General features: G+C 38.9%; 4 protein-coding genes across 7 annotated transcripts; 3 read left to right on the top strand and 1 right to left on the bottom strand.

Moving 5' to 3' along the window:
- The first annotated feature begins 4,636 nt into the window (after positions 1-4,636).
- On the top strand, positions 4,637-82,229 carry LOC127414849 (membrane-associated guanylate kinase, WW and PDZ domain-containing protein 1-like). 2 transcript variants are annotated; one of them, XM_051653189.1, is made up of 17 exons: positions 4,637-4,915; positions 14,270-14,550; positions 29,497-29,613; positions 34,953-35,072; positions 40,115-40,288; positions 43,820-43,997; positions 44,482-44,552; positions 46,489-46,656; positions 50,727-51,219; positions 54,329-54,842; positions 56,969-57,032; positions 57,647-58,033; positions 75,469-75,657; positions 77,200-77,273; positions 77,385-77,528; positions 78,001-78,139; positions 79,265-82,229. In XM_051653189.1, the coding sequence occupies exons 2-17, from the start codon at positions 14,271-14,273 to the stop codon at positions 80,050-80,052; spliced, it is 3,900 nt and encodes a 1,299-aa protein (XP_051509149.1). In that variant the 5' UTR covers positions 4,637-4,915; position 14,270; the 3' UTR covers positions 80,053-82,229. The 2 variants fall into 2 exon arrangements, with proteins under 2 accessions (XP_051509149.1, XP_051509150.1); XM_051653190.1 differs by lacking the exon at positions 4,637-4,915 and adding an exon at positions 78,688-78,775 and having other exon boundaries at positions 14,055-14,550; positions 79,265-79,368.
- A 16,265-nt stretch (positions 82,230-98,494) lies between these two features.
- On the top strand, positions 98,495-134,380 carry LOC127414867 (IQ motif and SEC7 domain-containing protein 3-like). Of its 3 annotated transcripts, none has more exons than XM_051653225.1 (4): positions 98,495-100,098; positions 108,836-108,865; positions 124,664-124,867; positions 127,772-134,380. In XM_051653225.1, the coding sequence occupies exons 1-4, from the start codon at positions 99,602-99,604 to the stop codon at positions 127,845-127,847; spliced, it is 807 nt and encodes a 268-aa protein (XP_051509185.1). In that variant the 5' UTR covers positions 98,495-99,601; the 3' UTR covers positions 127,848-134,380. The 3 variants fall into 3 exon arrangements, with proteins under 3 accessions (XP_051509185.1, XP_051509184.1, XP_051509186.1); XM_051653224.1 differs by having other exon boundaries at positions 127,769-134,380; XM_051653226.1 differs by lacking the exon at positions 108,836-108,865 and having other exon boundaries at positions 127,769-134,380.
- A 26,774-nt stretch (positions 134,381-161,154) lies between these two features.
- LOC127415380 (IQ motif and SEC7 domain-containing protein 1) lies at positions 161,155-242,850 on the top strand. Its single transcript, XM_051654097.1, has 15 exons — positions 161,155-161,347; positions 197,942-198,227; positions 203,259-203,459; positions 204,867-205,043; positions 213,406-214,463; positions 215,828-215,989; positions 216,926-217,048; positions 217,404-217,570; positions 224,059-224,198; positions 224,721-224,846; positions 229,154-229,253; positions 234,000-234,161; positions 234,876-235,067; positions 238,823-238,872; positions 239,466-242,850. Exons 1-15 carry the CDS (start codon positions 161,283-161,285, stop codon positions 240,645-240,647), a joined length of 4,191 nt encoding a protein of 1,396 aa, XP_051510057.1. The 5' UTR covers positions 161,155-161,282; the 3' UTR covers positions 240,648-242,850.
- Positions 242,851-248,057: 5,207 nt separating this feature from the next.
- pdzd4 (PDZ domain containing 4) lies at positions 248,058-281,666 on the bottom strand. The gene is made up of 8 exons (XM_051653199.1): positions 279,804-281,666; positions 260,697-260,735; positions 259,852-260,141; positions 259,408-259,498; positions 257,416-257,514; positions 257,242-257,304; positions 256,026-256,127; positions 248,058-252,289 (listed from the first exon to the last, which is right to left on the bottom strand). The coding sequence occupies exons 1-8, from the start codon at positions 279,861-279,863 to the stop codon at positions 250,355-250,357; spliced, it is 2,679 nt and encodes an 892-aa protein (XP_051509159.1). The 5' UTR covers positions 279,864-281,666; the 3' UTR covers positions 248,058-250,354.
- Between the last annotated feature and the right edge of the window lie 6,692 nt (positions 281,667-288,358).

Genomic DNA, 288,358 nt, shown 5'->3' with positions numbered 1-288,358 from the left:
TTATGATGATATCTATCTCAGACAGTTCTGCCATTTATTCACCATTCGGCAGACACTTTTTACCCCAAAGGGACATACAGTGCACTAACTGTGAAGTGCACTTCTCAAGGGCAATGCCCCCATTTGACCACCCATGATGTCCTTTTTGCTTCATTGCTATTGATATCAAAGTGAAAATGATCTTATTTCTCAAGCCTTATGCTTATTCAGCAAGTCAGTGTTATTCTTTTACTACACATTAGCAATGTACATCTGAATTGCGAATAGAAAACAATATCTTGTTAATTAAAAAAAAAAAAAAATTAACAAAAAAAAAAAATCTTATAGATGGTATCTGATATCTGATTATCAGTTAAGTGTTTTTCCTATAACTTTTGAAACAATTGTAGGCTTATTGTACACACGTACATTGAAAAATACTAAAATCTAGATAGATCTATTTAAAACAGACCGCTATAGAAGTCAGTGACTTCATTACTGCAAACAAATCTTCATCACAAAATAAAATGGACAGTTTATGCCCTCTAGTGGTTACATTGACAACATTCCATCGCACTCAGAGGGATGACATCATAGAATATGCTAATGAAACAATCAGGTAACGTTTAAAAAAAGATATCGTCTCTCTCTTTATTTATTATTTTATTATTATTATTATTATTATTTTCTATAATTTTTAAAAAGCTTGTCTTGAACTGTTAAAACATTATCTGATCTGAAAATTTTGAGGTCTTATAAACGTTTGAAATGCATTCAACTCTCAAAAAATGTTCTCTGAAATCAAATTTTCTGTTTTAATTTAAATTTATGATCATTTGATCCTCTCTGATGTTTATTCTCTTGAGATATTAAGTGATATATGATAACACTGAGAAAAATGATGAGCCTTAATTTCCTACACTTACGTTGAAGTCATTAAAACTAATCTTTTTTTTAACCACTCCACAGATTTTTATATTAGAAAACTGTAGTTTTGGCAAGTCGTTTAGGACATCTACTTTGCATGACATGAGTCATTTTTTCAACAATTGTTTACAGACAGATTGTTTCACTTTTAATTGATTATATCACAATTCCAGTGGGTCAGAAATTTACATTCACTAAGTTAACTGTGCCTTTAAGCAGCTTGAAAAATTCCAGAAAATTATGTCAAGCCTCTAGGCAATTAGCGTCTAATTGGCTAATTGGAGTAAATTGGAGGTGTACCTGTGGATGTATTTTAAGGTCTACCTTCAAACTCAGTGCCTCTTTGCTTGACATCATGGAAAATCAGCCAAGACCTCAGAAACAAATTTTTGGACCTCCACAAGTCTGGTTTATCTTTGGGAGCAATTTCCAAATGCCTTAAGGTACCACGTTCATCTGTACAAACAATAGTACGCAAGTATAAACACCATGGGACCACGCAGCCATCGTACCGCTCAGGAAGGAGACACATTCTGTCTCCTTTAGATGAATGTAGTTTGGTGTGAAAAGTGCAAATCAATCCCAGAACAACAGCAAAGGACCTTGTGAAGAAGCTGGAGGAAACAGGTAGACAAGTATCTATATCTACAGTCAAATGAGTCCTATATCGATATAACATGAAAGGCTGCTCAGCAAGGAAGAAGCCACTGCTCCAAAACCACCATAAAAAAGCCAGACTACAGTTTGCAAGTTCATATGGGGACAAAGATCTTACTTTTTGGAGAAATTTCCTCTGGTCTGATGAAACAAAAATGTAACTTTTTGGCCATAATGACCATTGTTATGTTTGGAGGAAAAAGGGAAAGGCTTGCAAGCCGAAGATCACCATCCCAACCGTGAAGCATGGGGGTGGCAGCATCATGTTGTGGGGGTGCTTTGCTTCAGGAGGGACTGGTGCACTTCTCAAAATAGATGGCATCATGAGGAAGGAAAATTATATGGATATATTGAAGCAACATCTCAAGACATCAGTCATGAAGTTAAAGCATGGTCGCAAATGGGCCTTCCAAATGGACAATGACCCCAAGCATACCTCCAAAGTTGTGGCAAAATGGCTTAAGGACAACAAAGTCAAGGTACTGGAGTGGCCATCACAAAGCCCTGACCTCAATCCGATAGAAAATTGGTGGGCAGAACTGAAAAAGCATGTGCGAGCAAGGAGGCCTGCAAACCTGACTCAGGTACACCAGTTCTGTCTGGAGGAGTGGGCCAAAATTCCAGCAACTTATTGTGAGAAGTTTGTGGAAGGCTACCCAAAATATCTGACCCAAGTTAAACAATTTAAAGGCAATGCTACCAAATACTAACAAAGTGTATGTAAACTTCTTACTCACTGGGAATGTGATGAAAGAAATAAAAGCTGAAATAAATAATTCTCTGTACTATTATTCTGACATTTCACATTCTTAAAATAGTGATCCTAATTGACATAAGACAGGGAATGTTTTCTGCGATTAAATGTCAGGACTTGACTGAGTTTAAATGAAAAACTGAGTTAAAATTAAGGTGTATGTAAACTTCTGACTTCAACCGTATCTGCTATGTCGTTCTGAAGAGATGAATTACTTTGATTTATATCACTGTCTTCACTCAGCCTCCTTCTCTTTTGCTCTTTTTTTATTTTTATTTCTCCCTCTTTTTCTCTCTTTGGCAGTACCATGGTGTGCTCCGTTAGATTAAAGCTTAGTTGAGATTAATGTGTGTCACATTGGTGTAAAACCAAGGGGGTTAGATTTTGCATTTTAATCTGACGTACAGGGATTTTACCTGCTAATTTTGACATGTTCTTTCTCATATACCAAATCTTGTGGTTTTGTCTGTTTGGATACAGGTGAAAACAGAAGGCCACCAGAGTGATGGTGGATTCACTGACCCAGAGAAGTAATCATTAACCAGCCTTATTTATCTTTAACCAGTGAAGGCGATGAACTTGAATTGTGGCTCTATATTAGCAGGAATAATATATATTATATTATATATATATTATACAGCCTCGAAAAAAGGGATAGTTTAGTTCTGTGGGCTCAATTATTTGTTAAAATTTGAGTTGTGAAAGTGTGTATGCGTGTCTCTGTTTGTTCCCACAGTCTGTACTCTGGTGTGCTCTGGGAATGCAGTAAGCAGGCATTTCTGTACTAAAAATCAGGCAAAGTCAGCACTTTCTTAGGTACCTCATTGACTTTAATCCCCAGCCAAACATACTCTCTCACAAAACTGAGGTTCTGCAACAGGCATCCCATCATCCCCTCTCCCATCCCCTCTGTAATGAAGAGAAAGTTGTTAATTGCCTCATGTTATTTATGATACTGAAGGGCTGTATGCATTATTGAAGAAACACTATTGTTTTTCATGAACAGCTCGATGCCATTGTGTCTGTAAACTCCAATTAATATTTTATGAGGCAGTTGTACATACTGAAAAGTAATCCAGGCAAAGATTATGTCTTGCTTAAGGGGGTGGGTGGTGCTTGCGGCTTGCATGCCTGGCAATGTATCCAAGATACCCACACAGTTTCCTTGGCAACCGGAGAGAGCACATGGATAAAGTGTGTGCATAAGTTAATAACGCTTACGACACTTCTTCCCTTTTTTTCCCAAAACAGTAGTGTAATAATGGATATTCGAGAATCTCAATAGGCTACTATTTATGCAGCATTCTACAAATACGTCATAATACAATGCTGTAACTCATTGTACTGTAGCAGTAAGGTGGCTCACGTGATACATTGTAAGGAGCCGTTCACACCGAAAGCGTTATTTTCCAATTGTTTTCCTATCAAAATATGCGTTAGACGGACGTCTGTTTATACAACGTCTCGTGTAGGCGTTTTTAGACGCCGTGTCAAGTTAAAAAAAGAACTTCAAGTGTTAAAAACGCTTCTCGAGTGTCGAGACACATTAGAGACGCAAGGACGTGTTCTGTGTGAACGGCCCCTAACGTGGACTTGGAACGGAAAAGAGTTGCGAATCTCTTCAGTAAGTCTTCGCCGACGTCATAGCAAACCGTAAACAGTGAACGTATCGCTGATGTCAGCTCAAATGGACCCATTAGATCAACGAGGCTCTGCTGCAGCGCGCAGACCACCCAGAGTGTCATCTACCTACTGTTTATCGACTAAAATTTACCAAGGGGACGGTTTTTATATGAAACAACTAGTGTGATTTACACAAGTGTGCTCATTTTATGTTGGTCCTGAGGAAAATCCCTATGAAGTTGGGTTCTCACAGAAAGAAACGGACATGAGATTGTATTTACAAATTAGCCTACTTATATCGTTTGCGCATACATATGTTGACAAGTTATCTTAATTCTGAATCTTCCAAAGTGTAACTACAATACTTAAAAGTGTTATGACTTCATATTTCACGCAACTGTCTTTATTTAGCTCGTTTGGCATTGTAAGAAATTACTAATTAAATCAGAACATTCGCATACATAATGAGAACTATGCAGTCCTCGTCATTATCAATTCATCTGTGTCTTCTTGATTTAAGTATTTGGGTAAGGAGTCACGGCGCGTTCATGGATTCCCAGTCTCACGCAGCGCTGTCCAATCGCTTCCAAGCACAGGCGGCCCGTTCCCTCCCCGTCCCCGCCTCCTCCTACTCTCCCCTCCGCTTGGCTGCCTTATCGTCGCTTCCTTATTGCCAAACCTGCAAAGACAGGGCTATACTGTATGCAGCGTAATTTTGTTCCATGTTCCATTAGCTGAGCGGCCCTGAGGGCAAGAGGCTTCCGCGTTGGATTGTCCTCCCTCTCCGGCCAATTCATCATCAGCAGCGCAGAGCAATGGATATGTAACCTTAGTCCGATGCTGCTGCTGCCTTCTCCAATACAGCATTATCTGCAGTCACCTGCGACTCCGATAGGCAATCAATATTGATAGACTGTTTGTAAGGATTATAGCCATAATGCAATACGTCGCGGGGGGAAGGCTGGAATTATGAAGGTATGTCATGGACCGTCGCATTATTGCTTGGCTGACCATCTGATAGCCTACTACTGCCATATGCTATTGTCCATTGATTTTTCCACCCGCCTGTCATAACGGACTGTATACGGCGCAAATTCCATTATGTCCTTGTTTAGACTCTGTGGCAACCGATGCCAGCATTTAATGCCGCGCTGTCCCTGTCACATGCTTTGTTTTTGTCAACTATTTTCATAATATCTTCTCTCGTGATTTAAAAAAAGTACAATAAAGTCCTATAACCGCTAAAGGCATGACATCTTAAGTTCGCATGCGCTACATATTTGTGTCTTAAATGAAAGATATGCGCGTAAAAGCGGCTCTCAGACAACAAAAGCAGTACACGCGCGCGCCTCGGCAGCACACCGCATGAGTGAACTGTTGGTCCTCGTAGTAAAACGGGGTCCTCGCATATATAGGCTACTCAAATCTGGAAACAACGTAGTCCTAACAGGTTTAAATGAATGTGGCTTCATCTGTGTGTGTGTGTGTGTGTGTGTGAGAGAGCGAGAGAGAGAGAGAGAGAGAGAGAGAGAGAGAGAGAGAGCGAGGCACAGAAAGTGTATTGCGTGTGATGATAATGAAAGAAAGAGGAGGACTTAAGGAAATGTGTCAGTTTTGAGTCTCTTTTCAGTTCAGCAGTTTTAACTGTTCACTCTAATCTTGAAGTCATGATGTGAGATGAGAGCATAGTCCACTCTGGTGGTAAATAATGACCATTGCAGTCATTGCTAGCATCATGCAGACCCTTCTCGCATCAGATGGCACCATCATAACCCTCCACAACATTAATAGCCACACTCGTACACACATCGGTGTGATTCATTAGGGTTTGCTTATTGCTTGTGAGATGTCAAGCATGTTATGAGTGTTTCTGAGAAACAAAGGGAAACAATAGAGCATTATGAGTGTTTTCTGTGGGAAAATTTGGCAGGAGATGTGTGTCTTTCAGTAAATAGTCCAATGTTACAGGAGGGTCATCTTTAACCATGTTCCCAGAGTCAACAATACCTGCCGCACTAGCTTCACACACTCATGCTCTCTACTCTATCTTAATCCAAGGTTTATTGGCATGATATAAAAAAATGTACATGGCAAAGACATTACTTAAAATCTTTAATTAATTTTGAAGATTAGACTACATGTTTAGGTCTCATACACACTCACTGACCACAACACTCTTCAGCAAGGTCCTACTGCAGAAATCTCTCCCTCTCTCTCTCTCTCTCTATTTCTCACTCCATCTTTCCCCCATGCAATACTGTTTTACACCATTGCTATGTCCTCATCTCATCTCCTTGTTACATGTACTTGGAACTCTTGTAAAAGGCTGCTAGCATGAAGGTTATGGACCTAATTCAGTAGCCAATAGTGTCATTATGCAAAAAAACAAAAACAAAAAAAAAAGCCTGCGCAGGTGTGCTTTGTGGGGAATCATATGTACGAGCATGTGCCGTAATGTTTCATCTCCAGAATACATAGTAGCTTTTCACTTAACAACATGCCAGTTCGCAATGTGTGTTGTAATTGATATTTTCACTGCACACAGTTTTAACACCTTAACCCAGTCATACAATTAATGAATGTTGCCTTTCGTAACTCTGTTCTGAAGACAGCAGGGATAGAGACAGATGCCTCTTTGGCTCTTGGGTGTTGAAGTCCTAATGACTTATTATCACTCTCATCCTCAGAGTTTAATTATGCTGCAATGGCATCTAGTGTCACCTCCTTTGACTGAAGTTGTTCCCAGCTCCAGATAAGAAGTGACATAACAGAAATAAAACTGTAATAAAATGTTTTTGTTTTTAATCAGTGATGAGGAACCTACATGTGGAGAAAAACCAAACACTCTAGCTCCTTTGCGCCCTGAATGCTTTAATGCTTCTCCACATAAAAACAGACAGTTGTACCTGAGGCTCTTTTCACAGTAACAAATTGCAGTGTGATGCTGCAGAGAGATTTTAAACATGCCTGCAAGTGATTCAATTTTATTGGTCTCTAATTTGCAAAGTTTCGATACATTTTGTTCTTTGTCAAACTGAGAGAGTGATGATGATAGTGTTGAGCCTTGTTTCACTCCAATTAAGGAGGCTAAACTAAATATTCAGTTCTACTGTGCACTCAGATCAAGACATCATCTGTAATCATTAGTTTCAGAGAGAAGACACAAGAATAGTATTGTAATTTCATTCTTCTCTGAGCTGCATTAGATTTGCTCTTTTTCCACAGCATGAACAGTAATTTATGTTAAGAGTCGCTGCATTAGATGTCTACATTCACCAAGCACTTTATTAGGAACACTATGGTTCTTAAGCAAGTGCCATATGTGGTCTTCTGCTGTTGTATCCTATCCACCTCTGACGTGTTGTGCATTCTGATATGCTATTCTGGTTACTACAATTGTACAGAGTGGTTATCTGAGTTACCACAGCCTTCCTGTCAGCTCGAACCAGTCTGGCCATTCTCCACTGACCTCTCTCATCAACAAGGCGTTTTATCTACAGAACTGCCACTCACTGGATGTTTTTTGTTTTTGGCACCATTCTGATAAACTCTAGAGACTGTTGTGCTTGAAAATCCCAGGAAATCAGCAATAACAGATATCCAACCATTCTGATGGTTGATGTGAACATAAACTGAAGCTCCTGACATTTATCTGCATTAGTTTATGCATAGCATTGCATGGCTGATTAGATAATCACATGATTATCAGGTCTACTGGTGTTCCTAACAAAGTGCTCTGTTAGTGTACATTTAAGGATGGACCCGAGCCATATCAATATATTCTGTATTTCTCAATATTTCACAGTAGTTTTTTCTACAGCAGCAAAAATGCAAATCGCGAATCCAAATATCCCACCTCAGAAAGTCATCCTAGACCAGTGGTTCTCAGAGCCCTCAAAGAAACTAAGAGTGTCAATAAATTAAAAGAATTATTTTTTTATTTTTTTTATTTTTTTTTATTCAATAAAAACAATAGCTGTTGATGAGACAAATTAAAAATCTGTCCATTTTGTTGGCCAAAGTTGAATGCCACACAGTAGAGGTCTGTACAAACAGCTTTGTGTACATTTGGCGATTTATTAGGTTCACGAGTGGGAAAAAAAAAAAGAAATAAAATGCAGGACTGCAGTAATGGGACCTAAATTAAGCTGTGTGAAAATTCATTGTAAGGAAGATCATGTGAGAACTCAGTGGTGCATTTGCACCAGAGTGAGAAAAAATGGTCAGATTACATGTTGTAGGCCTACGTCTTGATTTTTTTTTTCCCCGCGGTTTTAGCAGCATGTTAATTAAGTTATTAAAATATAGCTTATTTTTGAATCATTTAAAGTCAGCCCCCTTGAAACTTTTTGCTATGGCCCACAAATGGGCCCCAGCCCCTTGGTTGATGACTTGGGGAGAGTGGGGCACAAACTAACACTTCTTGGGCAGGGCACGTTGTAACAGGTGAGGGTCACATTGTAACAAGACCATATAACAGCCTAAAATCCCCCCCTAACAACTGTATCTGATCTAATTAAAATCCTAGAAGATAAACTAAATTTTCATGTCAATAAAAGCCATTTGTTAACTTTGTCATATATAATATAGCAATAATTTGGACACTTGACAATAAATACACAACAAAGCCACAGCATTGACCGAAATAATGCATGGATTGATGACAAAACACACACACACTCCCGCACACACACACATGCATTAAGGGGAATTATTTAAATTACATATCTGACTGCATGGAATTGCATATCGTTTTTTGTAATTGGGGCACATTGTAACGGTGTTACAATGTGCCCCGTCAGCGTAACTGGGATTTAAACATGGCTGATCATGTCTGCTAGCTGTCTGAGAGTTAAAAGACTATGTAAGATGCTAGCTAAAAGATTGGAGATTAAAATGATACCAAATTTGCCTCATTTTTAAAAAACAGTAAAAACAGAGATGAAAATATACTTTCATGTGAAGTTTTACATTTGCTACTTTAAAATGAACTTTTGGTGATATCTTCCAATTGTTTTTGAATTTTTCCTCAATTTTTTTTTTATCTACACAGTGTTGATATGGCAATAAGTAAACAAATTAAGTTTTGTCTTACCAACGTGTGTGTTACAACTAGCCCCGTGTTAGTTTGTGCCCCGCTCTCCCCTACTGCCTTAGACCATCCTAGACCTGATCTAATTCACTCCCCTTGGCTCAGTGACATCTAGACCTTTCATTTTCAATTAAAGCTGTTCATCGACTCACCTGTTGGTCCAGCAAGATTTATCTTCTCTCTGCATCTCCTCTCTGGTGGCAAGAGCTCCCTCCCTCCCTAAGTTAATGAGCACAGCCAACACTGAATATGGATGTGTGCAGGCAGTGATAGAACTCCTTGTATCACATTCAGAGAATCTATAGACAAAATGTCAGTCAGAAAGCTTGGTAAGTATCCATATGTCATATTCCAATTTTTGGTATTGTATTCTATAGTTGACTTACAATTGCATCGGTTTAAATGACTTTGAAATGTGACCATGGCATTTACTGGAACATTAATTCTTTGCAGGTTTGTCTTAAATGCTCTTGAACAGTATGAAAACACAAACAGTTCTTTGTTTTGGGTACAAGTTCTTTATTCATTAGCAGAATGAGGTGGCAGTTTTGGGCATCTTTCCAAAAATACTTCAATTATTCTCAACATCTCAACACTCTATGAAGACTCAGCATGCATATGTAATGCAGAGAATGCAAGCAGGATTTAATTAAAGAGAAGGAGGGAACCCTGTTCAGATCTGTCACACGGCAGTGATACTAGCAGAAACTTGAAGATGTAGTGTTGATGTTACCTCAAACCGAGGGTAACAAGACTCTTGTGTGTATGTCTGAGTGTGGGCATAAATCGTTGTCCCAGAGGTGTCCCAGGACTACTGGAACAAAGTGGTAGACAAGATGTAGATATGTATTTAAAGCTAAGTTATATTTGTATCTTGATTTCTAAGTGCAGAATCTTTTTTTCTTCTGCCTGAGAGATTTTCTCAGATTTGTTTCCCTATTGGTGAAGCATACACTCTATACATTCTCATATAACATTCACACTCTAAGTGAGGTGTGAACACTGCAGCAGGTTGGATGGACTTTGATACTGTGCTTTTGAAGAGCTCAGGGCCCTGTTTGTATTTACTTTTTAAGGTGACTCACTCCACTATTTCGCTATTGCTCCAGGCAAAGTCTATAACCTGGAGTTATAACTTTCTCTATGTGAGGGTATGGAAAAGACCCGCATGAGCCGGAATGCACAGTCTCTTGCTTTTCTCTCCCCTCACTGAGAGTACTGCAATAGTGTTGCTGTAACTATGTAGCTCTGTTAGTGTTGTTCAGTTAAACTCTCATGCGCCTCCCTCTCTCTCATTGGTGTTTATCAGATGAATGCCTTTGATCTTTGCACTGTAGTGTTGTATTCAGAAATATAGGAGTGTGTTTGTGTGTGTTAATCGTAGAGACAGTTATTTCAGACATTTTCACAGGGTCAGTTTTTGATGAGATTCATGATCTTTTCATTTTGTTTACATTACACTTTAACAGTTAAGACAGGGCTCTTTAAGAGGTTGTCCGCCACCACTAGGGGTTCTACCACTTTTTTTTTTTTTTTATCTCAAACAAAAATAATTTTATTTTTTTGTAAAAAAATCAAATATGCATTAAACAAAAAACGTTTGCCTACACCCCTTAGCCTTGTCACTCTCCTTTCGCCAGGCAGCGTGGTAAAGGAATCGGGTCTGAAAAAGTGGTAGGGAATTCGATTAATCCCAGTGACTCAAGATTTTTGAATCCGTTGACCAAAATGATTGGTTCAGATTCTTTCACTGATCTTTATGACAGTAGATGGCAAAAAACTAGTGTATTTTATGTCATGAGTGAGTCACTGAATTATTGATTCGACTGGTTCATTAAAAAGAGTCTCTACAAATATGCCAAGATACTTCAGATTTTTTAGAATCTAAAAATAATGAAGGCATGTTTTCCACAGTTTTACACTAAATAAACTCAAGGACGATATTTAATCATTTTCATTTAGATGCACCACTACAACAATACAGTAAAAATAAATAAATAAATATTTACCTACATATATTTTTACTAAAATTTTTACTAAACTTTTTGGAAATGAACAGGGTGTGCAAAAACTACAAATTCATTCACTTTATTGAGCCTAGTTGAATCTTATTATAATACAATATACTCAATTATTATTATTATGAGGATTATATTTGTTTTGTACAATAGTAATATATATTTTTTCTTATTTACTTCACCTGGAGCTTTTATTTTGGCAGAACACTGAAAGTGCACTGCAGTGTCAGTGTGTATTTAAAAGTTTGCAATGTTGCTCATTAAAAATCTGGGGAAACGTTGTCACCTCCTTATTTTCTGTGATGCCGTGTCCCAACTTTAGATTTGTGTAATTGCGTGAAACTGCAGCGCTTTGCTTTCACAATGCATGCAAACGTCTTCGAGACTGCTGAAAAGAGTGTATCATGTGAGCTCCTTGGTATCATTAGCACTGCCTCGTGCACACAGAGCAGCCTTTTGCAGTTTAATAATCACATATGTCAGTACTGAGATTTTGATGAACTGCACAGCCCTCAAGGATCATGAAATTAGTCTGACACGTTCTTTAGAAAACGTAGTTTTCATCTATACAATCATCACGATTATATTGCATATACAGGTGCATCTCAATAAATTAGAATGTCGTGGAAAAGTTCATTTATTTCAGTAATTCAACTCAAATTGTGAAACTCGTGTATTAAATAAATTCAATGCACACAGACTGAAGTAGTTTAAGTCTTTGGTTCTTTTAATTGTGATGATTTTGGCTCACATTTAACAAAAACCCACCAATTCACTATCTCAAAAAATTAGAATACATCATAAGACCAATAAAAAAAACATTTTTAGTGAATTGTTGGCCTTCTAGAAAGTATGTTCATTTACTGTATATGTACTCAATACTTGGTAGGGGCTCCTTTTGTTTAATTACTGCCTCAATTCGGCGTGGCATTGAGGTGATCAGTTTGTGGCACTGCTGAGGTGGTATGGAAGCCCAGGTTTCTTTGACAGTGGCCTTCAGCTCATCTGCATTTTTTGGTCTCTTGTTTCTTATTTTCCTCTTGACAATACCCCATAGATTCTCTATGGGGTTCAGGTCTGGTGAGTTTGCTGGCCAGTCAAGCACACCAACACCATGGTCATTTAACCAACTTTTGGTGCTTTTGGCAGTGTGGGCAGGTGCCAATTCCTGCTGGAAAATGAAATCAGCATCTTTAAAAAGCTGGTCAGCAGAAGGAAGCATGAAGTGCTCCAAAATTTCTTGGTAAACGGGTGCAGTGACTTTGGTTTTGAAAAAACACAATGGACCAACACCAGCAGATGACATTGCACCCCAAATCATCACAGACTGTGGAAACTTAACACTGGACTTCAAGCAACTTGGGCTATGAGCTTCTCCACCCTTCCTCCAGACTCTAGGACCTTGGTTTCCAAATGAAATACAAAACTTGCTCTCATCTGAAAAGAGGACTTTGGACCACTGGGCAACAGTCCAGTTCTTCTCCTTAGCCCAGGTAAGACGCCTCTGGCATTGTCTGTGGTTCAGGAGTGGCTTAACAAGAGGAATACGACAACTGTAGCCAAATTCCTTGACACGTCTGTGTGTGGTGGCTCTTGATGCCTTGACCCCAGCCTCAGTCCATTCCTTGTGAAGTTCACCCAAATTCTTGAATCGATTTTGCTTGACAATCCTCATAAGGCTGCGGTTCTCTCGGTTGGTTGTGCATCTTTTTCTTCAACACTTTTTCCTTCAACTTTCTGTTAACATGCTTGGATACAGCCAGCTTCTTTGGCAATGATTGTTTGTGGCTTACCCTCCTTGTGAAGGGTGTCAATGATTGTCTTCTGGACAACTGTCAGATCAGCAGTCTTCTCCATGATTGTGTAGCCTAGTGAACCAAACTGAGAGACCATTTTGAAGGCTCAGGAAACCTTTGCAGGTGTTTTGAGTTGATTAGCTGATTGGCATGTCACCATATTCAAATTTTTTGAGATAGTGAATTGGTGGGTTTTTGTTAAATGTGAGCCAAAATCATCACAATTAAAAGAACCAAAGACTTAAACTACTTCAGTCTGTGTGCATTGAATTTATTTAATACACGAGTTTCACAATTTGAGTTGAATTACTGAAATAAATGAACTTTTCCATGACATTCTAATTTATTGAGATGCACCTGTATATTCCATAAAAAAATATGCTTCAACTTTCAGTAAAATTAATATGTAATGTACATGACTTTACACCAATAACAATTGTTTTAATGGCTACGCAATACAAGAAAAAGTAAAGTATGTAAATGTATAATATGTACTATACGCATGTTACTGTTGGCTAGTCTTAAAATGCAACATATAATTTGATTCCATACAGTATATAACATGGGTTCCCTGCTTTGTCTCTGTCCACCAAGGCGTCCTAGAAGATAGATATCTATAGACTGTATGGGTCTCTTTATGGCAAAGCAACAGGGACAGAGAGAGAGAGAGAGAGAGAGAGAGAGAGAGACACAAACCTGATACACAATTTGGCAGATCCTTATCAGTTATGTATTTTTCTACTTTAGGATGTTTACACTAACCCCCCAAAGATATTGTTGATGAAAATGTGTAATATTCTTGGTAGCAGAATCATGGACACCTGAAATAGATCTTTGCATTTTTAATGAGCTCGTGTTTGTGGATGGAATCACCCCCTACTGCGTTTTGACCATCTGTTTATTTATTTTGTTTCAGTTTAGAAACTCATGCGTTTAGCTTGTGGAATACCACAGGGACTTATGGAAATGTGTTTGTAAAGCCCCTGTCCCTCATTTTGTGCCTGTTAGAAGTTATAGGACATATATGCTTATTAAGATTGCTCACTTCTATATTTATAGGCCTTTATCCTATGCCATTTTTCATCCTTTTCATTAGTCAACTATGACTTCATCTTCAGTCCACTGTGAAATATAGTAAAAAAAAAAAAAGCTTGTCACTTCAAGACTGTAGATGTATTGCCCAAAGTGTTTTTATTCACAAAGTTTGGAAATCTGTATGAAAATATATTCTACATATGTCTGTAACAATAATCATTAAACATGCATTATCTGTGGCTCACAGTGAACATGGTAATATCATTTTGCCAGTTTCATTTTGTTTTCATTGAATTGCTAAATGTAACAGTTGTTTGGAGCTTTAGAATACACTTTAGAATGTGGGTCATTTTCAAGCCACTTAATTTCACCCTCTCTTTTTTTTCAGCATGTCTAAGGTCACCGTTAAGAAGCTGCACTGGCGTTCGAAAGTGCAGGAGAGCTTCGTCCCACTGGGCGGGGCCTCTGGAGAGCTTGGTGTGGCCATTGGGGGTGGTGCAGATTATGGAGAGTTCCCATTTGTCACAGCAGCACCTGGAGGTGGAGCCACAGTTGGTGACATCATCCTAGAGATTGGGAGTACACCTGTTCTGGGATTGACCTTGGGAGACGTCAGAGGGGTTCTGAACTCATGTCCACATCCCATCCGGATCAAAACAGTCTTACCAGGTACTTCAATTATTAATGAGAGGGTGTAATGAATTATTAATAAGAGGGAATTGGGTTGGCAGTGGCTGAGAACCACAAGTAGGATAACCCCAGATAAAATAACTTGTGAATAGTAACTGCAGTGTCTAAATGCAGTGCTATTAAAGCCATTCCACTATACCCAACTCCTAATTTGTATCCGATAAGAGGTCAATGCAAAGACAAGAATTCCTGGATACTCTCTGAACTTCATACAATTGGCAGAGTAAAAGGTACATGATTTCCCCACACACTATATTCCAATCCTCACATTGCAAAAATCATCTGTTTTATCTGAATTTGTCTTTTCTAGTAGAAAATATTTTTGAAACAAGATACATTTGAGTAAAACTGCACGAAATATTAAGTCTTATTTTAAGAGAATATTAAAAAATTAAGTTTCTTACCCCATTGGCAAATAGTTTGTTCTTGTTTTAAGCACAAATAAAAAAAATAAAAATTGGCCAGCTTTATGCTTAAAAATAATCTTGTTTTAAGAATGTTGCGAGATCTTCACTGGAAAGCAACAATACTGATTAAAGGAAATCCCAAAAAAGAAAATTCTCATAATTTACTCACCCTCATGCCATCCCCGATGTGTATGACTTTCTTTGCTGAACAAAGATTTTTTTTGAGTACCTCAGCTCTGTAGGTCTATACAATGAAAGTGAATGGTGGCCAGAACTTTAAAGCTCCAAAAAGCATTCAAAGGCAGCGTAAGAGAGATCCATATGACTCCAGTGGTTAAATCCATATCTTCAGAAGCGATATGAATAGATGTGGATAGAAACAGATCAATATTTAAGTCCTTTTTTACTATAAATTCTCCTCTCTGCCCAGTAGGTGGCGATATGCACAAAACAAAAATGAATGTTAAAGTGAAGATTTATAGTAAAAAAAGGACTTAAATATTTATTCGTTTCTCACCCACACTTATATCGCTTCTGAAGACATGGATTTAACCACTGCAGTCATATGGATTACTTTTATGCTGCCTTTGTATGCTTTTTGTACCTTCAAAGTTCTGGCCACCATTCACTTGCATTTTATGGACCTACAGAGCTGACACTACCCCTCCTTTACCCCCCTCCTTGGGCTACCTCCAGAATCCTACTTTTTAAACATCACAATTGTGACAGGGAACATAAGTAACTTTCCAGGTCACATCTTATCCCTACCTGCAGTTCAATATTTGACTTTTGCATTACCAGCTTGGGCCTTTATCGACAAGGCTGTTGAAAAGGAGAGAGGTCAGGAGTGAGTAGGCAGCTGGCTTGAAACCAGTGGGACTGTCGGTGAGAACAGATCCAGCCTAGTCAGGTCTCAGTATTTATTGTACATCCAAACATGTATTTATGGGAGTTTGGGAGTGTGTGGTTTCTAAAGGGAAAGACAAAGGAATACAAGGTTTAGGTTCCCAATACTCAATGCCACCTCAGGGAAATAGCATCTGCAAATGTTACATTAAACTAGGAGACTCACAGGCAGTAAACGTAGGTAAACGAATCTAAACAGTGCATGAAGCTACTATCTACATGTACCACAATCCCAACAAATGCATATCTGAAACAACTAAAGCACATGCCTATCTAAGCAGGCAATATAACAATGACAGTGCTAAAAGCCAGCTAGATCTTCAAATATAATTTAAAATGTATCTAACATAAACATGCATGAAAATGAGAAGCACATTTAGGCCGAACTCAAGTTATACAAAATCTTTAAAATACAGAACATAAGGCACTTACATTGTCAATTACGCACACAAAAATACAGGATACAAGGAGTAGAGATCACAGTCCTCTGCACAGTTCAACAAACAAGAAAAAAAAAAAAAAGGAGAAACTGTGTGCACAGGTGCCGTTAACAAGGCCTGTGAGGGTGTCCTGATTGGCCTGAGATTGAGTAGGTGGAGCTAGGTGCTGCCAGGGAAATGAAGGGACTAAGAGGGGCATGGCACTTGCTCTGAGGATGCAGCATAGAAACAAAGGAAAACTTCCAAACAGCTGTAACAACCCACTTCTTTTCATTGTTCCATTTAATGTAAGGGATGTTTTAACTGCATTTCATTGCATCATTGGTTTGTGTTAGAGCTTTATACCCACTGACAATATACAGCCCCAAGTAGATCAGAGTCTTGACATCTTTCTCCTTAGTGTCATTTTCCCTCTGGATTGGGTAATCCTTATCTAACCTTTCTGAATATGTCAATTCAAGGCGCTCCATGGGGATTTAATTTACTATATTCACATCTAGCAGTAGTATAGGCTTGCTTACTTCAGTATTTCATGAAGTGTCAAGAATTTTTAGTTTTCTTGATGACATTAATTAATGCTTAATTAAGTTATTTACACTCTCTCAGATTTGTCAACACAGTGTCTTGAATTAACAAGGGAATGCCAAAATATTAGATTTGGTATGTGAAGTACAGCATCATTTATATAACAAATGAGGGTTCAAAAAGCTCTTATTTATGAATTAAATTCTACAACAAATCATTGTTATTAGGGTTTGAATGGTTGAGGATGCCCACTTTGGTAGTTACAGTATCTACAGTTATTGAGCATGCTGCTAGCAATGAAAATCATGGGTTCAATTCCCAGGGAATACACAAGCTAACAGTATCTAAAATAAAATGTATAGCTTGAATGTATTCTAAGTTGCTCACAGTGTCTGCTGATGCATACATTTAAATGTCTTAGTTACTGTCGAAACTCTATAAGTAGAATTGGCATTCATGAAAACATTCAGGAAGACAAAATAGAAATTGAGTAAAAATAAAATGCACCTGCACCATGCAGTAACTACATCTTTTATCTTTTTTACTTTATCTTTTTATCTTCTATTATGTCCTTCTAAATCCTATAAAAGTAATGTAACGTTTAGTATCAGCTACTCTATAAATTACACAGTGTTTGTTTTAAAAGGGATCGTTCACTCAAATAATTTGGTCATCATTAACTCTTCTTATGTTGTTCCAAAACCCCCAACTTCCTTCTGTGGAACACAAAAAGATATTTTAGGCAGAATGTTAAAGACTGACAGTCACCATTTTCTCTCATTGTAAAAAAGAGGAGAGTCAAAATTCTTCAAAATCTCTCTTGTGTTCCGTGAAAAAAAAAGAAAGTTGTATGGTCTGGAACAACATGAGGGTGAATAAAGTATTACAGAATGTTCATTTTTGGTTGAACTATCACTTTAACTACAGCATGTAAAAAAGGATACTGATATCCTGTAGCTGTGCCAGGTCTGCACCTTCCCCCAGTTAAGTGTCAGACGTTAAGTGGAAGTGATATCCCGTACTCTATTACTTAACCTCTCTGGAAGTCTCAGCCCTGGATGGCCCGATTGATCGCTGTCAGTGTGGGGGTGGAGCCAGGCATCGGAGAGTAATGGCAGGCAATCCCCATCTGCAGTGTACAGTATAAAGACCATCAATATCCTGCATGAAAGAAAGCTAGCTGTAATCTAAGGTCATTACACACTTTAAAAAATGAATAAATCTAAAGGAAATGATTAATTCTACCTTTACCATGAGTCCTTAAGGACTTTAGGGAGTTTTATCATGTGTTGAGATTGTGTGCGGAAAGAATGACCATCAGATTATATTAAGTGCAAAAATCAATTCGTAGAGACAGAACGGCCCTGGTTAGGTGCTCTGCAGTGCTTGTTTGTGACATAAGCACACTGACCTTAGAGACGTGTGCAGTCACAGTGCGGACTTAATGTGTTTGAAGCTGAGACTGTGTGTGTGGGAGGTCGGAGGTGTTACTGTGGTAGCCTGGAGTGTGTGGTATTAGGGTGAGAGACACTGCACAGTTTTACCTTGTGAGGTGTTACATTTAGAGTGATTTCAATTTGTTTATTTCCAGAACAGTGTCTTTGACACTCACTTTTTCACTTCACTTTTGTGCTGTATTTCCATAGTGACTTCAGTGTTCTATTTGTAAATTTAGCAACAGTGCTGTTATAAAAAAGAGTTTTAACATTGCTTCATTGCGTCCTTATTCATCCAAGATGATAGATTAGTGTCTACACTTCCTGATATTTCCAAGTGTGATTTGAGCATCTATGGGTGTTACTTCATCTTCAGGCACTTTCAGCCCTGTGAATTTCTAGAAAGTAAAATCCTATTATTATTTATTTCACACGCTCACTAGTTTATTTAATTTGTCTAACAATGGCCTTAAGTGTTTGTACCATAAGTTGTGGTGGAGAGGATGATGAAGGAGAGACAAGAGAGGAGATGTATCTATATGCAGGCTTTAATGAAGAAGAAGACATAAGACAAAGTAGCGTACCATAAACAAAATCAACTAACCAACACAAGCTTTACACGGAAAATAACTGACAATGAACGAATGTAACAGGAGGGTATAAATACACAAAGGAACTAATGAGGGAATGAAAGACAGGTGAGGATAATCATGAACAGCTGGTAATGATGAGGGCAGTGCTATATGGGAAATGGAGTCCAGGGGAAAAATATAAAATAAGAGTCCATGGAAACAAGTGGGAGACAGAACGTGACAGTATGTACATGTGTCGCAGGAGATTTATGTCATTTTTGACATTTTTTGGAAAGTCATGGAAATTCCCACCATAGTGTCATTTCCATCACATCTCAAATTCTGTATTGTGATCAAAACAATTCCATGGTGGAAATGATGGTGATGGAAATGAAAATGCTAAAAAACAAATTAAATAAAATGGCTGACTATTATTCCATATTCTATTGCCAAGGCTAATATAGACTATACCATTTTATGTATCCTCAATACACACAATTAAATAATATTTTCACACTTTTTGCATAATTTGGCAAAACTACAGCTTGATTGGAAATGACACCCAATAAAAATATCCTGCTCACAATAGGAGTGGGTAAAAATATTGATTTTCCGATGCATCGTGATCTTCATTTAAACAAACTCGATATTGATTCTTAAAGGTGCTGTAAGCGATTTTTGACGTGCGCACACACCCAAATACACATGCATGCACAGAGACACCAATGTTTACATGGTCTGACTGCTGGCACTGACAACATGTAAACACAGATCTGTGTAGCGTTTAATTGTCTCCGCGTTTGTATGTTCATATTTTGGGTTGTGTTAAGTAATGTTGCGTCTCATGTTTAACGTTGTTCATTGTCTGTTCTGTTCACATATCTCTCTGTAAAGGTATAAAATTGTATCGCTGAAATCTCATATACATTCCAATAAATAACCACATTAACAGCAGCTTTAATCTAATTTATTTGTTACCAAAACATTGACATCCAATTTACAGTCATTCTTACCTCTGGTTCATGATCCGTCCAACCAACGTGTACAGTTAAAAACCTGGTACAGTTATACAGTCCTTTTGTGCCAGTAGGGCAGCACGTCCATCATGTCTGTGTTTTGAGTAAATGTGGTTTTTGGATATTGTGGTGTATATTTATGAAATTATGTTATGTTATGTCAATACAAGTTGCATGTGTGATGTGTTTTTCTTTCAATTTAATACATTTATGTATACCATTTTAATAATGGTATTATCCAAAGGGGAGGAGCCAAGGGCTATAAAAGGGCTCCAGATTTTTTCCACTTTAGAAAAAGAGAGCTCAGTTGAGTTGTTTATTTACATGGTATTTTTGGAAGAAGTGGTATAGCCAAAATATAGTTGTATATACATATACATATACAGTGCTGCTTGAAAGTATGTGAACCTCTTGAGCATTTTGGAGTTTTCTATTATTTTACTGTTATTTCTTTATTTAATCAGAACCAGTATTTTTTATATGAAATAACAGGTGTATGTATATCAATTCCATATACTTTTTTTGAGGAAATCATATTCACATATTTTTATGTAAACTTTTGTAGGTGCAAAAGTTAGTGAACCCTGAGCTGCATTGCTTAAAAGGAGCAGGTAAATACAATTAGGTGGGACAAAATTGGTTGCTAAATTAACCAATGAAATGAGAGATCTTTAGGGAAGAAACTGGGCAGCACTGATTGAAACAGAGATAAAACCAGGTCAGTTTAGTCTTACCAAAGTGAACCCATACAGGTCAATTATGCCGAGAGGAAAATAAATCTCAGAGGACCTCAGGAAGAGGGTAGTGACAGCACATTTGTCTGGGGAAAGCTATAATTTCATCTCAAAAAAATTTGAGCTCCATCGGTCCACCGTGAGGCAGATCATCTACAAATGGAGAGCACTAAAAATTACTGCAACTCTGCCTAGAAGTGGACGACCCTCTAAAATATCCACAAGAGCCACAAGAAAAGTGATAATTCAGGTAAAAGCCAACCCAAACATAACATCTAGGGATTTGCAGACCTCTCTTGCCACATGTGCATGCTTCCAAAATAAGAAGAGAACTCCATCAACATGGCTTTCAGAGGAGGGTTGCTAGGAAGAAGCCTCTGCTCTCAAAAAAGAACAAAGCTGTCTGTCTCAACTTTGCCAGAGTACCTGGAGAAACCTGAAGCTTTCTGGAAGTCCATTCTGTGGACAGATGAGTCCAAAATTGAACTGTTTGGTCACAACCAAAACTGCCACATTTGGCAAAAAGTCAACACTGCATACCACCATAAGAACCTTCTCCCAGCAGTGAAGCATGGTGGTGGGAACATTAAGATCTGGGCCTGCTTTTTGTCCTCGGGACCTGGACAACTCCACATAGTCCAGAGAATCATGAATTCTGAGGAATATTGTAAAATCCTGGAACATAACCTCAAGCCGTCAGTTGTGAAGTTAAAGCTTGGCTGAAAATGGATCATGCAACATGATAATGATCCGAGGCATTCCAGCAAAACAACCAAAGAATGGCTGAGGAAGAATAAGATTCGTGTTTTGGATTGGTCCAGTCAAAGTCTGGACCAGAATCCAATTGAGATGCTGTGGCGGGACCTGAACCGGGCAGTTCATGCCAGACACCCATCCAACCTCACTCGACTGGCTGTGTTCTGCAAGGAGGAGTGGGCAAAAATCCCCCAAAGCAGATGGGAGAGACTGATTAGTAACTACAGAAACTGTTTGGTAGAGGTTATTGCTGCGAATGGTGTAATACCCTATTAACTGAAGGGGTTCACATATTTTTGCACCCATGAAATCTGAGTTTTTGTTAAATCAACCACTTTCGTTAAATAAACAATGACAATATATCATTTTCTTTTGAGTCCGTTATTTGGAATGTCAGTATTATGAATTGGGGTATAGATTAACATTTAATAAGTTTATTTTAGTATTTTTTTTTTTTTTTACAAAAATACTGATTATCTCTGTAGGGTTCACAAACTTTTGAGCAGCACTGTATATACACTGGCGGCCAAAAGTTTGGAATAATGTGCAGATTTTGCTCTTATGGAAAGAAATTGGTACTTTTATTCACCAAAGTGGCATTCAGCTGATCACAATGTATAGTCAGGACATTAATAATGTGAAAAATTACTTTTACAATTTGGATTTTTTTTTTTTTTCCAGAACTTCTTAAACCACTTCAAAGAGTTCTCATCAAAAAATCTTCCACGTGCAGCAATGACAGCTTTGCAGATCCTTGGCATGCTAGCTGTCAGCTTGCCCAGATATTCAGGTGACATTTCACCCCACGCTTCCTGTAGCACTTGCCATAGATGTGGCTGTCTTGTGCGTGAGAAGTGCCCGACCTTACAGTCTAGCTGATCCCACAAAAGCTCAATGGGATTAAGATCCATAACACTCTTTTCCAATTATCTGTTGTCCAATGTCTGTGTTTCTTTGCCCACTCTAACCTTTTCTTTTTGTTTTTCTTATTCAAAAGTGGCTTTTTCTTTGCAATTCTTCCCATAAGGCCTGCATCCCTGAGTCTTCTCTTTATTGTTGTACATGAAACTGGTGTTGAGCAGGTAGAATTCAATGAAGCTGACAGCTGAGGACATGTGAGACATCGGTTTCTCAAACTAGAGACTCTGATGTGCTTATCCTCTTGTTTATTTGTACATCTGGCCTTCCACATCACTTTCTGTCCTTGTTAGAGCCAGTTGTCCTTTGTCTTTGAAGACTGGGGTGTACACCTTTGTATGAAATCTTAAGTTTTCTGGCAACTTCAAGCACTGAATAGCCTTCATTCCTCAAAACAATGACTGACTGATGAATTTCTAGAGAAAGCCCTTTCTTTTTTTTTTTTTTTTTGCCATTTTTGACCTAGTATTAACTTTAAGACATGCCAGTCTAGTGCATACTGTGACAACTCAAAAACAAACACAAAGACAATGTTAACCTTCATTTAACGAACCAAATAGCTTTCAGCTGTGTTTGATATAATGGCAAGTGATTTTCTTGTACCAAATTAGCAATTTAGCATGATTACTCAAGGATAAGGTGTTGGAGTGATGGCTGCTGGAAATGGGGCCTGTCTAGATTTGATCAAAAATTACTTTTTTCAAATAGTGATTGTGCTGTTTTTACATCAGTAATGTCCTGACTATACTTTGTGATCAGTTGAATGCCGTTTGGCATTCACAATGGTGAATTAAAGTACCAATTTCCTTACAAAACAGAAAATCTGTACATTATTCCAAACTTTTGGCCGCCAGTGTATATGTAATATATATATATATATATATTAGTGTACATTTATGTACAGTTGTGCTCAAAAGTTTGCATACCCTGGCATAAACATTGTGAAATTTTGGCATTGATTTTGAAAATATGACTGATCATGCAAAAGAACTGTCTTTTATTTAAGGATAGTGATCAAATGAAGCCATTTATTATCACATAGTTGTTTGGCTCCTTTTTAAATCATAATGATAACAGAAACCACCCAAATGGCCCTGATCAAAAGTTTACATACCCTTGAATGTTTGGCCTTGTTACAGACACACAAGGTGACACACACAGGTTTAAATGGCAATTAAAGTTTAATTTCCCACACCTGTGGCTTTTAAAATTGCAATTAGTGTCTGTGTATAAATAGTCAATGAATTTGTTAGCTCTCACATGGATGCACTGAGCAGGCTAGATACTGAGCCATGGGGAGCAGAAAAGAACTGTCAAAAGACCTGTGTAACAAGGTAATGGAACTTTATAAAGATGTAAAAGGATATAAAAAGATATCCAAAGCCTTGAAAATGCCAGTCAGTACTGTTCAATCACTTATTAAAAAGTGGAAAATTCAGGGATCTCTTGATACCAAGCCAAGGTCAGGTAGACCAAGAAAGATTTCAGCCACAACTGCCAGAAGAATTGTTCGGGATACAAAGAAAAACCCACAGGTAACCTCAGGAGAAATACAGGCTGCCCTGGAAAAAGATGGTGTGGTTGTTTCAAGGAGCACAATACGATGATACTTGAACAAAAATGAGCTGCATGGTCGAGTTGCCAGAAAGAAGCCTTTACTGCGCCAATGCCACAAAAAAGCCCGGTTATAATATGCCCGACAACACCTTGACACGCCTCACAGCTTCTGGCCCACTGTAATTTGGAGTGACGAGACCAAAATAGAGATTTATGGTCACAACCATAAGCGCTATGTTTGGAGAGGGGTCAACAAGGCCTATAGTGAAAAGAATACCATCCCCACTCTGAAGCATGGTGGTGGCTCACTGATGTTTTGGGGGAGTTGTGAGCTCTAAAGGCACGTGGAATCTTGTGAAAATTGATGGCAAGATGAATGCAGCATGTTATCAGAAAATACTGGCAGGCAATTTGCATTCTTCTGCACGAAAGCTGCGCATGGGACGTTCTTGGACTTTCCAGCACGACAGTGACCCTAAGCACAAGGCCAAGTTGACCCTCCAGTGGTTACAGCAGAAAAAGGTGAAGGTTCTGGAGTGGCCATCACAGTCTCCTGACATTAATATCATCGAGCCACTCTGGGGAGATCTCAAACGTGCAGTTCATGCAAGACGACCAAAGACTTTGCATGACTTGGAGGCATTTTGCCAAGACGAATGGGCAGCTATACCACCTGCAAGAATTTGGGGCCTCATAGACAACTATTACAAAAGACTGCATGCTGTCATTGATGCTAAAGGGGGCATCAAAATTCATTCAAGAATTTTTTTCTTTGTTTCCATGTTTTGTTTTATAATTGTGCCATTCTGTTATAACCTACAGTTGAATATGAATCCCATAAGAAATAAAAGAAATGTGTTTTGCCTGCTCACTCATGTTTTCTTTAAAAATGTTACATATATTACCAATTCTCCAAGGGTATGCAAACTTTTGAGCACAACTGTAAAGTTTTTTCTGGAAGTATTTTTTTTCTTTTCTGGTTAACGCTGTAAATATTTTTGCACATTTTTCTTGACTGCTTCACTTTTGCACTAATAAATCACTCAGTGGATTCTACTCATCGTTTATCTCACTTATTTGCCTCCACCTGCCGGTGCAACCTAACAGTTGGTGTCAATTGGGATAGACTCACCACAAACGTAAGTGACGTTTGTGGATTATAATGCCACCTAAGACGAGGAGTCAGCTGATGGCAGACATGGATCCACAGGAGGAGCTAGGTGCAGTGGGAGGAGTTCCAGGAGAAAGAGTGCAGCCTGCAGAAGTTCCTGCCACTACATGAGATGTGGCGATATCAGCACCGGCAGGTATGTTACAGACCTTTATGCAGTATTAGAAGGAGTGGGACGAGAGCCAGGAGAGGGAGGCAGCTCGACAGGAGCAACAATACAAAGTCCTAAGTCATCAGGTCACCCAGATTCAACTAAATATGGAGCGCACAAGGCTTGGTGCTACAATTTCAGATCAACCAGTTACACGGGTGTTAGACTGGGAAACTCAAATGCCAAAAATGCAAGACTGTGACGACATTGACTGTGACAATACATTTTAAAACTTTTGAAAGACTGGCAGAAATGTACAAGTGGCTGAGGGGAGACTGGGCCATAGACCTGAAACCCTTGCCCACTGGGAAAGCTAGGAGTGCATTTGTAGCCATGCCACCTGCCCTTACCTGTGATTATGACAAAGTCAAGGAAGCAATTCTTAAGAAGTATGAGATCAATGCAGAGACTTACAGAGTAAGAATCCAATCCTTGAACACCCCTGTTGACAAGTCTCCGACCGAGCTATACACACGACCGAGGGATCTGTTCTCCAAATGGGTCCAGTTCGACAGGAGCGGAAATAACAAACTTCAAAGAGGAAATAGTTTGTTACAACTGTGGTGAGGAAGGACACACTAGCCCACACTGCCCATTGAAAAAACAAACAAAAAAAAACAGCCAGACTATGTTTCCCGCCCATCCCATTCAACTGTTCATAAGCAGGATAGGGAACCCATTGTTACAGTTCTCATAAATGGCAAACCACTGACAGCCCTGATAGACACAGGATGCACACGCATACTAGTCCAATCCCATTACATACCCCGGGACTCATGGAATTAGGAGACAGTGATAGTGTATTGTGTTCAGAGTTGCCCACTGCTGAGGTATATGTGGAGGTGCAGAATCAGCCATATCTTATGAAGTTTGTTTTTGCCGCAAATTCTCCCTACCCAGTGTTGCTTGGAACTGACATGCCTGTACTAGCCGATTTGGTTTGGGAGACCGCTTGGTGTGGCATTGTCACAAGTGTTCAAGCCCAAACGTTAGCCCAGACATCCCAGCCCCAAGATACTGTACAAGATGCCCTACAGGAAATGCCATTTATCACTGAGGAAAGCATAAGTGAGTCAGGGCCTACAGAGAAAGGAAGGCTGCAAAAGCAAAGAAAACAGGTTGAGAGGTTGATTGAGAGGTCAGAGCAGCCTGAGGGAACCTGAGCTTAATGAGTCAGACCTGGTCATACCCGGCAACCTATAGCTCAACTTCAGCGGGATGACGTCACCTTGACTGAATGTTGTAAGAAGACTAGAGAGGAAGCAGATGTTGGCCCATTGTTTGGGGAAATGTTTGTCCTGAAGCAGAGTCTCCTTTAAAGAAAAAGTGAAGAGAAAGGGACACAGCTTGTAGTATCCAAAGCACATAGTGTGGAAGTCTTAGAACTGGGACACTCAATTCCCTGGGCGGGTCACTTGGGTTTTATGAAAACGCGAATGAGGATTTCAAAAGAGATTTTACTGGCCGAGAATGTATAGCGAGGTGAAGGATTATTGCAGAACATGTCCTGAGTGCCAGTTAACAGCTGGCCGTACACCCGCTATCGAACCACTCACACCAATACCTGCAGTTGACACCCCTTTTGAAAGAGTAGGAGTAGACATAGATAGACCTGTGGAGAGAAGCCAGAAAGGGAACAGATTTATTTTGGTTATCTGTGGTTATGCTACAAGACCCTGAGGCACACCCCCTGAGGGAGGTCACATCAAAACAGATTGCTACTACACTCCTACATTTCTTCTCACACGTAGGCATACCTAAAGAGGTACTGACTGATTAAGGGCCTAACTTCATGAGCCGCACTTTACACCAGGTCTATCAGTTGCTGGGCATTAAGAGAGTTCGAACTACCCCTTACCATGCCCAGACTGATGGTCTTACCGAGAGATTTAATCAGACCTTAAAAAGGCATGCTAAACACGTTTGTCTCTGAGAGTGGAAAAGACTGGGACAAGTGGCTGCCATATCTCCTGTTTGCATACAGAGAAGTTCTCCAAGCTTCAACTGGGTTCCTGCCATTTGAGCTGCTGTATGCTCACCAAATCAGAGGTCCCCTGGATGTTCTGAGAGAGAGCTGGGAAGACACAGACAAGTCTATTGTACATTTTTGTAGTTTTTTCTAGAAGTATTTTTTTTCCCCTTCTGGTTAACACTGTAAATATTTAAGCAAATTTTTCTGGACTACTTCACTTTTGCACTAATAAATCATTCAGTGGATTCTACTCATTGTTTACGTCACTTATTTGCCTCCACCTGCTGGTGCAACCTAAAACTGCTGTTGTTTTAAACAACCGTTTCCACATGATGTTGGAATAAAGCTAATTTGTTATCTTTGGAGTGCAGGGTTTTTGAAAGAGGAGCATGGCTAATTCAATGGCTCAGTCTCATGGAAGTAGAACGGCTGAACTCTATGCAAACTCTTTTACTCTATGCGCAACCCTCCACTACAATGAGAGAAAATACTTGCATTTGCCACTAAATTTCATGTGATGTGACTTTAATGTATATATTTGGCAACTGGCTGGTAAATGTTTATGTTTTACTCACCAGTAGTTGTGTAGTATAGTGGTGGAGTATTTAGCAGCGAGATCCTTTCACTGCGTGTTGAGAGTAAAAGCTGTTCCATGTAATGCGAGTCCAAAGAAGGGGTCCACGCAACTCATTTGTCATTGAGTCTCTTTTGATACCCTTTCTGTTCTCTAAAGCCAGTTGTTGATCAATGTGGCATGGGGGGCGTGATCATGTGTCAGTCTGCGGGAGAGAGAGAGCGGTAAGGCTCGTCACCTGGTTCATAATTATCTCTAACACCTGTATCTCATTACAGTGATGGCGGAGGGAGACTTAAAAGGCAAGCCAGAGCATCAGAGAGGGAGAGAGTGACCAAAAAGCTACAGCAGTCAGAGCTTCTGAGAGTGTTACATTTACATGTATAATGACGGTTACCGTCATATGTGTGTGTGTGAAAAACAGCAAATTGAAGAGACATGTGTTAGAGATAATTATGAACCAGGTGACGAACCTAACCGCTCTCTCTCTCCCGCAGACCGACATGACCACGCCCCCCCATGCCACAATCAAAAACAACAAAAAATAAGCATTTAGTTCTAATCATGCATGGCACAGATGAGATAAAGCCATTCAAGTCTCTCTCATTAATATGTGCTCATTTACAGGTCCTCTTTACAGAAATGCTGGTTTTGTTAAACAGACAGTACCGCTTTTAGCACGTGTTCAACAAATCAATGTAAATACTTGTAAATAGTACAGAGTATTCAATTAAACTATAAACATGTAACAAAAAATAATATATGAAGTATAACATCTGATTTATTGATTGAATAAACAGATTTGTTCATTTATAATGAGACCAAAATGATGAATCTGGAAAGCTGTATCAATACCCAACCCCACTCACAAATGATATTTACCTCGATTTTTGTTTGTTTTCTTCAAACATCACTTGTATTTAATCTCAAGAATGCTCTTCAGTGAAACTTTTGTCGACTTGTTTAAAAGCACACTAACTATTGAAAAAAAAAAAAAACATTAGCAGGGGCAAATTGTTTTGGTGTGGTGGAAATGACGTCAAAACTGTCATTATTGTCGTATATGAAAAAATGATAGAAATAAATGTTACACAATACATATCAAATTTGTTTGTGTTTCTTTTACTCTTTGTTTAGATTATCATAGTTTTAGGATTTTCATAGTTTAATATTGAAAGTCTGAATCTAGGACAAGGCTAAAACAATCAAATTTATACATACTGTAAGAGGCATTTAAAATAAATGATTAAGGCCTGGTAAAAAGTTTTAATTTGTCCTTCATATAACAAAGAGAAAAAAATTGAAATCTGTCAGTTTTCGTAAAAATCAACCCCTGGGGCATGAAATTCTTGCCGAAGTTGAAGAAACACCCATAAGAGGTCTGCAAAATGATTTATGACATGGCTGTCTGGAATGCGTGATTCTGATTGGTCAATGGCGGCATTCTACGGTCAGATATTTTTGTATAATAAACGCTAAACTGTTCATATTACCGTTGTTCCTGGCAATCAATCTCCTACATTGTTAGTTTCACTCTTTCTTCTCACATAATAAAATAATTTGTCCATTTATTTATTTGGTAAGCAGCCATGTAATAATTGTGATTATGTACAATCAACCAGTGTTGATCACAAAATAAACCCTTTCAGGATAATCCAAGACCCCTGCCTTTCATGTCAGGGTGCTGATCACCCTGTCTGGGTTTACTTTGCAATAATGACTGGCTGACTGTACATTATCCCTAAATTTGTTGTCATAAGAAACAGACTTCTGCTCTTTGTAATCTGTAGGTTCAACGCTCTGTAAGGATTTGAGACTGTACCTGAGCAAGTGTTTTACACCAGGATCCATGGACAGCCAACTCCAACAGGTCATTCGAGAGAACCTCTATCTGCGTGCCGTGCCCTGTGAGTTAACAACACACACACACAAACATATATTATCCAGTAATGCAACTGCATTCAATACAAACAGATACATACATAGTGACACAATCAGACACACAAAAATGCATGTAGAAATAGAGATACCAAAATACTTCAGTAAGCAAAAACATGCATGCAGTCACCTCATGCTTCAATGCTTTCCAAGACTGTAAACAAACCTCATGTGGAGTCAAAGGTTTAGTCACTTTTTAGGCAATGTAATGCACTTTAACCACTGCTATGGCAACTGTCATCATTCAGTGCATCCGGAAAGTATTCACAGCGCTTCACTTTTTCCACATTTTGTTGTTACAGCCTTATTCCAAAATGGATTAAATTCATTATTTTCCTCAATTCTTCAAACAATACCCCATAATGACAACCTGAAAGAAGTTTGTTTGAAATCTTTGCAAATTTATAAAAAAAATAAAATAAAAAAAAACAAAATAAAATAAAATCACATGTACATAAGTATTCACAACCTTTGCTCAATACTTTGTTGAAGCACCTTTGGCACCAATTACAGCCTCAAGTCTTTTTGAGTATGATGCTACAAGCTTGGCACACCTATTTCTGGGCAGTTTCTCCCATTCTTCTTTGCAGGACCTCTCAAGCTCCATCAGGTTGGATGGGGAGTGTCGATGCACAGCCATTTTCAGATCTCTCCAGAGATGTTCAATCAGGTTCAAGTCTGGGCTCTGGCTGGGCCACTTAAGGACATTCACAGAGTTGTCCCGTAGCCACTTCTTTGTTATCTTGGCTGTGTGCTTAGGGTCGTTGTCCTGTTGGAAGATGAACCTTCAGCCCAGTCTGAGGTCCAGAGCGCTCTGGAGCAGGTTTTCATCAAGGATGTCTCTGTACATTGCTGCATTCATCTTTCCCTCGATCCTGACTAGTCTCCCAGTTCCTGCCACTGAAAAACATCCCCACAGCATGATGCTGCCACCACCATGCTTCACTGTAGGGATGGTATTGGCCAGGTGATGAGCAGTGTCTGGTTTCCTCCAGACATGACGCTTGCCATTCAGGCCAAAGAGTTCAATCTTTGTTTCTCATGGTCTGAGAGTCCTTCAGGTGCCTTTTGGCAAACTCCAGGTGGGCTGTCATGTGCCTTTTACTGAGGAGTGGCTTCCGTCTGGCCACTCTACCATAGAGGCCTGATTAGTGGAGTGCTGCAGAGATGGTTGTTCTTCTGGAAGGTTCTCCTCTCTCCACAGAGAAATGCTGGAGCTCTGTCAGAGTGACCATCGGGTTCTTGGTCACCTCCCTGACTAAGGCCCTTCTCCCCAGATCTCTCAGTTTGGCCGGGCGGCCAACTCTAGGAAGAGTCCTGGTGGTTCCAAACTTCTTCCATTTACAGATGATGGAGGCCACTGTACTCATTGGGACCTTCAATGCTGCAGAAATTTTTCTGAACCCTTCCCCATTGTGCCTCGATACAATCCTGTCTCGTAGGTCTACAGACAATTCCTTGGACTTCATGGCTTGGTTTGTGCTCTGACATGCACTGTTAACTGTGGGACCTTATGTAGACAGGTGTGTGCCTTTCCAAATCATGTCCAATCAACTGAATTTACCACAGGTGGACTCCAATCAAGTTGTAGAAACATCTCAAGGATGATCAGTGGAAACAGGATGCACCTGAGCTCAATTTTGAGTGTCATGGCAAAGGCTGTGAATACTTATGTACATGTGATTTTTTTATTTTTTTTATTTTTAATAAATTTGCAAAGATTTCAAACAAACTTCTTTCAGGTTGTTATTATGGGGTATTGTTTGTAGAATTTTGAGGAAAATAATGAATTTAATCCATTTTGGAATAAGGCTGTAACATAAAAAGCAATGTGGAAAAAGTGAAGCGCTGTGAATACTTTCCGGATGCACTGTATGTCACAGCATTGCGCTCATTGTAAACGGCACTGCTCCAATTTTTGCCTTAGCAACAAAACTGCAACTATTTTCAGAAACGATTGCATGAATGTATAAATGTATAGTTCCAGCCGGCTCCTTTAAAACATCAGCATCTGTTCACAATTACAGCTACGTTTTGCCTGTTTCCTGCTCTTGAATCCCAAAACTGCACATTTATCTTTGTCTGCAGCATGAGGTACCCTGCTGTGCTTTTCAGCACTCCTGTGCATGTGAACACACACACACACACACACACACACACACACACACACACACACACACACAATCAAACACGTAAGCACCCAAACACATATTCACACATACTTAAAAATGTACACACAAGCACTCTCATTCCCATATACATGCAGCATGCACACCCATTCACATAATGATTTATCTGTCTTTCTATTATGTAGCCTGTCTATTCAAACATACTAGCTTTCTCAAATAAGACATTTATTCAAAACACTTCATATTGTGACACCAAAAAGCAGTGAATCTTAAATGTCACATCTCGAAAAAATTATTGCAGGCTATTAGAAGATTGTAAATTGTTGGCAAAAAAGCTCTTCTTTTCTCCTCTCTTGAGAAAAATGGCACAGGTGTGATAGTGTAAAGGTATAAAGTTCTTTTATACCAGGTGCAAAACATCATGCCTCTGTAAATAGCTAGCATGTGCAGTTGCAATAGGGTATTTAAAGTCAACATGAAATCCACTCATCTTAAAACACGTTTCTGGTCTTTTTAAGCATGATTCACAGTTCTCATCTGTGCATGTTATTCTAAAGAAAAAAATATGTCTTTGTAATCCTACTTTCATTATAATTTATTAACGTGCTCCACCTCTGACATCACCCATTCCTCCTATTTTTCAAACACCTGGCTCCATTCAGGTATGTAACATCCACTTTTCCTGATCCAATCAATTCCAAATGGATAAAAATCAAGTCCCGTCCTACAATTTTTTTCTTGTTTAATATCCTGTTGCTCACTGAAATATGACAGATTATGGAAGTTAGTGGGTTTCAACACTGAATTAATTTGACTTTAATGATTGGATCATTTTATTAACACCTTCACTGATAAAAACTGTGCTGCTTGTTTTACATAAATATTAGACATGCTTTAAATCCACAATGTCTAAATCTTTAAAGGAATAGTTCAACCAAAAATGAAAATTCTCTCATCATTTACTCGCACTCATGCTATCCCAGATGTGTATGACTTTCTTTCCTCTGCAGAACACAAACAACGATTTTTATAAGAATTTTCAGCTCCGTAGGTCCTTTCAATGCAAGTGAATGGTCACCAGAACTTTGAAGGACCAAAAAGCATATAAAAGTAATCCATAAGACTCCAGTGGTAAAAATCCATATATTTAAAAGCGATACAATAAGTGTGGGTGAGAAACAGAACAATATTTAAGTGCTTTTTTACTATAACTCTCCACTTTCACATTCACATCTGAAAGTCACATGTGGCGCCTGTCTAGTTTCACTTTCACATATGATAGTTAAAGTCTCGTCATGCATATTCATTAGAGAGTAGCCCAGAGTGGATGTGAGGGGTTCATGTGCATTGCACAAAACATTGTGTAAAAACTTGTCATTATTTAAGGAGATTCTTTTTAGATGTGCTGCCGTTAAGATTAATGCAGTACAGGCTCTGTGATGTCATAGAGTGCATAATACCTAGGGACAATGCAGTGTTTTGTTAATAATAAAATGATTTATGGTATATGGTGGCTGAAGGCTTTTAAATCATTATAGTCCTGCTATATATTGAATAACTTTGTAGCCTATAGTGTCTGTGCATTAAACGCACCTTATAAAGCCACGTAAAACCTCTCCTCTGGAGTCTTGAGAACTTTTGCTTCAAAGTAGTTTGTTATGTGAGCAAGGTTGTTTAATTTAAGCATGCAGGTTACTCACTGACTGTATACGTATATCTGTGCTGAAACACTGGAGTGTTTAGTTTAGCATAATTCAGGATGCATGTCGGCATTGGTAATCTTCCTCAAGAAAATCCACTTTGTTCTAACTTTCATTTGAGAAGGCAAGCTGAGAGAGAGCTGTGTAATCTCATCACTGTGGGATTATAGCAGAGCAAGTGATTTGAGGTGTGTGTGGAATCTTAATCCTAATCAGGTTTCACCTCACACCGTTGAAGTCATATGCAGAGACATGCAAACACATACATATTATTATACTATTTATACGTTATACGTAGTAAGTATATAAAAGCTGTTCAATAACTGTTTCTACTCATAGACACAATATCTACATTTGACACTGTCTTATCAGACATTTCTCTATACCTCTTTTCTACATCAAGGCCAATCAACTCTCTACGAGTCCTGTGTACAAGTGTGACAGCTGTGCTTGTGTTTTCTCTGTGGTCTGCGGTTTCAAATGGTGATGTCATCCGAATGTTTTTTTCTTTCCAAAAAATGCATTCGATTTTTAGCAAAGGGAAGATGCAACTTTATGAAAAAATAATGGCAAATCTCTCTAACTGCCCCACGTGACGTCTGTAGCACTACTAGCCTTTATTTTTAGTTTCTGTGTTTGCAGATTTAGAGGGCTTGTTGTTTGTTCAAATTTAGTCTATGTCATCTTTGCTAAGTTAAAAGGATAGTTCGCCCCAAAAATAACAATTCTGTTATCACTTACTCACCCTTGTGTCATTCCAAAACCATATAACTTATTTTATTCCATAGAACATGTTAGACAGAACATTCACCTCAGTCACCATTTCATTGTAAGTGAATGGAAAAAAGATGCAATGAAAGTGAATGGTGACTGATGCAACAATTTTGCCTAACATCTCCTTTTGTGTTCCACAGAAGAAAGAACGTCATATGGGTTTGGAACAACATTTAAAAAAAAAAATAATAATTTTTATGAACTATCCCTTTAAGCAAACAGTATGCACAAAAAGTTCTTTTCTTATCTGTACATGTAAGCAGGGATTAAAAATGAAGCTTTTGCAACATCTACTGTACCAATGGCAGGTGAATTAAGAAAATGTACATCCAATAAATATTTCTTAAATTTTTTTATTGATAAACAACTGTTTGTCCTGATTACACATATATGCACCAAATAGTCGTGAAACTGCAACTTTCACAAAAACACGAAGAGGCATCATAATTTAGTTCCTCCAATTTGTGTTTTGTTGGTGTAATGCACAGAATATTACACATACTGTATGTGTCACCACATGGAGTTGTGTAGAAAAAAAAAAAACTTTAGGCAGATAAACTTATGTTGCAGTTCTTAATAAAGTTACCGACCAACTGGTGAGTTTTATTTACTTGCCAAACCCAAATTTAACTTGCATTTGCTTGATGAGTGTTCAGTTTTGACCCTGTTATATATAAATGCTTATATCCATGCTCTCTGACTCAGGTACAACCAGGCAACCACGGGACGGAGAAATCTCAGGGGTGGATTATAACTTTGTATCCATTGAGGAATTCTTCTCCCTGGAGGAGTCTGGAGCCCTTCTGGAAAGTGGGAAGTTCAAAGGTCAGAATCAGTCTCTTGTTTATCTTCTTTACATTCAGTGCACTTAAAGGGATAGATCTCTCAAACATTTTAATTCTGTCATCATTTCCACACCCTCATGTTGTTCCAAAGCCTATGTCTTTCTTCCATTGAACATCAAAGGAGATTTTAGGGAGAATGTTAGCCTCAGTCACCATTCACTTTCATTGTATATTAAAAAGATGTAATGAAAGTAAATGGTAATTGAGGCAACATTGAATCAAAATGGACACTTTTTACATTCTTAACCCTTTCATCTCTGAGTTTTTCCTGTACTTATGGATCCCCCAGCGTGAGTTCTTTAATGCGCACTGTGATAAAAAAATAAAAAAAGTCACCTTACACTTCACAGCAGATGGACTGGAAGACAGATTATATATTATCAAACATATAATGGGATTTTTAGATGTTTATAATGATTGATTATGATAGATAAGATGCAAACGTGATTGTCAGCTATGCGCACCATTGTTTACACTGCAATGCGGCATGGGATTCTGAGTTCATCAAGCATAAATGGTTATAAAAACCTAGCCCTTCCACTTGTTGCACCGGAAGTGGTGAGAATGAGTGATGGATGGAATGAGAGAAGACTCAAGTGGTCTAACTAGTTTATACATTCCTTGTTTGACGTCATAAATTATTACCGCAACGCTGCATCAAAACAGTCATCTCTAAATAAGCTAAACTTTTATTTAGTGATTGTTTGAATGTTTGTAACAAAAAATAAAGATAGCTGGTTCATTCTGACAACCGCTTCAGTCCCTCTTTGCTGGTAAACAGCAGCACAAAGCAGATTGCTAGTTTGATGGTACGCCTCTGAGCCCAGCCTTGTGTAATCACACCAGTTTGATCGTATGTGCGAAAATGTTTATAAATTATTGTGATCAATTTATTGGTGCATGTTAAAAAAAATAAAAATAAAATAATCATTAATAATCATTCACCAAAATGCAATAACTTGTTCCCCCTTTGAAACAACTTTACTTTTCCGCTGACATGTCAAAACCCTCTTATTTTTCAACCCCTACCCTCCAATCACCTTACTCCATTCTTCAGGTACTGTAACACCCACTTTTTCACAATCCAACCAATTTTCAATGTATAAAATCAAGTTCCAATGTATAATAAAATCAAGTTTAAAAAAAGTCATTTTTTTCTCATTTGAATATCCTGTTTTACTTTTTCATAATTGTGTCTGATTGAGGAAAACATGGCTTTTGAGCGCTATTCCATGTTGACTTAAATGCATCTAAACAGTGAACTTATTGCTTATGCCAATCTAAACAATGCATTGAATGGTTTTAATGTTATAAACTATGCTATAAAAATTGCAAAAACATCATTATGCCCTTATTTATTGGTCAAGGGAACCCGGTTTAGATAAATATGTGGAACAGACAGGCCTGATTAGCTGAGTTTGTGTGCATAAGTATGCATTTGAGTGTGCTTATGAACACATGGTGAGGTTCAGGGTGTCATGCCAGAGCTCCAAATGCTCCAGCCAATCAGAATGAAGAGAAACACCCTCCAGACTGCGGAAAAAAGTGCCGTGCTGGCTAGCTCGGTTCTGTCCTAAGACATTATCAGCAGAAAGAGCTGAAAAAGAGCCCTAATGTTGAGAGAACAAGCGTGTAATGCAGACTGATGTTTGAGCTGGCTGATGGCTTTGTTAAGGGTCTCAACCCCACAGCCACACATTTAGAATCAGATCTATGTTTGCAGTGCTTGGATTTATGAATATTTTTTATTTTTTTGCTGACTTGTGTTTTGGATATTGCTGCGCCAATTTGTGTCTTTTGAGTTTAAAGCAGAAGTGTGTCATTTCTGCACCACAGCGGAATTGAGAAAATAATAATTGCTTTCAAACAGGTTTCCCGAACACTACACTGCACTGTTCCATTGGTCATTAAACAGCTATTCCCATCCCAAACTCACGCCATTGGCTAAGCTGTGTTGGGCTGGTTGGAATACTAAAACAAACAGAGAAATGTTTTGATAGTGCTTGAGGATTATATCATTTGATTTTATGATTGGATCATTATTGCAGTGATTAATATGTTTCAGCTGGGAACAATTCTTTTAACCCTAAATGATGCAGTGTGTAGCTTCTCATTTCTTAAACAACCATGTCAGAAGACATGTCCCATGGTCGTGGAAAAGATGATACTGTATTTCAGAAGGGTCAAATTATTGGCCTGTATCAAGCAAAGAAAACAAATAAGTAGATTGCTGAAATAACTGGAATTGGGTTAAGAAATGTCCAACGCATTATTAAAACCTGGAAGGATAGTGGTGAACCGTCAGCTTCGCAGAAAAAATGTGGTCAGAAAAAAATCTTGAATGATCGTGATCGGAGATCACTAAAATGCTTGGTGAAGTCACATCATAAAAAATCGACAGTAGAACTCATGGCTATGTTTAATAGTGAAAGTAAGGGCATTTCCACAATATAACTTACAGGATTGGGACTAAACAGCTGTGTGGCCACAAGAAAGCCACTTGTTAGTGAGGCTAATCTGAAAAAAAAGGACTTCTAGGGAGCATAAAGATTGGACTGTGGAGCAATGGAACAAGGGCATGTGGTCTGATGAGTCCAGATTTACCTTTTTCCAAAGCGAGGTGCATGTCAGGGTAAGAAGGGAAGCGCATGAAGCGATGCACCCGTCATGCATAGTGCCCACTGCACAAGCCTTTGGAGGCAGTGTTATGATCTGGGGTTGCTTCAGTTGGTCAGGTCTAGGCTCAGCAACGTTATGCGGCAATAAAACGTCAGCTGACTACCTGAATGCACTGAATGACCAGGTTATCCCATCAATTGATTTTTTCTTCCCTGACAGTAAGGGCATATTCCAGGATAATGGCAAGATTTATCGGGATCAAAATGTGAAAGAGTGGTTCAGGGAGCATGAAAGTGAAAGTGTACATTTAGAGTAAAAAAGACTTTTTTATCTGTTTCTCACCCACTCCTATTATATTGCTTCTGAAGATATGGAATTAACCCCTGAAGTCTTATGGATTACTTTTATGTTTCCTTTGAGTGATTTTTGGAGCTACAAAGGTTTGATCACCATTCACTTGCATTGTAAGGACCAACAGAGCTGAGATATTCTTCTAAAAATCTTTGTTTGTTTTCTGCTGAAGATAGAAAGTTATACACATCTGGGATGGCATGAGGGTGAGTAAATGATAAGAGAATTTTCATTTTTGGGTGAACTATCCCTTTATGCTGTCGTCTCTCTCAGTGTCCTGTGGCCATGATTTTAAGGTTGCATATTTAACATTTTTGGGGGCTTTAACAGTGAGAGGACAGATGTAAATATGCATGTAAATATGATGTCGCCAGAACTACTTGTGCAAACATTTTTTATTATTTTTTTAATATGTCAATGATGAATTATAAAGTGGGTTTTAAACACACCTGAGTAGTGGTGCAACCTATGAATCATTCCCTCAAGCTGGAGGCCAGACCAAACTCCTTTTTTTTTATCACTCAGTACAGGAGAAAAGAAGCTTTTCTCTGTAATCCCTGTTTCAGTTTCCCCCTCTCTGAACACTCCCACCTCCATTCCCTCTCTCTCCCTTGCAACCCTCTCTCCATCAGTAAATAAGGCTCCCAGGAGGTAGTTAGCCTGCAGTTAAATATGTCTAAAAGTTCCAAACATGTAGCTATGCTACATTAGCTCAGCAAACTCTGTTTCTCTTGGCTAAGAGAGTGGGGATTGTGCACCCCTGGTGGTGTTGTAACATAAATTGTAGCTTTGCATCTTTAATTTAATCATGTTAGTTGGAAAACTGTGGGTTTTATTTTAAACAAAATGTTAACATTAGAGGCTGTACTGTATGTTGAATGTTTGAGGTAGGTTTTCAGATGTGGATTTATCTCATTTTTTCCCCATGCAATTTATCTGAGTTCTGGAAAATTCTATCAGTTTATTAGTTTGAGAACAGCTGTGATTAAGGGGTTTAAAGATAGCATGATCTAGGGCAGTGGCTGCTGGGAGCAGAAAAATAATTCCTCTTGTGATAAAATGTAAAACGAGAATGATATCATCAGTAATGACGAGGACACATAAAAATCTGCTTTGAAAGATATGTTAGATAATTTTATATGAACACTTGTTTTTGCTTGGCTCCCATTTTGAGTTCATGTAGGCTACAAATCATGCATGACACATTTTTTTTTTCTGACAGCACAATAAATACTTATACTGAACTGAATTTTATATGAACTTTAGTAACCCTAAAATTATTTGGACCGTTTTGGACACTTGGCTCACACTTATAAATGTGTGAATTTCATTGCATTAGAGAACAAAATATCAAATCAAATGGCACATGCAAACAAAATGATGCTAAAGACCTTCTCAGAACTAACATAAATTCTGCCATTCTTACAGATACTTCTAACCAAACTAGTCACTAGAATTTTTAGGTTGATATATGAAGTCAATTTCCCTACAATTCATAGAGGTGCCCTAGCAGAGGAACCACATTTACAGTTCATCACATTAAGTATGGACATGTTCCACAACTTTTGACTACAAGAAACCATCTACTTTTTGGGAAATGTTTTGCTTAAAAAGTGTGTTTGTGCTATATTTATTTTCAGATAAATGCCACTTGGTTTGATATTGTGTTATATATTGCAAAGACATTCATTAATTTTTAAGGGTGACATAAGTGTCCAAATACTTTATGGGGTCAGGAATATTTTGGCTGGATTTGAGCAAAACTTTGTTTTTGAAAAAGGAGATCATGAAGTCCCTAAGGCTACTGACCAAAACTTAAAATTAGTGTTCTGGTTCACAATTCCAGGAAGAGCTCTATGGTTCCCTCAGAAATTGACTCAAAGACAACAGTGTTTAGATTGTAAATAGATTAAATTGTCAAGGACTGCTTCTATTACTGCATGTAATGCATTGTTTTTGTCCAAAGGTCATTGTTTTTGCAATTTCATATAAGGTTTTGCTGATTGGAAAAGTTCTAGCTTGTTGCTTTAAGGGGACCCTCCATATTTATAGGGAACTACTATGGAACACCTCGGCCGGTACACATTGGCCCCGACAGTCCCCCCATTACATACCAGGAACACAGAAACCTCCTGAGGAACTTCCGTACCCGCAGCAAATCGCTCAGCAACCTGGAAAAGGCAGTGGAGGAAGGTGACAACAGTGAGGAAGACTCTGGTCTGTCAGGTATGGCATTGTGAGATGAGTGATCAGAGGAAGACCATGTCTACTCGAGTTGTGACCAAATGTATTTTGAATCAGTTCAAATTATTATCTTAAAAGAAGAGCTTGTATATAGTGGATTCAGAAGGTATTTGGATTGGCTACATTAGCCACTCTTTAAAATGCATGAACGTTATTGTGTTAGCATAAAATGAAATCAAGTGGCATTTGTTTAACATGAAGATAGCAAATGTACATGCAAAACATTTCTCAAAAAAGTTTGTTAGGTTTTAATTAAAAGATAAAACAATAGTTCAGTAATGACAACTCTCAGAAAGATTTAGCATGTTAATGTGGGTATGACATATTGATAGGATATTGGTCTTGGCGGATTAGATCTGCTATGCTGCTGCTGCTGCAGTGTGAGTACTGAGACTTGATACTACTAGAACATACACAGACATACTGTGTTAAGCATGTGGACATGCTGCTTCTGCTGCACAATTAGAAAAAACACAAAACATGCTGCATTAATAATGTATGACATGCTGTTTTACAATTAGACATAAATGCAATCCCCCAACAAAGCAGGAAAGCTGCACAAACGCATAACACAAAACAACACCCCAAACAAGCAGATCAACCGCCAAGACTTGTGTACTGCTGCTGTTCTGAAGATACATGTGCACCGAGTGTATACTAGCAAGATGTGCCTTGGCCTGCTTGTCCTAATGGCACTTCACTAATTAAATAAATCTCTATGTGTGCCTGGGCCTGCTTGGCCGAATGGCTCATGGGTTTCTGGACCTGGAAAGCCCAGAGCTTATTTAACTATTGACATAACTATGGATGGATTTATTTAAACTAATGACCTAAGAAAATGATGTGATTGATAAAACCTTGATAAAGATGCACTTCTATGTGTCATAGCCATAAGCAGACCTTACCGTGCAAGCTGCTTGAAGAAAAAGCCCCAGCAACCACCTGAGCAAATAGCATTTTCAGGGAAAACTTTAGCAGCACATAGCAGTGAAACCGGCTTAATTGCAAACTGAGCAAATTTAAATGTTAGGCAAAGAGTGTACGCTAGTTGATTGGCTACCTGGTTGATTGGATACACATCAAAGTTTAAACCGTGTGAGATGGTTGGCTTGACATATCACATGTGAGTGAGCTGATTGGCTAACAGATAACAAGTTCAAAGAACCTGTCAGCTTGCGCCATTAAGAGTTTCATGCCTGAATGAGTCATATACACTACCAGTCAAAAGGTTTGAAACACTTACTCTTTCTTTATTATAATTTTTTTTTTTTTCACATTTTAGAATAATAGTAAAGTCATCAAAACTATGGAATAACATAAATGGAACTATGGGAATTATGTTGTGACTAAACAAAATCCAAAATAAATAAAAACTGTGTTATATTTTAGCATCTTCAAAGTAGTCACCCTTTGCCTAGAATTTGTAGACATGTGCTCTTGACATTTTCTCAACCAAATTCTTGAGGTATCACCCTGGGATGCTTTTTAAACAGTATTGAAGGAGTTCCCATCTACACTATATTGCCAAAAGTATTCGCTCATCTGCCTTTAGACGCATATGAACTTAAGTGACATCCCATTCTTAATCCATAGGGTTAAATATGACGTCAGCCCACCCTTTGCAGCTATAACAGCTTCAACTCTTCTGGGAAGGCTTTCCACAAGGTTTAGGTATGTGTTTATGGGAATTTTTGACCATTCTTCCAGAAGCGCATTTGTGAGGTCAGACACTGATGTTGGACGAGAAGGCCTGGCTCGCAGTCTTCGCTCTAATTCATCCCAAAGGTGCTCTATCGGGTTGAGGTCAGGACTCTGTGCAGGCCAGTCAAGTTCTTCCACACCAAACTCGCTCATCCATGTCTTTATGGACCTTGCTTTGTGCACTGGTGCGCAGTCATGTTGGAACAGGAAGGGGCCATCCCCAAACTGTTCCCACAAAGTTGGGAGCATGGAATTGTCCAAAATCTCTTGGTATGCTGAAGCATTCAGAATTCCTTTCACTGGAACTAAGGGGCCAAGCCCAGCTCCTGAAAAACAACCCCACACCATAATCCCCCCTCCACCAAACTTCACAGTTGGCACAATACAGTCAGACAAGTACTGTTCTCCTGGCAACCGCCAAACCCAGACTCGTCCATCACATTGCCAGATGGAGAAGCGTGATTCGTCACTCCAGAGAACGCGTCTCCACTGCTCTAGAGTCCAGTGGCGGCGTGCTTTACACCACTGCATCCGACGCTTTGCATTGCACTTGGTGATGTATGGCTTGAATGCAGCTGCTCGGCCATGGAAACCCATTCCATGAAGCTCTCTACGCACTGTTTTTGAGCTAATCTGAAGGCCACATGAACTTTGGAGGTCTGTAGCGATTGACTCTGCAGAAAGTTGGCGACCTCTGCGCACTATGCGCCTCAGCATCCGCTGACCCCGCTCTGTCATTTTACGTGGCCTACCACTTCGTGGCTGAGTTGCTGTCATTCCCAATCGCTTCCACTTTGTTATAATACCACTGACAGTTGACTGTGGAATATTTAGTAGCGAGGAAATTTCACAACTGGACTTGTTGCACAGGTGGCATCCTATCACAGTACCACGCTGGAATTCACTGAGATCCTGAGAGCGGCCCATTCTTTCACAAATGTTTGTAGAAGCAGTCTGCATGCCTAGGTGCTTCATTTTATACACCTGTGGCCATGGAAGTGATTGGAACACCTGAATTCAATTATTTGGATGGGTGAGCAAATACTTTTGGCAATATAGTGTATGTTGGCCACTTATTGGCTGCTTTTCTTTATTATTTGGTCCAAGTCATCAATTTAAAAAAAAATTAATTAATTTTAGTTTTATAATGAAATAAATTAATATGGTGGCACAATTATATTTTTGTTTACAAAACTAATTTCAAACATTTAAGCATACGCCTTCAGATCAAAAGATTTTTAAGATCATGAGAAACATTTCAGTCAAGTGTTTCAAAACTTTTGACCGGTAGTGTCAAATGTTTTGTATATAGTACAATTAGTTATAAATAAGTTAGTTCAGAGAAAAGTTTTATCATCAATTCTTTTTTTTTCTTCTTTTTTTTCAGATGCTGATGCAATTAAATTCAAATATTTTTAAGTGTAGCTTAACTGTTCAAATACATTTTAGGGCCACTGTATTATTGTGTATATATATTGTGTGCAATATATGTTTGTGCTTTGAGTGGATCTGTTGATTAGACTTGACCTCATATAGTAGTCATTTATTTTAAACTGTTGTTTTGAACACAATTTTTAAGAGAAATGTGTGAAATTAGAAGATGTCACCTCAACAGGAACACACTTTTAAAAAAATATTTCTGACGTTAAAAACCACAGCACTGTTTAGAATTGATGCTGTTCTTATGTTTGAAGTGGCAGAAGGAGAGTAACATGAACAGCGTGAACTCTTGCTGCCCTCAGGCTGCCTGAGATTGTATGAGATGGTTGCATCTCATGTCATGTTCACTGTACTCTACTCTCTGTTTCTCAGCGGGGTCTGCGGGAGCCAGCAGTGCCCCTCCCACCACAATTGTCTCACCTAATCAGACTTGGGACTTAGGCGCTGGGCGGGATGGAGGTGTTGCCATGGAGAATGGGGCACGTGGAGGGGCATTGCCTGAAAACTGGGAGCTGGCGTTCAGTGACACAGGCGAACCCTATTACATCAAGTGAGTCAGCTAGAGAAAAAGAAGGAATAGCAGGAAGGGTGATGGTTGGGGGGAGAGAAAATACAGGGGAAATTGAGTGGGCAAAAATAGAAACAGAAGGTCATCTGCTTCCCTCAGTAATCAAAGATTTTACTCTAAGTTGATGTGACACCTTTGTGTGTTTCACTGGATGATTTTTACATGAGAAAGCGACATTTGAACTTTAAGATGCACATATGTCAATGCAAACTGCAGAATATTTGCCTTGGATCCATACAAATTTAAAATCTCTTAAAGGGTCATATCATGAGACAAATTTGCCTAGATCTTTTGAGTTCATTGTACTATGAAAACATAATTTAACTTTCAGAACTCAGCACAACACTTGTGTTTTTTTATTAATGTATTATATAAAAAAATGTATAATATGATCCATTTAATGCTGATTAATGCTGTTGAATTTGAAGTTGCTGATGAAATGTCATAAATTTCTCTCAATTTTCAGCCATAACTCAAAGACCACAAGCTGGCTGGACCCAAGGACTCAGGGCAAAGAGATTGTCAGCAAGATGGAGTGTGAGTGTATATGCGTGTGCATGTGTGTGAGAGCGTGCTTATGTTTGTGTGAGCTTGGCCCCTCTCCACTTTTGCCCTCGAACACACACTCTCCCTCTTTTTCTCTCAAGTCCACACACACAAAGATGAATGACAGACTTTCACTGAGCCATTTAGTCTTACTCTCACACCTACATTTTTATCCCTTGTTTCCTTTGCCTTTCAAACCATATCCACTAACCCCCGTTCCCTCTCCACTCTGTCTCCTCTCATCTCTCCTTTTCCTTTAATGTTATCTATCACTCAAAGCACACTCTGTGGTCGTGCTTACTATCTCTTTTCTTCCGAGCCAAGCGATCTTTAGAATTTATTATATCTGTCACTATGCATGCGTGTATAAATGTATATGTGGGTGACTTCAAAAGTAAAGTAGAAAGGTGTAATTTCTGCGTTAATCAGCAATATGGAATTGCAAACATTATTGTTTCAAACCAGATTTCCCAAACACTTCGTCTCCCCCACCCTTGTTTGCCATTGTTCATAAAAATATGTCCCACCCCAGATTTCTTGAACCGAAATACTAGTGGAATGGTATAATAGCCTAATGCTGACTTTACTGACTAAACTGTATACTGCCTACTGTTTGCTATATGCCGTATTTAAAAAAAATAGTATATATAGTATAGTATATGCATGTTGAACTGAGCGAGTTGTGTCCAAGTATCTTGGAAATATATTCCATTGCATTTTTTATGTTTGTGTAAAGATTTGTGTAAAAATGACACTAGCTGGTTAGGAATATCATACTTCTAGATGACTCTTACTTTTTTGCCTTAACCATGTTATTGCAGAAATAGTAAGAGTAGTATAGTAGTATGCTATTCCTAACATAGCAGTTGAAAATCACAGCTGATATTACTTCTGGTTCACTGGTTGCACGGGAAATAGATGGTAAGGTCAAGCGCATTACTTTGTGGGATACATTTCCCAATACACTGTGCTCTTGTATAAATAGATACAGAAAATGTGCATGATGTGCACAGTATACATCACACATACTGCAGAAATAGTAAGAGCAACACAGTAGTATGCTATTGCGAACATAGCCAGTGTTTTGGAAAGTGCCACAGTGTTCTTCTTTGGGAAGTCAATCTACAAATAGTTAACATAGTTTTCAATTCATCTGGAATATGAGAAAAAACACTGAAAAAAACCACACACTTCATCTACAGTATATACTGTAATAAGTATACTGTTCATTGAGATTATAAGATGTGTTGTGCTTGCCACAGCAGATGGCGCTGTTGTTTAACAATTAACTCCATAAAAAGGAAAACAATATAAAATTGCAAGTTTATTCAACAAATGTAATAAACATTTTGAGTTGTGCAGTTATATTTTTCCTTTTTATATATTTATGCCATAAACTTCAGAACTTCTAACATCTTGAGTAAACACACACTAAATTTAAGGTGTGTTTACTCAAGTGTTTTTTCATAACGATCCTAAAACACTGTAGTGTGGACAGCTAGACTTAAGGCATTGATAGAACTTTGTGGACTTAGCATCTCATGTGCAGACACTTACAGTATTTCTGTGTGTGTGTGGGCAGGTTTGGGTGGTTTACGAGGACTTTTTTTAGGTTACAAACTGGTAATTACAAGGGTATTATGCTATAAATGTGGTTTATGAGCACATTTCTAGTGGCCTCATAATTCAAATCGCTTAAAAAACATACTAAATTATGTTTTTTTGAAAATTTAAAAATGCAGAAAGATTTTTGTAAGGGTTAGGTTTAGGGGTAGGGTTAGGGGATATAATCTATAGTTCTTACAGTATAAAAATCATTATGTCTATGGTGAGTCCTCATAATGATAGCTGCACCAACGTGTGTGTGTGTGTGTGTGTGTGTGTGTGTGTGTGTGTGTGTGTGTGTGTGTGTGTGTGTGTGAATCAGTACCTGCATTCACAGATCAACCATCTGACCTGAAGGGCTATTCCATACACACACGCCTGTCGAAAGGGCCTCGTGGCTTTGGCTTTAACATTGTGGGTGGCAGCAGACCTCGAGAGTTCCTGCAGGTGTACAGCGTCACCCCTGGAGGCCCACCTGCACTCAAAACAGGTGAGACTTGGAGAGTTTATAAACCCAGTAGCCTTTAAAAATCACTAAAAACACACAGCTGGCATTGTCGTCTATTCCAGAAAGTTGCCTCGCTTTGTACAAAAATAACAACCAATCAGATAAAAAAAATCCATACCAACCTCTCAGGTTGATCAGCCTAGGCACAAAGTGGGGCATCTTTCTGTAATAAAAACTGACCAAAAAAAAAAGAAAAATAATTATAGTATTGATTATTTGCTGAATTAATCAGGGGCTTTCTGTCCTTAAAAACAAAACAAAACCCAAAAGGCTTTGAATTCATATCGAAGCACATATTTTATTATATCTGGCTCATGCAGTGGATGGCGGCTGCAGACATTTTTGTACAGAAATCTGATTTAAGGCAATGTACAGTTGAAGTCAGAAGTTTACATACACTTAGTTTGAAGTCATTAAAACTCATTTTTTAACCACTCCACAGATTTAATATTAGCAAACTATAATTTTGGCAAGTCATTTAGGACATCTACTTTGTGCATGACACAAGTAATTTTTCCAACAATTGTTTACAGACAAATTGTTTCACTTTTAAATGACTATATCACAATTTCAGTGGGTCAGAAGTTTACATACACTAAGTTAACTGTACCTTTAAGCAGCTTGGAAAATTCCAGAAAATGATGTCAAGGCTTTAGGCAATTAGCCAATTAGCTTCTGATAGGCTAATTGGAGTCAATTGGAGGTGTACCTGTGGATGTATTTTAAGGCCTACCTTCAAACTTTGCATGACTTCATGGAAAAATCAAAAGAAATCAGCCAAGACCTCAGAAAAAAAGTCCACAAGTCTGGTCTGGTTCATCCTTGGGAGCAATTTCCAAACGCCTGAAGGTACCACGTTCATCTGTACAAACAATAGTACACAAGTATAAACACCATTTGACCACACAGCCATCATACGGAGATGCATTCTATCTCCTAGAGATTAATGTAGTTTGGTGCGAAAAGTGTAAATCAATCCCAGAACAACAGCAAAGGACCTTGTGAAGATGCTGGAGGAAACAGGTAGGCAAGTATCTATATCCACAGTAAAACGAGTCCTATATCTACATAACCTGAGCAAGGAGCAGCCTATCAGGCTATCTTTGCTGCAGGAGGGACTGGTGCACTTCACAAAATAGATAGGAAAATGATGTGGATATATTGAAACAACATCTCGAGACATCAGCCAGGAAGCTCGATCACAGATGGGTCTTCCAAATGGACATTGACCACAGGCGTACCTAGAAAGTTGTGGCAAAATGGCTTAAGGACAACAAAATCAAGAAATTGGAGTGGCCATCACAAAGACCTGACCTCAATCGGATAGAAAAGTTGTGGGCAGAACTGAAAAAGCATGTACAAGAAAGGAGGCCTACAAACCTGACTCAATTAAACCAGTTCTGTCTGGAGGAATGGGCCAAAATTCCAGCAACTTATTGTAAGAAGCTTGTGGAATGCTACCCAAAATGTTTGACACAAGTTAAACAATTTAAAGGCAATGCTAACAAATGCTAACAAATTGTATGTACAATTCTGGCCCACTGGGAATGTGATGAAAGAAATAAAAGCTGAAATAAATCATTCTCTCTACAATTATTCTGACATTTCACGATCTTAAAATAAAGTAGTGATCCTAACTGACCTAAGACAGGGAATGTTTTCTACAGTTAAATGTCAGGAATTGTGAAAACTGAGTTTTAATGTATTTGGCTAAGGTGTATGTAAACTTCTGACTTCAACTGGATGGATGTTATCACTTCTATAAACAAGTCACATACTTGTACATATATGTAACATACATTTCAAAATACTACAAAAATGGCAGTTTTCAAGTATGTAACATAGATTTGTCCAAATAATGCACTTTAAATATATGCCAAAATATATTAACTATAAATGTATCTACCTGTATGTTCATATATGGCCATACATCACATTTTAGGCCTAAATCTTTGTTTCCATGACATTTTCTCTAATTTGCCCTCAATGTCTGCTAGAGATGGCCACAAAAAATGACTTGATCTGTTGTGCATGTAGAGATATGAATTTCCAGTCTTCAAAGAAGCACTGAATTCAAGATTACACTGAATTCAGGATTTTACTTCCTGCCACAATCATATTACCCTGGAAACACCTCTATTTTATGTCTGCTAAGTGGCTTTGCTGCTGTATAAATCTGCGGTACAGGACATGGCACTTCAAGGGGTCTTTTCTTTAAATATTTATGGACTTATGGCAGGTATAATAATTTAATAATAAACATTTGTGCACAATTCCATTTGCACAGAGGACTTTTATGGACATTGATGATTATATGTGATATGACGGTACTGCTCTGTGTTAAATCCTCACTCTACATTCAGTGGAAGACAAAAAGCCCAATAGATCTGGATTTAAGTTACTGAACAACCTTTATAGACAACAGATCAGAAAAACCAGTGGAGAGAAAAAGAGAGAGAAAAAATTGAAAAGATCAGAGAAAGACAAGGATGAAAGATGGATTTTATCAGGGGAGAATGAGTTGTTTGCTTTTATCCTCTTATTTATCCCACCATCCTTCCAATCCTCACTTTTTATTTTAGGCTGTAAATCCCTTGTCTCTCTGTCTCTCACTCTTTCACCCTCACTCTCACTGTCTCTCTCTGGATTAGATTAGAATGTGTGTGTGTGTGTGTGTGTGTGTGTGTGTGTGTGTGTGTATTATTTGATTGGAAGGGTATCTTGGTTTAAATATGCTGGATTCTCTTAATCCAGATGTGCCTGTAGGTTTTAATCTGACTGTCTCTCACCCACACAAATGTCCACTCACATGTGCTGACACACAGTCTCACACACACACACACACACACACACACACACACACACACACACACACACACACACAAATACACACATAACCTAAAGGAGTCATAAAAGTTTTTATATTATTTTTACCCTGAGGTCAAAAGTGCCAAAATTTATGATTTTCATGACCATTTTTTACCTGCTTTATGACCCTTAGAATTAAACAATCTATTTTTGCTGCTTGCCCTTTAAGACTTCTATGTTAACTCCCTTTTGCTCATGTAAAATTAGTAACATTTATTTTTTGTTACTGTGCAGCACTGTATTTGACCAAAATAATCATAATAATCATAATAAAAATAAAAACTTCAATGTTGGGTTTTGGATTGTGCTGTGACACTCTTAAAAAATAATGCAATGTTGATCTTTTTTATTTGATTAAAATTCAATGAATTACTTTGATTAGACAAAATCAAAGTATTTTTGATACTTCTGAAAAAAACAAAACATTTTTTTTAATTATTTTTTTATTTGGCATGCCCAATTAAACTCTAGATCCTCATGGTGGCGTAGTGACTCCGGGTGGCGGAAGACGAATCTAAGTTGCCTCTGTGTCTGAGACAGTCAATCCGCGCATCTTATCACGTGGCTTGTTGAGCGCGTTACCGCGGAGATCTAATGCGTGTGGAGGTTTCACGCTATTCTCCACGGCATCCACGCACAACTCACCACGCACCCCACCAAGAGCGAGAACCACATTATAGCGAGCACGAGGAGGTTAACCCAACGTGACTCTACCCAACCTAGCAACCGGGCCAATTTGTTGCTTAGGAAGCCTGACTGGAGTCACAATTACACAGTTTTTTAATGATAAAATATAATTACACTTTAAAACCCATAATTCAGAGAAAATAAATTGAAAAACACGGAATTTGGAAAAAAAATAAACAGAATTAGAAAATAAATAAATAAAACGGATTTCATGGGGTACTAGTAAATGTATTCATCAGTTTTTGCAGCGTAGTTTCAAGAAATGGTCTTTTCAGATTTCTTTTTCTTTTTTTTCTTTTTTTTTTTTAGATTTCCGTTCTGAAAGTTACAGTATGTTTTTATAGTACAATGAGCTCTTATCTCAAAAGATCAAGGAAAATTTTATTTCAAATGATATGACCCCATTTTGCATACTCAAATGATAATCAGAACAGTGCTCATGATTTCTCTCATGTACAAATGAAAATGACAGAAATCTCGCTCTCCTTCTCCCTCAGCGGACATCCTGGTGTGCATCAATGACACATGTGTGCTGGGTCTGTCTCATAAAGAAGTGGTGGAGATGCTGAAATCCGTCCCTATGGGTCACAGTGTAGACGTGGTCCTCCGGCGAGGTTACCCCATGCTCTACAACCCTGACGGCTGCCCCAAAACCAGTCTCTCCTCCCCCTCTGATCCTAACAGTGCCAACCCTGCTGCCCCGGGTTCTGTACAGTCACAACCTCAGCATCCCGAAGGACACCAGCCTGGCATGGCGAACCTCAACCGCTCCATGTCCCTCCACAACAGCTTCTTCCACCGCATGCAGAAAGAGTCGTTGGATGCTAATGGCAACACAGCACCCCAATCTTCCTATTCCATGGCCAATGGCAATGGTGTGGGAGGGACTATAGGGTTGGGGGCAGTGCCTTCTTCAAATGCTCCTCCCTCATCAGAGAGAATGAGCTCCAGTCACAGTGATACGGAGGTCAGCTGTATTGTCACACGCAGGTAAGAAGGATGGCGAATCCAAACCAGTTCATTTCTGCAGTCGTGTTTATTAGGGAACTTAAAGCTGAAATAGCCATACTTGAAATATCTGTGGGTGTTTAATATATACACTGATGAGCCAAAACATTATGATCACTCACAGGTGAAGCGAATAAAATGTATCATCTCCTAGCAAAGCCACATGTCAAGGTCTGGGTAGATTAGATGGTAAGCGAAAAATCAGCTCTCGTAGTCAACGTGTTGAATGATGGAGAAATGGGCAGGAGTAAAGACCTGAGCAACTTTGACAAGAGCCAAATTGTTATGGCCAGGTGACTGGGTTAGAGCATCTCTGAAACGGCAAGGCTTGTGGGGTGCTCCCGGTCAGCAGTGGTGAGTACCTACCTACAGTGATCCGAGGAGGGACAAACCACAAACTGGCGACAGAATGTTGGGCACCCAAGGCTTATCGATGTGTGAGGGCAACGAAGGCTATCCTGTCTGGTGCAAACGGACAGAAGGTCTACTGTGGCACAAGTCACAGAAAATTTTAATGATGGTTACGGGAAGAATGTGTCACAACACATAATGAATCGCACCCTGCTGCGTATGGGGCAGACCGTTCAGAGTGCCCATGATGACCCCTGTCCACAGTCAAAAGAGCCAAAAATGGGCACACAAGCATCGAAACTGGACTTTAGAGCAGTGGAAGAAGATCGCCTTGTCTGATGAGTCTTTAACATCACGTGGACGGCCGTGTACGTGTCCGCCATTTACCTGGGGAATTGATGGCACCAGGATGCACTGTGGGAAGATGGGAGGGAGTGTGATGTTCTGGGCAATGTTCTGCTGGGAAACCCTGGGTCCGGCCATTCATGTGGATGTCAATTTGACATGTGCCACCCACCTAAACATCATTGCAGACCAAGTACACCCCTTCATGGCAATGGTATTCCCTGATCGCAGTGGACTCTTTCAGCAGTATAATGTGCCCTGCCACACTGCACATATTGTTTGGGAATGGTTTGAGGAACATGATGAAGAGTTTAAGATGTTGCCCTGGCCTCCAAATTTCCCATATCTCAATCCGATTGAGCATCTGTGGAATGTGCTGGACCAACAAGTCCGATCCATGGCAGCTCCACCTCACAACTTACAGGACTTGAAGAATCTGCTGCTTATGTCTTGGTGACTGATACCACAGGACACCTTCAGGGGTCTTGTAGAGTCCATGCCTTGGCGGGTCGGTGCTGTTTTGGTGGCACGCAGAGGACCAACAGCATATTAGGCATGTGATCATAATGTTTTTGCTCATCAGTGTAAGTCCCACAGATTGTTTATTAGCAAAAGATTTGTTGTACTTTGCACCTTATTCTGGCCAAGAACTGCCCACATAGACAGGCATTGGCTGTCTGAATGACATGAAAAATAACCAACTACCGATATTGTTTTTATGACCGATACACATTATATTTATGTTTTAGTGTCCAATAATATGCAGATTCAGTTTTTTAATTTTTGTATTATTTCTGCTTTTTGACACAATAATAACTAAATTATCCTACAACAAAAAAACCTAATGTGCATTAGGAATATTTTATTATAGTTATATTCTGTATATGAATATCTACTACATTATTTGTGTTATTTTTATATTTTTATGTATTAATAGTACTATACAGTACGTATTATAATTTATTATATCATATATTTTATATTATTATTATAATTATAATTATTATAATTAGCATTTATGTCATCACATTTATGCAGTTATTTTGTGTTCAAAATGGTTACACATCTTTTGTTTGTGGATATGTCAGGCTATTTTGTTTTAAATGCTATGCGATTCTCACTTGAACACAGCTGTTTCCTGTCAGCTGAGACTCAACAAATTGTGCCATTTAAGGAATATTCCACATTCAATACAAGTTAAGCTCAATTGACAGAATTTGTGGCATAATATTGATTACCACAAAAATGTATTTTGACTTGACCTCCTTTTCTTTAAAAAAATGGGTTCCAGTGAGGCACTTACAATGGAAGTGAATGGGGCCAATCCGTAGACGTTAAAATACTTATTGTTTTAAAAGTATTGCCACAAGACGTAAACAGTATGCTTACTAACATCTTCTGTGTAATATAGCCAATTTTACAACTTCGTTGCCATGACAATGTAATGTCAACAAACCCTAAAACTGTAAAGACGCTGACTACCACACCTGGAGTTGCAAGTTCGAATCCAGGGTGTGCGGAGTGACTCCAGTCAGGCTTCCTAAGCAACCAATTGGCCCAGTTGTGAGGGTGGGTAGAGTCACGTTGGGTTAACCTCCTCGTGGTCGCTATAATGTGATTCTTGCTCTCGGACGGGCGTGTGGTGAGTTGTGCGTGGATGCCGCGGAGAATAGCCTCCACACGTGCTACATCTCCGCGGTAACGCACTCAACAAGCCACGTGATAAGATGCGTGGATTGACTGTCTCAGACACGGAGGCAGCTGAGATTTGTCCTCCGCCACACGGATTGAGGCGAGTCACTACGCCACCACGAGGACTTGGAGCGCAATGGGAATTGGGCATTCCAAATTGGGGAGAAAAGGGGAGAAAAATCCCCAAAAACAAAAAACAAACCCTAAAACCCTTAAATGACTGTAAAAATGATGATATAAACAACTTTACAGCTGAAATAAAACATGAGTTTTAATGGAAGAATTAATGTAAGGGCTTTGATAAAATTATAAGCTTCACATTTCTGCTTTTAAGCCCTCCAAAAATTGGCCCCATTCACTTCCATTGTAAGTGCCTCACTGTCACCTAAATTTTGCTTTGTTTTAAAGAATAGGAGGGACAAGTCAAATTTCTTTTGTGATCATCAGCATAATGCCATATTGAACCCTGAATATTCCTTTAAAGAACTGATAACTGATTAAGTAGAAAAGTGAATATCGGTTACAAAAGTAACATTAAAGCTGATTATCAGTCTATCTCTAACCATAAGAAGGTGTTTTGCTCCTTATCAAGGATTATACTGACTTTTTAGACATACTTGAATTGCTTTTTTAGCACTTTTTTTAATCTTTTACAATGCACCCCTGTTTACACACCCATTTCTTTCCTCCTCCCTCCACCCAGAGCTTCCCTTGTCCGCAGCTACAACAACAACTCTCTTCCCGCTCCCTCTCACGGCCACCACAGTTCCAAGTCTTCCGAGAGCAATCTCTCCTCTACCACGCTCTCTCTGCCCCAACCTGAAGTGGGTCCGGCCATCCAGCCACCAGGGGCGCCCAGCTCCCAGCAACCTCCCATGCCCCAAACATCTCTTGTTGTCTCTCCCCCAACTGAGCTCCCACCCTGTGGTTTTAACGGGTGTCCAGCCAACAACCTCCCACGACCTCATCCAGGTGGCCTAGGATCCCCCGGTGCCCCGGGTGGGGTAGGTTGCAGGGGAGGGGGTGAGCTGGTACCTGTGGCCTTGGGCAGGAGCGAGGGAGGGGGTATGGGTTTCAGTGTGACGGCCGGGGGGCAGGGAGGGCAGCTGGCCGTGGTAAAGAGAGTCTGGGACAGGCGGCAATGCCCCTCTCTACAGCCAGGGGATGCTATTATTAAAATCAACGGGGCAGATGTGCAGAACCTCAGCTTTGCACAGGTAATGCATTGTGAATTCTGTCATTATTTTCTCACCCTCATGTCATTCCAAACCCAAATGACTTAGCCTTAATGTCGGCCTGTTCCTGACATAAAGATATCATACGGTTTTAGAAGACTTGGATTATAGCACACAAGTCATATTAGCGACTTTTATAATACTTTTATTTGCATTTCGTTATTCAAATTCATTATATTCCAGAATATTCATCAAAAATTCACCTTCTGTGTCCACGGAAAATAGAAAGTCACATGGGTTTGGGACGGCATGAGGGTGAGTAAATTAATACAGAATTTAAATTTTTAGGTAAACTATCCCCAGTGTTAATCTCGTCGAAGAAATCAATGACAAAAACTTTCATTGACAAAGGGGTTTTTGATTTCATCAGCGAAACCGAATACGAGACGAAAAAGACACATCATGATGATAATGACATTATTTTATTAAAGCACACTGTTGATGAAAATATGATAATAAAAAATCATACTGCAAGATATTAACAGTGGAAGATATAAACAGAAGAAAATACATCTAGAGAAACATCTGTTTATAGACGAAGATATTAGATTCATCTAATCCAATAATTCAGTATGATGGGAATTTTTCTCACTTGAGCTGCATGAGTTGAAGGTGCTGAACCTGCTTTAAAACAGGTTAATTACCACACTCAATGAGATTAATCACTATATCCACAACATACATACAGTACTGTGCAAAAGTTTTAGGCACTTAAGATGTTTCACAAAAACATTTGTCTTAAGATGGTTATTTATATCTTCAGCTTTTAGACTCCCAAACATTACTTTTGCAAATAGAAAAGATTAGAATAGAAGAACAGGGCGCTCTGCAAGCGATGGCATTGCACCCACAGAGCCCCCCACTGAACATCGAGTCAGTCTGAGATTACATGAAGAGACAGAAACAATTGAGACAGCCTAAATAGATAGAAGAACTCTCCAAGAACCTTGGAACATCCTATCTGCCAACAACCAAGAAAAACTGTGTCCAGGTGTACCTAGGAGAATTGGGGCTGTTTTAAAGGTGATCACATCAAATATTGATTTAGCTTTTTTACGTTTACTGGACTTTGTATGACATTAAGTGATAAATGAAAACTATTTATGTCATTATTTTTGAAGACATCCTCACTATGCAACATTTTTCACAAGTGCCTAAAACTTTTGCACAGTACTGTATAATATTACAAATTACATCTGCACAGACAATGAAGTGAATGAACAAGTGAACTTGAACTAAGTTATGTACTAGTCATAATATGCGTAACTTAAGTTGTGAATATGCTGTTTTCGTAAAAAAAACACGCTACACACAATGCAATACCCTAAACTGGCTAAACACGAAAAATTAAAAACAGTCTTTAAAGCATGAAGAATTCAGAATACAGTAGGTAATTAGAAAGAGTAGGTAATACTGCAGTATATTCATTATATGCTATTATTTCAGAAGCTCAGTTGTACAATATTTAGTTTGTAGCCTATATTTTATGTTTGATACATTAAAATAAAATTATAAATTATTTCAAAATGTTTGAGTATCTTAGTAAAGTTTGCTCTGTTACAGTTTGACACACATTTTTGTCATTTTGCACATTATCATCAACTAAAAGATATTTTCGTTGACTAAAATGATTAGGCATTTTTGTCAGAGTAAAACTGACTAAAATGAATTAATTTGACAAGACGAAATATTGACTAATTAACACTGACTTTCCTTTAAAGCTGAAGAATTGTTTTCTCCTATCATAGTTTAATGTGCAGAGATAACTATTAGTAAGCCATTCATAGGTTAATTTTCTCAAAAACCATAAGCACTGTGTTTCTGAGGCACTATGAAAATTGCTCTGTTTGTTTTGAGCGACCCGCTTAGACCCGCCTCAACAAAATTACTCAACCAAAGGCGTGAGTTGGGGGTGGGACTATCTCTTTGTTTGACCAATGGCAGACGTATACACAAATTCCATTTGGTGGCGCTAGTTGCGCAGAAATTACATACTTTAGCTTTAAGCTTGTCTCTTTCTGAAATTCTCTACATGGTGGTTATCAGCCTTTGGATGATTCACTAAAATGATGTGAATCATCTCCAGTTATCTTTTTTTGTCTTATAAGGTTCAGCGGGTGCTTCAAGAACATACTAAACAGGGTGAGGTGGTCTTACTGGTTTACAGAGGAGGTGAGTGTCCTACTTACTGTGTGCTACACATACTGTACTTCAAATACTGCAATGCAAATGTACAAAGACAATATAAAAATACAATTAGAATGCATATTTTAAACCAAAGCACACTTTGATGGTCCTGCCATCATGAACAACTGAAATTATCAGGGAATTTTAAAATTGTGATTTCCATGCCTGGAAGTCATAAATATTTCTAAAAAATAATAACTTTTCGAGTTGTGGTCAATTTTAAACCATTATTCTGACTATAAATTGCTCTTAATAAATTGCTCTATTAAATGATTTCCATAAATCCTTATTCAGCAATCACAAAACAATTTCCAAAAAACTGGAAAAGTCCATTGATGATTTCCACAATGTCTCAGGATGGATTAGCGTTTACACTGCAAATGCGATATGTTCCTATGCATTTTCGACCACCTTTGCATGTGATTTAAGTGACTGGATCACAAAACATTTTGGAGCCTGTTTAAGCCTGTATTTAGCAATGTGCAGTTACCAGATCACCTGGAAAAAGGTGTAAACTGGGTCATAGTGGTGACATCAAGTTTTACAAAGTTTATCAGTGAATTGGAGCACCTGTTTTCCTTTTTCCTGTTCTCTCTCAGGTCCTCTCTGCTCTCCGGGCTCCCCAAATGTCTATAAGAGTCCTCCTCCCTCTCTGGGCACCCCTGATCTGATCTCTCCCTCCTCTGATGGTGCTGTGCCCAGCCAGAGCACCCTTTCTCCCTCCTCACCCTCTGATGACCTCCCCAACCTGGTCCAAAGCACCAGCTTCCTGGACTCAGTGCCCGTGACCCTCACTCTAGAGCCCCGTGACTGGTTAGGGATTGACGATGGAATGGGTCAGTGGAGCGCTAACCTTGGAGCAGTGTCCAAAAGCCATGCAGATGGGAGGGGAGCAGCACCCTCCAGAGCGATGGAGGTGGAGTTGAGACGGAGACCAGGGGAGGGGTTTGGATTTGTCATAGCCTCCCAGGATGTAGTAAATGGATGTAAGTACCTATTTGTTAAAGCATGATCTGTGTTTGGGCATTAATTTGTTCTTAAAGTATAATAATTTTTTTCTGGCCTTAAGTGTGCATCATTTTAAACATTTTAAACAAGCTATGAGAGGCTGTGCGTTACTGTGATCTACCATGGGTAAGGGCCGTTCAAAAGCAACATAGACGTAATATAGAATGTGCAATCACAGGGTTGCTTTTATTGTGATTTTATATTTTGGAGCGTGGCTCATCCAATCAGAATTTAGAGTAAGAGCTATCTGTTTTACAATTAACTATTCATTCCTTTGTAAAACATGGAAAAAAGTGAACATTTAAATGCAGGGAGATACACAATATTTAACAGATATCAGTGTGAAAACAAACACACACACATGCACATATATATATATATATATATATATATATATATATATATAAGGCTAGAGTCTGAATGCTCAAATTTTGTAATGTATATCTTCACTGTAGCTAAAAACAGGTTGTGTTTCAGGGGCAGTATTGTTTATTTGTGATTTGCTGGTTTGTAAATGCAGATGTGACCTTATTTTTTCTGTTTTATCTCTGTTTATTCCGGTATTCAGAAGCAAAAAAGAGGGGATTTTATTTGAAGCATTAACACAGCATCATTTGTATGAAAATGCTGGCCAACCTCTGGAAAGATTCCCGATATCCGTCTGCATACAGCAATTTTCACAAGGTCGAGAGAGTGTATAATCCTGCCTCATTCTCTATATGAAAGCCAGGTGAAACCTGGGAAAAATCTTTCTCTCTGAGAAAAAGGGCATTTTCCCCCTCAAAGCATGTGGCTTTGGAGTTTTCTTTGCACAGAAAATCCCTAATTAGCACACTAATTACGATTTCACTTGATTTGTGTCTGTGTTGATATGCAGTTCTCAGTAATTTACAGCTGTATTTTGATAGTTTTATCAGGTATAAATGCACATATACACTCACTGAGCACTTTATAAGGAACACTTGTACACCTACATATTCATGCGATTATCTAATCAGCCAATCATGTGGCTGCAGTGCATAAAATCATTCAGATACAGGTCAGGAGCTTCAGTTAATGTTCACAACAACCATCAGAATGGGGAAAAATGTGATCTCAGTAATTTTGACCGTGGCATGATTGTTGGTGCCAGATGGGCTGGTTTGAGTATTTCTGTAACTGCTGATCTCCTGGGATTTTCATGCACAACAGTCTCTAGAGTTTACTCAGAATGCTGCCAAAAACATCCAGTGAGCGGCAGTTATACGGACGGAAACACCTTGTTGATAAGAGATGTCAATGGAGAATGGCCAGACTGGTTCAAGCTGACAGAAAGGCTACAGTAACTCAGATAACCACTCTGTACAATTGTAGTGAGCAGAATAGCATCTCAGAATGCACAATACGTCGAACCTTGAGGTGGATGGGCTTCAACAGCAGAAGACTACGTCGGGCATTTTATTGGACCATAGTGTTCCTAAAAAAGTGCTCAGTGAGTGTATTTGATTTTTACCTTAGTGCTCTGAGGGTAGAGGGAAATTTGTAAATGTATGATAAGCTGCAGTCCAACCGCGAGGTCATGGTTTCTGTCCAGCAGTGTTTGTAGTTCCACCTTAAATGACAACTGGAACAGTTTCATGTGTGAGCAGTTTTTTCCAGGTTTTTCCCCCCCTAGTGTATTATGCTCAGTTGTTTAGTAGTTCATAGTTGTTCAGTGGTATTCTGGTGTTCACTGTTTATTAGACAAAAACAAGGACTAAAAAGTACTTTTTAAATCTAATAATGTTTTCCTTGTATCTGAATTAACCGTGCATGTATATGTAGTAATTATACATATTTGTTAAAAAGGTCTTCATTCACAGAATACAACATCCACAATGGGCAGTAAGGCAAATAAATGTGTGATGCATCAGTTTCCTTCAGGTTCAAAGCACGTTTATTTTTTACAGGCAACATGAAGTGGTGTAGTTCCAAAAATATACTGTGACCTTTGGCCTTTAGTTTAATGAAAAAATGATCGGAACAAATGAACCGGTTATAACCGGTTTCGAGCATTTAAAAATAACGTTTTCGCTCCGGAACAATTGAACATCACTTTGTTCCGGTTTTCGGTTATGTTCGCTCCTTGAACTGTTTTTAGTCCCTGGACAAAAGTATTACAGATCCATGACTTCAGTAGTCAAATTCAGAGTTTTCTAAAAAGGAACTCTTGAGATTTGTCTGTGCTTGAGTCTCTATGATTTTGGTATTTTCTAAAAATGTAAGCAAGGAAGCATTCTGATGAAAATAGTACCATAGATCTTGCACAGGAACTAGGGTGTAAAATTGCATGGATGCATCAATCTATAAATGAAAATGAAATGCATTGATTATGGAATTTAATAATCTGTTATAATACTTGACCTAGTTTCAGGTTTAAAAATCCACCAAATCCAGATTCCCAATCCACTCTTTGTGTGACACATTACATTTTTTCTCCAGTTACATTTGTGTCTTCAGCATTTTTTCTAAATCATACCAAAGCAATATAATCAGACTGAATCATGGCCAAGTTTCAGATTCAGATTCATTGCATCATTAATAAGGAAATGTAATCAAGCAAAATAATAATTGTCAGAGAAATTATTTATTTACATTGTTTACACATTACATTTTTAGTAAAATCATAGTAACCACAGGTAAAAGCATGGATAGCTCCTTATTCCCACGGTAAGATCAATGTATTTGCAGTTTCTGTAAAATGATTAATTGCATATTTTTATTGCTAAAATATAAACAAAAGAACAAGAAACCTTATTGTACTCTTTATTGTAGCCTAAACACGTTTAAAACAATGATATTTGTAACAAAAATGAAGCATTTTCTTTCACTCCATAATAGATTATTAAATATTTATTGTAAAAAAAATCATAGCTGCCACAATTATAGTAAAACGGTGGTAAAATTTTGGGATATTTTAGAGCTTTTTGTGTGTGAAAATACTTATCCATCTTTGTTTATTTTAATAATGGTCAATAGCTCAGAGAAAAACTCTTTTTTTCTTTTGTGAGAGGATTCAGTGTAGTATTAAATCATTCTTTCACTCACCATCCCTCCCTCCACTGCTCTCTCTCTCTCTCTCTCTCTCTCTCTGTTTCTCCCTCTCTCCCCCTTTCTTTTGCCCAGTTCAGTTCAGTCAGTACAAGCATCATCAATGTCTCTGCTCTGAGGAAAAACACATCAACAGTTTTTTCAACCCTATATTTTGTCAGTGTTTTGTAATATTACATGTAGAATTAAAGGGTCAGGAATTTTGCGGATTTAAAACTGGATTTGTCGACTTTATCAGGACAACATGCTGGAAAGGCTTCAGTCTGCACTGAAAACTGTGAAGGACGCAAAATGTAAATACTCTCTTACCTCTCATGCACTTGAATGTCTGTATTTTGACAATTATTGACCCTTAATAAGTTATTTTACTAACAATTTAAGTATTTAAACTTTTCCTGGATAATTTTTTTCCCTATAGCTTTGTGATTTGTTTGCTTGAGCTCAGATCCATAGGGTGTATACAGGTTTATGTGAAAAGTTTGTTTGTGTAAAAGAGGACAGGATGTGTGTGTTTGTGCATTGTATCAGAAGGCTTTGAGCTCTCCGGGACAGTTCCTCTGAAGTACACCCCTTTTGATTTCATCTCTGTACTTTTCATACTTCAGAGAGATATTGTTTTTGGGTTCACCGGGACACTCAAATGCCTGAAATATTTTCAAATGGGCAACGGTGGGCACTGCCAATAAAAGACTTAATTCTTCTATGCTGTGTTGGACCAGTGAACACCTCTTTCTCATTCTTTTCACAATATGCATCACTGCTTACAGACTTTAGGAGAATAGAACAAAAAAAAAAAAAGCTTCTTAAAAAAATACTGTTCACAATACATTATAAAGTATCATGGTACTACTATGTTTTTTTTTATAGGATACTATGACAAGACCATGTTTTTGGACAGATACTGTAAGTACCATGGCATTCTTTGAAGTGAAAGCACCATGGCACATGAATATGGTAATCCTTCAGGACTATCATAGATATCAAAGTGCCATGGTGAAACCATCTTATACCATTACTGTATCATGGTACCACCACATAACTTTTTTTTTTTTTTTTAAGAGTAATCACTTTATTTTATGTTGTTTCCAAAAACATTTATTTGGCATTGTCTTGTCTACATGTAATTAAAACATATTTCAGTTCAATGCTGAGACAATTGAGTTTGCATATGTGATTTTTTTTCTATGCGCTTCCATCTCTCTATTGCACGTGACTTTTCAAGAACTGTCAGTTTAATGGATTATTACTGTTATGGGCTGCTCATCCTAAAAGTCTTATCGTGAGTGTGAGATCATCTCCATGAGGTAATTTGGATGGAATGTGCAGTGTGTGTGTGTGTGTGTGTGTGCGCGTGTTTGTGGACGTGTGGGCAGGTTTAAGTGGTTTACGAGGACTTTTTTTAGGTTACAAACTGGTAATTACAAGGGTATTATGTTATAAATGTGGTTTATGAGGACATTTCTAGTGTCCCCATAATTAAATCGCTTAAAAACATACTAAACAATGTTTTTTTGAAAATGTAAAAATGCAGAAAGTTTTTTGTGAGGGTTAGGTTTAGTGGTAGGGTTAGGGGATAGAATCTATAGTTTGTACAGTATAAAAATCATTATGTTTATGGAGAGTCCTCATAATGATAGCTGCACCAACATGTGTGTTTGTGTGTGTGTTTGTGTGTGTGTTTGTGTGTGCGTGCGTGCGTGCGTGCGTGCGTGCGTGCGTGTGTGTGTGTGTGTGTGTGTGTTAGAGCTGTTCCTTCCATCGTGTTCAATATGAGATTTTCTTATCCCTCCTTTCTATGCTGTAAGGAGGAGAGATTATAGATATACTTAAAGGAATAGTTCACCCAAAAATTAAAATTCTCTCATCATTAACTCACCCTCATGTCATCCCAAATGTGTATGACTTTCTTCTTCTGCAGAACACAAACAAAGATTTTTAAAAGAATATTTCAGCTTTGAAGGTCCATAAAACGCAAGTGAATGGTGACCAAAATTTTGAAGCTCCAAAAAGCACATAAAAGCACCATAAATGTTATCCATAAGACTCCAGTGGTTTAATCCATGTGATATGAAGCGATCCAGTCAGTTTTGGGTGAGAACAGACCAAAATATAACTCCAGTTACACTATAAATCTTGACATCAGCAGTCTCCTTGGTGATCATGATTTCGATTGCATGAACTCATTTGCACTTTCTAGTGCTTGACACATACACAGAGTGCTAGATGGTGCTAGGAAGTGTAATTGAGCTTGAAATCATGATCACTAGGCTTATAGTGAAAAAGGAGTTATATGTTGGTCTGTTCTCACCCAAAACCCATTGGATCACTTCAGAAGACATGGATTAAAACACTGGAGTCTTATTGATAACATTTAAGGTGCTTTTATGTGCTTTTTGGAGCTTCAAAGTTTTGGTCACCATTCACTTGCCTTATATGGACCTACAGAGCTGAGGGTGAGTAAATGATGAGAGAATATTCATTTTTGGGTAAACTATTCATTTTAAGGTATATATAACACCAAATTGAAACTTATGTAATTATTTACTCAACCTCATGTTGTTCCAAACCGTTATGACTTTTTTCTTCTGTAGAACACTCAGATGTTAAGCTGAATGTTAGCTTTCACCATTAACCTTTATTGCAGCTTTTTTCCATACAATAAAAGTGAATGATGACTAAGGATATCATTCTGCCTAACATAGCCTTTTGTGTTCCACAGAAGAAAATTATACAGGTTTGGATTGGAACAACAAGAGGGTGGATACATTATTTTTCAGCTTTTTTAAGGCATTGCTTTATGCCAATTTTATAGCATTTTTTGCATAAGAACAAGTTGTTCTGGGGTCAGCTGATGCTATCCTGTGAAGCTTATCCATGTTAACAGAAAACACAGGTTCTGGATCATTGATCAAGCATGTTTTTTCACTGTCATGTGAGATTTTGCAATGTTCATTTAGCGCATGTTTAAATGCCAGGTCTAATAAGCTGGATAAGATTAAATATTAAACAGATGGTTGGTTTCGTGCTTTTTCCCCCAGAGGGCTGTGAAAGATGTAGATGTGAATGTTTGAATACTCAAACTGTAAGTAACATTTTGTGTTGTATTTTGTTTGATGTTTGTTTCCTTGGTGCTGTCTGCTCACTGCAGATTCTGTTTCTTGAGCTGTTTACAACAGTTTTGGGATTGTTTGTTTCTTAAGGGTCAGCCTGATATAAATTGCTCTGATGTGAGTTGTGTGTTCAGTGTTCAGTGTACATCATAAGTCCTGTTACTGTCACCATTTTTTAAGGTTTTCACCCTTTTTATTCACCATTAGTTTACGATAAATGGTCCTGTGGTGTGAAAAATTAATAAAACAAATATTCCATGTAGTCTCTCAGTTAACATGAGGTGTGTGTGTGTGTGTGTGTGTGTGTGTGTGTGGGCATGTTTATGTGGTTTACGAGGACAATTTTTTAGGTTACAAACTGGTAATTACAAGGGTATTATGTTATAAATGTGGTTTATGAGGACATTTCTAGTGTCCCCATAATTCAAATCGCTTAAAAAACATACTAAACAATGTTTTATTGAAAATGTAAAACTGCAGAAAGTTTTTTGTGAGGGTTAGGTTTAGGGATAGGGTTAGGGTTAGGGGATAGAATCTATAGTTTGTACAGTATAAAAATCATTATGTCTATGGAAAGTCCTCATAATGATAGGTAGACCAACATTTGTAGTGACATTTCTCTGGAAGCAACTTGGAAATAAATGAATTGCTCAAAGAAACAATGGGGAATGGGGAAACAGAGCTCAGTAACTCCAGTCAATTGATCGCCCTTCCTAGGTTTCAAACCTACAACCATTACAATGGCAGCCTAGAATAACTTCCTTCTTTTTATGCACTAGAAAGACTTCAATAGGTACATTTCACACACTGAGATTACTTCAACACAAATCTGTTAGTTAGTGACCGGTGTTGCAAGTTTAATCTGATGTGTACGTGACACAAATAGTGCTCTATTACGATTGTCTAATTTACTCAGTGGTTATTTACTCACTGAATCATTTACTCACTGGTCGCTCAAGGGAATCTTGTAGTGAGTATACAAAAGTAAGATGCAAATGTTTATGTAATTGGTTGATTAACCCTTTAAGCTTGGATGGGCTGGCCGGTGGGCCTGCGAGAAAATAAAATGGTCAAAATATCAATAACTACAGTCTTGACCAACACAAAATAGGTATCGTTTGAAAGCTTAGAAGTTCTACTTTACAATGCATGTAGGCATTATGAGCCAAACTGAACAAGTGCTTTGCAATCTGCAGACAAATCAGAAGTGTTCCGTTTTGATGATTTAAAAAAGAAAAAAAAAAATGCACTGTACATATTATTACAATAACTAAAAACATCAAGCTCATCTAATAGCCATGTGTCATATGTTGTTGGAAAGCTCTCAAAGAGAAGAATACAATCAGCCTATTTGTTTTTACTCATAGACAAAAATATAGCAAGTAATGGCTAAGTACATGTCTTTGACATTTATGTTTCATGTCAACAGGTGTTGCTTATAATAGAATATAACATATCACATACCATTTCTTAGAGGAGGTGATTATCTTTCAAACGAGCCCACACACAAGGTAACCGGATGCATAAATCAGTCGATAATCCACACGAAGCACAATGTTACATATGGCCACTAGGAGATGGCGCCAAGTACATGACACGATGCAGACTTATTGAGTCAAAAGGCACTCGTTCTGTGAAATCTCATTACTTTTCTATGCAAACCATTAGTCGTTGTTTTTGCATGTGTAATTAGTTCTTATGTACAATTATTGTGTGATATTTGTTTGGAGAGGCTTTTGGACACTTGGAGACGTTTTTATACACTAGATAAATTATTTTTGTAATGCTATAACTTTTGATTGCTTTGTTGTATCAACACAAATTTTCTCAGTTACAGTTGACATGATTGGGATAAAAACAAAAGCAGTTTTTTGGAGCTATCTTATTTACACCCAGAGATATATAATGTCAAATCAGAAAAATAAGAAATAATGTATATTTTTGTCTCATGTTTTTTGTGATTTTCCAGAAGTTTCTTAGACTGAGAGTCCCAGAATTAATAATAATCTATATCATTAAAATTTGTTTAAAGTTTTTGATATTGAACACAAACAAACCCTCCTTTTTTCTTTTTTGTCAGGTTATAAACCTTTAATTTTGGCCACTGAAACAGGAAATTTTTAAAAATACCTTCAGAGCTTAAAGGGTTAAACAAAGTTTCCAGGATCATTCCCAGGTATGGATAACCCAGAGATTTTGGGCACTTTTGTCAAAAAGAGAATCATTGGTAACACTTTACAATAAGGTTCCTCTTGTTAAGATTAGTTAACAACATTAGTTAACATGAACTAACAATTAACAATACTTTTACAGCATTTATTAATCTTAGTTAATGTTCATTTTACCATATACTAATGCAGTTTTAAAATAAAAAGTTGTGTTTGTTAACATTAGTTAATGCACTATGACATTGGTGTGTTTATTATTTACATTGTATGTCAATCGATATATATACAGTATATATAATTTTTTAATAAAGGTAGTTTTTCTTTCTTTCCTTTTGTTTTATATCAGTCATTTTAAAAATCAGCCCCACCTAGATTTGTACTTTTTCTAGGAAATGTGAGTGGTGCATGCTCATGCAAAACATGCTGCCATGGTGCTAGAGTGTTGTTGGTAGTTGCCAGGGAGTTGCTGTGTGGTTGCTACTTGCTAAGGTATTCTTATAGTTTTTAGCACATTATATGGTTGCTAGGGTATTGCAAGGTAGGGTGTTCTGGGCACTTAGGCGGTTTCTTACTGGCCCAAGTGAGTATATCGTTTTATCATCCAGCAGGTGAAAATCATCATTCTGTGTGCTTAGAAAAGTAACAGCAACTATGTAGGATGAGTTGCACACTGAATTTGCAAATTCTGAAATCACTGGTTAGTGTTTACTCAAAATGACAATAAAACAGCAAATTTTACTGAATTACTGAGCAAGTTACCATGTGTATGTATTTTAATACGACATTAACTTTTAGTACGTAAAATGCCCCTTTCAGTATTATGCTGTGTTTCTACAGTATATACGAGCCTTAAAAAACATGTGTGCGTGTCTGTTTAAAAAAATATATATATATATATACAGGTGCATCTCAATAAATTAGAATGTCGTGGAAAATTCATTTATTTCAGTAATTCAACTCAAATTGTGAAACTCGTGTATTAAATAAATTCAATGCACACAGACTGAAGTAGTTTAAGTCTTTGGTTCTTTTAATTGTGATGATTTTGGCTCACATTTAACAAAAACCCACCAATTCACTATCTCAAAAAATTAGAATACATCATAAGACCAATAAAAAAAACATTTTTAGTGAATTGTTGGCCTTCTGGAAAGTATGTTCATTTACTGTATATGTACTCAATACTTGGTAGGGGCTCTTTTTGCTTTAATTACTGCCTCAATTCGGCGTGGCATGGAGGTGACCAGTTTGTGGCACTGCTGAGGTGGTATGGAAGACCAGGTTTCTTTGACAGTGGCCTTCAGCTCATCTGCATTTTTTGGTCTCTTGTTTCTCATTTTCCTCTTGACAATACCCCATAGATTCTCTGTGGGGTTCAGGTCTGGTGAGTTTGCTGGCCAGTCAAGCACACCAACACCATGGTCATTTAACCAACTTTTGGTGCTTTTGACAGTGTGGGCAGGTGCCAAATCCTGCTGGAAAATGAAATCAGCATCTTTAAAAAGCTGGTCAGCAGAAGGAAGCATGAAGTGCTCCAAAATTTCTTGGTAAACGGGTACAGTGACTTTGGTTTTCAAAAAACACAATGGACCAACACCAGCAGATGACATTGCACCCCAAATCATCACAGACTGTGGAAACTTAACACTGGACTTCAAGCAACTTGGGCTATGAGCTTCTCCACCCTTCCTCCAGACTCTAGGACCTTGGTTTCCAAATGAAATACAAAACTTGCTCTCATCTGAAAAGAGGACTTTGGACCACTGGGCAACAGTCCAGTTCTTCTTCTCCTTAGCCCAGGTAAGACGCCTCTGGCATTGTCTGTGGTTCAGGAGTGGCTTAACAAGAGGAATACGACAACTGTAACCAAATTCCTTGACACGTCTTTGTGTGGTGGCTCTTGATGCCTTGACCCCAGCCTCAGTCCATTCCTTGTGAAGTTCACCCAAATTCTTGAATCGATTTTGCTTGACAATCCTCATAAGGCTGCGGTTCTCTCGGTTGGTTGTGCATCTTTTTCTTCCACTCTTTTTCCTTCCACTCAACTTTCTGTTAAAATGCTTGGATACAGCACTCTGTGAACAGCCAGCTTCTTTGGCAATGAATGTTTGAGTCTTACCCTCCTTGTGAAGGGTGTCAATGATTGTCTTCTGGACAACTGTCAGATCAGCAGTCTTCCCCATGATTGTGTAGCCTAGTGAACCAAACTGAGAGACCATTTTGAAGGCTCAGGAAAACTTTGCAGGTGTTTTGAGTTGATTAGCTGATTGGCATGTCATCATATTCTAATTTTTTGAGATAGTGAATTGGTGGGTTTTTGTTAAATGTGAGCCAAAATCATCACAATTAAAAGAACCAAAGACTTAAACTACTTCAGTCTGTGTGCATTGAATTTATTTAATACACGAGTTTCACAATTTGAGTTGAATTACTGAAATAAATTAACTTTTCCACGACATTCTAATTTATTGAGATGCACCTGTATATTCCAAATAGTGTGGGTATACAGGATTACAGGAAGTGTTTGATAACGGTCATCTAAAAGACACCATACCTTTTATCAAGCAAGCAGACTCAGTTCAGTCATTACAAATCCCAAAGTGGGTTAGGCACAGCTGTGCCCTTATATCTATCCCTGTTATTTCTCTCTTTATCTCTTTGTTTTCACGTGGGAGACATTTATGGCATTACAGAAACCCCCCTGTGCCATGTTTATTAAATACATCCTCCCCATAAGCACAATAAGTGTTTTAATCTTTTTGCTCTATACGCCCACCTCTATAAATAACCCAGAGAACAATGTGGTCATTAACAAAGATGTTTTACATGCTATGAATAATGCATGAATGTGTTATGAATAATAGACCAACTCGTGAATAATGCTGGTTTTGTAATAATTGACATGGTTGTAGATACGTGGGAGATGTGGAAAGCCCAGAGAACATTTTCTTCCACCTCGACAAGCTTCACATGGCACTAAACACTCTCAATTCTGCTCTACTGATTCTCTCTGACCATGTACACACACACACATGTTGGATTATCTCATTACCCACAGAAGTTCCCAATTTATCCAGGAAACAAATACTCTCCTTTTCCACTCTGTGGATCTGATACAGTGATCTTTTCTGTGATCTTGTCACATCATGTCATATACAGTGGCTCCAAGAAATATTTGGACACTTAAGCCACACATCATCTCATTGCATTAGATAACAAAAATGTAAAGCAAGTGCCATTTATTTTAAAGAAAGATAGTACAAGCAAAACATTTCACAAAATATGTTTGTTCTTAATGATAAAAGAATAGATAATCTGTTCCAAATCAAGACAAAAAGTTGACTATTTGGACACTTTTTGGTTGTCAAACATTCGTAGAACATGTTCATAGTTGTGGGTACACTGCTTGGACACTGTGTGAACTTAAGGGGAATTTACTTACATACATCCTCTAAAAATCACCTTGACAAGATAATTTCCCACCCTCATTCTGACCCTCTGTCAGAAACGCTCGGTTTTGGTGCTGCTTCTCCTTTAAGACTTGACTTTAAATGCCCACTGTTATGATTGGCTCTCTGCTCTTGACTGGCCTGCTCTCTCTACTTGCCATCTCACTGCTCACCGCTACTGGGCGGGTTACGCAAGTGATAAGGTTAATTAGGCATTGATGTGTTGGTATGGAGATTTGTTTTAACAAATATTCTTTTTGTAGCGAGGAGGAAGTTTTGAGTTCTGAAACTTACAGATTTTATAGTACAATGATATTCTCTTAAATGTCAAAAGATCAAGGAAAATTTGATTCCTCATGTCATGAACCCTTTAAGTCAGTTCTGAGAAAAGTTCAAGCATCATTTGTTGCAGAGATGCTACTGGCTGTGATGTTTTATTATTATTTGTTTGTTTTTAGTATGGCTTAAATGTTCAGCTACTTTTTTCTGGGGCCACTGGATATGAAAATGTTTATATGTTGCTTACTTTCCATATGATCTGTATCTGCACTTAAAAAAAATTGTTGCACAAACTTAAAAAATCAAGACAACATGATGCAGTAAGATTTTTGAGTTCTCTCAACAACTGTCTTAATAACTGTCCTCAGTAACATTGCTTTGTTTAGTCAGTGTGAATTTTGTTCATTAAATGCCAAAATTCTTGTTGAGAGAACTACTAATTTCTTGTGCAGCCAACAATCAATTCACAATACGATAACTTTTTGTCACCATTTCAATAATTTAAAATTTTTTCCATGAACTGCAATCTTTGCCTCTAAAGAGAGGTACATATGTCTTGCAAGGTAATGCAGTATGTACAATTGTTTGACATAAGGAGCTTTCACACAGAGATCCCAGCATTAATCCTGGGAAAATTTTTGGACTGCAAAATTTGTTAAATCACACTCCAAGAGCTTTCTCGTTATCTGTGCTCGCATTCACACACATCACGGGACAATCCTGTAAAGAAAAAAATTGACATCATGATGTGACATCTAACGTACAGTGTCTTGAGTTTACTGATGACCATGTCTTTTCTCTGAAGAAGCCCACTCTTTTGTCCTCTGGTAAACAAATAAATTGTGTACGGTATAACCATGGGCGGACTGGGAAGAGAAATCGGCCTCTCCCTATGGCCAGCCTGCTCCTGGGTATAACTAAACTGACAGTTAATTTAATCTTCTGCTCGGATGGCGAGACGTTCTCATTGTCCCTGTATGAGATTTGCATGATATAGCCAAGATGGCGAGATCCAACTCAAAAGGGGCTTTATTTTCCCACACTTTGCACACAAACTCAAATAATGCTTTTCAGCACAACATAAACATTGCACGCATGAACACTCTGCTCCGTGCAGCTTTCTCTCTCTCCCCACTGGTGACTGGCTCGCTCTTTAAACCATCTCCACTCTCACTGCAATGACAAACAGCTGTTAGAGACAATCAATGACAAGTGATGATATTTACCCTTCCGATCTCCTGATCTTACTCTCCATTCACAAATCGGCGCTCAACCACGCCCCAAATACCAGAACCGTGTGTATGTGTATATATATATATATATATATACTTTGTTTGAAAATTATTGAATGAATTAATTTTCTGTATCGTTAAACCCAAATAATAATACCCAAATAGTTGGCCTGTCATTAGGTTGCAAGCACTGTGGCGAGTTAGTCACCTAAAAAGCTGTGAGTCATTAAAAAAAATTGGTAAAGTTTACTGTATCTGGTTGTGTTTTTTATGTAAGAGGTCTATAATTAATTAGCCTATACCTACCGTATTTGCACTTACATTAATCTTTGCAAATTCCATGGTATGTTCACAGAGATTATAATGTTCCCTGCATGACATGGCACTTTTTTTCATCACTATTTACAAACTGGGTAATTTTGAATACCCAAAGTATTCCTATATCGCAGACTTCAACCGCACCATATATGAGGGGTAAATAAACTTAAAGTTCCGACATTCGGTGTGTTGATTTCTGAATTAGAAAGAAATGAATTTATTTAATCACGTCAGGTTTGTGAAGCTGTAAATGTGGCCGATTGTTTTTTTTAACTGATATTTACAATGGAAAAGTTCATTTCTTTACATGTATATTGAAAAAAAAATTAGTCACATAGTGCCGTGAATGGAAACAAATGGCAACGGTTTATGACAGCCGTATGTTTTTTAAACCGCGGTACACCGTGAAACTGTTGAACCTCTATTATGCACACAAGCTTTCTCCTTCGCATGATAAATACTTCATCACTACATCACATACCCTTTATGGTATCGCCTCTGCTTTTGTTCACACAGACACATCCCTGGATTGATCCCGGCAATATTACTAGGGTCTGATCCTCGGTATTGACCCCGACAATATCCCAGTATCAGAGCCCAGTGTGAATGAGGTTACAGACACACAATAGACCTCAACCGCTAACACACAAACTTCAATAACGGTGACAATCAACAAACCTCATTAAGTAAAAGATGAGCACCTAAAATTACCACACAACAACTGACTAACAGTGGCAACAAAAAACAACAATAACAGCATAAAAATAGTCAATAAACAGCCAAAAAAAAAAGCCTATAACACTAACCGCAAAATTTGTTCATGTTGCAATGCATGCTGGAAAATCGCTTATCAGCAAAATGGTTAAAAATGTAATTGTTCAGGGGCCTGGTTAGCTCAGCAAGTATTGGTGCTGACTACCACACCTGGAGTCACGAGTTTGAATCCAGGGTGTGCTGAGTGACTCCAGCCAGGTCTCCTAAGCAACCAAATTGGCCCGGTTGCTAGGGAGGGTAGAATCACATGGGGTAACCTCCTCGTGGTCGCGATTAGGGGTTCTCGCTCTCAATGGGGCGCGTGGTAAGTTGTGCGTGGATCGCGGACAGTAGCATGAGCCTCCACGTGCTGGGAGTCTCCGCGGTGTCATGCACAACGAAGCACGTGATAAGATGCGCGGATTGACTGTCTCAGAAGCGGAGGCAACTGAGACTTGTCCTCCACCACCCGGATTGAGGTGAGTAACTGCACCACCACAAGGACCTACTAAGTAGTGGGAATTGGGCATTCCAAATTGGGAGAAAAGGGTGATAAAAAAAATAAAATAAAATGAAAATGTTTATTCAGACAACACTGTTAGGCTAGTTGGGACAACATTTGGGGGAATATTTTTGGTCTAACATGTTTTGTTGTAGATGAAAGTAATTCACATTTCGTAGTATCTGTGACTCAAAAACCCCTATAAGCTGGATAAAATGCAATTTCATTTTTTACAGTGGTGGTTCTCCTGAGAATTTGGGCATATCAGACACTCTCTTCGATTTTAAAGTGTTAGTTAAACTAGAGTATTGATTTTCAGATCCTACCAGGTAGAGTAGTTTGTTGAGAAATCTGAACCGTCTGTACAGATCTAAAAGGAATTTTTTATGTTGTAAGGTGAAGAGTGTTTCTTGGCTCATGCTCAGACACAGCTGGGTGTAAAGTATGAGGACATTTCTAACATATATATGTTTGTTCTTTTATGACGTGTTTCATATGTTTATTTAGATCTGCTGCCCACAGAGTAAGTGCAGTTCTGTTTCTTGCTATTTTTCACTCTTTTTTTATGAATATTTGTTCTGATAACGATCACAAATTCCACTTCTTCCAGTGCACAAATTAGCCAAAAAGCAACCATGATGAATGCACACTTAAAAATCCGCTAGAAGATTATAACATCCTGGCACCTTTGGTTTACAATTTTGCAACATACTATGATTTTGGACTGCAATTTTTATCACACATACTCTTTAGGATGATATTTGCTAGGAAGAATAAAATTATTTCCTGTAGTTTTGCAGGTGGCTACTTTTCATATGTGCCTTGATGCCATAGGAACACATTTGACGATTAGGAACAGATTAGCCACATATTTTCCCACCAATATATAACCAGATGTGTGTGTGTTGTGTTTCCCTACCAAATCTTCGGTTAGTCATTTTAACTGTGGATATGAAGAATGAGACTTGGCTTATTACCCTCTGCACTGTCAAAACACTGACAAATACAGTATGTTTCAAGTCAAATAACATTGTGCTCTATGGTTTTTACTTTTGACTTAGATTGTGTATGTGAGCATTCAAAGTAACAGGGCGAACAGAAACTATTTCAGGCCTGTTGTCTTTTTTGCTTGCTCTGTGCTGCAAGCTGTTTGCCCACGCATGAGTGCATGATCAATATAAACAGATCGATTGAATGGCCAATGGAACTCCCAGTGGCAGTGCAGTACAGGGCTCAACTGAGAGTGTGTGTGTGTGTGTGTGACAATGTGTTAACTATAATTAACTGTAATAAATGCCAAGGGCTTCTATGTTTGTAAAAATGGCTCCATCTAGTGGCTAGCAGGTGGAAAATGTATTCCAGTGAGTTAACGCAGGTTTGTTCTTTCTGATAGCAATACCTATGGAATTTGTATTGTGGAAGCTCTGTGGCCAGTTCTGGAGTGTGAAAGCATATGTCTGGAACAATACTTGTGTTTTTGTGTAATCTGATGAGGATAAAACAAAGATAAATTCTTATACGAACAATAGCACACTTTGAAGCAATATTTATACCATTTATTTGACATGCATGGAGTCTTTGAGCCTTTGTTATGGCTCTGTGGAAATGAAATCCCTGTTAGAAAGTGCTATTTCCTACAGGGGATTCAGTCTAAAAAACTTTTTTTTTTTTAACCAGAAGTGTTGTGTGTTTTAAAGAATAGGTCACCCAAAATTTAAATTTTTGTCATCATTTACTTATCCTCACATTGTTCCAAACCGACTTTGACTTTCGTTCTTTCATGCAAGAATGTTCAACCTGCTCTTTTCTATACAAGAAAGTGCATTGTGAATTTTACTGTCAAGCTTAAAAAAGGACAAAAAGCTCCTTAAAATGCTCCATACATTTTGTATGCTATAATCCAAGTCTTCTGAAGCCATACAATAGCATAGTGTGATTAACAGATGGAAATCAAAGTCATAATTTCATATTTGAGTTAAATATATATTTAAGAGGTCTAGCATGTAGTGTGAGTTACTCTGTGGTCTACTACTAAGGAAGATTTGCTTTACTTTGACGTTCAATATGCTCTATTCAGTAATGAAATGAATCTTCATGTTGCTATCTGTAGGAAGTATTTTGGCTTCTGTGGTCTAAAATGTCCTGTGATTCTGTAAACATGAGGGAAAATGTGAAGGAGATAGAGAGTAAAGAATTTATACACAATTGAGTGTTCATGATCTATGAACTGTGTAATTTTCTGTTGAATCAGTGGTTCATAGAGTTAATTCAGAAATGTGCCTCTCCTTGTACTGTTAAATGTAATGTTAAAGATCTTATAGTCTTAAAGTTATACCTTTTTTTAAAATAATTTTTTAATGAAGATGAATCACTACTCTATGTTGTCACTTCAGATAAAAGCATTTGCTAAATGAACAAATGCAACTGTAAATTTAGACAACTAAGCAGAGATACTTTAGTTTATTTTCATGCAGATGGTAAATCTCTCTCTCTCTCTCTCTCTCTCTCTCTGTCTCTCTCGCTTTGTCTCTAGTATCTCACCGGTTTGTGACTGTTCGTCGGGGGAGTCCAGCAGCACGCAGTGGTCAGATCCAGCCGGGGGATCAGTTAGAGGCGGTGGAGGGCAGATCTGTGGTCACTCTGCCTCACAGAGACCTCGCACAGATACTGCGCAGAGCCGGCAATACACTCAGACTCACCATTTTACCACGCTCCAACACTAGTACACACACTCAAACACATAAAGACAATTTTAATAACACTTCAAGAATTACAACAGATATGTAAATATGTTGGCTTGGCAAAGACCTTCAGACTATTCCAGAATAGTGTGCTATGTCTTTTCTTTATACACCAATGAGCCAAAACATTTTGACCAATTACAGGTTAAGCGAATAATGTTGATCATCTCCTAACAAGGCCACATGTCAAGATCTGGATAGATTAGATGGTAAGCGAACAATCATTTCTCGTAGTCAACGTGTTGAATGCAGGAGAAATGGGCAGGAGTAAAGACCTGAGCAACTTTGTCAAGGGCCAAATTGTTATGGCCTACCGACAGTGGTCCGAGGAGGGACAAACCACAAACCGGCAACAGGGGGTTGGGTGCAGCCGCAGACCGGTTAGAGTGCCCATGATTACCCCTGTCCACCATCGAAAGCACCTACAATGGGCACACGAGCGTCGGAACTGGACCATGGAGCAGTGGAAGAAGGTCGCCTGGTCCGTTGAGTCCCGTTTTCTTTTACATCATGTGGACGGCCATGTACGTGTGTGCCGTTAACCTGGGGAAGCGATGGCACCAGGATGCACTGTGGTAAGACGACAAGCCGGTGGAGGGAGTGTGATGCTCTGGGCAATGTTCTGCTGGGAAACCCTGGGTCCAGCCATTCATGTGGACGTTAATTTGACACGCGACACCCACCTAAACATCATTGCAGACCAGGTACACCTCTTCATGGCAATGGTATTCCCTGATGGCAGTAGGAATGGTATTTCTTTCAGCAGGATAATGCACCCTGCCACACTGCACACATTGTTCAGGAATGGTTTGAGGAACATGATGAAGAGTTCAAGGTGTTGCCCTGGCCTACAAATTCCCCAGATCTCAATCCAGTTGAGCATCTGTGGGATGTGCTTGACCAACAAGTCAAATCCACGCCGGCTCCACCTCACAACTTACAGGACTTGAAGGACCTGCTGCTAATGTCTTGGTGCCAGATACCACAGGACACCTTCAGGAGTCTTGCAGAGTTCATGCCTCGGCAGGTCGGCACTGTTTTGGCAGCATGTGGAGGACCAACAGCATATTAGGTAGGTGGTCATAATGTTTTGGCTCATCAGTGTATGTTTTCGCAACGGACGATGAAAAATCAGAAAAATCCCATAGACTTACATTGACAATGTTTAAATGGGCCGACGGCATGCTCGTTAATTCAAACTCCAACTGTCAAAAAGTTAAAATGTAAATAAACCCACAAATGGCCTTTTATCTCCTTTATGCTGCTCTCTCTCTCTCTCTCTCTCTCCCCCCCTTTATCTATCTATCTGTATATCTATCTGTATATCTATCTTTCAGTCTGGCTGTTTGCATTACTGTAAAATTAAACATCAAACTTAAAAAAAATTTAAACGAAACTTTTAAACTTTCAGACAAGGTTTTGTCAAGTCAACATCGAAGTTTGTTTTGTGTATAATTATTGTATTATGTATGTATTCATGTATGTATAATGCATAATTTATTGTGTCTATATGTTTCTGTCAGACAATAATCTACCTGAGTACACTGACTTGGAAGCTGAGAGCCGGTCAAGAAAAGGGCATAGATCCAAGCAAAAGGTGAGTCTTCATACAGTAAATGCACACGCACACATATTGTATGTATCCTTGCATTTTATACTTTATATTAATTTACTTTATCTCTCCATCTCTCTGGTGATCTGTTCTCAGGACTCACAGTTTTATAGTGTTGATCTAGAGAGAGGCTCAACAGGTTTTGGCTTTAGTTTGAGAGGTGGAAGTGAGTATAACATGGGTCTTTATGTCCTTGGCCTAATGGAGGGTGGACCAGCCTCACGCAGTCAGAAAATACAGGTCAGTACACACATACAGGGACACCAAATATACATGGTCCCTACGGTCATGGAAAACCTGGAAATATCAGGGAATTTTAAAATTGAGATTACCAGGCCTGGAAAACTCATGGAATGTAATAAAATCTTAAAAAAGTAATAGAAATATATAGTCTAATGTAATATAATTTATTTATATTTATTCTCAGCTCTTAAATAAATAATTAACTAAAAATTGCTCTTTGTTACTCTATAAAATGATTTAAAAAAAATCCGTATCCACTAATCACAAACAACAGGAAGAATCATCATTTATTGGTCAAAAGGTGTGGGAAGCCTGTAAACAAAACACTTCATTTGATCTTGTTGATCTTGGTAATGAGTCATGCTGGGAGTTGCTCATGTTTTGGACATTATGCTGAGGTATGCTGAGATTAGGTGCTTTTGTTGACATATTGCTGACTCATAAAGGTTCTTGCTGACTCATGTTGCAGGTTAGTGATCAGCTCGTTGAGATTAATGGAGACAGCACAGCCGGGATGACACACAGCCAGGCCGTGGAGCAGATCCGCAAGGGAGGAAACTGGATACACCTCATACTAAAGAAAGGCAATGGATATGTACCAGATTATGGTGAGGGGAGACAGAGGGTTAGATAATGGTTGATAGATTCAGCTAGTTTTATGAATATTCCGTTTCCTTCTGATAGCTGATTTGTGTAGATCAGTCGTTCTTAATTGTTTTTGCTTCCACACCCAGATATTACACTGGAAATCAAGTAACAACCCAGAACAGTAAATAAATTCCTTATTGTGCAAAAGTTAAAAAAAAAATTTTTCTCTTGTTTTAGAGAATAACTTAAAAGTAATTAGTAATATGATTACTTTCCCTGTAAAGTAATCAGTAAAGAAATCTAATATCACTTTTAGAGAAGTAATTTGAAATTAGGTGGATTACTATTTTACAGTAACTAACCCAACATTGGTTGTGACCCACCAGTTGAGAATCAATGGTTTAAATAATTTGTAGACTGCTTTATAGACTGAAATCCTCTCCTTTTTGGCACTTTTTTCTAACTCTGCTTTGGCTTTCTGTTTTTTCTCCTCTTCCTTTACTTCTTTCTCTTTCTTCTCTTTTTCACAATTCTAAATATATTTGCTTTCTCCTAAACCCTTCTCCAGTGGAGCTTTCCAGCTTATCTCTTTGTATGACTAACTCCAAGCAGGGTGAGCCTTGCTTCTATGTCATCGGCCGGACAGAAAACATGCGGTTGGTAACCGTTTCTGGGTTTGTTTTTTTTCGTCTTTCTTGCGCACTTATCTCAGCCTTCTCATATTCCTTCCTATTCTTGCATTTTGCATTCCCCCACCCCACCCCCATAACTGTTGCCCATCTTTTCTATTGTCATGTTTAATTAAATTGTCCTTTATAGCTTTAGGTAAAGGAGTATCAATGCAACCATTTACTGTACCAATTCATCCATATATTGTATTGTTTTGGAAGATAACTTAGGATCAGAATAACCATGAAGAACGAGTATTGATTGATCTGCTGCCTATAATATTGTTCACTCAATCATTCATAAATGCAGCAAATCTGCTCCAAACACATCTGCCTCATCACTAACTCTTATTCATCCACCCACTCCTCCATTACCCAAACCTTATCGGACACCTCCTTTTGTAGTTTTACATGAAGATGGGCTGATAGCGATCATTCAGCACTCTTTATTTATTTATTTCTTTCTCTCCGTCTTAGACCATGAAACTGGAGATGTCTCCCCCTCCTCTCTCTTTTCTAAAGAACTGCATGTGGCTACAGTAAATCACTCTCCTTCGAGAAGCAGCAGATGGGTGGATGAGAGAGGACAGGAGAGGAGAGAGAGGAGGGGGAAGGGAAACATGAAATCTGGGGGAAGGAGCAAAAAAAGAGGAACGGAGGAGGGCAGAGTCATGTCTGATAATGAACGAGAAAAGGTTAGCACGATGGGTAGCTCTCGGTGGACAGGAAGGAGGCGAAAGCAACAGCTGCAATCACAGAGTTTACCCAGCACGCTGAGTCGTCGAGAGGGAAGACGGAGAGAAGAGGAGGAGGAAATGAAAGGAGAGGGAGAAAGACAAAAAGCAATGGGAAAAAGCAAGATCATGGGGGAAAGACGACAAAAAGTGAAAGATTTTAGCTTTGAGAGAGAGAACAGTCACCCAGCGGAAGAAGAGAGAATAGTAGAAAGAAAAAAGAAAGATAACAACAGAACCAGCACACCGGAGGTCACACAGCAGGCACCCTTCTCCTTCCTCATGCCTTTGGACAATGAAGATGATGGGTCAGATGCAGAAACAGTTCGCAGTTTCTCTGAAGTCAGTGTGTCGGCAGCCAGTATCTCATTCACGGGCACCCGGTGGGCCCTGGAGCACATCAACCCTCTACAGGCCCCTGGATCTTCTACTGCAGCCCCGGGACCCTGGCTAGTCCCCAGCCCTCACAAACTCTCTCAGGTTTTAGAGGGGAAAAGGCTGAGCCGGAATAAGGGAGGACTGTGGTCCTAATGCTGTTTCCCTTAAATGGATAGTTCACCCAAAATAAAAATTCTGTCATCATTTATTCACATTCTCATGCCTTTCCAAACCCTTTTTTCTGTGACACAAAAGGACATGTTAGGCAGAATGTTAGCCCCAGTTACCATTTACCTTCATGGTATGAAAAAAAGTTGTAATGAAAGTGAATGGTTACTGAGGCTAACGTATGGAAGAAAGAAAGCCATACTGGTTTGGAACAACATGAGGGTGAGTAAATGATGACAGAATATTCACTTTAACTCTTTTCTCTCACTCTCTCTCACACATATATACACACACACAGATGTGCACACAACCTCTGTTTCTCATACAGCTTCTCTAGCTCCCTCTCTGTATGTGGTCTTCAGTACACAACTACCACCCCATCAGTCCCTCTTCCATCCTAAATCCATGTCCATTTAGTCCTGAGTTAAGGCATTGCATAATGAGGAGACCAAAGGAAAATTGAAGTCAAGATACTGCAGAGGTCTCCCATACAGGCCAATCAAGACTTAGTTTTATCACCATCTAGTGGCCAAGGAGAGACAATGAGAAATGCTGCCATTACATTTAGCATTGGCTAGCATATTGGTAACTGCAAGGTCAGTTGTTATGTGTCTAGTATTCGTGGTGTCCTCATCGCATGTGTCTTTTTTCATAAAATTATAATATAAAAAGGGGAAAATTTATTTAAGACATGGTTGCTCAATGCTGCTCACAAAAATCTATTGTCTGGGTGTGTTTGGACGTAAACTCTGCAAGAAAGTAGATTTCCTGAAACAGAATTGATCAGCCTCGATTTAAGAGATTTTATTAGCTGCTTGTTGATTGTGACTGGATTGTAACCCCCTTCCCTGATGTGTGTGGTGGTCTTGCTGTTGAAACAGGGGAGAAGGAAGGAAGAAAACAGAACTAAAGTTTTATTATTGAGGCCAGTGAGCCATATCAAACCTCTCCAGGTGCCTTCTTCTTTAGCCAGTGTTTACCAAAAAATAAACAAATAAACAAGAAAAAGAACATAAGACGTAGCATAGAAGAAAGTGTGCAACACAATACTGTTCTGCCTCTTTAAAGGGATAGTTCAGGTATTATTACTCATCCTCATGTTGTTCCAAACCCATATGACTTACTTTATTCTGTGGAACACAAAAGGAAATTGTGAATGTTGACTGAGGCTGTTCCACAGACAAAGAAAGTCATAAGGGTTTGGAACAACTTGAGGGGGAGTAAATGATGATAGAATTTGTTTTACATTTTTGGGTGAACTATCCCTTTAACATCTATATCTTTGCAAGACTTGGTTCACGAGTTGGGGAAAATTCTGCACACGCTCTGCGAAACTTCAGCTTATTGTCTTCAGAGTCAAAGTGAAAGAGAGCCATTACAAGTGCCTCATGCGATGTTCCTTTATACAGTACATAGACTTCCCTCAAGCTTAAAAATCAGGACCCAAAGTTTTTTTTTTTTTTTTTTTTTCATTGTGGTACTTTGTGTTTGAATGCTTTCCGAATCAATATTTCAGACCCATTTCATTGCCCTCAACATTTCAGATAAAAATTACGAAAACGAGAAAATGAAGGCCGATGGGTCCTAATACCTGAGCCCTCCACCAATCAGCATCGAGCTTAATGCGGAATCTTCATTTCAGGAGACTAAAAACAAAAAAAAAAACAAAAAAAAGAAGAAAAAAGGGCATTTTGATACAAGTCTTCTATGCATTTTATAAGACTTACTGGTTAAAAATTGTGGTAGAATTTTTTTCTACCTTAGATATGAGATTCATAATTTTTGTGTACTGTTAAATACACAGGTCAGGTTGGTGAGTCAAAACCGAAAATTAAAGGGAAGATTTTCTGAGATTTGGTGATAATCAGACATGCTGTACCACCAGCTTATGCATTGTTCTTCACCTCAGAACTGTCTGAGCAATAAGCGCTATCTCTTTCTGTTCTGTGCCCTACCCAGCAAAGCTAGATAAGCTCATCAGAAAGCTGTGTTAGAAATATGCACAGTAAAATCATCTAGATTGATAGATTAACTGGACTGAAATGTATCCGCACCAGTGTCAGAAATTAACACCTATTATAGACACAGTTCACCCCAAACAAAAAATTCATTTACTAACCCTCATGTCGTTCCATACCCAAATGGCTTTCTTTCTTTTAATGGAACACAAAAGGATATATTAGACATAATTTTAGCCTCAGTCACCGTTCACTTTCATTTTTATCCACATAAAATGAAAGTAAATGGTGATTGAGGCTAACATTCTGTCTAACATCTCTTTTTGTGTTCCATGGAAGGACAAAAGCAATATGGGTTTGGAATAACATGAGGGTAAGTAAATGTCAGAATTTTCATTTTTGGATGTACTGCCCCTTTAAGGGATGATATTTTGTATTTTTTTTTTTTTTTTTTTTTTACTTTTAAACAGTGCGAACTGAAAACAAATACTTCAATAAAATCAATTTAGCAAAATGGTCACTATGGTGTCTAAACCCATTGCTAGAAAGGCCTAGACTGAAATATAATGTTAGATTATGTAAAAAAAATAAAAATAAATTGCCCCCAAATACTGAATCTGTATTTTTGTCATTTTCAGTGGCATTTTTGCACCAAGTCCTTGTTATTTTCTGACACTGCGTCACAAAGACCTACATTAGTATTTAAAAAATAAAAAAATTCTCAAGTAGATCATCTAATATTTACAATTAAATAATATCAGTTTAGTTTAAACATGTAGTTATTGAAAATGTAATCATGTGAGTTAGTTTATCACTGGAGAACTTACTGTGCTGTAACATATCAATAAATGCTTACATAGATCACATGCAAGTTACGTTGCCACACACAGCCTGTAAGCATTTAGCATTTTACTATATGAAAAGTGATATACAGTAATTCTCTTTTAATCAGGGCTCTTAAACAAATATTGCACAGCATTCAGCTGTCCATCTGAGGTTTAATCTGAAGCTCACTGCACTCAGAATCCTCAGTCAGCCTGGGTATTGCTGTAACTCTGTACCTAATTATCCCATTGGCATCAGCACGTACTGTACAGAACTGAGATGAGCCTTGTACATTTTTTTTTTTTTTTTTTTTGTGCTTTCTTTGAGAGATTTGCTTTCTTTGTTTTCTAAAATGTTAATACTGTAGCATTGTCCTTATTGTAGCAGATTTTATGTGAAAAGCAAGCTTATTGTACATAATTGTAGACCCTGAACATATCTAGATTTTTTTTTTTTTTTTTTTTAAACAGAACTATATTCTCAAATCCCCAATGTCTCACATATCAGAAATATACAGCACTGTCGTCCTTCAAGGCCGGTTCACATAAGTGACATGTGCTGTATTTTAAACCAATGTGCCCACTGGCTTGACGAGAAGCTTGATATATAAAATAATTCTTGAAAATATAATAATTAAATCTTGCATGTCTGTTGTAACTGTACTAGTTTAAAAAGTACTGGCCCTTATGATAACATAAAATCTACCCGTGGCATGATATTTTATACAGCCCAGGAGGCCCATCACAGACATGAAAAAGCTAGCCCTGGGTCATGTTTTATACAACATCTGTTGCCAGTTTCTAATTAATCAGATAATGGTATCTAATCTGACAGCTTGATCGCCCCCTAGTGTCCTTTGTGGTTTTTCGCATACCGTGGGTTTGACTCTAGCCAGCTAGCAGTCTCTTTTATAGCCATTTTAATAAAGTAACAACGCAGTAAAAACAAGATTTAGTGACACAAGTCACCCTAAGTATGTATTCCACAAAGATAAACAATAGCATGCCCAGCACATATTGTCTGCTCCATATGTTTCCTCTTATCTGAAACAGTATACTTCAATGTTCTGTAGGTTTTAATGTCAGAGAAGTAGTCTCAAAACATGAGCCATACTCTGAGCCAAACAAAATATTAATACAATGATGCAAAGTTTTTATAATACTATTTGCAAGGTTTCTAGCATTGCAAATGTGCCATTTAAATGCTAATCAATGATGTCTTACTCTTTCCCTCTTTAGAGAGAAATACGGAGGGGTCTTTATGAGACTGAGTTTGACACTTTTAAAATGTCAAAACATGAGTGTTTCAGCTTTGGATTTTCAACTTGAATATGCTATATTGGCCTTGTAAGGAGTCAGCCATTGTACGGAACAAGAACATTTTATTTGTAAAGAGGAAAGAAGAAAATGTTAGTGATTCTTTATAGCTATATTCTAGAAATATAGGATAAGTCAGACAGCTTAACCCACGATAATGAAAGCAGAGGACATTGTATCATTTAAAGGAAGTAACCACTGCACCAGGAGAGTTTATAAAGATCCAACGAGGCCGCAAGTAGTTAAAGTAATAGTTCGTCCATTCTGTCATTATTTACTCACCGTCAAGTCCTTCAAAACGTGTATGAAAATCTTTTTTCCATGAAACACTAAAGATTAATTTCTGTAGAACAGGGATCGGCAACCTTTTTGACATGGAGTGCCATTTTTTATTTTCCTGGTCAATGGCTGTGCGTATTTATGTGATTTTTCAAAGTTTGAGTAAATTTTTCTGATTTTAATCATTTATTTTTCATTACAAATTATGTTATCAGCATAACAGTTTTAGTGAAAAATTTGGAAAAACCCGATGATTATGATATAATCATGATCCTGCATGTGAATTTTCACAAAGCATCTTTTGGAAGTGCTTTAATGAAAGAAAACCTGTCCTTTTGTACAAAATGAGTTACAGTTAATGTCACAAATTTGCTTATTTGATTACCGATCATAAAAAGTGTTGAATCTAAAATATTTCTTATATTATGTCATACATATTTCAAAATCATGCAGAGCTTGTTAATGGAAATCTGAAGGATTAATAGTGGTGTTTTCCTTATTACGTGATGTGTTCCGAAAGCAAAAAGAAACATGGAATGTAGGCTGTCATCCGCGCAGCCTGACCGAAGCAAAGAGGGCGTGTTTTTTTCGCGCGATTATACGAAAGAGAAGCGCTGCCAGCTCGTGATGTGCGAATGGCTTGCACACGCAACACGAGTCTCATCACACTTTAACAGTGTTTAGCCTCCCATTCAGCTGATGAAAACACATTGCGTAATCATGAGGAAAGATTACATCAAGATGTAGATTGGAATGCAGGTGCAGAATTTATATAAATCAAATAGTCTACTCCTCTCTCGCAGTTGCTGGCGTGCCAGTGATTACCCCGCCGCGTGCCAATGCTGGCACGTGTGCCTTAGGTTGCCGACTGCTGTAGAATATCCTGGTCACTCTTCATATAATGAAAGTGAATAAGAATTGGGCCTATCAAGCTCCAAAATGACTAAAAAGAACCATAAAATATCATAAAAGCTGTGTGCTATGTTCCAAGTCTTTGGAAGCTATAAAATAGCAATAGTGTGAGCAACAGACCAAGATTTTGATTTACTTCTCATACAAGCGCTATCGTATGCTTCAGAAGACTTGGAATATTTACAGCATGAGTCATACAAAACACTTCCATGATCATTTTATGGTGCTTTTTTGGTCATTTTGGAGCTTGAGAGCTCCCGTTCTCATTTACTTTCATTATATGAACAATAATGACCAGGATAGCCTACTTCAAAAAGTCACTTTTTGTGTTCTACAGAAGGAAGAAAGTCATAAATGTTTGCAACAATGGGCGAGTAAATGATAACAATCTTACTTTTTGGGTGAACTATTCCTTTAAAAGGATGACTGCAAGTATTACAGCCAGGGATAAAAAATAATAATTCTGTCAGCTCCTGTGTGAGGTTCTGCTTCCTTTATATAACATGGGTATCCTCTCCTTCATTTTCAAATTGTAGTGTAGACAAGAACATTTACGCAGAAAGAGGAAGCAGGCAGCAGCGTGTTGCAGATTTTTATGTGCCAGGTATGAAGCGATCTCCCCGAGACCTCAGGCTGCACGTGTAGCCGTTATTTTAATGGCGCCTTCTGCAGAGAAGACACTGATTGCAAGAATTGTAAATAGCAGTCCATGAGGGGACACCTTGAACACAGATGTACAGGTTTTTAAATGTTGCTCTTGATATGTATGAAGATACTGTATTGTTTTTGAATGCATCAACAGGGAGTTTTGAATTATGAATAATGACATGCAGTTAAAGAAATAAAATGAATAAAACTGATTAAATGAAGTTGTGTTCGTTGATTCTCTCTGATCATGTCAAAACACAGGTCTACACACAGCTGTGCTCATACATTCAATTAATGGTTGATGTGAACATTAACTGAAGCTCCTGACCAGTATCTGCCTGATTTTATGAATTGCACTGCAGCCACCCCAGATACCAAACTGATATAGAATCAACATTGAATCGATGTCTCTCGTGGCATCGAAACGACATATGATATACGACGTTGATTCGGCATATTTTTGCTCATCTAAGTTATGGTGATTCAATGTCAGTCACGCCATTCAAAACTAACCTAAATTTGATCTAATTAGTTTGCTTCCTGATGTTGAAATTATATTGATTTCAGTTGGGTGAAATGACATAATAAAATCAACACAGTTTAAATGTAGACTCGATCTAATCGGTTTGCTTTTCTTACATTGGATCTATGTTGATTTCAGGTGGGTTAAACGATGTTATACAATCAGCTTATTTTCTACTTTTTACAATCTCAAATGCTTGAATAAATCAACACACACACACACACACACACACACATACATATACATACACATACATACATACATACACACTACCGGTCAAAAGTTTTGAAACACTTAACTGAAATATTTCTCATGATCTTAAAAATCTTTTGATCTGAAGGCATATGCTTAAATGTTTGAAATTAGTTTTGTAGACAAAAATATAATTGTGCCACCATATTAATTTATTTCATTATAAAACTAAAATGTAATAAAAACAATTTAAAAAAAAGTTTTTGAAATTGATGACTTGGACCAAATAATAAAGAAAAGCAGCCAATAAGTGCCCAACATAGATGGGAACTCCTTCAATACTGTTTAAAAAGCATCCGAGGGTGATACCTCAAGAAGTTGGTTGAGAAAATGTCAAGAGTACATGTCTGCAAATTCTAGGCAAAGGGTGACTACTTTGAAGATGCTAAAATATAACACAGTTTTGATGTATTTGAACTTATTAGGATTTTGAAATGATACGCCGTTACCTCGAATGTGAATCTCAAAAAAATCCTGTGATGTTGTACAATTTGGACATGAAAGTACACATCTTTCAGATCTATCGTGTGGGCAGATGTGCGATGATATCCTTTTCTGAGTAATAATTTTGAATTGGCGCTTTGCAAGTGCGTGATTCAAATGTCTCAGATCTAGGATTGGCTGAAGCCTGCCATCTTTCTTTGGGACAAGAAAATAACGGCAATAAAACCCTTTTTGTGTTTGACAATTTGGAACAACCTCTATCGCATTTTTCGTGAGGAGACTTTGTATTTTGGCTCATAACACTGCCGCGTCTTCGGACAAAACCGTGGAAGACAGAACGCCATTTAAACGGGGTGGCCGGCGTGCAAATTGGATCATATACCCATGTTCGATCATTTTTAGCACCCAATCTGAAATACCCGTCTCGCCACGTGTCCACATAACAGGACAGAAGGCAATTTGGTTTGTTCATTGTATGATGTAATGCGCCGCTTGCCAGTGGGAAGCAGTTGTGCACAATGTGTGGGCTCTGAAGAGGAAAAGAGCTCTTTCTTGAGAATGTGTGAGAGTCTCATGCATGTGCAACGAGCGCTGTATTCTTTTTTGCATTTATTGCATTTTTTATAGCATTCATACAAATGTGAGACACAGAAACAACATTTTGAACAAAATTGTGAACAGCAATATTCCTTTCCTGACGAACAACAGTGGGGATATGGGGAACAGTGTTGTGTGTCTCCAATCAAGCCCTCTTCGGAGCAGACCCGGAGGGAACAGCAAGCTCTGCATTCCGCTTCAAAGGGCTGTGCCTGTCAGGAGCACTTTTGCTGCGTGGGGGTTTTTTTCCATCGGCGCGGGTCGTGCGCTGATACGGCTGCTTTCGTTTGGGCCATGGCTTGCGTGGCCTCACCGGTGGCTCGGCAGCAGCAGGTGGTGGCGCTGAGGCAGCGGGCATGGGGCTTTTCACCGGGCGCTGGCTCGTAACAGAGCGGGAGTGAACCGACTGTGATCTGACCCCAGCCTAACTGGGATATGTGAAAAAGAAGAATTTCACTGTATATGTGTAAATGTATAATGTGTGATAAATAAAGAAAATAAAATAAAAAAATAAATACATTACTCAGTTTCGGCATAAAGTGTCTCATAGCCCCTGCGAGTGTTTCTGAGTCACGACCTAACACTCAGCAAACTTATCCACAGAGCCATCGAAGAGGCTGGCTGGAGACACTGGAGCATCCAACAGAGCGGCATGTTCCTTGTCATGCATTTCCGTGAGGGTCAGCCAGATGTGATGATCCAGAACTACCAGGTTGCCCATTGACTTGCCAATGGCCTGTGCATTGACTTTCGTGGCATGCAGTGCTAAGTCTGTAGCGGTGCAGAGCTTTTGAATGTCTCTGGATCATAGCCTTGCTCGTCCATTTGCTTGAGGAGCTTGGCTTGAAAGACCTGGAGCACCGCCATCGCGTGGAGTGCTGAACCAGCTTGGCCCGCTGCTGAGTGTGCTCTTCCAGCCAGTGTGGACATCAGTCGACAGGGCTTGGAAGGATGAATGGGGCGTGATTTCCATGCTCTGCTACTCGCTGGGCAGAGGTGTGCCGCTACCGCCTCCTCCACAGGGGGTAGTGGGGCATAACCATTTTCTTCCCCGTGATCCACATTAGAGAGGATGTAATCACCGCGCGGGTTAGCTGAATAGGGCGCGCGCCAGGATTTTGACAGTTCGTTATGAACTTCAGGGAAGAACGGGGCAGATCAACAAGACGCAGTCGCTTGACGGTGTCTGGACTGCAGGAACCATTCCCTCTGGAGGAGACCACTCGATATCGAGCTCTTCGACCACACTTGAAAGGACGCGAAGCATCTCCTTGTCAGTGGTGTGTACACGCTCCTCACCCTCGCTTGAGGAAGGGGCGGTAGCATCATCCACTGACCACTCGCCTGATGCAGCGAGAGACATGACATCGTCATCATCCCCAGCATCAGCACCGCCGAACGAGACGAGGCAGTGCACTCCTGTGGAGGGCTGGAGCTCATCACGCACAAAATGTATCGGCATAGACACGTTGCATGGAGCTTGAGGGGCTCGCGGGGCATGTACCGGCACGAGGTTCACCTCAAATTCATCCTGCTCAACCTCGCGGCCCCGCCATGCCTCCCCGTGTGGTTTTATTTTCTACCTAATAACGTTCAGATGTACCGACATGAACGTGACATCTGAACAGTGAATGTTGATTCAACATTAAAAATGTATTGATGACTGATCCCGACCTTCACAACTAAAAATAGATGTTGAATCGACGTCTCTTGCTATCTGGGACACGATTGGCTGATTAGATAATCGCATGAATAAGTAGGTGTACAGGTGTTCCTAATAAAGTGCTCAGTAAGTTTAAGTTTACATACCTTTTGCAGAATCTGTCATTTAAAAAATAACAACATTAGAAGGACTAAAAAACTAAATAAATTTTTATGATCTCTCTTTTTTATGCTAAACATCTAACAAATTTGATGAATGGCACCTGATTATCTATAGATCTGCGGTGAGCCAACACCGTCTTTTTGATTAATAAATCTGTAAAAAAAAAAAAAAAAAAAAGGTAATCGCTGTGAAAACTGTGTATTTATGACAAACCTGTCAAGAAGCTTTTTGTTAGAGATTCTAGCATTAACCATGATAATCATCTACGAAGCGTAATTTTTGGAATTTCAATGCTCTTTGTTTTAACAAGCGAGTTCTCACATGCACATCAGTGAACCACTTGGGAATAAACTCCTACACATACAACATACACCATCCTACATATTCACCATCTACTGCAGAGAAAAGTATCAAAAACATCTCTGTATGTTCAGAATCTTACAATGTTTGGTACTACAACACACAAATGCTTAGAAAAACACAAGCTCTGTTCCAAAACCTAGCAAGCTGCTTCACTGTCAACATAGACAACTATATTCCAAGGCAGCATGCTAACCGAAATGGAACTTCATACAGTAAGTGATTTGGAATGCACTACATAAGCAGAAACCTTCTTAATGGTCACTCACGTGTGCCACGCAAATAGTGCCCCTCATGTGAAGAACATGGCTCTCAACTAGTGCTCACAGTTGATATAATAGAGTTTGGTGTTAGCATAGATTGCAAAGCTAACAACATAAGACTCTTATAAGCACAAACATTTATAGCACTCACAAATACTGGGTGAAATAGTCCTTTTAAATTACATGGAACTTTTTATATAATTACTTTTCTGTATTTCTCATGACTTCACCTTGGATTTTTTTTTTCTAAGCTTCTTGCAATGCAGTCTAGGATTGTCTAATTTCCGAATAATACAATTCTGCCTTAGAATAAGTCTGATTTCATCATTATGTGACTGTGGCAAAATTTTTGCAAAATGACATTATGTGGTTTCATATCAGCAGGTCCGAGGTGAAATGTCCACTATGTGGAGCTAGGGTAATGCTCTATACCCCCTTTACCATAAATCTTAAAGCTAAACATAACCGATAGTGTCATAAAAGCAAATGTGAGATGAAAACGCAAATGCTGAAGCAACCACGTCATTTTGTGATGTTTCGATGACACTTGTGGCTCACGTGTTGACTTGCGTGATCATCTGGACTTAAAAACAGTAGTTTTGAAGTGCAACGCTCTATCAGTTGAGCTACAACTTGAACACATTCAAATAAGCTTATAAATGTAGTTGGTTATGTAATGCAAATGTTAAAATGTATCACTTTACAAGTCATGCACTAGAGTAAAAATGTTTTGATGTCATAAGATAGCATTATGTAAGCAACAGAGCGAAAGTGTTTATGAATTGACAATCTGCCGTTTTACTCAAGATTTATGTGAAAGTAAACAAACATTTGTAGCACCTCTAATGTTAATTTCACCAGGAAACTGCTGCAATATGTACAACAAGCTATGTAAAAATAATTTAGCAGAATGAAGGTATAGTAAGTAACATGATTCTGTGAGACTTGGTTGCTTAGAATTTGGTCAAAATGAGGTATCTTAAAAGGCAGCATAATTTTGCTGCCTACCTTCCGAATAGCCTTCACATCGGCAATGCACCTACAGCCTAATAATGCCTTAAAATGCTTTCTAGGAAGGAAGGTCTCTAGATTTTGGAATCAAAGGTTTAGTTAACAAAGGTTTTGTGCAGACTTGACGTTTATGAAAATCATGCTCCATAACTAAAAAGCTGAGCAAATTTGTTATTTCTTGCTCTCTCTCTCTCTCTGTCTGTACTGACTCTTGCTCCCTCTTAGAAAAGCACATACTCACGCACAACTATTAGCATACATCAAAATACGTTTGTAACTGCTGATCACCACAATTTGTACTTTTTAAGAGCGAGCAGGCCTTTGGGAATAACAGTAGAGTAGCGTCTCAACCTCCCTCTCTCTGTTCTAATTGCTTTCACTAATTATACACTATGCCCTACACAATGTTAACTCAGAAATGAGATGGCGAACTGGTGCAGCTATGCCTCATCCTTCCTCCCTTTATTAGCCACAGCATATGGGGCTAATACTCCCAGATCACATTGAGAATTGTCTATTTTTGTCCAGTAGACCTTTTTTATCAGTTGATGTAAACATCTCTCCCTTGATGGTTAACTAAGGGTCAATTAAATATATTTGAGAGGTAACAATGTCTTTTATTTTTAGGCTGAGGGCATGTAATGCATAAAAAGACATGGTTGGTATGTGCATGTGTGCTGCTCAGAGAAGCAGAAGGGTGCTGGATGTTGAGCACCAGGGAAATGTCATGTTGACCTTTTTAATCAGCAAGCTAAAGGCTGCTTCAGATGAGATGAGGGTTTGTGTCACTCACATATGAAATATAATCAGCGGTAAGTGTAAGGGCTGTTTATTACAACATCTAATAAGTTACACGTTATACAATACAGTTGGCCTGGATGTTGTGTGCGCGTGTGCTGTGGATATGCTTTATGTATACAGTATACACAACAACTCTCTTAGATCCCTTCAGGCAATTATACAGTACACTATGTATCGGAGAAGCTGCGAATCCATCGATTTCAATGGGGATGATGCATAGCAAGAGTGACATAACATCATGCAGAAATTCGTGCTGTCTGCATCATGAGAAAACTTTAACTTTTGCTGTAATGCACTCTGGCGTAAGCATCCATTGACCGATGAGAATTTCAGAAAGCAGGTCCAGTTGTGCCTTTGGAAATGCAATTTGCTATATTCCCGTTTGATTTCAAACTGACACAGCTCTTTTCACACCCTTAAAGCGGATCTTATGCACTCTGATCTTTCAAATGCTTCATCAGAGCTTTTTTTTTTTACGTGTAATTTATGTGATTTAGCAACATTCTTGTTAATGTTTGAACAATATTCCTATCAACAAATCAGATTGTACGGTTAGGGTTAGGTTTAGATTTACCTGGATTTAGGCCTTTATGCAGAGAAAATCAAATTTACATGAGCATTCATATAGGGTGCCATAATAATTCCTGGATTAATTTATTTTTTATTATACAAATGACTGTTGACAAAATGTCCATCATCCCTCCTGCTTATATGCTGCCCTCGGTTTTACCCCTTAAACTCTGGTGCATTTTTGGGCCGCCTGCAATTTTTCACACTCAAATTTATAAGCTCACCATTCACAAATACTGTAGACTAATTGCAGAAAACACCCCAATTTAAAAAATAAGACTCAAATTATTAATAAATAATACTGAATATGTTTACAATTTTAGGATTGACAAAGTAAAAATTTGCTAATTTTGTAGAAAACTGCCTAAGGTAAGAGCAGATATAAAGTTTGTGGCTATTTGGGGCTTAAAGCTGCAGTGATCGGCGCATAAAAGAGATGTTTGTATTTGATGAGAAATCATATAAAAAGTATCATATATCATATTTCACTTTGTGATTCTTTTGAAAATCTTTCGAACTGTGGTATCAGGGCTAAAAAAAAAAAAAAACACGTTATAGTCACATTACTGAGAATGAGAGCGTTCATTTGATATATGACGTGTCCATTTAAGTGCAATGTGAAATACTTTTATTTTCATATTAATATTTCTACCACATTACCTCTAAGTGGCGCTTATTTGCGACGTGGCTGTTTTCAGGCCTTATTTTGTTACTTTATATGCATAAATGCAAAAGTTGTTCTATGGCAAGTTCAGATTCTAAGCTTTCGAATAATACTGTACATACTGTATGTATCCAGGGATTTTCACGTTTTAAGCGTAAACTTCCTTCACAATATAGCGCCCCCCAACATACTTGGGTATCATGTGTGGCATTTAAAGTTAAGATCCACTATGATTGCTTGTTCGCCATTTCCATTTCTTGAGCTTCATCCATTGACTGCTCACAGTAAGACTTTAGATTTGAGTCATGGAGGCACTGATATAATATACTACATGATTTTCTGTGAAACCTGTCAACTGACTAGCCCAAAATCTGCAGACTGGAGCTGACTAAGGTCTAAAATCTGCATTAAAGGGGTCATGAATTGGAAAATCAAACTTGTGAGTTCATAGCACTATAAAACATTTCAGAACCAAAAACTTCTTCGTTAGTCCAAAAAAGGCTTTATTGAAACCAAGGTGCCAAAATGGCTTGTTCTCTACTTCCTCCTCACTAATATGTCATAGTGAGGTATTACATCAGCACAGGCCAGCCTCTGCATAAACAGATCAACGCCTACTTTATCATCGACACCGCTTAGGCCCGCCCGCTGGTCTTGCGGTTAGAGCAGAGCGGTGAGATTATTTTTGTAGCAACAGGTGTCACGATGGCCACGAAGATGTCAAGACGTTGTGTAGTGTAATCCAGATTTAAGTGCCATTGTCACTTTACAATGGGACAACAAATGGACCAGAACATATGAAGCCACCACAGCTCTGCAGAGCACATTTCAGACAGATCCACTGTAAAACTATGTGATATGGATATGAAGCTCCTTATATAACATGTTTCTCATTGTGAATGAATAGTTAAAGAAAAGGAAATGCTCCTAAAGTGTTTAAAGAGGGAGTGGAATGCCCAGAGTGAGAGAACAAACGCTATGGTTGCCCTGTTGGGGGAGAGAAAGAGATGGGGAGGGTTGAAAACCTGACAGTAGTTTTGAAGCTCAGATCTTCACAATGTTCTCCTGCATTATCTTTCTGACAAGTGTCAGTATTTTACATCAAAGAACAAGCGAGAGACGGAAAACAGGGAAGGAAGATGGAAGGGAATTAAGAGGAAAGAAATAATGTTGAAAAGAACAAAAGAGGGAACAGACAGACAGACGCCTTTACAATGAAGAGAGGCATTAAAATACACAGAGAATTATGCAGTTGAATAATTAAGGCTGCTGTGTGGGAGAGTAAAAAAATGAAATGCATTTCTCTTTCTCGATCACTCCTCCATCCCTCTTCTCCTCCGCATGCACCTCTTACATAAACAGTGGATATCAGCATGCTCAGTATATGAGCAAAGCGTGCACAATTCACCCATCTAGAGTGCGGATGTACTTTTTTGCATGTGAACTTTTAAGAAGAGAGCAGCTGAAATGAACCGATGAAGCAATGATGCAGAATGGTGTGTGGATGGCTAAAGATTAATTCTGGACCCACATGGTACACAAATACCACCATAAACACTCACAAGGGAGCTCAGTGTCTGTGTATCAAAACCTAATGAGCTGCCAAACTAGACTAGACAGCAATTTGGGCATCAATAAGCGTGTTAGGAAGCTAACTTTTATATAGCCTTGTGTGAGCTTATGTGTCTATGCTGAACATGGGGGGATTCTCACGAAACCTGACAAGATCCTAGTCATATGTATCCCCAAATCAATAGAAAAAATATTAATTTATATTTTGCATAAAAACAACAAAGCCTACATTTAGGACCATTAAGATTTTTTTGCATTGTGACATGAATTAAGCACATTTAATCCCCCCAATTCTCATTACTGCAACACACCAGAACATTTTACTTTTACTACTCCAACTGTTTTCGATGATGACTCTCATTACCGTAACACAGTCCTTTTTACTGTATTACAGTAAAACAAATCCTGCTATACAATCATTTTTCCCCCTTTTAAATCTAAAAGCTATTTTAAAGCTAAAATTATGTATAAATACTTTATAAAATTGATAGTTTCGATGATAGGCACCATGATTCGGATTGCCGCTGGACTGTTTTCTGATTTCGGTCCCCATAAGAGTCCCCTGTTCACTGTGTAAAGTGCTTTGAGTGTAGTGTCAGAAAAGTGCTATATAAATGTAACATTCGTTCATTCATTCATTCAAAAACTACCAAAACGAGTAATCCAGAGGGAGGACAACAGCCATTTTAAGTTGCAGTAAAAATTAGTTCAAGCTCAATGTGTGTGTGCAGTTTGAACAAGTTATTATCACCATAGCTAACTTCCATCGCTTCATGTCATCGCAACTCTGTAAAGTATCGGCACTCTGGAGCCAAAAACAGGCTTCAGTTTTGAATCATGAAACATTTCCGCTTTCAGGAAAAAGGTGAATAGCTGTGCTTTATTTACGGTAAAGCATAGCTTCTAAAGCATAATCTTTTTTCCTTTTTATTTTGGAGTAAAATATGACCCGGACACTTTCTTGACAGGTTTTGTGAATAACGATGTGTCTTTCTACCCTGAACATGCACTACTACAACGATAAAGTAAGCCACAACACTACTAGCGTTAGCCTACTTTTCTACATGTGCTTAGCACATCCCTTTCTCTCACACTCAGTTCAGCAGTGACTCATGCTGCGTTCCATTTGTCTCGGAAGTCGGAGCTCAGGACTCGGATCGACGTCATATCCGTTAAAAAAAACAAGAAATCCGAGTTGGATGCGTTCCATTACACACAACACGACAAGTCGGAAAAAAAGAGGGACGCCTCCAGGAAAGTAATTGTTGCAATAGCTCTTTTGGAGTACAGAGAACTACAAAATAAGTATGCCCTTCACCTAAGAGACCTCGAGGAAGATGACAGAAAGCGGAGAAGGTATGTTAATGTTTCCGCGTATTTGATTGTATCAAAACATGTTAACCACGTTTTAATCGAACCATCTGTGTAAACAAAGGACAATGCCCTATGGAAGTACAAACGTATATTTGCAATATAAATTTGCCTAACAGGGTTTGTGTAAACGGTTTTACGGTTTGTAACGTTAGGCAGTGTTGTTGTAGCAACATTGACCATTGTTCTTGTAGCAGCAGCGACCATTGTTGTTGTTAGCAGCAGCGACCTAGCCAATTTTAGCTGTACCAGTTTATAAACAACACATTACGTGGTAATTCACGCATAACAGGATCATAGCAACATGCCTATAGGCAATGGTAATACAGTATTGTGAAGACTTACTAAATTGGACACAAAAAAGACAAAAGTGCTAAAAAAAACTTTAAACCCACAGCATACTACAGTCAATGCTCTTCGCAGCCACCTTGCTTTCTGAACTCGGGGTCCTCTGAGTTCGTCCGACTTTCCGAGTATGGATTCCGACATCGGGGGGTCTCGGAACTCGGAAAATAACTCGGAGCTCCAACTTCCGAGACAAATGGAATGCACGATAAGGCATGGAGAGAGGGAGAGAAAGAGAGGGAGAGAGAGGGGGCAGGACGTGTGGGTGGAAGAAAGAAAAAAATGGATGGTTTAATGTGGGTGCTGAATAGAGTGAGAGCTGAAGCATGCTGCCGAAAAACATGAGAGTGATTCAGCACATGGAACATCCAAAAATTGCTGGAAAGGTGGCATCTATTTGTCCATGATTTTTGCTGCAGCAGACAGTATAACACTGAATACATATTTCATGTTTAACAGGGGATCACAATGTCATCATTTAAGATGACATTTACTGTTTTTATATGAATATAGCACCTGTTGCTGACTAACATTAAAATGAGGATGTGTTGAATGAGCGCCTCAATGTAAACACTTCTGCTTGCTTTCTTTTTCTGCAGAGTAAATGCACCACACAGTCTTCAGTGTGAATCTTGAGGTGTGTGTTTGTGTGTGTGTGTGTGTGTGAGAGAGAGAGAGAGAGAGAGAGAGAGAGAGAGCGAGAGAGAGACGGAAAACTGCACTCATTTCGGCTCAGCGCAAGGAGCAGCTCTCCCGTTGAATTAAATGTAACTTGTTCCAAAATGGCCGACCATGGCAACACAGTTTCCCCAGCATGTTCCTCTAGCGCTGCGCGCTCGGACCAACGTCAGAGACTCGATAGAAAGAAAAACCATATATCCTCTCTGTGACTCACGCAAATGAATTTAACCCCTGCTTCACCCTTTTACCACAGCTCTGAGAGCTCTGTGTCAGAGGCGCTAGGCATCATCGATATGCTGCGAAACTAGAGAGACACATGCGGACACTGCGGTGAAACCGAATGGCGTAGAGGGGCGCCAGGTGCAGGAGAGTCCAGGGAGCATCACTGGGGAATGGACCCGACTAATGCACACCTGCTCAACTTGTGAGCCGTTCATTCATAAGAGAATATCCTTAGTCACTGGCATCAATAATTCTTGACATCTGCGCGCGCCAACGCGGGTTTTGAGTTTAAGTAGTTGTCATATAACGTTGTTTTCGAAACGTTCATTTAACATTTGTCTAGAAAATGCGTGTAATATCTGTACCTCATCAGCATGGACCGTGTTATTTAATGATCTCGCGTGGATTGGCTTGACACTGCGTGGACACGCGCGCCTGGACGCTGTACGTTCTGTATTGCGCGTCTCAGATGTTTCAAGACCAGTGCGCCTTTGCGCTGATTACACAAAGCGACAAAAATGCGACAGCCTGTGGATACATCCTACTGCAATGATTGTATTTATACTCGATGTTGTATACTGTTGACAAGGACGCGCTACGGACCAATTGCGGAGATTTAACGCACGGGAACAGAAGATCAGTAATATTTTCCCGTTTAAATGATAAAAGCTCAAAAACATTGTTGGAGCGTCGAATTGGAGATTGAAACGACTTTGATGGCATAGTGTTGGGACGCACTGTAGATATCACTTTATTATCGCAACAGCTGTACGCATTCGAGAAGCGCAATTGTCTTTGAGGTCTCCTGTAATGCTGTCTGGGCAATAAGTGAGAAACCGCGCGTGAGTACAAATCAAAAGCGTGTATGAAATACTGATACGAAGATAAGTGCTATTATTTTAAATGGACAGAGGTTTGGGTTCAGAAATTATTAAATGAAGATATGAATTATTGGTGCAACGCTAAGAGATAGCTTTGGTGAGGAAAATAAAAGGGGAGACAAGAAATGTGTTTTATGAAATAGCCAAATATTGTGTTGAAGGGACTTTGCAAGGAGTTGAAATGCATCGTGAGGGAAATCTTTGTCCAGGTAATCTGTCATGGCTTTAAGATGCGTTTAAATAAAATGAACAATATTAATGGCTTGAATGATGAGAGCACGCTATTGTAATGAGGGTGAGAAGAAGATAACGGGGAACTGGGTTGTTCTGAAAGACATGCGCACACCTCCCACAAGCCAATTTAGCCTGGCAGTGGATTTATCGAAACAACTTTTGGCACCTGGATCTCCCTTTCCATCTTGATCGCCTTTGGATGGAATGACTCGTACAGAAAATGTCTCCCAAACACTTCAGGCTGGAATATGAGTCATGCATAGACCACAACTAGAAAGAGTCTTCACAGCTGCAATGATTTGGTGTTGTTTGATGTTCAACTCCACATCTGAAAAGTGAAAAGGAAGCGGACATGCACCGGAGAAATGGATAAAAAGCAAAATCAGCATTGCCTCCTGTCTCATGGATTTGTGCTGACTTAGCTTTTTGTGGTATATCCTTGCCTTGGAGAAATGACGCTGTAAGTCTTGGATGTTCTGTGACTGTGTTTTCTCATTTTTATTACCTTATGGGAGGAAAATTAAAGCATAGATGTCAATTTTGTTTTGCTCATTGCTAAAGAAAATGTTCATTTCTCCAAAATGACTTGGATCTCAACTCAATAATTCCATGGTGGCAATGGAAAAATGGCACACTTGACATCTACACGCTGACACACATAAACATTCACATCCTTTATAAACAAACATAAGAATCCTCTAATTATTGTTCTTTGTATGTCAATGCAAAATCCCATTATGGAATTCCCTTACCACCTGAGTTCGGTACTGTGACTGCCAAAGCTGCATCTGACTTTGAAGTAGCCTCATTTTGAAAGTGACCACAATTCAGCTCTGGTAACACTTTTCTAAAACCTTCACATTTCCCTCTCTCCCCCCCACCCGCGCCACGTGGGGGGGAGAGCTTCCTCCTCTGGGGTGACCCCAGAAGTGTGTCCCCCTCAGCCCAGCAGACAGTGACTGTCACACAGGTCTGTCAGCATGGATGCTGGGCAGGGCAGCCCGGAGAACCCCAACCGGGCAGTGGAGTACCTGCTGGAGCTCAACAACATCATCGAGAGCCAACAGAAGCTTTTGGAAACACAGCGGCGGCGCATTGAGGAGCTGGAAGTGCAACTGGACCGACTCAGCCAGGAGAACAAGGACCTGCGGCTGGACCGACAGCCCTGCCCGCCCCCACCACCACCCCCCATCCACCCCACCCAGACGGCCACAGCCCACGCTCCAGCATCCACCAACATCTACTCCAATAAGAGCCACAACAGTGGCCCTATCCCCATCCCCATCCCTGCTCCAGCACCTCTACCCCCACCTCCACCTGTACCGCCACGGGACCGCCGCACCAATGCCAATGCACACACAAAGCTTGGCCAGAGCCTGTTGTCTGGACCCAATGCCACGGAGAGAGAAAGGGAACGAGACAGGGAAAGAGAGAGAGACGGTGCCGGTACCAGTTTGGGCAGCTCTCTACCGAGACAGTAAGTGCAAGCCTGGGGGCTTTTTTACTGCATTGCTGAGGACAAAGTACAGTCTCAACAGCCCAGTGCTGACTGTTTGGGTAACTGTCGATCAAGAGTGCATGTTTGCATGTGAAAGTTAAAGATTGTATATAAATGTGTAAAAAGGATGTTTGTGTGAAAGATAAACAAAACATAAACAGTTATGTAATAGATACATGTTTATGCAAGTATGGGTAAGCAGGCCGCTAGCACACATCTGATTCAACTCATCAGTTCCTTAGGCTCTGAATGGACCCTTTTCACATTTCTGGATTTGAAACATGGAAATAGGGTATAGCGGGGTAACTTTTATAGCGGTTAATGGGAGACCACAGCAAATATTTTTACATACATTTTTGAATTCCCATTTGCTCCAACAGCAAAGGAATAAAATAAATTATTACATTTCCATGACTTTCAATTAGAGGAAAAATTGAAGAGCGGTGGATTATGGCAGTCAGATCAGAGAAAGATGCCAAATTTAGCATCTGTATTTAAAAACCCTATTGCATCAGTGATGATGTTAGGGTAATATAATATTAGTATATTATAAATGTACACTAAATTATATAAAAAAATGAAAATAAACATTTTGCAAGATTTACACTGCTAAATAGGTGGCAACCCGTCATCACAGTCTGTGAAAAGGGTCTATTGGGTGTGTCCAGTAAGGGAGACATCCAAACATATAGTGTTAGGAGGACTACGGAACCATAATTTGGAGACACTGCTGTATATAGTTCCAGCCACTTCTTACAAGAGTATTTTACCAGCCTTTTGATTACACTGGGAATGGTGGTGCAGAACTAAGTCTCAGAAGTAAGAAGTCAGATCCCAGAGAAAAGAAAGTACCTCTGTCCTTTCACAGGGTGTCTTTCCTCTTCTCACCCTGTATGTATTACAAAACTGAAAACAGTCTGTCACAATAGTGCTGTTTCCGGGCCATTGGACAAGCAGCTGGCAGTGTTATCGAGCCTGAACTTTACATAAGTTGACAGACTCTCACCTGTGTCTGACCTTATCTGGACAGACTTGGGCTGCTGGGACTTTGGCAAACTGACAGGCTGATGTCATGGGGGCATGGGACTGAATAAGCATGCTAAAACTGATACAAATGTAAGGTTATTGAACCAGGATTAGATTGGGCTATATTAGCAAAGATTTGTGGAAACGAAGTCAGTGTCTCAGGATTTTTAGCTCTATTATACTATAAAACTAGCCTCTAAAGGGATAGTAAATGAAAATTTTGCCATCATTTACTCACCCTCAAATTGTTCCAGACCGATATGACTTTCTTTCTTGGAACACAGAAGGATATATTTAATGAAAGTGAATGGTTACTACTAACACAGTAAATGATGGCATAGTTGTCATTTTTGGATAAACTATTCCTTTAAGTCCACATCAAGCGCCATTTATGACAGGGCCTACAGTAAGTAGGTTGTTGTTAAACTGGTGCTACTAACCTGACCTAATGCGTCAGTCACGAGTCGCCTATGTAACCATGTATTGAATAAAGGGGCTAAAAATGCCATTTTTTTTTGTGGATAATGCAACGGACCAGGATATGATGTCATGTGGGAGGGCTTCTGGTATAAATAGTGTTGTCAGTTGATTAAATTGTAATCGCAATTAATCGCATCATTTTTTTGTAGTTAATCGCAATTAATCACAGATTTTGAAAGGCGTTATTGGGTGGCAATGCCAGTGTCAAGCACCACTTTAAACTCCACATGAAAAGCGCTTGCAGATAAAAACGTCTCATTCTGCATTTTGGTGATAGTTAAGACTTGACGTGCTTCTTTGGTAATTAAAATGCACCTTACATAGGCTGAAAAATACTGGATTTCTATCACAAGTCCCATCTGGGCTTGTTTTGTACATCACATAGCATTAAGTGCTCCTTCCCCATCATTTGATCACTTACACGGAAGCGTGTTGCGTGTGTGTTGTGAAACGTGCATCGGTGTAATGACTCCGGGTGGACACATTAAAAGGGTTCCGCACTTCTAACAAGTGTTTATGCTGGTTTATGCTGTATTAATGGTAAATGCGTTAATCGTGATTAAGAAAATTAAACATGTTAAACTTTTTTAATCGATCGCATGTTTTAAAGCGTTTATTTTGACAGCTCTAGGAGTTAGTCAACAATACATAACAAATAAAAAAAAAATATTGTTAAAAGTGTTAAAATATATTGCATATTGTCTACTCACGTTCCTGCACCAATAAAACACGCAGCTTTGAAATATGTATTCTTTGAATTGGGCAAAGAGCTCAGCGCATAACGTTTCAATCTTCTGTTGGTCAAATGTCCTCTTGTCATACGGATTTGCAGGCCAGAGTTCACCAAACTTGAACTTTAAATAAGCAACGTAAATTTAAAACATTTATTCGCATGAGGTTGCGTTTCCAGTTTCCAGCATTCGGATACATTTGAGTTTGAGTGAATGGAGCGCGTAGTGTAGTTTGACCGCACCTTAAGTGTGTCAGGGTCTCTAAAACAACTAAACATTTGCATGCTAATGCCTGTCAGTAGTCATGTGCATACCTGTCAATAACTTCAAAACTGTCAATATCAATCCTAGCATATGCTGCATCAACATGCTTCATATAAAATCATAGAGAGATAGATGGTACAAAAGTGTAGATGGACACTCCTTGTGCTGATGACAGCTGGTTTGTTTGTCTCTTTCCCTGCATTGCTGAGGAATCGACCTCTCCATTGCACCTCTGATCGCTCCCGCCTGTAGTTTGCATTTGATTCATTCCCATCAGAGTGCACAATGCATACAGATGCATACTTGAGCAGGTCTGGGGGAGATTTGGCCCATCTTATATGGATTAGACTCGCGTGGCCAGAAGAAGACTGCATTATAGGGTTTACTTTAGCGTTTTGGATGGTTTGGTGTGGAGATTTGTTTTTATGTATGATCGGGCCACTGTGTAGGAGAGGTTGTTATTAAAATTCAGTGCAAAGTCAGATTGTGGATCAACTTGTGTGGGAGAGTGAAGCATAGAGTCAGAGAGAGAGAGAGATTGCAGAATACATTGCACATTGCATCCTTTTTGTGTTTCTCACTTTCCATCTTTTTCTCCTTCAATTCTCTTTTATTTTTCTCTCTCTCATGCAGTGTTTTCCAATGTAATTTTTTCTTGAAGGGAAATAAAATACTTAAAATACTGAATATTTTACCATAGTCCTTGCATAGCCACAGTGTTACTATATACAGTAGTAACCACAGTTTAATTGTGGTATTTGTAGTAAGACCATAGTTACCACGTGACACCTTTAATGCTTGGCACAGATGGAATCCTCCATTTTCTATTTCTTTTCAATCGGTGGAATTCTATGGAATTTATTTAAACATGGTGAAGTGTGTTAAATGAGCTGGAGTCTCTGTACTTCACTCTTATTCATGAATAAAACCAGAAAGCATAATGAAATTAGTCAAAATACCTAATAAACAAACATGCAAGGGACCGGGGATGTGTAGAACTTCACTAATGATGAGTGTTCCATGGACAAAGATTCTGTGTAGGCCTACGTATTACCATGGATAGATCGAATTAAACTATGGCTACATCCACATTAATCTGGATACAATTGAAAACAGCATTTTTGTTTTCGAAACGCTCTCTGTCCACACTGACGTTTTCAAGCATTTTCCAAAAGTTCCTCATCCACAATGAAACGTATGAAAAAAAAAAAAAAAAATCGCCATTCCGTGTACCATAGAACTTGAAAAGCAATTGTCCTCATGTTCCTATACCAGACAGCAAATCCGAGTAAACTTGCCATCGCCTTTGAAGGCATGCAATGTGAAGGTTGTACAAAGTAACATTTATCTTTAACAACGCTATCAAAGTGAATATTAGGCACAACAACGACGCTACAACATGGGCCACAATCTAAATCATTTTGGGTTGAATGGATCTGTGTAACGACAACAAATACATTTCAGATATCTCCATTTCCCTGTGCACACTGCAACGCGAAGACAGCGTTTTCCAATTTATCCACTTGGGAGAGCGATTTCGAAAAATCTCAATTTTCGCTATCAAAAACTCAGTTTGGACGGAAGGCCAAAACGTAGAGAAAACGATACGTTTCCAAATGAAAAAGTATTAATGTGTATGTGGCCTAATACTTTTATCAAACAAACAGTAAATTGTTTTTGTTATGAAATTGGTAGCATAAATGGAACTGGTGTAGTCTGCATTGTGTGTTTAATGGAACTGAATAGACACTGGACATCCGTGGTTGGGTCGACTCTCAATTTAATCTAATAATAAAAATTGTATTTATTATTATTATTATTTTTTTAAACTGTCTTAAACCTGTGCGCGGTTTGATTTTGATGATGTGGGGTGTAAGAGACAGAAGATGAAAATGAAATATAGCTGTAAACAAGTCAAAACAAGAAAATAATCAAATATATGTGGAAAAATAATGACACGCCTATGAATTAAAGGAAAAATAAAATACATGAATGAAAAGATGAAATTAGATTAATTGGAGCCTTGTATAAACCTTTTTTATCTGTTGTATATTCTCTAAAATGATCATAATATAAAAAGAGTAAAAATTAATTTCAATAAAACATAGATGAAAGAAAGGAAGAAAAAACAATTAAAAAGTATAAAAAAATAAGGGCAGGGTATACAAAATATTCAAAAATAAATCAATCATCATAGAAAAAAAGATCAAAAGACTTACAAATATTAATGGTTTTGACAGCCTTCTTATTGTGCAACCTAGATCCAGTTTGGAAGTACTGTTGTAGTTCAGAAAGCAAACATACAAAATGTGTTTCTGGTTAGAAAATGTACATTGCCTTGTTTTTAACCTTCCATCCAGCAAAAACTCCAATAGGGAAGAGGAGGAGCTAAGACAGGAAATTACTGATAAGCACAGAATTGCAGTCAGAAAATTAAAGGGGCAGAGACACACATACACAGACAGGCACATTTGGTACACAATGAACATTATGTGTAATTCTACAAATAAGAAAAACATGTGTATGCCAAATATACTCTCATACCTGTTACATTAACACATTTGGAAACATAACTAAAACTGCCACAGCTGTAAAAAAAATAAATAAATAAATATATATATATATATATATATATATATATATATATATATATATATATATATATATATATATATATATATATATATATATATATATATATATATATATATATATATATATATTTAAAATAGATTCCACTCCCCTAATAAGTAGTATTAAAATACAATATTTTCACCAAAAACACCTTAGCTACCACAGCAGTGTTACTATCAAACAGTTTGGGTAAATGTTTGATCATAAAATTCTCTGGTTACTTTAAATTTCTTTAGTCACACCTCATTGAAACACTGCCTTGGTGTCATGTCCTAACTAATTGAAATTAGCGATGCTAATAACTTAACTAAATGTTTTAGTAGGGTGTCAAGTAGCTCTGCTATTTTCACAATATTGTAGCTTTTCCAGTAGAGAGAACACATAATACTGTTGTGAATCTGAACATCAGAACAATAACTGATGATTTTTTAATGAATAAGGCTATAATTATAGAACTTCTGAATGCAGAATTAAATAATATAATCTGATAGTTGTATATTTAAAAATATTTTTATCCTTAAATAGCTTCAGTGTAGTTAGCTACTTTATTTTTAGTAGCTTGTAGTGTAGCTAACAGTTTTTTTCAAGAGTAACTTGACTGTAGTTTAGCTACTTTAAGTTATTAGTCGCTTGTAGCTTGGAAAGTTTTCAAGCTACAAAGTGGCTTCCCCAACACTGCACTAACAGTCACATAAACAGCAATCTGGTGGATATGGCTGTGTGTTAGCCCTGTGATGGACTGGCCACCTGTCCAGGGTGTTTCCCTGCCTTTGGCCCGAGACAGCTGGGATAGGCTCCAGCACTACCCGCGACCATAGGACAAGCAGCTATAGAAGGTGGATAGATGGATGGATGGCTGTGTGCTAACCCCAGTGGCTGTAGTGTTGCTAGCATTAGCTTGAGATGAAGGCAAATGGCTGGTTTAACCAAAAAGATTTTTGTGTGTTTTAGAGAGTTTGTTGATGAGGTTACAGTAGCAGTCATTTTCCTCTGCATAACTATTTCAGAATCCACTTTTAGCTTTAATCCATTCTTACCTCTTTATTTCCCCATTTATGTGTCCTAATCTGGTGTTCCTCCCCTCCTCGGCCCTCCCTTGGTGTTGAGCAGATGGCACACTGACGTGGCATTCGCCATTTTCTTTAGGGTCGCCTCTTCTCCTTTCACCCATAAGGGTAATTTACAGCATTAACGCCTCTTGTGAGCTCTTTCTCTGTTTAGAACTGTATATTTTGCCCCTTTTTTCTTCCCCTCCCCCCATCAGACACATGACAGTCCAAATGACCCAACTCTGGCGATCGCAATCTCTGAAAGTGTATTACACTCCCTCTCTGGTGTAACTCTCTCTGCTAATGAACAAGTGTAACTACTGCAGTGGGTGAGCTGCTGAGGTGGGATTGTTTCTCAGAATAATTAGCATGCCCTGTGTTAATTACATTTGTCCACTGTAGGGCTGGGCGATATGACGATGTAATCGGATATCGACGATGTCTTACAAAGATCCCGATGTATCCCAAATATATTAAACAGTGGCCAGGGTGTGAAACTAGCACCCGCCACCCGCCACCCGCCAAATGCGTCGAGGCTAAAACCACTTCGCAATCTCCTCATCCAAATGTATTTCATGCGCGGGTAATTTTGTTCATCTACCCGCAATAGGCGGGCGACCTGTTTCGGAGTGACACATGACAAGAAATGCTGTTAGTCAAAAAGACATGCGCTTGAAGAAACACACTTTATTATATTATTAAAAACAGACAAAAGAAAAGCCATCAATGCTTGTGTCTGATTCGCTGTTTGTTCAGAGGCGTGCAGCACGAGCCTGTCTCGTGGAACAAGTGCATGTCATCATGCAGCAAAAGCCTGTCTCGTGGAACAAGCGCATGTAAAGAGTTTTCACTCTTTTTTCTCCATTTCATTCATCTGAAAACTGTTTGAATCTGAATTTTAGTTCGCTTTATTTCCACGTGGTTAGCATGCATTGTGAACGCAACTCTGCAGGTTCAGTAATATATATCTTTGTATTAAAGAAACAAAGACGAAAGTGATTAAATCATAAAGTAATACAAGACACGTTCACCTTAAAACCTAAAATTAAGTTTTATTTTCTTTAGGCAGCATTAACTGTATTACCAAAATGCAATACAAACACAAATTCGATAATTTTGCATAATTTTGGGAACACAAGGGAATTTATTAGGCTTATTTATTTTGATTATTATTGTCTTTACATTTATAATTGTCTTTAGTTCTTAATCTGTAGACTATTAGTAATTTTCCATCTGTGTTGATGGATGCTTGCGTGATGGCAAATGGAGCCGCTGGAGATGGTAGATGTTTGGAATTGGGGAGGTGGTTAAATTAGATTTTTTGATCACTTCGTTATTTTATTGCTTTTTTCATTTAGTTTAAAGTGGAATTTGAATTTAGAAATGTCTTTGTTTATATTTTTCATGTTTCAATAAACAAATACAATTTTTAAAGCAAAATCAGTACCCCCTCTGCAGGGGGGTTGACGATGTAATCGGATATTTTTTACATATCACCCAGCCCTAGTCCACTGAAGGTGGCAATTATTGTCGTAGATGTGAGTCTGTGAGTAATATGCGGGTTGTTGGAGGACTGACAGAGTTTAAGCTATGATGATGTAACTGAATGTCTATGAAGGATCTCACATGTCAGTCAATCCCGACACATGTAGTTCTGTGGAGTAGTCAGTTTCATTAATCAAAGTTACCTTGATTTATTCACTTAATTTTGTCCTCATTTTACAGTTAGTATCTTTGGCATGCACCAGTAACAAAAAGCAATGGTTTGCCAATCTACTCACTGGCATCACAGAAGTGACATACTGTACATTCTTGTGGTGTTGTGGTGGACAAATGTCTACAAAAAACCTTTTGTTTTGTTTTTTTATGTGCTAAAAAACTTTTTTATGCTGGCTTCTCCAGTCACATATTTTCTCCGCCCGATTAAAATACAAATATTTGATTTCAAATAAAATTTGTTTGAATTTATTACTAATAATTTAAGTCATTATATCTCTTTTGACCATTACATCAAAGCTTGCTTGTGATGTTTCTGGTTTCTGGCCTACTAATTTAAATAATCTTTTGTTTCTAACCACCTGTATACAGAGTTGCAAAACAAATGTGTGTAAAATTGTTTCACGCCTCTAAAATTGTCAATTTAAGTGATACAAAGTTATTTTCCCATTTTACTCTAGACCACAAGCTTTCTGTTGATTGTTCTGTGGTTAGTGAACATACTGTAGTGACGTGCGGTAAGCAAGCAAGGCCACACATTATCCATGACTATTCATAATTGTCATGGATTTTTAAAGAAGTAGGAACAAATTGGGTTTGAAGGGGTTTTTAACTGGATTTTGCTGAATTCATTTATATTTGTGACGATTTGAATTAATTTCTCTGCATAAAGTCAATTTGTATTCAGATTTGCTCCATAGATTTATATGTATTTCTTACTGTGTGTGTTCAGTAATACAACATTACTGACACTCGTGTTCATGTTTGTCTGTCTGTCTTTCTGTCTGTCTCTCACTCCTTCCACTGGATCCACAGGCTAGAAGGAGACTCATCCAACAAAGACAGGTCTGTGTTCATGCATTCATTCAATCTCTCCATTTTCTCCTCCTCCTCCTCCACAGAGCACTCTCTGACACTTGTAGTAGAGCACACACAGTCAAGTGACAGAGGCCTGGTCTATCTAGGGCAGCCTGAATGCATGTGGGGCATGCCATTGCTTATAATGACTTATTGCTTGCCTGTAAGATAGAGCTCTTGCTTCTGGAGCAGGTTTTATTAGAAGAAAAGCACTGTAAGCTCTCTGCTACTGAGAATTAAAAGGTAGTCAACCAGAAATTAAAATTCTGTCATTCATTTACTCACTCTCATGTTGTTGCAAACCCATGTGACTTTAATCTCAAACAAAAGGCAATGTTAAGCAAAATATTAGACTCTGTCACCATTCACTTTCTTTGTATGGCAAAAAGATGCAATAAAATTGAATGGTGACTTGGGCTAACATTCTGCCTAACATCTCCTTTCATGTTCCACTGTGGAAAGAAAGTCATAAGGGTCTGGAACAACATCACAGTCAATAAATGATGACATAATTTTCATTTTTGAGTGAACTGTCTCTTTAACGATGATAATATCAGAACTAAGGGCTGAAAAATTTAGACCTCTGTTTGAACTCAAGAATTACCGTCACTTGGCTGCAAGATCCCCTGTTAGCTGTTCATGAGTATTGGTATGCATGTTTTTTGCATTCGCCCTACAGTGAATGTGGACATGGGTGTTAGCGGTTAGCCAGAAATTATAGGAGTGATACTACAGCTGTGTGTATGTGTGTGTAGGAGTAGTAGTGGGTGCAGTAGTGGGTAGTGGGGAAAAGGTCAAATGACATTTTTGGCAAGAATATGCTGTATTTTGATATTATAGATTCAGTTGATTTTATTTGTATAGTGCTTTTCACAATGCTCATTGTTCCAAAGCCACTTTACAAAGAACAGTGTCTTACAAACCCCCCAGTGAGCAAGCAAACAGTGACAATGGCATGTTAGTTGTAGGGAACAGTTTATCAAATTTTTCTGTATAATTCAGTATTTCAAAGCATTTTTAGTATGTTTTTATGCTGCTGTGTTGATATGAGAGCAATCTGTGGTGTTGTTATGCCTATTCCTCGCCATGAGCATGAGCCGGGGATCTGAAGGATAAATGATCGGTCGTCATGGCAACACCTGTAGATGAACTGGATTGCCGAAAAAATTTGGTTGTGTAATACATAACCTATTCTTTGCATGTGCTTTGGGCACACGTGAGTATATGGCTACACTGTAAAAAAAATCTCTTGTCAGATAACTTAAAAAATGTGCTTTGTGTGCTAACATCTATGGTGTCAGAAAACAACTGCAAAATTTTTATCTTTAGGGGTATAATAGTTTGTCACTGGGGCAGTACCCTCAAAGGTACACACACTGTACATTCTTTACATTATAAGGTACTAGGTAAATACCCTTTAGGGACAGATAAGGTACAAATACATTCAGATTAACATGTAAAGGGTAAAGCGGGTGTACCTTTGAGGGTACAGCCCCAGGGACTAGCTGTTGTACCCATAAAGGTAACATTTTTTCACATTTTTTTTCTGACATTTTAAATAAACTGGTTTTATTCAGGTCAAAAATATTATTTAACATAAATAAATCAACCCGGCTATATTAGGTTACATCAACGGAAGTCATTTTTAAGGGTTAAATCAAGTAGAAATGGATCTTTGAGGTAACAATTGCACATTACCACTCAGGGCCAGCCCTAGCATTTTGGGGGCTCTAAGCAGATTTTAAAAATGGTGCCCCCCAACCTAGATGTACACCTGACCAAACCCACCCAACATCAATAACCAAGCATGCTTAAACTGGGCAAATAAAGTCAATGTATTCAAAAGTAAAAAGCTTAAAAATACAAAAATATCAACTGTAATTGTTTTTAGCACAGGCATAACTGCTTCAGATGTACAAAAATTAAAGAACATAATTTTTCAGCACACCAATGCACGCATGCACAAATTAATACATATCTTTAAGACTGTGCAAATGAATAAGAAATAATTAAATTACCAAATTAACCTCTTACATTTGGAAGCATTTTTGGGCTGCCGCCGGCAATTTTTCACTCTAAAATTTAAAAGCTTACCATTCACACATACTGTCGACTTATTGGCAAAAAAAAAGAAAAAAAAAAAGACTCAAATTATTTATAAATAATATTGTATACAATCTTATGATGAATAATAAAAAATAAAATAAAACACATTTATTTTATTTTATTTTTTTTGTCCTAATTTGTAAGCATGTAATTCTGGCTTTATTCACCCCATCTCCCTCCAAATAGTCTTATTGTATTCCACTATATGGCACCAAGTACTGTACTAGAATTTTTTTTTCCTCTATCACCTTCCATCACAAAATGCCGATCTGAAATGTAGGTGGCGCTATAAAGCATTTTGGCCCTCGCAGATGTGCTCGTCCATAGACATTCAGTCTAATTTTCAGTTCATGCACCACCCCCATTTTTTCATCAAATATCTCGGCCTCTGAGTGGGCTAAAAGCTCATTCTATGTGTAATTAGAAAGCTGAGATCCTCTCCTTTATGGTGATATATAATCTTTTATATTCGATAGTCAATAACATATTATTCCGATGATTTGTTTAGCATGCTTTTCCTGTGGGACCACATATTTTGTTTTGACATCTAAGATATAACATTGGATTATTCACACAAGCAAGCTCACAGACAAGTAAACAATGGCTCATTTGTTAGGGAACTGCCTAAGGTAAAAGGAGATATAAAGTTTTTAACTTTTTGGAGTTTACAGCAGCAATGATCGGCGCATAAAAGAGACATTTGTTTTTGATGTCTTACAGATTTCATATTTCACTTTGTGATTCTTTTGAAAATTAGGTCAACAAAATAAACTATAGTCATGTTCCTGTGAATAAGAACTTTCATTTGATATATGATTTGTCCAGTTAAGTGCTATTTTATAGACTTTTATATTCAAATTAATATTTCTACCACATGACCACTAGGTGGAGCTTATTTGCAATGCTGATGTTTTAAGGCCTTATTTTGTCATTTTAAATAACATAAATGCAGATGTGATGGTTATCTCTGAAAATTTCAGATTCTAAGCATTCAAACGATACCACATTTGCCTGACTTATGGATACGGGGAATTTGAGCATTTTAAGCATAAACTTTCGCGATATAGCGCCCCCTTTTGGACCCGCCTGCACGTCCTAGAGTTGAAGAGGTTAAGGTAAGGCAGATAATATTGATATTTGCACCCTGGTATAAATTGAGGCAGGTACGATTTGCATAGCAGTGTATTATAGTGTATTATAAAACAATTTAGAAAATATAAAACATATTCAGTTTATGTAGTGTAAGTATGTGACAGAACTTAAATACATCGCTGGCAACGGGGCAAAACACCTGAAACTGGTGCCTCATCACTGCTGTCTTTAAATGTGGCTTTAGAGAGTGCACAATGGTGTCATCACAGGTCCAGGTAATGGGTAAACGCGACACCGTCATGACCTTCGCTCTACGCCGGTGATGCCGAGCCACTTCATTGCCCAACCTTCACTTAGCCCTCCGATCACAGTGAGGACAGTTGTTTACTTTCAGTTATATTACACTCCCATTTGACAATTTAGTTAAACCTTTTGTGTTCTTTTTTATTTAAAATAAATGACTCTTCGACAGCTTTTCATGCCTTTTCTTCAACACTTATATTTTTTCGTAGTTTTGAGTTTAGCCGGACTGTGTAGCCAGTGCTATTTACCCTTTGTGCAAATAATTATTTATCTATACTAATCCCCTGGTAGGAGGCCCTCTTGTGGTCACTGGGCCCTATTCAGCCGCTTATGTCACTTAATTGGTAGGGCCAGCACTGTTACCACTTTTTACAGTGTATGTTCGGAATTAAATGCTAGGTTGCTGCTTCCTGAATACTGCACAGTATACACTCTATTCTACCTACTATTTTTTAAAACTAGTAATTAAAAAAACTAGGCATTATTCCAAAATAAATGTTTCAGACAGCATATGCTACATTGCTGTCATACAGTATGTCAGCATTACGACCTCAATACTTTACATGTTTAATTGAATAAGTCCTGTCCAGTTTTCGTATTGGAAATAAATTATTTAGCATTTTTAATCCAATTTTGTGTAAAAATGTTTTTACATTTAGCAGTCTGATCAAATAATGAGTCAAGAAAGAGAACCGTGGCTGATATTATATCCGGTTCATTCATAACATTGGAAATGGAAAATCAAGTCAAGCGCATTGCAGTGCAGGATACAGTATTCTATATAGTAAGTTCTGTTGTATACTGCTGATTTTGGAAAATGTAGTAGGTCACCTGGGTATACATTAAATGCATGCAGAAAATGTGTATACTGTGCACAGTATACATACTATGTACTACAGCATAAATAATAGCAGTATGCTATTCAGAACATCAGTGTGCTGATGTTTTTTGGACATGTGTATTGTGTGGTTTTGTGTAGGTGTGCATGTGTTAAGGCAACCTTTTTTGTTCTAGTTACACTATTGTTTCCACAAAGCAGAAGGACACAGATATACGGTGCTTCAGCACAAGGCGTTTCACTATAATTACTCTCTGGGTGCTTTTGTCCTTGGTTCACGAGTTGTTCTGCCTATATGGATGTAAATGTAATTGTTCCTACATTGTTAAATGGTTGTAATACTTTCTCATAAATGTGACATTCTTTGTGCTCATGGATTGCACTATGAATCATGCTTGTTTCTATTTGTCATTGTAACAATAATGCAAGGTTGCAATAATTAATGAAATCACTTTCATATTACTGCTCAACTTGATTCTGTGGTCCCTGCTGGGCTAAGCATGGAAATAACTCACAGTAGAGGTTTTCTGTGGGGTTGACTAGTGCCTTTCTCCCACCTCTCTGCCCCTGCAGTTTGCAGTCTGCAGCAATACATCACTCAGCCCCCGAGGGCATCAGAGAATGCTGTTTCAACCACTGGCCTAGAACTGAGTGTGTGTGTGTGTGTGTGTGTGTGTGTGTGTGTGTGTGTGTGTGTGCGTGCGTGCGTGAGAGTTCATTAATTCCCCACCTCTTACAGTACATTGTAACTGGTCATATAATGTTATACTTTCACATTTTGTCTGTGAGCTGTACTGTAATACTCTATTTTGAGCACATCAATTGGAGTGTATTACAGTGTACTGGGTGGGTGTAACACTTCTCTCATAGAGCCTAAATTAAAGGGATACTTTACCCTAAAATGCTAATTCTGTCATCATTTACTCACTCTAATTTCTTTCATCTTTGGAACACCAAAGGAGAGGTTTAGCAGAATGCAGCTGCTCTCTTCCATTCAATGAAAGTGAATGAGGACTGGGGCAGTCAAGCTATAAAAAGCACCATAAAAGCATCAAAAATGTAATTCATACAACTTGTGTGCTTTTTCCAAGTCTTGTGCAGCCATACGATAGCTTTGTGTGAGGAACAGACCGAAATTTAAGTCATTATTTACTTAAATTTCAACATTCACTTTCATTGTATTCTGCTATAAATATCTCCTTTAGTGTTCCAAAGTTGAAAGAAAGTGAAAAGGGTAAGTAAATGATGACAGAATTTTCTTTTTGGGTGAACTGTCCATTTAAGGGCCATTCACACAGCAATTCAATCGCTGGAGGTTGCAAAGTCTCTTTGCTATTGGTTTTGTATATACATTCATACTCGATGGCTGTATCGAACTGTATCAGGCAGTGGATCACTGTTTGCACACCCAATGTTACTTGCTGCATTGTGTTACTTTTCCTTTGCAAGAAGTTGAACTCTGCTGGACTTTGTCGCATCGCCATCGGCCGCTGTTACTCATGTTGCTGGAAATCGCCTTGTTGCTGCAAGTATGCGTGAACGCCCTATTAGACTGGTGAGGAATTGGTGGAAAGGGGCGGATCTGAAAGATGAAGCAAAAGCAGATTCTCTAATCTCATCTCACACGTAGTTCTGAATCTTTGGTCTTTGAATCTTTAGTACACCAGATTTGCCATTGGTAGTGTTGAACTTTAAAAAATGTTTAATTTTAATTGCACTGCTACGAGACATTGTGATGCACATAATGTAGGCCCACATAGAATCTACATGATGTTTTTTTTTTTACATTTTCTACACTGATTTTGGGGGGAAATTCTGTGGAATGTATTCAGGTATGGTAAAATGTGTTAAAGAGCTTCGTGTTCTACACTATATTGGTAAATATAAGCATTCCCAAATTAGCCAGAATATTGAATAAACGAACACACAAGGGGTGGAAGATGTGTATAATTTTATGAATGATAGGTGTAGATTTTGTGCAGGCCTTGATAAACTAATTTAGATTTACTTGTCTGAGGGATAGAAATATGTTACAATGTTTTCCTTAGTAAATAACAGCTCTGAGGGAGCATTATGTTACATTTCTGTGAGGGGCTGCATGATATTACATTAGATTAATTAGAGTATATAACTGATGTGCCTAGAGTGTTAGAACAGAAATCCATGCATCAGAATGAGATTTTTAAAGTGAAAAGTGAAAAGCAATTTAAAAACTGTAATTATTTTTGCAATTGCGTTTGGTGCCACTAGTGGTGTGGAAATTACACACTCAAGCTTTAAGTCTGGTGGTCTTTGCATGAATGCTCACTAGTGTTTTTTCCCCACTATTTCAGTTTCAGTTCATTTTTATATTGCTTGATTTGTCAACATGTACAACAAAAGCTTTTACACAAGTTTACATTTTTAACAGTGGTGGAGTCAGCGGGGACCTGGCAATACGATCTTATATTTATATCTGGGTCATGTTTTGATAATATTGCATTTCTTTATGTTAAGTGAATTACAATTCAGAATTGATGTATTGTGATCTTTTATTCTCTTTTACACATTTATCTTCATTGGACTTTGGTGCTTTGTGAAAAATTCAAAACTATGCGAGGGAGTAGCGTACCTTGGTTCCAGCGTGTTTATCAGTGCATAAAAACTCTTGCAGTCTAGCTGTATGAATAATCTGTATGGACATACTTAAAACAAGTTATAGACGTATAATCTTAGCTTATTCTGTGTTTGCAATTTTATCAAATAGAAGTAATTGAGTGTTTATTAACCTAATGGCGCAGTACGTTTCGTCTTGTCACACACTTGCTCTGTGTGGTGCTCAATGTCTTTTCCCCAAAAAATATTAATGTAAAAAGCATATCTAAAAACATTGATTCTTGGCATTGGAATGTTGAGTATTGTGTTTTTTGCGTACAGTATTTTGAGGTACAATATTGCGATACTTGTGGATATTTTTTCCACACTAATAGTCTTTATTCAACTTAATAAGCCCCCAATAGACCCCATTCAGAGTAGATGCCATATTTAATTTGACAGATATGAAAAGAGACTGTGAGGGATGGAAGTACATTCTGTTCAATATGCTGTATTGTTGTTTACCTGGGTGTTGATAGACTACTACTTAATTTCCAGTTGACATGGGTTGTAAAAATTAAATGTGACCTTGGAGCTTAAAGGGATATTCCACCCAAAAAATTAAAATGTTGTCGTTATTTACTCTCCCTCATTTCATTTTAAACCCATATGACTTTCTTCTCTGGAACACCAAAGAAGAAGTTTAGTAGAACGTCTGAAGTCCACAATAAATGTGTATAGGGACAGACGCAATTAAGCTCCAAAAACGATCAAAACTACCATAAGGTTTAATGTCAATGACAATCGTTCATGAGACGTGAGAACCAATGAAGTTTTGATGTCAATGATGTCAAACATGCCACGTGGCACCTAGATGCACTGTATTTAAATTAACATGAATGCAAATGAGACTTGAGAGCTATGACGGAGGGGAAGCTTTTTCTCAAATAATGCTTTAAATATCGGTCTGTTTCTCACACAAACTTATCATATGACTTCCGAAGAGTAGAAATATAGCACACATGTTTTATGGACCACTTTTATAGTGCTTTTTTGTCATTTTTGGAGCTTGACAGCCCCAGGACCCATTTACTTTCATTGTATGGAAAAAACATCCTTAACATTAAGAACACATTTAGTGTTCCAGGAAAGAAAAAAGAAATTGGGGTTTGCAGTGATTGGAGGGTAGGTAAATAATGGCAGAATTTTTGCTTTTGGTTGAACTATATCTTTAATGATTGTTTTTTTAAATATTGAAATTGCGTGAGTGTAGATCTGTATTTGATCTATTGTGTTCCGACCTCACAGGACATAGAATTTGGCCATGGATAGATAGTTTGTTCAAGCAGGTCACACAAAGTCACAGAAGTGCTCTCATGTTCTCTTCTGCTCTCTCCCTTGTGGGCTTCAGTGGAAGGGTTGCTGGGGGAACAAGGTGAGTTATCACAAATGTGTTTATGTGTAAAGAACTGTGTGGGTGAGAGAGGGAGAGAAAGACAAAAGTGGAGAAGGAGAGAGATGCAGAAAGAAGAACAGAGATACTAATTGAAAGATCAAATGAGAGAGAGAAGAAGAGAGAGTAATGTATAAAGAGAAAGGAACAGTGCAGCTGACAGGCTAATAAAATATGCAGAGAATTGCAAAAAGGTAATGTGCCCTTTGCCCTGCTCACTCACGTACTGACACACAAAAACACACTTTCAGAATCACTCCCACTCCCATGGTGAACTCCTCACAAAACAACTCTGTCAGTGACACCATATTTATGTTGTTTTACTGTCCAATGAAATGTTTGCATTTTGTACGGCTCACACGATGACAAAAAAACCTTTTTATTTTGGTGGCACTGGCCACCAATTTACTGACACAATAACTAGGTTTTGAAGCATGAATTAAAGGTTTTGGTTGAGTTTCTACATTTTGCAAACATGCAATAGAGTTGTGATGTCCAATAAAATACTTGTGACAATTGCACTTACAGTTTAGGGAATGTTAAGACTGTTTCAAAAAATGATCAAAGCGATTGAGAAAAACTGTAATATTTTCTTCTCAAGCTGCATTATTGACAGCAGCTCTGCTAGGGCTAGACTGTATATTGAATGCAATGCCTTTGCTGGCAATATAAAATTAAGCAGCATCAAGAATATCACGATTATTTGTATGCTTTTTTATTTTTATTGGCCATTAAGTTTCCTAAAGACATTTCTTGCCTTGTGACTTGTTAATATGAGAGTGTTAAGACAGAAGCTGCATTCCAAATTTGCGTACTTTCAGAGTATGAAGAACATACTTGGCTGTTAATAAAGTACGTTCTTTAGGTATGCAGGTGTGAAAAATAAATACATACAATACTTCATCGATGAACGTGGGCATTGTCCCTTGACCAGGGGTGTAGATTTTGTGGGGGAAGGGAGGAGGTTACCCCTCAATAATCAAAACAAGCAAGTACAACCCCCCAATATTTATACCATGATCAATGAAAGCATATGTAGAATACATTTTAATTAGTTTGGTAATATTATTGGTATTTTTAAAAGACTTCGAGTGTTCAGAATTTTTCACGTTTGGTGCAATCGCAGATGAATAATAATGAACAATAATAGTACCGCAGCACAAAGCAGTACACAATAAGCTGCGTAAACTGAGTACTCGTTGAAAAGACGCAGCACCATGCGGTGGCGCATTTACAGTACATTAACACAGTTTGTTCAAGTTTATATGGAAAGTGGATGAGTTGAAGCATAAGTTAGATTCATAGTATTTACATTTATTTTTGGATTATATTAATGCTTTAAATGTTTGTATGTAATAATTCATCATGTTTATTAAGCTTGTGTTGATATTTGTTTGTGACTGAGCATGCTGTGATATAGCCTACTTTATGTATAAAACAGGTGATGTGTTCAATAAAGATGTGAAAGTTGCATATAGAAATTATATTTTCTGGCTTACGTGATGATATATCACAGTGAGGGACAGGATGATAACTGCAGCCAGGCAGGCATTTCAGATGAGCATGTAATAATTACAATTTTCTGATAGGAAATAATGGTTCATATGATACACAATATACAAATACTTATGAGTATGCTATGAAAGTAAATTTTTATTTATCTGCACATTGATTTGAACTGTTAATATCGGTAGCGTCTCTACATTAGGGGCAGGTGGGGCTGCACCCACCAGATGTGGCGTTGTTCTACAAAATGCATGGCATAATCATACATTTATTACAGGAAATAATATATTATATAACTTTTTTATGTCCATTATACAAGACAACAGTAGATATTATTTTAAAATTATATAATTATTAAGGTCTGTTGCATTAAAGCCATTTAATCGTTCTCATTTGCTATGCGTGGGGCTAGACCGTTGTCCTCAGTGTTAATCAAGGGAGATCTGGAGAACCTCATGTGTTTGTTTGCCTTTGCCCTTTAGCCAGTCAAAAGCTTTTATCATATGTATGTCTAGCTGGCATGGTCCTTGGATGTTACCGCTCTTGAGTGCAGACCTGCGTAGTAAACTTCATTGGTAAGTTTGAAAAACTAATTTTATTCTACTGTGTTGCTAGTTGGATTAGTTAAAGCGCACTGCTCATCATTTCAATGAATTGTATGCTATTGCTTTGAGGTGTTGCTGATGCATTATTGTATTAGAAAATAATAACTGCAAAATATTGAGTCTCATTTGTTTAAATTAGTTTTGTTGTGCTGTTCATGCAAGTTAGAGAGATAAAATGCATAGCCTGATGATTTGCCTATATCTGCTTAGCTTTCACGGTCACTTGAGCTTTTTGACTTGGATGTGTTCGTTTCAGTGGTGTTTTGTGTTGAGATTCAATTATTAGGGATGTTTGTATGTGGCATAATGTTCAGAGGTCGCGCTAGAAAACATATTTTTCTTACATACTGAGATGTAAAATGTTTGTCATGATATATATTTTTGATATATATATTTTTATCCATCATACTTGTTTTTAATTTATAGGTACTAGGGCTAAATTCAGGGGTGGAGCATCCATTATAATGGCATATACATTACACTTACTGAACACTTTATTAGGAACACTATGGTCCTAATAAAGTGCCCGACGTGGTCTTCTGCTGTTGTAGCCCATCCAGTTCAATGTTTTGTGCATTCTGAGATGTTATTCTGCAGTGGTTATCTGAGTTACCATATACTTTCTGTCAGCTCGAACCAGTCTGGCCATTCTCTGTTGACCTCTTTCATCAACAAGACATTTCCGTCTGCAGAACTGATGCTCACTGGGTGTTTTTTGTTTTTGGCACCATTCTGAATAAACTCTAGAGACTGTTGTGTGTGAAAATCCCAGGAGATCAGCAGTTACAGAAATACTCAAACCAGTCTGTCTGGCACCAACAATCATGTCACGGTTGAAATCACTGAGATCTATTTTTATCCCCATTCTGATGGTTGATGTGAAAATTAACTGAAGATCCTGACCTGTATCTCCAGGATTTTATGCATTGCACTGCTGCCACACGATTGGCTGATTAGATAATTGCATGAATATGTAGGTGTACAGGTGTTCCTAATAAAGTGCTCCGTGAATGTACATTACAGTGGAAAGGCCAACATTAATTATGTTTTGACTCCCCATGCTTGAGCCTGGCGAAACCAAGGAGTTCTAGGGTGAAAGTTCTACATGTCAATCAACTTCTGCGCTAAAACATGTTTTTTTAATTTTTTTATTTGCTGGTTAAAGCACATACTGTACATACTGTACATGCACAAGTTCACAGAACTTTTTCAGTGTGCCTGATATCAGCAAGTGTCACGGAGGAGAAGCACACACATTTCTAGATCAGTTACAGGTACTCCACTAAAATAATTAACAATTCTGCTCTAAACATAATGTTTGCACTTATATTAATTGCAGGTATAATTGTGATTTATTATCATGCATTAACACTCTGACATAAAGATTGTTGTGTGCAGTCATGAAATCAGAGACCTTCTCGAAGTCTGTACACAATTGTGTAAAAGAGGTGCATATTACCAGGTATAAATGGTGATAGTGCCTGTTAATATGCATCTTAATGCATCTTAAAACCAGGGAATAAACAGAGCACACACACAGTGGGAGTGTGTTAGAGAGAGAGAGAGAGAGAGAGTGAAGTCAAAACTGATGGACTAGATTAAAATTATTTTCTTGTTTCTTTTTTATCTGTCCAAATGATGGACAGCATATGGAATTATCCGTCAACATTTTAAAAATCGGTAAATGACAGATAATTTTCAGTTAACACAACCCCTGTTGGGTTAAATTATTGTTTGTGCCCCACCAGAAATAATGAGCCTTAGACACCACTGGATATTATGCACTGTGTAATGTATTGTAATGAAACATAATATTTTGATCACAAGTGCTTGGGGACTTGCAGTCCTGTTGTTATTATATAATCTATCTATCTATCTATCTATGATAGATAGATAGAGGTAAATTAAGATTCATTTGCATCATCCCTCAAATATATGTGAACATTTTCATATATGAAAATATTTTTGTAACAATACAGTAAATGTATGTAAAATTGCTGTTTATGTTTTTTGGTGCATGTAATTTAAATGATTAAACATGCTTCTTTGTAACAGTGTGGAAAACATGCCTTGGTTATTTTATTACAAGATTTTTACTGTATTTTACGTCTTGAATTAATTATTTTGAAAACAATAAAATATTAAAATAATAAAGACATTTTTTAAGCTATACGTCACCCAGCCCTAAGAACTGCCTATTGAAATCACGAGTGAGCAGCATGCGATATCCGGCATTGTCTGTCATGGGCTGCACGATGTTTCCCTCTACTTACATCAGCCTATCCAGAAGGGTCCAGAGAGACTCACAGAGCAGCAAACGTTGGTTATGAAGGTTATAGCTCTTGAGGTGTTTGTTCACTGAGGGTATGAGTTTGGGGAGATGAGATGAGATATCCTTTTTCTCTCTCTCTCTCTCTCTCACTCTCTCTGTGGGATGGTGTATGTCAGCTGGTTTTGAGGTGACCGCACAGACATGATGGCCACAAGAGGACAGACCACTTTTTTGTTGCCAGGCAGCAAAACTCTGTTTTTTAAAGTGTGTGTGTCAGAGAAAGAGCAGTTGTTAAGGAGAGCGCTTGTTACAGGTCATGTACCAATACTGTCCATCCCTAGAGGATTCAACATGGTTGTGTGTCATCTCAGACTTAACACAACTGGCTTCTGCTGTTAACAAATAAAACCTGGTGATGGAAACCATAAAAACTGAAGGTCTTATAATACATGAGCAGAATGACTGGAAGAGAAAATAAAATGTTATCTTCAGAGGAAAAATATTAAATATCTGACCTAGATTCACAAATTAAATGCTTTATTGTATGTTCCGGTCCTCTAATCTGATTGAACAAGCAGCATTCCAAGAGTTCTATATTTAGTATAACAGCATTAGGACACTTCACTGTTTGTATCACTCTGCTTGTCCGTGATTGCAGCAGTTCTTTTGGAACTATTTTCATTGCTGGAAATATTGGAACCATTTTCAGTGTCCAATCAAATTTGAGGACCGGAACTAACTGTTGTATGGTGTACACTATAAGCCGTTTAATTTGTACAGTCAGTGTGATAGCACTCTTGCGTGATATTGCTTAATTATGAAGAGATTAATTTTTAAAGGATTTCCATATCAAAGTTTCCCCTTCTAAGGGAAATTAAAATTACTTTAAAAGGGATAGTTCACCCAAAAAAGTACTATTCTGTCATCATTTATTCACCCTCATGTTGTTCCAAACCCGCTTGACTTTCTTTCTTCCATGATGCGCAAAAGTGTTTTTACAAAAGTGTAATATGTTAAGCAGAATTTTTGTCTCAGTCACCATTCACTTTCATTTTCCATACAGTACATTGAAAGTAATGGTGACTGAGGATAACATTCTGACTAACATTTCCTATTGTGTTCCATGATAGAAAGAAAGTTGTGTTTGGAACAAACAAGAGTGAGTAAATTACAGAATTTTCATTTTTGGGTGAACTATCCCTTTAAGTTTGACACCTTTGGCATGTGTTTTTGCACCCACTATTTAAAAGTCTCACAGAGGTCCCTGTTCACACCCACAGATTCATGCCTGGCCTTCTCACCCCCATCCACATGGAAGATTTTCACCCATGCCACCTACATACTCATTTCTGCATCCTTTCTTTCAGCCTGCAATATCTATTGATCTCTCTCCTTCAACTATCATTCCATACTTTCCTCATTTCCCTTGTTCATACCTTATTCTGTCCATTTAATCCCTCTTTCTTTGTTTTATTTCTTTCACTGTATTTTGTGTCTGCTTGAGCTTTGGGTGGTGTTAAAGTGTCTATGCTTTATTTGATTTCTTGATGTTTAATGGTAGCCTGATACCTGCTGTTCATCAAGTCCGAAGACTTTTCAAATTGACACATTTAATTCTACCTGAAATAAACTGTAATATATCAGCAGTTGTTACATCTTCTGCAAATAAAAACAAAACAGCCTTAATCAGGCTTAATCAGTTCTAAGTGTGTGTATTTCACAGATTTTCATTGGTTGGTCAGAAATTAGCTTTCTTGGATATTTGAGACAATATGAATTCAACGTTGACCCTATTTACAGTACAGTTTTTTATTTGTACAAAAAACAAAACAATTATTTTAATCTTTTGTTTTAATATTTGATCAAAATGTATTCACTTTCTGTGCCTCTGAAATGACTTTTCTTTTCATGATCCAATCAAATCTGATGGATAAAATAATTTTCCTCTACCGTCAAATCATTGTTTCTCTCTGAATATTCTGTCACACTTCAAGATATGTCACACTACCAGAGCTTAATGCATTGCGAATGCTGTTCCATGTTGTTTTCAATCAGAATGAACCCCTGTGATTGGCCAGTAGAGGTCAGTTACACTCATTCTACACCAATCAAGCCGTCAGGGTCAGTTACAAAGCTGTTTATTTTCTAGAGTTTGCACACACATTATTAAAGTGTATGGGCTGGTGGCACACCTTTCCTCGCAAGAAGATATAAAACAGATGATTCATTCAAACAAATTCATTCCATTTGTCATTTTTGGCATGACAGAACTGCATAGTGGAGTAATGGCTGACATATATTGATTCTCATGCACTGCATCCCAGATACAATTTACAATCCACATCTATTCAGCAAAACTGCTTCAGATTTGGTCGGGCAAATTGCTTGTATACCTGATTTTCCAGAGCTCCTCTTATCATCATTAGCTAAGACTCAACCCCTTGACGTGCACAGTACACAGTTGAGACTCAAAAGACCTGCTATTTAGAACTAAATACGCATACTGTACTCTACATTTAAAAGTCTTATTCGCTTAACATCTTGGATTATAGCCTCTTTGAATTATAAATTCTAAGTAAACTGATCATCAAGTTGAAACAAGCATGTTAGTGGGTTACTATTAAATGTGAACTTATGCTTGTACAGCTAAAGTTGTAGTGTAGTGGAGAGTTGAACTAATCACCCGGTCTTTACACTGCCCACACATAAAGGTCATTTTACATAACTCTGCATAAATCTACAAAATTTTATGGTACTTTATAAATCCTCATTTAATATTCTGCCTGCAGCTAACTCTCTACATCTCAATAAAAGTCTGCATAACAATTCATAACTCTGCATAACGCTGCCTAACATGCTTGTACTGCTGCTGCTAAAGTGTTTGTAATGTATGCATGTGGCTGTCTTTGTTGTCTGTTATCTTTTGTTTCTTTCTTGACTATATTTTTTCTCTCTCTTTCTCTCTTTCTTTCTGTGACTATCTCTATCTTCCTCTCTCCCCTTGTTCTCTCTCTCTCTCTCTCTTTCTCTCTGTCAGGTCACCACCCTATTCCACCTGTAGTGCTTCTTCTCGTACCAATTCTTCCACCTCCTCCACTGCTACTCCAGCTTCTACCTCTGTCCACACCAGTCTGACCGCAAACAGCCACTCCACCCACCACCAGTACTGCTGCCCCACGCGGCTCCTTCTGCCCAAGCCGCCCTGCGCCCTCCCCCCTGCCCGGCACCCGGAGCAGGCAAGGTAAGGGCCTGAGCCCACCCTCCCACACTTCCCCTCTCGAAAAACCCGTTCACCCGATCCTCCACCACCTTAGTGTCTCCCTTCCACTCTGCATCACCCACGCCCAACTGCCCGCCATCTCTCATCTCTTTCTTCTCAGTAAGTCTGGTGTATACCATTACTCATAAACCCTAACTGACAGGAGAGCCCCCACCCTTTAGAATCCCTAACATATTTCCTTTGTCCAACCCGACTAGCCATTATTCTGCCCCGTTGAACTTACTGTGTCTCCCAAAACAATGTAATTATGGCTGTTTGTATATGAGCTGGCCTAGCTAGTAAACTGGCAAGGTTGAATTTCAGTTTACTCAATCTTTTATTGATCAAATGATCATTTCTAAACTACCTGACTGAAAGAAAAAAAAAACAGATTAAACCTGCCTTAGTTGGTTAGCTGGTCTCCCAGCCTGGCCATGTTGGTTGGTATGGCCTGTTTTGATGATTTTTAGATGGGTTTTGGGCTTTAGTCAGCAAGACCGGGCTGGGTTACATGGCCAGGCTGACCAGCTTAAGACCAGCAAACCACCTTAGGCTGGTTTAAAGGGATAGTTCACCCAGAATTCTCTCATTAATTACTCACCCTCATCCCAGATGTGTTACTTACTTCCTTCCGCTGAAAACAAAGATTTTTAGAAGAATATCTCATCTCTGTAGGTCCATACAATGCAAGTGAATGGTGACCAGACCTTTCAAGCTCCAAAAATCACTTTAAGGCTACATTAAAGTAATCCATAAATCCAAAAATACCACAAATCTCCACTTGAAAGTGAAAAAAAAAAAAAAAGTACTTAAATATTTATCTGTTTCTCACCCACCCTTATTGTATCACTTCTGAAGATATGTATTTAAACTGTGTCTTTTGGATTATGTGACCTTAAAGTGATTTTTGGAGCTTCAAATATTTGGTCACCATTCACTTGTATTGTGAGGACCTACAGAGCTTAGATAATTTTTCTAAAATCTTTGTTTGTGTACAGCAGAAGAAAGAAAGTCAGACACATCTGAGACGGCATGTGGGTGATTAAATGATGAGAGAATTTTCATTTTTGGGTGAACTGTCCCTTTAAGATGGAGAAAGAAGCAAATTTAAGAAGTGAATTCATCCTTAAATCTGCCCTGTCGAACTTATTGTTGCAAAACAAGGTAATTATTGCTTTTTAGAGATGAGATGGCCTAACTAGTAAACTAGCAAGGTCTAATATTTCAACACCTGTGTAATAAAAAAAAAAAGAAGAAGAAAAAAAAAAGAAAAAACTTTTTATTGTTTTTGAAGACTTAGGGGCACTTGTCAACTGGTCAGCCTGGGAGACCAGCTTAAACCAGCTAAGACCAGCAAACCACTTTAGACTGGTTTATACTGCATTTTCAGTAGGAATTCCTTTGTCTACACTGACTCCCCATAATTCTGCCCAGTTTAACTCTGTCTCCCAAAGCAAGGTGTCCTAGCTAGCAACCTTGCAAGATCTAATATTTCAACACCTTTCAGAATCTCATCTGAAAGCAGTCTGTTCACTCTTAAATTGACCAAATGCTAATTTCTTAAACTACCGAAGAAATTATAGCTTTATTTTAAGCTTTATTTTAATATGACAAATATGCTTTCAATTAGGATTTGTGCTCCCCTCATATCTCTGTATAGAGATGATTAAAACCATGATGCTACATTCTCAATGAGATGCCTATTCAGTCTCCTTGGTCTGTCACTCTGTTCCTCTTAGTGCAAAGTACATCCACATAACACTTAGAAAAAAGATGAATAAGAAGATCTCTGCCCGATGACACATCACATTCCTCCACTCACACACACACACACACACACAAAAATAAAACACTATCACACTCACACCTATTCAAATGCAGTTCCACCCCCTTCATTAAGCATGAATCACACGCAGAGGGAGACAGTAACACATGCGGAACCCCACCTGCCTACACACAAACCTAATACCCCTCACACTTTATGACTGCGTGATTCACACGCCTCTTTCTCTCTTTTCTCTCATTTCAACCATGAGTCCAGGTTGCATGTCTATGCACATTGCTTTACCACACTATGGAGAGATTAGCAAACCTATACCTAAAATATACCTAAAAATACAGATGGTCACAGATACATTTGAATAGTAATACCAGTGTTTTTTATATTAGTTTTTTTTTTTCCATTGTTATGCATCATAATGCATTTTTTTTTATATCTATAGAGAATGCATACAGTAGCTCACCCAAAATATGAAAATTGTCATCAATTACTCACCCTCACGTTGTTACAAAACCCATATTATTTTCTTTCTACTGTTGTACACATATGGATATTTTAACCATAATGAATGCCTCAGTCACCATTCACTTTAATTGTGTGGAAAAAAGATGCAATGAAAGTGAATGGTGACTAAGACTAACATTCTGCCTTACATCTTTTGTGTTCCATGGAAGAAAGAAAGTCATCAGTTTTGGAACAACATAAGTGAGAGTAAATGATGACAGAATTTTCATTTTTGGGTGAAGTATTCCTTCAACACTGGCTAAGCAATAGTGGATTCTGCTTGTGCTACAATCCTGCCCCCTCCTGGTAAAGCTTAAGAAACACAACATTGCTCTGTGAGGAAATTAAGGTTGATATTTGGATCCTGCAAAGGCTACAGCCCCTTCAGCCCAGGTAAATTAAAAACATTTAATTTACAAAGAAAAAAATGTAGACTACTGCCAATTACAGCAATCTTGACAAGTGAATGTTACTTGATACAATAACTATCCATCCATGCATTCACTCATCCTTCTTCCTCCCGTTTACTGTTCTTACTCATTTCTCTTCTTTATCTGAATCTCGTTATCTCTTTCTCCACTCCCCCTTCTGTCGCACAGTAGAGAGGAAGATGATGACGACATCGCCCATCAGTTCTGTTGCCCCGCCTCTGAGTGCAGTAGTCCCTCCTCTAGGTAACCAGCAGACTTGTTGGCTCTGCCCCTGACCAAACCCCCAGATTTTCCCCACCAACTCCAACAAGACTGTATGGAGCGAAAGCTTGTCAATCAACTGGATGCTAAACTTGAACCGAATGCATCTGAATCTGCAGACTAAATGCAGCAGTGACTTGGACAAAATAAAAACAAATATCCTTCTTTGCACTAGCATGTCATCTGCATCCTACCACCTCTCAGAAATGGACAAAGATCCTGTATGTGACTAAAACACAAAGAGTGAAAGGGAAACAGAATGGAAAACATTGTACAGTGTTAAAATGGGACATAATGGAGCAGATCTGAAGTGGAATATCAGCAGAAGAGGTGAACAATCAAACAGATGGTCCCCATTTCTCCGCCTCTGTCTGTGCCCTGGTTCTTACATTGTTGCTATATCAGCTTCTCTTTGGTTTCTTCTTTGTCTTTTCCCCATGTGTTTTCTGACCTCTGTAGCTCGCCTGCCAAACGCCTGTGAACCTTTAGTACAGTATGTGATGTGTTGTGTTTGTTTCCACATTTAGTGTCAAAAGTAAGGATATGTTTTTTTTTTCTTCAATACCCGCTTCCTTCTCCCAACAGAGAGAAAAAAGATGCTTGTGTGTCAAGTTCTCTGACAGAATTAAGGATTTACAATACTTTTGCGTATATATCAGGCCTGGCATGACAGCAAGTCTCTCTAAAGCCATATTTGAATGTGCAGCTTCACTGACCACCATTTGCCATTCCTCTACCGCCTGCTTTCTGTGTCTTTTTGATTCTGTTTTTTGACATTTTGTGTCTCTTTATACTATTGCCTACTGGCATTTGCTTATCACCTTAAAGGGATAGTTCACCCAAAAATTAAAATGCTGTCATCATTCTAAATCTGTATGACTTTTTTTCTTCTGTGAAGTACCAAAGGAGAAGTTTAGCAAAATGTCTGAGCAGCTCTTTTTCATATAATGAAAGTGGATGGGGACTAGGGGCTGTTTAGCTCCAAAAGGAAAAAAAAAAGAAAAAAAAAACACCATTAAAAAAAAATCCTAAAAGTAGGCCATTTGACTGTGCACTATATTCCAAGTCTTCTGAAGACATACGACAGCATTGTGTGAGGCACAGACTGAAATTTAAGTCATTATTCACTGAAAGTCTTGCTTGAAAGCTGTTGTCACTATTTACTTTCATTGTATGTAAAAGAGCAGCTTGGATATTCTGCTGAAAGTTATTTGTTTCACAAAAGAAGGAAACTCGTATGAGTTTGGAAAAACATGAGGGTAAGTAAATGACAACAGAATTTACATTTTTGAGTGGACTATTCCTTTAAAAAAGCTAAAAGAAAAGCCAGTCGGTAACACTTCTACCATTAACTGTACTGTGCATATATGTAAATGTTGATATTTCACACATAATGCAGTGAAGGACACTCTTTGGACTGCATTGAAGGATTGTGTCAAACAAAAATAATAATACAGACTATCTGTTTAGTATGTTGGCTTCGTGACACAGACAGTGACAACAACAGGGTATGAGTGGACTTGGTGCTTCATAATCAAAGTTTTTAAAACTCTGGCCTACTTCAGTGAATTAATCTTCATACATGGCACTTGGCACTGAATTATCCAGGTATAGTAGTGAGATATTATTATACAAAACTTCTTACTGTACCTCAGGTATATAGAATACTTCATCAGCAAAATGTTTGGTACTATTGTAAATCAAACTGTTCCGGTGTGGTGGTTCCACTAGCTAGACGTCCCTCTCAGATTTTGACATGCCGTCACGGCTGGCTGATAAAAAATGGTGTCACGTCATGAGCCCGTTGAATTGTTCTACAAGGCTGAGGTTTTTTTGGATGAAGAGATATTCTGGGATGGTAGAAGTTTTGTTTGTAAAATGTAACTGAACTGATAATATTCCAAATAGAGTCATACGCACAACATACAGTACATACACAAATGTATTGCATAGGAAAATTTACACTTGCTTTAGCATTTATAATTTAAATGAATAAGTATTCCTTGACTGATCGGTTAGAAAATAAATTGAAAATGGAAAGCATAGAGGTGAAGCAAATTTGAATGTAAAAAGGTGAGCGAAATCATTGCATTGATGTAATCAAACAAGCAACTGTAACAACATGTTCAGGATTGGGGGGCACAAAATGTATTAGTTTAAGGATCGGCCTTTGAAAAAATGCATTCTGGTCGACAATCAATCTGAATTGGGAGGGCCTGTCCCCTTCAATGTATATGGTGGCTTAGGCTCTGTAAACAAATACTGTTCATGACAAATTGAAAAAGGATTGAGAAACACAGGAAAAAAACACACATTAGACAGATGTGTGTTCACAAAATATTCCCTAATATGTCTGACAGGATGAAGACAATGACATTGTCACTTACTTAGTGAGACTCAGTAATAAGAAAATACAGAGTGAATTTGTAAAACTCTTATGCATGTTCTAAAGAAGTCATAGCTATTTTTAAACTCTTTCATGGTTGTGACTGATATTGTTTTTATTATTATTATTATTATTATTGTGGAGTCTTAATTGTTTTCATGCTTTATGTTGGATGTCTTGAAAGCTGTGAAGTACAGAGAGGATGGTCATCTCAAGAGGTTGGGAGGAGAATGCTCATAATTACAGGTTTTATGTTGTGGCTTCGGGTCTCTCCTCCAGTCACTGTTAATGGTGCCCACCGTGCTGTCACCCAGAGAGCAGAGCAAAGTGCAATGTTTGATTCACATGCTAAAAGGAGCCTTGCACGTCACAGTTCAAAAGAGCGACTGCCGAATGAGTGACTGTAATGCCGATGCTTTAAGGAAGGTATACAGGTGATTCAGCTAAAAAATTCCTTTCCTTTTTATCAAGTATAAATATAACTGTTTAAACATGCATATATACCAATTAAGCATAATGTAATATGCACATATTAGCGTATTCTAACACAAGCTACATTTTTCTTAGACCAAATTGTCAGACCAAACCTAGTCTCATAGAATCACATTACTATCAGGGCTTTACATTAACTTTTTGGCTCGCCAGCCACTGTGGCTCGTGCTTATCCAAAGTCCCACAATAATTAATAACGGTAAACTGGAGTCTGTAACTGCATGGATTTGTTTGGACATTTTATTTGAATGAGAATATTTAGTGATTAGCAGGACACAAGCCTAATGATTTAAGTCATCTCTTGGAATATCTGAAGGCAAACATGGCCAGTTAGAACATTGTTTCACTGTTTAACAGTGACAGTTGTAATATTAAAGCTGAAGTATGTAATTTCTGCGACACAAGCTCCATCAAACGGAATCTCAAAAATAAACAATGTTTTCAAAACAGCTGAATATGCCCGTCGTCTGCAGTTGTTAAAAAAACTCAGATAGTCCTGCCCCCAACTCACGGCATTGGATGAGTAATATTTTTGGGGCAGTTCGCTCAAAACAAACACAGGAATTTTTTAGTGCCACAGAGACACAGTGTTTACAGTTTCCAAGAATTAACCTATGACTGCCTTACTTATAGATGTCTCTGCATAGTAATCTGTGATAGAAGAAAGTATTTTAACACTGAAAAAGTTACATCAGCTTTAAGGCCACAACCACAGGTAAGACCATGGATGGCACCTCATTACCATGGTTAAGTCAATGTAGATAGTCTTTCTAAAAAATTCATTATAATATTTGGTATGAAAAAGCAGCCTAAACACATTTTGGAACTTTAACTACAACTTTCACAGTTGTAATAAAAATGAAGACTAATAGATTTGGCCTAATAGATTTAATGTAAATACCAGTTACCAGGTAGTGTTACTGCAGTAAATAATAATAAAAAAACAAAAAACAAAACCACCTCTTTACCTTGTCAGTGCTGTCTAAAATATCAGGGCTCTCAGTTTGAGAGGTCTGACTTCCCATAGCACTTTAAAGTACAACATTCTCTGTAGAAGTCAAATGGGTCACATAAGTCTTGTGGTCTCTGTTGCAGTATCGAGTGAAGCTATCCTGTCTCTGGAGCCCACTGGTGTGTGTGCTTCAGTGGTTCACACGAAAACACGCTTCTTTCGCCTAGCACGGATGAGCGTGTAAGGTATATTTATTGCTTATGAAGCGGACATTCACAGAATTTTTAATGCAGGAAAACCCTTGAAAACATCACCGGCCAAAGTGGCTAGTAAGAGTGATGGAGTACCCGCCACTGCCGTGATCTATCCGCATTTGTTAGGTGGGCGGGTGTTAATGTCAAGCCCTGGTTACAATACCTACATTTTTGCGAAATGATTTTTATGTGGTTGTACAAATCACGGCAGTTTCCTGGTGAAATGAACAGTAGTGGTGCTACAACAACACTGACTTTTATTCACTTTTACACAAATCACCAATAAATTGCAGGTTATCAGTTCATAAACACTTTTCATCCTGTTCCTCACACAATGCTATCATATGAACCCTTTTACTCTAGTGCATGAATTGAATTGGTGTTACATTTTATCATTTGCTTTACTTAACCAACAACATTTAAAAGCTTGTTTGAGTGTGATCAAATTGCATGGTAGCTCAACTTGTAGAGAGTTGCACTTGGGGATGCAATAGACCTGGCTACAAGAATTGAAGATCATGCGAGTTGACATGAGAGCCAAAAGTGTCATAGAAGCACCACAAAAAAAGATGGTTGCTCCAGCAATTGCATTGTTTGTGTCACACTTTACTTTTTATGACATTATCAGTTAGGTTTAATGTTTAGGGTAGGGGGGTTAGTTTGTTGATTTAAAACTTTAAGTTTAATAGCATTAAACTTAAAAGCCTCATCTGTTTGGGAGAAAATGTAACTCGCTTTTAGCGCGACAAAGTGGACATTTCACCTCGGAACTGCAACGGTACCACGTACTGTATTATCATTTTATAAAAATGTTGCAACAGTCACATGATATTTATGAGATCAGACGGGCCAACCCTTTCGTCAAAAGGCAAGGCTGTTTATTTAACAAAATACTTAATACTTGATGCATGTTAAAAAAAAACATGCTTCTTGCCATCTTTTCAAGATTTTATGCCACATAAATTGTTCATTACATTTTATTTTAAAACCCCCTCTGGCAATTACGAACAATATCATTTTAAAAGCAAACCTGAAATTAGGAGTCTGTACCTATTATGACACATGAGATATTGCATCCAAAATAATCCATAATGCCTGTAGGTACCTCCCCTTAAACCATAGCGTGATCCGAGTGTGGAATTGCATGTCATCCTCATACAGCAGCTGAAAACAGTGCGATTAGGAAACATATTTACTGCTAATGTGAAGATGAATGGCAGACTCCCAACATGTTCAGTCAGCTTGTTCCTGTATTTATCGCTCACGGTGGGAATGAATGCGATAAGTCACAAATGAAAGAGCCCTTCTTTACTATTTTTAATCTCTCTCTCTCTTTTTCTATCTGTCTCTTTCTCTCTCTTTTACATTCTGTAAATACTAAAACATAATTCCTGCTCCTTTCATAAGGAGGTGGAACATTCATTGATATCTGTATATTAAATGAATTACAATGGATATGATATAAAAAAAAAAAATTTAAAAAACATATTAAAGAATATAAGAATATTATTGAATATTATAAGAACATGACTGATAATGATGATGTTATGAGGCTGGTGATGATGGTGGTGGTCATAATGATGATGAAAGTGACTGAATAAATGATCCATGATGATCCAGATAAAAATGTGAGTCAATGTACCATTTTTCCTTCAGTTTGGTTACATTCTTTACTGCAGTTTTGTCAAGGGCATCTCCTGCGGTTTAAAAGTGTGTTAAGGATAATAACTGCAACAGGTTGCCTGCTGGCCTTCAGTTCTGATGCCTTCAGATAACAGCGCTTAGATAAACCTCTGTTGTGGCACCTCCCACATGTTTTCAAGCTAATTCCTGGTGTCAAAATGGCACTGTGTGAAACTTTAAAGAATTGGCTTGAACATTGTCGGGGTTGTACTTGCTTGTTTTGATTATTAGGGGGTTACCTAATAATCTATGCCCCTGTGTACACATAATGAGAGTACAGCATTATTAAAGAGCCTAGATAGAGTATCTACAGTTGGGATCACAAAGATGCCAAGCAAAATATGATTTTACAGGTCCATGCTCGTGTGTTGGGAAAACAGGTTCAGAACTGGGTTTGTTTAGCATTTTTTGGTAGACCCACAGACTGCCCTCTCTCCCTTCACTGACTGTGATGCATATTGCACACAAAACTGGAATGTACTTTCTCAATCTGGCAAGATCTACACTTTAAACAATTATTTTGCCTTTTAGGTACCATGACTTAAAATGTTCTAGAGTTAGAACAATTGCCCTGAATTGATCTTGTTGAGATAACTCAATTATCTAAGTGTGATAGGTTATTAAACTTGGACTTTTAAATTATTCAGTTGAAATCAAAAATATAAGTCAGTAAAACTATGCACATCACGCTCACGTATTTGGATTCCCAGCATGCTCTATGTCATGAATAAATTATGTAAATTGAAGTGTTACTGTCATCTTTTTTTTTTTTACTTTTTTTTTTTTTACTGTTTTCTGCTTTATGTATGCTGTTGGTTGTTGTGTTTGTTGTCATTTTCAGTTATTTGTCATGTAGCAATAATTCAAGGCTCATCTTTTTACTCAAAGATGATTGTCACCATCATTGTGATTTGTGTGTGAAGTGCATGTCTTTTTGAAAAGCTTAAGTCTGAATATGATAAATGGATCAGATGTTGGTCTCTGATTATTGACAAGCTATTGACCATCAAATGACAATGGGATAGCCCTACCTACCATTATGGATAACAATAGTATTAAATGCAAATGAAACTTTCATATTAAGTTTGAAATTAATTCGTTGAAGTTTATTGAACTTAGAAAGTCTAGTTTACTTAAAAAGACATTAAGCTCATTAAACAAGTTATATGGTTTTATGTCAACTTAATGTTCTGTTTAATCAACTTAAAGTTGACTCAACTTAAAAATGTAAGGTAGCACGGTACTTAATTTTTTTAAGTTGAAACAACAACAAAACATTTTTTTTACAGTGTAATCTGATTGGCTGACTTTACACAATTTCCGGGAGTAAGGACACATAGGGTTTTTTATCAAGTCGTGTTTGTAAGGTTTGTACACAACTCTTTTGAGGATGAAATAATCACTGGATTTACCAAAGTCTTACTCAGGGTTTTGTTTGAGGCACTTAATAGTAATAAATTGACTATATATTTACAAGCAGAATTGTGTATTCCACTTTATTTTCTGAGTTATGTCTGAAATGACACTTTTGGATGGGTTCTGTGCACATATTCCACATTTTTCCAATGTTTTCCCATGTCCAGTTCCCAGAGACTGCCGCGCCATTATTTTAATCCTTTTTTTGTTCACACCAGTCAGTTTTTATGGTATAATCTTCTTCAGATAAACCATGCCACATCTAAAAGGTAACTGTGCATGGTCTCTTCACATGTCTATCAGACGGTCTATTCTTAAGTGGGCGGTTCTTGGTCAAGAATAAGATGTGGATCAGACCTTTTGCCGTTTAGTCAAAAGTCAATGCGAGATTAAATTTTTGACACTAACCGTATCCTCTTTTCATGAGTTGAATTTTTTTATTTTAGATTATTTTTCTGTGTTTATGTGATTCAGTGTGTGTGCGCACAAGTCACCTTAGTTGGACACAAGGTCAGGAGGGAATAATTTGATTAAAGTCTTAGTGAGAGAGATGAAGGGAGTGTCAGTGGTCGAGGGGGAAGGGTGAGAACTAGAAAATACAACCTCGCGGCAGCAGAAAATGAAAGGAATGAGGAAAGTCGATGAAGAAACTATGAATGACACTATGGATTTTACCCAAGACGACCAAACCCTTGATAATTTCCCCAGCACATGTTAAAAGGGTTTAAACAAAGATAAGATGCTCATATATAAGGAACTGTGCGAGAGATATACTTTAAATAGACCTAGTGTACTTATTTGAATATATTAGCACGCTAAATTAAAAATAACTGCACTGAGGGCAAATGTGTTTAACAGGCTTCCTGAGCACATGGAGCAGTAATCGGAGGAAAATACTGTACTTAAATATTATTTCTTTACTCCTTTTCTTAAAGCTGAATGTATTGTACTGCAGGTCAGTTTAGGTCACTTTAATCATTGCTTACTATTTACTGGTGTATGTTTCTTTAGTGCATAGACAGCACACAAAATGAAGTTCCTGAGTCAGGATAACTTCACTGTAGGTCTTTCCATGTGTATTTACTTTTGCGGGCTCATCAGTTCTCTATCCTGTGAGGTAACTTGCACACAATCAAGCCAGTGCTGGAAAGAGCTGAACTTATAGTTCTGAATTTATAACGTATAGAGCATGCGAGCATGTACCGCAAAAGATAGCAGTACGCTTACCAGCACAAGGGATCTGACCTGTCATACACTTCAGCAAACTGAGCCAGCCAGTGACAGACAAGACAAGCAGAAGATGTTTGTGGAGGCTGTTTTAGATGGATGTGCTGCAGTCTCAACAGTTGGGCCTCAATCCCACAGCAGAAGGACTGGGGAGTTTGGACTATGTGGTGTGTAATATAAAAGAGCTACATTGGTAGTCAAGAAGGTGTTGCTCAAATTCTTTAAAGAAGAGGACGAGAAGAACAAGGAATGAAGAAGAGAGGAGAGAGAACAGATATGTTTGTTTTGCAGTGCATCTGTCTAGACTTTTGGCCGCTGTTTTGTTTGAGGTTAGCAGGTGTCTCGTTCAGCAGGTATGTGATTTGAACAATCTTAACTCAAACACTCCTCTAGTATATTCCACAAAGTCCAAATTAGGAGGACACAGACAACTACAAATCTATCTGCCATCTTTTGGTATAAGAAGCTATTATATTTGCTAAAAGAAACTGTACATCTAATAGACTTAAATGAAGACCTGTAGATCATAATATCGCATTTAATTCAAAAACACAATGTTACAGTTGTTATCATTTTATTAATACATATCAGCTGAAAGGTAAAAAAAAAAAAAGATACTTTGTTGAAATAATGTTCATTAAGCATTTTAAAGATTACATTTTTCAATTCAGTCATGCAATTAGTCCCTCATAGTCATGATGAAATCCTGTATGGTAGTTACTGGTGATAGTGTAAGTCATTCATGTTAACTTTTAACCAACAACCTAAATATAAAACAACACACTGATCACACTTTTAATTCCGCAACAGTATGTCGAACGTTTTGCTGCTGAAATCATTCTGTGCTTACTGAAATTCAAACCACTGCCCCCAGTTGCCGAAGCTGGAAGTGTTGTTGAGTGTAGGGGCAGGTGTGAGCTCCAGTTTCCGGGTGAAATATCTACAGAGTGGCATCAAAAGTGAGTTTTAAATTATGTTACACAGTCTACATAATGCATAGTTGGGCTGCACGATATGGAGGAAAGATGTAATGTGTGATAAGTTATTGATTTGTGCCATATGTGATGCGATAATCCTATGATAACGTCAACGGAGCTCCCGGAATATCTGAACCCCACCTCCCAAATATACTGCAGTATGAAAAAAAAATAGTGTCTATCCCAGAGATCACAAAAATACTGTAGTTATCTTTTGTTCAAAATTACATAAAGACTGCATATAATACACTCACTGAGCACTTTATTAGGAACACTATGGTCCTTATAAAGTGCCTGACGTGGCCTTCAGCAGTTATAGCCTATCTGCCTCAAGGTCCGACGTGTTGTGCATTCTGAGATGATATTCTGCTCACTATAATTCTACAGAGTGGTAATCTGAGTTACCGTATCCTTTCTGTCAGCTCGAAACAGTCTGGCCATTCACCATTGACCTCTCTCATCAACAAGATGTTTCTGTCTGCAGAACTGTCATACACTGGATGTTTTTTTGTTTTTGGCACCATTCTGAGTAAACTCTAGAGACTGTTGTGCGTGAAAATCCCAGGAGATCAGCAGTTACAGAAATACTCAAACCAGCCCATCTTGGAGGCCTGGGTAGCTCAGCAAGCAAAGACACTGACTACCACACCTGGAGTCGCAAGTTCGAATCCAGGGCATGATGAGTGACTCCATTCATGCTTCCTAAGCAACTAATTGACCCAGTTGCTAGGGTGGGTAGAGACACGTTGGGTTAACCTCCTCGTGGTCGTTATAATGTGGTTCTCGCTCCCAGTGGGGCACGTGGTGAGTTGTGCGTGGATGCCGCTGAGAATAGCATGAAGCCTCCACATGCGCTACGTCTCCGTGGTAACACGCTCAACAAGCCACGTGATAAGATGCGTGGATTGACTGTCTCAGACACGGAGGCAACTGAGATTCATCCTCCGCCACCCGGATTGAGGCGAGTCACTACGCCACCACAAGGACCTAGAGCGCATTGGGAATTAGGCATACCAAATAAAAATAAATAAATAAATAAATAAAACAACAACAAAAAACAGCCCATCTGGCATCAACAATCATGTCACAGTCGAAATCACTGAGATCACATTTTTTCCCCATTCTGATGGTCGATGTGAACATTAACTGAAGCTTCTGACCTGCATCTGACTGATTTTATGCATTCCACTTTTGCCATACAATTGGCTGATTAGATAATCACATGAATAAATAGGTGTACAGGTGTTCCTAATAAAGTGCTCATTGACTGCATATACGGTTTTACTATTATCTACATATCCATAAAACTGACCCGCTCCATCATTTCAGCCAGAAGTAGTTTCTGGAGAAACACAATGTTAGTCTCAGCTTTTAAATTATGTACATTTTATCATGAAATTCAAGAAATAAATGTTGTTTTGATGCTCTTTAATGCTGTGTGTGACAGATCGTGGAAGCTGCCCATCTCTATCCGACTTGAATGAACATCAGGGTATGTTGAAAGATAAAGGCCAACTCACCGAAATGTGTCATCTCTCATGTAACTGCCCGATCTGTTAATGTTAAAACAACAATGGAGAAAATGAATCTATTGTGCTTTTCCATGCATGCTGGAGCCCCAAAGCATTCATGGGATTGGTGCCTTTGCACACATGCCCTTAAACCAAGTGACTATCCTGCAGTCTATTATCTGCAATCTATGTCGCCATAAACGTTACTTTTTAAAGTATTATAATCATTGCGTTATCGTAAGCCCTTTTGGTATGCATATCGAGATATTTATATTTGCGATATTTTGATAAAAACGGTGCTGCCCTAATGCATAGTTTATTAACTCTACCCCTTAACCCAAACCCCAAATCTATCCCTAACTGTCAATGGAGTAAAATATAATTTTAGAGCGAAAATTGCAACCTCCAAATCGCACTAACCATTGTTCATGTGAACACCATTCATTTCTGGTTCCCATAGGACCAGAACCTGTGTCTTGGAGGTTGCTCGTGCAACTTGCTATCAGTAGCACTACAGGTAGATGTATTTTCATTTGAACTGATGTAAAAATGTCTGGTTGGGGATAGCGATTGCCAGTAATTCGATAGAATGGGGTTTATTTGAGGTTACTTGAATGATTTCCCATGTGATTATGTTGAAAATAAATATTAGTTGGAATTCAAAGACATCAAAACTTTAGACAGCAGAAGAAAAATAAAAGAAGAAAAACAAATATACCTCAAAGTCATTTCTTTTTCTTGGATATTTTTGTCTCTTTCTCAAGCAGAGAGAGAATTGTGCTTGAGCTGAATAAATGTCGTCACTCTACCCTGTTTGTGAGTGAAGCAATTTTGTGTTTTATATTTCGTTTTATGTGTTACAATAAGTCTGCCAACTTATCATTTACTGGAGAAATGTATTCAAAGCAACTGTAAGATAACTGTGAGAACCTCTTAGGTTTGCTTTGGGCAAGTAAGCGCCTTGCTCGAGAGCACAGTGGTAATAGAGGAAAATTGGAATCTCAGTAACTCTCCACTTCTTGGGTTGCCCCTTACGTGCAATCAAACCAGAGAGAGCAAAACAGAGAGAGAGGGAGATCCTATAAGTTTTCACACTCCCTCCTCCGCTTTTATCCATTTCTATATGTTAAGACACTAAATGAGCAGCATGACACAAATTAACCTACGCTGCTATGCAGGCAGTTCCATTCCCTGCTCACCTCTGGTGATGTTGCATCAGGATTTGAGCTCACTTTACTCTTATTACTTTGGGTAGTGCCATCTGTATATTAATTGTATGCGGGAATGATTGTGTAAGCTCCCATTCTCTCACTAAACTGCTTCACCCTTCATGCTTATCACCCAAGTTCCTTTATAGCCTCAGAGGAACAGATGGGCTTCGGGTATACTTTGCGTTTTGCTCAAATCTGAAACCAGCACCAACCAGTGCAAGTAAAACAATAAATCTGGTCCCAAATTAGTGCTAAAAGATAAAAATTGTCGTAAGTTATCGTTTAATCCTTGTGTTGTTCCAAATCCATATGATTACCTTTCTTGGAGCACAAATGGAGATGTTATCCTAGCCAAAATATCCTAGTTGTTTTTTTCCATACAATGAAAGTGAATGGGTACAGACTAGGCATGTACCGATACACAGATTTCATGATATTTATATATGATGCATAGCCTCATGATATGATATGATACAATACAATATGAGCACCCACAAATGTTTTGCTCAAACTTATTCAAGGATTCGACATAAATGTCTATTAAATCATAAATGCCACAAAAGTGTCACAAAAAAACAGAGCTCTAAGTAACAAACAGCACATTTATTTTATTTGTTTGTTGAGAAAAACTAATATGAACTCACAATTTTCATGTTTTTCTTGAGAAGATGAGTATGTCTACACTCTAGTCAATTATATATGTATAGCACTGTTCACAATACACATAGTTTCAAAGCAGCTTTATAGAAAATCATACCTTGTTGTCTGAAAGCCCCCTGTGAACAAGCTGAAGTTACTATAGCAAGGAAAAAACTCCTTTCATTGTTATTTAGTGGTGAAAAAATAAATTCGAGAGGAACCTGACCTCTGGTTTTATGATATATATACAGTACATAATCCAATATTGTTTAGCAGCTTGAGCAAAAACCGATCGGCACACATAATTCTTTCTTTTGTTTTGTCCTCTTCACCCTGTTTCACTTTGCATGTAAACTTTACCAGCATTTTTACTGGCTTATAACATGTGCAAAAGTTTTGTTCTCAAAGCTGTTTACATTTCAAAGTAAAAAATAATTAAGTTTCTTGTAATCGCGGGTTTCTTACATTGTCAGTTTTTTGAATAAGCTGTTTTATGATAGTTTTTGATAGTTATGATAACTTATGAGTGTCTTGCTCTGCATGCCATGCTCAATGTCGGCTGGCACAGGTGGCTGTTAAACTTACTGCTGCTGTTTCTGCCTCAAAAATCCACTGATTTGCGCAGTGATGTCAGTGTAAATAAAACTACATGTTTGATGTACTTTAGCATCAGGACATGACACTGAGAAATTCAACTAGCTATACCGCTACAGTACAATCTACTTGGCATTTACCTTCGATCTTCCCGCTTATGTACTGTGTGTTGCTCAGCACCACCTCTCTGGGGAGGAGACTGTTCCGCAGCTCTCAATATTGCGCTGCCTGGTTTTATGTATCGTACTGTACAACACATATGGTATTGTATAGTGAGCGTCATATCATACAATACAATACGATACAATTTTATTTACACCCCTAGTATGGACGTTGTCCAGCTCCATCAGTGCACCATAAAAGTAGTCCATATGACTGAATTCTTATATAGTCTATATACTGTCGTTTTCTATAGACATACGATAGCTTTGTGTGAGGGACAAATTGAAATTTAAGTCCCAGTTCACTGATAATCTTCCCCTCCACCATACCTTTCAAATCTCGTTTGCAGTTGCGCATCTTTAAATATGCCCTGCAAAGACATGTCATGACATTTGATGTCATTTATGATGAATGGCATTGGTTCTCGTGTGTGACATGACCAATCACCTCACAGCAAATATGAAACTGCGTAAATGCCTTGAGGATTATCATTTAATAACAGTTTAAATTTCAGTCTGTTTCTCACACAAAGTCTACATTTATTTAGCTTTTTTGTCATTTTGAAGCTTGACAGTGTTCATTCCCATTCACACATTTATTGTATGGAAAAGACCACTCAAGAAAATGCTAAACATATTCTTTTGTGTTAAACTTAATAAAGTCATACCGATTTGGAACGACGTGAGGTAAGTAAATGATGATCGAATTTTACACTTTTGTATGAACTATTCCTTTAAGGCTGGTTCATGCATATTTTGTGTTGTGTATGTGTATCAGTTTGCTTGTGTGGTATTATTACTGTGTGAGGAGATAAACAGTTATTTAGTGTAAGAGCTCTTAATAAGAGAAATGGACATTCTCAGCTTTGTTTTCATCAAGCACATCTTGCTACCATCAAATCTTCACAGAATTTGCTGCATTTGTCAGGCAGACAACAAACACAAAAACGATAAAAACAGAAAATGTGATTATTTGTAATTTTCTTGAAAGTGACTCCAACCTGTCTGACTGATGCATACTGTAAAAGTCTTTGAATATGCAAAATTGCGAAGATACATATTTTAACAAAGCAATACACCTGCTCCTTGCATTTCTCCATTGCCTCTCTTTACCCCACACTGCAAAAAGCCCATTCAGTGTGTTAGTGTATGTGTGTGTGTGTGTGTGTGTGTGTGTGTGTGCATGTGCACTCATGAGTGAAGCGCACACGTGGAAAAGACCTGTCAAGAATGCAGCCTTTCCGCTCTTCAGAGAGAGAGAGAGAGAGAGAGAGAGAGAGAGAGAGAGTGGGAGATAGAGAGAGTGAGAGAAGAAGGAGGGGTGGTGGGTGTGAGAGACACAGGATAGACTGGAAGAGGGGTTATTTTTTTCCTTTGCTTTTCTTAGTCTGGATGGGACTTTTTCTGGCTGCATATCGGTAAGCTCTCATTCATTTGTTCACTCGTCCATATGTTCACTCTATGAGTCTCTCCATTATTGCAGGTTTCTCTGTGGGATTAGCCTTGACACTTATCAAAACGACTGTATCTAGATATAACAGATGTGCTATACATCTTCAGCGTACTGTACACTCACTCCGGACAGGAAAATTATTCATGTCAGGCCTTTTTTTACCTCATGACATTTTCAAATTCACATTCAGCTAATCTGGGAAACCTCAGTCTGCATTATAATCTACAGTGCATGTGATGCGTAATGTCTTCTAATACTTCCTGTTGTCAGTTAGTAAATAGTGCTGTGACTTCCTGATGTCAGCTTGCTGAAGATGTGTAGTGCAGTCTGTAATATAGCGGACAGCTGACTCTCTAGAATGTAGTATGTAGCCCAGAGGTAATTACAGTTACAAATGAAGGCCTACACAACTACTGATCAGTAATGCTACTGGTGCGCACATTTGTTCATTATTTCCCATGTACCGTATTTATTTATTACCTGAGGAGATTATACAACATGATCAAAGAGGAAATTGACATGCTGCTTCTTAATGTTCTTGAAGCCTGAAATCGTCTACTCACAATGGTGAGCACGATTCATTTTCATTCTAAAATTATATTTTTACTCCACTGACGTTTAGGTTTAGGGTTGGAGTTTGGGATAGGGAGAAATTGACTGCATTCTGCCAAATTACTGACAAGCGCCATCCTCCATTTTTGCATAAATTAAAATGTGTTCATCGTTCCCCATTGCGCGTGTAATCATTGAGAAACGGGTTCTGGTCCCTTGAAAACCAGGAAGTAATCACATTCACATAAACAATGCTGAGAGCGATTCAGAGGTTACTTTTTGCTCTAAAATGAAATGTTTACTCCTCTGACGTTTAGGTTTAGTGTTGATGTTTGGGAATGGGAGAAATTGACCGCATTCTGCCGTATTATTGACAAGCGTCATCGCCCATTTTTGCATTAACTCAGATGTGTTCTTCTTTCCCCATTGTGCGTGTAATCATTGAGACACGGGTGCTGGTCCCTTGGAAACTAGGAAGTAATCACATTCACAAACAATGGTGAGAGCGATTCAGAGGTTACTTTTTCGCTCTAAAATTACATTTTTACTCCTCTGAAGTTTAGGTTTAGGGTTGGAGTTTAGGATAGGACGAAATTGACCACATTCTGCCAAATTACTGACAAGCGCCATCCCCCATTTTTGCATTAATTCAAATGTGTTCATCTTTCCCCATTGCACATGTAATCATTGAGACACGGGTGCTGGTCCCTTGGAAACCAGGAAGTAATCACGTTCACATAAACAATGGTGAGCGAGATTCAGAGGTTACTTTTTCGCTCTAAAATTAAATTTTTTCTCCACTGACGGTTAGGTTTAGGGTTGGGGTTTGAGTTAATGAGTATGGTTCATAAAATATGCATTCCTGTTGACTGTATTGCATAATTTACAATTAAAAATACAACTTGCTTTTGGCGCCACCCTGTGGCTATTACTTCTCAACAACACTTCCAGCTTCAGCCACTGGGGGAAGTAGGTCAAATTTTGGTAAGCACAGAGTGATTTCAGAAGCTCTTTAGAAGCACCGATTTTGACCACCTGTGGCCGATTATAGGATTTCAGTCTTATATTTCTTGACTTACAGTAAATGAAAGAAGTGGTGATTAAAGTTAATTTTTAAAATCAATTAAAATGGCATCTGTTTGACAGTATATAAGAATAATTATGTGTTTAGTTGCATTTCACTGGAAATGCAAATTTTAACGACTGTATGGGGAGTAGTAAAATAACCTCAGCTTATTACAGCCACTGTTTTCAGTGAACGTAAACAGAGATCATATAATCACAGCTTTTTTTGGACTAAAATAAAAGATGGGGGAGGGACTAAAGCCATAGGGTCTATAAACGGACACCCATGTTAATTACAACCCTTTTTTTTTTTTGTTGAGGTTTGTGTTTATTTGTTCTGGCTGGCTTTATGTAAATGTTGCTTTAAAAATAAACACAAAAGCCACCTGGGACAGAGTGAAATGATGTGTCTTATGCCTGAGTGAGACAGAACTCAATAATTTACCATTTTGGACTACCAGCAGGCAGCTGGTTATTTCGCCCTGTTAGTGGTTAGGCTTTTGTTTTAAAAAGAGAAACCGTAGCATGTTTCCTGTGGTTTACTTTTATCTATTTGACCAAAAACTGATGTCTTTGTCTTTTTGGGAGAACAAAAGGCAGGTGGAGGTGAACATCTGCGTGTGATAGTGTGTGTGAGTGTGTGCAGTTTCAGCACTATTATAACAGAACTCATCGGCGTTCGCAAGACCCTATTTAAGGAGGCTTTAGGTTATTTCAGAGGTTATCTGAATCCTCCCATTAACAGTCATTTAAAAATCAAGATTCAAACCTTCTGGAATTACCCCTGGTTCATGTGCGTGTCAGGCGGAACTTGTGGACCAATAGAGACAAGAAACGTCAATAATAGTTTAACAGCAGATGAGATTCATACGGCTGTAATTTTGGAAAGAAGATGGGTGTGAGAGAAAAATGGTTGGAGAGAATGATGAAATGACACATCTAGAAATGAAGTTACAGGTTTTCAGAGATCCAGAGGGAGAAAATCCATCAGAACCATCTTAGGAGAGGGAGAGGGAAGGGTGAAAGGGAGAGAAGAAGAGAAACATGGAGAGTGGGAGAGGTTATGCTTTAAATTAATAATATAAAGAAAAACAACTGACTGCACACAGAATTTTTCAGCGAGAGAGAAGCAGAAATAGTGAGTAGATTTTCTAGCCGAAGAGTGCGGGTTTTTTAAGGTTAAAGAAGAATTTCACAGAAATCATCAGATTTATGGTGTGTATGTGCACACAAGGGTCTCATCAAGTGACACAAGATTAACTGTGTCTGGTTGGTGCTCTTGTGGCTCAGTCTTCAGTCCTCAGTCCCAAGGCCTTTGGGGTGGACCAAACCATTTTTAAGCTGTGGGGTCACGGGTGAAATTGGCCTATTTAGTCCTTTAAAATATTTAAGTTGCTGATTGCAATAATTTTCTGAATAAAAGCTTTACATGTGATAAAGGCCCAACATTTTATAATTTTTGTTTTTAAAAGACATGTTTTTTTAATTCACACAGTACAAGACCACCACTGTGTATACATTGCTAGCAATTTGCCTGTTTCAGCTTATCTTTCTTTTTTGTGCTGTCTCAAAGAAAAGATGAATTTCTTTTTAGCATACTGTTTGTATCTGTAAAATTACATGACTGTGTTAGCTGGCTAGCTAAAAAAATACTTACACAAAATTATTTACTCACCCTCCAGGTGGACTCAATCTTTAGCAATCTTTTCTTCAAGAATCTTTACACAGCTACCACCCCTGGAGTTCGCTAGTTCGAATCCCAGGGCGTGCTGAGTGACTCCAGCCAGGTCTCCTAAGCAACCAAATTGGCCCAGGTTGCTAGGGAGGGTAGAGTCACATGGGGTAACCTCCTCGTGATCGCTATAATGTGGTTCGTTCTCGGTGGGGCGCGTGGTGAGTTGAGCGTGGTTGCCGCGGTGGATGTCATGAAGCCTCCATACGGACTATGTCTCCGTGGCAACACGCTCAACAAGCCACGTGATAAGATGCACGGGTTGACGATTTCAGACGCGGATGCAGCTTGGATTCGTCCTCCACCACCCGGACTGAGGCAAATCACTACGCAACCACGAGGACTTAAAAGCACATTGGGAATTGGGCATTCCAAATTGGGAGAAAAAGGGGAAAAATCAAAAAAAAAAAAAAAAGAATCTTTACACAGCTGTTTTCCATACAAAAACTTTTCATATCGACCACTGCTGTCAAGGTCCAAAGGCAATAAAAAAAAAAAAAAACATAATAAAAGTAGTCCATACAACACAAAGCTGCTGTATTTTCCCCAGAAAACTTGGAATATAGTGCACAAGTCATATGGAAAACTTTTATGCTGTCATTATACTTCACCTTAACTAGTGCTTTATAGGATTTGTCCTTTTTGAATCTTAACAGTTCCTGCTCACTATAAACTCTTATTCTATGGAACAGAGCTGCTTAATATATCTATTTTTATGTTCTTAGAAAACGTAACAGCAAATGGGTTTGGAATAACATAAGGGTGAGTAAATTACATAATTTTCCACTTTAAGGTGTACTACTATGACTGGTGGCTCTTTTTTTTTCTTTTTTCTTTTTAGCATAGACCTGACAAGGGCATACCCAAAATAAATAGTTGTAGTTCAAGATCTCTGGTCTCTTTTAAAAGAAGACCGCTTAGGAGATGCTGTCCAAAAGTCAGAATTAATTAAAGTCATAAAGAAATTAGTTAGAAAAGCTCAAATTGTTTGTAAATTATTTACAAATAATATTTGCATTAAAAATATATGACACTGTCCTTGCCAAAAACCTAAAAACACAATGGAAGCCACAAGTCACAAATCTTACCATGTTCTAATCTTAGGGTGATAATGCTCTACTTTGTGTTTTAGAGATAATTTGCTAAGACAATATCAAGAGAATTATCTAAAAGGCTACTTCAAAAGCTAGCCGGATAACCAAATTAATTCAATTTATTCATAATATGCACACATTCACTCAATGTCAAAATGATGAATTTTGCCAAAAGGTGAGTAGTTCACATCCTTGGAAGTTACTGTTGGTTGGTGCAACATTTCTGTCGTAAAATGGCACTAACTCTCTTAACCTGAACTGCTGACCGTGCAGATGCGTGGTGCTGGAATAACTAGATTCACGCTTAGCTTCAATGAGTCCCTCCTTCTTTGATTTGATTGGCTATCTCTAACGACATTGATGAGCGGTGTAAGACCACTGAGCACGCTAAAAATTAAACTTTTTTTAAACCACTATGTAATCCCTGCAACAACTTAATGACAATTAAACAGTGGTGTACAATGGACTGCAGAAGAACAGCAGCAAAGATATAAATTATTGAGTGGCTGAGGGGTAATTTAGGGCTGTATTCTGCTGAACAGTCTTGTTCTTAAAGGGATAGTTCACCCAAAAATGAAATACTGTAATCATTTACTCACATTCATAACATTCCAAACCCATATGACTTTCTTCCATGGAACATAAAAGGAGATATTAGGCAGAATGCTATGGATTGACAGCTTCAGTTACCATTCACTTTCATTGTTCAGAAAAAAGATGCAATGGAAGTGAATGGTGACTGAGACTAATACAAAAGGAGATATTAGGCAGAATGTATGGGACTGACAGCCTCAGTCACCATTTACTTTCATTGTATGGAAAAAAAGATGCAATGGAAGTGAATGGTGACTGAAACTAACACACAAGGAGATATTTGGCAGAATGTTAGGGACTGACAGCCTCAGTCACTTTTCACTTTCATTGTATGGAAAAAATTTGCAATGGAAGTGAATGGTGACTGAGACTAACACAAAAGGAGATATTAGGCAAAATGTTACAGACACCATTCACTTACATTGTATGGAAAAAAGATGCAATGGAAGTGAATAGTGACTGAGATTAACATTATGCGTAACACCTCCTTTTCTGTTCCACAGAAGAAAGAAAGTAATACAGGTTTGGAACAACATGGGAGTGAGTAAATAATGTCAGAATTTTGCGGAAATGTGGTCGTTCTCGGCGTGTGACTTCAAACTGTGAGGGATTTAAGAAATTGTTAATTTGCTAATATGTTTCAGCGGGGATGACTGTGTCGGATTAATCTTGTTTGTTAGACAGCATGTGTCAGTTTATGGTGATCATGAAAGGGAGCTAAACAAAGATTAGTGGAGGCACATATCAAAGTGTGAGGGTGACTCCTCTGCACACGACTGGCACATTATGGTGTCACTGTTTGGCAGTGTCATCATAGTTGGGGATTTACCGCTGTATTATACTATTTTACTATATTTAACACTGTGCTTGCATGTATATATTGTATGTATTTGCATGAGTATAGGTTTGCAGGTGGAGGTTTGTGAGGATTACCTGTGTATGTAATATATGGATGGATGTATACAGTCTTTGTTCTGCAGTCTTGGGTACAATTTTGAAGTGAGCAGTCTTTCCTGTGCCATCTTTAGAGATGGGAAGCATGAGGAATTTAGTGACTCCGATTCCTCTTAGCGATTCTGGTTCATTAACAATTCTTTTAGTACTTTTGAGTATGAAATATTTAGAAATAAGAAAGGCAATTTTTGTGGGATTTTCTGCCCTCAGCAGTCTGTTATGTCAAATGATGAGATAATATAATGTTTCAACAAAACAGATTTTTACAAATGGTGTGTTTACATTGACTTTTTATTTTTTATATATTATCACTATTTACAACAAAACTCTTGAACTACACATTGTGATATCAACAACTATACAGTATTCTTGGTTAATTTCAAGTCCGACATGATGAAATGAATGACTTGTAGTTCAGTAGGTTTTTGATTAACTAAAAAGAACCGGCTGATCAGAGTCATTTGTTCGGAAGATAGGGCTGGATGTTTTGCAGTGTAGATTCAAAAGAACAGACTCATAAGTGTCATTTGTTTGGGATTCAGTCTAGAGTGGTCACACTGTATGTTTTGCACTGTCGATTAAAAAAAAAAAAAAAAAAAAAACGACTCATGAGTCATTCATGAATCGGACTACACTGGTCATGCTGTTGATTTAAAAGAACCAGCTCATAAGAGTCATTTGTTCAGGTATTGGGCTACACTGGTTGCGCTGTATGTTTTGCATTGTAGTTTTTTTTTTTTTTTTTTTAATGGCTCATGAGAGTCATTCATTCAGGAATCGAACTACACTGGTCATGCTGTAGATTCAAAAGAACTGGCTCTTAAGAGTCACTCATTCAGAAATTGGACTACACTGGTCGCACTGTATGTTTCGCACTGTCGATTAAAAAAAAAAGACTCATGAGACATTTATTCGGGAATCGGACTACACTGGTCATGCTGTAGATTCAAAAGTACCAGTTCATAAGAGGCATTCATTCAGGTTTCGAACTACATTGGTCACGCTGTATGTTTTGCACTGTAGATAAAAAAAAAAAAAACGACTCATAAGAATCATTCATTCGGGAATTGGACTACATCGGTCATGCTGTAGATTCAAAAGAACTGGCTCTTGTGTAATTTGTTGAGGTATCAGACTACACTGGTTGCACTCTATGTTTTGCACTGTAGATAAAAAAAATTTAAAAACGACTCATGAGAGTCAATTGTTCAGGTATCGAACTGTACTGACCGCGATGTTTCGTGCTGCTAATTAGTAGCGGCTGAATGGAAACACTGCAGAGTATTTAAGCACGACAGAAGAGTGCATGCTTGAGAACCATTACCGGAACCGAAAGACATGAAAATCATTCAGTTCTGGTATTTTTTCCAGTTCTGAAAAAGAACGGTTCTTAAATGCGTAAATCTGCTAAAAGTTATTTTGTCAACTTTAAGAAGTACACTACCATATAGATGGCCTCAAAGCTAACAGACATGAACGATAAGCCACAAAACACCAGTTTTGATTTCAGGTTCACAGTTTATTTATAAAATCCACGTTAATATAGTTTTATGTAAGCAGTGAAATGTATTTCCCTGTAAGCTCCCTTGGGGAAACAAAGTAAGGTAGAAGATTAAAGAAATGTTTGGCAGTAAAAGGAGTCACACACTTCTAAGACTCTATCTCATGGTATGTTCATATCAGTACGTTTTTTCCCCCTCAGGTGTTTTGCTGTGAGTTCACTGTGTCTTGCTTGTCGGCTCTTAGAAAAGAACCAAATGAAGGGACACTCAGAAAAAGAGGAAATTACATTGAACTGCATTAGAGATGTCAGTCTGGATTAAAAAGCCACTCTATATTGCCATGTTTATATGTACCGTAAATAGAATAAAACCTCACAATCATTAAAAAAATGCAATCACAACTTACGTGCGGAGGTAATTCACAAGTTAAATAAGTTTACCTTGCTGTATGTCACATCTAATGCATACAGTATATTAAAAACATTCCTCAGTAATGTTTGGGAATGCTTTCGAAACATGTTACTATGCAACTGTATAGTGATGAAGAAGACTTTCTAGATTACATTCTGCGAGGTGTTTAATTAGACAACATAGCAGTCACACAGAGTGAAGCAGTTGTTACCTTGCAGACAGGTGTGTTGTGATATGACTGAATACCGATGTAACTGTTTGCTCTGCCTCTGTGCATATTTAATTTGTGTATAAATAATAATTTTTGATTAGACATGTTTTGTTTAAGTTTCAATACACAGTGGAATCTCTTTGTCCTTATTTGGAATTCTGACTTGCTTTTTACACACTAATTAGGTGTGGGGAGTAATTGCTGCATAATTAATAATGAGATAATATGATTAAAAAAAGAGCTTATTTGTTGATCAAAGTGAGCCAATATTACACTTTATAGCATGGGAATCTCATTATAACTTACATTAGACTATCCATTGCAGAGTTGCACAAAAATTTTGCCTTTGTAAAAAGCCTTTGTCAAGTAAATAAATGTAAATGTAGACCCACCTCAATTCAGGCCGCAAAGTTTCACATATTTTTAAGTCACATTAACTATTATTATTACCATCAAATAAAATATGTTACATATGTTAAAAAGGTAACATTTTCTATTTAAACTATTTCTAATGCATTGTAAAGGCATTTAATGCATTAGTAATGTCTCCTAATACACCTTATAATTTGTTATAAGTTTTCATAAATAATTGTAACCACATTTATAATACATTATAATACTTACCTATTAATAGTTATACCTTAGAATATAATGCATTATAAAACAAGCAACATCCAATTTTATCTGCAGAAGTTATAATGTATTATATATATTTGTAAAGATTTGCTTTAAGTAAACTGACAAAAGCACTGTCTTCTTATAAACATCCATAATATATTTTGAAGTGGTTATAAGACATTACAAGTCAAGTTGGAAGTTATACACATTACACATGCACAAAATAAAAATAACACACATTCAATGTAAATTTTGAGATATTAGGAAAAACACTTGTAAAGCTACAAGTTTGAAATATATCAGAAACATAAAAAAAAATATATGTATGTTGATTACGCCTGTAGCCAATCTTCGTGGGTGTAAACACACCCAAGAATAAAAAAATAAAATAATAAAACTGTATACTGTACTGGACTATTCAATAAACTTTGATGTTTGCGCATCTTATTTGGAGACTTATTTTATAAATAACTTCCATTATAAAAGTTTGACTTGTAATGTATTGTTTGTTACAAGTTTATGTTATGGCTGTTTATAAGAAGATACTGCTTTTGTAACTTTATTTAAAGCAGGCAAAGACCATTTATAATATGATCACATCATAAAGCCTTTTGACTGTTTTCACTATACAGCACTAATACAGTTAACTTTATTAGCTTCTGCTGCTTTAAAATTGGATGTGTTATAATGCATTATACTCTAAAGTAAATCTATGAATAGGGGAAGTCTTATAATGTACAGTGCATCCGGAAAGTATTCACAGCACTTCACTTTTTCCACATTTTGTTATGTTACAGCCTTATTCCAAAATGGATTAAATTCATTATTTTCCTCAAATTCTACAAACAATACCCCATAATGACAATGTGAAAGAAGTTTGTTTGAAATCTTTGCAAATTTATTAAAAATACAAAATGAAAAAAAATCACATGTACATAAGTATTCACAGCCTTTGCTCAATACTTTGTTGAAACACCTTTGACACCAATTACAGCCTCAAGTCTTTTGAGTATGATGCTACAAGCTTGGCACACCTATTTTTGGGCAGTTTCTCCCATTCTTCTTTGCAGGACCTCTCAAGCTCCATCAGGTTGGATGGGGAGCATCGGTGCACAGCCATTTTCAGATCTCTCCAGAGATGTTCAGTCGGATTCAAGTCTGGGCTCTGGCTGGGCCACTCAAGGACATTCACAGAGTTGTCCCAGAGCCACTCCTTTGTTATCTTGGCTGTGTGCTTAGGGTCGTTGTCCTGTTGGAAGATGAACCTTCGCCCCAGTCTGAGGTCCAGAGCGCTCTGGAGCAGGTTTTCATCAAGACTAGTGACTAGTCTGACTAGTCTCCCAGTTCCTGTCGCTGAAAAACATCCCCACAGCATGATGCTGCCACCACCATGCTTCACTGTAGAGATGGTATTGGCCAGGTGATGAGCGGTGCCTGGTTTCCTCCAGACATGACGCTTGCCATTCAGGCCAAAGAGTTCAATCTTTGTTTCTCACGGTCTGAGAGTCCTTCAAGTGCCTTTTGGCAAACTCCAGGCGGGCTGTCATGTGCCTTTTACTGAGGAGTGGCTTCCGTCTGGCCACTCTACCATACAGGCCTGATTGGTGGAGTGCTGCAGAGATGGTTGTTCTTCTGGAAGGTTATCCTCTCTCCACAGAGAAATGCTGGAGCTCTGTCAGAGTGACCATCGGGTTCTTGGTCACCTCCCTGACTAAGGCCCTTCTCCCCCGATCGCTCAGTTTGGCCGGGCGACCAGCTCTAGGAAGAGTCCTGGTGGTTCCAAACTTCTTCCATTTACGGATGATGGAGGCCACTGTGCTCATTGGGACCTTCAATGCTGCAGACATTTTTCTGTACCCTTCCCCAGATCTGTGCCTCGATACAATCCTGTCTCGGAGGTCTACAGACAATTCCTTGGACTTCATGGCTTGGTTTGTGCTTTGACATGCACTGTTAACTGTGGGACCTTATATAGACAGGTGTGTGCCTTTCCAAATCATGTCCAATCAACTGAATTTACCACAGGTGGACTCCAATCAAGTTGTAGAAACATCTCAAGGATGATCAGTGGAAACAGGATGCACCTGAGCTCAATTTTGAGTGTCAGGGCAAAGGCTGTGAATACTTATGTACATGTGATTTTTTTCATTTTTTATTTTTAATAAATTTGCAAAGATTTCAAACAAACTTCTTTCATGTTGTCATTATGGGGGTATTGTTTGTAGAATTTTGAGGAAAATAATGAATTTAATCCATTTTGGAATAACAAACATAACAAAATGTGGAAAAAGTGAAGCGCTGTGAATACTTTCCAGATGAACTGTATTATAACTGTAGTTATAATTATTTATGAGAAGTTCTAACTTATTATACGGTGTATTTTGAGACATTATGTATAATCCATTTATAATGCCTTTACAATGCATTATAAATATGGAATTCACAGAAGGTGTTACCGTTAAAAATTACTGACTTAACAAGGTATTTAATGGTACAGTCAAAATAACATTTATGCATTTCATTTCTATGACAAATTTCCATCAATTATTTAAGTAATCTTTAAATAATGTACATATTTGAAATATTTAATTAATATTAATAAGGCATATGAACTTTAAAAACGAGTTCTAAAACTTTACAACACGATTCTATTCGTAAACATTAGTTAATGTATTAGGTATCATATCATAACAATGAATAAGCATTTCTAAATAAATCTAATTTAAACCATGTTTAAATCTTCCTTTTGCCCGAAATCATTTTTTGAGGGTAATAAATTATCTGTAGTTTTTGTGTAGTTCATCATTTATAATAATGAGCTTTGTAGTTGCAGTACACATGTAAAGGAGGTCAGGCAGCTCTGTAGTATGACAGCTGAATTCAGCACAACGGACAGTTCCTTCCTCTGTCCATTCAACATTTATTCAGTCTCTGTATAGAACAGCAATCTATCTGCTCTGTACAGGATATAAATGTGTTTCCATATCTAATATATTTCCTGTTCTCACAGTGGTAGAATTCTTGATATAATTGATCATCTTTCAAGTGATCTGTATTTAAATATAATATAGGGTTTAATTTTCAACTGTAATAATAAATGCCCTGTTCTAACTACTTACCTCAGTCTAAAGGTATTTGGCCAAGACTATGTCCTTTCAGCTCATGTTCATGTAAGTGTTCTATTTTTTCGTTGTATAATAATTTTATATCATTTTTGCAACCGTCAATGTAATGCTTGTTGACATGTTGACTTGAAGAGTTTAAACACACTGACCAATAGAAGACAGATGAAGAGTTTGGGTGATGCCTAATTGAAAACAGTCAATTAGGCATCACCTGCATTGTAAATTAAGTTGTTTACAGGCAGCCTCTGGCTTGGCTTTAACCTGCTGTCACTTTCATTGTATTTCCTTACCCTCCTTTCAAATCAGAATAAAAAATAATTTCCCATTCACACAATGCAAAGAAAAACCTATCTTGTGGTTTTGGTTTTGGTATTTGTTTACTTTCACCCTTAAAACAAGATTAGATTTACTGTTTGTGTACTGTTGTGCGTGTGGTTTATATGTACATGTGTATATTTGTGGACATGCAAATGTGTGGTCATATGACTGTGATTGCGACATAACCCCTCAAAGGCACTCTGAGCCCTCCCATCTTGCGCCAAATTCTAAGACAGTGTGAAACCTTGGTCGCCAAGGCAACGGCACTCTTGACTCTGGCTCACTGCACCCCTCCCACATCCGTTTCTCAGCAACCGTCACCAAGCAACTCTCTCCTCCTACCCCCTACCCCCCCCCACCCCCCCCACAGTGACAACATAAAGAAGGTGGGATAAATAGGGAAGCAATAGGAGAGACAGATAATGATTAAAAGAGAAAGAGGGAGCAGTATGATTTGAAGGTAAAAGGAGAAAGAGATGGAGAGAGAAATAAAGAGAGAGAGAGATAGGTAAACAAGATAAAAGTAATGGACAAATAGAGAGTAAATCAAGAAAAAGAGACATAATTGATAATTCATGGATAATAAATCGTAGGCTACACTGTAATCTGTAGTGATAACCTGAAATTGTTACTTTAACCTTATGGTGTAACATAATGTATGTAAGTTGATTCAGTAATGTTAAATAACATTTTTAGTTTAATCAAACCACGTAATATACCATATATATATATATATATATATATATATATATATATATATATATATATATATATATATATATATATGGTATACTGTATTTTGAACGTTATGTATATACAGTGTATTATAAATGTATATATTATGTCTGTTTTGGTTGAATCAAATGAAATCAGTTCAATTCAAATCACTTCATTACAGTATCACTCAAAAAAAAATTCAGTCTATTTTTAAGATTTATGCATTTCAGCTTTATAACAAATTTTCATCAAATTGAATTGAGAATCTTTAACAAAATTCATTAATGAAACATGTTTTATTAATTTAATTTTGTTAAAGATTACTCAGTTCAGTTTAATGGAAATTTGTTATACAACTGAAATGTGTAAGTCTTAAAAATAGACAAATATTTTTTATGGTGATGAGACTGAGGTGTATTCACATTACAGTAATGAGAATGGGGTGTAAACGAAAAAAATTATATAATCTTAATGGTCCTAAATATTGGCTTTATTTTCTTTAAACTATAATTATATATAAAAAATATCATTCTTTTGATTTGTTTCCAGGTTTCAGATCCACCCTCATGGGTTTTTTTTTTCTTTATTTCTTACTCCAAGTATATGTGACGTGTGTTTACTTGAGTCATATTTCCATGACTTAAGGGCTTCACATACCATTGTGTTCTTAGGTTCCGTTTTAAGTTATAAACCAAACTGACAAAAAAAAAAAAAAAATATATATATATATATATATATACATACACTTAACTGTTCATTATGCAGACATCTTAATCAAGTGATTGCATTTTTGCATTCCTCTCAGCTGGTTGGACTGGTTGCATTCTGAGGCAGAGTCTTTCTGATCATTCAAATGACCTAGTTAGACTTTATTAATATTGCAGACAGCAGCACACTGTAGCATTGTTCTTTGGGAATCATGAAAGGGGAAATTTGAGGAGACTGACGTTGACTCCGCCCACCATGGGAGACTGATAGAGCACAGTCATGAAGCATCACGTCTGTCCAATTACGTGAAGAACCACATGACTTGTTGTGTTTGTAGATGCCCTTGTGTCATTAAAATGGGCTGGATGCTGCATGGGTAGTGGCTTAGCACATTGAGATGAAATGGGCCTATATCAGCAGGATGTTTGAAATCAGATTTGTATCATGCAATAGCCTCATTGTGAACTTGAGGATCAGCATGAGTCTATTTTATGGTGCATGGTTCATTCACAATGTCACACTGACATTTCATACACCTTGGAGAGCACTTGTGGTGATGGGACTTCAGTGTGAATGTCAGTGGATATTCAATGGTATACTGTATGAGTTCTGAAGCTCTGTTACGTTTTTTTGTCAAATGAAGCATGACTGTATATTGTTTGCCATCACAGGAGGGTGGCAATTATCAAGAGAAAAGTCAATGTGCAATCATCCTGTATGTTCAATGAGCAACACAAAGACAATTCAAGACCCTCTCTTGGATCTTAGCTAAGGAGGGGGGACCGTAAGGAATTTAACGATTCCAGTTCTGATTCCTCTTAACGATTCTTACTTTTGAGGAAGAATTATTTGGAAATAAGAAAAAATAAATTATTATTGCATTTACAGCCCTCAGTAGTCTGTTGCCAAATGATGAGAGATATAAAAGATATAAGAGCAGATAGAACAAATCAGAAATAAATTTAATACAATTCTTGTAAAAGGCATGTTTGCAATGCATACTTTTTAGAGGCATAAATCCAATCCAATAATTGATCCTAAACATATAATAAATAAAAATTCTAAACAAACAAGAAATATGATTATATTTATATTATGATTAAAATATTATTATATTATTCCACTGATTGCAACAAAACTCATGTGTAGTAAAAGAACTGGCTCAGAAGGGTCATTCGTTCAGGAATCGGACAACACTGGGCGTGCTGAGTGTTTCATGTTGTAGATTCAGTAGGGGGCAGCGCTGCAGGAAACAATGTCTTTCAGAGTATTTTAGTACAGTGTTCGGTCCACATTGGTGGAAAATTGCACAGGCGAGATCCTGTTAAAGGAATAGTTCACCCAAAAATGAAAATTTTCTCATCATTTACTCGTCCTCATACCATCCCAGATTTTTGGTGAACTATTCCTTTAACAGAGCCAAAAATCATAAAAATCGAACGATTCCGGTATTTTAAAAAATGCACCGGTTTTCAGTTCCTAACTCTAATTAGCTCTTCTAAAAATCTTTGATTGTGGTCTCTTAATTATGTGATCATACAACTTTTTGAATGAGGTAAGTTAAAAAAACGGCAACTGAAAGTGCTATACAGTATATCAAGAAAGTTGTCTCTTGCGCTTAAATTGTGCTTGTTAAACAAATCCAGAGTAGATTTTTTCACAGTTGTTATTTATTACATCATATATTCAGGTTAAGGGAGTATGTCCGGAATCTATTCCTACTACTCACCTGCATACAGTACCTAAAGAATGCACCTTTGTACCATCCGAGAAGTGTGTCCTTCAACAAATGCAGTACTTACTCTGACAATACACAGCTCTTGTCTCTCAAGCATATTTTAAATCCGTGACCTCTTGCACTGAATGCAAGAAACATTTCTCCAGGCTACATCTCATAGGCTGGTTGAAGTCTGAGCCTCCCTTGGGCTGGACTTCACGATAGCCCCTGAAGCCATACCTCACCATCACAAACATGAAAAAACAAAGCTCCAAGCAAAGGTTTGGATTGATAATGCTGCAAATTACAAATATATGACATAAACTTCTCAATTACATCAGAGCTCATCTTTATATATATATATATATATATATATATATATATATCAACAACATTAAAAGAAACGAAATAGTATATAATAGAATAAAGTTTTTCGTAAAACAAAATTAGGTCATTCCAAGGCTTTCAAATAGGTTCAATAACTAAGCGCCTTCATAAAGCTCAGAGATCTAAAAAAAGACAACTCATTAAGCAAAATCATAACTTAAGTTTTATGTGTAAAAAACTCTGCCAGAATGGTTATTCTTTATTCACCTTGATAACCCCTAACAATATTCTGCATGTTTATTCTATTACATACAGCAGGTTCTTCAATAAATGTTTTAATCCACTCAAATGCACCAATCAGAAAGTTAAAGGGTTAGTTCACCCAAAAATGAAAATTCTCTCATCATTTACTCACCCTCATGCCATCCCAGATGTGTTTGACTTTCTCTCTTCTACTGAACACAAATGAAGATTTTAAGAAGAGAATCTAAGCTTTGTAGGTCCTCACAATGCAAGTGAATGGTGATCAGGCCTTTGAAGCTTCAAAAAGGAGATAAAGTCAGCATAAACATAATGCATCAGACTCCAGTGGTTAAATATATGTCTTCTGAAGTGATCCAGTTGGTTTTGGGTAAGAAACAGACCAAAATATTACTCCTTTTTCACTGTACATCTTGACAGCAGTCTTCTTGGCAATCATGATTTCAAGCTCGATTAAACTTCCTAAAACGCCATGTAGTGCTCTGCACATGTCAAGCACTAGGAAATGTAATCGAGCTTGAAATCATGATCGTGCCAAGAGACTGCAATGACATGATGTTGAGTGAAAAGGAGTTATATTTTGGTCTGTTTTCACCCAAAACCAACTGGAATGCTTCAGAAGACATGGATTAAACCACTGAAGTCTTATGGATTACTTTATGACTATATCTCCTTTTTGTTGCTTCAAAGGCCTGATCACCATTCACTTGCATTGTATGGACCTACAGAGTTTAGATATTCTTCTAAAAGTCTTTGCTTGTGTTCAGCAGAAGAAAGAAAGTCATACACATCTGGGATGGCATGAGGTTGAGTATATGATGAGACAATTTTCATTTTTGGGTGAACTATCCTTTTAAACTAATCTGTCTATCCTCTTCCCCATTTGTTGCATTTATAAAAACACTTAAAGGTGCACTCAGTAATTTTTTTCATCATTAAAAATGTTTAACTCCTAAAGACATGTATTGTAATATATATTTTGGAATATATGTAGGAAATCATGACCATTCACATTAAAGACTCCAGTCATATCAGTAACGTTATAAAAGCTGTTTTATTCTACTTTTAGAGGGTCCGCACATGGGGGCTGCCATGTTAGAATCACATGACCAGCCAAATGCTATTTGCTTAATCTCAGTAACCGTCCTGTTATTTGACACTTTCACTCATTTATTAAAGTAATAATGGTTGACTGTGAGTGCTAAATTTCTACAATGTCATTTGAAACTGAAAGCTATTGATTTTAAATGACGCTGCATCCAAGACGCTAGGTGCCAGTGTAAGTCCAAGATGACACAAAGACAGAAGTTACTGAGTGCATGATTAACACAGGCTTGAGTGACAGACATACAGACAGACAGAATTGAAACCCCAGCTGTTTACATTCACCCAAATGTTCTATTAGTTCAGTCATCAATTCACTGGAATGTATCTAGAGGTGTGAACATGAGATGCAGATGGAAATGCCTCAAGAGAATGATTGTGTATAAACTATTACTGAATTGAATTTGAGCCAGCTGGGTCTTCACAATCATAAGTCTAACCCTTGGAGAAGTAAAACCGGAAGTGACACAGGAGATGAAGAGACCAAACAGAGCACTGAGCATCTTGTGCTCAAGAATAAAAATAAGACAGGTGACAAACATAAGGGAGGAGGCATCAAAATGGTGGCCTATATGGTATATAATGAATTATATAAAACTGTCCCGAGGCAAGGGGGAGAGAAAAAGGCAGAGAGAGAAAGAAATATCACAAATCTCTAATGTGTTTTGGCTTATGTATGAAATATGGAGGCTGAGTTGTCCTCTTGGTCATTGTCATAATGAGCATGCTGAATAAGAGAGAAAGAACAGACTGTCATTTAGTGTCACGGCAGACTGGGTTGGAAAGTCTCAACATTTTGCTTTCACAATAGCCCATTGGCAAAAAGCGAAAGCAAAACACGTTAATTACTGTCATGCGAGAAAATGAAAAAACAAGGAAGTGACCATCAGAGGAAGATCTTGTTTACCCACTTGGGAAAGTGTCTAAATCACAACTGATCGCGCGCTGACCACCAGACTGAAACCATCTGGTTCCTCTGGACCGCGCGACGAATCGAGATGTGACTCATACAGATTAATTCACATGACACGCTGATAAATCTAAATGGCACCGAACAATGCAGGTGAGAGGAGGCTATGATGCTTGAGGTGCGGATCATGTGCTGCAAACAGGCAGCGATTTGCCAAGCTCTCGTGTCAAACGCGCTTTCGCGCGCTAACTGCTGTGTCACGCTGGCTGCACGAGCCTGAGAGAGAGAGAGAGAGAGAGAGAGAGAGAGAGAGAGAGAGAGAGAGAGAGAGAGAGAGAGAGAGAGAGAGAGAGAGAGAGAGAGAGGTGGGGGGCTCGACGCTTCTCGTCATCTCAACACTAATGACAGGACATGAAATCGCAAATCATGCCATTTAAAGATAATCCTACTCCTCGCGCGCGCCTTGAGGAGCGCTGTCAGCGCTCGTGCCAAATTAGTGATCAAATGAAATAGCGCTTGCGCATCCGGACGTGTTTCTCGCAGCAATGTGGTGCATCAACTGCGCGTCGGATAAGACTCCAGCAATTCTTCATAACAAGCTTGTGTACTGGTAAGACGCGTTGATCTGACTCTTCTTGACACGACTGTTTGAAATTGACACCATTGTAATGGACTCTTGATAATTGCCATCTCCATATTTATGCGAATTGTATTCAGTGAATTACATTCGTACACCTATTCATTTAAATGACCCTCCTCATGTGTTGCTTGGCAAAAACAACGTACAAGCCGATGCTATCGCGCGCAAATAAATAAATAAACAAATAACTGCGCGCGGATCCTCTGTGCATTAAATGGCAGCGCACCTCTAGCCGCAGAGAAAACGCTTGAGGCCAACGAGTCCAAATAAAATACAGTATCCTCAAACAAAATACAGTCAGCGACGTGGACATGCCTTTGAATTGTGAGTTATTACTTAGATATTTACAACGTACATAGTTTATGAGCTCATATCTCCTTTGAATGTGTGTTCTTGGTGAAGACTTGTGGTCATAAGTTCCCTCAGCACAGGGAATGCCCTCATTTGAATCAAGTCTAATACTGACTCATGGTTGAATCATTCTTCTTTTATAAGTGCTGAGGTGTATATGTTGACATAAGTGTTTTCTATGTCCCTTCATTATGAATACATGGAACATATTACTGCCTAATGGCCATTTTTAAGCATGCTATAATTCTGTGAAATTGGTATATAACCTGTTTGAAGGAACTTGTTGTATTCCATGATATTCAAAGCCTTATGTTCTTACACTGGCAGCATGCAGGAGACAGATTTGAGACTAGTTGTATATAAGACATGATAAAACTCTTTACTGCACCATGCAGGAACAGACCCCAGTGGACTCTCTAGGCTCTCTCGCTCTTTTTCGACTAGCAGGGGGTCTTCTGAAGCTGCTAGTTCTCTCATGTGAGGGGCTTACACAGTGCTGGAGAGATTTCAGCTATTTTTACAAACTGCTGAGGGTTATGGCACTGTCAAGGAGGCAGCAAGATAGTGAGCATGTGGGAGAAGTGTGCTGCCAAGTTGCATTTCAGGTCTTTTTTTTTTTTTTACCTCACAATTTCCTTTATGATGGCAGAATCTGGAGGGCTATCATCCATTGCATTAAGGAATTATTTATTAGGCAGTTCATCATTCCTGACGCATGAGAGTAAGTGAATGTAACTGGTGGATGAGCAGGCTGTTATTTCAGTGAAAGGGTTTCAGATACAGGAGAGTATTATGGATGTACTTAGAGCTGCCATACGGTGGCCAACTGTTTATCGGCCTCATTATCATTTGAAGAGCTGTCAGCTCAAGACTGTGTTCCGTCAACACACATTCACGGCGAAGTCGTCAGGATTCATATGACTTTTCTAAATTTGCCTAATTCGTATGATATCGTGCGACTGCACTCGTTTGAATTCCTACGACTTTCACTGCAACCACTGACGTCGCTGGACATCGTTTCCATCTAATACGCAACAATTGCTTCTGTCACAGAACAGCTTCCTATCATGTTTACACACTCTACTGATTTGTTAAGTTTAGATAAGGGGATTTGGTAAGGGCATAATATTAATAAGTATGTCCTTAACGCCACATGCGTGGAGCTCGTGCTTACTTCCGCATTAGACATCCGGGAATTTGCACGTGATGAATTCGTATGAGTTTTTGCGAACAACATTGTGCGAGACCATACGAAATAGCCAACTCATAAATTATCTATGAATTTTCATGAGATCGGGTTGGTTCTGTGGTTAATATTGTGTGTGTGTGTGTGTGTTTGCTGTACAGATAATATTCTTTGAATTTAAAGCATAATGGTCCCACAGCCTTTAACTTGCATATGATCTCTGTGTATCCCTGTTTATTACACACTGTAAAACATTTCTGTTATTTTAATGGTAAAAGACTGTATAAATGCTACAGTAAAAAAAAGTTAATTGGTTAACAGGAATATACGGTAAAAATGATAATATATTAAAAAAGACAATACATGTAATTTTACGGTAAAATGTTGTACAAATTAATGGTCGACCAATATGGGTTTTTTAATGGCCAGTGCCGATATCCAGAGAGCAGGGTGGCCGATAGCCCGATACAATGCTGATATATCACACAATTTAATATAGTAAATAACATAAATTTAAAATTGCTAAAAAATGATAAACTCTTATTTAGCACAATATTTACTCAGTTTCACACAAAATTTGAACTTTGTAAAGAAGAATCTAAAAAAAATAATATTGTATATGAAATGGTAGATAGCACTTTCTTCTGATTTCTGTTTAGTCATCAAATTTTAGTAATTTATTTGCGCATGAAGAAATTGTTAATATATTAGGAAAAAGGAAATAACAGTACACACAGTAGTCCAGCAACCATGGATGGCATGTCCATGTCAGCAATCGCATTTTCTCCAAAAATACAGAATCAAACCAACTGTACATACAGTGCTTAGTGAATAAAACATTTACTAATAGTGTGCATGTGAAGCACTTTTAAAAGTTGCACTCACCCGCTCATGAGGATCCGGCGCGTGCAGCAATCTCCTGACAGCTTATGATGGATCACCTGCTTGGATTGTCATGGATTGACCGTCATGATTTGTGGATCAGAGGAACTTTTGGTCCTGATCCTGAAGTTCTGATTCTAGCTGATAGAATACATGCATCAGGGGAAGATATTAGATGAGCGCTCAACGGGAAGAAAACGCTGGATTTTTGTGAGGTTCGTGAATTACATCTGTTTAAATGAGATATCTGCATATTTGCAAACGGTATATAGATGGTCTATGATATTCATTTTATTGATAATATCATTAGACAAGACAGTTAAAAGTTACAGGGAACTTTACAGGGAGAGTGAAACAGGCGAGCACTTGAACATTATGAGCTCAAATGTGTCTGTCGCAGCTCTGATATGCGAACCGTTTAAATGAGACTGTGTTGCTCACCGGTCTAATATTGTAGTAACACGATGGCACATAACAACAAAATGATCCGTGACATGCAAGCAGGTGATTCTTGGCGCCCTCAAGAAACAAATCGGCCAAACAGGAAAATGTAACGTCCGATGCCGATAATTAAAAAAGTCAGAATATCTGCCAATTTATCGGCCTTGGCGATATATCGGTTGACCACTAGTAAAAATGACCTTTGTCATGTAAAAGTATTATTTTACCGTATAATTAACGGTCAAAATTTATATTATGTTTAACAAGGGAGTACATGTACTTTTTACTTTAAATTATTGTTAAATTTAATGTACAATGTATGAAACTTACCATGGCACCCCAGTTAATATTTGCCATGTTTGCATTTCAAACATATGCCTAAAAAAATATATGCCTTGAAAGTTTTCTCATTTTGCAAATTTTACCTAACAATAAGTGAGAATTGGAAGCAGTGTCCCAAACAAACACATTAGCACCATATCCCTCCTCTAATAACTAGACATCTCTAACATCTCTAGTATAAAGCAGAGATTGGTGGGAGAGAGCTGTCCTGAATGCAGTTAAACAAATAAACAGTGTTGCCTTTTTTTACTTATTTTTATTTATTTTTATTTTTTTTACAGTTGTTGGATTCAAAGGTTTAAATGGTAATTATACTCCTGTTTAACACATTATTTAAGATCTGCACCACCTCTCTCAATTGGATAAAAAAAAAATAAAATATTCAGATAAATCTTAATCAGATAATTGTTTTCCCCAATTGAAGTGTTTACCTCATTCAGATTAAACTATCAGTCAGATTATTAATTGTATTATTGGCCTGCTGCATGGTTACATTTAGAGGCCTGAAAATGGTTGGATTCAAAGGTGTAATTATTTTTATATTTGAACATTCATCTAGTTAAAATAGATTTCTGGAGTTCAAAGTAGCGAGTTATTTAGCATTTTCTGCAGTTTCTGCTATTTTAGTCCTAAAACATTCATGTTGTCAGTGTATTCTCCCTTTTATACTGCTGAAGCTGTGATCTGATTTGGTGTAGATGACAGGCTGCTTTAGGTTGTGCAAAAAACTGAGAACAATAACAGCGCTCTGTGTCGTGACACGCAGCAGTCTTTCTCTCCAACGATGTGTTCTCAAGCTGAGCCTTCGGTAATAAATATGGAGCTCATTCCTAGGGCTGCTTCAGCAGTTCTGGGCTGTAGCTTTAAACAGGAAGCACTCTGAGACTGCCAAACGCTGCATTTTGTGGGAGTGGAGAAATGACTTATGCTCTCTTTTGGCTTGTAATGCTCACTGCATGAAGATTTGTGGTTTGCTGAGTGTGCAAAATAAACATTTCCAATGCTTTATAATTCCCTTCAGATTTATGTATTGACATCTAGACAAATTAACAAATGTAGAAATAGATACACATGTTGTTCTAAAATAAGAATTCACAGTTCATTACTATGAGCTACATACAAAAAAACTAACAAAAACAAAAAAGCCTAAAATTAGGCTATTTCTAACCTAATTTGATATTATCTTTAAATGTTTGAACTAGTGGTTGCATTACAAATATGTGCTCTGTGAAAAAGCATATCTATTAGCATCTAATTGATATGCTGCCTATTAGCATCCTTTACTGTGAGAATGTGCCTGGACATGTCGAATCACTCGTCCCATTTTTAAAAATAGACAATAGGCTTTAGTTTACAGCCACACATACACATTTCCACTTTGCTGCTCATGTAAGATCCGCTTACCAGGGAAACTTGAGATGTAATCTCAATACCGGCCAGCTATTCCTGTGACTTGAGAACCGAACGATGATCTAACTGATAACATTAATCCATAAACAGCCCACAAATGCACACAGCACATCACGGTCTTTGCTTACGATGAGGCTGGAGCCAATGTGCAAGTCCAATTCAGATGAATGAGAAACAAGTGAGTAAAAGATAATATATCAATGTTTTGAATAACAATACACTAAGAATAAAGAATAAAGAACACTTACTCGAGCTGTGCATCCCAAAAAACCTCCGGCTGCACAAAAAATATAGATAAAATCCAGCAACTTTTCTTTAAAGCAATTCAATTTGACCCCGTTGCTGCTGACCTTTTGAAGCGGCAGCCAATGATTAACCAATTCACATGATGGCAAAGCCAGCGTTAAAATTAAAATAAGATGTTCTCTACAGTGCTTGACACTGGCGTCGAGTGGTGCGTTGATGGCCCGATGATCAAATTTATGATCAAATTTAGAACCAACTGAAACCAAACATGTGCAAAAATCAAAGACTTAAAGCACTAAAATGTTTCTTTACATGTTATTATTAGAAATGGAATTACAAGTGACTTTACAATAAGTTTGACTTATTTTAGAGCATGGGTACTCAAATTTGGAAAGCCGGGTTGCTGGAAAGCAGAATTCATTTAGCCTTGAGGGCTTTTTCTTATTAAAACATGTTTTACTTACTTTTTTATATTAATGAGGTGAGCATGGACACATGTAATTAAAACAAGTAAATAAAAAAATTATAAATAGATATATAGCAAAATTCTTGTAAAAGAGTGGTTCTTTAAAAAATAAAAACACTGATATACTAGTATGTAGAGGTTCCAGTAATAAGGGAGCAGGAGTCAGGGTTGCAGTCCAGGTAAATCAACTTTTAATGACCTTTCAGCTTCACAACAGAGTATTCACTTTGACTTCACGACAAGAGTATTCACTTTGACTTCACGACAGAGTATTTATTTTGACTTCACGACAGAGTATTCACTTTGACTTCACGACAGAGTATTCACTTTGACTTCATGACATTGTATTGCTTTTCCACTCGCAATTTCAGGTCTCTATGTCCCTGACTCTCTCTGTCTCTCCTGTGTTCTCAGCAGCCTTTTCAAGCCCATCTCCGTCGTCACTGTAATGAGACACAGGTGTTTAGTGTTAACAATCACCAGGTGATGGCCCTTACCGCTTCCTCCCTCCCCAGTGACAGACACATGACCAAGTCCCACTCCACATAGAATTATAGGCTAATGATCATACAGTATATAGGCCAATATGTTTTTTGTTTTTTTCTGTGAAATACGGCACTCTAAAAAATTGAAAATGTATAATTAAAATGTACAATATTTTTTTTTTTTTGCCATATACATTATAGAAAGATAATCTGTTCTGTTGTCACTGTCAAAGATTGTCATAACACACTGGCCACCGAGTGAACACACACACACACACACTGCCCTCAAGACATTTATATCCAATACTAGCTCCAAAAGCTCTTCGATGAGACATCATTATCTATTACCCTCTTTTCAGAGTTATTTTAGGTAAAATCACTAAAAATTAAGCATTTGGGAGATGTCTCAACTCCGTTATTGCAGGATTACCCTTTTCCCTGTTATTACTGTTTCCCTGTTATTACTGTTCATATATCTTTGAGTTCGTTTGTCACCAGACACTCAGTTGATTCGCACTATGATAGTGACGAGCAGGTGTGGAAGAGAGACTTAGCACGTGCATGTTTAAAGAGACTGAGAGTGCGCACAAACTAACCAACACGTGTGTGCAAATTGACCCCGCACTCCTGTAATATAAAGTGGTTTATAATCAGATTTATATTTGCGGATTTGTAGTTTAATTCATTATTTTTATCCCTTTGCCGTTTCTTTTCCTCTATAACGGTTCAGAAGTTTATCAATACTGAGAATTACTGTAAAAGCTCTAGAAAATTGACACCTCAAAATTCATACACATTTAATAATTTTATGTGATGACAACATCATGCAGGCCACAAAAAGATGGTTTGCGGGCCGGATGCGGCCCGTGGGCCGCCTGTTGAGTACCATGGTTTTAGAGAATAGATTCTGCATTAAAATGAAAAATTGATAAACTACTAACTGCTAATTGCTAATTACTAACTATGAGCACAAACTCTTTCATTTATAATACTCTGGGTTCATCAACATTAAAACAAAGAATATATTTATCTGCACACATAAATACGCAACTTTTATTTTTACGCAACACATTTATTATTAGTGAAATAGACCCATTGTTTCTAAAGTAGGGAAATACAGGAGAGTATACTCTATTTTTTATCAGTCAAAAGCATTTTGAAGTATCTGCCAGTGTTTTAAATATTCAGTTAGTAATGGGAAATTGTCAGTTAATTTAATCTCTGAATTTAACTTGTTCTTGTTTTTTAAATAATACCATGTCTAAACTTGAGTCATATAAAAAATTTTTCTCTATTTAATAACATCTGTTACCTGCATGACAGTAGTCTCTCTCTCTCTCTCTCTCTCTCTCTCTCTCTTTCTCAGAGTGACTGCTGGGAATGGGCAGTGCGTGGTGAGTGTGAGTGCGAGTGGTAGCTGTCTGTGGCTTGTACAAGTGCTCAAACTTTTTCTAACTTTTTGTATGTACTTATTATGTGTTTTGAAGTTATTACATTTTTATTGAAATTAAAGTTTAAGTCTGCTACCAGCGTTTCGCTGGGAAGCATGACTAATCTGAATTTAACACGGCATCATGAAGTAAAAATAGAATCCAGAGTCAGGGTAGAGGAGTGCTGTTTAGCAGAAGTAGAGATTATCGGACATAGTAATATAGTCTCAGCCTCACGCATGGATAATGCTGTTGTGCCTTTTCTGACTTCTGTTGAAAAGGCAAATGATGTGGTACAAAGTGGTGTCGTTCTTAATGACTCACTCGTACTTGTTTTTCCTCTGAGTAGCCCTTCCAAGAAAATCATACTGTCTTACGTTCCTCTTTTTGTTAAAGATGAGGTCCTTGCTCAAGAACTGTCGCGGTACGATAAACTAGTTTCCAACATCAAAAAATCCCTCTGGGGTGTAAATCACTACTTGTAAAACATTTGGTTTCTTTCAGAAGACAAGTGTTTGTGGTTCTGAAGAATGGAACAGAGAACTTTACTTGGTTTTTAAATTCAAAATCGATGGGTTTGATTACACTATCTTTGCTACTTCTGATACGACAATTAAATGCTTTAGCTGTGGTAAAATTGGGCATCTTGTTCGCGCTTGTCCTAATAAAACAGACGGTGCAGGATCAAATTTGGAACAAGCTAAATCCGCTCCACCTCCGGCTGAAATCACTGTTAATGAGGGGTGCGCTGCTGGCACATTAGCGATTGAAGCTGATGAGGAAGGCCTGGATGCCACTAAAACCAGCACCGATAAGCCAGCTGTAGCAGAAGAAACGTTAGAGCCGTAATTGAGCAAAGTTTGTTGTGCTCTCTGAACCTGATGAACATGTTAAAGAAAATCAGAGTGATCGTACAGTGACAGAAGTTGAGGTTTTGAGAAAAAACAATGATGATGATGATGAGTTTAAGATGGAAACAGAATCTGTTTTCAAGATACCAGTTAAGAGAAAGAAAAAGTTGTGGCAAGGCTTTTAAGCAAGTTAGAAAAAGTGATTGTGATACTGAAAAATTTGTTTCAGATAGTGATGAATATTCCTCTATTCGCTGAGACTCTAGACGCTGACTACCACCTCTGGAGTCACGAGTTCGAATCCAGGGCATGCTGAGTGACTCCAGCCAGGTCTCCTAAGCAACCAAATTGGCCCAGTTGCTAGGGAGGGTAGAGTCACATGGGATAACCTCCTTGTGGTTGCTATAATGGTTTATGTAAATGGTTTATGGTAAATGGTTCTCACTCTCGGTGGGGCGCGTGGTGAGTTGTGCGTGGATGCGAAGAGTAGCGTGAAGCCTCCACACGTGCTATGTCTCCGCGGTAACGCACTCAACAAGCCACGTGATAAGATGTGTGGATTGACGTCTCAGACATGGAGGCAACTGAGATTCGTCCTTCGCCACCCAGATTGAGGCGAGTCCACTACACCATCACGAGGACTTAGAGTGCATTGGGAATTTGGCATTCCAAATTGGGGAGAAAAGAGGAGAAAAAAAAACAAAAAACAAAAACAATGTCACAATGTTCAAATGTATCCACATTTTCACAAACTGAAAGCTCAGTCTGTCTGTATAAGGCTGAATAAATTAGCAGGTTTCTGCAGGAGACTAAAGGAATGAAAGGAGTATAAGTAGAGGATGATTTTCCTGATCGTAAACAGTTGGTAAATGATGCGAGATATCTAAGGAAAGATGGGGTATTTCAGGATGTAGAGGTCTATTTTCTCAGGAAAATTGTGACAAGAGACACACAGTGTTTTTTTTTTTTGTTGTTGTTTTTTTGTAATTAACATTTTTTATTAAATCATATGATAACAAGAAAATGCCAGACACACACACATATATATATATATATATATATATATATATATATATATATATATATATATATCAACATTTAAACCCCACAACCCCCCTCCCACTCCCCAACCCCGCCCCCCAAAAAACAACCCTGTGGTCAAACGTAAGTAAATATATAGAAATATATAGAAATAAAAATCAAACAGACACACATACATATTTATAAAAAAAAAAAAATATATATATATATATATATATATATATATATATATATATATATATATATTTATATATACACACACACACACACACACATATATATATATATATATATATACATACACATATATATACATATACACATACATACATACACACACATAATAATCATACTAACTATATTACACTACTCTCTCCACACCCCACCCGAGAGCCCTCCAAAAACTCCAAATACCTGCCCCATTTCCGGATAAACATATCCAAGCCACCCCATCTTCCCGATGACACCTCCTCATAAGCTGCCACCCAACCCACCTCTGTGCACCACTCCGGATATGGGGGCGCACAAGCTGACCTCCAACCCCTCAAAATAACCTGCCTGGCGATCATCACACAGGTCAGAACCCAGTTCTCTATATGGCCATCCCCCACATCGATGACCGCCCCATCGCCCAGAACACAAAATCTGGGGCAAAACGAAACCCGAGTGCACACCACGTCACACACAAAATTCTGAACCTTCGACCAGAATTTCTGTATCTCGACACACCAACAAAAAAATGGGCCATTTCTCCATCCTCCAATTGGCATCTCCAGCAGGTGGGTGTGTCTTTAAGACCAAGCCTATACAGTCTAGAGGGGGTCCAATAAAATCTATGCATAATTTTGAATTGTATAAGATGCACCCTTGCATCTCTAGATGCAGACTTAACATTTTTAAGAATCTTAGCCCACACTCCTTCCTCCAATGCTAAGTTGAAATCTTTCTCCGATACTCTCATGAGAGAAGTTAAGGCTCCATCCCCCAGACTCTGAATTAACACGGAGTAGTACACTGATGCCTCATGACCTTTTCCAAAAGCCGCAATCACCTCTCCCAAAGCATCTGCCTCCTTAGGGGGGTGTGTGCTACTCCCAAAAATAGTACAAAGCAGGTGGCGCAGTTGTAAATACCTATAAGACTGAGATCTGGGGATCCTGAAATGTTGGACGAAGTTTTCAAACCATCTCAACACTCCACTTTCATATAGGTCACCGAGTGTAGCAACCCCCCTCACAATCCACTCTGGCCAACAGAAAGGGGACTTGCCAATACACAATCTTGGGTTCTGCCATATGCTTGAGGCAACATTTAAATAAGTGTCCGATTTAAACAATCTAGACACTTTAGTCCATACCGAGTATAAATGCGAAATAACGGGGTGTAACTTAACTTTTCCGATTAGTTTGATAGAGAGGCTTTGTAATGGCAAAATAGGAGCAAGAACTGCCTGTTCAATAACAAACCAGGGAGGGGCTCTCTCAGGTGGAAGTGACCAATGAGCCAAATGTCTGAGACTGAACACATAGTAATAAAACAAAATCTTGGGTAGGCCTAGCCCACCTTTGTCTATCGGTCTATGTAACTTATTAAAATGCAATCTGGGACGTTTACCATTCCAAATGAAGGACTTCGCTATGCTATCAAATTGTTTGAAATAAGAGAGGGGTGACATCTATAGGGAGAGACTGTAGCAGGTAGTTGAATTTTGGAATACAATTCATTTTAATAATATTAACCTTCCCAATCATAGATAAATGTAATGAAGCCCACCTGTCCACATCGCTTGAAAAACTTTTTATTAAAGGGTCAAAATTAACTCTAACTATATCACACAAATTTGCTGGGAATAAAATCCCCAAATACTTAATGCCCTGTTTGGGCCACTGGAAGGCACCCGGCTGGAAAGCCGTTACTGGGCAGTACGCTGTCAGAGCCAAAGCTTCGGATTTAGACCAATTGACTTTGTATCCTGAGAACTTGGAAAAGGAATTCATAATTCTGTGGAGTCAAGGCATAGATCTAGTAGGTTCAGAGACAAATAATAAAATATCATCTGTGTAAATAGAAGCTTATGTGCCACACCTCCCGCAACCACCCCTGGAAAATCTTCCTCCTTTCTTATCGCAGCTGCTAATGGTTCCAGGGCAAGACAGAACAGTAATGGGGAAAGAGGGCAACCCTGCCGAGTGCCCCTTTTCAGAGTAAAATAATCTGAAATTAATCCATTTGTTTGTACTGCTGCTACAGGGTGTCTATAAAGTAACTTAATCCAACCAATAAATGTACTCCCGAACCCATACATTTCCAAAATCTTAAAAAGATAATCCCATTTTACCATATCAAATGCCTTTTTGGCGTCAAGTGAAATGGCATCGACCGGAGACTGATCATTCACTACTGACCACATGATATTGATGAGATGCCTAATGTTATCAGAAGAGCTGCGGCCCTGAATAAACCCCACCTGATCTATATGTATAAGAGATGTCATAACTTTAATTAATCAGTTAGCCAACATTTTTGACAACATTTTTACATCTAGCTGGATCAGGGAAATTGGACGGTAACTCTTACACTCACTTGGATCTTTGTCCTTTTTAAGAATCAGACTGATCCGGGCTTGTGTAATGGCTGGAGGAAGCTTTCCATTCTTAAATGATTCAGTATAAACTTCTAACAAAATTGGAGCCAGTTCTGTAGCATAGGATCTAAAAAATTCTGCGGCAAAACCATCTGGCCCCGGAGCCTTGCCAGTAGGTAGGGACTTAATTACCTCGTCAAGCTCCTCCAAGGTTATCTCAGAATCAAGAGAGTTTTTTTGCTCAGTAGTCAGTTTAGGAAGATCTAATGGTTCCACAAAGTTTCTAATATCTTCATCAGTAGACGAAGACATGGAACTATAGAGATCAAGATAGAACTCTTTAAAGGCATTATTAATATCAATGGCCGAGGTACAAATTTAACCACCAGCAGATTTCACTGAGGGAATGGTAGAAAGAGGTCGACAATTCATGTTTATTTGGTCAAAAGTATACCTCTACAGACCAAATTAACAAATTGGCCAGATTTAGTGGCACTGTTACATCACTCGCACAATCGCTGCATGTTCTGTTCTGTTCTGTTCTGTTTGAGCACCAGTGTGCACGACAAACAGTGATGTTAAAAATGAGGTAGACTGAAAGAGAGAATGGCATGGACAGATTGTTTTAAGTCATAAGTCTTCCATTAGTGGTGGTGTTGCTGTTTTATTCTCTAAGAATTCTTTGCCTTTATTATATGAGGTAGAAGTAGTTGAAGGGTGTTTTTTAAAGATCAAAGCTAAATTTGAGAAAACTACAATTGTGTTTCTAAATATTTATGCACCTACTAAGGGAGTAGAAAGATTTTAATTTTCAAACAAAATTAATACTACTTTAAAAGATTTAAAGTCTGAAGAGTTGTTGTTTTTAGGTGGAGGATTTAATTGTACCTGTAATGATAAGTTGGATAGGAATCATTTAGAGCTGCTTCTCAAAGTTCCCTTTTACAATTAATTAAAACGTATGATTTATGTGATATATGGAGAAGCATAGGAATAACTCCATCTCCTTGGCATGACTTGATAGATTTTATGGGTTTCAGTATCAACGCAATCTTTTCAAGTTTTGCAGAATTATTCTGGTGAGTTTCTCTGATCAGTTCTGGTTAGTACAAGTGTTAATTCTGTAAAGTCTAAAAGTGCCTATTTGATTTTTAACACTTCATTGTTAAATGATAATAATTTATAGATTCTTTTACTTTCTTTTGGGATAATTATAAACAACAAAAATATTTTTATAGTTCATTACAGTAGTGGTGGGATTGTGGGAAAGTGTTAATTAAAATGTTTTGTCAAAAATACACTCTGGATATTACTAGAGATATAGCCCAGTCAATGAAAACTTTAGGGACTGAATTAGTGGATTTACAAGACCAAATTGTTTCCACAAAAATAAGAAACACATTGATGTTTTAAAAGAAAAAAGGTAATGCTGCCAGATCTTTTGGGTGTCAAAGCACAAGGAGCTTTAATTCGCTCACATTTTCAAACTGTTGCACAAATGGATGATCCTTCTAAATTATTTTTTGGTTTAGGATGGAAAAATGGCCAGAGCAGAATTATTCACTCTTTACACTCAGCTACAGGGCAAGAGCTCACTGAGCCTGCTGACATTGGTAGATGTGCTGTAGAGTTTTATTCTGATCTTTATGCTTGTGAGTTGAAAGAATGGCACACGGATGCTGATGAGTTTTTTGAAGGCTTACCAAAGGTGGATGAAGAGTCTAATAAGGATTTAGAACAGACTTTCTCTCTACAAGAGCTTCATACTGCCTTGATGAAAATGGAAAATGGTAAATTCCCAGGAATTGATGGGTTACCTGTTGAGTTTTACAAAACTCTATGGCCTATCATTGGAGTATATTTATTAACAGTTGTTAATGACAGTCTGAAAAACAGACTCCTGCCACTTAGTTGTAGAAGGGCAGTCATTACAATATTACCCAAAAAGGGTTATCTTCAAAATATTATTAATTGGCGCCCCGTGTTGCTTTTGTGTTCTGAATATAAAATTATGTCTAAAGCTGTGGCCTCTAGATTAGCTAATGTGATGGGACAATTAGTACATTTCGATCAGTCCTACTGCATTCCCTAAGATCTATTTTTGACAATGTTGCTTTAATTAGAGATGTTTTGGATGCTTCAAAACTTTTAAGTATTAACACCAGTATGATTGCTCTTGATCAAGAGAAAGTGTTTGACAGAATTGAGCATTCATATTTGTGGAATACCCTGGAAGCTTTTAGAATGAATTCTGGTTTTATATCAAAGGTTAAGGCTATGTACTGTAACAATGAGAGCGTATTTAAGATTAATGGTGGTTTAATTAAGGTTCAGAGGGGAGTTAGGCAGGGATGAGCCATGTCTGGTCTTACCTGTTGTAATGATCCTTTTTATCTCTCCGCTTATGCTGATGATGTAATTGTTTTTATAAATTAGAAAAATTATGTCAGTAAGTTGGAAAGAATTGTACAGGATTTTAGATATATTTCTTCTGCAAAGGTTAACTGGGGGAATAGTGAAGCCTTATTGGTGGGGAATTGGAATGAGGATCTTCCTAGTCTCCCTGGAGGACTGTTCTAGAAAAGAGGTGGATTAAAATATCTTGGAGTTTACCTGGGAAATGAAGAATGGAAAAAGAAAAATTGGAGACTAATTGATAAAGCTAAAGGGCATTAGAAAAATGGAAATGGTTACTCCCTCAAATGTCTTATAGGGCGTATTCTTATAATTAACAATCTTGTGGCGTCCTCTCTTTGGCATAGATTCGCTTGTCTAGACCCCCCAACCGGACTTCTCTTGAGTATTCAGAAAGAATTGGTGGACTGTTTTTAGGGATGCACCGATACCACTTTTTCTCTTCCGATACGATTCCAATATCGGAAATCTCAGTGTCAGCTGATACCGATCCTGATCTGATACCAGTGTTGTTTTTTTTGCATAATCAGTTTAGAATATCTTTACATTATTGTGTGGAACTAATTGGGTGTGCTCTTTAATATGTAAAGAAACACAAACCTCTAACTACACATTATTTCAATATAAATGTATAGCTTATTAAGAAAACCTTTATTGTTAACTAGTATACTGGATAATGTAGCAGCAAAATTAACAGTAATTCCAGTATAAGTCATCAGTAGAAAAGAAGCCGTATTTTTTATTCTTTTTTTGCAAAAATTTTTCAACTTGTATCTGGACTTTAAAGGATTCAGATCTCTTTTTTTGTTGAATTTAGTTGTAAGATATCAGTTCACTTTTCATTCACACAGTTATTTTTTGGAACCCATTCAACTTAAATATAGTTATTATTTATAAACAAATGATAAGAATAATATATTATAGTATTGTATCTCAATTGTGCATCTTTAACTTTAAACCATCTGGCTTTTATTTTAATATTCTGAACTCTCCTGGAAGTCCTGTATGTGTCTGTTTGTAGGCAAGTTCACAGTAGTTTAATTCGCTTCTTATTCAAATTCTGGTAAAATGCTCCTTCGGTGCCGTTCTAAATGCGTATTATAAGTGAACCGAACTATTGAGCATCTACATACATCTGAGATGTTGTTCGTGAGTAGCACTCAAATATTGCACACGCGTGAAGGCTAAAAATAGCTGCGAGTGTTAGCGGTTTGCATGCTTATTTGTGCGTGTCAACAGAGCAGCGCCATTCTCTAGCGTGCTGGCGCTGCTCGTGCATACTATATATTTACTTAAACACAGCCTTTTGCGATTCACAGAGCTATCACACGTGGCTTTGAATAAAATGCAGATGCACAATAAAATGCAAATGAGTCATATTAACTGCTATAATGGTGTTTTTATGGTTCTTTTATGTCATTTCTGGAGCTTGACAGTAACGAACATGACTAACACACAGTATCGGATTTGGATAGGGCTCATTGGACCGATACCCGATCCCTCTAAAACGTCAGTATCGGAGCCAGTACCGATCCAGGTATTGGATCGGTGCATCCCTACTTGTTTTTGGGACAAATATCACTGGACTTCTCAAAGTATTCTTTATCTGCCCAAAGACGAGGGAGGGCAAGGTTTGGTAAATCTGGCCAGTAGAGGAGCTACATTTTGTCTCCAGTATATCCAGAAACTTTTGGTGGGATCAAATACACTTGTGTGGAAGCCACTGGCACAAAGTATATAAAAATAAAATAAAAATGGTGATATGGGACTGGATCTAACTTTGTTTTTAATGGATCATAAGAGTTTGGATTTTTCTGGTATTCTTTTTATAAAAGTTTATTTAAAGTTTTATTTTTTCTTTAAACAAAAGTGGATGGAACCAGCAATTTCTATTTAATGGCTGCTTAAAGAGCCAATTGTGTTTATAGCTATATTTGATGTATCTGGAGAAGACATTCCTGGCCTTGCAGATTTACAGGGCATCCGTAAAGTATTCACAGCGCTTCACTTTTTCCACATTTTGTTATGTTACAGCCTTATTCTAAAATTGATTAAATTAATTATTTTCCTCAAAATTCTACAAACAATACCCCATATTGACAACGTAAAAGTAGTTTGTATGAAATCTTTGCAAATTTATAAATAAAATAAAATAAAAAATATCACATGTACATAAGTATTCACAGCCTTTGCTCAATACTTTGTTGAAGCACCTTTGGCACCAATTACAGCCTCAAGTCTTTTTGAGTATGATGCTACAAGCTTGGCACACCTATTTTTGGGCAGTTTCTCCCATTCTTCTTTGCAGGACCTCTCAAGCTCCATCAGGTTGAATGGGGAGCGTCAGTGCACAGCCATTTTCAGATCTCTCCAGAGATGTTCAATCGGGTTCAAGTCTGGGCCTCTGGCTGGGCCACTCAAGGACATTGACAGAGTTGTCCCGGAGCCACTCCTTTGTTATCTTGGCTGTGTGCTTAGGGTCATTGTCCTGTTGGAAGATGAACCTTCGCCCCAGTCTGAGGTCCAGAGCACTCTGGAGCAGATTTTCATCAAGGATGTCTCTGTACATTACTGCATTCATCTTTCCCTTGATCCTGACTAGTCTCCCAGTTCCTGCCGCTGAAAAACATCCCCACAGCATGATGCTGCCACCACCATGCTTCACTGTAGTGATGGTATTGGCCAGGTGATGAGCGGTGCCTGGTTTCTTCCAGACATGATGCTTGCCATTCAGGCCAAAGAGTTCAATCTTTGTTTCTCATGATCTGAGAGTCCTTCAGGTGCCTTTTGGCAAACTCCAGGTGGGCTGTCATGTGCCTTTTACCGAGGAGTGGCTTCCGTCTGGCCACTCTACCATACAGGCCTGATTGTTGGAGTGCTGTAGAGATGGTTGAAATGCTGGAGCTCTGTCAAAGTGACCATCGGGTTCTTGGTCACCTCCCTGACTAAGGCCCTTCTCCCCCGATCGCTCAGTTTGGCCAGGCGGCCAGCTCTAGGAAGAGTCCTGGTGGTTCCAAACTTCTTCCATTTATGGATGATGGAGGCCACTGTACTCATTGGGACCTTCAATGCTGCAGAAATTTTTCTGTACCCTTCCCCAGATCTGTGCCTCGATACAATCCTGTCTCGGAGGTCTACAGACAATTCCTTGGACTTCATGGCTTGGTTTGTGCTCTGACATGCACTGTTAACTGTGGGACCTTATATAGACAGGTGTGTGCCTTTCCAAATAATGTCCAATCAACTGAATTTACCACAGGTGGACTCCAATCAAGTTGTAGAAACATCTCAAGGATGATCAGTGGAAACAGGATGCACCTGAGCTCAATTTTGAGTGTCATGGCAAAGGCTGTGAATACTTATGTACATGTGATTTTTTTCGTTTTTTATTTTTTATAAATTTGCAAAGATTTCAGATAAACTTCTTTCACGTTGTCATTATGGGATATTGTTTGTAGAATTTTGAGGAAAATAATGAATTTAATCAATTTTGGAATAAGGCTGTAACATAACAGAATGTGGAAAAAGTGAAGCACTGTGAATACTTTCCGGATGCACTGTATTGTGTGCTAAAAAAAACTATTTAAGCTTAGACAGATAATAAATGAATCAGGATATAATCTACAAAATACTGAAAAAATGCTTCCCTCTTGGGAATTAGATCATTACACTTTGGCAGGATGTTTCTTTATAAGCTAGCTGTGATTTTAACCTTTGAAGTGAAAGCACATTTAGAAGAGTTTGGTGCAGGGACTTTAATCCCTGAAAGTAGATATCTGTTTCCAGATATTGGAATTGTACCTGTATTAGACAAACCTTGCCATGCCAGTCCTCTACTAAACTTGAGAGATACTGAGCAAATAGACTTTTGTTCAATAGATGGGAAAGTAATGTACAAAAATATTGTGGAAAATTATAAATAAACACATCTTAAGTAATAAAACAGACACTGTATGGAGGGATAAGTTGAGAATTGAAGATGAAACTAAACCGGTGTGGAGAGCACTCTATAAACCACCATTAATTTTTTAAAAAATGGTGATCGTCAATGGAGAATTCTTCATGGGGCTGTTGCTGTGAATGCCTTTGTATCTATTTTAAACCCCACTGTGAGTGATAAATGTCCTTTTTGTACAGAAAGAGAAACCATCTTTCATTGTTTTATGGATTGCAGTTGACTTAACACTGTCATCTCTGTCAGCTGTTCCCAATTGTTCTCACCTGTGTTCCATTCCCTCATTAGCCCTTTTCTTTGTCAGTTGTCATTTTCTCCAGTTCATGTACAGGGTGCTCTTTTGGATGTAATGTTTGTTTTGTTTCCAGTGTTTACCCTGTTTTTGTAATTTGATTTATTTTCTATTAAATTGAAGTTGTGTCTAGATCCTGTGCTGGTGACTTCCTTCAAAGGTTGCAGTAGGACAGGAGGTTGTACCAGTTTTTAAAAATATGGAATTTGTAGAATTTGTATTGAATTTCATTTTTAAAAACTGATGTGTGATTAATACTTTTAAAATTGACAACAAAACTGTTGTCAGTGAAGAACTTATTTTTGTAAAACAAATTAATTTAAGTTTTTATTTATTTTTTTATTTATTTTTATTTACATTTATGGAATTTTTCTTGTGACAGTTTGATTTAATGTATTAAAATTATGTATATTGTTTTAAACACCATTGTAATAAACTAACTGACAATCAAAATCTCTCTCTCTCATACACACACACACTCAGTAGTCTTAAGGAGATGGATGACTCAGGCACTGTATGTTAACATTCCATTTTAGGAGAAAACCATGTGCCTCTAAGTGTCAATTAAATCTAATTTCAGCGTCTCATTGTAAAGATGCTGTGCAACTCTCTCAGAATCAGTTTTAAAGAAATCATTCATCCAAAAATATAAATTCTGGCATCATCTACTTATCCTCATGTCATTTGAAATGTAATTCACACTTGTTCTCAAAGTGTGAGCTGATTCACACTTGCGTATGTTGAAAACTTTGCTGTACAGAAACAAAGTTCTCGCATCTGTTATGATTTGAATGGGCAGATGGCAAGATTTTCATTGAATATTTACTTAAATTTCTGTCTGTTCCTCACAAAAAGCTATCATATGAATTACAGTAATAAGGCTTAGAATGGGGAGACCGGGTTTAGTTGTTACACAGGTAAGTTGTTGCGCTACGGTATATAGGCTAACAAAAAAAGTTTAGAGTCAAAAGTCCAGTTGCACAAATGTTGAGAAAATCCAGTGGTTTTGCATATTTGTTTCAATCACCTAATTCAAAACCCTTTGAAATTATTTTTGTTTACAATTACAATTACAATATCGTCATATTTTTGCTATAGGTTAAACAAGTAAACACAATAAAATCACTATAATAGACAGTTGAAGTCAGAAGTTTACATACACCTTAGCCAAATACATTTAAACTAAGTTTTTCACAATTCCTGACATTTAATCGTAGAAAACATTCCCTGTTTTAGGTCAATTAGGACCACTATATTTTAAGAATGTGAAATGTCAGAATAACAGTAGAGAGAATGATTTATTTGAGCTTTTATTTCTTTCATCACATTCCCAGTGGGTCAGAAGTTTACATGCAATTTGTTAGTATTTGGTAGCATTGCCTTTAAATTGTTTTATTTGGGTCAAACATTTTGGGTAGCCTTCCACAAGCTTCTCACAAAAAGTTGCTGGAATTTTGTCCCATTCCTCCAGACAGAATTGGTGTAACTGTGTCAAGTTTGTAGGCCTCCTTGCTCGCACATGCTTTTTCAGTTCTGCCCACACATTTTCTATCAGACTGAGGTCAGGGCTTTGTGATGACCACTCCAGTCCCTTGACTTTGATGTCCTTAAGCCATTTTGCCACAACTTTGGAGGTATGCTTGGGTTCATTGTCCATTTGGAAGACTAATTTGCGACCGAGCTTTAGCTTCATAGATGATGTCTTGAGATGTTGCTTCGGTATAGCCACATAATTTTCCTTCCTCATGATGCCATCTATTTTGTGAAGTGCTCCACTCCCTCCAGCAAAGCACCCCCACAACATTATGCTGCCACCCACATGATTCACGGTTGGGATGGTGTTCTTCGGTTTGCAAGCCTCACCCTTTTTCCTTCAAACATAATGATGGTCATCGTGGCCAAAAAGTTCAATTTTAGTTTCATCAGATCAGGAGAAATTTCTCCAAAAAGTAAGATCTTTGTCCCCATGTGCACTTGCAAACTGTAGTCATTTTTTTTTTATAGTGGTTTTGGAGCATTGGCTTCTTCCTTGCTGAGCAGCCTTTCAGGTTATGTCGAAATAGGACTCATTTTACTGTGGATATAGATACTTGTCTACCTTTTTCCTCCAGAATCTTCACAAGGTCCTTTGCTGTTGTTCTGGGATTGATTTGCACTTTTCACACCAAACTACGTTCATCTCTAGGAGACAGAATGCATCTCCTTCCTGAGTGGTATGAGGGCTGCATTGTCCCATGGTGTTTATACTTGCGTACTATTGTTTGTACAGATGAACATGGTACCTTCAGGCATTTGGAAATTGAGCCAGACTTGTGGAGGTCCACAATTTTTTTCTAAGGTCTTGGCTGATTTCTTTTGATTTTCCCATGATGTCAAGCAAAGAGGCACTGAGTTTGAAGGTAGGCCTTAAAATACATCCACAGGTACACCTCCAATTCAGTACACCTCCTATCAGAAGCTAATTGGCTAAGTGTCTAAAGGCTTGACATCATTTTCTGGAATTTTCCAAGCTTCTTAACTCTCTGGGGTCTGAGGGTATTCTGGGCCCTGGAGAAGTTTTGACATGCTTGACATTTGTGCTTTTTTCAGTTGCTTAAAAACATAGTAATGGCTAAAGTCTGATAACACTGTATTCAGAACAAACTGGGCTACAATAATATGTGAACAACATGTATGTACATGTTTGTATTTTTGAGAAAATAACGTTTATGCGTGGTTTTTGAAAAAAAAAAAAGTAAGTCACTGAAATAAGGCCATATAACACATACTAAACATTTGTTCACAAGACTTTTGAGAACTGGATCTTGTAGTCTAGAGTTTTTGCTACAAAAATGATGTGAAAACCATCCTGATCACTCATTCATACAAAACAATATAGTCATTTAACTTTTGTAAGACACTTTTAGTGATAGAAAGGCCATATGCGAGGAGGCGTGGATGATCATGAATATTGATGTGATTCACACCTGAGGACCCCTCCCCTGAGAGAGAATGAATGTGAGGTGTCTCAATGATTGAATGTATTGTTTGTAGATTATTCACAAAATCAAGTTCAAGTTAAAAGAAGTAATCTGACCATGCATTTTCTTTACATAAAGACTTTACTTAAAAACTTTAGACCTACACTACTGTTTAAAAGTTTTTAGATCTGTAAGATTTTTTAATGTTTTTAAAAGAAGTCTCTTCTGCTCACCAAGGCTGCATTTATTTGATCCAAAATACAGCAAAAACAGTGATATTGTGAAATATTTTTACAATTTAAAATAACTGTTTTCTATTTGAATATATTGTAAAATGCAATTTATTCCTGTGATCAAAGCTGAATTTTCAGCATCATTACTGCAGCCTTCAGTGTCACATGATCCTTCAGAAATCATTCTAATATGCTGATTTTCTAATATGGGCATATTTACAGCACATTTTACACATTTACACGCAAACAGATATTTGCAAGCACAAGCTTCATTGATGATAATGAGGCAGCATAAACACTAGTTAAAATATAATCTAAACATTCATATTATTTTTATATCATATTACATATCATATTTATAGCATACAGCATACAATTTAAATGTCTGCTTTAGCTGAAACAACATTTAAATGTAACTAAATCTTGCCTATTAGGTAGGGGCGTGACGATACACTTAGCTCACGAGACAAGATGATACACGATACTGGGGTCATGAGAACGAGACGAGACAATATTTTAACACTATATACACTACCGGTCAAAAGTTTTGAAACACTCATTCTTTATTATCATTTTTTTCTTCACATTTTAGAATAATAGTAAAGTCATTAACACTATGGAATAACATAAATGGAACTATGGGAATTATGTTGTGACTAAACAAAATCCAAAATAAATCAAAACTGTGTTATATTTTAGCATCTTCAAAGTAGTCACCCTTTGCCTAGAATTTGTAGACATGTACTCTTGACATTTTCTCAACCAACTTCTTGAGGTATCACCCTGAGATGCTTTTTAAACCGTATTGAAGGAGTTCCCATCTATGTTGGGCACTTATTGGCTGCTTTTCTTTATTATTTGGTCCAAGTCATCAATTTCAAAAACGTTTTTTTAAAATACATTTTAGTTTTGTAATGAAATAAATTAATATGGTGGCACAATTATATTTTTGTCTACAAAACTAATTTCAAATATTTAAGCATATGCCTTCAGATCAAAAGATTTTTAAGATCATGAGAAACATTTCAAGCAAGTGTTTAAAAACTTTTGACCGGTAGTGTAGATGACTGGACAAATTGTCTTTTATTCAACTGAAAGTCACAAAATGCAAAACAATGCAGGTGCATTTTGAAATGTTTTAACTAATCATCTTGTAATGAATGTCACTTCAGTTCTACTTTCTGAGTATCAATTATCATATGCAGTAAAAGACAGAACAAAATGCAAGCACTGTAAAAGGTTTTGCCACAAACTCAGCTGACTGGCTTCTTTCCTGTATGATTTCACATGAGTCTCTTCAGACCTGGTTGATTTTAGTTGAGAGCTGCGGTGGTTCTTTAGGTGTCTTTGCATAGTGCTTGTGTTAGCCGCGGTGTACGGCACTATTTTCTTTCAGTGCTTACATATTGGCTGTGTCTCATTTTGAAGGCTGCGTCCTCCGGAGGTCGCATTTGTCGACCGCATATGTCATCGAGACTATCTCGTTTCATTTTATTTATTTTTTTTATTGGGAATGTGCATATACATAAAAGGCATTGACAATAGATACAAAATAAGAAAAACAAAAACATAAAAAAACAAAAAAATAATGAAACGAGACGTATGACGTATGCGGCCGATAAATGCGACCTCCGGAGGACGCAGCCTTCCAAACGAGACACAGCCTTGGTTTTTGTCTTGTCTGTCACTCTGTCGCCGTTTATTGTTTCCACCGGGTACCTAAGATGCTGCCACACAAACGATTTAAAAGTGGTGGGGGCATCTTCTATGCTAATGTCACCCTCACACTCCATCATGCTGATATCGTGAGACAGCTTTTCACCTCAACGAGAAATATCGTCACGTTTTAATATTGCGAGATCTCGTGGCACGAGATCTCGTCACACCCCTACTATTAGGACATATTTCAAATTTCAATACTTTGAATACTGGCTGGCAAGTCTGGAAATAGTCCAACTAGTAAAATATGTACATGTTTGTATAAAATAGCATGTCAACTAATGTAAGTAAAGACTTACTCATCCGAAATTGTATCCTCGGCTGGATCAAGTCGCTCTTCAAATGTTCATCGTCGGATTCCCGCTCTTCTTCTGAGGAAAATGTGAACTCTTCCTCACCTGTGAAGCGTGCCATCTTCCAAACGCGCAGGAAAGTAAATGAATCTGATGATGAACTTGATGCTTTTTAAGGCATTGTTGGGGGCATTTACCATTTGCATTGATCGCCTCAGCACATTACCGTATGAATAGCGCGCTCTGCTGGTGGGTGTGACATTAGCGATAATTAGCTGAGCCAGGAGAAACTGTACATCGCTTTGTTTCATACAGATTACATTGCAGAAGAATATTTGTTTTAAATTTGAATCGTTTTATTTAAAAGTAGACATTTATACTTTCTTTAGACATATGTTTCATGTTTGTCTGATAAGTATTCGCAGAGTGTCAGTTCATTTTTGTGACGTGTTTCAGAAAGATGCTCGCGGAGACAGAGACGGCTGAAAGCGCACCCTGTTTATTTTCTTTATTTTACAAAAGCACAAGGTTTTGTTGTTATTGTGAGTGTACACAAATAAAAGTAGACCCTTTATAGTCTCTAATGATGTCATACACTTATCTGTATGCCCAAAAATGAAGGAGTATTTTAAGTTGTTTCCGCTGTTATGAGGAAAATATCCAGCATGACGCATCCGTCGACCCTAGAGGGTTAAAGGCACAGTTAACTTAGTGTATGTAAACTTCTGACCCACTGGAATTTTGATATAGTCAATTAAAAGTGAAATAATCTGTCAGTAAACAGTTGTTGGAAAAATTACTCATGTCATGCACAAAGTAGATGTCCTAAATGACTTGCCAAAACTATAGTTTGCTAATATTAAATCTGTGGAGTGGTTAAAAAAAAAAGAGTTTTAATGACTTCAGCCTAAGTGTATGTAAACTTCTGACTTCAACCGTACATTCATGCAAGAATTCACTACTGTATATAATAAATGTACATTTTAACCACAAGGTTGAACTGTGTTCAATAATTACAATATTCATTGGTTTGATATTTTTGTGTGTTACTTGCCAGCTGTTGGGGCATATTGTCACAAAAGTTAAATGTGGGTATATTTAACTGTATCTTTTTTGCTTGGCAATAACAGTGGAAATGTTCAATAACTTTTTAATAGCCAATAATTTAAGGTATGTGCCTACAAAGAAATTAATTTTCAAAAATAAACCTAATCTTGGAAATTTTCACTGAAATGAAAAGTGACAACTAGCCCCAGTCTCCCCTATAGCGCACAAGTTGTATAGACAACTTTGATAGTACTTTTCTGTCCTTTCTGGAGCTTGACATTGTGAATCACCATCCACTTTTGTTGCATGTAAAAGCACAGTCTTTAGTGTCCCATGGAACAAAAAAGAGGTTTGATTTTTGAGTGACCTATCCCTTTAATAAGTTCAGAATACTCAAATCAACATGATGTTCTGTGGTTTATAACGCAAGCAGAAGCTACAAAAAATCTTCTAAGAAACAGTAAGATTTCCCACAAAATCATTCATAACTCATGAATATATTGATACCTACTAGCTAGATATGGTTAAATATTGTGATTTGGAGCCTGGACTATTTAAACAAGATGATGAGAATTGATAAAAAAAATAGCTCAGAGTTGTCTCAGCACGTTCCCACATGCTGTTTCAAAGTGTGGGCAGTTCTGAAGTTATGGTATTTTGCGTGTGATTGCTATGTTCAAGTCAGATGGCTGAAGAAACCAATATGCTCATATATTGATTGATTTGTATTGATTATCCATTGGTACATGTAACAATGATCACAGTTAGGAAAAAGGAGGAAGCGGGAGACGGCGAATCCAACTAAAACGGTCTGTTTATTTTTTACACACAAAATTCACACTTTTCAGCGGATATACTTCAAAGCATGCTTTTCAGCAGACATAAATCAACACAGTCTCCTTCAGCTTGTGTCTCATAACTCTCTCCCTGGTGACTGGCGTCCGGCTCGCTCTTAAGCCCGTCTCCACTCTCACTGCAATGACAAACAGCTGTTAGAGACAATCATTGCCAGGTGTCCATTCACAAACTGGTGCTTAACCACGTCCCCACAACCACATACCCCCTTTACCTGACTCAGGCCAGGGAGCCATCTGCCCCCTCACCCTATTTCTGGAGAGAAAGTCCGCAAGAGCCATCTACACCCCTGGTCTGTGGACCACCTCAATCTTAAAAGTCTGAAGAGCCAGATACCAACGGGTGATCCACGCATTGGTATCCTTCATGTGATGGAGACACTGGAGTGGGGTGTGGTCCGAACAGAGGGTGAAAGCCCGTCCCAGGAGGTAGTACTGAAGGGTTAGGACCGCTCACTTGACCAGACACTCCTTCTCAATGGTACTGTACCTCGACTCTCGCCGAAAGCTTCCGGCTGATGTACATCACCGGGCACTCCTCCCCCTCCACCACCTGGGAAAACATGGCTCCCAACCCCCTTTCTGACGCATCAGTCTGTACAACAAAAGGGAGAGAAAAAGCAGGAGCATGTAACAACGGCCCACCACAAAGCGCAGCTTTCACTTGCATAAAAGCCTGTTGGCATGGCTCCGACCACTGGAACGGTTCTGGGGCTCCCTTTTTAGTGGGCTGGTGATGTCCAAATAATTAGGCACAAACCTCCTATATTAGTCAGCCCCAGGAACTGTCTCACCTCCTTTTTGGTCTTGGGTCTCAGGCAGGCCGCAACCACTGCGGTCTTATCAATTTGGGGGTGCACCTGCCCCTGACCCAAGTGGAACCCCAGATACTGTACCTCCACCCATCCAATTGCACACTTCTTGGGGTTTGCCGTGAGTCCCGCCCATCGCAGTGACCTCAGAACCAGGTGTATGCAGAGTGCGGTTTGAGGACTCGGTCCATAAGGCACTAAAATGTAGCTGGGGCCCCAAACAAACCGAACAAATTGGGTCACAAATTGGTGTAAGCCATACAGTGTGGAGAAGGCAGTTTTCTCATGGGAAATTGGTGTTAAGGGGATCTGCCAATAACCCTTCGTTAAATCTAGTGTCGAATAAAAGCGAGCCGTGCCCAACCAATCGAACAGTTCGTCAGTACGAGGCATTGGATACACATCAAATTTAGACACCACTTTGACTTTTCTATATTTTAGAAGGTCCTTCCTCCCAATTTTCCCTCACAACATCTAATACACCACGAGGCTTACGCCTTGTGGCGGGGTGAGCAAGAGACAGATACAGTGGGAGTGGCATCAAGCCTTGAAGAGGCATTTATTGGAAAGAATAATAAAAGTAAAAAGTCCATAAAAGGAATGTTCAGTAATGTTCAAAATAAAGGGGGAATCTAGCATCCTTGTGGTGAGATGGGGCTCCGTGAAGGGCGGGGAAGTGTCTAACGAGTGGCCCAGGCATGAGCTGGGTCCATCAGCTGCACACACCCCCCTCCAGGGTCCACGGTGCGAGGGATGGTGGCGTCCTTGGTGGCCTGTCTTCCTAGGCTCGCGGCAGGTGAGAGGGGAAGGCGGCCCGGCCTCTAGCCTGTCGGCCACGACGTGTGCTGTTCTCCCCCAGTGACACATTTAATCCGTCTGGGGGTCCGAGGAGCGGGTCCGGTGGCACATCCAACTCGTCCGAACCCTCCGAGCTCTGGTCCTGGGTGTGCGAGGATGCCAGTGTGTGCACACATGGAGATTTGAAGCCTGCTAAGCAAGAGGAGGTGCGCTCTGCATTTTAAAGACAGCAGTGATGAAGCATTATTCACATCAGGTGTGCTTCTTCCACCGCTGTCAAAACGAGGCTTATTAATTCTGCACCTCTTCTCGCTCTCCTGCCCAACTTCTGTCGTGAGCCTGGCTGAAGGGCGGCCCTAAGAGGCGGGGCGATGATGACGAGAGGGAGGGGTGGACCATTCTGCCACAGCCTATACAATAATTCAAATGGGGAGAACACCGTGGAGGCTGTGAACTGCGAATAACAGGGGTTCAAGCCACTTATCCCAACTCCGAGCATCTTTATGCACGAACTTATGAATCATGTTTTTCAGGGTTTTATTAAACAGTTCGACCAAGCTGTCCATTTGAGGGTGGTAGACGCTTGTCCAAATTAATTTAATACCCAGTAATTCATACAGCTCGCATAGTGTATGTGACATAAAAGTAGTGCCTTGATCAGTGAGGATTTTTTTCGGAATCCCCACTCGGGAGATAATTCTGAAGAGTGCCTCCGCAAGCACTGCTTCCACATATCGTGTTGCGTAGTCCACCAGAACCAAAACAAAGCGATGCCCGCATGCTGTCCACTCTAATGGCCTGATGAGGTCCATACCAATTCTTTCGAAGGAGACTTCGTTCAAAGGAAGTGGGCACAAAGACGCTCTTGGTGTGGCCAGCAGATTCACCAGCTGACAATCACGGCATGCTGCGCACCATCTGCAAATATCCCCGTGAATACCCGGCCAATAGAAACGGGCCATTAGACGGTTCAGTGTCTTTTCCTGCCCTAAGTGACCCGCCATCAGATTATAAAGAGCCGTCTGGAATAACATTTCCCGACGGCTCTTCTGTATCAATAACTGGGTTGCATCTTCCTTTGTCTGAGCATCCTGCATCACTCGATACAACCGATCATTTATAATAGAAAAGTACAGATAGGTGAGTGCAATGTCTGGCTGAAGGCGTTGACCATCAATCACTCTCACTTGGTCGAAGGCATGCCTAAGAGTCTCATCTCGTGTCTGCTCTAGAGGGAAATCCCCAGCGGGGAATCCTCTAAGGGCTGGGGAAGCCAAGACTTCCCCCTCCCTTACGTCATCCTGATGCAGAGCTGACGTAGATGGCCCCAGCTCCGCCTCCCCAGCCAGCGCATCACAAATCCCACACTGAGACGCTCTGTTACAGGACCCATCCACACAAATTAACCTTAATAGATTGGAAAACGCTGTCCAATTCGTGCCCAAAATTAGCAGATGGATGAGGCATGAACTAACTGCAGTCTCGACACTATGCTTTTGTCCCCGAAATTGAATAGTCATGGTCACTACATCATATCGTGGATATCCCCATACACACACCTTACCTTCACCATGTGACTAGCACCCAAAGCCTCGTCTTGAACCAGGCATTGATGGATGGAGGTTTGGCTGCAACCCAAGCCCACCAAGGCCTGGTATGTAACCCCTTAATACTTACAGGTATGCAGTATGTCCCAGCTTGATCGGGGCGGCCTGCGGCAGGTCGGGGACCCGAACTAACATGCCCACCTCAATCAGCAGGCACTGGTCCCAGAAACACCCGGGCTCCCAGCAGCTCCAATAGACTGGCCCAGGCTCCACGCACATGACAGCGGGTTCACCACCCTGGGAGTGAGAGCGGAGAGTGGCAGGTGAAACCGGCGGGTAATGCAATCCCAAGGAGCCGGTATGGGAGGGGCTCCTCCCCTTTTCCGGGGAGGAGGAACAGGACGGAAAGCAGGGGGAGGGGGGAGACAAGAGAATGGGAGAGAGAGATAGAAGGATCTCGAGGCTCCCCGGATCCCGAATATGCTGCCATGTGGTCCTTTGCCAGCTGGATGGCCATTTGGAGCGACGCCGGACAGTGGCACTGGACCCACTCTGCCATCCCACTCAGAAGTCAAGCAATGAACTGCTCCAGTACCACCAGAACGATGACAGCTCCGACGTCGCGTTGCTCAGCCAGCAACCACCTCTAGCAGGCGTCCTGGAGCTGTTGGGTGAAGGCGAACATGCGGCCGTGCTCACCAATGGTCATGGAGTGGAAACGCTGGCGCTGCTGCTCGGGTGTCTGGCCGACCCGTTGCAGGATGGTTTCTCAAGTTGGCGTACACTAAGAGGTTCTCTGCTGTTAACTTTTGCGCCACGAGTTGGGCTTCCCTGACAGCAGTGGAATGAATTGGACTGCCTACTGAGTGCTCGGCAATCCGCATGCCCCCACCGTCCATTCAAAGAGCTCCATGAAGGCCTCCGGATCATCTAGGGGGCTCATCTTGACTAGCAGAACCTGGAGGAGCACAATGAATCGCTGCTCCTGCTCGGTGTGCAGCTCGAGGAGGGCCTGATGTTGTGTCTGGTGGATCCATGATGGTGTTCTTCCTCCCTTAATTCCCAGATTTCGACACCAGTGTAACAATATTCACAGTTAGGGAAAAGGAGGAAGCAGGAGATGGCGAATCCAACTCAAACGGTCTGTTTATTTTTTACACACAAAATTCACGCTTTTCAGCGGATATACAATACTTCAAAGCATGCTTTTCAGTGGACAAAAATCAAAACAGTCTCTTTCATCTTGTATCTCGTAACTCTCTCCCTCGTGACTGGCATCTGGCTCGCAATGCAATGACAAACAGCTGTTAGAGACAATCATTGCCAGGTGATGATCCTTACTGTTCTCATCTCCTGATCTCGCTCTCATTCACAAACCGACGCTTAAGCACGCCTCCACCACTACAGTACACAATTGACAAAAACCACAGTGCTGCCAGGAAATGCTTGCCTAACACAGATTAAACTCAGCTGTACTGGTTCTACTGTCACAAGAGGTGGGCCACTTTGACATTTGTAGAGTGGAGGTTGCTGATTGCTCTCTGATTGTGTGCTAATTTTTTGTGTGTTTGTGCATTGCATATTTGTAATTTGTAGGAGGATTGCTTGCGGGTTTTTGTTGTTGAAGTGATCACACTGACACAGATTAATTGGTGTATAGATTTACACAGAACTAGCTGAGAAGGCAATTCAATAATTACAACTCTATCTCTGTTTATCTATCTGTCTGTCTTTTAGCTTTAAAATTGATAAGACTTTCGACTTTTTCTAACAGCTTTTTTGGAGGGTACTTCTTATCTGTAATGTGTTAGAAGTTCTGGTATATAGACTTTTTGAAGATTTATTGATTTAAAATGATAACAAAAGCTACGTTCTCTAATTTTAAGAATGTACCATATAATTACAGATGAACAACAACAAATGTGCTTATTCTGTGTCTCTTGGTTGTCTGTATGGCACATTGTTAAACACATGGGTATTGCACATGAAATACTTGGGAAGTTGATGTGTCCTGTGGTGTGACATGTTATTCTTCATTGAAAGCTATTTTGATCAGCATTTTGCTAATTCATTTATAATTATTATGCAGCTTTTATGAGGTTATTTTATGACCTGATATTAAATGAGAGACAATGTGTAATGTTTGTACCTTTTAAAAATGACTTTGTCCCACCATTTCAAGACCATTTAAAATGAACTAGTCAATGCAAAAAGGTGGTTAAAATGGTGAAAAACGTAAAAGAAGTGGTGTGCAGTCACAACACCTAAAATATGCACTTTCCCTTATACAGATAGAAAGCATACAGCACTAGTGGTATTCAGTGATATATTGGTATTAGCACAAGAGTAAGATGATTTCATTATAGCTTTGTTAGTCAATAAAGTTAATTTAGCTGTTTTTATTGTTTCATTGTTTTTAAACAAATGTGTGGTTTTTATACAGCAAGTTGAAGCAGTCCTAATTTATGTTGAGTCTTGTATATGTTACTTACTGTATTCACTCAAGTATGTCAACAATCTTTGTTCTTACTGGCTCACTTTTTTTCTTGTGGAAAAAAAGGAAACCCTCTCTGGGCTTGAGAATGGCCTTCGACAGGCCCAGTCCGAAGGCCGCTGACCATAAAGGCCTCAAGGTCCCTGACACGTTTGACTGATGCCAAAGCCAGTAGAAGCACAGTCTTCAAAGAGATTATGCGTGAGCTTACCATCTCTAATGGCTCAAACAGAGAATCCATAAGCACATTTAATACCAGCACTAGGTCCCAGACCGGGGTGGTAGCGGGTTGAGAGGGTCTTAGCAAAAATTTACTGACCAGAGGGTTTGCCTACTGAAAAGTACTTAAAGAGGTCATAAGTGGTTGCTATGGCAGCAATGTTTACTTTGAGGGTGGATGGAGTGAGTCTACATCTTGCAAAAGCACAGTATTGTCTGCATAGGGCAATGCGTTGGGTCCTCACAATTTTCCATGGGGGAACAGCTACCACCTCCAGAATTCAGTAGCTGTTGGGCCATTTCGGTGCAACCAGTATAATTGTTTCCTTGTCTTCCCATATCTTGCACAATACCTGATGTAGCAAGCGGACTGGAGGAAATGCATATTTGCCAGAGGCGACAATGTGTGGTCTCTGCGGAGGTAAAGAGGTCCACATCGGTTTCCCAGAATACCTCCCAAATCCTCTGAACTGACTGAGGGTGGAGTCTCCATTCCTCTGTCCTAGCACTCTGATGCTAGATTATATCTGATCTGCTGTTCAGGTGGCCGGGTATAGGTTTCCTGTTATTGATAGGAAACATGACTCATTCCAGATTAGAATTTGGCTTGTCAGGTTCAGCATTGGGCATGACTTATATGCACGATTTATATGCGACATAACCAGAGTTTCCGTTAGCCGGTAAATATAATTTTTTTTACCATTAAAGCGTCCCAATGACTGTCAAATTCAAAAATTGTCGGGCACAAAAAGCAGCCTGCGTTACTCCCGTCTCGCATGCCCGCAGTAAGAAGCTTCTCACTTCATAATTGCATTAAAACAGCCTTGTGTTGCCATCTTCGGGAGAAGGACACAAGGCTTACAGTATGTGCATCTCAAGCTGTAGAGAAACATTGGCAGCAAAATGCTTCTGTTGAATATTTTGGAGTTTGTGTGTTTAAGCCCCAGTTTCACGCGAATTGAAAGTTCACGTTCAGTCCACGACACCGGGCAAAGCACCACATGGCCACCGTATGTAACCATAGCAACAGCTCCAGTACCCATACAGGAACAAGTGTTTTCACATTTAGGCTTACAACATCTTATGAATAACTCTTTTATATTATATATTTATACATTATGTATATTATTTTTGCCACATCTAAATTAAGCATTTCATGGTTTTAACTGTGGATTCTAAATTCTTGTGTTTAAATTAACCGTGACATTTTTAATCGCGGTTAATTGTGAAACCATATAATCGTGGCGTCTTTAATGTGTACAAATAACCAGTAATGTTACACTGTGTATGAATTTTATCATGTATGAATGCATTATGTAATATGAGACAAATTAGGCCATATTGCATTAAACCAATAGATCAAATCAAACAAGATTTCTTCTGATTTGTTTATAGTGTGTTTCTGTGTGGTTGCTGGGGTGTTCTGGGTGGTTGCTAGGGCATTGCTAGGTGGTTTCTAGTGCGTTCTGGGTGGTTGCTTACTGGTCTAAGTCAGAAGAGCACACCCCTAAGTCTTTGCGATATTCTGGTTTCTAGATATGGCTGGAAACACTTCTTCAATTTAAGTCTATGGGTTTTTTTTTGGGGGGGGGGGGGGGGGGGTTAAGTCTGATCATTTAGAGAAGCAATCTCACATCTTTTTTCAATAAGCTGCATGATTTGAGGTATAATTCATGTCAGTAGCACAAACAGTGCAGAATGCGTTAAATGTCGAACTTGAATTAATAAAATAATAGTTAATCCAAAAATTTAAATTCTGTCATCATTTACTCACCCTTGTGTTGTTCCAAGCCTGTATGACTTTCTTTCTTCCCATTGTATGGACAAAAGATGCAATGAAAGTAAAGGGTGACTGAGACCAACATTCTTAGTTATATGGAAGAAAGAAAGCCAAACAGGTTTGGAATGACATGGGTGGGTGAATAGAATCTTGAATAGAATAGAATGACAGAATCTTAATTTCTGAGTGAACTATCCCTTTAAGGCTAGTGGTTTGTACAAATCACTAGCCCTAAGTTTGAGCAGTAGTAATAGTGATTCTTGTCTTAGCAAGCACCACTAAATCGTTATGGATGAATATGTGTCAATTTAGGCCTTTATGCAATAAACAAATGGATAAATCAAATTAATGTTTTTTATGTTTTTGAGAGTTCCGGAGAACTGGAAACATGGATACCCTCAATATTACATTTGCTCTGTGGAGACATCAGGCCATAAAGCTTTTGTGTTTTATAATATTGTCGGAGATGTTGGATTTACTGAGCTCTAGTGGCAATAGAATATTTGGAACAATCTGTTTGCAAAATTGGTGGCTTAATTCTGCTACTCAGTGTAAATGGGTGTTGTCTAAGGTAAATGTTAATTCTTACTGTACATGTATTGGAACTTGGACTTAGTGTGTTTTAATAAACAGTTAGGGCCAGTCATAATTTGCCCTCTATTTTGTTTACGAAGACGCTTGCAATTACAGAATAATGTGAGTCATTGTAATATATTAACATCTGTATTAGTATACTCTCTCTCATTTGTAAACTGATGCCATGTTATATATGGATTGTAATCTGTTTTTACGATAGTGAGTTGGACCAGTACTGACTTGTGTGTGCCTCTGCATGACTTGCCCCAGGGGGTGGTGACAGTACGGTTCACCCCCCCCCCCCACACACACACACACACACATGCACCATGTGACCGGTATCCTACCCCAGCTGCACATACGTCATTAGCTATCAAATATAACACACACATTCATATATTCACACACAACTACAGTCTCTCATGCTAATTGCAACAACAGGATTGCACAGCTGGATTACTGTTCCTGGACACACACACACAAACCTGGTAGACAGGAGAGAAAGTTAAAAGTATTTTTATTGCCTATGTAGGACTGTCTATGTGTGTGATTGAGAGAGAGAGAGAGAGAGAGAGAGAGAGAGGTTGCATGCCAATTTTAATGCTGATTTCAATGCTGATTTTAGATAGAAACATGCATTTTAGAACCATAGACTATAATAGTCATACCCTAAATATTACACTGTGTAGTGATGTTTTACTGTTTATTGCAGACAAGGCTATTGTTTTAGCTTTGCTATTCCTGGCAAAACTCTGTTTTTGTTGCCATCTTGGTAGTTACCATTCCCCTGGTGTGAAGAGATTTGTTACACATAGAGAGATATACTATATGTGTGTGTGGGAGGGTTGCGTGGTTTACAAGGACTTTTTTAGGTTACAAACTGGTAATTACAAGGGTATTATGCTATAAATGTGATTTATGACGACATTTCTAATGTCCCCATAATTCAAATTGCTTAAAAAACATACTTAAAGTTTTTTTGAAAATGTCAAAATGCAGAAAGGTTTTTGTGAGGGTTAGGTTTAGGGGTAGAGTTAGGAGATAGAATCTATACAGTATAGTATAAAAATCATTATGTCTATGGAGAGTCCTCATAAGAATAGCCACACCAACATGTGTGTGTGTGTGTGTGTGTGTGTGTGTGTGTGTGTTGCTACTGTGCTGCTGGTAAACTGCAATCGCACTGCAGTAATTGACAGATATTCAATGCAGCCATTTGGAAACTCACTGCCCTGGTTCTACTGATCCCAGAACAGCTCTTACACAAACACACACTCACTCTTATTCAGCCGCAGACAACATCATGTATGAGAGTTTGTGTGTGTTTACGTCTTTAGCCATGTGGTTCCATCGAAAGTTCAGACTCCCACACAGAGCCCATGCCTACATGTGAGTAATCAACTGAACAACACAGAATAATGAAGGTTAGATGTTGCGTGTAAAGATGTGGGAGAAAAGATTATGTTATGGTAATAGGACTGTGATTTATTGCAACTGTCAAATGGTGTTTCGGTACAATGTGCATTACTGACATGACAAATTATTCTGCATTTGTGTTGCTAAAGTATTTGCAGCTTTAAGGGTTCTTTAAGGCACATGTAAAACCTGGAAACATCAAGGAATTTTAAAAGTGTTTCCTGGAAAAGTCATGGAAATTAGCCTATTTAAAATCTTAAATGTCAAGGAAAAATCATGGACATTATTATTGTGAATATTTATTTTTCTAGATATGCTTTGCTCTAAAATGTTTAATCAGCCAAATATTGCTCTTGTGTAGAGTAAAATTTGCTTGCAATCCATAGTGATAAATGATCATTGAGAGAATTTTTCTTTTGTGTCCGTTCTTTTCAGTGAATCAGTTGAATTGGTTCACAAGTCAGTCTGAATAATTATTTTGAAAATCAGTATCCAGTAATCTCAAACAAATGGAAAAGTCATGGAAAGTCATTGGTCAAAAGGTGTGGGAACCCTGAGTTTAGTTGCATTCAAAATAACCAAAGACCAATATTTAAAGTAATTGAAAGAGAAAAGATATAAATTATATCATATAGAATTGATAATTAATTGTCACTTGCTTATATTTTATTATAATATATTTTAAATTGTATAAAATTAATTATATTAATATGCAAACAAATATGTAACAAATAAATGAATATAAATAATAGATATTTTAATATAATTATATATTTATATAAATAAATGATAAGTAATAATATAAATTATGGATTTGTTTATTATAAATAAATAAAAAGCAACTTCTTGAATAAATGTGGTTTCCTTTAGCAATGCTGACAACAGGAAATTAGTCATCACATTACAGTACAGTACAGTACCATACACCTGGTTCATGGGAAGAGGGGTGTTGAAGGCTGACTTTGCTTTATTCACATCTTTATCCTTGTTCTATGCTGCGTTCTCTCTCTCGCTCTCTTTTTCTCTGAGTCATCATCGAATGACTCAAATCTGATCATTTCTGATGCTTGGCTTCTCTCATTTGACAGTATGCCACACATGCCTCTGTTTTTCCCTTCTTCTCCCACCTTTCTCTCTCTCTCTCTCTGCCTCTCCTTCTCTTTATGCACCATGTCCTCTCTCCATTTCTATTTCACACCCCCTCCATCTTCGCTTGTTCCTCTCTCATTCTTCTGTACTCAGGCCAGATGGCTGGGCACTAGCAGGGCTAAATATGGGCATTTGAAATGCTAATGTTTGTTAGTTTGCTAATATGTTTGTCTACACTGATAAATTTCAGTGCCAACATTACAGACTTGTTTTAGTCTCAACTTGTCAACAGATCTGTTTCTGGTAGTTGTTGACCTAGAGCTCTTTCTCTCTTTCTCTTTATCTCTCAGTGTGGAGGCAGATCCTCAGTGTCTGGACACGGGTAGCTTTTCTGATACCACCTGCAGTCAGGGCCCGTACCTGGGCAATTCAAACCGCTACAGGAACATTCGAAACGCTCCAAGCCCTCAGGGGCCTCCCGTGGCCCCTCCAAGCCCAGCGAGCCTGGCCTGGGCTCAACGGACCCGACACCAGCCCGCCAGCCTGGCACTCCGCAAGCAAGAGGAGGAAGAGAGCAAGCGCTGCAAAGCGCTCTCTGACAGCTATGAGCTCTCCACAGACCTTCAGGACAAGAAGGTGCTAGAGTGTATTTGTTTGTCTGTGTGTGTGTGTGTGTGTGTGTGTGTGTGTGTGTGTGTGTGTGTGTGTGTGTCTAGAAACATAAAGACGATTTCACAACTCTGCTGCACATATCTGGTCCTGAAGCATTTCTGGTAGCGCCATTTTTATAACCCAGAACTGTCAAAACAAAATAACTTGTGCATACTTTTTGAGTCTAGCTAAAAGAGAACAAATAAGATAAATGCAAAAACTGAAAATAAACAATGATGTGTCATTACCGGATCTTTAAATAATACTTTGAGGCAACAACTTTTCACAAAGGACATCAAATGTTTACCTGAAGTGACCATTATCCTGACGTGTACCATTACCTTGTTGACACTGAGTATGTCTACATGGGAGAAGCGATGAAAGCGTATTGTATTTTATATGCTTAAAATAATTTCCCAAGTGGGGAGGTCAGGAATATTTGATCACTTCCATTATAATCAATGAAACAGTTAATACTGCTATCAAGTGACATAATAGGAGTTATCTACAGTATAAGGTCACTTGACTTAACTAGCAAGCTAGACAATTCATTGGCAAACATTTTGTACACCTACCAAAGATAAAATGTGTGCTACAGGTGAAGTCAGAAGTTTACATACACTTAGGTTGAAGTCATTAAAAAATTAAAAAAATTTAACCACTACACAGATTACATTTTAGCAAACTATAGTTTTGGCAAGTCGTTTAGGTGCATTTATCTACTTTGTGCACGACACGAGTAATGTTTCCAACAATTGTTTACAGACAGATTGTTTCACTTTTAATTGACTATATCAAAATTCCAATGGGTCAGACGTTTACATACACTAAGTTAACTGTGCCTTTAAGCAGCTTGGAAAATTCCAGAAAATGATGTCAAGCCTTTAGACAATTAGCCAATTCTGATAGGAGGTGTACTGAATTGGAGGTGTACCTTTGGATGTATTTTAAGGCCTACCTTCGAACTCAGTGCCTCTTTGCTTGACATCATGGAAAAATCAAAAGAAATCAGCCAAGACCTCAGAAAAAAAATTGTGGACATTCACAAGTCTGGTTCATCCTTGGGAGCAATTTCCAAACACCTTAAGGTATCACATTCATCTGTACAAACTATAGTACACAAGTATGAACAACATGGGACCACACAGCCATCATACCACTCAGGAAAGAGACAAATTCTGTCTCCTAGAGATGAACGTATTTTGGTGCAAAAAGTGCAAATCAATCCCATAACAACAGCAAAGGACCTTGTGAAGATGCTGGAGGAAACCGGTAGACAAGTATCTATATCCACAGTAAAACGATTTCTATATCGACATAACCTGAAAGTCTGCTCAGCAAGGAAGAAGCCACTGCTCCAAAACTGCCATAAAAAAGCCAGACTACAGTTTGCAAGTGCACATGAGGACAAAGATCATACTTTTTAGAGAAATGTCCTCTGGTCCTAATGAAACAAAAATTGAACTGTTTGGCCATAATGACCATTGTTATGTTTGGAGGTAAAAGGGTAAAGTTTGCAAGCCGAAGAACACCATCCCAACCGTGAAGCATGGGGGTGGCAGCATCATGTTGTGGGGGTGCTTTGCTGCAGGAGGGACTGGTGCACTTCACAAAATAAATGGCATCATGAGGAAGGAAATTTATGTGGATATATTGAAGCAACATCTCAAGACGTCAGCCAGGGAGTTAAAGCTCGGTCACAAATGGGTCTTCCAAATGGACAATGGCCCCAAGCATACCTCCAAAGTTATGGCAAAATGGCTTAAGGACAACAAAGTCAAGGTATTGGAGTGGCCATCACAAAGCCCTGACCATAATCCGATAGAAAATTTGCGGGCAGAACTGAAAAAGCGTGTGCGAGCAAGGAGGCCTTCAAACCTGACTCAGTTACACCAGTTCTGTCTGAAGGAATGGGCCAAAATTCCAGCAACTTATTGTGAGAAGCTTGTCGAAGGCTACCCAAAACATTAGACCCACTGGGAATGTGATGAAGGAAATAAAAGCAGAAATAATTCATTCTCTCTACTATTATTCTGACATTTCACATTCTTAAAATAAAGTAGTGATCCTAACTGACCCAAGACAGGGAATGTTTTCTACGATTAAATGTCAGGAATTGTGAATAACTGAGTTGAAATGTATTTGGCTAAGGTGTATGTAAACTTCTGACATCAACTGTACATGTCCTACAGTTGTCAGTACTGCACGTATCCAGCTGTCTTGCTTCACAGCTGCAGTTCATGCATTCATGTTTTGTTTATTTTTAGAAATCTAAACACTTTCATTTTCATTAGTTCCAGGCATCCAGGGAGCATCCAGCCACTGAACGAAATGGTCCAAATTTTAATGCTGAAATTTGATGACAATCACGTTAATTTTACCACTACAGGTCACTATTATTGAAGCGACTCCCGCTGTTGTTTTGAATCAATTTGACAACTAACCAGAAATGTTCTAGCAACAAAAATGTCACTTCCCTAACCCTTTCGGACACCAAGACCTCATATTGCATATTTTGACTTTACCACTTGTACATAAAAGTACTGTTTCGTGCCACAGAGATGGTATCAGATGGTACTACCATGACACTTCGATACTGTATGTACACTGGAACTAAATATTTGCCATAATCATGTACTATGTATTTACATGGTACTCAGTTTTTATTCAATTGTATTGTATTGTACTGTATTATTTTGTAGCATGGTATTATTATGTTGGTTGCACTTTATTTTACAGTACGTGTACTTTCAGTATACTTACAATGTATTTACCCAAGTACTAAGTAATATTTGGTAACTACATGTACTTACTATGGGTTAAGGTTAGGGTTAGAGTTAGGTTTAGGGTTAGTATCTAGTAAATACTATAGTTGTTGTAATTATATATTACGTAAATTAGGGCTGGGCAGTATGTAACGTATATTTTTGCGATAATTGCCTTAAAAGATATCGCAATATCCAATTACATCGTTAAACCCCCTGCCAAGGGTCGGTGAATTTTTTTGCTTTATTGATTTTGTTTAAAAATGTAATTCATTTATTGAAACCCCAAAAACATAAACAAAAGACATTTCTGAATTCAAGTTGCATTTTAAACTAAACATAAAAAGCAATAAAATAACAAAGTGATCAAAAAATCTTATTTAACCACCTCCCCAAATCCAAACATTTACGGTCTCCAACGGCTCCATTTGCTATCACGCAAGCATTCATCAACACAGATGGAAAATTACTAATACATCATGATACATCAAGATGGTGCCTTGGATGGCCGCCTCGGTGTGGAGCGCTCCTAGATTTGTATTAGATTGAACTACGTATGTGTATGTGTGTATGTATGTATGAATGTGTGTGTCTGTGTGTGTATGTACGTATGTGTATAGCTATTTTTTATTTTTTATTATTATCTATGTCTTGCTGCTGTTTTTGTATTGTTTTTGTATTGTTGTACTCTGGAAGCTCCTGTCACCAAGACAAATTCCTTGTGTGTAAGCATACTTGGCAATAAAGCGGATTCTGATTCTGATTCTGAATAGTCTACAGATTAAGAACTAAAGACAATTATAAATGTAATGACAATAATAATCAAAATAAATAAGCCTAATAAATTCCCTTGTGTTCCCAAAATTATGCTGCCAAATGTGTGTTCTTATCGAATTTGTGTTTGTATTGCGTTTTGGTAATACAGTTAATGCTGCCTAAAGAAAAGAAAAGAAAACTAAATTTGCATGCCAACCGCAAGGAAATAAAACGAATTAAACTCACAGCACCTCACGATATGATCCCCTGAGGATCAGCATTCTCATAGACGAAATTATTCTTGCAAACAGTTTTCAGATGAATGAAACATGAGTGAAAAAAGAGTGAAAAATCTTTACATGCACTTGTTCCACGAGACAGGCTCATGCTGCATGCCTCTGAACAAACAGTGAATCAGACACAAGCACTGACTTGGCTTTTCTTTTGTCTGTTCTTAAAAATTTAATAAAGTGTGTTTCTTCAAGCACATATCTTTGTGACTGACAGCATTTCTTGTCATGTGTCACTCTGAGACGTCTTACAGGTCATCCGGCTGTTGTGGTAGATGAGCAAAATTACCCGGGCATGAAATACATTTGGACGAGAAACTTGCGAACTGGATTCAACTTTGTTGCATTTTGCGGGTGTCGGGTGCTAGTTTCACACCCTGGCCACTGTTTAATATATTTGGTGACTTCCCAGATCCATGGTTTTGCCTTTTCCCAATATTGTCGATCATCGTCTGTTCCCAATCGGCATCGGGATCTTTGTATGACATCGTCAATATCCGATTACATCGTCCTATCGCCTAGCCCTAATGTAAATGTAGAACAGTACTGTAAAATAAAGTGTTACCATTATGTTACTTGTCTTAAAAAAAACATAGTAATAACTTGGTAGTTTGAAGTAAATTCAGTAATATTAATGAAAGGAAACAATGTTTACTTGCTAAAGTGTTGGCGCTTCCTGATAGTTTTGTGCTTAATTTGTTTGTCAGAACTGTCAGGTGCACAAACAGCCTGTAGGAACATCCACTCATGTGTTTGTGTTTCACCAAAGCCATCTCACAGACTGCCACTTTGAACTACATTTATGCACTGTAGAATGTGCATAATGTCCTTCAGCCATTTTAATGTAAAGCCAAACTTCCTTCATCTTGCATAAGAGAAAAGATGGGATGGTAGTTATTATCATATGGACCTTTTTCACATTTCTGGCTTTAGAACGCAAAGGAGACTGTAGCAGTAAACTTCTACAGCAGTGAATGAGAGACCACAGCAAATATAATGTTAGTGCTCCCATTTTCTATTAGTATGTATACATGACTTTCCAAAAGAGGAAATAATAAAATACAAAAATAATTAATGCCAGGGTAATATAAGCATAGTATAGTGATGTAAATGTACATTAAATAATAAAAAGCTTTTAATAAATATGCTTTTTACACTCTTGTTTCAACCTTATTCTTTTTTCTTGCTCTTTTTTTGTCTTTCAGGTGGAGATGCTGGAGAGGAAGTATGGCGGTTACTTCCTGAGCAGGCGAGCGGCTCGCACCATACAGACGGCGTTCCGGCAGTATCGCATGAACAAGAACTTTCAACGGCTGCGCAGTTCCGCCTCTGAAAGCCGAATGACCCGTCGAATCATCCTGTCGAACATGCGTTCGCAGTACTCGATTGACGAGCGACAGCCGCAGGTAATGGAATTGTACATAGGTTATTTTGATCACTAAGAGAAAGCCTACACAGAGCAGAAAATTCTGCACCACAAGTAATGTCACTATGATGACTGGCAGCTTCAGCCTGGAGATGATTCTTTTATGTAACATTTATTATGCCATTTTATGTGGTGTGTATGTAATTTTAATGCCATAACATGGTTAGAATTACATACTTGGTTAATATTCATTATTTAATAGAGATATCAACTTAATAAATTATTTCTCCATACTTTTGATGGCAAAATCTGTACAATGTGACTATGTCACAAAAGTATATAATATTTTAAATAATTAAAGTCTAATGCTGATTTTTCAACATGAAAAACTTTTGTGTGTCTTTAGCCCTATTTGGACGGGATTAGTTTTCTAAACAATGTTTGGGTTACAATTAGTATCACCCGACGCCTGAGATTTAATGTACTGATTCGGACGGGACTAGGAAGGTGGGTTTGTCTGTTTTAGATGTAGGCGTTACAGAAGCCTTAACACATAATTTTGTTGATAAAATTAACATATCTTTTCAACTTGATCAAAATTCAACTTGATTAAATTTAAAATTACTTGTCATTTTGAAATTAATTTAAAATAATTATTTAATTTATTGATTGAATTGTAATTTATTAATTAAACATTATAAATTATATATTTAAAAAAGACTATCAAAATAAAATTTGCATGAGTTTATAGAAGTAGCTGCTTATAATAAACCCAATGAAATAAACAATACTTATCTGTGAATTATATCATTATTACATTATGTAAATGAGCAGAAAAATTAAGGTGAGTATCTTACCTGATATTACATTGGCCAGTCTTAGCGGTTTCTGCAATTTGGCTCTCCTTGTTAATTTTGTTTTGTTATTTTTTCTGTCGGAGGGCAAAAAATCTACATCCGAGTGGAAAGGCACGTAGCAGGCAGAAGATTGGCACGAATAAGTACGATCTTAACGGTAGTTCATGTAGGTCAAAATACATGAGGAGAAGCGTTGTGAAAATTCAACATCAGCAATCACAGACATTCGCGTTTGGACGGGATTAGATTTCTCAGAGGACCCCTGAGTTAGCTGAAAAACAGTAGGTAATTTGCTCTGGAATTTTTACAGAGGTTGTGTGAGAAAGACACAGACTTGTCTGATTTGGACAGGATTAAAATCACAAAGTACAAATTTCTCTAACCTCCTCAGGGAAAACTAGTTCTGTCCGAATAGGGCTTTTGAGTTCTTAGAGATGCATCATTTCATTTCACAAACTTGACATGAATGTTTGTCAGATTGAAAATTTAGATATGATGTGAATTGGCACTATCACACTAGATCATACTACTCACCATTGTGAAAACATAAAAAAATTATATCAAAATTTTATTTTCTATAATTTCTTTAGATCCAGCCTCAAACACCTCAGCAGCAGCAAGGTCGATACACCAGTCATCACAGCTCATCTCTGGGCACAGCTGGCAAGCCGGGAACCCCAGACACACAGCATGAGGCTTATTCACCTGCACACAGTCCTTCAGACAGGGAGGAGTACTCGCATGCAGACGATGCCTTCAACAAACAGGTGAGTGATATGTGAAATGCATGGAATGGGTTTTGGAAATTGTATTGAAAACAGCGATAACTGCTTTGATTCGGCATAGCATTTAAGATTTAAGATTTTGCCATACATTGGGCTAGGATAGTGTTTTCCGTTTTATATTAAAGTTGTTAAAGATTTAGATCTAATTTCGTTGTAGGTCAGATATCTTGACCAGTAGGTATAGATTAGGTGTATAGGTTTAAGCTGAATTAGATTTGTCTTAGAGACTTTTGATGTATTTTCATGTATTCAGATAGAAGACAAAGGCAGGCCTACAGTCGTAAAAACCTAACTCAAGCCCCCACCTTCCAAGTCGTAAATCTTACTGATAAAAATTGCGGCAAAATCAAACAAAGGGAGTCCAAAACAGACTTCAAATCCATGAAGCCTTGCTCACTAAAGGATCGAACTCTCAACTCCTATTGGATGAGGCACACAACAGAACATCCCTCAAACATGACATCATCAGGAGTTGAAATACCTCTGAAGTGCTTCCGGGATTTACTTCCAGCGACTTTGTTCACCGAATATAGACGTAGCTCTTTGCTGCTCTCAGGTGCAACCTCGTGGCACAAGGAAGTAACGTCCGACTTGAAACTGTGGCCATACAATCTCCATCTCGCTGGACGAGTTGAGATTACTCTGTGTTCAACCGAACACTCTAGCGGATCTGAAGGAGACCGCCGAGCAATTCGCATCTTCATCCGTTTGCCTACAGAAGTGAAGAGATTAAAGATTTCTCTTCCATCTTCAATCAAGTCGAAATTTTTGAGTTCAGAGGAAAACACATTCTACCTGTGTCCTCATGCGATTCATGTAAGAGGTTTACGTCTGGGCAGAGATAGAATATTATAGTGTGTTATTCTTGTGTTTCAAGTTTTTTGCTTGTACAGTTTACGGATCGCCATGTCCGCTCATTATTAATACTAGGGTATTAATTATCACGATTTTGTTTTGCTGTATTGTGGTCCAACCAAATTGGATTGTTGTGCAATTTCGCCATCGCGGGTGAGACTGCAACTGAGTTCATCCATTAAAGAGTCAAATAACGCGGGACTGTTTACGAGCCGTCCACCGCGTCTCTGAGTGATGAACTAAACAGCTGCTTTCTCTCCCACGATCGCGAAATCAGCTTTAGGGCTGTCACTTCTCTCTCTCTCTCGTACTAACCACACACGCACACATACACACACGCGACCCCTCACAAACATTCTGGCACGCATTTTTGGCTCGTAGATAGCTTAAATGCTAAAGCCCAGCTTTGTCCCTAAGCTATCATACAAGCGGATACACGCGGTAACTGGTAGACGCCATCTCCGCCCCCATTCGCGGTCATATTCCCTGGCCGGAAGTCTCGCGTGACATACTCTCCACGAGAGTCACGTCCGCCATTTTGTGCGCGTCCCTCCTTACACACACACACACACACACACACACTGTCGCACACACACACCTTATGTGTTATAGGATTATTTTATTTCCATATCTAATCATATCACTGTTTAGTTTGTAGTTGTAAGTCGGAAGTTTATTGACTGCATTGTATTAATTATTAATTGATATTACTGCATAAATAAACTTTGTTTATATTACAAAGAGAAGTGTTTTGGTTTGTTTTGCATACGCCTGTGTCATGCTGACGGGATGTCAGTGCTTGGATTCAAACCTTCATTCATTGTTTTTTTTCCCGAAAATCGATATTCTTCGGATGTCGATTTTCCTAAGAAAACAATCTAATATTGAGACTGTTTTACTATCTGGTTATTAGTCCTTAATTCCAGGGTGGTGCCCCGTCAATGTTAATCCTTATTAATATTCTATTGATTTTTGATAATTGATAATTATCTTTGATGATTGAATTTGAATGATCAATAAGCTAGTGTTAATTTTAATTAATGTTTCATCGATGTTAACAATTAACGATTATCTTTGATAATTGTTGATTTAAAGGATTTAAAAAAGCTAACATTGATTCTCATCAATAATCTATTGATTTTAATAATTAATAATTATCTTTGCTAATAACCAAACTTGCTCCTAAACATAGCACACTACACACTGGAGCCCCATATGAGGTTTTAATGAGTTAGATGCAATTGATTAATTTAAATATTAATTAGTAACTACAGAAATAATTATTAATTATTTCTGATAGTAACACTGATCTAAACAACCAGTAAAGCACTACACTTTGGTTTAAATTAGCTTAAAATTTTGCCTGTGAGACAAATTATACAGGCAATATGTAACTCATGCAACATTTACATTATACCTTTGGTGAATGACAAGCAACAGCATTACTTTAAGGGAATACTTGTCACTTAGCAGACACTTTTCCCCCAAAGCAATTTAGAGTGCACTAATTGCAGAGACAGTCTCACTGGAGTGACCTGGTATTAAAATCTTAGCACTTAGGCACAATGGTCATTAGGTTCAACCAGTCAATCTTCAGTTCAATGCTCACCCATAATGGAGATTTAAGTGATGAGTGATGTTTGTCTTACCACCCCAGAGCTTTAACTACCATCAAGCACATCTGACTAGTGTGGGCTAGTGGACAACCAAAATTGTTTTTTAATGGCCAATGCAAATATCTAGACCCTATATTCAAGACAAAATGTAAAAAAATAATTAAATTAATGATTAAATGAAATATTTGTATTTTTTTAATTAAATTATACATCAACAAGGCCGTTGGTGGATTTTGGAACAAAACATTAGACAGAAATAAACACTGCAGTTCATTGGCCAGTCGGGCACAGTTATTGGCCAATGCCACTAATCTCAAAATGACCAAATACCAGCCTATTAATCAGCCTGGCCAATATATATTCCACCGTTCAAAAGTTTAGGGTCACTTACTCATTCTTTATTTATTTATTTTTTATTATTATTATTTTTTTTTTTTTTTCACATTTTAGAATAATAGTAAAGTCATCACAACTATGGAATAATAGAAATGAAAATATGGGAATCAAAATTATGTTATATTTTAACATCTTCAAAGTGGCCACACTTTGCCTAGATTTTGCAGAAATGTACTCTTGGCATTTTCTCAATCATCTTCTTGAAGTATCAGCCTGGGATGCTTTTTAAACAGTATTGAAGGAGTTCCCATCTATATGCTGGGCACTTAGTAGCTGCTTTTCTTAATTATTCGGTCCAAGTCATCCATTTCAAAAACTTTTTTTTTTTAAATAAAATTTAAGTTTTGTAATTAAATAAATTAATATGTTGGCACAATTATATTTTTGTCTACAAAACTAATTTCAAACATTTAAGCATACGCCTTCAGATCAAAATATTTTTAAGATCATGAGAAAGATTTCAGGCAAGTGACCCCAAACTTTTGAACGGTAGTGTATATATATATATATATATATATATATATATATATATATATATATACACCATTCTATATTATATATACAACTATCTTTCATATTCAAATAAACAACATTACAAACAAGAAAGATAAAATAAAAAGCATAGAAGAAACAAGCACAGAAAGCCAGTTATGATTATTCAGTGCGTTTATATCAGAGGTGTGGTCAAGAACAGACCAACCAAGACCCAGACCAAGACAAGACCCCTCGAGACCCAGACAGAGACCAAGACCCAGACCAAGACTAGACCCATCAAGACCCAGATCCAGATCAAGACCTATCCCCAAGATCAAGTCCTGTCAAGAACCAAGCAGTACATTTTAATGAACCAAGATGCTGAATTTATATTTGAAGAATCATCTTCAAAGTTTTCAAATGCAAATTTTACCACTGCAGGCTCTGACATTATCCAGACAGCTATATAGAAAAAACAGTCCCATTTTACAAGATGCCTTTCGTAACCCAAATGCCCTAGGTGTCACAAAGCAGTTTATTCTTCTACCATAATAAAAGTAAGATAATGTCATATATAGCTCTTATTATAGGCATAATTTTTAAAAACAAGAAAATAATCCTAAAGGAATGCTAATAGAATGTTAAAGGAATTATAAAATTTCAGTTTATCCAATAGGATCTTAATGTATTCTAGTGGATACTTACCTGATTGCTTTAGGATTGGTACAAAATTATGTACAATTCCAAATTCCAAATTTGCATAATAAATGAACTCTCAAAACACAGATGGCTGATTAACATGTTAACATTAAATGCCACATTCATCTTTGCTAATCAAAGTTCAACCGAGAGACCGAGAGACTTAATTGAAAACTATTGTTGGAAAATTATACTATTAAAACAGCTACGCATAAACAGAATGTTCTTTACTGACAATAACACTGACCATCTATGAGCGAAATAAAGAAATACAAATGCTGATGTAAAACAATCACAATAATTGAAAAGAACAGTTTGAAATAATTGATTCATTGCCCACGCACCGGCACAGAAGAAATCCGCTTAGCACGCGCTAACAGAGTTCTGCTGCTACACTCTCGTGAATGATCTCATTATAAACAACAAAGTGTAGAAACTATGTAAATAAGAAGCTTTTTGTGCAGTGTATATATTATAACGGGAGTTTTGGTGAGAGTGCAGAACTCAGTCAGTGAGTTTACGCTGAACTGAAGTGATTGACAGCTTCAGTAATTATAAAGGGAGTGTTCTTTGCTCACTTTCTGTATATAACATCAATATAGTATATAACAGTTGTTTTTCATGCTACTAAAGAGGAACAATGTGAAGTTGACCATTCAGTCACTGTCTTTATTTACTGATGCATAGAACAGTGTAATGGGGTTATAAGGGAAAGGAGGAGGTGTGAACCGGATGACAATATAAATAAGGTTTAATGATAAACTTAAACAAAAAGACACACACAAACACGTACAGGGCAGCTGCCCGTAATTCTTTCTCTTTCGAGCTGCCCTCTCCAGTCGCCTTTATACCTCGCTGATTGTGGTCCGGGTGTGTGCCATTCTGGCCTGGCCCCGCCCTCCTCCGCGCTACAAACAGTAATGAACTAATTCAGGAACACAGTTCCCTATCTGTCACTCACTCGACGTTGTGTCGATGTAGTGACACTAGGGGTCACTCTTGGGAGCCCGAGACACCTCTGGTCTTTGATAAAAGTCCAGTGAAAATTGGCGAGTGGTATTTGCATGCCACTCCCCCAGACATACGGGTATAAAAGGAGCTGGTATGCAACCACTCATTCAGATTCTCTCACGGTCATGCTCACTGAGTTGAATTCCCACGACTGTTCATTCACCTTTGCTGGATCTGACAGTGCATTTCAGCGGCTTCTCCCTCCTCTGCACTGGTGCACTGCAGAGAATGCCCCTGGGCGCTTCGGCAGAAATAAGAGTATATTTCTTTAAAAGAGTATATTTCTCTAAAAGAGCGGCACACACGGAACGTCTTTTTTTTTGGCCACCCCGCTCGGGTTGATGCATATGAGACCGCTTCGGCACTGGCTTCAGACACGAGTCCCGAGATGGGCATGGCACTGCGGGACACATCGCGTGGTCATCACATCGGTCTGTCAATGTCTTTTCAGCCCTTGGACCGACCTCTCGTTTCTACGGGCAGGTGTTCCCCTAGAACGGGCTGGGGCGCTGTTTGCAACGGGCACACAGCCACCGGCTTGTGGATGGGCCCACGACTGCATTGGCACATCAACTGCCTCGAGTTGTTGGCAATTCTGCTCGCCCTGCGGAGGTTTCGGCCGTTGATCCAGGGCAAGCACGTGTTAGTTCGGACAGACAACACGGCAACGGTTGCATATGTCAACTGCCAAGGCGGTCTGCGCTCTCGTTGTATGTCACAACTCGCCCGCCGTCTCCTCCTCTGGAGTCAGCAGCACTTCAAGTCACTGCGAGCCACTCACATCCCGGGCAACCTCATCACTACAGCGGACGCGCTGTCACGGCAGGTTACCTTCAGGGGAGAGTGGAGACTCCACCCTCAGGTGGTCCAGCTGATTTGGAGTCGATTCGGACAGGCACAGGTGCACCTGTTCGCCTCCCAAGAATCCTCCCACTGCTCGCTCTGGTACACCCTGACCGAGGCCCCCCTCGGCATAGACGCACTGGCACACAGCTGGCCCCCTGGCCTGTGCAAATATGCGTTTCCCCCAGTGAGCCTACTTGCACAGACCCTGTGCAAGGTGAGGGAGGACGAGGAGCCGGTCCTCCAGGTAGCACCCTACTGGCCCACCCAGACGTGGTTCTCGGACCTCACGCTCCTCGCGACTTTCTCAGTGACGGGGCACCATCTGGCACCCGCGACCAGACCTCTAGAATCTCCATGTCTGGTCCCTGGACCCGCGGTGGTAGACACGATCACTCAGGCTAGGGCCCCTCTACGAGGCGCCTGTTTGCCTTAAAGTGGCGTCTGTAAGTGGTGTTCTTCCCGACAGGAAGACCCCCAGAGATGCGCAGTCTGATCAGTGCTTTCCTTCCTGCTGAAGAGGTTGGAAGGGAGGCTGTCCCCTTCCACCTTGAAGGTGTACGTTGCCGCCATAGCAGCACACCATGACGCAGTCGACGGTAAGTCCTTAGGGAAGCACAACTTGATCATCAGTTTCCTAAGAGGCGCCAAGAGGCTGAACCCCTCCAGACCGCACCTCATTCCCACATGGGACCTCTTTGTAGTTCTTCAGGGTCTACAGAGAGCCCCCTTTGAGCCTTTGCAGTCAGCTGAGCTTAAGGCACTCTCCTTGAAGACTGCCTTCCTGACTGCGCTCACTTCCATCAAGAGGGTAGGAGACCTGCAAGCATTCTCTGTCAGCAAAAAGTGCCTGGAGTTCGGTCCGGGCTACTCTCACGTGATCCTGAGACCCCGACCGGGCTATGTGCCCAATGTTCCCACAACCCCTTTTAGGGATCAGGTGGTGAACCTGCGAGCGCTGCCTCAGGAGGAGGCAGACCCAGCCCTATCGTTGCTGTGTCCGGTGCACGCTTTACGCATCTATTTGGATCGCACACAGAGCTTTAGAATCTCTGAGCAGCTCTTTGTCTTCTTTGGTGCACAGCGGAAAGGAAGCGTTGTCTCCAAGCAGAGGATTGCCCACTGGCTCATTGACGCCATAGCTATGGCATATCACGCCAAGGACATGCCGCCCCCGGTAGGGCTATGAGCCCATTCTACCAGGGGTGTAGCTTTCTAACAGACATTTGCAGAGCAGCAGGCTGGGCAACACCCAACACCTTTGCAAGGTTCTACAACCTCTGGGTGGAACCGGTTTCATCCCAGGTAGTGGCACGCAATACAAGCGGATAAGCCCGGGATAGCCGGCCGGGTGTATCACTTGCACATAGCGCCTTCCACCTCTTTTGAGCTGAAGATGTGCGCCATTAATTCCCAGTAGTGTTCACAAACTATGTTCCCTGGTTGACTTCCTCCGAGCCCTGTGGCATTCGAGTTTTCGGAGAGACTCGCTGCCGGCTCAGTACACATGCTAAGAGTCCTGTTCTGGGGTAGGTGCTCTGCATGTGGTGGTTCCCTGTAAGGCAAACCCCATGCGATCTATATCTTCCGCTAATTCGTTTCCCTGTTGACAAACTGCGTCTTCCTTGGGCAGAGCCCCTCTGCCCCAGTCTCCATGTTTGTAGTAACTCCTCCCCAGTTGGGTAGGATCTACCTTGAAGACCCTCCACATGGTCAGAAAGACCATGTGACGTTTTTCCACTTAAATATCCCCCCTCTCTTTGGGCGAGGTGTGGTCTCCGTGGTGTCGTCCCCTTGGGAGGGACACCCCCCGACTAGACCTGGCGGCCCAGTCGGATAATCCCCCTTCTTTTTTAGGGAGTGGAAAAAAGAAGGGGAAAAGAGGCCACGACTGGGTAAGCCTGTCTCTATCTTTTGGGTAGTCGACTTGTCCCCAAAGGGCCATTCGACACTCATAACTATGTTGGGGGAGGTTACGTGTCGACCTGGTGTGCTGGCTACGAGGCACACAGTGGTCTGCCCGTCACACACTGCCAGTTCACGTAACACAGTTCAGCCAGTGAAAATGGTTATGACCCATTTATGACCTAATATATATGACTTTACCCCCAAAAAGAATGAATTTTACATGACCACAAACATTGTCGGCTTATTAAGCATAATCAGTATAAAGTGTAAACATGTTTACTGAAATATTTGAAACACTGCACTGTAGTGTATTAAAAAAAAACTGTAATTTTTTAATATTTAGTATAATAAAGAAATTTAAGAAGTGAGTCTGTTTCAATTAAAAAGTGGGGAAAAGTACACCCGAAATTTGAGATGTAATTTTTTTCCCCTGTGATCTATCAAACGTATCACTATAATAACAAATTATTTCGTTGAGATTAAAAAACGGGGTGTGGTCTGATGGAATAACTCAGGATGTTCATATGCGCTTCCTCACTCAGGTGACGACTCTGGCTGACACTATGGATGATACTTTGACATGTCAGTCAGGACGAGGGGACTCTCAGGATGGTGGCAGGGGAGGCGGTGATGAGGGTGATGATTTCAGTGAGTGTGCATGGAGCAGCAAACCCACCCTGCGCAGGGGTTTCTTGGGAGAGCAAGAGCGACTAGGAGTCATGCATGAAGACAGCACAGTCACCTCGTACAGTGATGTCACGCTTTATATGGATGATGGCATTCCGTGTTCACCGCTGTCGATTGAGCGGGTTCCCTCCAGCACGGACACGGAGTACTGGGGCATCAGCAGGGGGGTCGGAGGTCGTGAGGACAGTCGGGACACGGAGGGTGGCGGGAGCAATAACAGCCGGCGTAGCACGCCGTGCACGGAATGCCGAGATTACCGCTTACGTGGGTCCCACCTCCCTGTTCTTACCATAGAGCCGCCCAGCGACAGCTCGGTCGACATGAGTGACCGCTCAGACCGTGGCTCCCTCAGCAGACAGCTGCTATACGAGCAGGAGCCTGCGGGTGGTGGATCGCCCCAAGGAACTCTCAAACACAACCCTGTCCCTCGCTCGCCCAATCCCTGTGCGGCACAGGGCCAGACGCGACCTCCAGGCCGCCCCATTCATTCGCCTTTACCTACGCACCTACCACACCATACCATAATGTACCACCACCATCACCCACACCTTCACCATCCAATGCACCACCACCCTTTACCACACATCCATCACCCCTACCCAGACCCCACATCCCCCTCCCCCACCCAGCCTCCACTCACGCCACTCTCTTCCTCATCATCTGCGCCGCTGCCCCCTACTGGCCTGGAACATTCAGATGGCGATAACGACTCGCTAAACTCCACCACCAACTCTAACGAGACCATCAACTGCAGCTCAGGCTCTTCTTCCCGGGACAGTCTGAGAGAGCCACTGCCTCCGCTAGGAAAACAGACTTATCAGAGAGAGAGCCGGCACAGTTGGGACTCTCCAGCTTTTAACAATGACGTGGTGCAGAGGAGGCAGTACCGCATTGGACTAAACCTCTTTAACAAGTAAGAGATGCTCACAAGAATGCACCCATATCAGTCTAGTAATAAGATTGACAGTTTGATGTGTCATATCTGGGTAGTTGGCATTTTAAGTTGAATTTTTAAGCAGTGACAACAGTGTCCTGACATGCTATACTTCCTATAAAGCTATTTTAAAACTAAAATTTCTAATTTTTTTATAACATGCAAATTTTATATAACATGCCTTTTTTCTAATTAATTGAATGACTTCATGGAGTTTTTGTACTTCATTTGTTTCATGACTGGACTGTTTAAGCGAAAAAAGCAAAAACATAAATTAAATGTTCATTTCACCCAAAAATTGAAATTCTGTCATTGTTTACTCATCCTGATGTTGTTCCAAACCCATTTGAATTTCTGTCCTCCGTGGAACACAAAAGAAAATGTTACACAGAATGACAGTAACAGTTCACTTTCATTATATGGAAAAAAGATGCTATGAAAGTTAATGGTGAATTTGACTAGCATATTGCCTAACATCTTCTTTTGTGTTCCACGGAAGAAAGTCATGTGGATTTGAAGCATCATCAGAGTGAGTAAATGAAGACAGAATGGTAACCAGTTACAGAACCTTCTGTAAAATATACACTTCTCTGTATGCGTACATATAAAATCTTGATGTTGAAAAACAGGTCGATGAACATATATGTCAGCTACCCATCTATAAATTTATTCATCCTGATGTTGTTCCAAACCCATATGACTTTCTGTCCTCTGTGGAACACAAAAGAAAATGTTACACAGAATGACATGATATAGTTTATTACTTCTGTTATATCATGTTCATATCCTAGTATTCAAGACATGAAGAGCCCAGATTGATTTCTATTAACTTGTTATTTGATTATTTGCCTAATACCTGTGTGAAAGATTACAGAGGATGTATGGGGGTACTGTTATTTTAACATGTCCCTCTATTATAAATCAAGGATAATTGATAATGAAAAGTAACTGTAATGTTTCATGATGCAAGATTGATGTGTTATGAATGATTTAGCACTTTTAGAACTTTTAAAAATACACTTTAGAAAAATAAACATATGAGCAAATGAAACTGAGAAATCAAATGAATTTTGAGATCAAATGACAAACCAATAAAAGACAAGGTGGTTAAACTAAAGACAAAATTTGTATCTAAAATTGGATTACTCACACCTATGGGGCAATTTATAGTCTCCGGTTCACTTAATCTGCATATTTTTGGACTTGTGGGGGAAATCAGAGCACCTGGAGGAAACCCATGGGGAGAACATGCAGACCCCACACAGAAAGGCCCAGTTGAGCTGGGACTTGAACCTGGGACCTTATTTTTCTTTACCTTTCTTGCTTTCTCACTTCTCTTCCAGGAAACCAGAGAAGGGAATCCAGTATTTGATAGAGAGAGGCTTTGTATCAGATACACCTGTGGGCATTGCACGCTTCATTCTAGAGAGAAAAGGCCTGAGTAGACAAATGATTGGGGAGTTTCTGGGAAACCGACAAAAACAGTTCAATAAGGATGTGTTAGAGTAAGTACTGATGTTTTTCTGTCTGCCTGACTTGCATTGGCAGACTGTGTAGACTGAGTATCCATGCTCACAACAGCCTGGAGGCAAAAAAGCCAGATGCTGGCTAAAAAACATCTGAACAAAGAACATAAGTTCGCAGATTAATTTAGAGAAAAGCTGATAAATGAAAATAGAAGTGGTCAGGCAAGTTAGTCATTTTTACATTGCTTCTTTGTTTCTTCTGTCTTTGTTTGTTTGTTTCTTCCTTTCTTTCAAAAATCCAATATACCGCTACTGTAAATAAGAACCTATGGCTTATACAGGCTATTATGTCATCAGAATGTTGAACATTTGACTATTGGAATGCATCTGGCAAATTAGATAAATATAGCTATTAGTACATTATTATTATTTTTCTGATACACATTGAAAGACTGTGGCTAGATATTACTTATTTCTGTTATTATTTATGCACACAGTTAAACATTATTACACACAGACAGCCTAGTAAATGGAACACAATGAAGGGTTTAAAGACTCTCAAGGGTTACTTATCAAGTGTCTCTAGTGGACAAAATTGGTACTACATCCTGCATCTGTCCTTCACTGTTGAATTGACTGATCATTTTAAAGTGTTGTTGACAACAGAAATTGATTACATTTGTCACGTGTCATCAAACTATCCTGGTGAGCATGTCCAAAATAACCAGATTTAAAAAATAGATCATGTGAATGCAGAGGACACGTTTGTATTGGTGTCATATTTCAACTGTTTTGATCACAGATGCAGAAATAGTATTTTCTTAAGTTATAGTGCCCCATGGCATCAGAAATTGATTACATTTAGCATGTGACCTCAGAATGTTCGGTTGTCCTTGTGTTTTAGGTTTTGTTAAGTTTGAATTGTTTTTGTGTTTTTTTCTTTTTGTTTGTTTGTTTGTTTTTTTCTTCTTTCAGCTGTGTGTTGGATGAAATGGATTTCTCAGGCATGGATCTGGATGATGCCTTGAGGAAGTTTCAGGCTCAGATTAAAGTTCAAGGGGAAGCCCAGAAAGTGGAGAGACTGGTAGAGGCCTTCAGGTACCCTCTCCTTTTTTCTTTCTCTCTCATCTTTTGTTCTTTCTTTTTTTTTCTTCAAAAGACTTCCAAATTACAAACTATATTGTCTTTAAATGGTTTTAGGACTAATATCAAAGACTTTATAAATAGACAATTTGAACACTGTCAGTGTTTTAATGTGTATTTAGTCACATTTTGCCCTTTCATATGTCCCTTGTTTTAATGTTTATTGTGTTTAGTTTTGTTTTAATGTTTTATGCTGATATTTCGGCCAGGTCTCTCTTAAAAAAAGAGATTATAATCTCAAAGGACTAACTTGGTAAAATCAAGTTTAAATGTATTTTTTACAGTGTGCCTTACTCTTTTTTTCTCACAGTCAGAGATACTGTGTGTGCAACCCTGCACTCGTCCGTCAGTTTCAGAATCCTGATACTATCTTCATCCTGGCCTTTGCCATCATCCTACTTAATACAGACATGTACAGTCCCAATGTCAAAGCTGAGAGAAAGATGAAGCTGGAAGATTTTATCAAGAACCTGAGAGGTGACCCACTCCACGCATGTTCCTTCTTAAAAATAAAAATAAAATACACTGGCGGCCAAAAGTTTGGAATAATGTACAGATTATGCTGTTTCGGAAGGAAATTGGTACTTTAATTCACCAAAGTGGCATTCAACTGATCACAAAGTGTAGTCAAGACATTACTGATGTAAAAAACAGCACCATCACTATTTGAAAAAAGTAATTTTCGATCAAAACTAGATGGGCCCTATTTCCAGCAGCCATCACTCCAACAGCTTATCCTTGAGTAATCATGCTAAATTGCTAATTTGATATTAGAAAATCACTTGCCATTATATCAAACACAGTTGAAAGCTATTTGGTTCGTTAAATGAAGCTTAACATTGTCTTTGTGTTTGTTTTTGAGTTGCCACAGTATGCAATAGACTGGCATGTCTTAATATGATAATATTAGGTCAAAAATGGCAAAAAAGAAACAGCTTTCTCTAGAAACTCGTAAGTCAATCATTGTTTTGAGGAATGAAGGCTATACAATACTTGAAATTGCCAAAAAACTGAAGATTTCATACAAAGGTGTACACACCAGTCTTCAAAGACAAAGGACAACTGGCTCTAACAAGGACAGAAAGAGATGTGGAAGGCCAGATGTACAACTAAACAAGAGGATAAGTACATCAGAGTCTCTAGTTTGAGAAATAGACGTCTCACATGTCCTCAGCTGACAGCTTCATTGAATTCTACCTGCTCAACACCAGTTTCATGTACAACAGTAAAGAGAAGACTCAGGGGTGCAGGCCATATGGGAAGAATTGCAAAGAAAAATCCACTTTTGAAACAGAAAAACAAAAAGAAAAGGTTAAAGTGGGCAAAGAAACACAAGGTGCTGTATTCATGTACAGTCAGAAGCTAAGTAGGACTATAGAAATAAGGTGTTAATTAGATCAAGTTAGTTAAGTTTGATTTTTTTAAAGGAAAACAAAACCTGTCAAATTCATCATGTTCCAGATGCTTAGATGATCAAAAATAACTTGTATATCCAATGTATACATGATATGCAACTACATAATTACATTAAATATTATAAAGTATTTAATTCACTGACTGGATTATCCAAAAAGGCATTACAAAATGATTTAATATTTCAAAAAAAAAAATCAGAATTTTTTATTTTTTTTAATTTTTATCTTAATAAAAAACTGCTTATATCATGATATAAGATTTTTACGGAAGCCCTGAACCGCACTGTGAAAAAAAAAATTCACTTAGGTGGCAGTTATTTGTTTTGGTGTCTTAGTGCCTTCCTGAGCCTATGTCCTACAAATATTTTTCTCTCTCAATTTTTTTTTTTTCTCTTTTTAAAATGTTTTTTTTTTTTTTTTTTTTTTTTACTAAATTTATGTATGTATTTTTTTGGGGGGGGGGGGTTCTCCTCATTTTAAATTGTGTAATTGTAAATTTAATTTTATTTCTGTAGAATTACTGTACAATGCGGTTAAGAGATATGACCAAAGTAAGCATCAGCAATAGAAATATATAATATACAAATATATACATGTACACTACCGTTCAAAAGTTTGGGGTCACTTGCCTGAAATGTTTCTCATGATCTTAAAGATCTTTTGATCTGAAGGCATATGCTTAAATGTTTTAAATTAATTTTGTAGACAAAAATATAATTGTGCCAACATATTAATTTAATTACAAAACTAACATTTTATTTAAAAAAAAGTTTTTGAATTTGATGACTTGGACCGAATAATTAAGAAAAATAGCCACTAAGTGCCCAGCATATAGATGGGAACTCCTTCAATACTGTGTAAAAGCATCCCAGGGTGATACCTCAAGAAGATGGTTAAGAAAATGCCAAGAGTACATTTCTGCAAAATCTAGGCAAAGTGTGGCCACTTTGAAGATGCTAAAATATAACACAGTTTTTATTTATTTTGGATTTTTTTAGTCACAACATAATTCCCATATTTCCATTTCTATTATTCCATAGTTGTGATGACTTTACTATTATTCTAAAATGTGGAAAAAATAAAAAAATAAAGAAAGAAAGAATAAGTAAGTGACCCTAAACTTTTGAACGGTAGTGTACATATTGCCTAAAATAAAGAAGACTATTCTTATAAATTGTATTTTTGTGGAATTACTGTAGAGTCCAACAAATAGATAAGACTTCAGTAAGCATCAGTTTACATACAACAGAACAGAATGATACATTACATATTGCCAATTATTCAACAGCCAACATAATAAAATATACAGACTGGAAAAGTTTTGCCTAACGTTGACTCAACAGCAGAACTGCTTAACCGTATCGGCAATTTTCTCTTTCGTGACACTGTTACGTCCCATGCTGTTATGTCATTTTTTGAAATAATATCTTCAGTTAAATTTAATACTCAGTCAAAGTCATTATTTGTGTTTCTGAATTCTTCAAATCTTTTCTTAAGGCACTCGATAAGATCAATGGAGTCCGTAATTGATAAATCTAAACTAAACCCAACACACAATGCAGGATCCAACTCCAGAGGTTCCAGTATTTTTACAGTCAGGTTCTCTTGTTTCTAGAAAGCCAACAGCCCTCTCCTTAATCACACCTTTGTGAATATATCTTTTACCTGTCACAGTCTTTGTTGTAGGGAATGATTTTAAATGCAGCTGGGTCGGAGGCTCATCAATCGCTGACAAGTCTGATGGGGTTAGCAGCTCAGCAGGCATACCCGACTCTATGGTAATAGTAGGCTGTGGTGTACCTGCATTTGCAGGGGATGGGTGGGAGAGGGGAGCCACATTAAGCTTTTGTATATTTCCATGCATGCACATGCAATCAACAGGTGGAACAGTCGCATCTTTCGTTTTTAATTACAGCTGCGGCTGTCGATGGAGAAGGGTGAGGTGTGATTGTATCCTCTTCTTTCTCCTTGTCTGTTCATTTTCATTTGAGAAATTGAAATAATGTACTTTGTTTAGCATCCGACATTCATTCATTTGATTTTATTGGTCACAATAGCTCATTTGAGGTGTCTTAATTGAACAGCTGGAGCTGATTGGCCGGCTAGATATTGTACCCATGTTGGTTTCACAGTAATGTTAAATTAGACATAATTGTGCACTGTGATTGGGTGGGCCTGGCCTCATGTTCCGCCACTGGACAGCAATTCTGATGAAACTTCCCTTTGCCTTTAAAGGAATGAGAAACTATTTTTTTTTTTTTTTTTTGCTTGCTAGCTAACAAGCAGCATGCGGTTCCAACCTCGGCCACCAGGTGCCACTATCAGTAACCATGAAATCTTACAAGGTGATAGATGACAGCTGTGAAACATATGTAACCTGAAGTATATTCATTTAATTGTGGGATTTCATGTATTAGAAGACTCTCAAACATTATATGTTACTTTCCTTGATTAATATTTGCAAAACATTCTTGTTAGAGCAGGCGTCTTCGACCATTTTCAGGCCAAGAACCCCTTGGTATGTAGAGAGACGGAGCAGGGAACCCTGTTGCATATTGTCTGAAAATTGAGTGTTGCATTTTATGCCTATAAAAACGTGTATGGTACCATATTATTGTATGTACATATTTGATGATGTTTACATTGCAAAGCCATTAAAATAATCATTAAATTAAGTATAGCAGAGGTCTGCAACCTGACGTGAAGTGCTATTTTTTAATTTTCCTTTTTAATCACTGTGCCACACCCCCTACAATTATATATATATATATATATATATATATATATATATATATATATATATATATATATATATAATAGACAAACAGAAAGACATACTGTCCATGCAGAATAAAAAAACTTTTATAAGGTTATGATAGGCCTATACCTTGAGTCTTCATCTCATGTTAATGATCGATTTTATACATACGTTTCAAAATTACAGTTAATTTCTGTAGGAGGAAAACGTTGTAATGAGGACGAATGACTGCATGCACCTTTAATTATGTTGATTTGACAGTCACCGTCAGTGTAGCCTATGGCAGCTTGATAATCTCAGTGGTAACTAAACTCAGCAAAAAAAGAAATGTCCCTTTTTCAGGACACTGTATTTTAAAGATAATTTAGTAAAAATCCAAATAACTTTACAGATCTTTATTGTAAAGGGTTTAAACAATGTTTTCCCGTGGAACGGTCATTAAGACACGAACAGCATACAAACGGTAGGCAATTAAGGTCACAGTTATAAAAACTTAGGACACTAAAGAGACATTTCTACTGACTTTGAAAAACACCAAAAGAAAGATGCCCAGGGTCCCTGCTCATCTGCGTGAATGTGCCTTAGGCATGCTACATGGAGGCATGAGGACTGCAGATGTATCCAGGGCAATAAATTGCAATGTCCATACTGTGAGACGCCAAAGACAGCACTACAGGGAGACAGGAAAGACAGCTGGTCATCCTTGCAGTGGCAGACCACATGTAACAACACCTGAACTTGATCGGTACATCCAAATATCACACCTGCGGGACAGGTACAGGATGGCAACAACAACTGCCCAAGTTACACCAGGAACACACAATCCCTCCATCAGTGCTCAGACTGTCCGCAATAGGCTGAGAGAGGCTGGACTGAGGGCTTGTAGGCCTGTCGTAAGGCAGGTCCTTACCAGACATCACCGGCAACAACGTCGCCTATGGGCACAAACGCACCTTCGCTGGACCAGACAGGACTGGCAAAAAGTGCTCTTCTCACCAGGGGTTTTGTCTCACCAGGGGTGATGATTGGACTCATGTTTATCGTCGAAGGAATGAGCGTTACACCAAGGCGTGTGCTCTGGAGCAGGATCAATTTGGAGGTGGAGGGTCCGTCATGGTCTGGGGCGGTGTGTTACAGCATCATCGGACTGAGCTTATTGTCATTGCAGGCAATCTCAATGCTGTGCGTTATAGGGAAGACATCCTCCTCCCTCATGTGGTACCCTTCCTGCAGGCTCATCCTGATATGACCCTCCAGCATGACAATGCCACCAGCCATACTGCTCGTTCTGTGCGTGATTTCCTGCAAGACAGGAATGTCAGCCATGGCCAGCGAAGAGCCCGGATCTCAATCCCATTGAGCACGTCTGGGACCTGTTGGATCGGAGGGTGAGGGCTAGGGCCATTCCCCGAGGAAAAGTGCCTTGGTGGAAGAGTGGGGTAACATCTCACAGCAAGAACTGGCAAATTTGGTGCAGTCCATGAGGAGGAGATGCACTGCAGTACTTAATGCAGCTGGTTTCCACACCAGATGCTGACTGTTTTTATTTTCTAATTTCGTCAAACTTTAACAATGTTCGGCATTCCATTTAGTTCATAACAAAATAAAACGGGATGCACGAATAAGAGGAAGGATTACTGCAATAGGAAGATTTGGCATGCAGGTTCGAGGGGCTTCAGAATGTGGATGGACTAAAATACATACTCCTTTCTCGACAGGGATGTGCGAGCGTGAGAATAAAGTGCGAGCATGAGGCGATCATTTGTGTTCCGCGACTACTACCGGGTCCTTGAATGACGTATAACATGCGAGTAAGGGCAGCCGGTGAAGTTTCTGGTGCCCCCTAGGGAATTGGTGCCCTACTGCATAATATGTGTATAGGAAGCGGTGGTACTATCTCTCACTCACGTGCGAGTGATTATTACGATTGCCGGTTTTGGATCAAACAGTAATTTGTGGACCACCGCGGACTCCCTCTTGAAGACCCTTTTGTTAGAGTATTATACAACTATAAATCAAGTACCATAGCTGTTATCTGTCACCTTGTAAGATTTCATGCTCACTGATATTGGCACTTGGTGGCCAAAGTTGTTACTGCATGCTAATTATTAGCTAGCAAGCAAAAAAAATAAATAAATAAATAAATAAATAAAATTTCATGTGTTGCCTCTTGAGGAGAAAAAAATAAATACAATTGAGAGAGAAAAAGAAATTGAGAGAATATTTTTTTGAGAGAAATTGGTTCATGAAGGCACCTAAAAAAAGTTTTTTTCACCCTGTGGTTCAGGGCTTTCATAGATTTTGGTCATATCACCCACCTCTAGTCTGAAAACGCTTAATTCCCTTTAAAGGACATGCGAAAAAACGTAAGAAGCGTGGCCCTGCGTCATTTCCATGTAGCCTATGTTCTGAAACACAATTGTCCTCATGTTCCGCCACCGGACAGCAATTCTGATGAAACTTCCCTTCGCCTTTAAAGGAATGCAATGTGAAGGTTGTACAAAGTAACATTTATCTTTAACAACCTTATCAAAGTGGATAGCAGGCTCAACAATGCAACAACATGGGCCACCATCTTGATTGAAAACGAAGACTTTTGAAAATGCTCTCTAGTTCCGTATAGTTTGGAAAATTATGATGTTAGAAATTGGAAATCAGAGTTTTCAACCAAAAACTTATTAGTGTGGACATGGCCTGATTTTGCAGTCTAATCAAAGATAATACAAGTTGCTTTTTTATAGCCAGTTTCCTTTTTTTTTTTTTTTTTTTTTTTTGCCACTTTTCATCAATAGGAGTGGACAATGGACAGGATATTCCCAGGGATATGTTAGTCGGAATCTACCAGCGCATTCAGAAATGGGAACTCAGGACAAACGATGACCACGTGTCTCAAGTACAGGCTGTTGAGAGGGTCATTGTGGGCAAGAAACCTGTGAGTTAAATGCAACTCACACAACCCGTGATTTGCTCATGCATGTCATACTTATAGTTGAAACCCCATATTTTTCCCACGCTTATAGTTAAAGGTACTGTTCACCCCAAAAATGTATTTCTGTCATCATTTACTCACCTCCATATTGTTCAAAACCCGTATAACTTTCTGTTCTTCGTAGAACACAAACTGAGATGTTAGGCTGTATATTAATCTCATCATTTACTCACTGCATCTTTTTTCCATACAATGAAAGTAAATGACTGAGACATTCACCGAACCATTCTGCCTAACATCTCCTTTTGTCTTCTACTGAAGAAAGAAAGTCATACAGGTTTGGAACAACATGAAGGTGTGTAAATAACAGAATTTGCATTTTAGGGGGGATCGCTTTAACAAAATGCAAAGGAACTTTGATCTTGAATTCAGTTTGTACTGGAGAACATATTTTTGTTGTTTAGCATATGTGAACTCAGTAGCCAACTGAATTTACATGTTTTGATGTGCTGTGTGTTTGTTTAGGTGCTTTCTCTGCCACATCGCAGGCTAGTATGCTGCTGTCAGCTATATGAAGTCCCTGACCCCAATCGACCACAGAGGAGTGGAGTTCACCAGCGGGAGGTCTTCCTCTTTAATGATCTACTGGTGGTAAGTCTTCCTCATTTCAGCGCTTTTACTGCATACAGATGCAGCAGCCTTGAAAAAATATGTAAAAATATGTGGTCTGAATCTTTATTTGATAGAGTTTATCATTTACCCTCTTGTGACATGCATTACTGATCCCAGGACTCTGCAAGAGGCAGCTAAATCTCTCTATGTAATGCTTTTGAACAGTATGACATTTTAGTTTGGAATAATGTCACTTCCTGGAATTATGGTGTGTTCTTGTCATGTTGGAATTACCGTAATGAACTCTTTTCACATTTCTGGGTTTGGAACACAAAAGTAAATTATAGAGGAGTTAAACTTCTATAGAGGTCAATGGGTGTCAGAGGTTCTTTTGTGAATTAAACAGTCCAAGGTCAATACAAATGGTTTGACATGAAGCTTTAGGGTAAAAAAATTTCAGTTCATGCCGACAGGTCACAGGAGGATGTCCTTCTCTGGTTCAGTTGAGCTCATCATTGGAGAAACTTCTTGAGTAAATCTAAGACTGTGCAGTGATACTTCACTTGCAACAAGAACAATCTTCAAAGAAGTTGATAGGATGCCTGAAGAAGGTCTTTGACCGAAATGCTGTAAGATATTGCAGATGTAAAAGCTATACGACAGTGTGTGGGCTCTTTATTTCTTCCTCCATTGTATTGTTTACGCACCTGCCCCCAATGTGTTAATTTACAGTCAGAAGTTTACATACACTTTGGTTGAAGTCATTAAATCTCATTTTTAAACCACTCCACAGATTTAATATTAGCAAACTATAGTTTGAACTTTTCAGCCATAATGACCATCGTTATGTTTGGAGGAAAAAGGGTGAGGCTTGAAAGCCGAAGAACACCATCCCAACCCTGAAGCATGGGGGTGGCAGCATCATGTTGTGGGGGTGCTTTGCCACACATGGGACTGGTGCACTTCACAAAATAGATGGCTTCGTGAGGGAAAAAAATTATTTGGATATATTGAAGCAACATCTCAAGACATCAGCCATGAAGTTAAAGCTCAGTCACAAATGGGTCTTCCAAATGGACAGTGACCCCAAGCATACCTCCAAAGTTGTGGCAAAATGGCTTAAGGACAACAAAGTCAAGCTATTAGAGTGGCCATCACAAAGCCCGGACCTCAATCCGATAAAAAATGTGTGGGCAGAACTGAAAAAGTGTGTACGAGCAAGGAGGCCTACAAACCTGACTCCGTTACACCAGTTCTGTCTGGAGGAATGGGCCAAAATTCCAACAACGTATTGTGAGAAAAATGTGGAAGGCAACCCAAAACATTTGACCCAAGTTAAACAATGTAAAGACAATGCTACAAATACTAACAAAGTGTGTGTAAACTTCTTACCCACTGTGAATTTGATGAAAGAAATAAAAGCTGAAATAAATCATTTTCTCTACTATTTTTCTCACATTTCACATTCTTAAAATAAAGTAGTGATCCTAACTGACCTAAGACAGGGAATGTTTTCTACAATTAAATGTTAGGAATTGTGAACAAAATTGAGTTTAAATGTATTTGGCTAAGGTGTATGTAAACGTGTGACGTCAACTGTATGGTTTTACCACTGACCATACGTCAACTGAATGCGATTTACCGATGCCTATGCTACAGTGCATCTGGAAAGTATTCACAGCGCTTCACTTTTTCCACATTTTGTTATGTTACAGCCTTATTCCAAAATGGATTAAATTCATTATTTTCCTCAAGATTCTACAAACAATACCCCATAATGACAATGTGAAAGAAGTTTGTTTGAAATCGTTGCAAATTTATTAAAAATAAAAAACGAAAAAAATCACATGTACATAAGTATTCACAGCCTTTGCTCAATACTTTGTTGAAGCACCTTTGGCACCAATTACAGCCTCAAGTCTTTTTGAGTATGATGCTACAAGCTTGGCACACCTAATTTTGGGCAGTTTCTCCCATTCTTCTTTGCAGGACCTCTCAAGCTCCATCAGGTTTGATGGGGAGCGTCGGTACACAGCCATTTTCAGATCTCCCCAGAGATGTTCAATCGGGTTCAAGTCTGGGCTCTGGCTGGGCCACTCAAGGACATTCACAGAGTTGTCTCAGAGCCACTCCTTTGTTATCTTGGCTGTGTGTTTAGGGTCGTTGTCCTGTTGGAAGATGAACCTTCACCCCAGTTTGAGGTCCAGAGCACTCTGGAGCAGGTTTTCATCAAGGATGTCTCTGTACATTGCTGCATTCATCTTTCCCTCGATCCTGACTAGTCTCCCAGTTCCTGCCGCTGAAAAACATCCACACAGCATGATGCTGCCACCGCCATGCTTCACTGTAGGGATGGTATTGGCCAGGTGATGAGCGGTGCCTGGTTTCCTCCAGACATGACGCTTGCCATTCAGGCCAAAGAGTTCAATCTTTGTTTCTCATGTCTAAGAGTCCTTCAGGTGCCTTTTGGCAAACTCCAGGTGGGCTGTCATGTGCCTTATACTGAGGAGTGGCTTCCGTCTGGCCACTCTACCATACAGGCCTGATTGGTGGAGTGCTGCAGAGATTGTTGTTCTTCTGGAAGGTTCTCCTCTCTCCACAGAGAAATGCTGGAGCTCTGTCAGAGTGACCATCGGGTTCTTGGTCACCTCCCTGACTAAGGCCCTTCTCCCCCGATCGCTCAGTTTGGCCAGGCGGCCAGCTCTAGGAAGAGTCCTGGTGGTTCCAAACTTCTTCCATTTATGGATGATGGAGGCCACTGTGCTCATTGGGACCTTCAATGCTGCAGACATTTTTCTGTACCCTTCCCCAGATCTGTGCCTCGATACAATCCTGTCTCGGAGGTCTACAGACAATTCCTTGGACTTCCTTGGTTTGTGCTCTGACATGCACTGTTAACTGTGGGACCTTATATAGACAGGTGTGTGCCTTTCCAAATCATGTCCAATCAACTGAATTTACCACAGGTGGACTCCAATCAAGTTTTAGAAACATCTCAAGGATGATCAGTGGAAACAGGATGCACCTGAGCTAAATTTTGAGTGTCAGGGCAAAGGCTGTGAATACTTACGTACATGTGATTTTTTTTGTGTTTTATTTTTAATAAATTTGCAAAGATTTCAAACAAACTTCTTTCACGTTGTCATTATGGGGTATTGTTTGTAGACTTTTGAGGAAAATAATGAATTTAATCCATTTTGGAATAAGGCTGTAACATAACAAAATGTGGAAAAAGTGAAGCGCTGTGAATACTTTCCGGATGCACTGTAAATTATGAAATCTAAATAATAGAGCTTATATCATATAAAAAAAAAAAAACATTCCAGCCGGTCACATTAGAGGGCATTATTATTATTTCTCTCTCAAATAAAATGCAAACCCATGTCAAGAACTTCTGCTGGAAATAAGCAGAAAAAACTATACTTTGACAAAATAAATGCAAGCAGCAAAGAAACGTTTCTAAATAAAAAACTTTTTTTTTCTTTTTTTTATTGTCTTTTTTTTTTTTTTTAGGTTAATTTCACTAATTTAATTATTAATTTTTCCATTACTTATTTAATTTTACTTTTATTAAAATGTAGTCATGGCAGTTTGTCTGAAAGAACCCAACACGTTCGAATGTCTTATGCACTATTTACACATGGTTGGGAGAAGGTGGGTGCAAATACGAACATTCTCATGAAGCCGAATGTTTACGTCAGACTGGCTTTACGAACAATTTACACAAAAATGTGTTCTGCTTGTGTTTCATGAATGAGGTCCATCATCTTTGTTCTCATTTACTCCAACAGCACAAGAAAAAAATCAACTATTACATTTCCACGACTTTCAAAAAGAAAAATATTTGAGCGATATGGATTATGACAGTCAGTAGAGAGAAAAAAAAGACAAATTTACTGCCATTCCTTTAGCAGCTGTATTTGAAACACCATCGCAGCAACATTGACTAGATTTTTTTCAATAATAATATTAGAATAAAATGGCCAATCAAGCAGAAATACTCTATGTATAGAGGTACCTAACTATCTTTAACTGTTGAGGCTGCTGCCATTGTGGTTTTTATAAGACATTACAATGTTCAAGTGAGAAAATAATATTTCCAAGTTTACAAATTGCAGTTTAAAAGTTGTTACCGGCCTTTAGAAGTCAGAAATTTAAAATTTTGATTATTCTAACTTGAAGTAATCACAGCATTATTCACTAGTCTCAAGCAATCAGTGGTTCTGGTTCCAATGGTATTTGTGCTCAATGTACTCAAGATACTCTCCATGCACTTTATTTATTGAAAGTTGTCTGTAAATGTGTATGTACTGTATATGTAAAATCCTTTCTGTTTTCACTTGCAGGTTACGAAGATCTTTCAGAAGAAGAAGACGTCGGTGACGTACAGTTTCAGACAGTCTTTTCCCCTGGTGGAGATGCAGGTTCATATGTTCCAGAATTCCTGTAAGTGAATTCATCCCTCCATCTGTCTCACCATCTGTCCCTCCTCCTTTATTTATACTATCACTCCACTCCAGCTCATTTATACACTCTCTGCTCTCATCCACTCCATCACTCCATCTTAGCTTGGAGCTCTTGGAGTCGTTATCTTCTCCATGCTTTCATGTAGTTGGTGTTTTGGTTTCTTAATGGCAGGGGCGTAGATTTGGAGTAACCCCCCAGTAATCAAGACTAGCAGGTACAACCCCCCAATATTTATGTCATGTTCAATTTAAGGATATGTAGAACTAATTTTAACGGAGTGACTATTTGCACTAGGTGTAAAAAGTACCTGCCACACAGCGCAGCTATTTGCACTAAAATAGTCTGGTGGAAGCACAGAAATTGAAGACAAACTGCAATGGCATAGTGTGTAAAGACAGTGTGGATGTGCTTTTTTTAATGTGGACGACCTGGGTTTGATTCCCCCTTTTGTCCCACATTTTCCCATCCTGTCTCCACTCTTAATATTTCCTTTAACACTACTTACAATAAAAAATTATATAAAGGTTGATTGACCTGCGGTTATTTGGTCACAGTGACGGTTGGGGAATTGAAAGAAAGGTTTGATGTTTTTTGGTGGAAGCTAAAGTTTTAATGTAGTTAACCATTGTATTATTACAGTAATATGGTGTTAATATTGTAACCTTGTTTAATTTTGTGGTTACTATGATTTTACTTCAAAATACCTATGGTTACTATAGTAAAGCCATGGTAAATGTTTCTAAGGTTAGGGTTAAGTTTAGGGGTAGGGGTTGGTGTAGGGTGTCTGTGGGACTCTCAATAAACACAATAAACACACTGCAGTGACACTGTATGTTAGTATTTATTTAGGAGTGCAAACAGCCTCTAACACTATTTGTACTTAGTGCAAAGAAGATGCTTATTGTTGCTGTTTACACTTAGTAAAAATAGCCTCTGCCTAATTTGTATGGTATTTTAAATCTACTGCGAGTCTGTCATAAAGACAAAAAAATGAAGTCCCCCCACTGCTCTACAAGTTGCTTCACTAACAGCACTTCATTATTACTGTGCTGTTTCACTGGGAAAGAACAGTGACAACAACTTGAAGAGAAGCGCTGCCCAGCCATTTTGCATTGCTGGGTGAAGACGGACTATTAAAAAAATAAATCTGTATTCATAAGGTGGTAGGATAGTACTGAAATCTAGCTAATGACGCTCCAGCTATAGCCTACTATCAGCAATGCGGAGTAACGGATTACTTGTAATGGCGTTAGGTAATCAAGATACAAAATAGGTAACTATAATCCGTTACAGTTACATAAAAACCCATGGTAATCAGATTACAGTTACATTTTCAAAAAATTGGGATTACTGTCAAGATTACAAGTTGTTTTTTTTGTTTTTTTTCTCCCAATTTGGAATGCCTAATTCTCAATGTGCTTTTAAGTCCTCGTGGTCGTGTAGTGATTCGCCTCAGTCCGGGTGGTGGATGATGAATCCCAGTTTCCTCCGAGTCTGAGATCGTCAACCCGCGCATCTTATCATGTGGCTTGTTGAGCACGTTGCTACGGAGACATAGCGCGTGTGGAGGCTTCACGCCATCCATCGCGGCAACCACGCTCAACTCACCACGCGCCCCACTGAGAATGAACCACATTATAGCGATCACGAGGAGGTTACCCCATGTGACTCTACCCTCCCTAGCAACCAGGCCAATTTGGTTGCTTAGGAGACCTGGCTGGAGTCACTCAGCATGCCCTGGGATTCGAACTAGCGAACTCCAGGGATTGTCAGATTCTTTACCACTGAGCTACCCACACCCCCAGGATTACAAGGTTTAATTTCTGACAAAAGAAATAGTGAATTGTCCTGACATAAAGTGATACAGGCAGCTGTTTGTTTAGAGTGAGAGATGGTTTAGATGCGTGTTCTCTTCGGGTTCTCTGTCTCACATCAGCACTCTGCTCTCAAGGCAAATAGCTGCTTCATCGCCATGGCCATGGAAGAACATGCATTATTTTCTTGGAAATTTCGACATTATTCACTCTTTAAAAGAGAAAGGCGAAACAACATTAAAGTTCAGTGGAATTTATGCCGTGAAGATTTAGCTTTGAAGATGCTCTCATTATCCAAGGACCTGAGAATTTGAAGGTAATAAGAGCCACACAGAAATAGCATTAGCTATGTTAGCTAAAATTAGTTAATATTAAAATGTGTTAAAATGAGCCTTAATGCTCAAAGAAATCCATGGCCCTCATCATTTGGCAGGATTTGCGCATCATTGCTGGTATGGCATATATTGGTTTCCATGGTTGCAAAAGCAAACTGTACTATATTAGTCAGGACATCCTGTATGTTGTTCCATTCCATATTGAAGCTGAAAAAATGACCCCTCCCCAGGTGAACATTACTTAAAGCTACACTATGTAACTTTTTTGTTAAAAAATAACTAAATGTTATTAATGAGAGAGTGCAAAAAAAATCCAACTTCCAAACCATGTCTTTACTTTGCCCAAATACACTTTGATAAACCTATAATAATGATTTATATATTAGAGCTGTCCGGACAGATTTCGCAGAAAATTGCATACATACGTCATTCGCCCATGCATGTTGATGTCATATCCGTACACAAAGCAAATAATCTCCAGCTACTGTAGCACGTGTATGGTGTTTGAGTAGCGTGAAGCTGAAAAATTTACCATTGACCAAAACAGCAAAACTCCTGGGAATCACCGGTTGTAAAAACAAAGAAACCATGAACAGAGTCTACAAGCAAAAAGGGAAAGCGATAGAGTCCGTAATAAAAACCCGAATCAACATCGGCTTGGCTTTTCAGAGGTGGTGACAACTCCGAGATCTGAAAGGATTTAAAAGTGACCCAGAGATGGCTTTTTTCTTACTCAACAGGTAAGATATTTTATTGATATGTTTATGTATAATTGTGTAATCACACACACACACACACACACACACACACATGTCTGTGTGTGTGTAGTGAAATACAATAATTATACTGTAATCGGTGCAGAACTTTTCACTTGCTAGCACGTTTATTTTTCTTTATAACAGCAATAATTTATATAAATAAATCCTTTAGTCCTAGGCTTGCCAAGAACATGTGAGTCTTGAAATGATGTTGACTACTGGTTGGTAACAATGACAATCTATAAATTAGTTACTACCATGGTCTATTTGGCCAGAATATCCTGCACTTATAAAAATTTTACAACGTTTGACCTTATCGGAATGGCAATCGTTGTGTCTAATGTTATCGAGCGTTGCCTAACTTTTGTAATATCATTCATTTCGAAACATCAATGTTTCCAATAAGTCAAAACAACAGATATGGCACTTATCTGCTCAGATGACATATTTTCGGATATCTGTCATTTCCTTTCTTTTGTTATTTATTTGTCCATTTGCTCTGATAAGATGTCCTGTATCCATGTGTACACTGGTGCCTCGAACCACATTCATCCGCTCAGAGGAGCAGAGCAGAAGCACAACTTGCGTCATTACCAAAACAATGTTCTTCCGCAAGACACATGCAGTTTTTTTTTAACTGCTAGAGGGCCAAAAGTTACATAGTGTAGTTTAAACCTTAATCATTTAAGAAAACAAAGTTTTGAATACAACACCAATACAAAAATCAACTGAAATTTTTTTTTTTTCACCTCTCATGATTTTGCATCCCTTTATCATTATTAACAAATCAAAATTGTACACATAAATACCTAATTAATTGAAAATGTGTTTTAAATTCTTAGGAAAGAACAATTAAGAATTTATCTGATTTTGATAAATTATTGTTGAGAACAGTTCAAATGACAGGGTGAGCGAGACATTCTGGCAAATGTAAAATGTTCAACACTTATAGTAATTAGGAATGAGTAATTGAAAAGACACACTAAAAGTTTGTTAGCTGGTGATGTTTGAGTTTGGATCATGAGCAAGCAGAGGAAAGACACTCTCCAGCATTTAATTATGACAGTAATAATGGTGATGATGATAACGTGTGATCTACCTATTGAATACAGTCTGTAGTTAATGAATAGTTCAAATTACAATTGCCTATACACACTAACTGCAATACATGGTAGAATTACACTTTGACTTTATTTACATATGTGCCCTTGTGGTAATCCAAAAGTAACGAAATTCAGTCTGATTACATTACTTTTGTATTGCTGTAATTTGTAATATGTAACGGATTACATTAAAAAAGTAACCCTCCCAACCCTGCCTACTATAACTAGCTAGCTACTTCACTGCAATTTAGTTCCACAACTATCATTGTTAGATGTTAGCGAAAGCACAGCCTTACTCTGTTACTTTAACTATATAGCTCCCATTATAATCAATGAGGTTGTTCAGACTGGAAGGTACTGGCCTATAAATGTTAATGATGCAGTCTTGTTATTAATACAGCCTAAGGATGAATAACACTTACATTATTTTCCATTACTATTATAATACTTATAACTCAAATATATAGAGAAGTAGAGAGAAATTAAGCAATCGCACTGCAGATGTACGAAGTGTATTTTTGAGAATTTTTTTTATTTTATATTGCATTGTGTCTTTTAATGTTCTGTGGTTAATTTCAGTACACTGCATGACTTTGTTTACATTATCTGTGGATTTTGTCAGAATGAGAGGTCTGTAATTACATAAAGCAAAGCACATCCCTCTTTATCTGGGTCTCTCTCTAATTGACTGTGCTTTTATCTTGCTCTCGCTCAGACTACCCTCATGGTATCAGATTGACATCAGCAATGCCTGGCAGTGAGCGTAAGGTTCTGATTGTATTCAACGCACCGAGCCAGCAGGACCGAACACGCTTCACCAGTGACCTGCGAGAGAGCGTTGCTGAGGTCCAGGACATGGAGAAATACCGCGTAGAGTGTAAGAAATCCTTTAAAATTCACTGTTGCTTCACACATGACAGATTAAAAGGCTGTTATGGGTTTTTTTCTATTTGCAAGCTAATTACTGAAATTTGCTGTGTAGGAAATGATTCATTAGGGTTAATGTTCAGTTACCATTAGTGAATCTACAGCACCACGGCAACAGAATATTTTGACGTTTTGTAAGTTGAGTTGTAAATTTAAAGTCTTAAGTGAATGCTGTTATAAATAGACTGAATTCCGCAAAATAAAGACAATAAATATAGACAACACATCTTTCTATTACATTGTTTTCACTGGCTGTATGCTAAAGCAAACCGTTCAATTCATGACCCACCATTATCATTTTGAATTCATCTAATTAATTTCTCACTGAACGGTTACTGAAATAATCTGTCCTAAATTTACTAGATGCTTATATGATAACAATTAGTTAAAAATACACATTCATAAATGGGGTTTGTTGGAATGTATGGTATTTAAAAAATCTTGTTATAAAAATATGTTTTAAAAGATATTAGTGATTTAGTATGTAAATAGTTTGTAGTTAAGACCAATTATATAGGGTTTGAGTGCACAAGCAGAATCCTGTAGGAAACACTGAGCATGTGAATAATTTGTGAGCAATGAGAACTGTAACATTCAGCTTTGCCATCATTAACCCCAACCTTCTTCTCTTTGCTTTCCCTTACTGTTTTCTTTCTTTTTGTAGCTGAGTTAGAGAAGCAGAAAGGTGTGATGCGTTCAGGGCTCTTAAGTGGAGATGTGGGTGGGGTTGGCGGGATGAAGACTGAGGCTGTGAACGGCTCTCTGGGTAGGCCCAGTCTGGATGACACATACACGACAGGGGAGGGGCTTAAACGAACAGCACTTAGCTCCTCGCTGAGAGACCTCTCTGAGACAGGTACAACACACACAAACCTTCTATTAAGACATAAACTCTTTCTTTTTGCTATTTTAGCAGTTAAGCAGGACAGTTGATCTCCAGTGGCAGAAATATTTATAAATAAATTAGGGCATGTCAATTTAACATGTTAATTTAGTTCAATTAATATAATAAAATGATGTTATAAGAATGAACACATTTAAACATGCCAACTGACCTTTATGTACATCCTGTAAGAAGGATTGTTTGCAAATATTTCGATTAATTAATCAACATATCATGTCATTAATTTGATTTACATTTTTAATCGATTGACAACCCTAAGATAAATCCATAAGAGGCATTCTGGGAGTTGTAATATACTGAGATTATGAAGTACACTGCCCTCTAATGGCACATTATGTCCTTGCATAAAATTTTTCGTACCATAATACTCTTATTATTTTTGCAGTATTTAGTATGTTTACTGTGCACAACATTTTCAGTAATCTCTGCATGCATAGAATACCCAGATAACCTTATCAATTTACCAAAATATGCAGTACAAAACAGAGCATACTGTACTTTATCTCACAAATGTAATGCTCTCAGCTTGACCTTCCATTTCCAGTAGATGAATGAACTGAAATTAATATCAGCCATGACTTATCTTGACTCTGACAGCCAAAAGTGAAGACATTTTTAAACAAACATTCAGACATAACCATATTTGTTTCAAAGATGATAACTGGATGCCACTTATTGAATTTAATATGTGAAGTCATGTGACAAAAAATATATCATACTATTTAAATGCTTACTATTTCACATTGTAAAAAATAAAATAAAATCAGTAGGCAGTAATCAGTGTTTACAGTAGTGCTGCCCCTGACCAAAGATTTCCCTAGTCGACTAGTAGTCGTTAGTTTAAGCCATTAGTCGACTAGTTGTCGCATGTTTATGATATTAATTTAATTACTTAAATATATACTTTTTGGGGGGCATCAGAAAATGATTTGAGTTCCAGAGCTGAGAAAGAATAAGTAACATTGCTAACACTGTTCTTCATTACAGAGAAATACTAAACCGTAATAATGAGCCTTTAAAATATAAATTTTACAATCGCACGCACGAAGCAAGCCGCAGTGACACCTGCAAAAGCTGTAATGATTCTGAATGTGTCGGAAACACCAGCAAGGAGACTTGTCTGAACATTTTGTTAATTTATAGAGAGAAATGCACATTAGGGTTGTCCCCGACAGACGATGATCTCGGGGATCGACAGTGGTCAGAGTGATCGCCAATAGCTGATGCCTTTGACAATGTCAAGACAATATTTGGCTCGTTTTCCCATTAATGTATAACATTATTATTATTATTATTATTATTATTAGGCTATTATTATTATCAAATTAATATTACAAATAATTTGCCCATAGACACGTGCTTGAAGAAACACACTTTATTATATTATTAAGAACAGATGACAAAAAAGACGTCTATGCGCATGGATGACACGCTGTTTGTACGGAGGCGTGCAGTCTCGTGGAACACGCGCATGTAAATGTTCTCATTCTTTCATTGTTTCAGTCATCTGAATTTTTTTTTGCAAGAACAGTGTCATCTATGAGTGCTGCAAATGACCTCAGACATCTCAGCTCAGGAGGTGCTTTGAGTTCAGTTCGCTTTATTCCACTGAGCAGTTCATCGTGACCAACTCTGCAGCCTATACATCTGTGACTAAAACATAAAATAATACAAAAACACATTCACCTCGAACCATGATTCATATTTCAGTGATTATTATCATCATTATAATCATTATTTTTACATTATAATTGTTTTTATGTCTTGATTTGTGTAAGTAATTTTCCGCCTGTGTGTTTAGACGATACTTGCCTGACAGTAAATGGAAAGGTGGTTACTTAGGCCTATATATATATATATATATATAATTTTTTGATCACTTTGTTATTTTAATTGCTTTTTCATTTCGTTTGGAGTGCAATTTGAATTTAGAAATGTATTTGATTTATGTTTTTCATTTTTTAAATAAATTAATTTAATTTTCAATGCAAAATCACTAAAGCAAGAATGTTCACCGATCCCTCAGCCCGGAGGTTGCTGGTGTAATTGGATTTTGCGATATATACAGTACTGTGCAAAAGTCTTAGGCACAGAAGATGTTTCACAAAAACATTTGTCTTTAGATGGTTATTTTTATCTTCTGCTTTAGTGTGTTAATAAAAAATATAGATTTTTTTTTTCTTTTGTGAATAGAATAGAATAGAATAGAATAGAATAGAATGAATTGAATAGAAAAGAAGAACAGGGAGCCCTGCAGCAGATGGCATGGGCCCCCACAGAGTCCCCCACTGAACATTGAGTCAGTCTGGGATTACATGAAGAGACAGAAGCAACTGAGACAGCCTAAACACATAGAAGTTATGTGAATTATCCAAGATGCTTGAAACATCCTATCTGCCAAGAACCTTAAAAACTGTGTCCAGGTTTACTCAGGAGAATTGTTGCTGTTTTGATGACAAGGGTGGTCACACAAAATATTAATTTAGCTTTTTTGTATGTTTACTGCACTTTGTATGATGTTAATTGATCAATCAAAACTATTTATGACATTACTTTTGAAAATATTTTCACTATACAACATTTTTCACAAATGCCTATAACTTTTGCACAGTACTGTGTGTGTATATATATATTCACGATATATATATATATATATATATATATCGTGAAGGAGGGAACAAAACTAATTTTTTCACACACATGATGTATTTTCCTGGACGAAATACCCGACCGGTAGAGAATGTACAGATGAAGTAGGTTCTTTGCCAGAGAGATGTTGCCCTTCACAACTGTTGTAAAGCCATCTTTCGAAAAGTTAAACAACACGCATTTTTATTGCGCTTAATATTTTTCCAGTTTCATTTGAATTTTTTGTTAAAATAAATACAAAATAAAGTTCAAAGTTTGAAATCAAGGTGTCTTGCTTTATTGTGTAGGCTTAACCCTAACCCTGCTTAATGAAAATTACACCATAGTACCACCTAGCATTCAACCAGTTCGTCGGTTTGAACGTGAACATGCAGTAAGCAAGGTAATAATTTAGCTTCCCCACTCCCCACGAACACTTGGATAAGCCTAATAGCACATATTTATCTAGGTTATCTAACGTTAGAGCAAACAGCCATGCTAAGTGGCTAATGTTAGGCTACTTACATGTTTCAGATGATAAGCCATGTTTGAGGTCGATGAATGATAGACGAAAATTTGCCTGCAGAGTTTGCATGTCACCTTCTTGGAGTCAGCCTTTACCCTTTCGAAATGATCCCACACTTTGGATTTCCTGCCCGACATAATTAATTACCGCATGGACCAGCCGTGTAAACTATCATGTCTGTCCGTCACTGACTGTGTGACTTTGCCACTTACTGTGGAGGTTTTTTTTCTGCGACCAACCGACCAATCAAAACTTGGTCGACCAAGAATCTTCTCATAAACTAATGTTTGGTCGACTATTAGGGGGAAGCCCTAGTTTACAGCACAATATACTGTAATAAATACGCTGGTATTCCATTCCAAACATAACCAAATGTCTTTGTGCTCTGACTGTCTTTTGACAGTAACACTGTGAGGTCATTTTCATATACGAACTGAAATTTGAGTACAAAAATAATTATTCATTATAAACTGATCATCCATGGTCAAACACCTAATATGTGGTGATCAAAAATATTTAGTTTCTTCCATGACCTTTGACCCTGACCTTGCAGGAAAGCGAGGCCGTAGAAACAGCGTTGGCTCTTTGGATAGTACCATTGAAGTAAGTAAGGCAGCTCTGTTAATGCCAACAAATACATTTATATGAAATGATCCTGTTTTGCAGCATGGGTCATCTGTTTTTTAGCCAAAACGGCTTTGCATGAATTTGTGATTGAAATGTAGCATGTTTCAAAATGTATTGTGATTGTGGATGCTGTCTTCTAAGTCTGTGTAAAAACATACTAATGTCTTCGCTTTGAATATTGCATGTCTAATAAGGTCCTGTACAGTTGCTAATAATGACCAATTCATTGCTTTAGTAAAGTAATGGCCTAATCAATGCTTTAGCTGTGTTTTACCTGCTGAATGAGTTAGGTGTTCTAATGAGTAAGCTTCACTTTTTTTATATATGGTCAATCACCACTAACATGTGACTACTTTATGGCTTTTCTAACTTTGTAATGTCACATTTTCCATGATATGTTGGAGGGCTGTATTTTCTTCTAGAAGGCTTTTTGTTTGTCTCCATCCAGGAGATGTGTGTAGAGTGTAGTTGCATGATTCTGCAGGGGTGTGATCCTCCATCTATTTTGAAAAATGTTCAGAGAAGTGATTGTCTCTGCTCTTTCGTGTCTGTGTTTGTGCACACTGTAGGGATCCATCATTAACAGCCCACAGCCACACCAGCGCATGCCCATTCCTGGCTGCTACGGGGTGGAAGACTACCGGCCTCACCGCCCCATCCTGAGCCCCGGAGTAGGGGTGGGGGGTGGGCCGGGGCAGCTTCACAACGCCGTAGGGAACATGGGTGGAATCCCTGGCATCGGCGATCGAGGTGGGGGGCCAGGGAGCAGTTCTGGGGGGAGCAATTCAGGTTCCTTCCTGGGCTCCCTGTTTGGCAGCAAACGCTCCAAAGCCCCTGCTCCCCTTACACCCCCCGGGCCACATTACCCGGCCCCCGTGCCACCGCCTACTACAGGAGGGCCACCACCCCCATCCCCCTCCGCCCTCAGCCAGTCAGACCCCGGTGGGCCATCCAAAATCCAATCACTGCACGCTCAGTACTGTCACAACAACTTTGGCCAACCTCCGCCCCCATACCACCATCATCACCGATATCACATTCAGATGTCCGGCCCGGGCCATCTGCCCGTTACCCACAATATTTTGCAACGAGGGTCCCTCCCACGGCACGGGCAACCTGCTCCTTCTCACGCCCAGCCCCAGCAACAACTATCCCATCATGCTATGCAGCAAGGCCGCTATGGAAATATAGCCTGCACCCCTCCGCCTCTGTCCCCGCATTCACCCCATTCCCCCATCGGCCCGTTCAGCTTCTACCACGTACACCCCATACGCCATGCCCGCGCACCCGGTCCTACCGGAAAGCTTCCACTCACCCTGTCTCACTCTCAGCCCCACCCACACGCCTACTCCCACGTTCACTCTCATACCCACAGCCATCCCGGCCACACCCACAGCCCCCACCCCCTACTGCATCACTCCGCCCATCAGCCTCACTTCGTCTTCTCCCCACCCCCTCAGGCGCCATCCGCTATCACCGCCCGCCACATACCACAGGGCACCTCCCACTACGTGCCACAATATCCGCCCCTGTCCTCCATCCCGCCTCCTCCACCACACTCCCCGTTACCTCCTCCGTCCTCCCCACATACCCCTCTCACCCCTCTTACACCATTATCTCCACTCACTCCAGGACCCCTGGGGGCACAGTCGGGCGGCCCAGGGGGCGGAGGAGGAGGCGGGGCCAGCAACAGCAGCACGGGCGGCAGTTCCAAATCCAAACCTATCAACCGCATCAGCACGGTGGTGTGAGGGTGAGCCATGGCAGAGGATACAGGGTCAAAATCCCTACGCAGAGGAGCGGAAGTCAAGGCAAGAGGAAGCACACCATACTCAGACTCTGTTACTGCCACATCCGCTTCCCTCATGTGTAGAGCCTCACTGGAAATGAAGAGAGCGGGAATCTGGTTGGCTACATTACTAGCCTGAACGGCGAAACACTCTTGCTGTTAGCTGCCATTCAAAACATAGGCTGTGTGTTAGCATCTAATCTGCATCAATTGAAGGTTTGAGAAGCCAAAAGTGGTGGAGGTAGATTCTCTATAAGGATGAATTGTTTTTTGAAGTTTGATATTTCTTGTGCATTGCTGCCAAAGGAAGGGATTACAAGAGGAAAGGGGGGTGCCAATGGAAGTCAGACTAAAAATCCTGATTTGAACCATGCTGAAGCACGCAGGAGGAAGCACTTTGAGGAAGAAGTCGACATGGACAAAGCTGGATTGATGTGTGGAAAATATAACAAGGACTTGAACTGAACTTTTCCATTCGTAGTCTTTTTCAGTTTTCATGTGTCTCTGACAATCATTTCAGGGTCAGTTACAAATAGTTTCGTTTGATGCATTCCTCAAAATTTTCAAACATATTTCTCAACTGAAGTATAAAAAGGGCCAGCATGCACTTTGAGAAATGCCAAACATTTTATTTTTAATGTGAAAGACTATTGTTTTGCTTTGAAAATACTTATTTTCATTTAACTTGTGTGTGAGGGACTGGTTGGGGTTCACTGAGAAAGCTTCACTTAAATCTTCATGTCTACTGGGATACCATTTTTATTTTGAGGCTATACTAAAAAATGATTTTTTCTGAAGTCGCTGGGGGTCAAGTTTGCAATAAGTCAGCCATACTAGTGTAAAAGCAGTATACCGTTTTTTTTTTTTTTTTTTTAAGACCTCAGTGGAGTTATGTAACCTGAATGTGTAGAGACAAGTGTAAATTGTTTAGGTAGATTTTATATTTTATAAGAACATTCAATATACACTCTTAATTTGTGACTAATAGCCAACAATCACTGATCATTACGCATAAATTATAAAATCAACACCTCTTCTGTTATAATCTGCCACCTGTTACCTCAGCATCTGTACTTCCTTTATAATGTTGCCGTTTCGCCATTCTTTTAACTATTTAAACAATCTCTCCTGACCAATGAAACATTTATATTCGGCAGTTCATTACATAACCTTAGTGCCTACTGTAATGGTTTGTCATTGGAGGTTTGGGATCAGTGGTTACGTAATGTACTTGGCTATGTTCTCTGGATAACCTGTGGAGAAATAGGATGTACGTATAGAGAAAGTCAGTGAAATTTTGACATGAATACTATACTTATGGACTCGGTTTTGTACAGCTTCAAAACAAGGTGATTGAAATGTGTTACAGATATCTTAAATACTTAGAAGTTAATATTCAGAAACTGAATATGAAAAAAGAACATCACGATATGGGTGATTTTATGGGTGACTTTATTACTATTATGATGTCAAATACTACTGATATATTACTTGCTATTTTTGGTGTAAAAGCTACTACTAATATGATCTATGGATATGTTTTAGCAGAGTGATGTGCTGATTGTTTTTTGAGAGCTTTTTTAGACCAATCAACAGGTTAGACTTTCTTGTGTACAATTAATGTCTAACAAACTAATTGGACTGCTAATTTCAGGTAAATGTTTTGCAGCAAGTTTTTAAAACTATATTATCCATGTAAAGCTGTATGATCTGTGTAAAACTCCTTGTTGCCAGAAGCCATACACACTTACTTGAGCTACTCGCTCTTTTAATATTGTGAATTTATGCCGAGTTTCATGTCCAATGTCAGTGCCCTCTTTATTTTTTATATATAAAAAAGCGTTTTAGGGACCTATATTATGCACGTGCAGTCACACACACACACACACACATACACACTCATTCACACTGAGAAGCTGTTAAGCCAACTTTAAATGTGAAGATCTTTTTTTATTTTGTGCTGAAAGTTTCTTGTTTTTCACATACATTAGTTAAAGTTATCAGTGCCTAGGATTCAAAGTTCCACAACCATCTGCATTCGTCCAAATAGACCCTTTTTCTTTTCTCACCACCCCCCACTGACCAACATTATGGAGGATGAGGACTGCCGTTATTAAAAATAAATAAATGTATAAATATATTTGCAAATAATGTAAAAAATGAAAAAGTGTACATATAAATGCAGAAATAAATGTTAAAACATAAGCATTTATACTTTTATTTCCTTATTTATATATAATTGTAGTAATTTATTTCCACATTTATTTATTTATTCATGTAAATATTTTTTTATTTCCATATTTATATATTTCCACATTTATTTATTTATACATTTATTTATTGCCACATTTATTTATTTATACATTTATTTATTTCCACATTTCTTTGTCCGTATGGTAATGAGGGGGGCGTGCTTTATCCCTGAGGCATAGCAGTCGAACTCAGAGTGCTCCAGAGTGGAGCTTGGAGGCCACAGTGACATCTTGTGGTTGAAAAAAAATGTAATACAATTGAAACATAGTCACAGATGGGTGTGGGCGTGCATTAAGAGATTGTAAAATGTACCTGGCTATGAGCTGAGCAAGTTTAATGGGAAATGAATATTTGTATTGAATGAATGACTTAGTGGTCTTATATCAAAATATTTTATCACTACTGTTTAACATAATGTATATCTCTGTACAGACTCTTTTAAAAATTCCTGCAAGGATTTCTAAAATGCCCCAGACTCTGCTGAATATTTTGGTAAAAATCTGATCTAAAACTGCGACTGGAATACTCCAGGGCTCCAGACTGCAACCAAATGTTCGCATTTTGTGACCGCTTTTCCCGTCGGTGCGATCATATTTTATTATAAGTCGCACTGGTGCGACTTCAGTGTTGGCCAACTTTCTCTCTCTCTCGCTCTCCTCTTATAAGCTGCCATTTTTTGTTTCAAAAGTGGAGCAAAACAGCGTTGTGTGCTAACTGGATTAATCAACAGAGTTGTGTGAAGGCAGAGCAGGTGCGTTTACTCGTGGATCGGTCTTGAGCTCTCAACTGCAACTCACAGCGTAAATCTTTAACAGTACTTGTCCACTGGCATCTTTCCAACTGTAAACGCGCATACTTAAGAATATATTATTGCACGTGTACTGAAAGCAATGATAGACAATACACACTCACTTTACATATTACAAACACATGCCCCAAAGCAGCTGCTCTCAGGTGTTGTGATTCAGGCATTGAGCTGATTTCTTCAGTGCCTGTGGACACGTAGCGAGAACCAGTATCCAGTATATTGGAAAAGAATATTGGCAAATACAAAAATGCATTGTATTTTAAGCATTTCAGTTGTTTTGCCTACTATTGAAACTCTCCAATCGAAAATTAATTGGGACTCTCGGTTACGGCATGCCACGTAAAATACCCTTAACGGTGCGTGTCCTTGGCAGGCGCATTGCGCATCTTGTTGAATATCAGCTGTGTGCAACTTTACAGCGCATGATATGTTAATTCCTGTCATTCCCGTGTAAATATATTGATATTCTTTCCCATAATTGTGCATATACATGATGATTTTACTGATCGTTTAGTATACGGAAAGCAATGTGGTAGACAAAACACACTTGCTGTACATGTTACAGACGTGCCCCAAACCAGCAGCTGTTTTGCGTTATGCATGGGCATTGAGCGGATTTTCTCTTCCATGCCAGTGGACACCTACTGTAGAATGGAGGGAGAGGGCGGGTAGACCGGAGGAGAGTAGTTTGGTTACAAGAGGTTAATAACATGTTGATCTGGCAGTGATAATTCCAAATAAATAGCCGTGTGTCACTCTCTCCCTCTCCCTCGCTGAGCCGTGCTGCCTAGTTAGGCTATTCCTATTCGGCAGGCTCCTATCGCCAACATCCATGCATTTGCATTAAATATGATACTGGATCATTTCACGTGCACACCCTGCTTTTGACAATGTAAAAAGTGTCTGTTATTAGATCTGTTGGAGTTGCAGTTTTTGTTCAGATTGTCGGCCAAAATTTTCAGCAGAGTCCCGGGCATATTAGAAATCCCTGCAGGGATTTTTAAAAGAGTCTGTACAGAGATATACATTTTGTTAAACAGTAGTGTTAAAAGATTTCATTCAAGTCATTCATTCACTACAGATATTCCTTTCCCATTAAACTCGCTCAACTCACAGCCAGGCACATTTTACAATCTCTTAATGCACACCCATACCCATCTGTGACTATGTTTCAATTGTATTTAATTTTGTCAACCACAAGATGTCACTGTGGCCACCAAGCTCCACTCTGGAGCACTCTAAGTTCAACTGCTGTGCCTTAGGAATAAAGCACGCCCCCCTAATTACCATGTGGACAAGTTTTATAATTTAATTAATGCAATTATACATAGTAAGGAATTAAAAGTATAAATTCTTATGTATGTCAGATTTTAACATTTATCTATGTATTTATATGTACACTTTTTTCATTTTTTATATTTCTTTGCAAATATATTTATATATTTATTTTTAATAACGACAGTATTCGTACTCCATACAATATGGAACATTCTCTCTCTATAAGCAGAGAATCATTTGCAGTATTATGTTAAGGATGTGTTTATTTTGAGGCAGATATTTTAATACTTAATACTTTACAAAAAAAAAATGTCCTAGGCCCAGTTCTTGATATAATGCATTTAGTCAAACTACAATACTGTTTTTTCAGGTGAACTCTTGAATTCCAGTACTTTTAACATACGAGCATTGTCCATGGCTGGAGAAAATACCAAAAGGGACAGTTCACCCAAAAAAGAAAATTCTGTCATCATTTACTAACCCTCATGTTGTTCCAAACCCATCCAAGCTGCTCTCTTCCATACAATGTAATTGGGTTGTGACCAGGGGCTGTTAGTTAGGGGTGGTCGATAGGACAATGTAATCAGATATCGACCATATCTGACAAATTTCCCAGTTCGATTGTGACAGTTATTGACAGACGATGATCGACAATATTGGGAAATGACAAAACGATGGAGCTGGGAAGCCACCAAATATATTAAATAGTAGCCCAGTAGTTATCATGCACTTACATTATTAGATATTAATCGAAATATTTAAACATTAAAAGTATTATGGATTAAAGAGGCCGGTTGTGTCCATTTTCACAAGACTGTTGTCGCTTTGGAAAAAATCAGTGGGTGTTTTCAAACCGGGATGGGCATTTTTCAAGCGCTTTAGTTGATTTGCTAAAATTGAATGGTCGGTTCCAAATACATTTCTCACCTCAATGACGTCTGAGTTAATATACAGTAGTTCCCTATTTTGATTAGACGCTTTGAAAACGGCCACTGATTGGGAAACCCTAATTTTTGATCCACAGAGACATATACTTCAATTTCACTGCCGATATGTTCTCTGAATAGCATGAAACATTTTCTAGTTATAACCTACTCTTTAGACTCCGACATGGCTTGTAACAAATATGCTATGGCTTGGCAACTAGATTAAAACAGCACATATATTAGAAGTTTCTTTACAAGGGAAATACAGCCTTTTGGGAAAAGACATTATGATGAAATGTCATTAAAGTGTAAATACTGAGATTGATAAAACATTGTGGTTCTTAATGAAAAACTTTTATTTAAAAGTTATGCAAAACACATTGCTTTGTGACATCAACTTGTATTCATCATCCATGATTAAAGTGATTAATTCATAATATAATACAAAACAAATGTTCATCTTGAACCTTAAATTGAGTTTGATTTCATTTTGTTTAGGCAATATTAACTACATTAATGAAACGCAATACAAACACAAATTCGATAAGAATACAGTAGAAATTATTAGGCAGTTTTCTATTAGTTTAGGCTTAAGGAAGTAAACAAACTGCCGTTTTATGAAAGTAGCAATTATGTGGGTTGTGTTGAACTTTCCAGAGCTAATGGCTCCTTTATTTTTCAATTATTATTATTGTGCTTACATTTATAATTGTCTTTAGATCTTAATTTGTATTGGTAATTTTCCACTTGTTGATGTAGACGAATACTTGCATGATGGCAAATGGGGCCGGTGGAGGTAGTTGGAGACGGTAAATGTTTGAATTTGGGGAGGTGGTAATATATGATTTTTTTTACCACTTTGCTTTTTTTTTTTTTTTTTTTGTATCTTTTTCGTTTTGTTTGAAATGCAATACGAATTTAGAAATATTTTTGGTTTAAGTTTTTCATGTTTCAATAAATGAATTTAATTTTTAAAACAGCGACTGGTGGAAGTGAAATGCGTGCAAAATATTCACCGATCCCTCTGCAGTGGGGGCAGGGGTGTTGAAGATGTCATCGGTAAAAAAATATTGTGAAGAAAATATTATTTCTTGCACATTGCCCAGCCATACTCTCAAGCTCCCAACATGAGGGTGAGTAAATGATAGCAGAATTATAAACTACTCCTCTAAGGCCCTTGTGGACATAGAAGAACATGTCCCATTTCATAACCTGTGATGTGATCTGAATTTAGAGGGCCGTTCACCACTTTTTACTTTATCTCCTATGGGCTGTTTTGCTTCTCTCTAACTCTAATGCTTTGCTCTTGTGCTTTTATTAAGCGTCCTGAGTGCTGGGGCATGCTAAGCTCAAACACAAATAAAGCAGAGGTGTATAATGTAATAAAAAAATCAATCCAGTAGCTTTTTCTAAAAGCTTGATCTGGTTTCTGGACACGTTAATGTCTTGCGCCTCCGTGACCCTTGTTGCATGTCTATCTGCACTTAGCTGAATGATGCTGTATAAACCTGAGTGTATATATTAGTTTATATAAATATGCCATATACACGATCAGCCACAACATTAAAACCACCTGCCTAATATTGTGTAGGTCCCTCTCGTGCCGCCAAAACAGCACCAACCCGCATCTCAGAATAGCATTCTGAGATGCTATTCTCACCACAATTGTACAGAGCAGTTATCTGAGTTACTGTAGACTTTGTCAGTTCTAACCAGTCTGGCCACTCTCTGTTGACCTCTCTAATCAACAAGGCATTTCCATCCACTGAACCGCCGGTCACTGGATGTTTTTTTTGTTTTTGGCACCATTCAGAGTAAATTATAGAGACTACAACAGGAGATCCCAGGAGATCAGCAGTTACAGAAATACTCAAACCAGCCCATCTGGCACCAACATACAGCAGTCTCTAGAATTTACTCTAAATGATGCCAAAAACAAAAAACATCCAGTGAGTGGCAGTTCTGCGAATGGAAACGCCTTGTTGATGAGAGAGGTCAACAGAGAATGACCAGACTGGTTCGACCTGACAAAGTCTACAGTAACTCAGATAACCACTCTGTACAATTGTGGTGAAAAGAATAGCATCTCAGAATGCTATTCTGAGATGCAGGTTGGCGCTGTTTTGGTGGCACGAGGGGGACCTGCACAATATTAGGCAGGTGGTTTTAATGTTGTGGCTGATCGGTGTATACTCTGCATTGGACTGTGGAATCAATATCTGACTGGGAATGGGCACATGAACCATTGTTTACATTTTAAGGACTCGTGGGGGGCTTGAAACGAATTGTAATTGTACAATTGGATCAGTATGTGTGTGTAAGAGCAGTTTCTATATTTAGAAAAATAATTAATTGTATGAAGTTTTATTTGTATATATGTATGAGGTTTCAATGCAAAACTAATTAAGAGAAATGATGTTATAATTTATTGCTCTTATTCTATAAAACATGTTCTTGCTGTTGGAAATATTTGTTTGTTATTTCCGAGATCACACAATATTTTTGAGCGAATACTTGTCTGCTGTGTGTTCCTCTCATTTGGTGTGTGTCTGAATGTGTATGTGTGTGTCTCGTGTCTCGTGTCTCTAAACATGAAATCACCCAGATTGGTTTATTTTAAGCATACAAAATGGTTTTATTTGTCTAAAGTGTTATAGTTTATGCATTGAAATAACCACTCAAGAACTAATGCACATTACACATTTTGTAATAAGGACTATTGATATTAATCAACAGGTACCATATTAGTATAAGCATAGAAATCTACATTCTAACACCAAGAGAGAAATTATGTAAATTGTGTTGGATAAAGTCCTCTGGTCACATACATTGTATACTGAGAAATGGAAATTCTCCATTAGTATTCATTGTGTGCTTGTACATTATAGTCAAAAGTCATGCAAAATTAGTCGAGCTGAACAAGTACCTCTCTCAAGAGGTGGCGTTAAAACTGGTCAAAACTCGTAAGGCCGTTTTTCTACAAAATCAATTCTTCAAAGGACTTTGAACACTTTTAAATATGCTAACATTTTTAATGTTTATCCCTTTTTTATTTGTTAATAAGAACATATCTTCATTTTCAGCTAAAAAAAAAAAAAAAAAACTGCTACACTACTTAAAGGGATAGTTCACCCAAAAATGAAAATTGCACATCTTCATTACATCCATATGGCTTTCTTTCTTCACAAAAGGAGATGTTAGGCAGAATGTTAGCCCCAGTCACCATTCATTGTATGGAAAGATATGTAATGAAAGTGAATGGTGACTGAGTTTAAAATCCACTTAAACCCTGCTTTTGTTTTTCTGCCGAAGAAGAGTCATGCAGGTTTGTTACAACATAAGGGAGAGTGAATGATAACCGAATTTTCATTTTTGGTTGAACTATCCTTTTAAGGAAACATGTTCCTAATAACAGTATATTCAAATGTACAATCTGTTTTTATGTCAAAGCTGGTTAGATTTCATGTGGTTCCAGAGTATTTTGTGCTTCCATATTTGCTGGTGGTTAGTATGTGTTCACTTTAGGCCAAACAGGCTTTTGAATATCAGTCAAATGGGTGTTGGGGTAAGAATTGCTGTACATTCAGATTACAAAGCACTACATTGCTTTCGTCATAAACAGGCCATCACAAATAAGCAGTACAAATGTTCGGCACTATGTCACCATGTTTACAATGATTGTGTCTGCACTGGTTAAGCACTTGATAGTTGGGATGCTGTAATTACAAGAGTACATAATACAAAATTCAGTCTACAAAATCACAAATAAGTTGAGAATCAAACAGTTGCTTGTCTTTTGTGCAGTTGTGAGGGATTTCCCATATAAGTTCCATTTGTCTGCTCAACCCCACAGAGAGTGATTTTTATGCTTGTTTACAGTGTGTGCCTTGAGTTTTTCTGTGTATGTTCAGTCAACATTCATAAGTTTCAAGTCTTTGTCCGTTAGCCATGTGCTTTGTTTTCAGTTTGATCAGGACTTTAAACACTAACAAAATCAATAAAAGCAGATGCTTGACCTCAGAGTTTTTATAATCTTTAGTTGAAATACAATGTTAAAAGTTTTTTTGTGCCTGTTGAAATTCATTGATAAAGAACATCAACTTTATTAGCCCATGAAATTAAAGAGGATGATAGTTACGTGATTTTGCTCAGCCATGTTAATAATGTGGAAAGATGTCCAAAGATGAGAACTGTACATAAAAAATTAGAGGGATAGTTCACCCAAAAATTTTAATTGTCATAATTTAAGTGAATGGTGACTGAGGCTAAAATTCTGCATCTCCTTTTGTGTTCCATGTAGGAAGTCATACGGATTTGGAACAACATGAGGTGTGTAACTGATGACAAAATTTCATTTTTGGGTGAACAGTCCCTTTAAGTTGATTATTGATCCATTCTTTCCTCTCAGACAGTGGTAACAGACAATAGAGGATTGTACACCTTTGTCCCATCTGGAGAACGAGAGCCATGGGCTAGTAGCTCTTGGATGGTGATCCAATTGTCCAGTATGCGTCGGTTACGTTTCTTTGAGCTTTTTTTCTGGCTGAGGTCCAGAATGGAGGTTGCCATCTGGACTGTCTCCGACTGGTTCTCCCTGCCTGAATCCAGATCCCGTTCTCGCAGATACTCTATGCGGCTCTGCATCATAAACTCTCTGCGTCTTCGTTGTTCGCGAGCCCTCAACAGCTGCTGCTTACGCTCTTCTTTGCTCCAGTAGCGTCCCATCTTCATTTCACTCATGGCATCATCATCGGTAGTCATGCCGCTACGCTCTTCTCTGATCTTCATTGCGCGAGCTTTCAAAAGTCGATCACGGACGGGACGTTTGGCCACGTAGCGGGTCCCATCGCTCCTGATCTTAACCTTCCACTCCATGCGTGGTGAGGCAGGGGGAAGCGGCAGAGGTAAGGCCAGAGAGAGCTTCGCTGGGCTGGGATGAGGAAGGATCCTGGGGCCTTCATGGTCGCTACCACCCATTGGGGCCTCACTCTCTCCCTCCACAGCTCTATCCAGGGGCCCAGAGCTCTCGGAAAGTGAAGATCCCAGATGCATGCAACTCTGGTACCGTTCCGGAGTGAGGCCGTTTGAATGTCGGCGTCTGGTGAAGTAAGGACTGGACTCGGCACTACGACCACCATTTCTGTCATGGCTGCTTACTCTTGAATTGCCCTCTGGTATGCGTCGGACAGTGCCTTCTCTTGAAAGTGAGCGGAATTGCTGGTTGATAGCGATGTTTGTCTGAAACTTCTTATAGCTGCTGGGTGAATAAGAACTGTTGAGGCTTGCTCGTCCTCTTTCACTCCAATTTGGTCGTTCCCTGTGTCTACTAGGTAGAGGGCTTGTGGACTCATCCATCTGAGAAACAGGAAGTCGATGCTCACTCACCATGGGTGTGCTCCTGCAACTCTCTCCCCCAGTGTTGTAAGCACTGGTGCTATCCTTATCTGATCGTTCCTTCTCAGGCAGTTCGTTGATGTCAGACAACTCGTGCAGAGGAGATCCCTGTGGTTCAGCGGAAGCCCGTCCAGATGTTTCTTCCTCCATCAGCCAGGCTTTCAAACAGCGCTCTCTTAATTGCTGCATCTTCTGTGCCCGCAAAATGTTGCGACACTTGAACTCAAGGTGTCTCATTTCCTCTTCCAAAAGCACCATTTCATGTGGAGTTGGGGTCATGAGGTTCTCGTTACTGTTCTCATCAAGAGCCACATCCTTCTCTCCAAGCTCATCTTCCTCTTGTGTTCCTTTTTCATTTTGTTGTCTTTCCTGAGCCTGTTGCACCTTCTTTACACTTTTCATCCTCTTCTCGTAACGACACTTGATTTCCAGTAGCTGCTTGTACCTCTCGCATTCCTCCTCTGTCAGGCCTGGCATCATCATCCCACTGACGGGGTCATGAAAGTACCCTCCAACAACACTTCCACAATCCAGCGAGTCGGTGCTGAGGTGCAGCTCTCTGAGAGGGAACAGTGGAGATGGAGTGTCACTTCCGCCATTCCTGGCCGGCCTGAACTTCCGTAAGCTGCCGGGCGTGTTGGTGCCGTTCGTGTTGGAGGCACTGGTCTGCTCTTCACCCAGAAGAATATCATGTTCGGAGGACTCTTCGTTCTTTGTGCTCTCATCAGTGCGGCCCACACCACTATCGAGTTCCTGACTGTTGCTGAGGGTGGCTAGGCTGAGCATGGGCATCTCCCGATGTAAGGCTTCCTCAGGAATGCCTGCTTGGGTTCTCTGTTGGCGTAAATGGTACAGGCCAGACAGGGGAGAGATATTAAGGCTGTCCACGCTCATCTCGGCAGGTAATTCACAATCGAGTTCCTCTGGGTCCAAATGAGTGTCCGTCTAGGGGAGAGACATAACGTTAAAGGATTAGTTCACCCTCAAATGGAAATCTCTCGTCATTTACTCTTGTGTCATTCCAAACCTGTATGACTTTTTATTTCATGGAGCACAAAAGGAGATGTTAAGCAGAATGTTAGGGATTGAAAATCTCAGTCACCGTTCAATTTTGTTGTATGGATACAATGAAAGTGCAATGAAAGTGAATGGTGACTGAGCCTAACATTCTTTCAAACATCTCCTTTTGTGTTCCCAGACGAAAATAACATCATACATGTTCTGAGTTCTTCAGAATAAAATATACATGATGACATCTGATGAAGACCTCACAGTTAGCTATATTGAGTAGCTTTTTAAGTTCATAATTTTAAGAAAGAGGGAAGGGACAGTAAAATAAAAAATAAAGGGTCGAAAATACGAGTATTGTCTCAATGTAAGAGAAAATACATGCAGTAATACATTCTAACACTAGATGGCAATGTAGATATACAATGGCAAGTGTGTACCTATTGAAATGAACATGGAGATATTTCTTTTAATATGTAAATTATTATTATTATTATATCCCTATATAAAGTAATATTGTAATATTAATACTGTAATACTATATATATATATATATATATATATATATATATATATATATATATATATATATATATATGTATATATCATTTTTACCAGACATCAAGTTACACTATATATTAATTTTTTTGTCAAATGCTTTCTAACCAAAGTGCCTTCAGCAGGCAGTTAAGAAAACAGATTTATTGATGTATTGATCTGTATTCCCTGAGTATCCTTGTCTGTTTTTTTTAAGCCAATAATCAATTTAAAATATCACTTGATTGTATCTCATATCATACTCAGGATCAGCCTGTGGCATTTCCTAAGCATCTCTCTCTCTCTCTCTCTCTCTCTCTCTCTTCATCTCCTTTTGATTGAGTAAAACTTTAATCTCTTTCCCCTACACACACTCTGTCTCTTTCTCAACCTCTTCTTCATTTTCTATCTATTCCTGTACTGATTTGACAGCTCCCCTTGCCTCTAGTCTTCAGTTCATCATTAATCACTTTATGTTGCTGGGAGGGTGATTTTAGATGAGACTGAAAGGTACGAAATGTCCCTCTTTTTGTTCTGATCTTGTTAGTGCTGAGCGTTGGCTGGAATGAGCTCCCTGTTTTATTCATTAGCTGATGGCTGTGCTCATGATAGATGATGTTTGCCGGCTTCACACAATAACAGCCAATTTTTCAATATCTCCACTGGTTGCCCAGATATTACAGCAAAATTGACACAGTTACACAGTCATAAATTCAGAAAACTCCATCTCAGAGACATATATACAGCATAAACAGTTTCTAAACAAGCGGTGCAAGAGTAAAATGCCATTACATTTTTATTAAATATCACATGAAATGTTAATTTGCTCCCACAGACATAACTTAGCTGCATATCTTAGCCCCTTAGGCCTAAGCAATAATTTAACACTGGCTATTTAAAGTGGAATTGTGTAAAAAATATCTATTTTTATTTTTTTCTAAAAATGCTTTTGTGCACAACCATTTAAGCTGTCATAACCATATCAAGATGTTTTAGTTTATCTCTATTCTTTCCCGTCCCTATCCTGCCCTACCTATGTACCTTGTTTGTACCTCTTCATTTTCTCTCTGTTTCATGCCTTTCATCAATTCCTTTCTTCCTCTACTCCCTCACTCCCCTCTCTGCATGTCTTTCTAATGGTGCCCTTCTTTCCATTCTGTAAAGCAGCTTTTTTTTCCCTCTTGCTTTCTCTTCATCTCTTTGTGGAATAATGTTAATAGAACTGCTACAAATCCTTGATGGCCATCACTAAGAGTGATCACATGATGGAGACATTGAGTGTTGTGAGAGTTCTGTTTCCCTTCCTTCAGCAAAATAAGCCATTAATTTGAGGATATGCTGTCATTGGGGATGGAGTGGGTCCATTAACTTTGCATGTGCCTTAAAAGGCCTGTTTTTGTGTGTACATATGTGTATGTGCTTGATCATGCTTTTGTGCTTGTACAGGTGCATCTCAATAAATTAGAATGTCATGGAAAAGTTCATTTATTTCAGTAATTCAACTCAAATTGTGAAACTCGTGTATTAAATAAATTCAATGCACACAGACTGAAGTAGTTTAAGTCTTTGGTTCTTTTAATTGTGATGATTTTGGCTCACATTTAACAAAAACCCACCAATTCACTATCTCAAAAAATTAGAATACATCATAAGACCAATAAAAAGAACATTTTTAGTGAATTGTTGGCCTTCTGGAAAGTATGTTCATTTACTGTATATGTACTCAGTACTTGGTAGGGGCTCCTTTTGCTTTAATTACTGCCTCAATTTGGCGTGGCATGGAGGTGATCAGTTTGTGGCACTGCTGAGGTGGTATGGAAGCCCAGATTTCTTTGACAGTGGCCTTCAGCTCATCTGCATTTTTTGGTCTCTTGTTTCTCATTTTCCTCTTGACAATACCCCATAGATTCTCTATGGGGTTCAGGTCTGGTGAGTTTACTGGCCAGTCAAGCACACCAACACCATGTGTGCTTAAAGTTAACCAACTTTTGGTGCTTTTGGCAGTGTGGGCAGGTGCCAAATCCTGCTGGAAAATGAAATCAGCAACTTTAAAAAGCTGGTCAGCAGAAGGAAGCATGACGTGCTCCAAAATGTCTTGGTAAACGGGTGCAGTGACTTTGGTTTTCAAAAAACACAATGGACCTACACCAGCAATGACATTGCACCCCAAATCATCACAGACTGTGGAAACTTAACACTGGACTTCAAGCAACTTGGGGCTATGAGCTTCTCCACCCTTCCTCCAGACTCTAGGACCTTGGTTTCCAAATGAAATAGAAAACTTGCTCTCATCTGAAAAGAGGACTTTGGAACACTGGGCAATAGTCCAGTTCTTCTTCTCCTTAGCCCAGGTAAGACGGCTTTGACGTTGTCTGTGGTTCAGGAGTGGCTTAACAAGAGGAATACGACAACTGTAGCCAAATTCCTTGACATGTCTGTGTGTGGTGGCTCTTGATGCCTTGACCCCAGCCTCAGTCCATTCCTTGTGAAGTTCGCCCAAATTCTTGAATCGATTTTGCTTGACAATCATAAGGCTGCGGTTCTCTCGGTTGGTTGTGCATCTTTTCTTCCACACTTTTTCCTTCCACTCAACTTTCTGTTAACATGCTTGGATAGAGCACTCTGTGAACAGCCAGCTTCTTTGGCAATGAATGTTTGTGGCTTACCCTCCTTGTGAAGGGTGTCAATGATTGTCTTCTGGACAACTGTCAGATCAGCAGTCTTCCCCATGATTGTGTAGCCTAGTGAACCAAACTGAGAGACCATTTTGAAGGCTCAGGAAAACTTTGCAGGTGTTTTGAGTTGATTAGCTGATTGGCATGTCACCATATTCTAATTTTTTGAGATAGTGAATTGATGGGTTTTTGTTAAATGTGAGCCAAAATCATCACAATTAAAAGAACCAAAGACTTAAACTACTTCAGTCTGTGTGCATTGAATTTATTTAATACACGAGTTTCACAATTTGAGTTGAATTACTGAAATAAATGAACTTTTCCACGACATTCTAATTTATTGAGATGCACCTGTATGTGTCTACCTAGAGGAAACTTTTATTGCTTAAAGGTGGCTCTTTCTCAGCTCATGTGACTTAATTGAGTTCTCGGTTATATTTTGATCTTATTTTGATCTTTACCTCTATCTCTGGTCTGGCTAGCAGTAATGAGAAGTTGGTGCTGTCCTCTCGGGTCAGAATTGCCACGGCTTCCTCTCTGTTCTGAACTTCCACCCCATTTATCTAACATGGGACAGATAGAAACTTTATTCTCAGTGTTCTTAGAACAGTTTTGTTTAAACACAACAGAACAGTCCTTTTCTCCAAAACACCATTAAAAACATCTCCCTCACAGTCAAACAATCCATTGTCATTATGAGGTCATGCTTTGTTGGTTCACCAAATTAAGTTTTCTCAGTAAAGGATGTGTCAATTTCACATCAGAAACCAAAATAAACTGAAAACGTGTCGAGACAATGGAAACCTGACACGTTGTGTTTGATTTTCTGTTATTATTCTCCAGGGTAATTTTGTGGGCTGTTAAAAGTCACATCAGTTATTTCTATGTATAGACTGCATATCCCTAGGAATCCCTCAGTCTGCATCCCATATGAACTTAATGACAAAATGATGATGTCGCTTCATCTGAGATTGCTGTCAACATGTTTGCAATCATGCTTGTGTTGATTGCAAGTGTATTATTGCATAAATTGTTTTAATACTTAAAACAAGTTTCAGTAAACAAGTTTGCTTCCATAAACAAGAAGTTAATATTGAGTAACTGATTTTTAATCCATACAGAAATCTAATGTATGGCAATATATGTAAAACCCATACATAATATCTCTGTATGTATTGTTTTCACTAATAAAAAAGTCACATACTTTTACATATATGCAACATATATTTCAAAATACTACAAAATTCACATTACATATACATTTCATACATGTAACATAAACATAAGAGAAGGTCCATGTCTGCCTTCCTCAGTGTCACGAAGTCATATATGTAACATATAAATTATTTTCCCAAATCATAGTGGAATTTGAATACGCAAATATATGTCCAAATATAGGAAACATAATTTTGTTCATATGGCCAAAACTCTTTTGTATGGTAAGATACAATATGGCCAGTTATTACATTTGTTTTTGTGCTGCCAATAAAATTGAATTGAACATTTTAATTTCTATGTAGAGAGTACATATTTGAAATTACATGTAGTGAACCAGGATTTCATTTCTAGTGATGCAAACTGTTATACAAAATAACAGCACTATTGGAATGCCATTTTTCCAATTCAATAAGTGGATCAAAACCGTAAAGCATTATAAAGGACACCAAAACCATATACCTGCAGTATCCTGTCACCCTTTCGGATTCTTCCATCTTTTGCTGCTATACTGTTTGGATTTACCTAAGAACAAAAAATATTAAATATTTAATCATCTTTAACTTAATAACTAGAATATATTATCAGTTGTGTTGAAAACTAAAGCAAAATAACTTGCCCCATGTGGTCACTCACCTCCCCTACATAGATGCCCTGGTCCTCCTCATCGTCTGTGCGGTAACAGACTGTTAGCCCCAGTTTATCCTGCTGACTTGACTTATACAGCTCCACTTCCTGACAGAGACAAAGAGAAAGAGCTGCTTACGGGGCAGAGATTAAACCCTCAGCTTTAAAAAGGCAACCAACACAGAAAGCAACCCAAACCAAATGTTTGAGATGTTGTGGGTTGTGGTAATATGTCTTATGTGTTATTGGTCATGTTTTAACATACAAATAAAACTGCTCAAGTGGTCCATGTTGACCAAGACCCAATGTTGAAAACAATAAAGCAACATTATTTATGATTTTTTTGTATGAAAATATTCAGAATAAATGTATATTTCAATGTGCTTATACTTTGTTTCATTTAATGCAACAATAAAATTCAAATTCTACCATTTTTATAATATGAATTAACTAGTTGCCTATTTCAGCGAGATTCATGTGAGCCAGAACAAGTGTATAAATAAATTAATAATAGGCTCATTCAATTTTATACACCAATGAGCCAAAACATAATGACCACACACATGGTAAGCAAATAACATTGATCATCTCCTAACAGGCCACATGTCAAGGTCTGGGTAGATTAGATGGTAAGCGAACAATCAGATCTCATAGTCAACGTGTTGAATGCAGGAGAAATGGGCAGGAATAAAGACCTGAGTGACTTTGACAAGGGCCAAATTGTTATGGCCAGGCGACTGGGTCAGAGCATCTCTGAAACGGCAAGGCTTGTTGGGTGCTCATGATCAGCAGTGGTGAGTACCTACCGACAGTGGTTCTAGGAGGGACAAACCACAACCGGCGACAGGGTGTTGGGCACCCAAGGCTCATCGATGTGCGAGGGTAACGAAGGCTATCCTGTCTGTTCTGAACTGATAGAAGGTCTACTGTGTCACAAGTCACAGAAAATTTTAATGATGGTTATGGGAGGAATGTCACAACACACAATAAATCGCACCCTACTGCGTATCCACAGTCCGGTCATAGTGCCCATGATGTACACTGTCCACCATCGAAAGCGGCTACAATGGGCACTTGAGCTTTGGAACTGGACCTTGAAGCAGTGGAAGAAGGTCGTCTGATCCGATGAGTCCCATTTTCTTTTACATCACTTGGACGGCCATGTACATGTGCACCATTTACCTGGGGAAGTGATGGCACCAGGATGCACTGTGGGAAGATGACAAACTGGTGGAGGGAGTGTGATGCTCTCGGCAATGTTCTGCTGGGAAACCCTGGGTTCGGCCATTCATGTGGATGTCAACACGTGCCAACTCCTTAAACATTGTTGCAGACCAGGTACACCCTTTCATGGCAATCGTATTCCCTGATGGCAGTGGCCTCTTTCAGCAGGATAATACACCCTGCCACACTGCTCAGATTGTTCAGGAATGATTTGAGGAACATGATGAAGAGTTCAAGGTGTTGCCCTGGCCTCCAAATTCCCCAGATCTCAAACCTAATGGGCATCTGTGGGATGTCCTGGTCCAACAAGTCCGATCCACGGCGGCTCCACCTCACAACTTACAGGACTTGAAGGAGCTGCTGCTAATGTCTTGGTGCCAGATACCACATGACACCTTCAGGGGTCTTGTAGAGTCCATATCTCTGCAGGTCGGTGCTGTTTTGGCGGCACACGGAGGACCAACAGCATATTATGCATAATGTTTAGGCTCATCAGTGTATGTACCGGATATAGTCATTTTACCTGTATTATGACATGTTTTACATTATTTTATTTAACTTTGACTCAGACAATATCTTTCAGAGGGGCAAACTGGAATTTAATTGCTCTTGTCATGTGATTTTCATAAAAATGTTCACATGAAATCAAAACAACCTAAAATTTCATTTAAAGTTGACTGATCTGTGTAAAATATTTCAACAACTCTTTCTAGACCCTTGCAGTGGCATGTTTATAGTTGTATATAATGGGCTATAATGTTTTGTTGGTGTTCCAACCTCATATTCCAGCTCTTCTTGTTGATCCACCTCATGATTGGCAATACTGAAGTAGTTATTTGGATCACTATATTCATGCCCTAGAGAACGACTGTAAAAGAGAGATATTTCTTAAGCAGATTTTCAATGCATGAAACATTGGTCTATTTCCACAGACCTAAACATCCTGCTGAAATCACCAGCATGTTATCTGGGGTTTCCACTATAACCAGCAAGACTTTCTTGATCAAGTCAATTAATTTAGAAAAACCATTCTGGTCGACCAGCTTCAAGTTTTCATGGCTGTGTTGGTTCACCAGCTAGACCAGCATCAAACCAGTATTATCCAGTCTGAACCAACACTGATAAATCATGCTGGTCTTAGCTTGTCCTTTCATCAGGGTACACAGTATTGTGATGGGAATGAGAACCTATTTAGAGGCAGAAGATGGAAAAAACTCTCACAGATCATTGAGCAGGTATGGCTCCGCCAGCTGGGCAAGTGGAGGTGAGGGTGGGGGCATGGGTGATCCATTGCTTGGGTAAGACCCTCTGTCCCCACTCAGATAGTTCTGGAAGCTGATGTCAGTCTGGGTGGCATTGTCCATGCAGTCTGTAATAGCCATGAGCCGGGCCGTGCCAGCGGCCACACCTAATCTCCTTCTGTATCCCTTACGTACCACCTGAAGTAGCAAAGGATCATGGGGCTGCCCATCTTTATCCTGGGACAGATGAGATGTTCTTCTGCCTTTGAGCTGCAAATAGAAGAAGATGAGGGAGGTAAAGGAAGAGAAAGTTAGTCAATTGGATGAATGTCAATGGACCTTGTTTAATCTGATGCAAATTAAAACAAGGCTATGAGGGATCAAAGCAGGACTGTAACTACCATAGACATTTGTTCCCCCAAATATTCAGATTATTAGTTGAATAATTCTCAAATTATAAAATTTGGTCCACCCTAGTCTGACACAGTTTAACCTGACACTTTAGATTAAGTGCTGAAGCTATACTATGAATAGAGAGAATGTCGTTGGGAAAAAGGGAGAAAGAGCAGGAAAATAAATGCACGAACAAGCAAAATTCAAGGAAGGGTGTACAGTAGTTCTGCTTCTCCTTGGAGAGAACTAATATGGCAACCAAGCAAAAATGGCAAGAGCAATATATCCTGTCACAGAACAACTAAAAACATACTCATACTTGCAGGAACAGCTTTCAGTTTAACTATTCTCAGTGACACCAGAAGATACTGTTGGTTTATTCTCCTGTGATAAGTCAGAAACACAAATCAGAGCATTATATATTCTACTTACCTTTACTTCTGCATCAATGGGACGCATAGTGTTTCCCTTCTGTGGAGAAAAACAAAGAGAAGGTAAAAATTTAACATGGGATCATTGACAGCTTTTCAACAAAGTGTTGTATATGCAAGATATAGCTGGTTAAAACAGAGTTCATGTTTTAGCAACCTTGTTTTGGTGTACATATGAAGTCATACTAAATGTAGCATAGTACTGTATCTGCTTGTGTAATGTGGACCTGTTTTTTTTATTATTTTTTTTATGGAATGGTATACAGAAAATGTTTCTTCTCCCTGAAAGATAACACAAATAAGTGTCCTTAAATATCTTACCTTACTCTGTGACAGCACTAGACTGTGTAAACAGCTAACAAAAATGTGACAGCGGGCCGCATACACGTTCTTTGATCAGCCAATCAGAAGACTTTGATGTGCTTTCTGCCTGTCAATCATTTGGCATGTTCTCATAGTGTTATAGTTGAAGCGGAACATTCAGTTCTGCTTCAGTTTTACTCCTAAAGAAATTTATTGTAATTTTAAACATATATATAAAATCATGAGCACTCACATGAGATGAGGACTCTAGTCTTATCAGTAACCTTATAAAAGCTGCTTTATTCTACATGGAGTGAGTCCCCTCATGGGGGCTGCCATGTTGAGTTTACATGACCAGTCAAATACTACTTGCTTAGTCTTAGTAACCAGCCTGTTATTGGACACTTTCACTCTTGGATTAAATTAATCATGGCTGACTGTGAATAGTGAATTTCTATAATGGCATCTGTGACTGAAAACTGTTGATTTTGAATGATGCTGCATCCATGCCACTAGGTGTCACTGCAAGTCCTAGATGACACAAGCAAAAAGTTACTGAGTGCACCTTTAATGTCATATTCAGATTCATAACAGTCATCAGTTGAGGGCGCTATTTTGCTACTGTTGTGTTTGACAACCGTCAGAAGACGTGGTACTCTACTGTACGGTGAAAGTCTTAACGGTTTGGTGTTTTGGAAAGAGGGTGCGTGTATAATTTAACTGCTCAGTCTCGTGGAAGTTTCAGAACGGCTAAAATCGCTTACAGCACCTTCTAAGTATGTTTATTGTTATCATAAAATAACAATTATAAATGATACCATAAATTTAAAACCAGAGTTTATGGCTTCCATGTCTGTTAGCTTTGAAGCCATCTACATGCTAGTGCACTCCTAAAACTTGACAATTCTGAGCAGATATATTATAGCTTTCTCTTTCAGGAAAATGGCCCAACAATACTGATGATCATCTCCTGCTCAGGGGCACATACACAAATATTTGTCCAATAAAATGCTCTCTAGAATGAGAATGTCCTCTCCCTAATAATTTTTTTCTGTTTGCTACCCAAGGTTTATTATACCGGTGGACGGTACCACACGTTTTTTCAAACAGTAGTTCCGTACTTACAGTAATACCAGAATTATCTATGTGTACGGTAGTTAATTTATCAGATAGTTATGGAATTTGGCTCAACTCGGTTGTAGAGTGACGATTAAGGCTCTATGCCTCACTGCACGCTAGATGGAGCGCTACAAAATGTGACAGAATGTGGGGATCTTGGGACGCATTTTTCGGAATTATACCTTTTTTAACTCACAGCGTTTTGAAAACGCAATGGTGCGATATGCTGTTACAAGAGCAAGACACATCGGCCAAAGTAATCCTGCTGACATATGTGTATGTCATAAGTAATGAAATAAGTGGTATTGTGATACTATTTGGGATCATGGTTCTTTAGCATGTTACTTTTGTGTGTCCTGTCCCAACATCCCAACCTCCTGTTTCATTATGACATACGTCATTGTGGAGGCGAGGGCGTGGTCGAGCATTCGTCTGGGGAGAGAGGAAGTGGTAAGGGTTTTCACCTGAGATGAGTTGCAGGGAATTGCTTTTTCTTTGAGAGACGGGGGATATGAAAGGGGCCAGACCTCAGAGTGAGAGAGACCAGCTGAAGCTACGAGTGTGTTGGCCACTGCCAGTCCTACTTTATAGGTAGCGTTTGAGTGTTTGTGTGAAACTTTAGCTTTACACAGTCAAGCGAACTTATTTTTATGTGAAGAATAAATTTACCTTTGAGTTGGATTCACTGTCTCCCGCTTCCTCATTCCTTGAACTTTGTTACAGTCATTAAAACAGTAAAGAAAATTAAACTAAGTTGTGTCTTCAGCTATGAGATAAACATTCTGTACACCGGTTACTGCATCTGGGCCGAAAAACATCACTCTCACCCAATGACAGACCTTGGGGAGGGACAGATGAGAGATGATTTAACCCTCGAGAATACAACCCACAATCAGTACAAGGTTAATACTACTGAAAGCACTTTTAACCCAAACTTCTCTGTCTCTCTCTCTCTTTGGCTTTCATCCTTCTCAGAACAGTCAAGCTACAGATAACTGACCCTTACAGTGTCTAAAATTTTTCATTATATGTGGTATATCTTGTGGGTGGCTTTGATTACAAATGGACTGATTGTACACTGGTTTTCTGAGTGCTAATGTAGCAAGAGAAATATTGGTAAACATGGAGTTCACAAGCAGAAAAGATTTTCTATGTGTTCACCTGTATGTCTATGAAAGAGCTGAGTGCCACGAGTTTGAGGCATTTGCATTCCCGATTACTGGAAAATATACACTAGATCATGGGGGGAAATTACAATCAATTTTATATTGGAAAGCATTCTGTACACAGTACATACAAGTAATAAGCATTCCCTTGATAAGTTCTAAACTTTTTTTTTATTGATTTCAGAAACACAGAGGAACAAGTGTGTCGAATGTAATGTTTTGGAATTTCTTACATGATTAAGTGGGCCACTAATCTCAGTGGGTGTTGCTGCTTATCAATTCAATACCAGTAGACAGCAGTTACGCCTTTTTACCTCCTAATACACCTCTATTGACCTTCACCCCTGTACATTTGCCCCTGTGGAATAATTGCATTTCTAATGGAGACTGAGAAAGCAGTCAACCACAAATACTGCTGTGCACATCTGCACCCCGATTATCCCAATATACACTCACTGAGCACTTTATTAGGAACACCTGTACACCTACTTATTTATGAGATTACCTAATCACCCAATCGTATGGCAACAGTGCAATGCTTAAAATCATGCAGATACGGGAGCTTCAGTTAATGTTCACATCAACCATCAGAATGGGGAAAAAAAAATTTGATCTCAGTGATTTCAAATGTGACATGATTGCTGGTGACAGACGGGCTGGTTTGAGTATTTCTATAACTGCTGATCTTCTGGGATTTTCATGCACAGCAGTCTCTAGAGTTTACTCAGAATGGTGCCAAAAACTAAAAATATCCAGTGAGCAGCAGTTCTGTGGACAGAAACTCCTTGTTGAAAAGAGAAGTCAACGGAGAATGACCAGATTGATTCCAGCTGACAAAAGGCTATGGTAACTCAGATAACCCCTCTGTAAAATTGTAGTGTGCAGAATAGCATCTCAGAATGCACCTTGAAGTGCCTCAAACCTTGAGGCGGATGGTCTACAACAGCAGAAGACCACATCGGGCACTTTAATGTTCCTAATAAAGCGCTCAGTGAGTGTATATCAATGATATATATACAAGGCTCATCAAAAGGCTAAATAATATATATACTGTATATACGGTACACACACACACACACACACACACATATATATATATAGAGAGAGAGAGAGAGAGAGAGAGCCTTTTATATAACTTGTATACAGTAGATAGTGTTAGTAGTTTATCTGACAAATCTAGTAGTTCTTAATGCCAAAGAACATCAGATTTATGCATATTTGATGCTTTAAACCAAAAAGGGTACACCAATTTGTTCTCTGTTCATGCAAAGTCTTTTGCTTAGATTTATTTCTCATTGTTGCATCTGTAACTGCTAGTTAAGTATTACCTCCTAGTATTACCTCTGGTAGTTATTAATGTAGATGTATATGAGCTTCATGTTGTCGTGACTGGCTGTTTGTTGTTGCATTTCTACCGACTGCCAGCTATGACTACTAATTATTTTAAAGAAACAAAGGACTGTTTCCAACTAGATTCTATCCTAGTAATTATGACTGATTATGGCCTTTTTTGAGTTTTTAATTTCATAATCTGCTTGCTTCTCTGAAATCAACTTGACCCAGTTAAACAAAGTAAGTATTAGAAATGCTAAATATCTTCACAAAAGTTCAAAGCGCTGCAGTGAACTAGGTCAACTCAGTTTGAGCTTCTAAATTGTGCTTTTGAAATTGTTCCCCAACTGCTCCAAACTGTTCTTGTTCTCCCTCCCTATTTCCATCAACATGCTTTCTCGATGTGTTGTTTTGCTTAGGATTTAGAGGAGGGGAGCCCAATTCAGCATCTCTCTCTCTCTCTCTCTCTCTCTCTGCCCTGGGTTGAACCTTAACCTCGATTAATCCTGACTCCTGAACAGTGATGTATGTATAGGATGGGAGATAGTGATTTATTCTCTTACTGGTGCTGCTGGCCAGGGCAGGGCAGAGATTGCACTAGAAACCAGAGTTTACTTGTGCCCAAAATGTCAGTGTACATTAGTTTTCCTTTCTCCAATCGTTGAGCAAGTGAAGGGTAGACTGTTTCATCTTTCATCCTTTCATGTAGCTGCATGTTTGGAGAGACCTCCTACAGTGTCGAGGGTAAACATCTCCCTGCATGGGTGGATTATGTTTATTTAAATCTATGTTTTCTCCAATCGCCTGATTTAGAGTATGTGCATTTGAGTATGTGTGTGTGTGTGTATGGGTACAGTATGTGTGTCTTCGTGATCATTATTGCGTCCTGTGCATTGCAGTGAGAAAGCATATAAGTCTTGCTTAATGACCTCAGTTGCCTTGGCAACGGCATCCCATAGAGACAAATTTGAAGGGGTATGTTAGGCAGAGGCAGAAAGACTGAGGAGAGGGAGAGAGAGAGACTCATCAGATGTGTCGTTGGGGGGTTTAGGCGGATTAAAAAAGGCAAATCATTCACTAAAAGGTTAGTTTTGGAACGGCTCAACATACAGCATCTATTCACAGGATTTCTGCAAAGCAAGCTTATTTAAACCCCATCATAAGGCTAAAGCTTAATGGCAATTAGCACAGCTAAGCATCTTGCGAAGATGGCCCTGCCAAATGAATGTGATAGTGTTCACAGAGAGCGATTCCAAGCTGTTGGCTTTTCCAGCAGAGCTAGCTAATATGATCCAGCGTGAATAGTATTATTCATGCCTGCAGCTACTTGTCCTGAGTCCAACAAAGCCTGTCAGAATCTGTCGGCTCTTCATTACTGTGTGCCAGCCAGAGAGCAGAAACAAGCGCAAATGCCACTCACTCAGATACACAGAGCGTGACACTGATAAAAGACTGGGTGAGAAAGTGTGTATGTATGTGTTTGTGTGAATGTGAGTGTTTGAGAGGAAGAGTCTGTATGTTATGGACTATGTGGTTCAACAGAAAGATCTGATGGAAACCAAAAGCAATGAGGCTGTGCATGTCTGTGTTTTACCATGTTTTTTTTTATCTAACACCCACCTAGCGTGGCTTATTGCTTTTGTAAAAAACTGCACAACATAAATTTAATTAATTACAGAATTAATAATTACATTTATTAAAAATAATAATCACAACTAGATTATTACATTTTCTGAAGAAAATGTGAGTAGTGCTTGTCCATGCAAAACTTCCTGCCACAATGCTATGGGGTTGTGGGAGGTGGCCAGGACTGTGTTGCTAAAGTGTTCTGAGTGGTTGTTAGCATTTTTATTTATGGTTGCTAGGGTGTTGTTGGGTGGTTGCTAGGTGATAACTTACTTGTCCAAGTCAAAAGAGCTTACCCCTAAGTCTCTGATATTCTGGTCCCAATATATGGTCTTCAGGTCTTTTATTGTCTTCCAGACAAAATCATAAATTGAATCATTTAGAGATGTAAAAGCAGCTATAGTTTGAGGTGTCATTCATGTCCGTAGCACCAACAGAACAGGACAAGTTACACACCAGTGTTTGATACTAGTATGAGCCAGTGTCAGAAATAAAATTTTCCATTACAGTATTTGCCCTCTGGAGTTGTTTGTCAGGGCATTTTTTTACCTTTATGAGGGAATTTTTAGTGCATATTTTTCTATCCATACACAATATGACATAATATGACTTAATTGTTTTATGTCAAATACTTCAATTTAATTAATTAATTAACTAAAATACATTTGAATCTGAATAATCCGAAAAGCTGTTATTATTAAATGTATATGAACATCAAATAATGTCATGCAACATTTTCAATTTCGGGGGTCATTTTTGCCCTGAACATTGTTAATTTCTGACCCTGTTATGAGCAATGTAGTAATGCTTGACTAACAAGCGCCGCTAATAAGTATAATATGTAATGTAGTTCATTACCCTAACTGTAGGGGATAAAGTAGATTTATCGACATGGTGCATTAATAAAGAATCTAACTGATGTGCAATCACAGGTCTGCATGTATTAGATATTTTACAATTTCTTCAAATGTGGCTCCTCCTCTCAAATTTTAGGGCAGAATTCTCTGTTTTATAAACATCCAGGTGTCACTGTGAAACAAAAGTGGTGTATTATACTAAAATACCTCAACTTGGTAAAATAACTCAACATGATCACTTGGTAAATCAACATGTTACTTCTGTTCAATCAACCCCATAATGCCGATGTAGTGACAAGCCCATCTGACATTTCTGCAACTGTGGTCACCTTTCCCTCTAGCCCTACTAATAGAGTTAGGGGTATTTGTGTGAGAAACCTCCAAGACATGGGTTCTGGTCCCATGGAAACCAGGAAGTAATTGTCACAAACTATAGTAAGCTTGATTCGGAGGTTGCATTTTCACTCTAAAATTACAGTTTTACTCGGTGTTTGAGTTAGGGACTAGATTTAATAAAATAAAGTGCGCCAGACTGTGGTCATTTCACATTCAGAAACTGAAGCTCACATGTGCTCTAGTCTCGCATAGCCAGACCTTTGACTACAGCATAGGTCTGGGGTCTGTAGCCACGTCAGTTAGCCAAGAACAGGCCATTTAGACAGGAAAAGCCATCTAACTAACATGCAAAGCGACCAATCACAGTCGGTTTTGTCATTATGTGGTGTTTAGGGGCAGGGTTACTGGAGATGTATCATACCATAATAAAAGACCGACATAGGGGAAAAAATTATTTATATAATGCCGTGCGAGTCTCTGCAAACGATTGTATAGAAAACACACGGGAGAACAGCAGAAAAAGTTTAGACACTAAGTACAGCACAGAAAACCTGATTTGAGAGAATTTCACAAACATAACGTCCTGGTTATTTGCGTAACCTCCGTTCCCTGATGGAGGGAACGAGACGTTGTGTCGATGTAGTGACACTAGGGGTCACTCTTGGGAGCCCAAGACACCTCTGGTCTTTGATAAAAGGCTAATGAAAATTGGCGAGTGGTATTTGCATGCCACTCCCCCGGACATACGGGTATAAAAGGAGCTGGTATGCAACTACTCATTCAGGTTTTATGCTGAGGAGCAGAGACAAGATCCGGCCATTTCAGCGGGTAGTTCAGTGTTGTGGCAGGAGGGACACAACGTCTCGTTCCCTCCATCAGGGAACGGAGGTTACGCAAGTAACCGTGACGTTCCCTATCTGTCACTCACTCGACGTTGTCGATGTAGTGACACTAGGGGTCCCTATACGAAATGCCACAACTGGCTGAACAGTGTTACGTGAACTGGCGGTGTGTGACGGGCAGACCACTGTGTGCCTCGTAGCCAGCACACCAGGTCAACACGTAACCTCCCCCAACATAGTTATGAGTGTCGAACTGCCCTTTGGGGACAAGTCGACTACCCAAAAGATAGAGACAGGCTAACCCAGTCATGGCCTCTTTTCCCCTTCTTTTTTTCCACACCCTAAAAATGAAGGGGGATTATCCGACTGGGCCACCAGGTCTCCCAAGGGGAGGACACCACGGAGACCACACCTCGCCCAAAGTGAGGGGGGGATATTTAATTGGAAAAATACGTCACATGGTCTTGACGACCAAGTGGAGAGTCCCAAGGTAGATCCTACCCAAGGGTGGAGGAGTTACTACAAACATGGAGACTGGGGCAGAGGGGCTCTGCCCAAGGAAGACGCAGTTTGCCAACAGGGAAACGAATTAGCAGAAGATATATATCGCATGGGGTTTTACCTTACAGGGAACCGCCACATGCGGAACACCTACCCCAGAACAGGGCTCTTAGTTAGCATGTGTACTGGGCCAGCAGCGAGTCTCTCTGAAAACTCGACTGCCACAGGGCTCGGAGGAAGTCAACCAGGGGACATAGTTTGTGACCACTACTGGGAATTAATGGCGCACGTCGTCAGCTCAAAAGAGGCGGAAGGCGCTATGTGCAAGCGATACACCTGGCCGGCTATCCCGGGCCTATCCGCTTGTATTGCGTGCCACTACCTGGGATGAAACCGGTTCCACCCGGAGGTTGTAGAACCTTGCAAAGGTGTTGGGTGTTGCCCAGCCCGCTGCTCTGCAAATGTCTGTTAGAGAGGCACTCCTGGCCAGGGCTCAGGAGGCCGCTATACTCCTGGTAGAATGGGCTCGTAGCCCTACCGGGGGCGGCACGTCCTGGGCGTGATATGCCATAGCTATGGCATCAATGAGCCAGTGGGTGATCCTCTGCTTGGAGACAATGCTTCCTTTCCGCTGTGCACCAAAGCAGACAAAGAGCTGCTCAGAGATTCTAAAGCTCTGCATGCGATCCAAATAGATGCATAAAGCGCACACCGGACACGGCAATGACAGGGCTGGGTCTGCCTCCTCCTGGGGCAGCGCTCGCTGGTTCACCACCTGATCCCTAAAAGGGGTCGTCTATGCTGAGGGGGGCCTCGGTCAGGGCGTACCAGAGCGGGCAGTGGGAGGATTCTTGGGAGACGAACAGGTGCACCTGTGCCTGTCCGAATCGACTCCAAATCAGCTGGACCACCTGAGGGTGGAGTCTCCACTCTCCCCTGAGGGTGACTTGCCGTGACAGCGCGTCCGCTGTAGTGTTGAGGTTGCCCGGGATGTGAGTGGCTCACAGCGACTTGAAGTGCTGCTGACTCCAGAGGAGGAGACGGCGGGCGAGTTGTGACATACAACGAGAGCGCAGACCGCCTTGGTGGTTGACATATGCTACCGTTGCCGTGTTGTCTGTCCGAACTAACACGTGCTTGCCCTGGATTAATGGCCGAAATCTCCGCAGGGCGAGCAGAATTGCCAACAACTTGAGGCTGTTGATGTGCCAATGCAGTCGCGGGCCCGTCCACAAGCCGGCGGCTGTGTGCCCATTGCAAACAGCACCCCAGCCCATTTTGGAGGCGTCCGTTGTGACCATGACACGCCTGAAGACCAGTTCTAGGGGAGCAGGTCCAGAGAGCATGACCGTTCGGCTCCGTAGAGAAAATCTGAATGAGTGGTTGCATACCAGCTCCTTTTATACCATTTGTCCAGGGGAGTGGCATGCAAATACCACTTGCCAAGTTTCATTGGCCTTTTATCAAAGACCAGAGGTGTCTCGGGCTCCCAAGAGTGACCCCTAGTGTCACCACATCGACACAACGTCGAGTGAGTGACAGATAGGGAACAGATAAACAAAGCAGAAAATGCTGCTCTGCTTGTGGATATCCACTTTACTTTCTGCTACTTGCCTTAAACGAAACTGAATATTTTAAAAGATTTGATGACACTAACCTGACAAACTTGTGAACATTCTGTGATTATTTCATCCTCAAATGCAATAATTCTATCAACACGGAACCTTGTGAACACAACTTGGCTTCCAGGTGGACTGGTGGGCTGTCTACTCACGAAGTTCCATCGATCCAGCCAATCAGATTTGCGCTGATTAGATCAAGAAAGCATTTTCAGTTTTGTGCTAAAAGCATCAGATGGTTAATGCACGGACTGTGGGCGGTCTGTAGGGCATGCCGTCTGAGGCTGAGACTACATGTGCTCACACATTCAACAACACTTTCAGCTTCAGGCACTGGGGGGCAGTGATTCGATTATTGGTAAGCACAGACCGAATTCAGTAACAGAACTTTCGGCCAGCTGTTGTCGAATTCACAGTGTGATCAGTCCGAATAACTAACAGTTGTCTGCTATAAGCATTTAGCCTAGTGTGAACAATTTTAGCACACTATTTCTTGTGATAAATCCAGGGGGCTTCAAGTGTTGGTGCAGTTGATTTGGCAGGAGTTATGGGGTCTTTTAGCTTCCTTCTAATAAGTGTGCAGCATTTAAAACAGGCTCACACAGAGAGGAATCTCTGACTCAGTAAGAGACTGGTTAAAGCAAAACCATCTGAAAAGCCTCAGGCAGTGAAGGATAAGGCGGAGAGAAGCACTGGAAATTGAAGTGAGATTGAAGAGATCAAGTGGGAGATCCCCCCTGTATTAGAAAACAGGCCTTATGGAGAAAGCAAATTACTCTCTGCACAAAACTTCAAAGCAGCAAAGCAGTTGAGAGGACTGTGGTCAAGTATAGTTTAAATGTTACAGGTAAAGGAACTGAGAGGCATTAATACATTTTAAATGGATGGTATTTTTGTCCAGTTGTTAAGAAAAAAGGAGGCACTTAGCTGTTTTATATGAAAAATAATGAATTTTTCTCCAGTGGGATCTGCGGTGCATGATGTAAAAATAGTTATGTATTTGTCAGACAAATATCCGAAACAGGCTGTTTCTCATCTCATGAAAATTACATGACCGTGGCGGCATTCTTGCAAAGTGATATTAGGCAGTTCCTAGGTAAAATGTCCACTCGGTGGCACTAAAAAGGAGCTACATTTTATCCCAAACAGATAACGTTTTCAAGGTTAATGCTCTATTGAGATTTAAATCAACAAAACCTACCTCTCTACCTTTAAACTTAAACCTAAACCAAACTGATTGGCTCATTAAACCAAATGTGAGAGGAAAAACGCAATTGCTGTAGCAAGCATGTCATTTTGTGGTGCTTCTATACAGGGGCATTGCAAGACCCCTTTTACTGGGGCAAGATAGATCATGAGGGTGAACCGTATACCGATCTGCAAAATATGGTTTACTATTCAAAACAAGAGACTAATTGTGATGCTTGAAGTGAACATTTTTTCTATACCTTCGCCACCCTGTGCCCCTCCTAAATCCACTGTAAAATGACTTGTAAAACCAGAAAATAGTTACATTTAATGCTATACAATAGTTCTAAAAAAAGACAAAATACCACTCCCAAAGTCACCAGAATTGATGGTGCTCTTTTTGCAAATATTTTGTCATGGAGGACATGCCCCTGGACCACACTAGAATAAAAGGGACACTATGACACTTTCACCTCATGTGTAAACTCGTGTGCTGTTCAAGATTCTTATCTGGTCCTTTGAATATCAACTGCAACGCTCTTACAGTTGAGCTATTACACAATTTGTTTGTGCTTGAACAAGCTTGTAAATGTTGTTGGCTATGCAATGCAAACGTAAAAAGTAATGCCTTGCGCTATAATTAGTGTTTTAATGTCATATGATAGCATTATGTGAGGAACAGGGCGTAAAGTAAGTGTTTTTGAACTGATAATCTGTAGTTTTACTTGTGATTTGCATATAAGGAAATAAAAGTGTACAGTATTAGGTCATCTAAACCAGTGGTTCTCAGCCTTTTTGACTCCAAGGCCCCCCGCTGTTCAAGACAATATTTGATGGCCCCCTCGCCCGAAACAAGACAAGTCTGATTAAAATAATTAATCATGGATAAAATTTTATTCTAGAAGTTTCAGAAAGAGTCTGTTTGTAATTTCTTGGCATACATCTAAATGTATTTTTAGAATTTAATTAAGTTGGATTATTTTAATATTTCTTATTTTAAATTAATTTTAAGTTGAGGCCCCCATGGAAGTGTGCTGAGGCCCCCTATTGGGTCCCAGCCCCTGGTTGAGAACCACTGATCTAAACGCCTTAAACGGTTTTCCTATATTGGGGCAAGGTCATAAACAGTTTAAGCATAAACCAATCAGCACACATAGATTTTTGCCCATTACCCCGATTTCGTGTTGCACGTAAACACCTTTACTGGCATTCTCACCAGCTTATCCAATTTGCACAAGTGTTGTGCGCACACTTGTTTATGTTTAACGTCAAAAGCAGAGAATAATCTGATGATTTCAAATGTCATGTAAAAGTGATTTAATTGTATTGTTGGATTTTTTGGAATACGCTGATTTTTGGTAGTTATCAGCGCATGTAAATGCACTCATGTTGATGTAACACCTCTGTTGTTCATTTTACTTGGAAACAGATGCAACATGTACAAATGAGTCATGTAAAAATAATTCTGCAAAAATGTAGGTATAGATCTCATGAGATTCTGTGAGACCAGGTTGGTTGTTTCTTTTTTTTAAACTCTTAACTCCAAGTATTAAACTTTGGTGCGTAACTCATCCTGGTCTATTTGTACTATGGATTTGAATGATATCTCAAATTGTTTGACTTGTTGAGGAGAGGTGTGCAATTACTTATAATCAGACTTACATTTTCGCTTGCAGGTTGATGAAAATAGGTGAAAAACCCCATAGACTTACATTGAAGGAGGAACCAGAGCCATATCTAGGGACCAGAATATCACAGAGACTTGGTGATGGGCTTTTTGGACTTTGGCCAGCAAGTAACCACCTAGCAACCACCCAGAGCAACCTAGCAATGCCCTAGCAACCATCCAGAACATCCTAGCATCTGCATAGCAACAAGCTAAAAACCATTAAGAACACCTTAGCAACAGCATAGCAAAATATAATGAGGAAAATATAATGCTAAGAATGTGTTGATATTAGTGTACTCAGAAGCATGACCTTGCAAAAGGAACAGTTTGTTTGCACTGGTGACATAGATTCTAATTTTGACCTGTAGATCATTTAATTCAGGGTGACATTACATTCCAGCCACGTCTTCGTTGTCAAGCCGAAACCATGTGTTCAGAGGCGTGCTGTTTTTTTTTTTTTATTTGGCACAGTCAAAGGATCAGTTTTGCTCTGGAACTTTTCTTCTAAATTCTATAAACTGTGCTTTTCAAATTTTTCTTATGTCTTTGCTCTCTGCCTTACCCACAGATATTTTATACATCTGATAGGTTTTATTATTAGAGAATCTGCCCTGCTCTCATCTTGTTCTACTTTCCAGCAGTATAAATATCCTCTAGCTATCAGTCATGGTCACATGACCTGTTATTTTAACAGCTCACCAGTGCAGAGGTGTAAAAATGAATGCCACTTTTTCTTTGACCATGTAACACTTTCTCTATCTATTAGAAAATCTCACCACCATGGCATTGCTTAAAGCATTCAAGTTGCCTTAATTCAAAAGCTCTTTGACACATCTTAAAGCTGTCATGTTAAGCTAACATGCAGTTTACTGGCAGATCTACGATCCTCGAGGTTGGCGCATAACCACTGGTGTACTAAAAGACACAGTAGAATGTGCATTTCTACATAGGACGGGCAAATAAGTGATGCCTAAAGTCATCTTCAGAGGATGTGTTTGCCCAAAATTGGTTCTAGATTGCACCAGATTAGGGTCTTTTGGCTTTTTAGCATTATTTACCAAGATTTCTATGGTCAACAAGCATCACCAGAAAGACATTTCAATCTAACCAATGCATGAACTTTTAATAAAGGTTCCCTATCTGTCACTCACTCGACGTTGTGTCGATGTAGTGACACTAGGGGACACTCTTGGGAGCCCCAAACAAAGGCCAGTGAGAATTGGCGAGTGGAATTTGCATCCCACTCCCCCGGACATACGGGTATAAAAGGAGCTTGTATGCAACCACTCATTCAGATTTCCTGTTCGGAGCTGAGCGGTTGTATTCAGTGCACTGAATTCAATTCCCTCCAAAGACGCACCTCAAAACTGCTGGATTTACGGTGCATTTCAGCGGCTTCTCCCCCTCTGCACCCATGGAGTGCAGAGAACACCCCTGGGCGCTTCGGCAGAGCGAAAATAAGAGAGTATATTCTAAAAGAGTATATTTTCATTCACAAAAAGAGCGGCACACACGGAACGTCTTTTTTAAAGATGCCTTTCCATTTGTGTGTTATTCCTGGTTGTGGTCGTTATCTCTCTGCTTCTGACGGCCACGATTGCTGTCTTACGTGTCTGGGCACTGCCCACGCAGAGACAACGTTCGTGGATGAGTCATGTCCTCATTGTGAGAACATGACCATGGCAACGTTAAGAAAGCAAGCCACCCCAGCGGATCCCCGCACCGGTCCTTCTACCTACGGGTTTGAGACCATGTCGGTTAGCACTGGGGGCGATTTGGGGACATTAATGGGACAACCTCCGCCAGGTATCCCCCCACGGACCTCCCATTCCCCAGCATGCTCGCTTGCCCCGATTGGTCTCTCGCACGAGTCCGCCGGCTCATCTCAGCGCGAGTTCGACTTCTCGTTCGGAGCTCGGGAAGACGATGAGTTATCGAGCACAGCATCGGAGAGTGGGCTCGTCCAGTCTGATGCAGAGGCTTCGGCTGGGCTTCCTCCTTTGGGAACGGTTGCCCAGTCTCACGCCGACGCGGAACTGATGGACATGCTTTCCCGGGCAGCCGCGAGTGTTGGGCTAGAGTGGAACCCTCTACTCTCCCCTGAACCCTCGCGGCTCGACGATTGGTTCCGTTCCTTCCTTTCAGGAAGTGCATGAGGAGCTGACAAGATCGTGGGAGACACCTTTTACTGCCTGTCCCGGTCTTTCAGCTCCCCTGCTCTCACTACCCTCGATGGTGGAACGGCCAGGGGGTATTCGGTGATCCCCCAGGTGGATAAGGCGCTCGTGGTGCACTTGTGTTCGCAGAGCACCGCCACCTGGCACGGGCGCCCAAAGCTCTCGTCCAGGGCCTGTAGGTTGCCTGTAGTGGCCTGTGGTGCCACTGGACAAGCCGCCTCCGCCCTGCACGCCATGGCTCTCCTGCAAGTACACCAAGCCAAGGCACTAAAAGAACTGCACGAGGGTAGTTCTGACCCGCAGGAAGCAGACGCCACCCGTCTCGTGGCCGGCCTCTAAGATCCCGAGGAAGGCCTCGAAGCGCCCCCGAGATGGGCGACCCAAGGGTGAGGAGACCCACTTCTCTGGGGCTGGTCAACAGACCAGTCCATCCCCCGGTGGAGGGCCGGGAGGAGAATCTTTTGTCACTGCATGCCCAGGAGGCTGCGGCACCCAAAAGCCTGACAAAAGAATGGTTCCCTTGTCTCCTGGGTCACATATCCGGTGTGCACAGCCATCGTCACGACCACCATCCACCGTCCCATTTTAGCAGGTATGGCACTCCAGCGTCAGACCCGCCGCCCCTGTGTGCCCAGCTGTGGCACAAACACGCCCACACGGGATTGGTTCCAGTGGACTGCGGGGACGAGATTCCTCCTCCCCCCTCCTCGGCCAATCTTATGGTGGGCGGCAGGAGCCAGGTAAATGCTTCGATATCCCTGGACTCAGCATGGCCACAGGGCTCACGTCCCCTCGACGTGGCACCTTGAGCTCCACCCTGCCGTGAGGCCCCACCTGCCGGTATGTCCGACGTGATCATTCCCTTGGTCCCCTTGGCCCGGAGTTTGGGCACATGGCTCACGCTTTCCAACCTGTCGTGTTGGCTGACCCGGACCGTCCGACTCGGCTATGTGATTCAGTTTGCCAGGCGCCAGCCCAGGTTCAGCGGCGTCCGCTTCACCTCGGTGAAAGGCGAGAACCCCACTACCTTGCATGCGGAGATCGCTACCCTTCTGCGCAAGGGCGCGATAGAGCCTGTCCCTCCAGCCAAGATGAAGAAAGGGTTCTACAGCCCTTACTTCATCGAACCGAAGAAAGGCGGTGGGTTGCGACCAATCCTGGACCTGCAAGTACTGAACCGGGCTTTGCACAGACTCCCGTCCAAGATGCTGACACAAAACGCACTCTAACGAGCGTCCGGCATCAAGATTGGTCCGCGGCGGTAGACCTGAAGGACGCGTACTGCCCCGTCTTGGTCTTAACTCGACACAGACCCTTCCTGCGGTTTGGCTTCGAAGGCCAGGCGTACCAGTACAAGGTCCTCCCCTTCGGCCTGTCCTTGTCCCCTCGCGTCTTTACGAAGGTCGTAGAGGCAGCCCTTGCCCCGTTAAGGGAAGTGGGCATCCGCATCCTCAACTATCTCGATGACTGGCTAATCCTAGACCTCTGTAATCTCCACGTCTGGCCCCTGGACAGGACGTGGGAGACCTAAGTGGCCTACCACCCACAGTGGTAGACACGATCACTCAGGCTAGGGCTCCCTCTACGAGGCGCCTGTATGCCTTGAAGTGGCGTCTGTTCGCTAAGTGGTGTTCTTCCCGATGCGAAGACTCCCAGAGACGCACAGTCGGATCGGTGCTTTCCTTCCTGCAGGAGAGGCTGGAGGGGCGGCTGTCCCCCTCCACCTTGAAGGTGTATGTAGCCACTACATCAGATTCCTGAGAGGTGCTAGCTAGGTTGAATCCCTCCAGACCGCACCTCATCCCCTCGTGGGACCTCTCTGTAGTCCTTCGGGGTCTACAGGGAGCTCCCTTTGAGCCCTTGGAGTCAGCTGAGCTTAAGGCACTCTCTTTGAAGACTGCCCTCCTGACTGCGCTCACTTCCATCAAAATGGTAGGGGACTTGCAGGCATTCTCTGTCAGAGTATCGTGCCTGGAGTTCGGTCCGGGTTACTCTCACGTGATCCTGAGACCCCAACCGGGCTATGTGCCGAAGGTTCCCACGACCCCTTTTAGGGATCAGTTGGTGAACCTGCAAGCGCTACCCCAGGAGGAGGCAGACCCAGCCTTGGCGTTGCTGTGTCCGGTGCAAGCTTTACGCATCTATTTGGATCGCACGCAGAGCCTTAGAAGCTCAGAGCAGCTCTTTGTCTGCTTTGGTGGACAGCAGAAAGAAGCACTGTCTCCAAACAGAGGCTCGCCCACTGGGTCATTGACGCCATCGCGATGGCATATCAGGCTCAGGACGTGCCACCCCCTGTGGGGTTATGAGCCCACACTACCAGGAGTGTGTCGGCCTCCTGGGCCCTGGCCAGTGGTGCCTCTTTGGCAGACATCTGCAGAGCAGCGGGCTGGGCAACACCCAACACCTTTGCGAGGTTCTACAATCTCCGGGTTGAGCCAGTCTCGTCCCGTGTATTGGCAGGCACGAGCAAGTAAGTTCTGGGACAGCTGGCCGGGTGTACCGCTTGCGCATAGCGCCTTTCCCCTCCCTTGAGGTGAAGATGTGCGCTCTTGACTCCCAGTCGTGTTCACAGACTGTGATCCCTGGATGATTTTTCTCCTTAGCCCTCTGGCAGTTGAGTTTGCGGAGAAACTCACTGACCGGCCCAGTACGTGCGCTAATTAGCCCCTGTACTGAGGTAGGTGCTCCACATGTGCTGGTTCCCCAAAGGCGACCCCATGTGATATCTTCCACAAAATCGTTTCCCTGTCAGCAAACTGCGTCTTCCTTGGACAGAGGCCCCTCTGCCCCCGGTCGCCATGCTCTGTAGAAACTACTCCCACTTCGGGTAGGACCTACCATGGGACCTCTCAACATGACATACTTCCAACAAGACTCGGTAAGACCATGTGACGTATTCCACTCAAAATCCCCCCCCCCCCTTTTCTCTGGGCAGGGTGTGGTCTCCGCAGTGTCTTCCCCTTGGGAGGGACACTGTCCCTATAGTTGGGCAGTCGACTTGTTCCTGATGGACCGTTCGATGCTCATAAGAGCGTTGGGGGAGGTTACGGGATGGCCTGGTGCGCTGGCTACGAGGCACACAGCGTTCTGCCCGTCACACACCGCCAGTTCACGTAACACAGTTCAGATAGTTGTGGTGTTTTGTATAGGGACCCCTAGTGTCACTACATCGACACAACGTTGAGTGAGTGACAGATAGGGAATGTCATGGTTACTTTCGTAACCTCCATTCCCTGATGGAGGAAACGAGACGTTGTGTCCCTCTTATCACAATGCTGAACTACCCACTGAAACGGCTGGGACCTGGTCTCGGCTCCTCAGCACAAAACCTGAATGAGCGGTTGCATACCACCTCCTTTTATACCCGTATGTCCGGGGGAGTGGCATGCAAATTCCACTCGGCAATTCTCATTGGCCTTTTTTAAAAAAAGCAGAGGTGTTTGGGGCTCCCAAGAGTGACCCCTAGTGTCACAACGTCTCGTTCCCTCCATCAGGTAACCATGACGTTTTGTTCACTAAAAAGTGAGTAAATAATGACACAGTTTTCAATTTTAGGTGGACTGTCTCTTTTACTTTATTAAATGTTTGGCTCCTTAAAGGGATAATTCACCCAAAAATTAAAATGTTCTCATCATTTAATCACCCTTGTGCCATCCAAGATGTGTATGACTTTCTTTCTTCTACTGAACACAAACAAAGATTTTTCGAAAAGTATCTCAGCTCTGTTGGGCTATAGAAATGCAAATAAATTTTGACCAGAACTTTGAAGGTCCAAAAAGCATGTAAAGGCTGCATAAAAGTAGTCCACACAACTGATTAAATCCATCTTCAGAAGTGATATGAAAGGTGTGGGTGAGAAACAGATCAATATTTAAGTCCTTTTTTACTCTAAATTTTCCTCCCTACCCAGTAGGTGCCGATATGCACAGTGAATACAAACTGCCTAAAACAAAAGAAGAATGTGGATGTAAAAGTGGAGATTTATACTAAAAAAGGACTTAAATATTGATCTGTTTCTCAAACACCTATTATATCGCTTCTGAAGATATGGATCAAAGTTCTGGCCACCATTCACTTGCATTGTATGGACCTACAGAGCCGAAATATGCTTCATAAAACCTTCATTTGTGTTCAGCAGAAGAGAGAAAGTCATACACATCTGGGATGGCATGAGGGTGAGTGAATGATGAGAGAGATTTCATTTTTGTGTGAACTATCCCTTTCACCCAAATGATACCCAGTTTGCAAGACTTTGCCATTTTCTGCATGAAAAGCGTAGAACAGATCAACTCTTTTTGAATATAATGCACACACACAGACCAGGAAAAAAAGATTCCATATCTACTTTATGTGTGTATGTGTGTGCTTACCTGAAACATAATTCTATACTGTTCCTCCGGCCTGTTCACCACACACATGTTGCAGCCCATCCTGACTCACAGTTTCCTGAGAGGGGCGTTTCCTCGATGATCTACTCTTCCTGATTCCCAGATATCACACGACGTAGCTGTCAATCCCTGCTGTCCAATTACAGTAATCCTTCCCTGAGATCAGAGGTTAAAACTCGGCACTCCATGAAAGGGCTTTGAAGTTCTTTTCTTTGTCTGCTTCCCTAATTCAGGCTGTGCTGCTTTTTTAATTGATGTCCAACCCGGAAAACAGTATCAGAGGAGCCCGCCACATCTAGCCGTGAGAACGTCAGGATTTATCATTGGTGAATGGCCTCTCTGATGTCTGTAGCTTCAAATTTGTTTCTAGATATACACTTAGGGAAGCTGTTTTAGTTTAGATGAATATTGTTGGCTTCATGGCAGTAAAACTTTGCATATGACTTATGAATAATAATAATGGGAATCAGGTAGCATTAGATTAAACAGATGGGCACATGTTTTTTCCCAAATGCTATTATTACTGAAATGTTTGTGCGTTGAAAAGAGCACAAAGCATGCTCAGTCTATGACAAAATTAAAATGAGAAATCCCAGTTTAGTGTCTGAATAATATTATCAAAGACAAGTTATGCATTATGCTCAAAGTCTAATAAATTCCCTAGTGTGTTTGCCAGTCATTGTGGACTGAGGCATGAATAATTCAGTTAAAGATGCGATAAACAAATGTTTCCTTTCCTTTCCTCTGTATTCCTCTGAGAGATATTTTCCTTCACACTTCTATTATTATAAAGATCATTCCTTTCATTTACATATAACGACACTCTGTACTGTAGCAGACGTGCATGTGTCATGGTTTAAAACATGTTGCTATTCAACTAATGACTTAAAAGAAAAGAATAACTCATTGTTAAGTAAATGTCTGTTCCAATGTGAATCTACAAAAAGACACTTACTCAATTACAATGCAGATGCATTTACATGTATATCACTCTAAACAATTATTAAGTACTTATGCCTATGGCTGCTGTCGCTGTGCTCATAGCCTATTTTCATTTGCCCTAGCCACAGCATGCTGAATCTGACACCTGCATATATTTATCTACATAAATGCTATGACTATGCCATCATCCACTGTGAAGGGGGGGTTGCAAACCCATCTCTCATTTGCACTCTCTTCACATATAAGCCGAGTCTGTCGTACACAAATCACATCAAACCTGCCTAGAAAATTTCTTCCTGGAATTCCAGCTGCATGTTCATGGCAGAAAATGAATAAGAGAGTGCACCTGTCAGATCATCTTTGAAACAATCTCTCTCTCTCTCTCTCTCTCTGTATAAAGGTAAGCTTAGATCTTAGTCCGAAGCTTATGTCATTTTAAAAGGACTGATCTCTCCATCACATAATGACAGGATGGTTGAAAGGGTGAAGGTGACAGAGTCTGGAAGTAAAGACAGATGAGAGTTTCGTCTGGTCTTCAGCAGGGAACAAATTGGATGCTGGATCTGCCCTACATCTGTCCAGCTTGTAGGAGGTTAAATGAAATCCAGATTCAGGAGAAGTAGATTGATCACTCAAGAAAAAAACGAAACCTGCTTTTAAAGTGTGCAGGGTCCTCTGAAATTGATGATCCTGCTTGTCTTCATGTTTCTCCTCCTCTCGTTTGCAGATTTGGGATGTAATCCAGCTTGGCTGAGCGCTGGAGATGAATGAACTGTAGCAATGCGTTTCCAAAGAGAAAAATAGTCATTACACACAGTCATTCAAGCAAATGCTGCGGTGCTGTATTCAAAAATTCAATTCGAGTAGGCTGTCCTGAAGCAGTGCCAGCTCAGTGTGCGTGCATGTGTGTCTGCAGAGAGAGGAAAGCTGCTGGTTTGGAGGAAACGTGGGGATCGGCACCGCTGCACAAACTGGAGCCCATCACAGCTTTACTGCAGGCCCCTCCTCTCCCTGCAATACCAGCCAATATACACCAGCCAGCTCTCTCCCCTCTCTCTCTCTCACTCTCTCTCTCACTCACTCACTCGCTCTCTCAGGCACTCGCTTAAAAGTGATAGCTTCAGTCTCCCACCTTCCTTTCCTCCTTCCCTCATATCTTATTTCCCAGCCTCTCTCTTCATCACCTGTGCTGGAAGCTCTGCACTCTAGGTCTTTGTTGCCTGTTGTGAAAGGGCTGAAGATCGCTGTCTGTCAGCACACAAACAGAATTTATGACCACAGAGACCATGTTGAAAGGAGCTTTGAAAAATATGCCTCTGTCTCATGGCCATTGTTTTTGCAGGAAAGCCTGTAGCCATACTGCAGACATACTTAAGTAATGTGCTATATACTGTATATTGTGAAAAAGGGCATGGCTAAAGGGTGATGTTAGGTACAATGCACAGTGGATGCATTATATACACAACATAGCATGGCTTTGAGTGCCTTATTGCTTTTATAAAATGTTTACAAAATAAAGATATTAAGGAAACAAATTTTCATTAAAACATTATTAAGCAAATTCAATAAATGGCATCCTTCCTCTAGAAACATTCTTCTGTGGACCCCTGGGCATTTGTGAAGACACAGTAGGGAGTCCATGAATATGTACTGTATCTAACACATAGAATTTTTGGAAAACACTTTACAATAAGGTCGTATTTGTAAACATTAGGAAATGCATAAGGTCTCATGAACTAATAATGAACAACATTTTTAATGGTGTTTTTTATTCTTAGTTAATGTTATTTTTTTTATTTCATGTTAGTTCATAATGCATTAACTAATGTTAATTTATACAACTTTTAATTAAAAAAAAATGGTATTAGTAAAGGTTGAATTTAACAAATCAAAATTAAGTGCTGTAAAAGTATTGTTCATTGTTAACTAATTTAGTCAACTAATGTTAACAAATACAACCTTATTGTAAAGTGTTTTTTTTTTTTTCTATGAACAACAATTTCGCAACATAAGTGTTACTAATTATATATATTAGCATGCACTATAAAAAAAGAAATGTTCTGTCAGGTAACCTAAAACGTATGCATCATGTGGTAATGTCGAAATAAACTGATTTCATTAATGTTAAAAAAAAAAAAATATTTAAAGGGATAGTTCGCCCAAAAAGGAAAATTATTTTATCATTTACTCACCCTCATGCCATCCCAGATGTGTATGGTCTTCTTTCTTCTGCTGAACACAAATTAAGATTTTTAGAAGAATATTTCAGCTCTGTAGGTCCATACAATGCAAGTGAATGGTGACCAGACCCTTTAAGCTTCAAAAATCACATAAAGGCAGCATAAAAGTAATCCATATCTAAGAGACCAAAACTATCTGTTTGATATACATTAAACCATGAGAAAGCAATATTTAACAAGCACAAGGGGAAATGATGTAGCCTACCTTCCAGAGTGCGCTAAAGGGAGTCATTATTGACCCACAGCTGTATTGAACACCAGTCGTGTGTGCTCTGGGTAAGCCGTGACGTGGGATGTTATTAGGTTATTAGGTGTGCTGACATCCTTCTGTGTATTGCTGATAATCTGTTATCTCGTTCCGTCCCTCTGCCTCCTCACTGTACCGCAGCACTATGGGTAGTCAGACAACTCGCATTGCCATTCAACAGAGTTTTGATTTTGCGAGGTATTGATTCGTTTAGCGAACAGGGATTACCACACTAGTTCAATACAACAGCAACCTCCTACAAAACCTCATGTTACATGGTTAGATCAGGTACCTTAAGATTCTGAAGGTAACAATTGCAAATTACCACTTTTTACATTGTACATGTATATAGGTAGTTGTGAAGAACATTAGCATCAACAATAGCATTTAGTTCATCACTGTGAGGAGCACTGAAATGATAAAGAACCTGAAAAAATGTCCCATTCTGTCACTGTTGCACCATGCACTGTGCTACCATGTTTTAAAGACAACATGGCAGCTGTGATTAACCTTGCTGACTGAAGAGTAGAGCTGTCCAACTAGGTTTATTTTAGTACACTCCACTGCATGCTCAAATGACCTTTGACCTACAATAAAATAACATGTCATTGACTGTCAAGATTCGCAATGCAGGTGGTTGACATTTATGAGTTTACATGGGAATACATCCCGCTGGCACAACACAGCTACTCAGTTGTCAAATTTCTGCATTTAAATATATTCTGAAAATCTTTTATTTTTATTTTTTTATTTTTTTTTAACAGTCCATTGCCAATATATGTCAAGTTTCTTACACATCTCACCATGTGGGGTTTATCACCATCACCATTGGAGTGAGATTTTCTTTAATATTGCATTTAACATCATAAGCTCAAATAGCAGCAATTCAAAATGTATTTGCTTAATGCAGAATGACAAGCATAAAATCTGACATGCAGCAAGAGAAAAAGGAGAAAAAAGACAGACAGTGTAGGCAGGGGTGTGGGATAGAGAGACTGAGGTTAGTCTAAAGCAATTCAAAATTCGATATCTAATATTTTTCTCCATTTTCTTTCTATCAAATATGATTTTATTAGACTTTTGCTTGTGAAGGGCATGACAAGAGCTGAATATTGGAGAAAAGAGGGATGAGGAGGAGGGGAGATCCACATTCAAACGCAAGCTGGCCTTTGTGTATGTGTGCTGTATCATGATGGCAACCGTAATCACACAGCCCTTTGAGTTGCTGATTCCTTTTCGTACCTTGAATAACGTAGGCTGATCACATGGCTGTTTTGGCATTAGCTGGCAAAACACTACATAAAGAGAAAAAGAGAACTATAGAGTGAGAGATAGAGAGAGTCACTAGAGGGATTGAAAGTGCAACATGAATTTTAACAGTATACTCATTACACAGCAGGGGAGAGAGAAAGAGACATGTCTCATATCTGTAACCGGTGCTGTAACATTCTCTCTGCATATATAACTTTTCTGTTTGTTTGTTGACCTCCTTATGACCTTCCAGTTTTTTTGTGGCTGCCTCGCTTTTTAAGAACTCTGCAGTATTTCGAGCCACACATCATGAATAAAACACAATCAGCTCTGTGAATTCCCTAGAGAAGAGCCTGCTGTAAACTGGTGAAAAAGGTGACATGCCAACACGTTGCTTGTGAATTCAATGGGTCGTTAGATCTGTTATCCCTTTGGTTCATGTAGAGCTGGATTAGGGAAACCTGTTTTCCCATACAGCGTTTCAACACATAATAGGAAAAGAAAAATCACAAAAAGATATTTTTTATGTCTTAATTGTTTCTTTTAGACATTAGAGATTACATTGAGATTTTGCTTAGATTTTTGTTTCTTAGATGTTTCTCCAGAGCAAAAGACCCCAGGAATCTCATATGTCTCCTCTAGAGCTTCAGATAAGATCTCACAATGTGCTCATATTTGCCAAGATACAAAAGTCTGCCTTGAAACTTCAAACGTTCAATATGAACTTCAATATTCATTATTTTTCCACAACCAAATCATCTGAGCTATTCTATCCACATTCATTGTACAGCTCTATACTCTTTTGCTGTGACTGCCCTGGGGTTATGGAATACCTTACCACTGTCCATGAGGACCCCCAATTAAATTCTGTTGGTTGCTACGTCGATAAAATCAAACCTCATTGGTGCTTGCACGTCTCGTGACCACACATTACTTATGTCGCAACAACCAGTGTGGTTTGATTTTATTGATGTTTCATCATATTGGATTTGAGCATTGTTTAATTCGATTTTAGAGTGAACAACAACTTAAATTATGGTATGTGCATCATAAAAAGTAATTGCGTTTTGCATGGACTACTTGTAAGAATTTTTTTTTGTGCTGTATTAAAGGTGTTGTAAGCAGGGTTACTTTTCATGGAAAGGTATGCAAACAATTCCTACTCTCTGAAAGATATTAATGAAATAAGAGTCGTGAGATATCTCGCCAGTCTCTGTGACAGCTGAAGACTCTGCAAATGGGAAACAAAAATGTGTCCGCGGGGCACATTAGTTAGAGGGGTGTGGCTAATTCAATGTCTCAGCTCGTGAAAATTCCAGAACAGCAAAAATCGCTTACAGCAACTTTAAGCGTTAAACTGTATCACTATGCACTGCCATTGCAACAAATTCAGCCAAGAGGAGATTCATTATCTTAATTGTCTCCTTTTGTGTTCTGCAGAAGAAAGAAAATCATACAGGTTTGAAATGGCATGAGTGTAAGTGAAGGCCCTGATATACTTCCAGAGAAGTTCTTCTTCGTTCTTCGTCCAGGAGTACAAAGAAATTTGAAACAGCCAAGCAACAGTATACTGTTTCTGAACATTCAAACTCCCGCCACACCACTGTGGGAGGCGTTTAGAAGTGCATTTAAATATGAGGATGCTACATGTAAACCTTAACTTATGTGACATTTAAATGTGTAGTCAATGACTTTATGCCTCATTCTATGAGTTTAATTCACACTAGATCAGTAAAAGAAGCTGTTTTAACCACTTGATGATTATTTAAAGTAATATATATGCTGTAGAAATTTTTTAATTTGTCTTGTTTACATTCTGAATTCATGACGCTAAAACACTATACACACCCATAATATGCACCAATTACACTCTGTTATGGTAATTTATGATGACTGATACTATTGCAAAGATGGCTGTATAAAAGAGAATACAGAATATAAAGACAAAAGAATGATAATAGGCATATCTTACTTTGGGCAGATGTGTGAATGGCTTTTGCTGTAGATAACACATGAGTGAATGGGCACTTGAGAGTTTTTGAGTAGATTTTATTCCTTTTGTAGTTTAATTAAATAAAACAAAAACAAAAAATCGCATGACATGGTCTTGAAAATTGTCTCTAAGGGAACTGTCATACAAATGTAGGTAAATCTACACCAGCTCGCTGATACCAGTACACCCCGGTGTGTTCACATTGACTGAACAATGTAAACAAAATTAGCTGTTGGCTTCAAAGTAGGTGGAGCTTCAGGTCACATCTACTAATGGTGTGGACCAGTGGCAGTAAGAAGGTGCTTGGCAGCCGGTAAGAATTTTCCCTCAAAGTTCACCCAGAATCACCAAAATGAACGTATTAACACCTTCTTTTTGGCCAGATTTTGTTCTAAATGATTTCACACCTGTCCGTTTGGTCTATTTTGTACATTGTAAAAAAGTGGTTACATGCAGTTGATACCATAAATTGTTATTTCTACTTGATCTGACCCTTTATTAATTTAACACATATTTTTGTTGTTTGATTTAGTCATATTAAATAATATTTGTATTATTTAATTTATTATGTTAAATGTAAAAATGCCACCTCACTGGCTCAATGGCGGAATCCAGCGGAGTGGTGAAGGTATCTGCGCGTTCATCTTTCTCATGCGTGTGTTGCTGTAGCGTCATAACTATTTCAGTTAGTTAAGACCGAATCTGATTCCATTAATAATTTATCCGGACTCCAATTATATTAGACCTTGAATTTAGATTGAGATTCCATTTATTATTGATAATCAATTGAGATCTTATCTAGATTTGGATACTTGATTATTCTAGTTAATTCTATACTTTTACATTCCACTCGTTCATTTGGATTCCTGTTAGTAGAGACTATGCACCGGCCGGGTTATACGTGATCATTCCACAAACTGGCCAGTTTTGGATCATTATCCAGAGGTAATTGACTAATACTGTTCAGACAAGTTGCTTTCTCCATACTTTTATCTGAATAATTGTTTTTAGTTCCCCTAGATCTGCATACACTTAATTAAAATAACACTACTCTCAGCCCGAAGGAGTGAATAATACTATCTGGACAGGCCGACCAACGCTACCGTATCTGGATAGTACTTTTAATTAGTCTCCATAGTTTCCTATGCACCCTTGGCCGGAATAATGTTTACAGTAATCAGAGGTAATGACTAACATTATTTAGGCGGGTCGACCAACATTTTGTTGATTTAAATAATGATTATATTTAGTCCCTACAGTCTAGGTACACTTGGTTAATGCTAAATAGTTATCCAGAAAGCTAAGGTCTCAGAAGACATGCCCGATGCTCTATCAACGCTGAGCCATTAGTTTGTACTAACAATGATCACAGATTTGTGTCAACAAGGACTTAACATAATCTACTAAAGGCAAGAATTTCAGAATAGGTCAGAACAGAATAAAGTTTATCAATTTATTAGTCAGGTAAATAAGTATCAAGCCAATTACATAATAAATCAATTCAGAAATAATCAATATAAAACATCTAATGCTCAAAGATGAATCTGAAGAGTAACAGATGCAAACAGTACCTGACTTCAGCAAGTACGTAGTTTGAAACTACGGGGATTTCTGTCTACAGAAAATTCCAATGAACAATGTGTTACATTTCTTTAAATACCCAGACCACAACCAAATGGAATGACATTGAGAAGGACAGAAGGGGGTTGAGTAGAAGAGAACAGATGTGGAAAGACAATAATTAGGCAATTCTTGCTCAGTTGGGTGTGAGATGTTACCTTTGCGAGAAAGTTTCTATGCTGATTTTCTCAGATATCATGGGAGTTCTGTCCTTTGAATGCAAACACCATGGCACCCCGCATTA

The sequence above is a fragment of the Myxocyprinus asiaticus genome, chromosome 24 (assembly GCF_019703515.2).
Source record: "Myxocyprinus asiaticus isolate MX2 ecotype Aquarium Trade chromosome 24, UBuf_Myxa_2, whole genome shotgun sequence".
Taxonomy (NCBI): Eukaryota; Metazoa; Chordata; class Actinopteri; order Cypriniformes; family Catostomidae; genus Myxocyprinus; species Myxocyprinus asiaticus.
The sequence above is the reverse complement of the archived record's forward strand: the minus strand, read 5'-3'. Positions and strand labels throughout refer to the sequence as shown.

Coding starts and splice junctions, on each gene's coding strand:
- LOC127414849 (XM_051653189.1), top strand. CDS start 14,271: ATGTCTAAGGTCACCGTTAAGAAGCTGCACTGGCGTTCGAAAGTGCAG. Junction 51,220..54,328: donor AGCTGTATTGTCACACGCAG/GTAAGAAGGATG, acceptor CCCTCCACCCAG/AGCTTCCCTTGTCCGCAGCT. Junction 58,034..75,468: donor CCAGGATGTAGTAAATGGAT/GTAAGTACCTAT, acceptor CTTTGTCTCTAG/TATCTCACCGGTTTGTGACT.
- LOC127414867 (XM_051653224.1), top strand. CDS start 99,602: ATGGATGCTGGGCAGGGCAGCCCGGAGAACCCCAACCGGGCAGTGGAG. Junction 108,866..124,663: donor GACTCATCCAACAAAGACAG/GTCTGTGTTCAT, acceptor TCTCTCTGTCAG/GTCACCACCCTATTCCACCT. Junction 124,868..127,768: donor CGGCACCCGGAGCAGGCAAG/GTAAGGGCCTGA, acceptor TCTGTCGCACAG/TAGAGAGGAAGATGATGACG.
- LOC127415380 (XM_051654097.1), top strand. CDS start 161,283: ATGTGGTGCATCAACTGCGCGTCGGATAAGACTCCAGCAATTCTTCAT. Junction 203,460..204,866: donor TTGACGAGCGACAGCCGCAG/GTAATGGAATTG, acceptor TAATTTCTTTAG/ATCCAGCCTCAAACACCTCA. Junction 214,464..215,827: donor GGACTAAACCTCTTTAACAA/GTAAGAGATGCT, acceptor CTTCTCTTCCAG/GAAACCAGAGAAGGGAATCC.
- pdzd4 (XM_051653199.1), bottom strand. CDS start 279,863: ATGGGCTGCAACATGTGTGTGGTGAACAGGCCGGAGGAACAGTATAGA. Junction 260,142..260,696: donor CCATTGATGCAGAAGTAAAG/GTAAGTAGAATA, acceptor TTCTATTTGCAG/CTCAAAGGCAGAAGAACATC. Junction 252,290..256,025: donor TAGCCAGACCAGAGATAGAG/GTAAAGATCAAA, acceptor TCTCTCCCCTAG/ACGGACACTCATTTGGACCC.